General features: G+C 38.3%; 3 protein-coding genes and 1 pseudogene across 3 annotated transcripts; 3 read left to right on the top strand and 1 right to left on the bottom strand.

The window, feature by feature from the left end:
- The first annotated feature begins 31350 nt into the window (after window positions 1-31350).
- On the top strand, window positions 31351-163922 carry LOC140243571 (plexin-A4-like). Its single transcript, XM_072323241.1, has 36 exons — window positions 31351-32424; window positions 34792-34983; window positions 35804-35929; window positions 37676-37791; window positions 37986-38118; window positions 69200-69359; window positions 72139-72235; window positions 73818-73932; window positions 105422-105541; window positions 106512-106610; window positions 111865-111955; window positions 117827-118017; window positions 118809-118963; window positions 119733-119844; window positions 121190-121326; window positions 121994-122161; window positions 124777-124885; window positions 126408-126662; window positions 127623-127793; window positions 146200-146434; window positions 147104-147249; window positions 147862-147983; window positions 148625-148690; window positions 149503-149577; window positions 150303-150369; window positions 152745-152891; window positions 154360-154516; window positions 155320-155429; window positions 155831-155933; window positions 156202-156287; window positions 157070-157198; window positions 157628-157788; window positions 159043-159190; window positions 159714-159854; window positions 160508-160582; window positions 161093-163922. Exons 1-36 carry the CDS (start codon window positions 31351-31353, stop codon window positions 161189-161191), a joined length of 5688 nt encoding a protein of 1895 aa, XP_072179342.1. The 3' UTR covers window positions 161192-163922.
- Window positions 62311-63319, bottom strand: LOC140246244 (uncharacterized; annotated as a pseudogene).
- An 8024-nt stretch (window positions 163923-171946) lies between the features above and the next one.
- LOC140243582 (uncharacterized) lies at window positions 171947-172339 on the top strand. Its single transcript, XM_072323252.1, has one exon. It carries the CDS (start codon window positions 171947-171949, stop codon window positions 172337-172339), a length of 393 nt encoding a protein of 130 aa, XP_072179353.1.
- Window positions 172340-191038: 18699 nt separating this feature from the next.
- Window positions 191039-192131, top strand: LOC140243593 (uncharacterized). The gene is made up of 2 exons (XM_072323262.1): window positions 191039-191201; window positions 191851-192131. The coding sequence occupies exons 1-2, from the start codon at window positions 191039-191041 to the stop codon at window positions 192129-192131; spliced, it is 444 nt and encodes a 147-aa protein (XP_072179363.1).
- Window positions 192132-288358: the final 96227 nt, after the last annotated feature.

Here is a 288358-nt window from a genome sequence, read left to right on the forward strand (position 1 = left end):
GCTTTAAGTGTTCTTTCAATGAATTATTTTTAACACTGTTTTGTGAGTATCTTTTTCCATTTTCTAGATAATGTTGTAGAGTGTTCATCTAGAGATATCAAAATGGCATTGACATTATTTTAACTAGTAACAACTTTTTACCTACATTATGTAATTCCTTTGAACACCCACCCACAGTGATTTTCACTAATCTCTTTGCAATTCACTGAGCCGAACCGTAAAGGAATCATACGTCATTCATTAATGCTTTATGACGACTAGTCTTTCTTCTACGCATAAGATGTCTACTGACATCTCGTTATATGTAACAATAATAGTGCAATGATAAAGATCATAAGAAAATGAATAAGAACAATAGTGCCATGATGATAATATTGATCACATTAAAGAAACTATACTTATGATGATATGTGCAAACACAATGAAACCAAAAGTTTGATACCATCTTACCTTGAGTCTGATTCTGAAGAGAATTCCCTATTATTGTTGTCATCCTCATCATTCTCATTATCAGTATCATTACACGATCTGATGGTTTAATGACTGAAACCTGAATTTTCTCTTCATTAGTTACTTAGAATAATACTTATTCCTTCTTTATGTGCATGATGAATAGGTATACTACATCCTGTTGTAGTATGTATCATTCTGGTATATTATATTATAATTGATAATGTAACGTTATATTAAAGAGTCTCACACGGTTCACGGATGATGACGATTGCTGAGAATTTTGACAAAGGAAATTAGATAATGCTTAAAGGGATCGTATAGTTTTGGTTGAGACGTAATTTCAGGTTTCTAACATTTTTTGGTGAGATAATGAGAAGCCTCTGATGAAATATAAAAGAGTATGTAATTTCGTTAATAAATTCACCGTTTATTCGATGATTTTTTTTTTTTTTTTAAATGGCTGAGATATCCAAAACAGAGCGATTCAAATACAGTGTGGAACCCACCTTTTACTACGATAGCTTTGTTTTACTCTGTTTTTGGATGTTTCGGTCATTCGGAACCCGATTTTCGTCAAATAAACTTTGATTTCCTCTTAAAATAGTATGCTCTGTACCATTTCATAAGTGTTTTCTTGGTATCTCGCAAAAAAAAAAAATATATAAAGGCCCAATATATTCTCATCTCCACCAATAAATCAATTAAATCTTCTTCAGTAGCGGTATATAGGATCTGGAGTGCCTCAGGGGTCGGTTCTTGGGCCTTGCCTCTTTCTACTTTACATCAATGACTTGCCTGATGGTCTCGCGTCAAAGGTTGGCCTTTTTGCCGATGATGCAATTTCTTACATGACCATCGACAATCAACATCATACGCAAAATCTTCAAGAGGACCTAAACAAAATTGGTGACTGGGCGAAAAAATGGATGATGGATTTGAACACAGATAAGTGCAAGGTTTTGACAATATCCAGGAAAAGAAGTAGGGTGCAACACGTGTATCATCTAAATAAAGTCCCTCTTGAATCTGTTGAATCCGTGAAGTACTTGGGTGTAACCATCACTTCTGATTTGAAGTGGACCCAACACATCAACAATACTGTCAATAAAGCCAATAACGTGCTTGCATTTCTAAAACGCAATATTCGCATAAAATCTTCTGATGTTAAAGCCACAGCTTACAAAACGTTGGTTCGACCAATTGTTGAGTATGCTTCCACAGTTTGGGACCCATCTACCAAGAACCTAGTCCACCAAGTGGAAATGGTCCAGAGAAGAGCTGCGCGATTCACTTTAAATCGCTACCATGATAACACCTCGAGTGTCACCAAAATGCTACAAGAACTTAATTGGACCACTCTCGAAACAGCGCAGAGAAAATGACAGGCTAATTATGATGTACAAAATACACAATAATCTCACTCCTCTTTCAGCACAGGACTATATTATCAAACAGGCTACTCAGTTAACGAGAGCCTCGCAACCACACTCCTATCAGGTACCATATTCGAGAACTGAATCGCATCGCCATTCGTTCTTCCCAAGAACTGTAAGGAACTGGAATTCCCTGTCGTCAGAAATTGTTTCAGCGCCATCTGTGGGATAATTTCGAAACCGTCTTACGGTTGATTACAGTGGCTAGTTTTTTCGTCAAATTTTCTATGTGCTTGTAAATATCTGTAAATAAATTGTATTATAATGTAAATAGCACCAGTCTGCAAGAATCTTCAGTCTATTGAAGGAGGCAGACTTAATCAGAAGAAGAAGAAGAATACTGTATCATCCCTTTAAACTGTGATACCACTCAATTCTAAAATTGAATAAGCTGGAAAGGGGAAAGAGAAACAAATACTAGTAGTTCTCCCTCTCCCTCAAACGGACCTTTAAACTTACACAATTGTTCCCACCATGAGAGTCTACCGCCCCGTCCCCCCACCCCCATTAAAAAGTTACGCATGAACTTGACAGAATAATGATAGAAGTCTAGCGCCATCTACGCTACTTTCGTCTCGCTGATCTATTGAACTCAGTGCGCTGAAACGTAGCATCCTTGTGCAAGGACCGAAGAGATTACACCACAATCTCTTTGGCAAGGATCAAACACCGAGTACGACGTGAAGGATGAAATTCATCATCAATCATTCATCAATCATTACTGGTGAATTTATAGACTACCATGATTTTAATAATGTTTCGTTGAGTGCTGTATTGAAAATGCCATTAGAGTTAAAGGGACATTTCAGACGATTTTCATAATTTCACATCATGTAGTACATAAATCGACAACTCCATGTATAGATTTGTGGAATTTATTGTGGTTCTTGAGCAGAGAAACAATACTTTGAAAAACCTTAAACAAATTACACTGAACAAGGATGATGACATAGGAGGTTCACATATTTCAGAAATGTAGCAGTGTAATTCCATTGCAATACCACTTGCTTGCGAGTTCATCTGTGTATAATCTATGCATGCCTTCTTCTTTTGTTCTGCTTCCTTGAGCCCCCAACTCATACATTCTTATGGTGACTCTGCCATGTCATCATCCTTGTTCATTGCAATCTGTTCTAAATTTTGAAAATATTCTTATTCTTCATCCCAATTATCACAAATTCTGAAACTCTGTCCTCAGTATAACTAATTTATAGTTGTTCAAATGTAAAAATCTGAAAATCATCCGGAGGTCTCCTTTAATAGTATACAGTACAGTTGGAGAAGAAAAGAAGCCGTTTGGTTTACAAGAGGATAGTGAGAACAGGATTAAAACCAAAGTAAACATATAAAACTACATAAATTTGTTCGTTTGGTTTTATTTGTTTTTTTTTTTCCAAATCACGCATAACAATAGAATACATACATTTTGAGGATGGATGCCAAGGGCTTAACATGCTGTCTTACAAATTAATTCAGAACATGCATACATTGTGAACATCAGTAACATTATTCGATGTATAATAAAAAATAATAATCATAAAGAAATTTAGGAGATCGTTAGAATAACAATTGTAAATTTACTAGGTGATAGTTTAATCTATTCATTCAAAAAAATGCCATTACAATAACCAAAATTAAAACAAAAATAGAAGAATAAAGGCAAAAAAAAAGAGAAAGAAAATATGAGTGTGGGTGCTTACAGATTTTAAGTTAAGTTTGTTTAGGGATATACAAAGACATTTAGGTATAATTCATGAATCTTACCAGCCTGCTTGGATATGCAGTTATAAACTTGAAAAACAAGCATTTTAACACGGCAATGCACTTTCTGTATGAAGTTTTACTTTTTTCTACTTTACTTCGACCAATACATAAAAAGAGGGAATTTCCAAATATCGTCGTGATATGACCATAAAAATAATTTATTGATAAAAATGCTTGTTGGTAGAATTTGATTTCTCATGCTTTCGATTTGTTCGTTGGCCTGTTTGTCTCCTTTCAAAATAAAGGTCATGAAAGTAGGGTCTATAGAGATTCGTAAAGTTGAACAACTTCCGCTCTGTGATGTTAAGAGGGGTGCATGTTGATCATTACATAGAGAGCTGCCTGATACAGATTTCAATCGATTTCATCTCATAGGCATAGGTACAGGCATGAGGGTCGGCTTTTCTCGTCTCTCTGTGACGCCACCCCGCCCATCCCCATGCATGACATTCCTCCGTGGCCTAGCCTGCCCCCATCGATCAAAAGTCCGCACCGTGCGGATTCAGTCAAGCGAATACTTCACGCACATCATCCACCCACACACAGTTGGTACACGATCGCGACTGCACACGCTGGTACATTCGGCAGCGCTATCAAAGTGACGGCACGGCTGATCGTGTTTGCTATGTGCATGCGATGCATACAATTTGGTGGGGTAATCATAAGCACGCACAAGTACTGTACCGGTTCCCTAGCATTCACCTGTGAATCTCCTCGGACTCCTCCGTGTATGAGGGTGTTCGTTGACAACTTTACCTGCCCAATAAGCCAGTACGAGAGTACATTATCCATATCCAGCTAGCGGCAAGCGCCAAGGTCTTTCTTCATTGTTTCGATTGAATTGTGCACTCGATCTACAATCTAACGTTACACCGTACACGAAATCGTTCGTGGGGTCGGCCAGTGGACTGTCGGATCGTATGGCAAGAACGTCTTCGTAGTAGGACGCTGCATTCAGGGCGGCCACTAGGGTATCCTCAATACGCTTACGTTCGTCAAGACATTTTGCAAGGATTCATGTAGTCGAGGCCCTATTATAGCTCTTCATCTTGGGTAAGTGGTCCTTGACTGTTGTTGGTGTTAAATACAGGAGAGTTTTGCTGTAGAGAGCGAGAGCTGTCTAAGTGTAAATAGGCCCCTACCACATATAGAATAACTGATGAAAGATGTTGGTTTCTGTTCTTCACTGACACTGGCACCCTCCAGCTCCGTCGCTGTGTATCTCACCGTGATCTGCGGTATTAGACCGGGGGCCCAGAAGATTTATTCAGCTGAAAAGGGTCACACTTTTTAATGGTCTCATCATATAGGGATGTGTCCAAGGGTCAATAAAATGCATTGCTGGCAAGTCACATCCTGTACCGTAAGCCTAGGGACCACAAAAAGGGACCCCGAAAAATGGATTTATTCAGCCGAAGGGGGTCACGGACAAAAGTTGGTGGATATTGTTCCTTCGGGTGTACTTATCATGAAAACAGCAATGCCAGCTATTTTATCCTGTACGGGGCCCTGGACAGTAGCCCCAAAGGGCCCCACCCCCCATAGGCCTACGTACAAACACACACAAACATTGATTTTATTCAGTTGAAAAGAGTCACGGCTAATTTCTTTTGCAATTGAAGTAGTTCCCATCAGAGATATTCAAAACACCAATACCAGCTATTTTATCCTGTACGGGGCCCCAGACAGTAGCCCCAAAGTGCCCCACCCCCCATAGGCCATACGTACAAACACACACAAACATTGATTTCATTCGTGCAGCAGAGAAGAGTCACGGCTAATTTCATTTGCAATGGAAGGAGTACCCATCAGAGATATCAAAAACACCAAAGTCAGCTATGTTATCCAGTACGGGGCCCCGGACAGTAGCCCCAAAGGAGCTCCCCCCCCCCCCCCCCGACACACACACCCACACTAGTTTCATTCAGCTGAAAAGAGTCACGGCTAATTTCTTTTGCAGTGGAAGTAGTACCCATCAGAGATATCAAAAATACCAAAGCCAGCTATTTTATCCTGCACGGGGCCCCAGTCAGTAGCCCCAAATTGCTCCCCCCCCCCCCCACACACACACATTGATTTTGTTCAGCTGAAAGGGTCATGGCTACTTTCTTTTGCAATTGGTAGTAGGCATACTCATCAGAGATATCCAAAACACTAAAGCCAGTTATTTTATCCTGTACGGGGTCCCAGACAGTAGCCCCGAAGTGCACCCCCCAACACACACACACGCACATTAGTTTCATTCAGCCAAAATGGGTCACGGCTAATTTCTTTTGCAATGGAAGTATACCCATCAGAGATATCCAAAGCACCAAAGCCAGTTATTTTATCCTGAACGGGGCCCCAGACAGTAGCCCCAAAGTGCCCCCCCCCTCTCCACATACACACACACACACACACACACACACACACACACACACACACACACACTAGTTTCATTCAGCTGAAAAGGGTCACGGCTAATTTCTTTTGCAATGGAAATAGTACCCATCAGAGATATCCAAAATACCAAAGCCAGTTATTTTATCCTGTATGGGGCCCCGCACAGTATAGCCCCAAACACGGGTAATATCTTTTGCACTGGAAGAAGTACCTATCAGAGATATTCAACACACCAAGGCTAGTTATTTCATCCTGCACAGAGCCCTAGACAGTAGCTCCACAGTGTCCATCCATTATACATGTACTGTGAATCAGCTGAAAATGGTCTTACAAATTCTTTTGTAACGTTAATATCAGGGCCTACTGAACAGAGATATCACAAACACTAAAGCAAGTCATCTTATCCTGTATACGGGGTCCCATAGGTTACAGTAGCAAAACACTCAAGAAATTTGCAAAATTTGCTAAATTTAATTCAACATTAAAGAATTCGATTAAAAGAGGTGCGATATTGGCCCGGATGCAGTGCCCTTGACAGGTATAGCCCCAAGGTATTCCCAGCCCATATGAATTAATTGTTTTTAGGTGAAAACAGTCATGTATGCCTATTTTCCTTGGCAGTGGAATTAACAGCTGAGATACGTAAAACACAAACCCATCCAGTTAAGGGGCCCCCAGCCAGTAGCTGGACAGTGCTCCCGTATTATTTTATTCTAAGTGAAAAGAATCATTGCTATAATTTCTTTTGCAATGGAAGTAGTACTCAAGGAGGTATCAAAAACACCGAAACCAGTTATATAGCTGTACGGGGCCCCACGGAGTGTTCCTAAAGTGTCCCCACATGACTGTAATTCCACTATCAAGATCTGCATCCCGATCTATTCAATCTGTCAGATCGGGAGAGAGCGGCAAAAGTGTACGGGGACCGGGAGCATCGTAGCAGCAGCGTTTGGGTGATGGGGTTGGATCTGGCGATTTTACAGATCGGGAAGAAATTTTGAACTGGTTCAAAATTTCTTCCTCATCTCCCCATCAAGATTGACCTATTTTGAATCGTAGCTCAAACGGGGAGAGAGCAGTGACAGTGTAAATACCGCGGGATGAGCGTAACAATTCCAGGTTTTTCTGACCGTAGTAACAGCGGCACAAGAACGGGAAATATAGTCTAAACTAGACACCGACGACATGGTCCCGCTGCTGCGCCACTTTCTTGATCAAAGCACGACCTTCCCGCTTTAACGACGCTCTCACTAAGTTCTCTACTCTCGTATAAAATCAAGGCCTGTTCCTACGACGCTTCATTCCTGCTTCGATAACGCTGTTGGCCGCTTTAGCTACGCTGTTCCTACGCTTTCCCAGACTCAATTATGCACGTCTTCCGCACTCGCCGCTCTAAAATCGAACGTAGCCGATACGCTGGAAAATGTTTGCCAGAACAGCAAAACTGATGATGATGATGATGAGGACGCGTTGTCGTTGTCGCGAAAATGAAGACGAAGGAGCGCATATTTAAGAAGAAGAGATGCAAACAATAAAGAGAATAAAGCAAAACACTTTGGAGCTACTGTACGGGACCCTGTGCAGGATAATATATCTGACTTTGGTATTTGATATCCGATGGATACTACTTCCATTGCAAAAGAAATTAGCCGTGACCCTTTTCGGCTGAATGAAACCAATATATGTGTGTGTGTGTGTGTGTGTGCGTATGTGTGTGTGTGTGTGTGTGTGTGTGTGTGTGTGTGTGTAGGGGGCACTTTGGGGCTACTGTCTGGGGCCCCGTACAGGATGAAATAACTGGCTTTAGTGCTTTGGATATTATTCTCTGATGAGTACTTCTTCCGATTGCAAAAGCAAGTAGCCGTGACCCTTTTCAGCTGAATAAAATCAATGTGTGTGTGTGGGGGGGGGGGGGGGGGGGGGAGGGGGAGGGGTAAGGGGGCAATTTGGGGCTACTATCTGGGGCAACTGTCTGGGGTCCCATGTAGGATAAAATAACTGGCTTTGGTATTTTGGATTTCTCTGATGGGTGCTAATTCCATTGCAAAAGAAATTAGCCGTGACCCTTTTTCAGGTGAATGAAACTATTGTGTGAGTATGTGTGTTGGGGGGGGGGGTCACTTTGGGGCTACTGTCTAGGGCCCCGTACAGGACAAAATAACTGGCTTTGGTGTTTTGTATGTCTCTGATGGGTACTACTTCCATTGCAAATGAAATTAGCCGTTACTCTTATCAGCTGAATAAAGTCAATGTGTGTGTGTGTTTGTACGTAGGGCTTATAGGGGGTGGGGCACTTTGGGGCTACTGTCTGGGGCCCCGTGCAGGATAAAATAGCTGGCTTTGGTGTTTTGGATATCTCTGATTGGTACTCCTTCCATTGCAAAAGAAATTAGCCCTGACTCTTTTTAATTGAATAAAATCAATGTTTGTGTGTGTTTATACGTAGGCCTATGGGGGGTGGGGCCCTTTGGGGCTACTGTCTAGGGCCCCGTACAGGATAAAATAGCTGGCATTGCTGTTTTCATGATAAGTACACCCAAAGGAACAATATCCACCAACTTTTGTCCGTGACCCCCTTCGGCTGAATAAATCCATTTTTCGGGGTCCCTTTTTGTGGTCCCTAGGCTTACGGTACAGGATGTGACTTGCCAGCAATTCATTTTATTGACCCTTGGCCACATCCTTACATGATGACACCATCAAAAAGTGTGACCCTTTTCAGCTGAATAAATGCTCTGGGCCCCCGGTCTATATCTGTGTGGTGCACTGCACTGGCGACGATCTACCCCTGACGAGACACAGGGCCTTGCCGAATTATTGCCTACCTTTGTCTATGTCATCATGTGTTACTCTTGTTGTGACATCCATTCTTACATTTAGCAAGCAAACCCACGAGTTGATCCTTAATATTTGAACCAGGTTGCTTCCTATCCCCTTGCCCACTTGAAATTGTGTGGACAGGATTTATTGACATCATGTCCATTCATGATTTCATTTTTATGAATAGATTGTTCTAAATCTTGGCCTATCAACTCTGTTTTTGGCAGCAGTAAATATCCATTTCTTTTGACCCATTTTGCCCCCTTTTTGTGTTTGTTTATATAGTATTTCCTCCTTTTATTTCTTCATTTTATAGCAACTGTTCAGTTTCTCCTCGGGCTCTGGTTTTGCTTTGTACTGTCAAGATTAAACATGAATAGCTTCTCACACATTCGCGATCCAATAAACAGCACAATACAGAAAAATAGAGTTTAGAACTTAAGAATTTGATGACATTGTTGCTAGGAAGTAATATTTAAAAAGAAATCTAATCTACATTGTCATGTTCGTTCAGACACTACACTTTAGTAGACATGTACAAGTGTACATGTACAGGGCTGCCAACAAGACTAGAGTGAGAGTTTAACTGAGACACTGAGGGAGTGAGCAACCAAACCTGATAGATTTAAGTGATGTCTGATGACATTGATGGGGGTAGGGGATGATGTAGGGGAGCAGGGCCGGCGCAGTGTTTTCAAAAGTGTGGGGGCCCACTTCCGGGTTTCTTCAGCTGACAAGCAAAAAAAAAAAAGGTCCTCAGCTCATCTCTCCCTGTCCTTTTCCGGCTTTCTTCAGCTGACAAGCAAAAAAAAAAAAAAAAAAAAAGTCCTCAGCTCATCTCTCCCCGTCCACTTCCGGGGTTTCTTCATCAGCTGACAAGCAAAAAACAAACAAACAAAAAAAAGGTCCTCAGCTCATTCTCTCCCCTCCCATTTCCGGGTGTTATAAAAAAAAAAGGTCTTCAGAGAAAACACCTAACCTTACATGTACCACCGCCATACTTCAAGAATCTCTATCTATAAGGGCTTTTTACACTTGTAAATTTTTGCTTAGCCCCGGACCAACGGTGGGGCTAAGGGGGGGCCTTATATTAGCCCCACCGTTGGTACAGGACTATCCTTAGCCCACTTTCTGTTTACACTCGTTTTTGCCAAAGTGGGCTAGCCCCACCGATAGTACGGTACTATCTGGCCCTGCAAAATAGCAGGGGTTAGCACCGCAATTGCGGTGCTAGCACCGCAATTGTGGTGCCAAGCAAGTGAGTGTAAACAGAACGAAAAAATAATCCTGGGCTAAGCGACGGAGACGAAGTCCGACCCTCACTGACCTATCAGAAACGAGGTAATCAAGTGCTGCCGGTGCGTGCGTGTACGTGTACAGTACACAGCGTAATTATGAATATTCATGTGGTTTTGAAAGTCCGGGGCTAAGAAATACAAGTGTAAAAAGGTCAGTTTTTTCCTTAGCCCCGGACAAGAGATAGTACGGGACTAATTGGCGAGTGTAAAAAGCTGAAAAAAATGGTACGGGACTAACGATAGTCCTGGGTCAGAGAAAGTCCGGGGTTAAGAAACACAAGTGTAAAAAGCCCTTATTTCTATTTTAGTGCCACTTACGTACTTCCGGGTTGAAAAAAGTGTGGGGGCCCAAAGTGATAACACCTTAAATGTATTTCTTTGTGTGGTGCACAACAACCACAGCTGCGCCGGCCCTGGGGAGTGTCTCTCCTTCCCACCCCCCACCCCCCTTCAACCAGAGGGAGCTTTAATAGTTTTACATTTTAACCTGTTGAAGACTAGCCCGGAGTATACTCCTGCAGATGTGTGAGATTGGAAATGCTTGTTTTTGTACACTTTTATATATAGTAGGCCCTGTGATATGGCAAAATCTAGTCTTCAACAGGATAAATGGTCCACTCTGGTGCATCATACTTCAGTAAAAATTTTGACACATGCATCTTTATAGGGTGAGTGTATCGTCTATATGCCTGTGGGATTATCAGGGATTTAATTTGCATTTTTTTTTTTCACTTTAGCATGAGAATTCTTTCATCAAAGTGAGACAAATTGTGAATAGTTTCGAGCTAATTGAGTGAGGGTTGGCAACCCTGCGTACATATAGAAAACCTATGGTCTATGATATAGACCCTACAGCAGGTTTTTTAAACGTTCCAGAAAATGAAACAAGTCATACCACTACCAGATGTAGGCCTACAAGGTGTACTATGTGTAGGCCTAGATCCATAACAAAGTACAATGTAGAAATACAGTATTTGGTAGTCTGGCTGTGTTTCTGTATAAAGATTTAGAAACAGATGTACTGTATTTGCCAGTTTTCTCCTAAAACAATGTACATGTATGTACATGGCTAGCTTTCTGTCATAGCAACTTATTATTTTTTTATTTCTTTTTAATTATTTCACCGTATCTAGTAAAAGTATTGATTGTGAATGTTTGCTGTGCATTGTGATACAGTGCTGTGCGAAATCTGTTGATTCAGTCCTGGGTCTCAGGTTTATTTGGGTTCCTGTTTAATTCAGGAAGGGGGGGGGGGTTGTAATTTTTAGTGGCAGTGCCAGATAAATCGTGAACTTTGGTATTTCATGTTTAGTATTATTGTCAGAGACACACATGACAGAGAGAGGGATTTCCTTGCTGTGATACAATTCAGGACAAGATTGAGCTGTTTAATTCTTAGGGGAACCTCAAATGTGTAATCTTTCAAATTTATACCTGTCTGATTTGTACAGTTTAGGCATTTGATTGTGATGGACTCCCCCTTCCCCCACCCCCATTCTTTTTTTAAAAAGGCATGTTTCCTCCCACAAATCGATGGCCAAGGTGCAGACTGCTGAGAATTCCTGATGCTCATACCCACAAACACTTATGGACAGACAGGGTTCATGAAATATGCATGTACCAAGAGAGGTAGAGTGACACATGAGGGCGAGTTTGAAATTTGCATTTTGTTGTTAGGCAGGTACGACCTACCTGACAGTATGCATCTTTTGCTGGTATTTGTAAATTGATGATATTAAAAGTGTCCTTCATTAGATATGGAAGATTTAATGATTTTCTTTTTCCTCTGTCAATGTCAGTGTTTTGCATGTTTTAAAAACAAGCAACTTTTTCAGGAATGGACCAGTAAAAAAGAAAAAAACTAAGTTAGTGTGCAGCCCTGGTTACTGGGGTATTTTTGCCCCAAACTGTACATTGTATGATTTTAACTTCTGAATGGATCGCCCTATTTCCCCCAAACTTTGCTGATGTGTTGTACTAGTAATTCACTGATACTAGATGTGGGTTATGTAGATTCCAAATTGTAACCTTTCCCATTCTGTTTCCAGGATTTCATATTTGTGGTCTATAAAGGAAACTTTAAGAGACTGCCACAATAGTATCCATGAAGAAGGTAATAAGTGCCACATAAAACGAAAGTCAGCCATCAAGTAAACAACTTCAATGTACAAAGCTATAAACCATATTTAGTTTTTTATGGGAGGTCATGGCTTATACTACAACTGTAGTGTTGGCACCAATATTGCAGATTATTGCCTTTATTCCATGTTGCATACCAGTAATAGTATTTAATACATGTATTGTACAATACAACAACAGCACTGATTTTTTGTGACCCTGACTCAGAACCAGCAGCACTGTGCAAATATACTTTGTGACGCCTCACCAATGCTGGCCTGATAAGTTGAAGCGTTGAATACTTGTTAGCGTGAAATATGATTAATATTTGTCTTAAGATTGAATATTTAGGAAAAAAAAAACTTATTCAGAGTACACTGTATGTTATCATTGTTGTAATTACTGTAAACTTTCTTTTCATAGCATAATGATGATTATGAAGCATTAGGATTGTTAACACAAATTGCTAAAATTAGGCTCCTATGCAGGCAGTGTGTAATTAACCCATTGAGGACGAACTGAATTTGCTACAACAGGCATTTCCCATAGACATTTTGCCCTTTCAGTAGGATGTTTTGTGTACAACTGTATGCATCAAATGTGATAACTCAAACATTTTTTAATCACTGCTCTCATTGGTAAACAATACCTTTACATGGTGCTACACAACTACACAACAAATCATTTTTTATTTTTTATAATCATTGCGAATTGAATGATTAATTATTTTAATTGTAATTGTTATCATTATTACTGTTATTATTATTATCATTATTATTTTATTTTGGTGGTGGGGGGGGGGGGAGGTGAGGTAAGTTTGTTGCTACAGTAGCAATACAGTGAGTGGAATTCCCCCATTTGTAATTGCTCCTGGCACATCACAGAGAATTGCATCATTCCCTGTTGGGGATTTTCATGGCACGTACTTACACAATTACAATGATTGTTTAAAAGCCTGGTCACACAGCGTTTTACAGCTTAATCACGGCCAAAACCGGTCAAAAAGTGGTCTCCCGTGAAGCAGACCATGTTGTTCGCGTTGATGTCGAGTTTAAGACGAGCTACAGTCGATTTATAGACGTGGTAGGACGCGGGGAAAAATCGGAACGGCGTCGGATGCGGCAAAAAGTTTTGAACTGTTCAAAATTTTAGCCCGCGGACAACCATGGGCAGCACACGTGGTAAAGACGTGCAACACACGTGAAACACACGTGATAATCCGTGTTCCGGCAGTGATTAAAACTTGGGGAGACGCGGTAAGACGCGAAAGTTTAGCGGTCTGTCACGGGCAGAGCACGGTCATCGGACGTGTGTTACGTGTTGGTATCACGGGAAATAGCGTGTGTTTAGCGGCTTATCACTGACAAATGGATTTTTTTTTTAGCCTTACACGTGGCTGGACGTGGTTAGCCGTGCTTAGTCAGTGCTTCAGCAATGGAACAGCCGCTGACGGCCATACTCTGTACAAAGCACGGCCAAACCAAAAATTACCCAAAATTACCACTTATGACCACGTCCACCACATTTTCATAACTTTTTGTACGTGATTTAGACGTGGAGTGCTGTGTGACCGGGGCTTGAGTTACATTATAAAGTTTACATGACATTAAATGTATCAGCAAGAGTGGGAAAAAAAATCACATACTTGTATATTTGTAATAAAATGTATTATCGAGAATTTGTGTGGTGCATCCAGACAGTTATTCCTGAACAATATCTAACATTATTGAAAGAGATTTGTCTTTAAAAAAAGAAAGTGAATGTCAAAGAGCGCATTTCATGAACGTCTCTTACAATCCACAGGAATCAACTTCTAAACATGTTCTTTTAAAACTACCGTCTGTGCCTCAACAGGTAATATGTATGTATACACAAGGTCATGACATATTTTGTTAATGTAATTCTTGTAGATTTATGTTGATAATTTAGGAAATTTTCTCCATATGGGCAATACAGCAGTTCGTTGAGGACATGACATTGATAAAAGAAATGTACATGTACATCTTTATCTTAATCTTTGATTTAGATATCAACAAATGTATGCCATGGATATTCAGATATCATAAAGGTCTTTCAAATTCAGTAGAATTTTTTTTTTCTTTTCATTGATTTTGCGAGATCTCAAACTACAGTACTATCTGAATTTGCTTTTATAAAAATGCAAATTACAGTGGTTTCTTTGCTATTTATTTTCCCCTCAAAGTTTAGTTGAAGGGAAAAGGATGAATACTTTTTAATGTTCCAGATGTTACTACATGTAGTTTGTGATATTTTATAAATCACAAATGGGTGAAATAACCTGCGGAATTACTCTGAACAAATGTACATGTAACGTAACTATTAAAGTTAGTAACCATACTTTTGGGGATTAAGCTAAAAAATATTATCGGTCAAAATGCTAAAAATGTTTGCGGGAATATTTGTCATGATGCATAAATTGAAATTAAGGCAACACTTTGTTTGTAGTAACTTACATTTTTTAGAAGCACACTTTTTGTCACAAGACATTGATTTTTTTTTAATTTTTGTCATGTCCTTTTTTTTTGTGACATTACTAGCCAACTGTTTAAGTTGCCATGGCAACTCTGATATTTGTTGCCTTGTATTCATTCTTTTCTGTATCATAAACCTAAGAAAGATGAACATTTTTAGCATGATTTTGAGTTGAAATGAATGAATGGTGATTTAGCAGTACAAATGAAAATGTAAATTTGCTGTACAGTAATAATGTTACTAAAGTACAGTGTACATACATGTACAGTATGTTTACTTCAAATATGGAATATTTTCCAATCCAGTGACTTATGGCAATAAAAATGTGGGCATGGCAGTGTGCAAAACCTTTAACTTTAATTTCCAGACAATGCAACCTACACTTGTAAAGAGAATTCATCTTGTCTCAACCTACATGTACAGTGGTATACAACAGTACATTGTGTGTGGTTTTATCGTTTTTGTTGGCAAAGTAGTATGAGGAAGGACATTTTGTCAAATTGTGTGATTCTTCCTTTATCAGAGATGTACAGCTGTACAGTGTATGTACCTAAAGAGTGATTTACAAATAGAGAGAAAAACAAACAAACAAACACACCAGAAACAATTTCATCATGTGAAGGAGTAACTGATTTCTACTGTAGGTCAAATACAGTGTACGTACAAATGTACCTATGTAGGCTTATGCTCTGGCATAACAAAAGTGTATTGTATTGATAATGTTACTGTATATTACCTCTGATTTAGCTTCTTGACTAAATGATTCAGACATTTGTTATTAAAGGGATCTTTGTTTGGTTGAGAACTAATTTCAGGTTTCTAAAATTTTTTTTATTTTTTTTTTTTGTGAGATAATGAGAAACCTCGATATGAAAGAGCGTGTACATTGTAATTCTATGAGGAATTCAACGCTTATTTGATGAAAATTGGTTTTGAAATAGCTGAGATATCCAGAACAGAGCGAGTCTAATAAATTGTGGGACCCCCCTTTTATTATGATCGCTTTGTTTTACTTTGTTTTTTGGTGTTTCAGTCATTCCAAACCAGATTTCCATCAAATAAACTTTGAATTCCTCTCAAAATGGTATGCCCTGTAATTTCATAAGTGTTTTCTCGATATCTCGCAAAAAGTAAAAAGCCCAATACTCATTTCCACCAATACTGTACTATACCTTTAAAGTGATGTGATATTGTGTCATTTCAGGTTTCATTTTCTTACAATGTAATCACAGACATGGGATTCTGTAAATATTCACCCAGTATGAGATTTTTTTTTTCTGTAATTCCATTGAAAGGTGATATACGTACGTGTAGGAAAAGAGACCAATGGATATCTTATGTCTACACAAATTTACTGTCTAAAAGCGTGAAACTGGAAACTACTGTATGGTATGAATTTGTTATTTCTCTGTCCTCGTGAAGAAAGGAAGATTGTTTCAGGGTATGTGTGTGTGTGTGTGTGTGTGTGTGTGTGTGTGTGTTATGTTGTATTTCAATAATCTTCCAAGAATACTATGTGAAGCCTTCAATAATTATATTTTTTCTTGTACGATGTGTGTGTGTGTGTGTCTCTCTGTGTGCCCGCAATTATAAACCACTGTACAGTTCTTGTTATTTGCTTATTTCTTTTTTTTCTCTCTCTCTTCAGAAATAGCATCAGCCCATATACACCTGTACATGTACACTGTATGATAAATTTACCATCCTGGTTGTGTTTTCCACTGATAATATCCACCTGTGCAAAAGAATGCAAGCCATTTATGTACAACCAATCCAACTTTATACAATTGTCTTATAGCCAACTGCACAAATGCTTGGTGACACAAACCAAAACTGTAGGTTACATGCAGATATCTGAGCATGGTCAGCATGAATAATTCTTGCTCTAAAGGTAGAAGATTACATTTAGCATGTTATTACTAATCCATTCTGTTAACAGTTTGACCTTTCCAAACAGTTTTGTATGACAAAAGCCCAAAGCAAAAATCAATGACAAGTCTTATTGTGAAACTGTCTAGATTAAAGAATAATTGTATTAAAAAGCATGCCTTTGTATCTGTACAGTAGTGTACGTGTACATTGTATGAGGAAAGTATTGTTACATCAGTATGTACAGCTGTACAGCATTCCGCCTGAAAATGAAGGACCATGTACATGTATTGTACATAATGCATAGCTAGGCAGAAATCAAATACACGTCTGTAGACACTGATTTTTACATACAGTGTACAATGTAAGTGTTAATTTTAACCATCAACTATTATATGGTGTATACATGTACCAACATTTGTATAGTGTACTGTAGCATTTATTCAAAGATATTTAATACAACTGTATGTCTCAATGTCTGTAATACATTGTTGTAGTATGCCCTTTAAACTTTCATTTTCATGAGTAGCTGTGACCACTCTGGATCTGTATTTGATATACATGTAGTGTTCCCTATCCAAAGGTATTTTGATACTTATTTAATACAATGTACAGTGTATGTTGTAAGAATGCTATTGACGGACATTCAGTGATTATTTCAATTCAGTGGTTGTTTTAACAGGAAAATTCAAATTTTGATGTTGCTGTTCAAGTTTCTACCTGAATAGAATCAGTTACATGTAGCTCCACTTCATAATGGACTCTAGTCTGACAGATTTTTTTTTTTTTTTTTAACACATACAAATGTACAGCATACACCATCACGATTTGATATACAGACTGTATTATTAAGTATATTATATTAAAGGGAAGATAAACCCCAAGAGCAATGTGGATTGAGTGAAAGCAGCAACATTAGTAGAACACATCAGTGAAAGTTTGAAGAAAATCGGACAATCGATGCAAAAGTTATGAATTTTTAAAGTTTTGGTGTTAGAACCGCTGGGCGAGGAGACTACTAGAGGTTATGACGTATGAGTGGACAACAATACCAAGAAAATATAAAGAAAATTCTACAAAAATCCATTTTTCATGAAATTTACAAATTCCATCAACTTGATATTGACATATGTTAGGGGTAGCAATTATTCCCCCTGCTTTCTGAAAGAGGTTGGTCCATTGCTCTTTCATAATTCTAGAAAAGTGAATTTTTGTTGAATTTCCTTTATATTTTCTTTGTATTGTTGTCCACTCATACGTCATATCCTCTAGTAGTCTCCTCATCCAGCGGTTTCAACACCAAAATTTTAAAAATTCATAACTTTTGCATCGATTGTCCGATTTTCCTCAAACTTTCACTGATGTGTTCTACTAATGTTGCTGCTTTCACTCAATCCACATTGCTTTTTGGGTTTACCTTCCCTTTAAGAAGAGAGGTACAATTGTAGACTGTGTGCAGCATATGAAGTCCATTGCACTGATATTTCCTGTAGATATTAAAGCTTGAGAAAAGATTTGATTTGAATGTTATATCAGGAGAAAAACTTTGTTTTGGTAGTCACAGATCATATGAAGTCTGTGAATTTTCTCTGTTTTTGGCAACTCCTGGTGTCCCCTTTAATCAAAGAGTCCATGCAATGTCAGGAGAGAGAGAGAGAGAGAGTGTGTGTGTGTGTATGTGTGTGTGTATATGTATGTGTATGTGAGTGAGAGGGAAAGCAGCCTCAAACTAAAGTATTCCTGAATGAAGAGACGTACATACAATAGTTATCAGTTTTTACAGCAGTTATCAGTTTTTACATTGTAGTGTGAAAATTGATTTTATTTGCTGATGTTACATTGTAGATCACACATGGCCCCCCAAAAATGATAACTCAGCAGCAAATAAAAGTTCTTTGAATCCCTAGACAGCACATCCGTAAACAATGAACGAAGCATGAGCCCGGTCACCCAAGTGTGCCGACCTACATGTACAATGAAGTGTTGATAGTTGCATTATGGGATTTAGAAGAAGAAAAAAAAAAACAAGTCATGATACATATGCTGTGCAGGGCCAGTTATCAGGAGATCTTCTATCCAAAAGAAATCAAGTTGACTAGATTTTCGCATCGCTATGTGTATCGCAGTATAGTATTGGATAGGGCCTACCGGTACTTTACCATTGAAGATGAGCCCTGAGTACATGTACGTGTATACTGGTACTCTGGTAAGTGTCTATGGTATGTGGGTGTTGTACATTGTAGAAAAGTCAGCCTGTCGTCAACGGGTTAATAACACATTTCTTTTTTTTTTGTGTGTGTGTGTGTGCGTTTGTCCTGACACAAGAATTAAATAGTTTTCACATCACAGTAGAGAAAGTGATATTTAGTATTAGAAATGTAAATACCCCGGTACTGTAGACAGTGAGCAAGTACAGGTATGAACAGGACTTCATGTGCTCAGAAACCCCCTTGATGCAACTGAATTGCAATAGGCCCTATCTTTTCATTCATAGAGTATTTAGTTCGCCAGAATCAACCTCTGAACTCATTTTGGCTGGGCACACACAAGCATGTTTGCTCAGCGTAAAGCCTCTTATTGTGTCCTGTCGTGTCAGTGGTGCAGATGTTATTGGTCGTGTCTGGATCCTTCCCAGATTCCAGGAGGTAATCATATGAACTATTGATTATTGACTGCACAGGGTGATCATTGTGGCTGTGTCCCAGGTATTGGAATCTCTTGCTTTCTGTAGGTCAAATACTACATTAATTTCTTCCTTTTTCTTTGTTATTTATGACTCTCAAAATTTCTGTGGCATGTACAATAGGGACTCTGGGCTAGTGGAGACAGTTAAAGGTAGGGAATCCCATTTGCACGCCTTAAATGAAGAGTTGTATAAACATTATACAGTGGTATGTTGAAGAGAGTATCATTTTAGAAACTCCCATAAAGTATTGAAAGTGGAAGGTAACATTTAGTACATTTTTTTGACCGTTAGATTTTTAATTGAATTGTTTTCGGGGCTCACCGTAAATTCCAGTACATTACTAGGCTACCTTTGCAGACCCATGTACTGCATGTGTGTCCATCATGTATATTTTGTGAAGAAAGTTCATCAACACTTACAAACATTTCTATATATACATTCTTGCCACACTATATGTTCTTACATCAGCTCTTGTACTTTTAGATTTGTGTTTATAGATCACAAATACAGAAGAGTGGCACAAAAAGGACGTTGACTTCCAGATTTCTAAGCAGTGGCCTAAGCAAGTCCCCTGAGGTTCCTATTTAATGTTTTGCTGCATTTTGGGAGGTCTGTAAAAGGTATCCCCTACCTTTAACACAATTGCTTCATGCACATGTTACACACCTATGTAGGGCCTGTGTGAACCTGTATGGGGTCATACAATTTCATCTGTTTGTGTGTGTTTAAAATGAGTGTCCTCTTTTCCTTCTTTTGAATACCTGTACATGTATCTTTTGGTTGTCTCTTTTTCCTGATCTTCGTAGTCAATTCTCAATTATAAAGCATTGCCATCTGGTAATCGACAACAGTGCGAGCTTAATATGATTGGTTTCTCTTATTAAAGCATTTTAAATGGATGCTGGACAGTGTAAAATTAATATGCCTGCAGATTTTAGTTGGCAGTAGTATTTGTATTGTACAAACACATGACAGCTTGGTCAAAAAACCTTGGGAAGTCAGCAAACAACACACAATCCCAGCCTGACATTTTTCATGTTGCAGTTCCACACCATAGGCCTACCTGTAAGTGAATGATAATAATCTGACAATATATTAAATACTGTAAAACGAGGAATTTTCGCGTGCATTTTAATTTTGCGAATTTCGCGAGCGCCAAAATTCGCGAAATTAAAATGCACGCGAAAGTTTTTGTCTACACTACATGCATTGAACGCCAGTGGCAATTCACGAAAATTTCATGCCACGAAAAAGGCTGTCGGCTCCAATTCGTGAAAATTTCATGCCGCGAATATATCATGTTTTACAGTATATCATGGTGCCATGAGCAATGTGTTTGTCTCATTGTACATTTTACATCCTGGCTTTCCCCAGCAAAGGATAGTTTAACCCATATATGGAAGGTGATTTCACCAAGTGGAATGTAGATAATCCCTTATCACTGCCTTAAATCTCCTGTTAGGTAAACCATGACAGGGAGCTTGGACAAACAATTGAAAACCTTGTAAACTGGATGCACCTACCATGGACCCTTTGTGGTAGGGTCCATGCACCCACAGATTTATATGGAGCTTGGATTACAAGTGTGTAGGCCTACATTTGAAGTGTGCACATGGGTGTACATTGGTATCATGTGTATCACATACTTAAATGCTCAGTTTTCTAGTAATGGGTAATATCAAGTCACCTGTCCTGAATGAATGTTTCTGTAATAAATCCTACAATGTGTACATGAATACTTGAATACGTTGGCAAAATTGAGCAAGCATTTGTAATAAAAGGCCTCATTCGCATTGTTTTAAATGACAGCCACTCATTTATCGTCCATTTGGTTATGTGACAATGTTGTACAGCTTTGTACAGTGCAACCTGTATAGTGTATACACCGTGTACATTGTACATGCAAAGTGTCATACGCCTCTGCATAAATAGTTTTCAAGACTACACATGTACACATAATAAATTGCACTTTGGCTGCTCTTATCATACTTCGTGTACATAAAATACATTTTTGGATTTTGAAACGTGGGTTAATACAATATGATACAAGTGTACAGTTGCTTTTGCACTAGGTGTCCACAGTATCATGCAAACATGTAGGCCTACAGTGTAACTCAAGGTTTAGAAATCTGGTCTCTATAGCCGAATGTTTGGTTTCTCTTTCATGTTTTATTTAGCCATATTTCTTTGTTTTCTTTCTAGAACTTTTGTATAGTATTTAAGATCACATCTATTTTCTCTAATTGCTGTAACCTGTGGTATACAAAATTTTGTACAACACCTTGAAATAGACACCAAACTGAAAGTTGTGGCAACATTGCTACATTGTAGGACTAAAATTGTGATTTTTCGCTTTTCCATGTTTTGCATATAATGTACATCTCCATGAGTTGATTATTTAACAAAATTTAGGATACAGGTAAAGCAATTATTGCCTATGAAAAAATTCAACTGTAACTGACATTTTACTGTGGATGCCATAATGTTATCACTAATTCCAGTACCCAGCAGCATTGCTAAATTATCTTTGTTTATAGACTTCTTTATTTGTGTGTTGTTATGCATGGCATACACAGTTAAAAAAAAAAATAATAAAAACAAAACAGAAAACTTTCGATCCTCTCTCTTATCTGTTAGGTCTTAATCCAAACCCATGCCATGTGTAACATTTATTGCTAACAAATGGTTTGGACGCACAGATGTTACACTCACGAGAAATTGGTTATTTGATGCAGTCTACAAGATGTCAGTGAGATATATATATATTTTTAAAAATTTGATATTCAGAGCAAAGTACAGTGTACATGTACATTCGTTTGCAGGAAATCAAATCTGACAATGATGTTTATTTTTAGATTGTACATTCTGTATGACTGTAAGTGTGCAATCTTGCTTCTTCCTGCATGCTATATACACTGTAATGTATCAGGTTATTGAAAGTGCTTGTTACAGTACAGGGTGCTACATAACTTTATTTTACCACTTGCCCAGTCGGGCAAGCAGACTTTCAAATTAGCAGCAAAACACTTGCCTGAACATTGATTTTACTTGCCCCAAAAGAAAGTCCAAAATATAAGGAAATACATGTTATATACATCCTGTAGAAAATCATGTGTAAGTCAAGGGCTTAATGAAACACAATCATATGAACAAACAGCACACATTGCTTTGCACACTTAAACACAATGGAGTAACAAACTTGGTCCGATCAAGTGTTCCCGTTGCAGTGCTTTGGGGCTTCTTGACATAAGTATTAGAAAATTGCTGAAATGAAATATAAAGTGTGTTGCATCACTGAACAACCATTATCTTTGGGCTTCTGTATGGTTGACTTTGTGGGTTTGTTGGGGGGAATACAATGTAAGTGAAAAAAGGTGGCTTCAAAACTTTTTGCTTGCCCAATTCGGGCAAGCATTAGTTCTCATTGTTCTAAAACACTTTCCCGAATTTGATTTTCACTTGCCCCAGGCAATCGGGTAAGTGCTTATGTAGCACCCTGCAGTATACTGTAGGCCATATTCTTTTGATGTCCAAAATGGGCCAGGTTTTACTGTATAATTACTGTACCGGTACAATTGTATCATAGTAAAGAAAATTATTGAAGTTATTGCACAGTTTTATGTCAACTGTTTCTTCCACATACATTGAAATATTATATTCACTTGTATCATGGCTGAGAAAATAACATGAAATATATAAATGCCATTTATCTGAGAAGGGCCCAGACATCATCCCATGATGCAAAGAGAGGACAGTGGTTGCTGCTAGCAAAAGCTCTGACAAGAGGCTGTTGGCTAGCATTATAGCAAACCTGGAGGGGAAGGGAGAGGGGAGGGGATAGACGTTATCCCAAATGGGACTGTGATGAATTGGGTTTGGCTGAAATCCAGTCTCTTGTACTTCATCATTTCTCTATTATGTGGGGAAAAGTATGCTTTCTTTCTCTTTCCTTTTCTCGCCTCTCTTTCTCCGTCTGAGAAAGAAGGAAATACCAAGGCTCCTTGGGCTTGGAAATACCAGACAAATGTCAAGTTACTGCATAGCTGGGATCCAGAGGTTGAGAAAGGTTAACTTGGTTTGGGTACATTGATGATGGAAGAGGGATACACATTGCTGTAGAAGCGGACATTTTAACAAACAACATGAAGTGTCATATTATAGAAATTCGTCGGAGGATACTGTAGAAGGAAATCTGAAAAGATCAACGATGCATACAATGCCAACCCCAAGATGTGATGATGTTAGAAACAGTCGAATAAAAGGAACAAGGAATTTCAAGATACACTGTAGGTTACCATTTTTCATCAGCAGGTTTGATGTTACCTCTTTATAGTATTTAAGTTATTTACGTGTAAACAAGTTTATAGTGACTTCCAATACACGTAGCGTGATCATATGTTCCATACTGGTCATACATGTACATATGTATGTGCCATGTTCAGATGACTATTCTTTTTTGAAAAAAAAAAATATATGGCATGTGTAAACAGAATAAACTGGTAGAAATAAAATGATCAAAAGCCTTCATTCATTTCATCTCTAGTCACCTCATAAGAAGGTTTGGTCTAGCACTGCATTGATTGCAAAAATATATTCAACGAAACAGAATTTGTTGTCTTTTTCAATGCATTACACATTGTATGTTGCATGGTTGTAAAATGAAGTCTTTTGTTGTTGTTGTTGTTGTTTTTGCATATCAACCATTGCAGTATCTGCTTTCTGCAGACTAGGCAAGACATGAAGGCTGCAGTCATGCAAATCAGTACAAACTACAAAGCGTATTGTGAGCTACCTGTATAGAATGCATTGTGTGATCTCTTAAAATAAAAGTTGCTTGCTGATGACTGGTACTTAAGATTCTGATTAATAGGCAATTTTCATTGATACCTTGATCCCAAGAGACCATATTTTTTTTCTTTTCAATGTCTTATTTAAAAGGATACCTGTCACCATTGAATAAGGTGGAAACATTGTTTGTTTTGTATTGTTGATCCTTCAAAACAAGGTAGGACCCTACTCCATTCTTTATACAATGTATTAATTACACGTGTACGTGAACATAAACTCTTTGAATGACATATAAAATAAAATGAAATATAGTTTAATGCCCCGTCACTGTACAGGCATGCTAACCTGGATACATTAAACCGCACATTACTTGAATATGAGACCATTCTGAAGCAAATAATTTTCACACACAACAATATACTCTTAAATGAATCCCACAAGGATTGGAACAATCATCCCCCAGCATTCCCACTGATTCCCACTGATCAATTACTAGCCATCCCCTATAATACCAATGTACATTGTACTGTAAACACTTACATCCTGTAGGTGCACCACTGGTAAAAATTTGCTGAGTTTGAAAAAGGTACAAGAAGGTGTATATTGCTAACTTTTTCCCAGCGTGCCCAGCTATGTATTTTTTTTTTATAATTTGTATGATTTTTTTCCCCTGTTCAACAAGCCACTTCACTCATGTGCCTTTCCTGTCCTCCTTGGTTCTTCTCACAGTATGCAGTACATGTACACAGCCCCATACACATCATAAAACTTGTTTGAATACATTGTAGGTATCGCCTGCCTGCCTGCCCCCATTGAAAGTGTGGATCTGCAAGATACAGAAATAAATTAATAGAATAGCATGCAACAACAATACCAGCAAAATCATAAACAATTCCAGAAAGAGAGAAGCAGGAAAGAGGTAGCACATACGCACATAGCACCCAACCATTGATTTACTGCTTAATGGTGTTTTAATATCTAGAATGTACTTTGGCATTTAGCCTACACTGTAGCTGGGCTTGGTGTGGGGGGCATGATGGATGATTAGTTTACAGTTACAGGTGTACAAATAATGTACAAGTGTACATCTCGCAGGTTTGAATTGACAAGACTCTGTGAAAAGAGGAACATTTCTGCAATGATATTGAGTCATCCAATGTTGTATTTAACATCAGTACTGTACAATGTAGTATGCATTTCAAGTCGTGTAATAGTCCACTGCACAAGTGATACCCTTTTACATGTAATGTTGTAGATCAAACAAATGCAGATGCAAATACGTAATGGTGTGGTTTGGTTTTTTTTTTTGTTGGTATGGAGACTAACATTGACCAGGGAGGTGGGCCCACCTTCCTGCATTGACTGTGATGACCATATTATTTTGATTCTGGTACACTCAACATAAAGCTACAGTATATACAATGTACTAGGCCTATATCTTACATTGTATTATAAAGGAGTTTTTATTTTCCATCTGTAGACACCTGCCCAAGTACTGTATACTCTGACATATAGTCTTCAACATATACACATCAAGTTTTATGACCAGAGGATGATTTGCAACTATGCCAAAATTTCACTCGAGTACACATAAATTTCATGGATTCATTCTGTTAAATGAGGACCATTAAACAAACAAACAAACAAACAAACAAAAACCTTACATACAGCTGTAGGCTTACTGTACTTGGGTGTTTCAGTATAAAAGGGTTCATCTGTATCATCAGCATCTAGATTCATTGTAAATCAGAGCCATGAATACTCAAAAGTGGTAGGGGGGGGGGGGGAGGGGAAACACCCCCAAAACATTGTCAATAAGTGCTAATGTGTTCATAAGTATCCCAGGCTTATTCAGCTGCTCTTTAGGTCAGCAACCATTCCAAGTACCAGTGCATTGAGCCATGCTTGAACTAACCTTGTAAATATAGGTACTTTAAAACCTGACCAGCAAGTACATTACAAGGCTCTTCTTCAGTCATGACTACTAACCCTGACAGCTCTTTGCTGCTATGGCACATGCATTACAACACCCCTACTCTCTGGCATATTTTGTCATAATGGGCTTTATGACAGTTTTGCAGGAATGAACTCATTGTGTTTTCTTTCCAGTTTTCTTTGGCTGATGTACATTGTACAAGGTCTTTTGTGTAAAAACAGGAATGTCAAGGGTATTCTGTTACATCCTCACACCTGGAATTTAGGCACTCAAAAGTGCATGTGATCTGCATTTAATGCCCAAGGACATGCCAGACAAAGTACCTTTAATATAAGTATCTCAAGAGTCTTTGCTTTAGGCAGTAAATTGATTATAAATTGATGATTAGGCTGGCTGTTGATTTACACGTTGTACTGTTCAATTACTGCATGCTGCATTCATCAATTTTAAAAGTCATTGACAAGAAATTTTGTTGTATAAACATAGTGTGTACATTGTTTTTTCTTGATGTTATGGAATTTGAATGTATTTACATAGAGAAGCTATATGTACAGAGCTGTGTTTTGAATTTAACCCGTTGAGGATGAGTCCCGAGTATACTCGGGCAGGTGTCTATGGAAAATGCGTGTTGTAGCAAAATCAAACCATCCTCAATGGGTTAAATATTAGCCTCTTCAATTTCTTGCTTTATCTGTTACTTCTTTGTTTGTATGTTTTTAGGTGGGGGAAGATAATGTATTAAAGGAGAACTAAATGGGTGTATTTAAAGTGCATCCTACAATGCATTTCTGAGGAGAGACAAATAATATTGTGAGTGTACAACATGCTATGATCAAACTGCATGAACAGCTAAAGAACTTACACTACATATCATTAAATGTTCACAGTGATATCCTTTCAAATGTTTCATATTCTATAATGTTCTCAAACTCCAAGATATGTGTTGTAGAGTAAGATTGTGTACTGTAGCAACAAATTCAATATGTAGCTGTTGTCGTTATTATCACTCAGTGTGTACCATACTGTACAGTGTACTCCATAGTGTGTACCATACTGTAGGTACAAGTGTACCCCATAGTGATGAAATACATCAAGGATGTCATCTCATGGCAGCTACAGTACATTGTGATTACATTTGTAGGGCCTTCTACATTGTAGATGCACTTTCATGAAAAGGCATAGGCACCAAAGAATTGTCTCTTTGTCGCTGTCACTTTAAATTATGATTGATATTATCTAAATATCATAATTGATCATGATTAGATCAGTGCCGTAAACATTGTCAAAATATATCCTTGCATACATTGTTGCACAATTGACCTACTTCAGCTATAAGTGTGATCATAAACATTACTGTCAGTTATCCTTATCAAATTGACTGCTAAACATGCCCTTATCCAATAACTGTGGTTTTTGTGCACTGTATCTACAGTGTATCTTGCAAATTGACGCAATTATGAGTGGTACCTACAATTTATGTGTACACGTTGCTTTCCCTGTAGACATGATGTCTAGCTTCTTTGCACTTGACACTTAATGTGAAAAATTGCAGTTGTCACACATGAACTACATTGTACAATAAGTTCACTATGTAATGTAGGCCTATCAACTACATGTACAATGTATGATATGTACATGTAGATGACCGTGCACTTCTACCTTGTCAACAGTGTACAACAATAAATCATCTTCTCTGTGACACATCACTTGGTAACACATTCATTTTATACATAAATTTGCAGTCTTTATGATATTCCAGTCTTTCTACACATGGTTATTATTTATTTTTACAACTTATACATGTACAGTGTATGCTTATTAAAACAACCTGCAGTATTTGAACAAATATACATGTGTGTTTGCTTTCATTCTCAAATCATCAATTTTGCAGTCATTTTGTAGGCCTACAGGTACATTGTATAGATGCAGGTATTTTAGCATACAAACAAAACTGTGAAGACCTCATTGAAAATTTCTGCTGTTTTTTTTTTATATTTTTTTAAAAAAACAAATCTGTAGTAAATACTGTTGCAACATACTCCTTTTGGCTGACGTGATGTCATTATCTCATGAGTCTCCTATTCATTGCATTGCACACAAATCTTCACCAGACTTTAATTCGTTAATAATGCAGTGCAAGAGAATTGAGCTCAGTTACGTAGCTTTCATGTCAAATTGTTGTAGTGTTTAAATAACCCATCAATGATGACTTTCACAGGGAAAGGTGTCAGATTATCAACCACAACATGCTTTTTATACCCTTTATACAGTGTGTGTGTGTGTGTGTGTGTGTGTGTGTGTGTGTGTGTGCAGAAACAAACAGAAGAGTTTGTTGTTTATACATGTATTAGGTGATGGCAACAGGTGCAGGCAACCCCTAAAATAATTATTTAGCATCATTGCTTCATCTACATTCATGTACAATATAGATCCTTAACCTCGCCAAGTGTCACAGGGTCCATTTCATAAGAAAATCGACTGTGTGACACTTGGCTCTCCATAGAACATATCCTCAAGGTTAGATATCCTTGAGGTTGAGGATCACCATCTGGACGTACATGTACTGTATGCAGCTTAGATAGTGAAGACACAAGGCCCGTTCACACACAAGGGAAAAAGTGCGATTTAAAAATCGATTTTCTTATCGCGATCAAAATTTCGAAATTTTTTCCAGTGTGGACAGAAAAATTTCACTAATTACCGCGATCCTTATCGCGATCCAACTCGCACTATTAGTGCGATTTTTCAGAATAATCGCGATTATTTTGCCAAGTGTCGTGTGTGTGAGCGCGATCGAGATTCGGAAATCGGTATTTTTAATCCCATCGTTCGTAGCGCGTGCGAAACTCTATTGGGACTGCGGCAGGGTCAGTCTTCGGTCATGCAAGATTCGCGCATGCGCAGTTTGACCACTGATCGTTCTTTCCTTGCTGCGAAGTGCGATTTTTCCCTGTGTATGAACGGTCGAAAAAAAAAAAATCGAAATTTGGATCGCGATTGAAATTTCGATTTTCGTTGTTTGTGAACGGGCCTAATGTTGGCTATAAGGCCCGCTAAACTGCCACACCTGAGATTCCTATGTGCACTCAGTTTGAATATTTTACATTTTGCATATTATTTTGAGCTACCAGTACTGCAGGTGACCTGTTAAATTTCACCCCATGATGAAGTTGACTTTCATAAACAGAGTAAACTACTTAAAGAAAAGCAAAAAAACAAAACAAACAAAAACAAAAGTGACAGTTTCATGTTGATGAGATGAAAAATATAAAAGTTAATTGAATTTCATTTTATTTTTCATGCTTTTTACCAATTAATGATATTGGTCCCAAGCACATAAAGGTTGGTACAGCTGTAGTTCAAACAATAAAGCAAGACCTCACAATGTTCCCATTGGCTTCTACCAAAATAAAAAGAAAAAGAATAGTGATTAATTGTAATAATAATTAACTATATATTTATGTAATCATTTCTTTTACAATTATGATAATTGGGATCTAAATTGTAAATTTTCATCTTTATTTTGAAATCCCCATCACAAATTTTCACCGATCTTGGCAGGTAGCATCCATAGGGGATTCCCGTAAGGAATCTTTAAAAATTTTCTCTAGAACCAGAAGTGATTGAGCTAAGTTAATACAATGAGTCAGTATATTGATGACTGTTGTTTCAAGTTTGTTCTTAGGAGAATCCCCGGGGTTGGATGGGTCCAAATAGTGATGTACATGTAAATTGTGCATGTTCATAATCATTGAAAACCCCTTGATGAATATTTATCAAACTTGACAGGTAGCATGCCAGGGGGATAAGATCTCAATTTGTTCAGGAGGGCACCATGTTCCCCTTGGGGGACCCGAGAGGGCCTAATTCCTCCCCCCCCCCCCCCCCATTCCTCTCTAGAACCAGAAGTGATACAGCAAAGTAACTTTGAGTTTGTACATTGATGACTACATATAGTTCAAGTTTGTTCATTGCAGATCCAGGGCTGCCCTGGGAAGGGGGGGGGGGGGGTCCAAATGCAGACCTAAATTTTCTTCTTCTTGTTGAAAACAGCATAATGAATTTTCATCAAACTTGGCAAGTAGCATTCCTAGGGGGATAAGATCTCAAAGTGTTTGAATGGGCACCATGCTTTCCTTGGGGGCCCCATGCATGGAAGGTGAACTTGCGATACTCAGGTGAGCGCGAGACCTCTTGTTTCAGTCGGTTCGGTTAGGGGCATTTCACTCATTTTTAAAGCAACGTTATGCATTAAAGCTTTACGTAACGATCTATGGGATTCATCAATCCTGTTCAAACAAAGAATGAACTTGCCTAGACCAGATGACCAGAATGATCTGCCAATTAACACTTGGGATAGCATCCATTTCATTATTATATATTGAATGTACATGTATTAACATTAACAATCTTTTTCTGTTGATATTGCCAAACACCACTTTTGCTGTCAGGTGGATGTGCTGGCAAGCAGCATTTATAAGGATTACATGAATAACTAGAAAAGCACTCTAAGAGCACAGACCTCCGCCAAGCGTGCAAATCAATTTCACCATTGATCTTGTTCTTCCGTAGAGATATCAGTGATTTCCACCCATACGTACTTACAGCATTGTGTGCTGAAAGTTGCCAGATTTCCCAATATAGAAGCCTTTGTTACGTCATAAATACTCGGCTGCACAGCACGCCTCACCCCAGCAGAAACTAGAGCACGCACTTTAGTGCGCGCAGGCAAACCTTACATACGTGCAGCCTGAACTCCCAAGTTCATTGACCCTACCTGCCAAAATGTCAAAAATCCTTCATAAATTCCCCCCAAATTCTCGGATCACTCCCAAAAGTTAATCGTTTGGTACTTGTGTCATTCTCAACCTTACCTGCAAGTTTCATCCCAATCCGTTCACTACTTTTTGAGTTATTTTGCACACAGACAAACTGACAAACCAATGGTAACGAAAACATAACCTCCTCCCTTAGCGGAGGTAATGATTACATCACAGATCTATGCTTATCCCAGTGAATTTAAAAACCAACATGCCTGTCGGTGTGATGACCTTTTTTTTTTCTGCTCATGCACAAAATGGAACTCAGAACTGGCCTACACGATGTATTGAGATTGATGCATGTGAAGTTGATTGTTTTCTAGTATTGCTGACATTCATATTTACCATATGTATTATGTACAATGTAACTAGTGCTAATTTTTCTTTCACATTTTCTTTTCAGCCCTGAGGTCTGGATTCTAGAGGGGGAGACCAGCAGCACATGAGGCAGCACATGATGGATCAAAGTCGGGTTTCTGTGAGGACTAGCATGTTTAGAACAAGTACTACTGGCTGGGTAGTATTAGCTACCCTTGCCACTCTAGTTAGCTTTGCACGCTGCGATAGTACTTCATCAGCTTCACTTAGTGCATATCACCCATTGGAGTACATCTATCCTGAGGAAGGCAATGAATTCAGTCACTTTGCCAAGGACCCTAAGACAGGGAACTTTTATATTGGGGCAAATAAGGCCCTCCTTCAGCTTGGTGCAGACCTGAACCAGCAGCGCATCGTCAGTACAGCTCCAGACCCTGAGACATGTCAAATCCCATGCAATAACCAAAACAGAATTTTGATTGTTGCTCCGGATCCTATAGACAGACTGATCACCTGCGAAGACTACTCTAAGACATGTCAGCTGCGGAACTTAACAAACATATCCAGCGCTGAGAGGTACCCAAATGTTGTCATCAATTCTGGATCTTCTGCTGCTGGAGTTCTTACAAGTGGAGAAAGCCCTTACTTGTACATAGGAGTTGGCCCAAACTTCCTTATCAATCAAGTGGAAAAAATACCCTATGTTACAAGATGGGATATGCAGCCTCCCTTTTCCTTCAGTTCAATGACAATTCAGCAGTCTAACGATGCTGCCAAAGTGAGATTTCAAGTTAATTTCCATGATGGCTTCAGCTATGAGGGGTTCACCTATTTCGTCACAACCCAGCAGCAGCTGCTAGTGAACAGTCATCCTGATGATGCCCCATATGTGTCTGTGCTAAACAGGGTCTGCCAGTCGCCAACTGCATCGCTGGATTCCTTCACCGAATTACCAATAACCTGCTCCTCAGGAGATAGGGAAATCTCTTATAATCTGATTCAGACTGTGGAAGTGTCTGTTCCTGGAGCGCACCTGGCAGATTCTTTCAGTTCATCTGGGGGAGCCTTGTTGTATGCTGTGTTTACAGCGGAAGAGGTACCTGAGGGTGTGGAAGAACCTCAATCTGCTCTGTGTATCTACAAAATGTCGGACATACAGGAGAAGTTTCTTGATGCAGTATTTGCATGCCTGACAGAGGAAACTCCACCAATAAGTCACCTGCCGGGTAATTGTTTCAATTTCCAGGTGAGATGATTCAAATCGTAATTGGAATCGTGTTTGTAATCCAGCATTACAATAAAGTTTCTAGATACAGGTTGTAGGTGTGAAAACGACCTTTGATAAACTGAGTCAAAGTGGACAGCAGAATTTAATCAGTTCTACTGAAAGTAGACACATGAGAGAAAAGTTACAGAATCAGCAAATTGGCACAAGGTTTGACAGAACAGGGACATTGACAGTAACCAACTGTGCTATAAATTTACAGTAGATGAAGCAAATGTTTCTCGGTAACTCTCATGTTGGCCCTATGGGTGTGTACTACAAAGTATTTTGAAATCATGGTTGTAGTCAGTAGTTCACTGCAGCCCCTTCTTTAAAGTCATCATGTCAGCTACAACTACTGCATATTGTTAAAATGGAAATTTTCGAACATTTTGCGTGACCAGAAACCAGTGTAAAAATAAAAAGAGGCAAATATTTTTTGCATGTCATATATTCTACTAGTAAATGTTTTGATTCCAAGAAGTTAAAAACACTCAAAATTTATCTCGCCCAGCTGAGCACGAAAATTACAACTTCTTCAGTAGGCTGTAATTTTTACAAAGGTTTCATTTTTGTGAATTTCATGAATCACTGATGGACCGCAAATTACAACACACAAAATGTTGCCATGTACAAGGGTGATAGTGCACTTGCAATAACTTCAATGTCATTTCACGAAAACAAACTTGAAAACTGTTTGTGACCTCATTCCTGAAAATTTCTATTGACCGATTCTGTGACGCGCTATGTGTATTTTTGGCATGGGCAGCGCCATTACTGCGGTGTATCATCCGACCCCCCCTCCTCTCTCCCCACCCCTCTCACGCGCGCAGAATGAAAAACTGATGCATGGTTGTTGTAGCCAATGGGCATCTCGTACTGAGTGCGCGAATGCTTGCTTAGTGCGCGAACCTTTGTTACAAGTGCGCGATAAACATGTTGCCCGTGGGGTGGGGGAGAGCAGGGGGGGGGGTCGGCTGAGACACCGCAATTTGAGCTCATGGCTGCGCCCAGTGCCATAAAATGTCTGCTGCCCTCAACGAACCCGAATCGGTCAATACACAAAAATAACAGCTTTACATGCAGTTCTGCACAGTGAAAAGCAGCTTTTGAAGTCTCTCATAGTATTTTCTAGAGGATTTTGCTGTAAAAGATCCTGAAGATCTTTTGAATTGTTTTGTCTTGTCTTTGTCATCAAATCATTTCATCTGTATTTTACAACCGATATCACTGTTATGACGACACCTTAAACTTAGAAAATAGCCACTTCTTTCTAATCCTTTATGTTCAATAGCAGTTTCTCAATATATTCAGATTTTATGCACACCTTTTAACCAGGTTGTTCTTGACTGCTGAAACTTGTCTGAGGCTTGTGCTACATAGCAACAAGTGAAAACCAGATTCCAGTAATTGAATTTCATTTTGTAAGAAGAGCAGGTCTATAACTCTGCATTTAGACGATGTCCCACTTCGTGGGGAATGTCCCATTTGCCAGGACTTTCCCCGGCAATCCCATTGTGTGAACGATTTGCGGGATATTCCCCGCTCCCCCTGAAAGCTTGTTGATTCCGGCAACAAAATTCTAGCGAGGGACTGACTTTGCAGCTTTTTTCCTCAAAGTGCACAATTGCATGCTCAAAATGTCGTGGCGAAATAGGCATTAGACGCTGTACACGTTGCTATTGTATAAGCCCTCCCTGCAGCTCCACATAAGGTGACCAATGAACACACAGTTGAAACCACCAGCCGTGATTTTGTCCCCCTTTCAGCGAAAGATTTCAATGTGCGTGTGGATGGTCCACTGTAAAACTCTCCAAACTGCCCCCGCAAAGCATGGGATCGTCTGAACGCAGGGTGTAGTTCGTCTAGGAGCTATGTCCTGGGAATGAATCATCCATAAATTTGAATACATTACAAAAATGGCCTATGATGAAACATTCCCAATGCATTTCTACATGTACCATTCTATTTTTCTCGCTTAGGTTTTTAGTCAAAGTCACGTGGAGCAACATACATGTACTGTGTATGACTTCAATGCTTGTCTAGTGTATGCCACCTGCCCCTGCTGAGTTTTATCTGTTCAAATCTTGGAAAGGTTTTTTCATAGACTCTAAAGAAATTAAGTGTCATCAAGTCTATTGAACAGTAGGATATGTGGTTGAAAAGAAACAATGAATTATACAGAAATTTTTAACTGAACATGATTATTGCCGTGACATAATACAGGGCCTTGATTTGTGTAGTGCTATAATATTTCACCATGAACGCTGTAGATCTAGAGAAACATTGTTGGAAATATTTTTGTTTGAAGTCATAAAAGATCTTTTTTATTGTTCTTTTCTTCTCCAGTTCACTAGAGAAAAAGCAAGAAATATTCAGTGTGAAGAGGACCCTTTTTACAACTATGCAGCTGCCCAGGAGCCACTCCCTGCTGAAGCAGTGCTGGAATTGGATGGGGTGCATGCCACTTCAATCAGCATAGCAACAGAGGAAAAGGAAACTGTGGCATTTATTGGAACAGAGACAGGCGACTTACTGAAGGTACAAATCATTCAGCTTGCTCTGTTCTGCAATGTTCTGCAATGATAGTATGACAACAGGCCTAGTTTCTGCATGTAAAATGTTGATATAATAATTTGACACAAGGCAGTGATGCCTACAATTATGTGTTGTTCAATGTATAAGACAGATTAAGATACACACATTGTGTTTGGTTGTAACTCTCTGCAAGGTTTGAGAAAAAAATTAACACCACTGCATGCATCCCTTGAGCTAAACAAAATATAATTCAACTCAAAACATAGTGAGCAGAAATATATAAGCCCTGTATTTTTGTCTGGGCATGCAAGCAAAAGTCACAAAAATTTCTTTGTGAATTTTAAATGAGGGATGACTGCCTGGGAGATTCCAATCCAGGCTTGAAAGACCAGGTTTCATTCTGCAAGCACTCTCATCAATTTGGTGGATTTACCACTCTAGACAAAGTCTGCCACATAGAGTGATTGCATGAAAAGTGGAGCCATCCCAGCAAACTGTGTGAAGTCCAACTGCTTTGATTTGATTTTGGCGATTCAACAGTTTTGAAACTCGGACCCCTGTTAACCCCCCCCCCCCCAACAAAAAAAAAAATAAAAATGAAAACAACAACAACAACAACAACAAACAAACAAACAAACAAAACAAAACAAACATGGTGGTATCCAATTTGGTCTCCCTGTGAAGTAGAACATTACTCTTTCTTGCTTTATAACACACATGGACGCAAAGATTAGTGAACCCTCTGAGTTGAATCAATACTTGAAGTGCAGTGCTAACATTGTATATTGAATGATTTTCATGTTTTGTTTTGTTTTTTCACCAGGCCCATCTCGAGAACAGCTCCTATGCCAGAAAATATGAAGCGGTGACAGTAGGTTCAACACCAGTCAAACAAGTTACCCTCTTCAATTCTTCAAATGACCAGCTCTATGTTCTAACTGAGCAAAAGGTATGATTGAGAACTCAAGCTTAAATAATGCCCCTTACGGATCAAATGTGCTATTGAGAGATACATGTATTCCTTGTTAAATCAGAGCAATGAAGGGACGGTTGTAGTGAAAAGAGAGTCACTGCAGAATTGCAAAGAAAGCCCCACTGTGATGTCAAACTCTATTCTTCTTTCCTGGTTTATCTAAACATATTGGCACTGATTTTAATCGTAGCAGAGGGTTTTTAACCCTTTGAGGATGGGCTGATTTTGCTATAACAAGCATTTCCCATAGACACCTGCCCGAGTATACTCGGGACTTGTCCTCAACGGGTTAAAAATGGTCAGTGACATTCATAGCTTGAAGGGGCTTTTTCTTTTGAATTAGAGATCTGCAATTACATGTCTCTCTCCAAGCTAAAAAAGCCATTTTCACAACATTTGGGAAAACCACTAAGAAAGTTGAAATGAAAGTGGTGATATCATAGAAATATTTGAAATTTTATATTCAGTGGCTCTTTAAATTTTTTGTATGCCTTAGCATCCCATGGGTAATGAGGATCAAAATTGAAGCTATCTTGATCAAATATGACTATGTATTCCATGTATTTTGCTGATTGGGACTTGTCAGTCTATTTTGCACATGGTCACATTCGCTTCTGAGTGCCACAGCAGCAGAATGAGAAAATAGTACACTACAAGTTGTATATGTATACAGTATGCCATGCAAGTATATATTTCTTCAATGAATTGTGACTTTTACGACAGTTTACTGAGTAGTTGAATTCAGGATTGCAAACCGCAATGATGGAATGCAAAAGAAGTCCTGTCAATTAAAAAAAGATGGAGGGGAGGCATTTCCACTTTGGAGATGATATACACGTGTACATGTACATGTACAACACACTTGTGGTATGGGAAGCAATATTTTCTTGAGTTTCATGACTCTCGGTTCACACTCAAATTGCAAAAAACAAAACAAAACAAAACAAAACAAAAAACAAACACAAAATGAAACAATGAAACACACACACACTGCAAAATAAACTGCCTTTAATGTATCATTCTTCTAAGATTATATCATTTGTGAGCACTCTCCTCAGAGTCAATGTGGAACAGGGGGCAATATTTAAAGTTTTGCTGATTAAAATTGACCTGGCATACAAGTGACATATAATACATGCTATAACATTTCTCTCATACATGTATTACAGCGGTACTTTGTACCCTGCTTTTGTCACACTCTTAAGACTTGTAACTTTCTGTTACTGGATTTATTAATGTTTATATACAGAATAAAGTAAAAGAGTTCTACATGTACATTGTACTTACCTGTTGTTGAGACTGTTGCAGAATTTGCATTCATTATATATCAAGAAGATATGATATCAATGTCATTTTGAATATCAGATAAAAAGAAGAACACCAGGCAACCTCAATGACGCATGACATGGGAAACAGTCTGAAGATGCTCATACGGTGCCATGTTCAATAATTTGTCAACATCTAGATGGTTTTGGCATCCTGTATCTGTGGCAAGTTTTTACTCTAACTTTACTGTGTTTTCCCCTTGTTTGCTTTTAACTGAAATTATGTCTCCATAGAATGAGGGATCATTTTATTGTGTGCATTGAAGATGATGATGTGGTATTTGTACACTCACATGCCTTCCTGTACAGCAGCTTGAATTTTACTTTCTGAAATGATAATGATTATGTGTCATACTTGTTTTTAGATACAAACTTTTTTTTTTGTCCATTTCTGCAGCTGGTACGTATGTCTACAGTAAACTGCAGTCAGTACACAACGTGCACTGAGTGCATTGGTGAGAACGGAGCAGACGATGGTGACCCGTACTGTGGATGGTGCACATTAGAAGCAAGGTAAGGGGAAAACAGAGGGTGTGACTACTTCATATGTATCACCCAATGCATTCACCGTATTCGAGCCTGTTTTTTTTTTGTTCTTTTCTTTTGTTTTTTGAGGAGTATTACAAGTGGTCAGGAAGATGCTAGGGAGAGGAAGGAGCTCGTGAGCAAACTCTTGTACTACTTCATATTCAATCAATTTTCCCCAGGTGCACCCGCTACCGCGACTGCATGCAGATGGAAGAACCATCAAGGTGGCTGCCATTCAGCTCAGAGGAGTGTGTGGGCATCGAAGACACCTCAGTGGGCCTCAGTCTCCCTGTATCCTCACCTTCGCAGACGGTGAGTTACCTTTAGATTACCTTCACAGTTTCCTCTCCACACCTCCGTGGTTGTTGTCGAGGAGGAGTTCTCTTTTTTTTTTTCCTTCTTTTTTTTTCCTACGAAAGGCAGTGTTTGCATAATTTGTTCTGTCTAATTTGATTGAGCGACTCTTTATGCAGCAGTCGAGTCTGTTTGAGCGTGATGATACAATGATATTCTGTTTAGAATGAAAAAAAAAAAGGAGGATATATGAGGTTCTTCTGTTCTGTGTGATTCTGAGTTTTGGTACGTATTGCATAAAGTCTTATGAGTTTTTCTTTTTATTTTTTATTTAACCATTCTCCAACAAAGACAGAGATGTGTGAGTGTGATTAATGGAAGTTTACCGCTGTAACTCTACATGATAAACCCAATGCTATATTCACATCAGTTTCCTATGCTCATCAAGGCTTCATTTTACTGGTGATGCAAATTTCTTGAAAAGGAAGTAAGAGCAATCTGTTTTTAATGATTATTGAAGTAGACATTATGAATCCTATGCCATATAGGTTTTGCATACTCATATGTAGTCATATGTAACTGCAAAAGCATTTTAAATGGAGATTTTTGTTTGTTTGTGTGTTTGTTTGTTTGTTTGTTTGTTATATTTGGTATCATGGGTCTTGAGGTTGTTGTGACCTATTTGATACAAAATTTCTTCTAGATTAACAGGGCTTACAATTTAAAAAAAATAATAATAATCAGGATATGTTTTGTAGGCTGTCCATTGCTTTAAAAATAGTTCGAATATAATTAGAATTTTTATCAGTTTCAATTTTGTGTGTTGTTTTTGAGCTGTGCTCGTGCACGTCTGCCTGAACTTGAAATGTATTGCAATATAATGGAGGGACATTGCCCTCTGTACGTACATGTAGTGTAAAGTGTCTGTGGTATAATGTGCAAATAGTCAGTGTGTGCTCTGTCTGCACCATGTGGGAGGGGCCAGACATGGACACTGTAGTTTGTTTGTTCTTTCCCCTCTGTGAAAACTCCCAACAGCAACAACAACAAAAACAAAACAGGAAGTGCATTGGAGGTGTCAGCATGGCTGACTATTCCTGTCACATTAGCAGCTGCATGGGTTGGCATGCAGTGCATTGATCGAACATTTCCACTTTCTGCTTCACAGAGCAGATTACTCCTGTGGTGCTGACAGATCTTTAATGAGATACTTTTACTTTTTTCATTCTGTCTGTTTTTTTTTTTTTTGTTTTGTTTTTGTTTTGTTTTTTTTTTAGAACCAAAATGAGTAATAGGCACATGGCTGAAAATCTTGATGTGAACAACATATTTTATACACCAGCATAAGATTTTCAAGATGGTAACTTCAGTGCACATTGAATTACATATAATGTAGCATAACTGAGAGAAAAAAAGAAAACGACAACTAACAGATGAAAAGGTAGGTTCTCGTATGATGTTTTGCCTGCTGGACTCATGAATTCAAAGACAAAAAAAAAAAAAAAAGTCAAAGAGCTCATAAATGTACAACTGATCTTTAATACTGTATTTGTGGCAGGTATGTCGGTGCAGCATATTGTACCTGAACGTTGAACAACGCACTAATGTGTACGTTTTCCAATACACCATGTATGTCAGGTGACGTGCAAATGTGTGTGAGCACTACAGCTCAGGACTGTTCTCACTTGAATGCACTCTCCCTTGTAAGGGGGTGGGTTCTATCATGAATACCAACGAGCTGTCTGATGTAGTGGAAAGGATGTAATTGCATATAACTCCAGGGGATGGCTGTGCTCTGAGACCTGACTAATATCTTTCCGTCTGCTTGAATTGTCTGCCACAAAATATTAAAACCAGGAATGTGCGAGCTATCAAGCTGTTGAAAAATAAATCTCATGCTGTCTCTCTCTTTGTCCAGTGTTTTTCTCTTTTTCTCTCCCTTTCTTGCTCCCTTTTCCTCTGAGTTTCTGTCTCTGTCTCTTTCTCTTTTTTCTTGTCACTCTTTCACTTTCAGGCTGTTTGGTTTTTTTCATGATCAGTACACTTTATGTCTACTGCTGCCAATGTGCTTTTGTCTGTATTTTCACCAATAGTGATTCCTCTCTCCTTCTCTCTTACTCTCTCTCTCTCTTTCTCTCTCTCTCACACACACACACACAAACACACACACAAACACATACAATTTTGTACATTCACACATACTTTCTCAGCTAATGTTTAATTTTAATCTCTTGGGGGTTATTGCCCACACTGGGAAGTGTAGAGTGCATTGAAATTTGATGGCTCGACACTTACATCGAAACCTGGCAAATGAAGCCGAACTATTGGTATAATTGTAGTCTGTCTGATATCAAACTTTAAAGGAAACCAAAGCCCAAATATCAGTGTTGATAGCGTGAAAGCAGCAATATTAGTGTAAGAAGACTTCAGTGAAAGTTTGAGGAAAATCGGACAGTCTATTCAAAAGTTATGAATTTTTGAAGTTTTGGTGCCATTATTACTGGATAAAAAGATTACTACAGTTCATGATGTCATTTTGGACAACAATAGAAACAAAATATAAGAACTCCATAAAATCCCACTTCGTAGCAAAAAGTACACATTCAATCAACTTGTTACTGACATGTTAAGGATAATATTAGTCCCACTGCTTTCTGAAAGTGATTTCAAAGTCAAGTGCTCTTTGATTGTGTTAGAAAAATGAATATGTTATAGATTTTCTTTGTATTGTTTTCCACAATTATGTCATGAAGTATAGTACTAGTAGTCTCTTTATACACCAATGACAGCTAGGAAATTTGAAAAATTCATAACTTTTGAACAGATTGTCTCATTTACCTCAAACTTTCACTGACGTATTCTGCTAATATGGCTGCTTTTACTCAACATTTATCTTAGGGCATTGGTTTCCGTTAATATCATAGATGAGAGGAGATCAATCTTCGTCTCTTCTCTTATGGGTAGGCCAAGTAAACAAAGAAAGTAGTTTTTTGTCCTCGCACACATCCAATTATGGCACCACATCAAATATATTTAGTAAAAATTTACTATTTTTGGAAATGGTGAGGAAATGGTGAGTGAAAATAAATGTATATTACTTGAGCTCGCACCTGGCTTGAATTCTTCAATGGTTATGTGCTCATGCCTACTACACCATGCTAGCTTAGATGCTAGTGTAGTTTCGTACCACCTCGTAAATGACTTTAAAACATGTACAAACTCACTGTAAATATATCACACCTGGCACACTTGCTTCTGCATCTCCCAAGTCTGATAGAAGACATCTGAAGAAATTGGGATACTAGTACATTTTAGAATGAGTTGATCACTTGATCTGAAGGCTCTGTGTTGTAGTCATTACAAACAGTCAGTTGCAGTATGTACAGTTGTGGGATACACGCATAGTAGTGCAGTCGTCTGTATGCGAATATGATACGTACACTTACAAAGCAGCACTGCAGAATTATCTGAAATTTGTAACAGTGCCAAATTAACAGCAAATGTTCAACTTTTACAGGTCTTTGTAGACTAAGATGTAAGTATTCCAGGTTGTGAAATTTTTAGGGTTAGTTTATGTATGACTGAAAATCATCTTATTAGCAGTGCAAAACTACATTAGCACGCCTACGTCTCTTGGAAAATCCAGTCAAGGAACTACTTTCTTTTTTTACTTGGCTTTTAATAGACATTTTGTTTGTTTCTGCCACATGGAAGTGTAAGTTCTATGTCTAGGTTTCCTGTCTGAACATCTTTAAAGGGAAGATAAACCCCAAGAACAATGTGGATTGAGTGAAAGCAGCAACATTAGTAGAACACATCAGTGAAAGTTTGAAGAAAATCGGACAATCGATGCAAAAGTTATGAATTTTTAAAGTTTTGGTGTTGGAACCGCTGGATGAGGAGACTACTAGAGGTTATGACGTATGAGTGGACTACAATATCAAGAAAATATAAAGAAAATACTACAAAAATCCATTTTTCATGAAAATTACAAATTCCATCAACTTGATATTGACATAATGTTAAGGGTAGCAATTATTCCCCCTGCTTTCTGAAAGCGGTTGGTCCACTGCTCTTTCATAATTCTAGAAAAGTGAATTTTTGTTGAATATCCTTTATATTTTCTTTGTATTGTTGTCCACTCATACGTCATATCCTCTAGTAGTCTCCTCATCCAGCGGTTCCAACACCAAAACTTTAAAAATTCATAACTTTTGCATCGATTGTCCGATTTTTCTCAAACTTTCACTAATGTGTTCTACTAATGTTGCTGCTTTCACTCAATCCACATTGCTCTTTGGGTTTACCTTCCCTTTAAGGGCAAGGTCACGCTGTGATGACGCCAAAGCCGCATATACAATGTATTCTTTTTACAGGGACATACGATCCACTTCCACCAGCACATTAAAGTGGCAATAATGATCTGATTAGAGTACATGTCCACATTGGGCTATGCTTCTTGACAACTGGCTCTTCTAATGTTTGATGAGTGATGTAAAGTTATGTTTAGATTAAAAAAGAAAGAAAGTTAACAATGGATGCTCAGTGCACCATTTGTAAGAATATTAAAAGCATTACCTACAATGTAGTACATACAGTATTTGAATGTTTCACTGCTTAGGTGCTGTGGCTGACTTCAGGATTGCCAAAATCCTAATTTATCAGCTCAACTAGGTATTAAAGGACAAGTTCACCTTCATAAACATGTGGGCTGAATGAATGCAGCAATATTAGTAGAACACATTAGTGAGAGTTTGAGGAAAATCGGACAATCTGTTCAAATTTAACGCATTTTTGAAGTTTCTGCTCGCTCAAGGCTGAATGCGGAGTCTACTATAGCTTGTGATGTCACAATGCGTACAACGATATAAAGAAAAAATAAGGAAAATTCAACATATTTTCACTTTTCTAGCATAGTAAAAGAACACTTAACTTCTCTCTTTCAGAAGGCAGGGGGAATAATATTACCCTTAACATATGTCAGTAACAAGTTGAAGAAATGCGTACTTTATTCAAAAAGTGAAGTTTTGTGAAATTCTCTTTTAATTTTCTTTTATATGTCGTTGCACGCACATGACATTATACACTGTAGTAGTCTTCTCATCCAGCAGTGACTGTGCAGATACTTTAAAAATTGATAACTTTTGAACGGATTGTCTGATTTTCCCCAAACTTTCACTGATGTGTTCTAATAATATTGTTGCATTCAATCAATCCACATGTATATGAAGGTGGACTTGTCCTTTAAAGACCTATGTAAAGAGTTTACAGTTTGTATACATGTCCTCTAGGGTTACTTGCTTTATTTATAGCGCTAATTTTCTTGGTAATAAAGTGTTTAGTAGCCATCGTCCATGAAACCTTTCAGGCATTATTAACTCTACTGCATTTAGTTAATCAAATCTGTGTCAAAGGGGCATGAGCAGAAAGAGAGAGAAGGGGGGGGGGGAGTTTAATGGGAGACTTTGAGTAGGACATTGCAGCAGGTAATTGCTAATGATTGTGTGATGTCAGTGGTGACTCACAGCTGAGATTGCCATGGAGACTTGGGCGCTGTCTAAGAGAAGAAAATCCACTGATGTGGAGGACCCTCTTTCTCCACTCATCATGTACCCATTGTGGCCTCCCAATGGTTATCTGCCACTGGTGTTAAAGGGTAGTGTAACTGTGGGTCTGAAGGCTGAATGGTTTACCTGAGCTTTAATATTAAGTCAAACCATTTTGGAATATGCTGGCAAATACACATGTATGCTAGTTCGAGATAGTAGTCATTGCCATTGGCCTTTGCTTAAAGACAAAGCCCTATTTTCTCCTCCACATCCCCCCCCCCCAACACCCACGACCAGACAAGTCCTTTCCTAAAACCTGTTTACTTTCACCATGGCCGGTGCTTTCACAGATGCAGTATTTGTAGAAAACAGGAGACAAGTTTTCCTGTTGGTAATGCACTTGACAGATGTGGTAGTGATCAGTGCTTCGCAAATATGCCAAGAGAAAGGAAAAAATGAAGTTATCCTTGAGATCATGACATTAAAGTATGCGGCCTGTCTGTATTGCTGAAGTCAGTCCCAAAATGCCTCTGTCCTCAAGGGTTTCTATGACCTTCATATTCAAGTAATGCTGCATTTATAACATGTTCCCCATGGCCATGGCAATCATGCCTCAGGTGACCGTGAACAAAATGGGATGGACGTGGGGGGCGGGGGGATGGGATGGGCAGACATGATTGCCGTGAATGCTGTGTCGGATTTTCAAACTGTCAAAAAATTTGCCTCGGCAGTCTGGCGCTGATAAGAAACCTGGTAGGCCGTAGTAACACGGGGTGAACGCAACAAAATGAAACAGCACGTAATGGGCGGAAACAAAACTTTTAGGCACTCCTGAACGGATGCTGTGAGAACTGCATTCTGATATCTACAGCTGTACATGTTAACTGGTGAGGACTGGCATGAACAAGACTACAGTAAAGTACAGAGGGAGTAAAAGGGGGAATATCAAACAACCCATGGCGCACTCATGTACGTTTTGGGCAAACGGGGCTGCCGTGGCTGCCAGAAATGTGTTGTAAACGTAGCATTAAAGAGTGTCCACAGTGTTAAACAGGTGACAACTTTTCTAGCTTTTGTGGAAGACTCCATGCAAAGTAAATTTTATTTGTGTCTGTTCGGCTGAAGTTCTAGTGGATCTGCCCACAAGGTCAGTTTTGGCTACTGGTATTGATGAGAGGCCAAGAGTCTGTTATGTTTGTGCTGGTATTTACAGTTGTATGTTGACTCTGTTGTATACAAGGTACAAAATGTATGTATACGATGTACAATATAGTCTTACTCTTGGTATACAAGTTGTTCTCCACTGGTATGAAATCAAAACATCACAGTTTAATAACCATTTGACAAGTTATGCAACATGCAATGTTGATCCAATGTGTCAATAGTTTGGTGTACAGTTGAGTTCATTATTGTTGATTTACCATGCCCTTCAATTTTGTGTTGATTCTAACGTTAAGTACAGAGATTTGATAATTGACAGACTGCATCTTAAAGGAGAGGCCCATGAATTTCATATGTCAGACAAGGATTCATGACATACATTGTACCGGTACTGGTGAAATTTTCTGTGAATGATGTTCCCAGTATTGGCTGGTACGCTGCTTTGTTCACAAAGTGAAGATAATCATATAGAAATAAGTTTGTATGGATATTGCATGTTTACAATGTAGTACTGTGTGCATTGCATTGCCTATAAAGAATGTGATTCTGTGGAACTGAGGGCTATAAGATACAACTGCATGGATGAACCTTTAATAGTTGTGCACCTATGTATTTGTTTATCCTGCCAAACTTAATCCTCACTGGACGAGTCCGCAGTTATGTGGCTAATGTCTTGATGTGTCGTATGCCAGATATATCACTCCCTTATTGGATCAACAGTCTAGTTTTGAAGATGCTTTCGAGTATCAAGGTTCAAATCCATAGCCTTACAAAGAAAAGTGAAGATCGGTGATGAAACCTGAATGAAAAGCCAATGAAGTAAACTAGTACCAGATGAAGTGACTCAAGGCATGCATGTTTTTGCTACTTGTGGAATGATGAGGACATAGAAATTGCACATTCACTTCATGGAGCCTCTTCTTGGTTAGAGAAGGGAACTCATTCAAATGAGAGGGTATGACTCATCCGGAGGGAGAAAATTGTTGGCATGTTGGCAAGTTGTCCAGTTAGATCTAGATCGATACAGTCACATGAACATTGCTCAATGTAAGCAGCTTCTCACTGAAAAAAAAAAGGCCTTGAACTATTTGTGCTAGATGCTGTATAAATGTAAGAGTTGTTGGTTGATTGTTCTGTTGTTGTTGTTTTTTTTTTTTTTTTCTTGTGGCTGGCTGACATGTGATGCCTGTGCTTCGGTATTCAAACTTTTCCAGCCACCGTCTTCGAATGATTGAGCTGATTCTGTGTTATTTGTTAATGCCTTGATATTGAATAAAAAGTAAAATTATTCTGAATTGGCCCCATTCATATTTTAAGTAAAGAAATCATGATTCATAAGAAAATTTTAATTTTTACAAAACAGAAAGTAAAACAAGAAGTAGGGAGTGCGTACATTGTAGGGATTTGCATTTCTGAGAAGATACTTCTTGTTTTGCAACACAGATACACTGTGATACCAACACAGCAGTCATCCAGACCTAGCAAAATTGTCTGTCATGAAGAAAACAATTTAAGATTATCTACATTTGTCCTTGTTAATGACTGTTTATGGTGGAGTAACCCCCCCCCCCCAAAAAAAAAAAAGAAAAGAAGAAAAAAAAAAAAGAAAGGTGTGAGAGAGGCATACCAACTGAGTCTTTTGTCATTACAACATCCAGTGATACAAGTGTGATTCATCTTTTTCCATGAAATAAATCTTACTCTCTCTCCCTCTCTTTTGAGTATGATAATACAGATAATATGATGATGAAAATCCCTCTGAAATTATGTTGATATATTTTTTTTTAACATCTGCAAGTATACAGTCATTGTCATACTGCACCTACCAGTATAGAACCTTTTTTCACAATTTTTAATTTTTTTCTTACAAACTGTCAAAAAAAACAACAACAACAACCCGACAACAACTTTGCATCTATGTTCGTACAATGTAAGTGGATCTGTATTTTCTTAAGGGAAATATACAGTGTAAAATTGAATCTTTTTAAAATTATAATATTGGCAAACATGCACCTTGCCCTCTTTGTACAGTTGTATCTGACTTCAATATTGATGAGGTACACTGTAGCTGTTCTGTGTGACAATTGTCTTTCAAAAAGAAAACACTGTAGGCCCTACTTGAAGTGTTAACATGAAATATGACTGGCAGTGCTTGTGCACCTCTACCTTGAAGTTGTGAAGCATCCCTGTGGTAATCTTCTATTTCTGAGTAAATTTGACACAAAAGAGAGGGTGGAGTGGAGTTCACTGCTTGTTTGCACTCTTTGAATTGGCCCCTGGTTGGAGCAGGTGTTCCTACTGTCTGGCAGTCAGAAGCTACCACGAGTCTGTGCTGACTACTGGCCAATATGAATTGCGATGAAAAGTGACACTGATAATATGTAGAATTCTTTATTACTGCACAGTGTGGTTGAGTGCATTGTATATTGGTCTGCAAGTGGAAATTTCAGAAGTAGTTTCAAAAGATTTTAGTGAAGTGTAATATCTCAAACTAAAATGTGATATACATATATTCATGATACAACTTTTTTTTGTGTGTGTGTTTGACTTTGATCACGGTAACAGAGGGCAATGTTTCATATGCATGGGAAATCATATTTCTAAAGCTGAATCATGCATGGAGGTGCCAGTATCCAGTTGTAGGTTTGCTTGAAATGTTGCTATGCAGGATGACACATGTAGATACACAGTATAGTAGAGCAGATAAGCCCTCAAAATCACGTGAATTGTGCAAAATTTGACTAAAGCATGAAACTTTCACCAGTGTTAGTACATACCATAAGATTTATTTTAAGATCGGGAGGTAAGTCTGATTTGACCTCTGATGACCTCCAGAGGTCAATGTACTTTAGATATCAGAAAATCGATGTTTTTAGACATTTGCAAATGATATATGTGGTTATGTTGCACTAAACATGCATTTATACCACAGAGAAATCATTTCCAGATTCAACAGAGCACTGACAGGTTTTTACCTTTGACCTCTGATGACCTCCAGAGGTCAATGAACTTTAAATATCAAAATATCGATGTTTTTAGACGTTTGTGAATGATATATGTGGTTATGATTCACTAAACAGGCATCTATACTTCAGGGAAACCGTTTTCTGATTCCACAGAGCATTGACAGGTTTTAACCTTTGACCTCTGATGACCTTTGGAGGTCAATGACCTCAAAATACTATATTGGTCTGTGATGTCATTGGTTAATGGTAACCATTGTTTAGATGTACAACACAAGCATATCTGTCTTACAATGAAATTGTCTTCATATTCTAAAGAGCAGACAGGTTTCTACCTTTGACCTCTCATGACCTTGAGAGGTCAATGACCTCAGAATATCAGAATATTGAAGTATGACATCATTGGTGAAAGGTCAAACATGGTAAAGATGTACAAAACAAGCATATCTGTGTACAATGACATCGTCTTCATATTCCAAGGCACACAGACGAGTTTCTGCCTTTGACCTCTGATGATCTCGAGAGGTCAATGACCTCAAAGTATCAGAATAGTTTGGCATCATCAATGGTAAACATGATGATGTTTTAGAGAGCACTCGTAGGCCCTGTTTATTAACGAGCCGTTACTGTTCACCTATGAAAATCACACAAGGTAAAATACCTCGAATGAAATGTGAGGATGTTAATATTGATATTGCGATAGTTGATAGTTAATAATTGTTTATAATGTAGGGCTTACAAACCATGCAATTCTGTTACCAAAAAAGTGGCTACTCATTCCGCAGAACTTTTCAGGTAATTATCTAAGTCGGGTATGTGCACAGAGCAAGGGGTGTCGATCTGTTTTCACGTGGGGGGGGGAACTTGGAAAATATGTAAAAGCATAAGTTCATGGTGCAAAGGAATGAAGCGGAGGGGGAGGGGGAGGATGTGGGTGGGGGATTGGATTTTTGCAGGTTTAGACCTGAAATCAGTGATTCAGTGTAGCTCTTGTTTAATGTGTGCGTCATCACTTATACGGAAGTTGATGGGGTGTGGGCGCATCTCACCTACCCTCCTCCCAAAGACGAAGTTTTTTTTTTTTTTTTTTTTTTTTTTAAGAATCTGATGCATACGTTTTGGGGAATATTTGGAAAATTATGGATCACCAAGGTGTACCAAGTCTATATGGATGGGAACCCAGCAAGCGCAGCGTTGGCGAGGGTAGGGTATTCCACTCCCATTCGACAGAGCTCTTGTTTTTTGAGAAATGAGATTCAACGACCTGGCACACAGGCACTTTTGAAGGAATACCTCGAAATTGTATCAAAAAGGTGTAGTAAGTCAGCCATCTATGGAGGAAGACCAATCGACAGAAGGATGTGGGTGGAGGTATCCCCCTCCCACATTATGGAGCTTTTGCATTCTTTTGTTTGCAATTCAATGATCTCGTGCCACTCTTGGTTGAACTACCATTTTGAAAAAAAAAAGTCCATACCCAAATGTGTAGCCATAATCAATACATGGAGGAGAGGTTTGATACAGCAAGAGGAGAGTATGAAAGGGGCTGTCCCCCAATCCTTCCCATGCGAGGGAGCCTTTGTAGTAAGAATAGAAATGTAAAAAAAAAAAAATCTAGTATACACATTTATGATGGAATATTTGGGAAATTATCAGTAAAAGGAGTGTACCAAATCTAAGGGTAGAAACCGAGGAGGGATTGTTAATTGAAAGATACACTACTCCCTCCAACAAGAGGGATTTTCTTTAATATGTCGGAACTGAAATTAAAGATCTAGTACATACTTTGTGATGATATAGAACAAAAAATGGGACAAAAGCACTGAGCGTATATGGAAGGGGACATAACGAAAGATAGTGTGGGGGAGGGGGTATGCAAAGGAGATTCTGCCTTTTAATCTGGTGCATACTATAGCTGAAATGTTCAGTGACAATTCATTTTCTGTCAAAAAGTGAAGAAAAAAATCTCAATCTCAGGAAATACTTGGAGGCAAAGTTTTATGTCCCCACCATTCCCCCTCCCATATTTTCTCGGGAGGCGGGGCAAATGCCTCTTGCCCTCCAAAATGAACAATCGTGCATATATAGGAAAGCCTTTTCATCTTTGGAATTCAAATAATAATATCTCTTAAAAACATTTTTCATAGAATAAGGGAAATTATCATTCCCCAAAGTATGTTATATCTGTGGAAGGAACCAAGCAGGGGGAAGGAGTCTATCGAAAGGAGATATTCCCCTCTCACAGAAGGGAGATTTTGCATTTCAGAATTAAATTTTAACAATCCGATGCACACTTAAAGTGAAAAACTTGGGCAGTTTTCTGTCTAAAAAGCAAAAAACAAAAAACAAAAAAAACTAACAACAACAAAACATAGTCCACATCTCAGAATTTAATGGGGTGGGGGTCAACTATCCCTGCCACCACCCCACCCCTCCTCCAAACTGATGCCCCGGTATGTGCATGTGTTTTATTCCACTTGTTGAAAAGAAGAGAGAGTTTTAAGAAACAATATTGTTCAGTGGTCCCTATCCCAGTCAAGTTAATTGTTTATCAATAAGGTGATTTCCTTCACCTGTATACCTTAAGATGATGTAGGCCTGGTATTTGCCTTGCACGTTATTACATCTATTTCTTTTTTAGTATTCTCGTTTATATTTTGATGTGAAAGTTGTTTACTTTGCCACGATTTTATTTGTACATAGAAAAAATAATCCAAGACTGAAAATGAAACTGATACAATATTTAATAATTGATATGATGCACATATTGTGTATTTCTATAGCAATAAAAGTGAGCAATTCAAAAGGCGTGTACTCATTTCACATGAACATTAGCGATGATCCTCTGACCCCTGGAGGATATTGAAAGATATGCATCAAAATGTAAGAATATTGATGTCTGGTCTCATTGGTTTTTAATGGCCAGGTGCTTATGAAATAATAATTACATTAAAAAAAATGCATTTTGTGTGTGTGTGTGTGTGTGTGTGTGTGTGTGTGTCTCCAAAATTGTATGCAGAGTATTCCACACACAGTTCAATTTTGACTTCCATCTAGGACAATGAGCGGTTACTTTTTTCTCAACTACACTGTAATATCAAAATCTATTGAAAAAACACGGTGGCGGCTGGGTCTAACACATTATCATTCCTTTTCGTTGGAGATCCATGCGGGATGGTCAAAACAAACATAAAAAATAGATATCTCAGACCTAATTGTTATAACAAAGCATCATATCCTCATATACCCAACCCAACCCTCTATGCCCAGACAATGTAAACCACCCCATGGACTTACTTGGAGCTTTAGAATATCCTTTGTCAACAGAGAGAGACATCCAAACCTTTGCAGTGCCGACTAAGATCTGCCATGGAACTGATTGGTATTGGCTCTGCATCATTGACAGCAGATCTCGTTTCCTATTCTCCTTCTTCTCCTTCTTCTTCTTCTTCTTCTTCTTCTTCATTATACTGTGTAATCTTGTAATATTCTGCCATGGAGCCTTTTCTTAATTGGTTAAAGAAGGTATCCAAAGAGCTATATGAAGCAAAAAACAACAAACAAATGCAAAAACAAAAAGAGAGACATATGTATCTTTAATAACAGAGCTGAATATTGAGTATCTCTCTCCTGAAGTGTTTCAAAGAGATACAAGAGACAGTGGCCGAGAGTAGCCGCCACCTTTTTTTGGGAGTAGGCCTACTTTGTGTTCTTGCAAATGATGCGTGACATTTTTGGTCATTTGCCCTTTTTGAAGAATGCAGCAATAGAGCCACAACTTCCTGCGGAGTGAATATTGTGGGGTTCTTGATGCAGAACATCATCGCTGAATTTGCCTGAGCTGTACTTTCTTACAGGGATTGCCATTGTAGTTTTGACACTTATAGGCAAACCAGTCCCATAATGAGTCCGACAAATGGGGGAAAAGATCTATGAGACTTACACTGAATAGATTAAACACTCTGTATATCAGTCTCGTGGGCCTTGTTTTCCTCGAGTGTCGAGATAATGGCCATATTTGCCTATATTCGCTAGTCTACATAACTAACCCAAACATAACAGTTGTATTTGAGGTCACTGCCATCACTCAAGAAACTTAAGCTTATTTCTGAAGTAATTGACCTCTCACATTTCAGAGACCTGTTACTATAAACCAATGCTCTGTGGAATATGCATACAAACTTTGATCAAAACATCAGTGCGTGATTTGTACATGATTAAGCATTTACGATTACACCAATGAAGCCAAACATCAATACAGGTGAGCCTACACTTGTGACCTCAGTGACCTCTCATTGTCCTGAGAGGTCAAAGTTGGATATAATGCACAGGCTAATGACCAATGTTCCATGGAATGAAAAGATTCTTCTATTATAGCATAAATGATTGTACATCGGGTATTACAAAGTTGACCATTGACTATACATAGAATATCAATATTCTGATATTTTGAGGTCATTGACCTGTCACCTTCCTCAGAGGTCAAAGGTAGAGACACGTGAGTAATTTCTCTTGCTCTGTGGAATAGGAAAACAATTCAATTGTAATACAAATGAATATAACATCTAAATCATGTTCGTCATCAACCAATTGCACCAAATATCAATGTTCTGACATTTTGAGGTCATTGGCCTCATCATAGGTCATCTGAGGTCATCAGAGGTCAAAGGTAGAAATCTGACTCGAAAGGCTCAGTGGAACATTGAGGCAATTCCTCTTACAAAAATTAGTTTTTAGTACATAATTATCGTGTTTCAGTTATGAGTGACGCATTAAAATATCAATTTTCTGACATTTTGAGGTCATTGACCTCTGAAGGTCATCAGAGGTCAAAGATAGAAACCTGTCAGGGCTCTGTGGAATATAAAGACAATTTCACTGTGACAAATATTAAGTTTTGGTACATCATTACTGTGTTTTATCATTAACCAATGATGCAAAATATCAATTTTCTGACATTTTGAGGTCATTGACCTCTGGAGGTCATCAGAGGTCAAAGGTAGAAACCTGTCAGGGCTCTGTGGAACATAAAGACAATTTCACTGTGACAAATATTAAGTTTTAATACATCATTACTGTGTTTATCATTAACCAATGACGCAAAATATCAATTTTCTTAGATTTTGAGGTCATTGACCTCTAGAGGTCATCAGAGGTCAATTCAGACTTACCTCCCGATCTTAAAATCAATCTTATAGCATGTACTAACAATGGTGAAAGTTTCATGCTTTAGTCAAATTTTGCACAATTCTTCGGCTTATCTGCTCTACTAGTATTGATACTAACAAGCTTTAGATCTGTGATATGAATGCTTTAAGATGATGCAGCCTCCCAGATTAGGCAATGCAAATAGATGTCTCGGACATGTGCAGAACCCAATTTGTTTTTGTTTTTTTGTTTTTGTTGTTGTTGTTTTTTTTGCATAATACAATTGTTGTAGCATCATCTGTAATGTTTGCATTCCAGATCTCAGGTTACAATGTAGCTAATATAGGGGAACAAAACTAACACACACAAAAGTTTAGTTTCAGTTTTCTTCAGTTTAGTTTAGTTTAGTTTCAGTTTTTCTTTTACAGTTGGGTATTTTTATGTATTTATGCTACAAAAAGTTCCTTCCAGAATCCCTTTTAGATTATTTTTCGCTGAACAGCACTATCCATAATTACGAAACAAGAAATTCTGCAAACTATCATCTATATCACATGCGCACCTCATTTTTCAAAAATTCAGTTATATATCAGGGCCCTCATATATGGTATTCTATCCCTAGAGAAATTAAAGCATCAAAATCCATAAATAATTTCAAAATTAGATATAAACACTTTTTATTGGAAGATTACAAACATAGTTAATTCAAGGCGTATTTTTGTTGTTGCTGTTTTCTGTGTTGTTATCGTCCATACCTCCGTAGTTTTCTTTTGTAATGATTGCATTGGTTTGACTTGTTCTGTTTTGTCAACTTAACTGACATTTTTTTTTCTTAAATATGTCAAAGGTATGTATGTTACAGTAAAATGGGTCAGCTACTCACAAGGGCTTTTCCTTTCTTGCTGCTTCCCCCACCAATGGCATTGTCTCTGTATGTAGTCATACCGCCACATTATTTTACTTTTATGTCGTATGTCCTATGAATTTTTCTCTTTTTGTATCTCATTTTGTATACTCATGTTTTATTGTATGTTCTGTATATTTTTAATGCTTGGTGCAAAATAAACTAAACTGAAACTGAAAACAAAACAAAAACTGAGCAATGGAAAACAAGGAGGTAAGACAGATCTCATGAGGTTAGGCTCTGCCTAAATTGAGTTCAGTGTTCAAGCTGTTCACTGGCTTCAAAGGGAAGGGTTTCCCTTCTGTTTTGTCCAGAGCTCAATGTTTTTCTTTTTTAATAATCGATGCTATCCCATTTTCTTTGCTCAATTTTCCACTTTTTAATAATTGCTCTACTTTTAATGATACATTGTAGTAGGCCTAAATACTGTATTGCCAGCCTTGCTACATTTTCTAGATCGTCCTAAATTACCCTTCCTGTGCTTAGTTCACCAATTGGCAAAGCTGTCTTGGGACTGATTGTTTAATCAATAGAGGTTGGCTAATCCCCTTCATACCTGCTTTGTCACCTTGGCCTTCTCATTGAACTGAGGTACATTGTTACACCTGAGTAAGCTTGCTACCTACCTTTTATGTAACTTTACAGCTAGTTGATTAAAGTTTGGAGAGATTAATTATTTAATGCCAATGAAAAAGAGCGTGGTAAATTAGGATAGGTGCCTTGGTGCAGAAAGGGTAGAAAAGTGGCAGAATGGCTAGCTCATACATGTATTTCCAGTAGATGTACACTTTACGTGTACACTTTACGTGGTGTAATGTAGCCTGGCAGGGAACTGGCAGTTCCCAGGAATCTCTTGTTTTTCCCAGCATGCTTCTGTCATACAATGTAGCCATGAATTTAATTGTGAGGCATTGATTAGTTTGTTGTCCATTGTTGTAGCACCATAACCAAATTCAATGCATTTGTATATGTTCAAAGATCTTTAGCACCATAGCCCAATACTCTGCATTTGTATTCGTTCAAAGATCTTTACTATCCTGTTTTACAAAGAAACCCTTCCAGCCGCAAAACTGAAACTTTGTGTCATTTGTCCACCTGTAAACTGTACTTGAGGAGTAGCCTCCCCCCCCCCCACTTTCACCTTGTCTTTGACAGTCTCCATAATTTTGTGCTGAAAGATTATTAAACATGTGCAAGTTGATAGGCATCTGAAACTGAAACCTTCACCACCTTGCAAGCATCACATTCTGAAGTATCACATCTGAAGTATCAAAGCTGCTTTTACCTTTTGTAGCTGATGCACTCTACATATTGTATATAATAACTTATATTCTGGCCTCCACACAATTATGCTGTACATGTGTAGTGGTTATAATTATGATGAAAACAGCAGTCTATAAATGCTAGACAGTTTTAATCATTAGGACAAACCCAAGAGGCAGGGCTTCAACTTTCATTTTCATATTTATCAACCTATAAAGAGATGAGGCTATTTAGTCAAAGACTTGTGTTGCAGTGATGAGATATAAAATGGTAGAAGGGTAAACTCATATGTTTGTGATCTGTAAATAAGCATGTCTGTAGATATTAAGCAGAGCTGATGCTGATGCACTCTACATATTGTATATAACTTATATTCTGGCCTCCACACAATTATGCTGTACATGTGTAGTGGTTATAATTATGATGAAAACAGCAGTCTATAAATGCTAGACAGTTTTAATCATTAGGACAAACCCAAGAGGCAGGGCTTCAACTTTCATTTTCATATTTATCAACCTATAAAGAGATGAGGCTATTTAGTCAAAGACTTGTGTTGCAGTGATGAGATATAAAATGGTAGAAGGGTAAACTCATATGTTTGTGATCTGTAAATAAGCATGTCTGTAGATATTAAGCAGAGGTTTTTTGACATAGTTACGGCACAAAACTATAAGAGTAACAATATAGTAAGTTGTGTGAAGTTGGATGTAGCAAAAAACAAAAAACAAACACACACAAAGAATATAATTCAGTTTGAAGCCAGCAAAAAAAAAAAAAAAAAAAAATGAAGTAAAGAGTAATAAAGTAAAATGTAGGCCTAATCTGTACATTAATATATGAATTCGCAACCAGCTGTATTATTGTAGCTCAGGGGATAAGACTTAGAATATCAGTCATGATGTCCATGGTTCAAGTCCCTTATATAATTTTGTTGCTGTGCTCGTAGAAGGGCACTGTATCCTTCTTACCTCAGCCTTCAGACGGAACTCATACCCTTTCAGTAACTATGCATTTTTGGCCAGCTCCTAGCCCGAGCTAAATTGGCCCATGCCAAGCAGTAAAAATTGCATTCAGTAACTGTAGCAGAGCCACGCTACTTTTACGATGACCCATTCACAAACTTGGCCATGTGAGGGATAACCACCATGGTAACTGAACGCAAGCTCCGGCGGAGGCACGGCCAGGTAATTGTGACGTTTGCCCGTGCAAGGAATTTTGGCCCGAGCCTGGCACTGTTATCATTCATAAACCCTTCGGTTGGTGCCAGGCCCGAGCCTGGCGCGGGCCACTTTGGCCCGACCTATTCATAAACTCAAAATTTTACAACTTAGCTTGGGCCTGGCCCGAACCAGAAAGTTACTGAAAGGGGTATTAGACCCATCGTGATCCTGTGGTTGCTTGCTTTAATAAAGCATTCATAATGCTTCCTCAGCAATCACATTTGATAAAACAAAATCATTTGTAATCAATCCTTACACAGGACACATGCAGAAAATGTTTAATGCTTGAAATGGACTGGAAATCACTTTTAATTGGTGCAACTGTGTTTGGGAATGTGCTCTACAGTGTGGCTGTTTGTGGTTCAAGAGAGAGATGAAGGGGAAATTCATATTGAAGTAATGAATGCAGAGCAGCAAGCAATGTGTAATCAGAGATGTCTGATCAGTGTATGCAACCAGGTGTTCCCCTACAGGTGGCAGTAGTATGATTCATCAGTTCTGTAGCCTCGGCCACGTGCATAACTTGCATGTGATATGCTTAGTCCAAATCCCTATGGGATTAAGTTACCTTTGGCTGATGTCGCTTAGCCATTTTCTGTCATCTCGTCATGCTAATACAATTTTCATTGATCTACCCTGTGAATTGCCGGTGGAAAGTACATTTTGATGATGTGGTTATTGCTTTAATAGATTGAAATGAGAGAGGTGTTTTTTTTTTTTTTTGGGGGGGGGGATAAATTTCATATTGGGGTTGTGTTGATGCATTTGTGCTAAGTGTTTTGTGTAGGCAAGAGTACATCAGGTAGTTGACAGCTTTAATGTGCATACCTTTTCTTCAGGGTAGCAATTTATTTATTTTTTTTTTACAGCTAGATTAGGCTATCATATGAATAATCAGTAAATTTCTTTTAAATATAAAATTCTATTTTTGCAAATTTGTTTGGTTTAATTATTGTTTTGTTCAATCTCAAAACTGAGATAACTGAAAGGGTAATTGTAAAATGCAGATGAACTGACGAATTAGGCTACAACTTGTTGTATTATGTCTACAATAAGCAGTCCATGACTAGAATACTAATGGTGGCAACCCTGAATCAAAGCCTTTCCAATTTTGACAAGTTTTTGGTCTGAATGTTTTTCTATATTTTCTCCTTGAACTTGATGCCGATGTAAGAGTCCGACTCATGATGTGAGTTGAAATTGTACCTCCCTTTTCCCCCTCAGAAAATTTGTCATTACCTAGATAGGGTCTTGTACACTGTGACCTGATTGTCGATTGATTCGTTGTACTTCTTCAGATTTGAATGCAGTGTATATGGAATGGGTGCCACACAGCTTCTGTGATTTGGGTGCAAAATTCATAGCTAATGTATCGTATTGTGGACACAGGCATCGTCAGCACAACTTCTCAGATTTGGCTACAAAATTCAAAGCTAAAGTAAAGTATTGTACATGGCCAGCGCCACGTTTTCAAAAGTGTGTGTGTGTGTGGGGGGGGGTGTGCCTACTTCTTGGTTTCATGAGCTAACAAGCTAAAAGAAAAAAAAAAAAAGGTCTTCAGCACAAAAACAAAGCAGAAGTCTTACCTCTCTCAAAGGTTTCACTCCATTTTTTTTTCCTAGTGCCACTTCCAGGGTTAAAAAAGTGTGGGGGTGCCCAAAGTGGTGACACCCAATGTTCTCCTATGTACGGGTGCAAAAAAGTGCCCCCCCTCCACCCCCCCCCCCCCCCCCCCGTTCCGCCAGCCCTGTTGTAAACACGATAATCCGTCTTTAAATTCATCTGATGTAGACTGTGCAATATTCGATGCTGATGTATAATAGTATACAAATAATGAATGTTTATGAGTGCAATGGACAGAATATTTCATGAGGTGAAAGATGAAAAGATCCATTCAACGAGGTGCAGCCGAGTTGAATGGATCAAACATTTCATCTTTTACCGTATGAAATATTCTGTCCATTGCACGAATGAAAAAATTTGTTATTTGTTTTATATAACGCCTGAAATAGATCCTTGTCATTTCATGTCTTATTAATTTAGAAACAGAGAGAATCTGAGATCACGAGAGTGCTCACTGAGCGCTTTATGCAAAGTAGCACACTGTTGCATACACACACTGCAGACGCAAGCATTTCACACGTGTAGTGTGCCGGGCTCTCAGCGAGCGTGCAATGGAGCAAATCATGTGGATCCAAAATTGCACTGTAAATGGGGCCACACAGCCAGCCGGCAGCGTCGCGAAAATGTGTCTAAATCATTCTACAGCGCAGCGGTGTGACCTTGAAATGGTCTCTCGCGCCGTGTTCGAGGACTGGTTTTCAATCTGCGATATTTCACTTCATGTGCATGATATCAAACCAGGTTTTTTTGCAGATGATCAGCGAAATTCTGAATTTTTCAGAAATCATAATATCAAGAAGAAAAGACTGCGATAACATTTTATAATTTCACATCAAAAATCGTGTTGAAAAAAAAAATAATTCAATTCAAAATCATCCGGTAAATTTCACTTTTCTAGACAATGAGTTAATAAAAAAACATCACGAAATGGGGGGAAATGTATCAATCAATCGAAAAATGTAACTCTTTATGGGTCATTTCGTGTAGATGGGTCAGGATCCAGCAAAATCTAGAGCAACTACACTGTCAACTAGCCCTAATGAAGACAATCCGATTTCCTTGTGCTGTGATTGGTCGATTACCGTCTGCAGAGGCTGCCATGAATGACGTCATAGTGAATCTCCACTTACGGCTTCTGCTTTTGCCGGGCCCGACGTAAAACTAACTGTTTATAGACTAACATCAAACCATTTTGAAGTTGATTTGAACACTTATTATCACATTTCAGTATGTATCTCGTCTTTTGATGAGTCCAATCGATCAAAATAAATGAAGGAATCGACAGAAGAATGTGAATATACAGAGTGCAAACACGAACCCGTCAGTGTAGTCCCAAGTATTCGTTTTGCAGTGTTGCGATTGCAGCAAAAACGGTAACTGCACCGAACACTCGCTGCGGTGAACCACAGAAGCAGGTATTTCCGTAAGAAGTATCACGTGTATATCTATACGTGCCTATGATTGTTATGAACTAGTAGTAGTACACTGTAGTAAGTAGCTATAGTAGTAGTAGTAGCACTAATAGTAGTACTAGTACACTGTAGTAGCTATAGTAGTAGTGGACTACTAGTACATTAGTAGTACTAGTACACTTGTAATACCATACCAGTAGTGCCAGCAGCAGCAGCAGCCAGTGGTAGTACTAGTCCAGCATAGGTGTACTTGTATTTCTCTGGACACTTGTGTGAATGGGTGCATTGGTCATTGTAGTGTCCAGATGACAAGACGGTACATAGGCTGTGGTAACTAATCACTGATGGGACTCAGAGAATGACGATAGTCAAAGCAAGCTGGCTTCCTTGCGGATCTGTTATGTTCTTAGATATTTAAATACAATGTATATATCTTTCAGATTTTATTATTATTATTATTATTATTATTTTTTACATTTCATCTTTTGTCTCTGGTGGATGGAAGCAAGCTGCTAGCAAGACAAGAGAACAAAAACTGAAAATCTACTATGGATTGTACAGATTGATGTACATGTATGTGTACTCGAGCCTTTTTATCATAACAGAAAAAAGTAATCATCAGTGTAGCATTCATTAATTTACACTGATTTGAAATCCACATTCAAATTCCACAAGACACGACTTTCACACTCTTGCTTGTTTTCCCCTCCTTAAACTGGACATCTCTCTCTCTTTCTTTCTCTCTCCTCTACCCAGTTTCCACAACGCTCGTCAGTTATTCAGCATTATCTTTTCAACTACTTGGCAGTATAGGATGACAGGAAAAAACTTTTCATTATCATACGGATTACCCTAAAGTTCATAACAAACTAACAAAATATTGTAAACATTATTGCTCTTTGTTAAACAGGATGTGATGCAAAAAAACAAACAAAACAAAAACATTTCTGTTGGCAAGGTTGGTTGTTTACATCTTTTAAGGCACATGTACCACTAGTACTACATGTACTTGGCAAGAACAGCATATATATATGCTATATATATATATATATATATATATATATATATATATATATATATATATATATATTGTCGCTGGGGCGACAAGACCACGTATCTACAAAATGTCAAAGGTTCAGGAGAGCCAAAAAACATGGCGGCCAAAGCACTGTAGCGAATGGGATAGCCTTTCCTTTGACATGCCGTGGTGGCTTCATTTTTGGAGTAAGACAGTTAGGATTTGGACAGGACATCACTTAACCCATTATTTGACCATTAATCCAAAAAAGTCATTTTCACCAAAATTGCAGATACAAGGTCTTGTCACCCCAGCGACGGACTATTATACAGTATATGAAAGATGGCGAAGTAGAGTAGTAATGCATTTCAGTCCAACAGCGCTATTTATTCAGGCTGAATTTTCGAAGAATACATGAATGTCTTCCTCAGGGTTCACAATAACAATTATGAAAATAAACAAAATGAATATTTCCTTTAAAGTGGTAGTCATGGGGAATGCTTATGGCAATGCCCGAGTGTGGTATCTGAGTAGAGGCATTGTGCGTTTCTTATGAGCATGCTGACTTGCAGTCAAGATCAATTTGTATTATTATGATGTAATAATGATAGCAACCACATGAAATTTGTACATGCTTAACCATTCAGATCATCAACGCATGTAAGTGTATCATACATAAGTGGTAGTCATAGGAATGATTGTGACAACACGCGTATTTCTCAGTGTAATAACTCAGCTGTATATAACTCACATTTTCATAGACTGAGGTATCTGATGTCCAACATTTTGTTATTCCAGTTCTCTCCCAATGTTATACGTGTCTTTAAAAATGTTGGCTGCATGCCTGGTATCTATTATACATACAATATAATACCATACCAAGGAGGCTTAGTACCTCCTTTGTCATACACAGCTACTTTCAGTGATACACCTGTATTTGTACTTTCCTTTTCACATACATAAAAGCTTTGTAAGAGAATGATTACTGTAAAAGTGGAAATTTTCGCGTTGTTGAAATTTTCGTGCATATCGCGCAACCAAAAAACTAGCGCGAAAATAAAAGTATGTGGATATTTTTGCTTGCCATATATTCCTGTGTGGGATGTCTTGATTCCGTGGAATTAAAATCACGCGAAACTCTTCTTACCCGGCCAAGCGCGAAAATATCCACTGTTACAGTATGTGGAACTTCAAATTTGATGAGGGTAGGTATTTGGTCACATTCTGCCCATCAAAACTTTAGTTTGCCACACAAACCTAGGGCAAATAACATAATTCATAAATGTATAAACTATAATACAGGCTTTAAACGAGAAAGCTAAAACAAAGAATCAGTATACTAGTAGTATGCAGAGGTAGGATTGCTCTTAGATGAATACATGTTCATTATTCACACACATTCTTCACACACTGCATTAGACAAAATAACTTATCAAAACTGACTGACACATCTTCACAGTGGCGGATCCAGGGAGGACCGCAACCTGCGCACAACCCCCCCCCCCCCTTAATTTTTTGTCGAAACAAAAGAAATAAAAAGAAGTTTCTGTAAACAGGTATAAATGCACATATGCTTGGTTTGTGCAACTTTGATCACAATGCAAGCAAGGCTATACCATTTTCAGACAAATCTGCAGTGTCTAGATTTTACATTGTCACTATCACTACCTTCACTTTCCATAATTACATGGTTATCTAAATTTGTAAAATTCCTGCATGTACAACCAGGACCACAATTTTGCCCCTGTTTTTTACATTTGCACTGCTTATTCACACACTTATTTTTCTTACATCAACATTGTCTTGTTAAATATGCAACATTATTTCTTCTTTGTTCAATGTCTCTTGTAAATCCCAAAAAAGTCAGCAAAAGTAGAATCTTTTTCCTGAATAACTGAAAAGCAGCCATATTGAGTGATGTCTGGTTACATGAATAGTGGGACATGTCTGGGGCATTTGCCCAGACAGTTCTCACCCAGCATGATTACAACCTGTGAAACCTAAGAGCAGAATGAGGGGGCAGCAGTTGATCTTCATGAGCATTCTACTGACTTGGGGATACACCTTGAGTGTTATACTGACCAAACAAAATGGGTTTAACTAGAATAATAATTTACAGATGCAATCCTGTACAGCATTCAATTTACCAGTTCCTGCGGGAGGGTCATACAAACAAGCTGTAATGGAGCATTTCCGGCATGTTCCATCTCTTGAGCACTCTTGGCGTTGAGCAAGAGCTGACTGGGTTGGTATCCCTGCAGTGACTGGGTTGGTATCCCTGCAGTGGCTGGCTTGGTGGGGCATTGTTGGCTTGGGCAGGGGAGATGGTGTTTGGTTGGTGTCTTCATACACCTTTGGCAAGAAGCTGCTTTTGTGACACATATCTGGTAAGGGGTTGGTGCTGAAAGGCAAATCAGAGTTTAAAAAATATTCTTCAAGAAGAACTACAATTACATGACAGCCAGAGAAGGATTACAGTCATTCAAGCTACTGCCCATAATTCATTTGACTACTCTTAAAATGTGTACAATTAAATTTCATGACTTAACGTTCAGTGGCATCTTAAATAAGAACATTACACTTTTTCTATTGCTCAATAATCATTAACAAAAATTTACAATACAACTGTACCAACTAAAATTTCAATTTATTAATCCCTGTTTGAGGAACTTGAGTGCAAGTTGAAAAGAGCAAGAATTATAATTTACAGATGCAATCCTGTATCCAATTTACCAGTTCCTGCGGGAGGGTCACACGCTTGGATGTTCTGTCTCTTGAGCACTCTTGGCGTAGAGCAGGAGCTGACTGGGTTGGTGTCCCCGCAGTGGCTGGCTTGGTGGGGCATTGTTGGCTTGGGGCAGGAGATGGTGTTTGGTTGGTGTCTTCATACACCTTTGGCAAGAAGCTGCTTTTGTGGCACACATCTCGCAAGGGGTTGGTGCTGAAAGGTTAATTCAGAGTTCAAAAAATATATATACTTTGAGAAGGACTACAGTACAATTCAATTACACAACAATTATAATTATTCTAAATATTTGTCAGGAATGAAACTAATTGCAAAAATGTATACAACCTGACAACTGGAATTTATACAGTTCAATTCCAATGGCATTTATAAAGGAGAGCATTGTCTTTCTATTGTTCAAAGATCATTATAGAAATTTTACAAAGAGGCAAAAGAAAAAAGTGAAATAGCAACAACTGAGATGAAAATAAAATGACATTTGGCATGAACGTAGTATACGAAACATGCATTTGTCAAGTCTATTAAAACACAGTGGAACCAGAAGTAAATAATATTTCATTTGTCACAAAAACATTGGTACATCACCCCATTGTATTCAAATTGTCAAAATGCTAATGCTACGACTGTGATAGTATGACTAGTATGAGGTGGTACATTATTATGATTGTACATATTCCCATACCATCATAATGTATTTTGAATTCATCAAACTATAGAATGTAGAACTTAACTGTTGGTTCTATTAAAAATAATGATAATAATGATAATAAAATAGTGCAGGGTCTATGCCAAATACAACAAGGGAAATTGACTGATGTCATGTACATTTTACTAGTAGATCGTACTCTGTCATGATCTATATATCGATCTCTGTACTTTTAGTTCTAACCAGTAGTAGCGCTAGCTGTGATACGATACCGTAGACGACTATTTTACAGAACAGGACATCTAATTGTACATACGGGACTACGGCCAGTGCGTGCGCGATCAAAACTTGCCACTGCAGAGACAAAATCGAGTCCGGAATTCTCGTTAACGTGAAGGTCACGTGACCCTACATGCATACAGATGGCATCGCAAAACCAATATTTTCGGAAATTTGCTTCGACTTTGGGTGCAATTTTGATCACTTCGTTTATTTTTGAGCCAAAATGAGGCTGGTATCAAAATTTCCGCTAGAATCTCATCTATTCAAATAACTGATTAAAATAACCATAGGAGTTGTAGATGGGTCAGGATCCAGCAATGTATCAGTGCATGTCAAAATCAGATTCTATCGCAAGCAGCTTCTTATATCCATTGTATCTCCCTCAAAAAGTGTCAAATTCGGCTAAAAAAAGTATGGAATTAATCGTCTTTTTTTTGGACTGCAAGACTTACCCGGTCACGGCTCCGGAAACAGGTTCATGGCAACGTAACAACGAGCGATGTTGGGGATATACATTTTGCGTCGACGAAAAGCCTCGTCGCCAGACACATGCGCAGAATTCCTGCGCGTGGAATAAATTCGGTGGATTTGCTCATTAGCATACGACGCTGCGGACTGACTGCACAGTTGCATGGATGATGATGTCATAGTGAAATGTGCCGAATGATCAACATCAAACAATCAATCAAATGACAAGGATCTCTTCAGGTGTTGCATTGTACACAATAGGCCCGTTCACACACAAGGGAAAAAGTGCGATTTAAAAATCAATTTTCTTATCGCGATCAAAATTTCGAAATTTTTTCCTGTGTGGACAGAAAAATTTCACTAATTTTCGCGATCCTAATCGCGATCCAACTCGCACTATTAGTGCGATTTTTCAGAATAATCGCAATTATTTTCTCAAGCATCGTGTGTGTGAGCGCGATCGAGATTCGGAAATCGGTATTTTTAATCCCATCGTTCGTAGCGCGTGAACGTCAACATTATTGGGACCGCGGGGTCAGTCTTCGGTCATGCAAGTTTCGCGCATGCGCAATTTGGCCACTGATCGTTCTTTCCTCGCTGCGAAGTGCGATTTTTCCTTGTGTATGAACGGTCGAAAAAAAAAATCGAAATTTGGATCGCGATTGTGATTTTGATTTTCGTTGTGTGTGCACGGGCCTAATAGCATCCATCTACACAACTTCTCTGATTTTAGTACAAATTTCAATACTGATGTATAAAATGTACTTGTTTTGTAAACACAAGCATCCATCTATCCAACTTCTCTAAGATTTGGGTTCCGAATTCAAAGCTGTTGTAAAAGTAATGTAAACACAGGCATCGATCTGCACAACTCGTCTGATTTGGGTACAAACTTTAATGCTGAAGTATAAAACGTATTGTAAACACAAGCATCCATCTACACAACTTCTCTGATTTGGGTTCAGAATTCAAAGCTGATGTAAAAGCGATGTAAACACAGGCATCGATCTGCACAACTCATCTGATTTGGGTACAAACTTCAATGCTGAAGTATAAAACGTATTGTAAACACAAGCATCCATCTACACAACTTCTCTGATTTGGGTTCAGAATTCAAAGCTGATGTAAAGAATTCTAGACACGAGCATCCATCACTTTGTCTCCTGTCACTGGTCACGCATATTAATGAAAGCAAGCCACTACTTCCCCTCTCAGCAAGGGGATTGCTGCACTAGAAATGAAGGTAACGCAGAAACAGCATAATGCATCGAATCCAGGGTGTGGTGACTTGTTATTACATATTGATGACTCAGGCTCGACTTTAAAAACGAGTATGTTCAATAGATTGTACAGAGTTTTAGATGTAGGTCTAGCTATGAACATTCAGGTAAACATTATAGCGAACAAATAGGGGGAAAAGTAAGATCTCTGGAATAATTATATAATATTGGATGCACTTGAGTGGTATATCTGATATACCACAAAAGAAATCCAGTATTATTATTATTATACATACAAACCACTTTCCACGAATTTCCACAAAAAAAAAATGAAAAAAGGTTTCACTCACCATTATATTGTTTACAAAATCTAACCTTTCAACTTTGTATACGGACGTGTATCTACACACAGTACAGTACAGTACATGCATATCAGCGAGCAACTGCCACAGAGAGCACAGACGATTTACGTGTACTCCTATGGCATTTCTCAACCTCATCGCGCATTTCTCAACCTCATCGCGCATTTTTCAACCTCATCGCGCAATGCCACTGCACTGTGCTTTCTTTGCAAGCGATACTGCGCACATGTATAAAGAAACATTTGAGTGCGATATTGACAGCAGAGTACAAAATTGGAAACAATATTGTACTCTTTTTCTCCATTGATACGGGTAATGTAAAATGCATAAGACAGGTATTATGCTAACAATATTGTATGTCATTGAGCAAACCCTTGCAGGAATATTGATACATGGTTTTATTGTATCGAAAAAGTGGCTTGTATGTATAATAATCAGTTTTATTAGTATGGCGATGTAGTGGGTTGCCATTATACAATGTAAGTTGTGACAAATCTTTTCTGTCAATGTCCCAGTGAAGTCAAGACATTTGAATAGAACATTGTAATGTGCAGAGAGTGACTTTGGGGTTTGACTGTGTGTACGAGGATGAAATGTAAGAAGCTAGTGGAAACAAAACCCAGCGATAAGTGGATGTCGTTAGTGTGAGATAAATGCTCCACTATTTTAGCACCATGCTAAAAAAGAGCTTGTTTCTGGTATGGGGTTGAGATCAAACAGATGGAGTAGGCGCTTGGCAACCCAAAGTGACATGTCCTGGTAACGCCATTATCAGGACATCTGTGTATCATAAGGAGACACTTGTGCATGTGGGACTACCAGATGTCTGATCCAAGGAAAATACATCAACAAAGCTCCTTAAAATGGAATGTCAAATGCTGTTAATTGAGTAGCCCCCAGGGATTGTACCAGCCCCAAATAGATTAACTTGCATTATCAGCCCTCATTCTTGTTTTTTTTTTTTCTTTTTTTCTTTTTCAAATGCTGCTCACCCTCATACAAAGAGTAGGCCTACTTTGTGCATGTCCATAGCTGACACTGTAGTGTATAACCAAGGAGGTACTAGGCGACTAAGGAGGTACTAGGCGACTAGTACCTCCTTGGTGTAACGTATTGCAGTTGGCCATTTCAAGACCACTACTTGAAAACGCTGTGGACATGTATTGTAGTATATAATACAATATACAGCTGTAGTCATCAGTGATAATTGCACCTGAGCAGCACTTTAGGAAATTACAAGGCATGTCCAGCACCAGGACCATCCTCTATGTACAGAAGTGTATACTTGAATGCTTTAATACAATTTTATGTACCTCCAGGAAACTGTCAGTTTCATGAGTATGATGTTTGTATGTACATGTGCAATGTACTTGATTGCATTAGACACCCCCTCCTATTATTACATTGAATGATTAATGTACAATAGCTGCATGTCAGCATTCCCCAAAATAATTATAGTTTGCAGTACATGGGCAATGTACGGGTCTATAATTTTAAGTCTCATGGTATTTTACCCTGTAGGATTTGTATTCACTGTTCATTCTACCCTTCGTTTCAGGTGACAAAGTCTGATCCCTCCCCACCCATCTTCCTATACCTCTTCTCCCCCTCCCCCATCCTTGTGGAGTGGTTTACCATTACCCTGTCTTATTAAATATGACAGAGACTTGGAAAGGGAAAGAGAGTCTATGCGTACAGGCACTCGCATATCTTTTTACCACATTATTGTTGTCCATTCATATCATGCAAGATTCTGCCACCAAGCTGCATGTAGTACGTATGTAGGTCCTGTGTTTGCTTGGCGAGCTGATGAAAATACAGTATGACTACACGTTTTGCTCATCATTGCACCACAAGGGTGTACATCAGCATGTTAGCCTATGAGGTAAAAGTATATAAAAGGAATAAAGGGGTTTCAATTTTTGTGATGTGACCTGACATTTCTGACATAATTACTTAATCAGACACAAATTCAAAGTGAATTAAATCCATCCTACTCCTGTTTCTATGTATACTGAAGGTAAAACTTACAGATACATTTACATGTAGTCTTGTGGTCTTATGTATAATGCTCATTACAGGACAGTGCATATAATGTCAAATTGCATTGCATGATTGTTGCAAATTATTGCAAAAAAAAATGCTAAAATGGGTCGACCAAGTCGATCTTCTGTTTTTCATATTTTTTGAAAGAACGATTTTTCTTCTACATTATTAGAAATTTGAGGATCATAAAGGGAAGGAAGATCATGTTTTTAGCAGTTCTTTTTAGAACACTTTTTCGTGTAGAATAGTATGCTTAGCTATACACAAATGTACTTTTAGGGGCCCTTTTCATTTCTCAACACCCCCTTTTCTACACACTCTTCACTTTCAAGTCTAATAACTTTTGTCAGGATGATGGTACTGGCTTAAAAGTTGGTGCACAGTGTATCAGTCATGGACAGAATGTGTTAATAGGGCTGCTTAATTACAGTTTAATCTGATGATCCCCTTATTGTTGTTGCTATGGAGTCTTACATCCTGTTTTTTGTCCCATTCATGGCACGGAGCATGGCTTGGCAAGATTAGTGCTTGAATAGACCCTGTACTTAGAGCAGGGAGATGGGAAGAAGAGATCTCTTCCCACCTCCCTGCTTAGAGCCTCTTCTCAGTAACACTTTTCCAGAGCGTGTGCTTTTTCTCGATTTGTACACTGTAGATAGGCTAGGAGAGTCCATTTGAATTGAGTTATACATGTATGTCATTTTAAAGCTTGAATTCAGCTCTTTCAGAATCTGCTCTTAACTAAAATTCAATGTCTGGCAACTTTTTGTTGGTTCTGTGATGCAGAATCAATAACTTTTGATTCTATAGGTCATCTGTGTCTCCTGCAATGTTAACTTTGCTGGTTGAAAAAGGTCTGTTGTCATACTAAGAGACAGTACATGTAAAGCGATTGATTTCAAAAGCATGCTGTCTTGGCCAGTACTTTATGTTGCCATTTGTCTAGAGAGAACAGTGTATGGTGATGACAGGCCCAACTGGGCTGCAATAAAGTGTGTACAATCATCACAAGAGCTTCATTTGCAATGTTTGATTTCCCTGTGTATTCCCCCTTTTTTTAATGTGTAGATTAACGTAACCGTCAATCAGCTACCAGCTCTGAGGGAGGACTATAAATACAAGTGCCTCTTTGGCGAGGAAATCTTCCCTGCGATAGCTGTGGTAGGATCTCAAGTGACCTGTGAAACCCCATCTGGTAGCCAGATTCCTGATATAGCACCTGGTGAATGTAAGACTTCTTCAACTTTCTTCATCACTTAGCAGTGTTATTATATGTGAATTAAACAGCTTTTGTACTATTTCCTAATCAAAACACAAACAAAGTGTGATTGCAGAGAGACTCCTCATTATGTTGAAATACATTGATTCCTATTTATCCTCCTCATGAAGACTAGCAAATCCAAAGCAATTCTAGCAAAAGGGCCTGTTCATTAACAAGTATCAATACTGATATGGGTATGTGGAACTAAAAGTGCAGGGGTCAGAAAGTACAATGGTAGGATTAACTGAATAGAGTCATATTTAAGAAAAAAATGAATGTATAAAACATTGCCATTTCTAATGACACTGTTCAGTAAAAATAATTCTAAAATTGACAAAGACATGACCACATAATTGTAGAACTCATCACTAGATTAATGTGCTATCATACGGACCATTCAGATATTTCTTTTCCTTCTGAGTCATTGCATCTATGGTGCTTTCCATTAAGCTTAATAAGGAAAATAGCTGAAGTGACCCAAAGTACACCTTGTATCTGTGAATATGTACTTTTTTTTTTCCTCCCAAATTTGAGTAACTCAAATGAGGGTCACTCACTCTTCATGATACAGGTAGTTCACAGTTGACTGTATCAAATTTAGAGAACTTCTTCGTGTTTTGATGGTCATAACACTCTAATGGTTTTATTTTATTTTTTTTCCCCGCATTGATCTATCGCTTTTGTTACACCACATTTTTTTTTGGGGGGGGGGGCGGGGGAGAAGAAACTTCTTTCATAGGTGTTGTTCTCTTTATTTAATAGCAACATAGTTTGCAAAGAACTTTTCTTGGTCTCAGTTGGAGTTCCTGAATGATAATCTGAGAGAAGCATTTTAGATTACAATTTTCAAAAAAAAACAACAACAACCAACCCCAAAACAACAGCAACAATGTTCTCAGTCCCATTTCACTGTACATCTTCCACATTCATTTTGTTCAGAGCAGAACTAGCTTTGATTTACTCCTCCCTGTCACATGCTCAGTATGGCCGTGCTTATAAATTGCATTTTTCCAACCTTAAATCAAGATCTCTTATTATTTTACATCCCTGATGTTTTTGCAACTACTTTCATGTTTGATGTTACATTGGCATGCACACTTATGTGTGTTTCCTTCCCTTTTCATTTCATTTTTGTTTTCGGGTTCCTGTTTCTAAGGGTACAGGACAGTTGTTGGAACACTCATTTTTGCTTCAAATAATGTGCATGGGTCTCTTACAAAACCATGTACGGTAAAATAATCATATCAGTTTGTTGTGCCTTTTTTTTTTTCATGAAAGAATGTTGGACGAACAATGGTTCATGCTTATAGATTCTAAAAGTAGTTTCATATCAAAGCTCTGTAAACCTGCTTGTTGGCACTGTACATGATGCCTGCAACATTGCAGTCATTTCCTTTTTCTTTTGTTTTTTAATGTAATATTTACTAAAGAAATGGTATGCATAACACAGGAGTGTTTTCAGAGTCTGGGTGAAAATATATGGACACTTGATTCCTCTTGAGTAGTACAAGAGCCTATTAAGAAAGCAAAGTCAAACAGTCAAAGAGGATTGCCAGCAGCAAGGGAAAGTACTTTGTGATCACTTATGATTGATTTCTTCCTTCCTTCAAGTGTGCTATTCTACTTCCGGCTGTCCATTGAGTATGACTAGGGATTTCATTTCCCTGTGGCGAGTTAGGAGCTAGAGGGAAGTCTTTCTCTTTCCACTCTCTCATGCTCTCTGCTCTCTTTCTTTCTCTTTCCCTTCAACAGTGAATCATACACACTGTTATTAAAGTGGACATAACTTTCAGAAAAAAAATACTCATGACAAAAAAAAAAAAAAAATTGAAATGATGGATCTGAAAGTTGGCTTTGTGTCATAATTCTTTTTGAGCATATCAGGCTGATATACAGCAAGTGGGAGTTAATAGCTTCTGTGTCAATGACTGCACACTAATAACTTTGTACCTGGATAGTTTTTAATTCTGAGATCATTTTTATGCCTCCACAAAGAAACAAAATGGCCTGAAGTTTTTCCTTAGATTTTTATAATTTGTCAGTTGTTCGCATCATCTGGATTCAAGACCGCTGTCAACTTTCACATTCTATGTTGCACGCTTCTTTGTTGTTCTTGTTAAAACAATTTGTTCTCTTTGCAGCTGACATTAAAGTTCCTTTCAATGAAACAGTGCAGTAGGTGATGGCATGTCTGTGAATATGAATGCTCAATAAAGCTAAACTAAAGATTTGGAAATGAAGAGTGACCTGTTGAATGTACTTTGAAGCAGATGTCTTGAAAGCACTAATAACTTTCTAAATCATGTCATTGTCACTTTAAGTTTTGACTCCCCCCCCCCAAAAAAAAAAAAAAAAAAAAAAAAAGAAAAGAAAAAATGAACAAATAATCAAGAAACAAATGGTAAAATGAAAGTGCTGCCTCTCTGGTCAACATGTAAAGGCGTAATTGCAAGAGACCAAGGGAAATGGTATTCCCAAACAAAGTAAAAAGAGAGTTGCAAGAGAGGTAAAGAACTGTGCTAAAAAGAACCAGATGGAAAGGGAGGGGGGATGGGTTGAGGTTGCCTTTATCATGAGAGTTCATTGTTGTCCTGGAAGTAGTGCATACATTCACAATAAATCCCCCAAAGTTTGGGTTATCAGTATCACATTAATTGCAGCTAATGGGGCTTCTGCACTTTCCCCGATGAATCTTGTCTTTTTTTCTATTAATACCCATCTTTCTTCATCCCATCGTCAACTGCAGCTGCTGTGACAGTTGCTCTCAGCATCTTCTCCACGGAGACGAGGATATCATTTGTGGAGCGAGACTTCAAATTCTATAACTGCCGGCTCATTTCAAGGTAAAGACTGCTGCATACAAGCCTGTAATATAATAGACATATTTTGAATAGTAATAGTGTAGTTGTGGCATTGAGGATGCAAACATGTGTACATGTAGACCTGTAATTAAAATGCCAATTTTTGTACTCGATGTGAAGATAAGCATCCCATTATGCAAATTCCCAAGAGATCTGCGGTTGACACGAGCTAGTGAGATTGAGATTGTCAGATCACATTGTTAAAAAGGAATGAAAAAAAGTCATCTGATTCAAGCACATGAGCATAATGCTCCATTATAGATGAATATATTAGCAAAGCAGATAAATGCAGACTATGGGGCTTTCAGCATTCTATAACCAGCCATTATGATTGACAGTAAAAGGTCTTATTGTGTCTGTATGATATTAACAAAGGACTATTTGATATTTTATGGGAAGGAAATGTAGAAAAACATACCACTCTCTGAACTGACTTTTCTTCCTGTGGTTTCTGCCTTTATTAAATTTTCCTGTGTTCAATTCCTCCTTGTGAGAAGATACACGTACACTGTATGCTTTCGTCTTTAATATTTGCCATTATTGAGATCACTGACATGATGATGGCGATTGTAAATTATTTGTATCATATTCTATGATAATATGAATGTTCTTTTTATAGTTTGTTTGTATAATGGCTGCTGACCAATATTGCATAAAATCTCGGTATGATTAAGGAGAGATTGTGCTTCATGCATGCGTGGTAGACATGTGTGTTCATATTGAGTTTGTGTGTGTGTTTGCATGTTGTGGGGTCTTTTTTGCATTTTACTTTATGTACAGATGTTAAGTCTGACAAACAAGCTAACAGTTACAATGACAGCAGAGGCAATGTCAGCTGCAGGTGTATTTTACATACTGGAATTAGACTTTATCTATTCAAACATTCAGGTGATGTGACACTTGCTGGTTTGTACAGATCTCATATAGGGATTGCAAAATATACTTTTATTGCAATTCTCAGTATCGCCAATACCTAGGTGTTGTGCAGTGTGAGCAGCATTTTAGATGTATTATGGGATAGCCCGGGACAAAGTTGCATCCCGTTTGGCTGCAAATGCATTCAGGTCACGTTTTGTCTTAAATCCAGGGGTAAACTTTGTTGAAAATGTCTTTGCTTTCCATCATGTGACCATCACACTGAAGTCTCTCAGTAGTGAGCCGTGACTCTAGTGACTGCAAATCAGTAAAATTTAGAAGTTTTAAATTCTTTTTTAGCTTAAATCTGACCAAAGAAAAAAGAAAAAATGGCAACAAAAGAAAAGGAGATGAAATTGCATTGAATTTCATGGGAACTGACAATTGCGCAAGGCAACCGGAAGCAATAATGCTCCCGAGGAATCCCACAGTGCATCTGTGACAGGGCTCTTACATGTAAGCGTATATACAGAAGTTTTCTGCGCTTTGGCGATACTGACAATTAGTATAGCATTGCCCAGCACAAAGTGTTACGGGATTGCTAGTGTGAAGAAAAGGGGTTGACACGATGCTAGTGTGAAAACTTGAGACTCGAGAGAATGGAAGGGTTAACCACCATCTTCTGTCCCTCACTCTATCACCTGAACAGTTGCAGCTCGTGCATGAACAGCAGCTGGGCATGCCATTGGTGTATCTATGGCAACGAGTGTACCCATGACAACTCCACTTGCCCAGATGGTGACGACTCCATATCTTCCAGCGAGGTGAGTGCGATTTCTTGGCTTTTAAAGCGACTGGTTCATGTAGCATCGTTTGGCTTTCTTTTTTTTTGGGGGGGGGGGGGGGGGCTCAATGGAATTGACAGTTCAGCAGAATTGATGATGACCCATTTCTTGTGGTTTGCTTCGCTATCATTGTACATCTTCACTGAATAGAAAGAAAAGAAAGCTGTGGTGCTACCAGCCCACCGTCCTGCTTGCCTTTGTTTTTTTTTTAGATGTATTGCATGCTAATATCTGCTAAGAAGTACACTGGACACTTGCCTGCTACATGTAGGATGCTTTGTTTTTTCTAGTTAGGCAATTTGAAAAAAAGATGTTGATATTGTTCACAACTTCTCCCAGGCATTTTCTTTTTTACATGTAACTTCCCGCCCCAGTCTGTTTTGTGAGAATCATTGTCATCGTTTGCAACCGCCACATTGGCAAAATGCCTACAGACGGCAGATGAGGATTGTTGCCCTTCAAGTTTCTTTACCTGAGGTGTATGAAAACTAAAGAAGGGGATAAGGTGTCCTCATAGGTACAAGGCAGAAATGTGGTGTCCTTGAATATCTTGTGAGTGCATCATCAACATCTGGGGCCTACGGTTGGGGGAAGAAAAGGTCACTGCAAGCTGTATGAGATGGCAACTTTCAGTTGCCATTCCTAAACGATCAGGCATGGTTTATGCTTCCTGCAGACACATGTGGCTCACAGATTTGTTTGTTTGTTTGTTTCATCATCAGAAGATATGGCTACATTAGATTTGACATTTCCATTTACTGGAACAAAAATGTTATGGTGCAAGAGTATAGAGAAATTATGTCGGGAGATTTTGCCACCACAAAGCTCATGCAGCAGTTGTTTCGGCAGTTTGTGCTGCATGCGAATGACGCAACAATAGCGTGGTTTGCTGGCTGGAGTAATCTAAACATCAAGTGGAAGTAATTGTTTTCTATGATGAGGGTCCACAGTGCATGTTGTATCGGCAGTGTTTGTGATGGCTTTTGGTAAGTTGCCTAGCAACTTTCACCATACTGTCGTAATATTTCACTCACAGTGTTGCTGGCTCTTTAGTTTGCCGTATACAATAATGTTTCTTTGGAACTTTCCCTCTTTCAAAAACAAGAACTAAGGCAAGTTTTGGTTCTGCTTACTTCCAATGTTGCTGACCACTCTGTCAATTATATTTTTATCTGAATTTTTATTCAATTCTGGTGTACGGAAATCATTGTACTCACTGTTTGCAGTTAAAGGAAAACACCTCCCTCTGAAAGGCTTATTACTCTTGTAAGATACACACAAGATACAAATCTGATGATGTCTAAAATGATTATGAGATAAAGTTTGCACAGACTCACCTGAAGTTTTCCAGTGTGAAAAAGGAATGTGGTTCGAGTTATTTCATACATTATTTTCTGTGACTGTAAATTTTTGTGTACCCTACTTCTGAGGAGAAATGTTTGATTATTTATTGTTTTCTTCAAATTCATTTGTACTTTATGACAGGGTATGAGCTATCTTTCCGCACTAACTATCTTCAAATACAGACCGATATCCTTAAGTTCTTTAACTGGACAACCCACTATCTTCATATTCTGTACTACATGTATGTCAAATCTTGCACTTCTATCATGTGAGTGTATTTTTAATAATGTGTGTTTGTTTCATGCCTCATATTCTTTGCAAGTTATGTATGCACATCACATCCGTCATTTCCTCTCTTTCTTTTCTTGATTGTGCTCTCTCAAGAGTCCATACATGTATGCCATTGCCCCCTCTCTGTCGCTTGCAAGTGCGGACAGTTTGTGCCTAGAATATTTGATGAATTGCTGGTCTGGAGGGTTAGTGACTGTATCCCCCAGAGCTCGTTGAGCCCCTGATGATGTTGTGAATGAAGCTTGGTATCTCCTACTAATGCGATCATGGTTGAGTGGGAGACTGTGACCTTGGGGGGAAAAAGAGGTCAAAATGAGGACAGGGCATTGATGTCTAGCGCAGAGAGAAGATGGCAGCTGTTACTACATAGAAACCCTGCGGGGTATCTTGTTTTGTTCTGGTTTGTTGTTGATAGGAATAGAGCAAATGGAGTAGCGCGTCAGTGATGGTTGTGGTCAGGGCGAGTGCCTCATTGAACACCCAAATATTACAATACCCACTGATGTGATGGAGGCTTCCCTGTGTGTCAGCATAAACAGATCTTAATGTTACACTCATATCCTCATCATCCTGGGGCATGCAAAGTCAAGCAGGCGCTGAACAGTACCCCACCTCAATTGAGTTATGCCATCAATTGACAGTGTCATGAGTCATGGATAATTTTTTGTGATCGCTGTTGTGAGTGATGTCTGTGTGTGTGTCTGTTCGCTAATGTCTACAACAATGTAATCTTAAACTTGTGTGTTTAGTGAAATGACACATATGCGTTCATGATGATCAAATAGAAATGACAGTGGGGGGGGGGGGGTGGTCTTGTGATTGCTCAAATACTGGCACTGAGGGATTTTACAGTCTGCTGGATCTGTCATGTTGTGATCATATAACACAGAAGGGTCCCATATTGTAATTGCGGCATACCCATCGTACCGTTCATCCTTCCCGTTTGAATGCAAATAAAATTTGAAGAGCATTGTTTCCGCAACATCATCGAGGCCACTGCCAATGAGTCAGTGCGGTTTCCCTCAGCCACTCTTGCTATTTGCAAGTTGCTGACTCAAGCCTTCATGTTTTCAGCGTGCCTATCTTCATATCATTTATTCAGGGGGAAGAATTGAATTATCAAATTTGCAGCATCTCTAGCTTGAATCACCCAACCAAAATACTGAGTATATTGTTATCATGTTTTACTAGAAGAAAACGAGAACAGCTTCTCTGTTTTTTTTTTTTTTTTTTTTTTTTTTTTTTTTTTTTTTTTTTTTTTTTTTTTTATAGCAACAAGGTTTAAAGTGTGGCAGTACCCTGGAAATCAAATTTGTGTACAGCTAGAATACACACACACACAACAAAAAAACAGCAATAATTCACCTGTGATAGCCCCTGAAAGTTTATATATCACGTTTAAGTCTGCTCCGTAAGGGCCGGTACTGATGTGTGCGCATTGTAGCTATATACGCATACATTTAAAAAAATAATATTGAGATTCTGTAGTGATCAGTGAGCAAGATACTGATCGGAGTATACATTGTATGCACCCATTGCACAGCAATATGGTTCAAGACGTATTTGGAAAAAGAAAAATATTGATAGCATGATCGTTTGATTCAAAGAATCATGTGATCGACGTCCTAGCCTATTTCAAGTCATTTTTTGGTGTAGGACCTACTCTTTAAAATCAGCATTTAAACCCCATTAATAAATATCGGAGAGACAAAAAAAAAAATTTTGATATTTTGCAGAGGGCGTGTCTCAAGTATATTCTACAAAATATAGTAAAACATAATTCTCGGTGTATTGGTACACTTAAATAGCAAACGCCATGGCTGTCGATGCATTCAGAGTTTGGACACTTCATTACATATTGCAAGTACAAATGTGAACAACCCATTGCCACATTGTTGTACATGAAATATATATTATCTCTGCAAGTTAATTTGCAAGTCGTTTTAGTAGGAAGTTGTGATGTATCTGTTGTAGCTACATTTTCTAAAAGTGTCATTGTCTTAAAACTTTATTTTCCACTGAGAATACTGTAACCACAAGAGCTTGCATGTACATGTATACATGTACCTTTGTGCTGAATTATTTAATCATTTTAAATTTATTGGCATTCGACAGTATACAAATGTGTCTGTATGATCACAGAAATATTTGTATTTGTGTAATCTAACGGAACAGTTGTGTATTCCTCAATAACGGCTGCTTGAAATAGTGTCTTTGAAAATGGATGTGTCCATGTGTCCTAAATTTTATAATCCATTGACCTATGACCATCCATCACCAGTGAGCTCACTTGACACATGTACAAATTAAATGTAATTGATGGTATGGCTGGAAGCAATCTTTTATTTCAAGCAGCATAATGTGGCATTCAGTTTGACCCGGATCATATTGAAGTGTTTATCACAGTTTACTAATGTTGATGAAGTCATACAATCCTCACACTATGAAATGTATTGCTGCTTCTCCTTGTAGGCATTGGACATGTACTCTTATTATCAGCTCTCCTGTCAACCTCCCCTTAGGACTTAAAATGTACAATTTAGTATTAAATATTAATGTACTGCGGTTGCTACTGCTACTGCTGCTATTACTGCTATTCCTGTTGCTGTTATCCTTATGCTACAAGAGGTTGTACTTTAAAGGGACTGTACAGTACTGGTTGAGGTGGGGATTCAGGTTTATAACATTCCTAAGTGAGATAATGAGAAACCTCTTATGCAGGGCTGCACACTAACCCATTTTTTCTGCCGGTCCAACCTGTCTCTGTCGGACCGGTAAATGCCCCGTTTTAACATTTTTTACCGGTCTGAACGGAAAATTTACCGGTCAACAACGACAACCTAAAAAATAAACTTATTTTCTTGTTTTTTATGGACGTACCCCCCCCCCCCACCCATGTACATTTTACAGATTAATATTTTTTTTAGCTTGCATTATCTATTGCACAAGAAATTAAAAAAAAAGACGGGAAAAACTAGAATGTTTGTTTGTGAATTACAGTGTAAAATGATAATGAACAAAATTAGATTGTATCAAATGCGTTTGTGACTTTTTCTAAACATCGGCGCACGAACTTGCTGCGTAACCTGCTCTTGGTGGTCAGTTGGATTGCGACGATTTAATGAATTATTTTAGCTGTGAAATTTTCTGATGTATGCGCTCCAAGGAGTTCTTTATTTTTCGCCCGATAATCTATTCGCATTTGTGCATGCGTTCTTGAAAGGCACACGACATGCAGGGCCGAATTTGCAATCCTTTTTGCGCCCATTTCCACCTCAAATATTAGCGGGATTGTGACGATTTCATAAATTACTTCGGATGTAATCTTTTATGATAACGCGCCAAAATGGGTTGAAAATGTGTCCTTCATTTTTTCCCGATAAACTCTTCGAATTTCGTAAGTGCGTTCTTAAAAAGATGCACCACATGGCCGAATTCATGATACTTTTTGCGCCTATTTCCACCTCAAATATTAGCGGGATTGTGACGATTTCATAAATTACTTCGGATGTAATATTTTCTGATGCAAGCGCCAAAAGAGGTTGAAAATGTGTCCTTTATTTTTTCCCGATAAACTCTTCGAATTTCGTAAGTGCGTTCTTAAAAAGATGCACCACATGGCCGAATTCATGATACTTTTTGCGCCTATTTCTACCTCGTATAATCAGCGGGATTGTGACAATTTCACATATAACTTCGGCTGTAATCTTTTATGATAACGGGCCAAAATGGATTGAAGATGTGTCCTTTATTTTTTCCCGATAAACTCTTCGAATTTCGTAAGTGCGTTCTTAAAAAGATGCACCACATGGCCGAATTCATGATACTTTTTGCGCCTATTTCCACCTCAAATATTAGCGGGATTGTGACGATTTCATAAATTACTTCGGCTGTAATATTTTCTGATGCAAGCGCCAAAAGAGGTTGAAAATGTGTCCTTTATTTTTTCCCGATAAACTCTTCGAATTTCGTAAGTGCGTTCTTAAAAAGATGCACCACATGGCCGAATTCATGATACTTTTTGCGCCTATTTCTACCTCAAATAATCAGCGGGATTGTGACGATTTCATAAATTACTTCGGCTGTAATCTTTTATGATGCACGCGCCAAAAGAGGTTGAAAATGCGATCTTTATTTTTCTCCCCATAATCTCTTCGCATTCCGTACATGCGTTCTTGAAAGGTATACGACACGGCGGAATTCACGATCCTTTTTACGCCTATTTCTACCTCAAATATCAGCGGGATTGCGATGATTTTATGAATAACTTCGGCTGTAATCTTTTATGATAACGCGCCAAAATGGGTTGAAAATGTGTCCTTTATTTTTCCCGGATAAACTCTTTGCATTTCGTAAATGCGTTCTTAAAAGATATACGACACGGCCAAAAATCATGATTCTTTTTGCGCCTATTGTTTCCTCAAACTTTAACGGGATTGCGATGATTTCATGAATTATTATTCGGCTGTAATCTTTATGATGCACGGGCCAAAAGGGGTTGAAAATGTGTCCTTTTTTTTCTCCCAATAATTTCTTCGCATTTCGTACTTGCGTATACGACACGGCCGAATTCACGATCCTTTTATCGCCTATTTCTACATTGAATATCAACCGAATTGTGGCAATTTCATGAATTACTTCAGATGTAATCTTTTGTGATGCGCGCACCAACTAATAGAATGGTTGAAAATGCGTTCTTTATTTTTCTCCCCATAATCTCTTCGCATTCCGTACATGCGTTCTTGAAAGGTATACGACACGGCCGAAATCACGATCCTTTTTGCGCCTATTTCTACCTCAAATATCAGCGGGATTGCGATGATTACATGTATAACTTCGGATGCAATCTTTTATGATACACGCGCCAAAATGGGTTGAAAATGTGTCCTTTATTTTACCCCGATAAACTTTTCGCATTTCGTAAATGCGTTCTTAAAAGATACACGACACGGCCAAAAATCATGATTCTTTTGCGCCTATCGTTTCCTCAAACTTCAACGGGATCGTGATGATTTTATGAATTATTATTCGGCTCTAATCTTTATGATGCACGCACGGGCCAAAAGGGGTTGAAAATGTGTCCTGTATTTTTCACCCAATAATCACTTCGCATTGCGTACATGCCTATACGTCACGACCGAATTCACGATCCTTTTAGCGCCTATTTCTACATCAAATATCAGCGGGATTGCGATATGTCATTAATTATTTCGGCTGTTATCTTTTGTGATACATTCACCATGCAGAAGGGTTGAAAATACGTTCTTTATTTTTCTCCCGATAATTTCTTCGCATTTGTGCATGCGTTTTCAAAATTATTGCATGCAGGGCCGAATTCGATATTCTTTTTGCGCCTATTATTGTTTACTCAAATTCCAACGGGATTGCCAAATTTTCATGAATTACTATTCGGCTGTAATCTTTATGATGCAATCGCCAAAAGGGGTGAAAATGTGTCCTTTATTTTTCTCCCGCTAATCTTTTCCCATTTCGTACATGCGTTCACATTCACGATCCTTTTTGCGCCTATTTCTACCTGCAAATATCAGCGGGATTGTGGCGATTTCATGAATTACTTCGGATGTAATCTTTTGTAATGCACGCACCAGAAGGGTAAAAATGTGTTTTTTATTTTTCTCCCGACAATCTCGTCGCATTTGTGCATGCGTTTTTGATGAACAACACGACACGGGACTGAATTCAAGATCCTTTTTGCGCCTATTATTTCCTCAAATTTCAACGGGATTGCGTTGATTTCATGAATTGTTATTCGGCTGTAATCTTTTATGATGCACCCACCAAACTGTTTCCTTTATTTTTTTTTCTCCTCTATAATCTCTTCGCATTTCGTACATCATAAGCTTTTGAAAGATACGACGCGGCCGGTCGAATTCATGATCCTTTTTGGGACGATTTCTACCTCAAATATGTAAGCGGGACTGCCATGATTTCATGATTTTTTTTTCTCCCTAGTATTATCTCTTCACATTTTGTGCATGCGTTCTTAAAAAGTTCACGGAAGGGCCGATTTCGTGATCCTTTTTTGCGCCTATCTTCATTATGAGACCATTCTGAGCGAATGAAAATATTCATTTGTGAAATGACTGTGTAAAATGAAAATAAACGCAATCAGATCCATTTACTGTATCGCTGAATATCGAATGTGTTTTTACTTTTTCTAAAAATCGACACTAGTATATTAGTTCTAACATAACTGCCACGCTGCAGCGAAGCCGGGATCAGATCGATCTTGCGTTAAAAATCATGAGTAAAATGACCCAGAAATGCGTGCGCTTCTATCAATGCTTCTTGTCTGGCATATGACCGCTGATCGCAAGCAATCGAAAAGCAGTTACACTGTATACATGCTTTGCATTGCATGCAGTGCGTGAGCAACGCCAAATGCGCAAGCTAGCGCGACTGCGATAACTGGTCGACTGCTAGTGCTCAAAACTAATCCCGTTTACTGTACAGATTGCACCGGTAGACATAAACGAAAACATGCGTAAAACTTGTTGAACAGTGCGATATCTTGCATTCTGTTTCTCCCTGATCGGGGCTGCTCTTTTCCTTTCTACTGACCCCACCAATGTTTTATTTATTTATTTTTTTTTTTTTACTGGTCATGTCGGACCGGTAACTTGTGGATTTCCTGAAAAGTTACCGGTCCGACAGTGACTTTTACCGGTCTTTGACCGTCGGACCGGCGCCAGTGTGCAGCCCTGTCTTATGAAATGTGAAAGATCATGTAATTTCAAGAAGGATTTAACATTTATTTGATGAAAATTGGTTTTCAAATGGCTGAGATATCCAAAACAGTGATAATATTCAAAGGCGACAGGCCACACCTTTTATGAGGATCTCTTTGTTTCACCTTGTTTTTGGATATCTCAGCCATTTCAAAACCGATTTTCATCAAATAAACTTTTGATTCCCCTTAGAATTGCATGCTCTTTGACATCTCATAGAGTGGTTTCTGAATACCTCGCAAAACATTAAAAGCTAAATCCTCACCTCAACCAGTACTGTACAGTCCCTTTAACAGTCTCTCTAGCCATATTATAGTGATTGCTGATAATGATACAACATTCCGTTTTGGCATGTTTTTAACATTATAGAGTACTTCTTTGACTTGCTGTTGTGACTACTTCTGTAAAAAATTGGTTTGGACAGCTCAAACAAGATAGTGGTAGTTTTTAGAATATCCACTACATATTAATGGCAAGTCAAATCTTATTTACCTGGTATGATATTAGTTGGAACTGCTAAATACAATGCCTAATTTTCCAGTTCCATTACATCTCATGAGATACCCATCATATAGGATCCTACAATTGTACCCGTAGCCATTTTATTCATATGATACACTTGTATTTCATGAATTTGCGACTTGTAAGCCAAATTGGAGGATAGTTGACTCGGCAATCGAGAACCATTTTGTCAGGGTGAGAATTATCAATATCAGTTCTTTTCAGAACAAAACTTTCTACAAAGATTTCCAACTGATTTTCAAATGTGAAGACACTATTCAGCAAGTAGTATACTGTACATGTATATCAGTTGTCAATGTGAATATGAATTGGTCAACTTGCGAACTTTCCAGAAATGAAAACACTGCAAAATATATCATGTAGGCCTATACAGTAATTTTCAGCAATTAAGTACAAGTTGTGATTGCTTTTACATTGTAAATGCACTCTGTGTTTTTCATGTATTTTTATGTGTATCTTTGTATGGTTAGTTGTTTGTTTGTTTGTTTGTTTGTCTTTATAAAATCTTCAAAAAGAAAAAGTTTGAGGTGTACCAACAGTTTGTCTTTCCTGGACAACTTTCAGAGACATTTACAGAAACTTAATATGTGTCGGAAAAGGGCAAAACCCAGGAGGAGGCTGTGAGGAGAGGCAACAAGGAAGCCTTGGGTTAAATTTCATTCCTCTGGGAATGTGGGGATGCTTCTGGCTGTGTTTGAGGGTTTTTTTAGGAATTTTATGAGGATAAGTTTACATGTGTTGCATTTTCACATGCATTTGGGATCCGACTAATTTGTCTGTAAGGTGTGCTCTGAAGAATGGAGATTATAGAAGCATGTCGGCGCCGGGATTGCACTGCTGTTTTTGTGGCTTGTTTTGGGCAGGGTGTCCTCTGTCAGTCACGCTTGGGTCTGCTGATCACGTAGGGGAGCATTGTTTTCTGCGTTGCACGGAGTGCAGCCTCGGTATTCCTGCACCCATGACGCCCACACACCCAACCGTGACGCACTCGTCCGAACATCATGCTCCACCGCTCCTGCTCGGTGCGGTGTTCGTTGACACAGAGGTCGCAGACAGCCATAGACTTTGGAGATTTGCATTGCATTCCTTTTTCAAGCACAGCAAATACATGTGCCTGCGCTGTGTCATAGATGTTAGTCCTTGGATCATTGGTGCAGTGTAATCCCCAATAGCCCAAAATGATTGAAGTAAGAATGTGGCTTTGTATGAAGGGTGGGCTTAATTGTGTAATGATACTCGTGCAAATGTATGCTTAGGTGTAGCATTTGTAATTATGCCTACTCTGAGAACTTGTTTGGGAAAGATAAAGCCTACAGTGTGTACATGTACCTCTCAAGATAATGCAGCTGTCATTTGTATGACGCACCTCTTGACCCCCGGGAAATGTGCGTCATGGTCGCGTCAAGTACCACCAATTTGATGACGCGTGGTGCCGTCACGGGAGCAAAATGTCCGTCACAATACTGACCCATTATGTGCGTCATAGTCGGTCATTTAACCAGAGTGTGTCAAAAGGTTCGTTAATGGGACCGTCATGTAATTTTGCGAGGCTTCTTGCATGGGGCATGGTATCCCTCCGTAACAGAATAAAACAAACTCGCGATCGCGAGTCGGCCGAATTCACCGGCTCCTGGAAACGCGAAAATGACACAATTTTCAATCAGTTTTATTATAACATACTGATACTCACTTCATTCTCGTATGTCTTCTTTTTCTATCTGATGTCAGACTAAAGGTCTTTTCAGAAAGTTTGAGTACAAATTTGCTCTAAAACCACACTACCAAACACGATTTGTGATTAAAATCATCACATACAGCCCGCGGCATCGCGAAGCTCGCTATCCTTCAATCGCATTCACTGTAGTGTAGCATCGACCGTCGACCGTGGAACCTGCAGCAAAACCACGTGCGTGATGTCGACCATGTGGTACATGTATACATACAGTACACGCGTACATACGTATACAGAAGGCGAGGCATGGCAGAGGCCAGGCCCCAAAACACATACATACAAACGATTATGGAACTAACATTACTGAGAGTCTATTAAAACCTGCATTAACTTAAAATAGTAAATTCTATTTAAACACTAGCCATATAAACCATGTACCTAACTTGGGTTTAATAAGGTTCATGTTTAAATAGGCAGGGACTTCAATCAAGCTGTTTTCGAATCGGGGAAGGGGAGGCGGGAGGTTACGGAAAAAATTACTGTGGCCAGGCCGTAGTTTCGCGAAACTAGATAGTTTGCCATAGCAACGTGTATATCAAAACACGCGTTTCTATGGGATGTCCATGAACTAGGGAACGGTTTAGAGAAATTCGAAGTCATTCGAGGTTGAAGTGGTTTTTTCCTACACATTTTTGTTGTTGTTGTTGTTGTTCATATCTCAAAAATTCGATTTCTTAATTTTTTCAACTGGTATTTGGGAGTCTTGTAATATATTTAAAATGTTGATAGAAATTTCTGAATATATTCAGAAAGTACGCCTAGGCGCCTACTGTTTGGATAAACGGTAAACATGCAGTCTACATTCGATACGAAGAAATCATTACGTCTTTCACGAGGAAAAACATACAAAACAAACAAAAAACACCTACGAACGAATGTTGATAGCCAAAACTTTGATAAGTAATAAGCAGTTATCATGAGCGTGAACTGAAATTAATTGTCATGATTTTGTTGTCTAACCAGGTGATGACTGCATCTCATTGACCCTACTCGTAGTGAATTTCTCTGGGCATACGAGACCTTTTAAGTATTTCTGGCTCAGTTGCATTTTTAATTGACTGATTAATCGATCTTTTTTTTATTGTTCAGGGAACATAAGATATTCGATCAAGTACAGTATATTCGACTGTTTGATGTTTCCTACTATGCGCCAAAAGAAAGGCTATAGAATCACGATATCTTTGCAATGATTCCTTTAATTCAACTAATGAGCTGGTTCTTCGATCGATATTTCCATGATATTTACACGCTGTTTATTCCAGTGCGCGCATTCTTCCGTCTGGCACGCACCTGGGTGTGGCACCTGCTTTTGTGGAAATTTCCACAAGGGGAGAGGGGTGGGGTGTCGAGTTTCTTCGAGCCGAAGAAACTGCATGTAAAACAATCTCTTCGCTCTAATTTATTGTCATTCGTGCTTTCCCCTTATTCTTTGCTGATATTGAACATTTAGATTTAACTTTACGAAGGTTGGTAGCACGTGGTTCTATTTTGTTGTGAGGTGTATGTAATTTCTTTTTTTTTATCATTCTTGGAAAGGAAAAGAAGAGTAAGGGGGAAAGAAGAATAAGAGGGAAAGTAAAATGGAACGAACGGCACGTACGCTCAGCATTCACAGTAAGCCGTCTTTTGACACCAGCATAGTTATCATCATCACCATCAGACATCACTCAGACCATTTTAGCCTTTTCCTATCAACATTAAGAAAAATAAATAACAAATACAAAGTATCAACACCTCCCAACAACACAAATATTTAGAAAAGACAACACACGGCACACTACAGCGGCTGGTATCAAACTTCGTCGCTTCAATTCGAAAAAGTATTGCAGCAAAGCGGAGAAATCGCCGTTACGAAAATAGCAGTGCGAGACACTTGAAAGAATTACGTCAAATACTTCAAAGTATAAAGGGAACAGATAAAGTGATATAAAATGGAAGAAATTGTACCAAATGATGTGTGAGAAACGACAGTGGAGAACGGTAAGTTTAGTAGTAGGCTTAGGCCCTAGCAACAGTTTACAGCACCGAAAGCTACGCGAAAACAAGGTGAAAATAAATACACATTGGAAACTCGGTATTGCGACAAGATCCTTAGGATCAAGTCAATAAACGATACAAAACAAAGGAAATCAATTCATTTTGACCGGAAAATAGTTTGTTATAAGTATTCTGTTGTATGAGATCTCCTTTGATAGGCCGAGAAATACATCGAGCTTCCACGATACTCGGGAAAGACAGTTCGAACGCTTTTCACCTGCACATACTGCAGTGCACATCAATACACAAACAGAAACTCACCTCTTCCTTGCAGAAAAATGATGCAATAACGTTACAAAAAACACACACAACACTCTAAAAATCATTTCATACTTGGGAGGCAAGGGTCAAGCGGATGAAGAAGAAGAGAAAAAGAAGCAGACATTGCACAACGGAACGCTTCTACCCCGATTCGAATCGAAACAGGGTACTGGAGTGTAGTGGCAGCTGGCTACAGTGTGCAGCTAAGCTACTATACTAATGCTCCCCAGCTGCCCACAACATGGGGATACAGTACCACGGCGATCGAAGTAAACATCCAGGGTCCGTAGGCGACAGGGATTCACGCGGGCGAAGTTCCGTTCGGTGTACACAGTTCGCAGGCAGCGAATTGCGTGAGCGCACACAGAGCTCTGCAGCATTCCAGTCTGGCACGTACTGCGAATAACATGTGCGTCAAGGGTCAGTCATTTTCACGAAGAGGTGCGTCACCATTTTGACTGGTTAATGCGTCAATGTCTCATAGAGGTGGGTCACTTTTTGTGACGGAGGGTACGTCATGGTACCTAAAAGGTATGACGCACATTGGTACTTTGACGCACCTATCCCGGGGGTCAAGAGGTGCATCATACAAATGACAGCTGCATAACTTTCTTTAACAAATTGTTTAAAGTGAATAAGTACAATAGCTGAAAAACATATTCAGTCATTTTTCAAGAAGTCTTCCTTTTCCTTTACTGAAATAAAACATGTTTCAAAGGGGTTAAAACATATGTTGCAATAGGCGTGTCTTCATCAGCCCGAAGTTTCAAGATAGCGCGCTATCTTGCGGTTACCAAACTAGTCCGATGTCAAAATAGCGCGCTATCTGTGTAGTGAAGACGCAGATAGCGCGCTATTTGATCGGGAAAATTTCCCCCAAAATCTTGGTCTAGTTCGTCAACTAGAGCGCTAATTCGTGAAATAGCGCGCTATCTTGGGTGCGTCTCCATCAGCATGAAATTTTCTCGATCCCTCCACGCTTCTGGTTAGCCAGCTGGCAATGGAAAGCGCATTTACAAGCAGCTAGTGATTGTGTATAGTACATTACACGCACGGTGTATTCAAGGATCACATGTGTGTACTATAGGCCTACTGTTGTTGTCATCTTTAAAACCAGGGAGGGTATTTCTCTCACCTCCCTATTAAAACTCAGTGCCGTGCATGCTAGCTGTTTTTTTTTTTTTTTTTTTTTTTTGGTAAACTTCTTCTTCTGGTCCACTCTATTCATACCTTAGCTGAAGATTCTTGCAGATTGTGTGCATTTTGGATTTGTTTAAACATTGCAATTCGTTAATTTCATATAAGATGCCTCACTGGACAGAAGAAAGAGTAGCGTTATTAATATCCCTTTGGAGAGAATTTGCTGTACTGCTCACCTCCCTGGTTGTGGAATCGTACATACGGTGATATAGGAGATTTTGAGCGGGGAAATCCACTTTCGAACCGCCAGCCAGGCAGAGTAATATTGCAAAGTGCGCATGCGTCAATTTTCGGACTAATATCCCGAAGCAGGCTGTTCGAGCTGATGAAGACGCACATTCGCTGTATCGGGCTATTTTCTAAGACCGCAAAATGTCCCGCTAGTTTGAACTTCGGGCTGATGAAGACACGCCTAATAGGATTTTCTTGCCCTGACCACTTCACGCTGTTCAGATCATGTCAACAGCTTTGTGTTTTAACTTTTGATCTAGAAATAGCACTCGTATCAGCTCCCTATTAAAGTATCCCAATCCTCTCACCTGTAGCACAGTACATGCACGTGTACATTTTAAACCAATCTTCCTTCTATCAAAAGTTGTATTCCTCCCTTTTAAGTTCACTTAGATTGCCTTGACGTGATCAGAATGCATGTTTGAACTGAACTGTGGAAATGTTTTGTTATTTCAATAGATAGAAGTGACAAAGACAAGGAATGGCAAGACCAAAAACGGCTGGAATTCATTGTTTTGCAAGCTATGAGGAAAGGCAAAGGCAAGCCCTTGGCTCACTTCTTTTTCCTTGAGCTTGCACCACTACATTTGAATTTATGAAGCATTTTCTCTTTGTCTGTAGATTTTCTCGGCCCTATGTATTTATTCTCCCTATATATTTTTTTATTAATAGTCTGCCGTTTAGAAGTGAAATACATTTTGTATCGACTTGTCAAAGCAGTCTATCATTCCTTTTCCTCTTTCTGTTCTCCTTTTGCATATTTTATCTTCCTCTTCCTCCTTTTATCCTTGTTTTACACTGCTGTGAATGCTTCTTCAACTTCCTCCTCTTCATTTTTCTCATTCGATGTCATGATACATCTCTCACATGTACCTGTACGGCTGATGATAAAGCCATGGCAGATGGCCAGTGAGATGGGCGCACTTTCTTGCAAGTGCTACAGACCATCTAATCCGGTTTTGACGTCTCCTAATGTATAATCCTCGCCTGTAATACCTGCAGAACCTTTTAATACTCAGGGCTGGGTGACTAGGAGTACAGAGAGATTCGAAGCACATTATGGGGAGATGAGCATTTGTCAGCTCCTCTCAACCCTAATGAGGAAAAGAAAGAGTCAGTATCAGGACTATCTTGACTTTGTTTTTATTTATGATGTTTTTTTCATGTTTTGTTGTCATAGATGGAAACTGATACTGTTTTATGAAGCCTTTGCAATGATAGATGACTTTCTAATGTCCATTAAGAACCGGAATATTTTTTTCTTCCCACCTCCTTTGCATGAACATGGTGCTGCATCTCAACCAATGATGTAATATTGTGGGGCATAAGGAGAAATATCAGAGAGTATAGCAAAATGCTAAAGACTGTAGAATGACAACTTGCTGTGCATATCTTGTAGAATAGTTTGTTTTATTACCTATTCATGTATTCTAAAAAAAAAGAACAAAACAGGGGCTTGCAAAGGAGAATTATTTATCTGACAATAGAGTTCATCTAAGCACTGTTCATGCCTGCATGTGATTAGGGCCTATTTGTAATCTATTCCCACATAGCACTTAATGTTATAATAGATAGCATTTGATACTTTTGTGTACATTGTCAGGAATTTGAACAGAGATTATGGGATAGATGAAAAAATGAAAAAAAAAAATCAAATAAGGTTTTTCAATTGTATGTGAATTATTGTGACATTGCCCACTTCTCTTCACATTTTACCCAATATGTGGGTTTTGGTGCACCACTTGCATCCATGACAGCATCCTCATCTGGGCATATCTTATGTAAAAGGCGCTCCCTTTGACACTGTTCAATACGCCATGCTTTGAAGTTTTTAATACCAGTGCTCTGTAATGTGATGTCAATTCAAAAGTTGCAGCTGCAGCATACAGCCATATGCAGAGCACTATTGAGCTCCATTTCTAATGATATGGTATGATATTGATAGTACATCATGCTTGTAGCTTATGGCACCAAGGAAAAATCAATTTCTTCTAACCAGTATTTCCAGACCTATTGAGCTTTTGCTTGATGACTTTACATAAAAATCATATGGGTAGTTGTGGTACCGGTAGGAGTACAAGTGGTGATATTGGAAATAATAGATTCATAGCAGTAGTGGTACAAATGTTGTGGTACCTGTATGTAGGAGTAAAAGTAGTGATATTGGAAATAGGAGCGGTGGTAGTGGTATTGTTGTTATAGTGGAAGAGCCATAGGCCCTAAAGTATTATTAGTGGTGGTAGTATTAGTAGTAGCAGTGGCAGCAGCAGTGGAAGGGGTACAGTAGCAATAGGTGGTCCAGTGCATTTTTTTAATTCTCTTTCAAAGATCTTTTTGTTCCTTGGCTGCAGTTTCTTGTGTGTGGTGTTTCGTAATTTGAAAGCAAATACACCACAAAATGCCGTGGTACAATCGACATGTAGTTAGGGTTGTTACAGCGTAATTCCAACTTCACCCAAGATATGCATGCAACATTTGAGCCTAAATCGTGCTAAAATTTCACTGCTAGTACAGCAGTGTACACGGTACACAGTAGGCATATTTTTCAAGTGACCTAACACACTTTGTGCCTTTTCCTGTTGGAAATATGAGCATGCGCAATGCTTTCAGAAATCTCCGGTATTTTGTGAATGAGATCAATACCAAGAGAATTTACGCAGTAGGCCCTATCTGTTACTGTGTTATTTTCCCAATGAGAACAGTGCCAACAAATCACCATGGTATTAAATACCATGGCAATGCTAAAATGCATCTATACATGTGTGAAGCTGTTGTTTCTGGTGACGCAACATTTGCTCCTGCGACAATTGCTCCAGTCTTATTTTCTCCAAGGACTTTGGGTTAGGGTTAGGGATGTGATAGGGTTTTAGGTTTAATTTGACTTGATGATTACCATAGGTTGAATATAGGGTAATGTTTGTGGGTAGAATATATGTTTGGCTTCAGTAGTGTGCAGATATTTCATGGTAGCAATTGTCGCAGGAACAAAATAATGCAAATGTCATGGAACTGTTGTTTCTGAGGAGAGAATTTTGTGTGGAGATCAAAGCCTTTGTACACCTGCCCAGTGGTTTTTCCATTACAGTGTATATTCACCAGTCCATCGAGTGACTGATGACTTGTTGAGGTTATTCTACCATATCAGGCCAAGGTAATGTATGTCTAGCCTGACATGGGCAGTATCTAGCTAGTCTCTAGGCCAGCTGTGTGCAAGTTTACTGGATATGCAAACATTGGTGTCTGGCGGGGTGGTATCAGAAGGCTAAATGCATTGCGCTATTAGGAGATGTTTGCTAGTCAGTAGGTGTAAACTTGGGGAAGACTGATCACTTCTGAGGATAGTCTGGCATTACAACTATGGGTGATAAATCTTATGGTCTCTAGGTTATGTTCTTGTGAAATGCATTAAGAAATTACAGAAGGGAAAAAGGGACCCCTTCTAATTTCAGTCGTTTTTGTCCCTACCGTGTTTGCCTCATGGGAATGCTATATCAACTGGTACAATCAAGGAGGTACTAGGCGAGCTCGCCTAGTACCTCCTTGGTACAATGTACTTATGTGTGTTTGTCTGTCTGTCTGTGTGTATATGTGGTATGTGTCAGGGCTGCCAACTCTCACTGAATGACCGTGAGACTAACGCATTTTGACCAAATCTCATGTTCTCACGCTGATCTAACATCATCCCACGCATATGTCATGCAAAAAAAAAAAAAAAGTAACATACCTTTTGATACATCCGTGTGTGCAAAACCCCATCTCTGCATCGATCTTCAACGCATCCGCTCTCAACGCAGTTGAGTTAGTTTTCCCCCGTATTGATAATTTGATATCACAGGCCTACTTTGCTCTTGAAGTCCTCTCAAAGATCATATTAGGGAGCTTTAGATTTTGACGCGTGGACGTTTGAGACAACGAGTGCGCTGGACGTTCTCCTCTCCCCTGCGTCGCGTTGAAAAGTAGCTTTAGATTACGCTGGGACGCAACGTATGAAAATTAAAATCGCGCCTCCGTATGATCGGTGCATGAAGTAGCTCTCTACGTTGCAAACTGTGCAGACGTAAAAATAGCCCAGTACGCGTAGTGAAAAACTCAGGCGACGCAAGCTAAAAATAGATTGACTTGACGCGCATTTCTGCGCACGCTCAGAACATGTTTTTTCCCTCTGAACGTCCGCGCGTCGAAAATCTAAAGCTCCCTATTGTTGTGAGTGGCAATGCACATTGGAAACAGGGATTGACTCGACATCCCTAAAATTGACCCTTTTACCTTGGAAATCCCCCAATGTGTGTGCAGTGTAATATGACAACTTATCAAGCAATCATTCACAGTGTTGGCATCATGGTCATATTGAAGGGTTGGCTAGAAAAGTCAATAACTGAAGGTGGCTTGAAAACAATGTAATTGATACAAAGTTGCAGGTATTCATCAAATATTAAAGTGTGTCAACAGATGAAGATAATACATGTATGTACAGTGAATGTGATGTGAGATGTACACATGCAGAGGGTTTACTATTCCCACCTTCCCCACCCAAAGAAAATTACCTTGCTACAACATGTCTTTTGTGTGCTGATCTATTAAAATAAGGTTGGCAGGGCCAGATACCATTTTCAGCTGTTTTACTTTTGATTGCTTTAATAATAATGATACGTCATGAACACCATGCGTACAGTACTACTGTGCAGTGATGTTAAATGAATTATCAAACAAGCCTTTTAATACAGGTTTATTTCATCGTTAATAAAGTGTTAGAAGAGACGCTACATGCTTCAATGAATGCATCTACAATGCACACTGTAAACATGAAATATTTTGCAACGTGGAAATCTTTTTGTAATTCACGCTCGACAAACCTATTGCAGATAGTGTTAGAGGCTATTTGACTGTGCACAAAATATCGTTCTCTGCTTACTGCACCCTTGCTATTAAAGGGATGGTATAATATTGGTTGAGGTGAGGATTCAGCTTAAAATATTTTGCAAGATATTTAGAAACCACTCCATGAAATGTTAAAGAGCATACAATTCTATGGGGAATTGAAAGTTTATTTGATGAAAATTAGTTTTGAAGTGACTGAGATATCCCAAAACAAGGTAAAACAAAGCGATCCTAATAAAAGTCATGGCCTGTCGTGTTTTGTTAGGATCACTTTGTGTGAATATCTCAGCCATTTCAAGACTAATTTTCATCAAATAGACTTCGAATTCCTGTAAGAAATATATGCTTTTTTCATATTTCGTAAGAGGATTCTCATTATCTCACAAACACACACACACACATACACACACCCACACACACACACACACACACACACACACCCATATACACACACACGCACACACAAAGTTGGAAGCCTGCAGCCCCATCTAAACCAGAACTGTATCATCCCTTCAAAGTTCAATTTCCCACAAATGAACCCAGCAATCAGAATTACCTATAGGCCTACAAGTTTCTGTTTTTTACAGTGGGTAAAGTGTATCACCATAAGAACCTTTTATCCTCATCTTCAGTAAGTAGGCCCTACGTATGCACTTTTAGTGGGTTATGCTGAGTCTTGAATTGAATCTGACTCAATGGAGGATTATATAACCAATGAGAAGTGTGCAGGACTGCTGAGATTCATACATAATCTCATGCCCTATTGTTATTTGTGTGTGTGTGTGTGTGTGTGTGTGTGTGTGTGTGTGTGTGTTTTAATACATAATCTAATCTACAATATTTTTTTTTTAATCAGTTTTTGTGCTTGTCTTGGAGGCTACATTTGTTCAGCGAACTTCACTTGGTGTATAATTTCACATGATTTCATTAAAATTGTAAGTGGCAAAAGAAGATGCTAGGTATATAATTCCCAGTACTTCATTTTATGGCTTCTTTTGGCTTCATTTTTGCATAAATCAGGCCTGTGCATATGATTTAGTAGCTCAATGGCATGTATCTGTTCCCAACATTTACTCCACTGTCTTGTTGTGTAACTGTCTTCATCAACACTTCTTTCTAAAGAAGTGGTAGAAGATTGTGTAGAGCAGCGTTCATGCTGTGTTTGTCCAATATTGTCCTTCCCATGTTTCCTGTACAGGATCAATTTACATTGATCCCCAGTGTTCAAGGCTCAACGAAGCATAGATTCTAGTGTGCGGTGTTGTGGTTATGTAAACAGGGTCTAGGTTTCAAGAATAAATTGAACTTTCTGTAACTGCTCAGAGGTAAGCTGCTTCATACTGCCTCACAAACATTATGCACAAACATATAGACATACACACTCACACACACACACACACACACACACGAACATGGTGCAAATGCATGTAAATATGTACAGGTACAATGTACATGTCTGTAGGGAATACCAGCTGACCATCCACTTCTGTCATTACAAATTTCATAAACGATTTGTCCAAATTCATTCAATCAGAAGGGCCCCAGGTCTGCTGATGATATTTCCCCAATCTCTCTTGCTTTGTTTATTAGCAAAAGTCAAGTCCATCACAGATTTCTGGGGATGGTGCACTGCACCACAGTCCTGGCACAGAAAGCATAAAATAAGGACGATAAACAAAACGGCCCATTAATAACAAACTTGATACATGCCTCCACTTATCGCCTGCTAATCAATTAGATCGAGTACCCGGTCATGACAGACTGAAATGAAGGGATGTTGCCAGTGGTTTGCGCCGTGTGTACCAAAGAGCTGGGCAAGTGGCCTTACTCCTAGCCTCAATGTATTCCTGTCACATATTCTTGTCACATGTCTCATCCCTACATATGATGCTCGGTCACGATGAGTGTTGTGGGTGAATAGGCAGAGAAGGTTCCTCAACTTAAAGGGATGGTATAGTTTTGGTTGGGATGGGATTCAGATTTTAACTTTTTGCAAGATAATTAGAAACCACTTATTTGAAATATTAAAGAGCATACAATTGTAGAAGGAATTGAAGTTTATATGATGAAAATCAGTTTTGAAATGGCTGAGATTTGTGTCCAGAAACAGAGTAAAACTAGAAAAACACTCTGAGAGCGCAGACCTCCGCCAAGCAGCTACTTTCCACCGTGATCTTGCTCTTCCACAGAGATCAGTGGTTTTCCACCCACTCAAAAATTGCCTGATTTCACAGTATAGAAGCCTTTGTTACGTCATAAACCCTCAGATGCGCGGCGCGCCTCGCCCTAGCAGAAACTAGAGCACGCACTTTAGTGCACGCATGCAAACCTCAAATACGCGCAGCCTGAACTCCCAAGTTCATTGACCCTACCTGCCAAAATATCAAAAATCCTTCATAAATTCCCCCAAAATTCTCAGATCACTACCAAAAGTTAATCGTTTGTTACTTGTGTCGTTCTCAACCTTTCCTGCAAGTTTCATCCAAATCCGTTTACCACTTTTGAGTTATTTTGCGCACGGACAAACTAATTAACGAACAAACCAACAGTAACGAAAACATAACCTCCTCCCTTTGCGGAGGTAACAAAGTGGTCCTAATAAAAGCTGGGTCCTACATTTCATTAGGATCACTTTATTTTGCTTTGTTTTTAGATATCTCGGTCATTTCAAAACCTATTTTCATCAAATAAAATTTCAATTCCTCTTTGATTGCTCTTTAATATTTCATATAAGTGGTGCCCAATTATCTTACATAAAGTTAAAATCTGAATCCCCCATATCAACCAAAACTATGCCATCCCTTTGAAAGCATATGGCTCTCTCTCTTGTAATCCTCTCCATGTTTGTACATATGTACGATGTAGGTTTGTTTGTTTGTTTTTTATCTCTTTTAACCACTCTGAAAATTGCAGTTGATGTGAGACTCAGAAGGCATCAAACAATAGCCTACTTTGCTTTCCAAGAAAAGCCGTGTCAGTGTTTCTGTCATAAACTGTCGATAGGTAACCATATTACCACTGGTTCTCTTTTGTAATCCTCGCCATGTTATATGTACATGTACATGTAGGTTGTTTTTATTTTTTATCTCTTTTAACCACTCTGAAAATTGTACTTTGTGAGAGAATTGGAAGGCATCAAACGATGGCCGACTTTACTTTCCAAGAAAAGCAGTGTCAGTGTTTCTGTGTGTGTTTTTTTTTTTCTTTCTATCCATATATGACGCCGCAAAGTGTTGTAGTCTTGCATCCAGTGATGGCTGCACCAAAAATGTATAGCTTTTTAACAGATTCTCAAATTTTTCTCAAACTTCACTTTTGTGTCTATCAATATTGCTGCATTTTGTCAGTTCATATACTTACATGTAGGTTTCATTCACCGTATACATCCAGAAGTTTGAGAGATTGGTCTTGTGAGAGTTATTAAATGTGTTGAGGATTGATATAACAAACATTTCCCACAGACACCTGCCCCAGTATACCTGGGACTAGTCTTCAACGAGTTGAGACTTCATCCATTCATCTTGAATATATAGAAATTTAAAGTCTACTCTATTAGGGGAAATATTACAGGATAAAAGTAAATAAAACATTGTGATACTTTAACCTTGTCAGCTATAATTTCAAGCTACTAAGATCATAGGCTTCTTTGATTTTCTCCTCGTCCAAGAAAGAAAAGAAAATGAATACAGAACCTTAGAGTTAATGTGCTAAAGATTGTCCTCTTTAAAAAGGAGTTATGTCACAGTCGATTTGTGATCATGTTCGCTTGATTACATCATTAGCTTTGTTGCCAGTATCCAAATTTGCATTTGCTGAAAATTAAGAAAAAGTAATTCTGTATGAGACACTCCAGGACTTGAACTACATCGATTCTCGTGATTTTATTTGGAAATAAAAAGAACACTTTTTTTTTCCTGTTATTTTTGAAGGTGTGTCTGCTCAATTTTGGTAACATCAACCTTTGCCTCCAACCACTGGGAGTTGATGCGCAGACACGAAATGGGGAATTAAATGATGCATTCCATGTTGATGAATGCATGCAGAAGGAGGCCCGCGAGAGAAGGGGCAGGAGGAGACATCAAGAAGTGTTGCCATGGCGACAGGCTCTTTCGCCAGTCAAAGAATGGCTGTGAGCTCTCTATCATGCAGAGTCATATTCATGCTGCATATTGATGGCTTTCTCTGATAGAGAGAGGGATGCAGTCTTATAAGTGCTAGCCAAAGAAAGCAGATGCTAACACACAAAAAAGTAGGTTTATGTGTTTGTTTGTGTGTTTTTTTGTTGTTATTTTTTGCTTTTTATTTTAACTGTAGGTACTGTCAAAATGATTGTTTGCTTAACCTGTATGGAACTAATTCTGAGTATAGGTGGACTGAGGTACATGTAGATAGAGGGAGAATGTTAAATACAACAGTTCATGTCATCGTCAGTGGAATTGTGATCTTCAAGGAAAGAAAGAAAAAAGACATGGCCTTTAAATTATACTGCATTGAGAGAAATTGAGTTTTGAAAAGAGGACCAAGATATTTTGGGGCAGCATGTAGTTAAAGGTTAGTAGAATTTTAGTGAGAGAGAGAGTAAACATTTGATTTGAATATACAACTTGTATTCTGCATTTCTCTTGGTTCAATTATTTTTGTTAGGAACACTTGTAATATGATTTTAAAAAAAAAAAAAAACACTTGTGCTATGCTGTATGAGACTCTTCTAATACATTAAACACACAGTCATCGGAACTGTTTGAAGGTGCCTTTTTTATTTATGCAGCCTCACTCATTTAGAACAAACATCAGACAGTCACATAATATATTTATGCGTGAATGCTTTCAGAAGGTCAAAGCTAATAGTGTGCAAACCTTTCTAACTTCAATCTTAGATTCATAGTTTTGTAAGGGATGTTCTGAGGGCATTAATGCTTCCATAGGATATTATGTACACATACTAGCACAGTATACATACTGTGCCTGTACTTTAATAATTATCACTGTAATTGAAAGGTTTTGGAAGTTAAAGTAGCCACAACAACAGGGAAGAAAAGGGGAAGTGGGATAAGAATCTATTTAAATTCAGTGCTGCAGAGGATTGACAGAGTCAACCAAATGGAGCAGGATGGTGTAGTGAGTCCTTACCATACTTTCCTATCGTTAAGTCTCTATATCACAGTAGCATATTGCACTGAAAGTACAACACGGTATTTAAAAGCAATTTGGATGTAGTATGTAGTATGTAAGTATGTAGAAACCACTGCAGTTTAATGGCTTTCGGTATGCCATGTCAGTAGAGGGGTAGAAATGACTTAATGAGACTTCGGTGAGATACAAATGTGTTTAAGCATTACCTTAATGGATTTAATGTATTTTCATTGAGTTCACTTTCATATGACAATGTAACCTGCTGCATTGAAGGACAGCTGGAGAACTTTTACGATCCTAACTCGTGGTGCTCATACGTTCCTCCTTTTTCTCAAAAGCGGAAGAAAATGGGGGGAGGGGGATATAAGCTGGCAGGAGTGACTATTCTCACCAGATAATTAACCCGATTATGACTTGGGTATGAAAAAGAGATGAATGGAATCAAGACATTGAACATGATGTCGGAGATTTGTTGGATGCGAGGCAGAGGCAGACGGGGAGTATGGCTTGTGTGAAAGCACGTCGCCATGGCTGCGAGAGTGATGTGATTGATTGTGCAGGCCTCTGCCATCCAGCCCCGCTACGCACCGTCTCCCATGCAGAAACCCTGAGCAGTTGTTTGTCCACGAACATGACATTTTGCTGCAATGTCAATCGTCTAGGCAGAATATTTATGGCTGTTTCTACTGAACTATCTCAGGCCATTATGGGATGACGAACTGGTTTACTTCATCCTCTTTCTCTTCCTCTTCCTCTGTGCTCTCTTCATTTTCACCCTCCCCTTTCCTACTCCAGCTTTGATGATTTAGTTTTGTGTCCAGGATGTTAGTATTTTTTTTTTCTTCAATATCTTGTGTTCACAGCTTCTAAAATTTTTTCCATGGCATATCAAAGGTCCTGTTTACCTTTGGGAGCAGTGATTTAAAAACATGTTCAAGATACTACTTTTGATGCATGTGTGTAGGTCAGTTGTATCACAAAACATCCTACCATATAAAATGTTTGCAATAAAGCCTAAAATATAAGGAGATGTCACTATTTTTCTCATTAAACTGTAACTGTAGATAGTTTCATCTGGAACCATTTTATATTATAACCATATTTTATAATAATATTTATTATAACTATTGTTCACATTTTGTATATTTAACAATACTTAACATCAATCATACCTGTTCAAATTTTTATATATTGTTGTTTCTATCCCTAACTCACATTTTAAAACTATTTTGAAAGCAGTAATGTTGGGTTTTTTGTTTGATCTGTAAATGGTAAATTATACCTTGTCATTGAATGCTAAGTACATACATTATGTGTGTGACAGTGCATCACAAAACTCACAAAAAAATCACACAAGCTAAAACTTCTGTTTAGGCCTGAAAATATTGTTTCAGATCAACTGCAGTGATTTTCAGATTTTTGTGTTTTTAGAATTAACAATCCTGTGTAAATCTGAATGTCAGAAGGATTAAGTGAGTGGTTAAATATTATCACAGACTTGTGTTTCTTCCGCTCAATCATATGAAGTCACACCATAAAGCTAACAAAGCTTCAGTTTAGCTGTAGTTTTTGTAACTTGAACTTCATGATAATAGAGCCCAAGAGGAGTAGGGACTGTGTTAATGCTCCCGTTAGCCGCATTCACACACAGGAGTTATTAATTAGTGTAAAACCAGAAACGTTGTATTGTTTCCTGAATATAATATTTCGTTAATCAAGACGTGCAAGACAATTTTGAAAGTGGTTGTATTCACAATCAAAAACTATGTGCATTTATGACAGGGTAAGAAAGAATTACTATCCTTTTGTTTCAAAGGAAAAGAAGCAATTTCCACCTTGGAAATGAAATATGATATTACATGTATGTCTTGTCAGGCAACATTTTCGTGAGTTGTTTATTTGGAAAATATCAGTCGACTTGCAATATTTGCCCAAAAAAATAAATAAATAAAATAAAATGAAAATTCCACAAAATCTGTGTTGCATATAATAGTATACAGTAAATATTTATGGTACTGAAGAAACATAGAGTTACCAGTGCAGCACACCATGTGATACAGAAGTGTCAGTGATGTATTTGTTAGTAGTTTTTGAAAAGCTGATAATTGTTTTAGCCAGCCTGTGGCAGTGCAGTAGCATTGCAGTATATCCATTGATTGAGCCTATTAACTTTGTACAAGCCTCAAAAGCACAGTCTGAATGTAACCATACTTGACAAGAAATTCAACTAATCTTTTAAATGAAGCCTGTGTGAACATGGCCATTTTTCCTCCACTTTCTAATCAAGTGGTGATTAAAAGTTCACATTTAAACCCTACAAGAACCTCATCAAACAAAGCCAGCAGCAGCCATTGTTACTTGGGCAAGTATCCATGAATAAAATGTCCAGGTGTAGGAAGACCTTAAAGTGCAATAAAGTGCAATTCCACATCAAGGTGGCTCTAATGACTAGTGTAAAATCAGACTAACAGATTGGTAGATGTTTTATCAAGATCAGACCTGACATGAAAAGAAAGTTATGGATGCATACAGGTGCCCATGTTTTCACAAGTCATTTATATTGTAATAATCGTGGCCATATATTTGAATTAGCAGAGGTCATGATGTGGGTTATCACCTCACAGGTCTCTTGACAAACTGTAGAAATATTTCACACCAACCTTCCTTGTTTGATCTGGAATTAATATGGATGAGATGGATCTTTCACCTCAAATTATTGTAGTCCTGGTCCTGTGATAATTACAGTTGTAGCAATGATAAATTCGGGGCAAAGGGGTGTACAGCTTGCTACAAAACCATGCTTTCATTTTATTATTGTGTACAAACAAATACAATGTAAAGTAGTGATTAAGCTATGACATCATCATCTCTTCTGATTTGTATGTTTTTGGTAAAATTTTCGAAATCTTTCCAATTCCATAAATTTCTGGCTTGATGTCCAATTTACATCTGCTGTCATTCCATTTGATTGATTTTACTCTATTAAAGTCAATTTTAGGGTGGCACTGAATGGCACTTAAATAAGTGTGCCAAGTTTCAAGAGCTGTTTTCAACCCCTTTATAGTGATTGCTACTGAGCTTTAAATCCCTGTTTTTATGTTTGCACAGAAATATTGGGTCAGTGAGTCTCCATAAGCCCTGAACGTCCAAGTCACTTTTCTCAATATCAAACCACCAGAGCGGAGGCCTTCTATACCCCACCCCCTCCCCTTTTCATGGTTTAGGTATTATAGTTTTAAAAAGTTACAAATCACTTCATGGCTGAAAAACTCTCTCATTTCAAAACCTGACCAAAACTGAAAGGTCTTTACTTGCGTTTTGTTTTTCCCTTCAAATTTTGATGTGCAAGGAAATGACTTAATATTTCATTGTTTGAAGTTTCGATGGAATTTATGCCATGGGTTTGTCATGGCCCCTGAGAGAGTCTGCATTCTACACTCTTTGACAGTTTAGAGTGTATGATCATATCCTGCAGGGATAGACATGCTCATTGACTACCAGGATACACATATGATTGTGCTTTTAATAGTGATACACTGTATGTTTACACAGGTGTTTGATGGTTTCGGGATAAAGTCCAAGCTTACGTGTTACCCCTTACTCATCCATCTTGGAAGTCACATAATTGAATGTGAGAAATCAGCCAATAGTAGGGGTAATGTTACCAATGTATGCTCACTGTTCCACAAGAGGTGCAGTACACTAAAACGTGAACCATGAAGAGCCATGGCTCTACATTGTATGTCGCTGCAGTTGCGCAATACAGTTTTAGACCCCGTTTACAGTGCGGGGCCGGGCTCGGCCGCGGCTCGGCCGCGGCCGAGTCCGGCCTCAATTGCGCGGCCGAGCCTCGCAATTTTGTCCGTTTACACTGCCGGGCTCGGCCGCGCTTTTGATTCAAACCTTTCAATATTTTGTCGTAGTGGCGCTCTGCTTGTAAACAAATGCAATTTGGTATTGTCTGGTTTTCAGACCCTTTGCCAAATGAATTCCGTGGCGACGAAGTCGCCGTTCGGGCAAAGGCCTTTGCCGAAGGAAAAAATCCTTTGCAGGACAAAACCACCCTAAACTATACTAGTTTTCGACGTTGAGGGGGTTAATATCCTGAATAGCGAAAGATACAGGCAGAGGGTTTGGAAGCCAGACTAAAATTGGCCGCGCAATTGGCCGCGCATTTGGCCCAGTTTGCGTTTACACCAAGAAAAGGCCGGGCTCGGCCGCGGCTCGGCCGCGGCCGAGACCACCTCCAGAGCGAGGCCAAATGCGAGGCCAATTTTGGCCTCGCATTTGGCCTTTTGCGCGTTTACACTGAAGCGGGCTGGGCACGGCCGCGGCCGAGCCGCGGCCGAGCCTCGCACTGTAAACGGGGTCTTAGTCTTCATGCATCTTGTTGCTTTCTGTTAGCTCAATAAGATGTGAAGGATACAGCTATTGTCATGTGTTGTTTGAAGTATTGAACAAGCATTTATTAACTCTTATTTCTGAAGACTGGACTACAATGAACCATCAACTAAACACCCTCACCCCCCCCCCCCTCAAAAAAAAAAAAAAAAAACAGAAAGAAAGAGAAATCATAGTTCAAACAAATTTCACAACAAAGAGAAAACATTGTAAGCTTTATGAGGTGCGTGCTGTACCTTCAAACACTACGTATTGTATTATACATTAGGGGTGGTATACTGAACACCATTTTAACTGTATTGTAACTTTTGTTGTAACTTCCCTTGTAAGTCTGAGAGTTACAACACTGCTTGAACAGTTACTAATCGGTATTCTGAGTGTACAGTGTAAGTCATGGAAATCACGCCCATGGCAATAATGGCGCAGTCAGACTGGCAAAAGATCGAGAAGTTTAAGATCGCGATCTTTAAGATCTCGAAGTTTTGCCAATGTGACCGCAAACTTCCCGCGAAACTTCTCGCGAAAGTTCTTGATCTGTTTGCAGGCGGTGTCTGAAGCGCGAGACCATTGTCATGTACTGATGTGCATTGTTATGTCACAATCACTAGCCATCGGACGGCGCACTCTTTCTTGCGCCCGTACCAATGACCCAAAGTTGGCGGTCTTAAAGTTCTCGATCTTTTGCCAGGCTGACCGCGCCTATAGTGGAAGTAGCATCTAGACATTCTACCCAAGAAGATTGCTCCCTTGGGCAAAAGTATACAAGTAAAATTTCCTATGCGCATTTTAGCTAGTGCTCATTCTCTGGCATGGGCACAAACTAAACAATGGCATGCACAGGCTGAGAGAACAGGAGATATAACAAAGTTACAAAATACGAGGTACAACATAGTTAAAATGATGTTCAGAATACCAATTTGTTACAACAGCTAGAATTCGCTCAAATACCACCCCTGTGTACTGTAATTTCTCATTGGTGATTGATGATATGCTGCTGTTGCTTTTGTGATAATTGTGTACACTCTACCCGTTGGATGCTCTGTTAACTTCCCGCCAACTCAACCACATGTGCATTGTTTGAAATGTCATGTGCATACCAGTCCGAAGTACTTTAGCCATCTTTATACTCAAGTGCAAGAGGCTGTACTTTGAACTTCCAGCACACAGCCTTTTATGTTGATTTTTATTTAGAAAAAAAATGTGCAAATGGTTTGCATCCTATCCTGTGCCAACTTCGTCATGTGCTAAACATCGTTAGGGAACCAAAAAAAAAAAAAAAGTAAAAAAAAAATCAACATTGATACCTTGTTCTGAAATAATGCCTGATAAACATGTCACGTCATTGAAATTCATTGCGTGAATGTGACATTCATGAGATTGATTTTGCTCTGTTATCAAAAAGGCAACTAGGAGATACAATGTACGTACATCTGGCTTTCAACAAACCAAAGTATTCAGAGTGGGATTTTTGTCTTCTTCAGCAGTACCAAGGTGGATATTGCATTAAATTAATACACTGATGTAGATTTTTATTCATCCAGTCAAAGAATTTTAAAGACTAAATTAATACATATTTTGCTAATGACTGTCAGTTGAAGACATAACTTGTTCATAAATTGGGACGCATTTAATGAGAGTTGTGACTAGTTGAGTGATGGATAGCCATGATGGTAGTTAGTAAGATGAACGCCACGTATCCATAAAACTAATTAATTTTGAGCCCTGGATACCAATCATTGAAAATGGGAGCTGTACCCATGTTTATAATTATGTATGAAAATTGCCCCTGGCACCCACTCTTTGTGTCTGGCCAAAGGCCAGCTAGCAGTCCCTTTTTTCCTTCTTCTTTTCTTTTGTACTTTGTTGAATTTATTGTTGGACATCATTTAGCTTTGATAGTTAGCCTTTATCACAGAAGAGGGAGTGTACCACATTATGAATCATAACAAGTTTCCCTGCAAGAGAGAATAATGAACCACATACATGCATGTACCATGTGCCCTCTCATGGATAGCCGCTTATTGCACTGACGTAAGATGAATCTAATTCAAAACTCAAGCTTTCCTCAAGGTTTATGACAAATTGATTTCATCATGTGATACATAAAATAGTCTGAGGGATTGCTTGAAGGCTACAAATTAAAACTTCCCTAGGGTAGCTTTAATAGCATTGTCAGCTAGCAAGCTGCTGCAAAATAGGAAGTGGTTATAAGCTTCATACCATTTATTATTCAATTAATCCAGTTGCTGTAAGTTATTCAGGCCACCAATTTTTGGTAAATAAGACACAATATGTATTAAGATAAGAGAAAAAAAAAAATGACCCTTGAATACATTCTTACTTTTGATATGTTGTGGGGAATTCCAGGTATTGTTTAACTCGGTGCTACTTGTATGAAAAATTCTGTCCATCATGTTGTCTTTTCTTTTCAGAACAGAGTTTTTCCCCCCTTACATGTTATGGAAACTCAGAAATAACTGCCTTGACTTATGCCTTTTGATACCAAATGAATGTCTTGTACATTGTAATTGCTAATATTAGGATCATCATGTATTAATATACTGCAGCTCAAAAAGCTCATTCTGAATTTGTTTTGTGCTTTGAATGTGTTTTACACACCTTCACACATATGCAGAGTAGATGTGACCTGTCCACACTTTCTCTTTTTTTTTTTCCTCATGTCATGCAGACTGGTGCCCTGGAAAACTGTCCTTACATTGATACCCCAGATGAAGACCTGCTGTTACCTGTTGGCGTTGAGAAGTCCTTTACACTGAAAGCAAGGAACTTGGCCCAGGACAGAAAATGGGTAAGAAAGAAGTTTACCTATCCCATCACCGTACATCATACATTGTAGATGTCAACATTGGGACTGAATAGTCATTGATTTCATCATGAGACAACAGCAGACATTGCTGATTTGGTCCAGTGGCAAATACCATGTGGAAGCCATCAAATTACATGTACCAACACAAGGGGCATTTACACAACCAATGAAAAACCATATAATTATTATTATTATTATTTGTGTGTGTGTGTGTGTGTGTGTGTGTGTGTGTGTGTGTGTGTGTGAGAGAGAGAGGGAGAGAGAGAGAGGGAGAGTGTGTGTGTGTGTGTGTGTGTGTGTGTGTGTGTGTGTGTGTGTGTGTGTGTGTGCATGTTCCAGTTTTTCATTGGAGGTTGTGCAGCAACTTCTGATGTGTTAGCTAAAAGCCTGAATTATAAAATTTCCTTTATTTATCTTTACTGGTGTGAATGTTCTCTCTCTGGCTTGCCAGTTATATTCTGCTTTTTGGTCACGTTACATCCGCTGTAGGCGCAAGGATTCTCCTGTCCGTAGCCTGTGCATACTCAAAGACAACGGAAAGTTGTGCACCACTTGGAGACAAAAAAACCCCAGAACATTCCACTTTTTCTCACACATGCACATTTCCTGTCAAAACTCCCCAAAGTTTCTGGTTTTGCCTGGTTCACCTGCATGGCTATTCCCTCCAAACTGCATGACAAGTAATCCAATAGAGCTGTATGTAATTCATGTCTCTATGATAGAGATACAAGTTGCTTTGATAACTATCCATGTGTTGTCCAAGCTTATTTTTCCAAGAAACTTTGTGAAATCATCAGATATGTGATGTTATAAGAGTCCTTTGAGAATAAGTTCAAAGTTTGTCATGTATGTCAGAAAAACGAGATGCTCCCTGACTCTTGGCAATGGAAGTGTTGCAATGAAAACACAGATCGGTACCGATGCCACTAATTAATGCTCGTTGCTGCTTCAGGTTTCTGGATACCAGTGCGTGCTTGAGATTGAAGGACGCGCTGAGCCTACTCATGCCACCTTCCCAGACAGTGACACCGTCGAGTGCCAAGGGAAAGCGGTAGGTATCTTACTCTAAGCTCTTCGTCTCCATTTTGATGTTGTGTGAGAGGACAGGACCTTTTTTCTTCATGTCCTACTCACAATATCATTAAAGATACAAATGTAATAAGCATTCAGTAGGGACACGGATATCAGATGATCGTGTATAGTATGAACGTCCACATAGTTTTATGGTTTACTTTCTATGTTGAATTGCAGGACATCTTTGAGATTTCCCGTAGTATTCTGTGAGACCTGGATTAAAATGTTCTTCAGAAAAGTGTCATTTAAAGTATGTTTTGTGTTGTTATGTTATTGTCACAATAGATGGGTCTCAAATTAACAGGGCAGCCTGCACGACTGCAGGTTTGTGTTTAGTTTTTTAGCTCACCTGAGCCAAAGGCTCAAGTGAGCTATTGCGATCGCCCTTCGTCCGTAAACTTTTTACACTTTCATCTTCTTCTTGAAAACCCCAAGACGATTTTCATCAAACTTGGCAGGTAGCATCCCTAGGGGGTTAGGAACTCAATTTGTTAAAATGGGCACCATGCCCCACCCAGGGGGCCCCAGGGGGCCCAAACCCCCCCCCCCCCCCAAAAAAAAAAAAAAAAAAAAGGAATCTGCAAAAATCTTCTTCTCTAGAACCAGAAGTGATAGAGCTAAGTTAATACTATGAGTTAGTACATTGATGACTGTAGTTTCAAGTTTGTTCATGGCTGAATCAGGGGTGCCCCCCTTGGGACCCGGGGGGGGGGGGGGGTGGGGAGGGGTCCTAATGGGGCCTAAATTGTACATTTTCATCTTCTTCTTGAGAACCCCTTGACCCATTTTCACCAAACTTATCAGGTAGCATCCCTAGAGGGTTAGGATCTCAATTTGTTAAAATGGGCACCATGCCCCACCCAGGGGGCCCTCAGGTGGGCCCAAACCCCCAAAATGAAGGAATCTTTAAAAATCTTCTCTAGAATCAGAAGTTATAGAGCTAAGATAATACATGTACTATGAGTGAGTACATTAATGACTGTAGTTTCAAGTTTGTTCATAGCAGATCCAGGGGTGCCCCTCTTGGGGGCGGGGTGGGAAGCTCCAAATGGGGGCCTGAATTGTACATTTTCATCTTCTTCCTGAAAACCTCATGATGGATTTTCGTCAAACTTGGCAGGTAGCATCCCTAGGGGGTCAGGATATCAATTTATCAAAATGGGCACCATGCTACACCCAGAGGGCCCCAGGGGGCCCCAATCCCCCCAAATTAAGGAATCTTAAAAAATTTGGGCCCTTTTTGTACATTTTCATCTTCTACTTGAGAATGCCTGGTCAAATTTTAGTAGAGCTGTGAATAATTTAGATTAGTGACTGCGTGAAAGGTGAACTTTCGATACTCAGGTGAGCGCTAGACCCGCGGGTCTCTTGTTTCCTATTAAAACCTTTTATGGTCCATAACCTTCAACCATGGGCACGTTGTCAGGATAGCTTGGTTACTCCCACAAAGGCTATGCCCATTATCCATTTTCTCTGTTCATATTCCTGACATGGTTTGGTGTGGCAAGCCACAGTCAACCTCGCGTAAGTCGACATAATCGGGACTGAGCAAAACACGTCGAGTAAGTCGACATTTTGTCGACTTATAAATGAAAACTAATTTCTCCTATGCAGAGTAAGATTTGGATCACGATGCGGATCGCTACCCAACCTTACTCCTTTTGCCGCCAAAACATGCCTTCTGACATCAGCAACAATAATGTTTTAGTTCATGCAAAAATCTCGCGCGGGTTAGTAACGACAACGCACAATTCCCAAATCTCTAGAGAGATTTTGAGAGAGCGGGATCGGAAACCTAGGCCCGTTTCTAGACACTTTGGCCCGAATTCACGAAGGTGGTACAAATGAAACCATGGTTTAAACCACGGACAAAAACCATGGAGCGCCAAGTGTCGCACGGATCATTTCGTTACGAAATCAGTCGTTTCGTCGATGAAATGTATTTTTTGTAACGAAATGACAACATGATGTAACTAAATGAACATTTCGTCCACGAAATGATAATTTCGTTAATGAAACTGTAATTTGGTCGAAAAAATGTCCAATTTCCTAACGAAATATTCCGTGCGACGCTTGGCGCTCCATGGTTTTTTGTCCATGGTTTGAACCATGGTTTCATTTGTACCACATTCGTGAATTCGGGCCTTTACGTTTTAAACTTGATTTGAAATATCAAACGCAAATTCCCCAAAATTGCATTAAACTTTGCGATTTAAATTCAAGTGCGTTGCTGCAAAGATATGCGTGTGATTTTGCATGATTCTGTCGAGATAATTTTCAGTGCCGACTGAGTTGAAATATGTGTGATTTTCCTTCCCTAAGTCGCCATATTTGTTCTGTTTAAATTTGTATTGCCAACTCTGAAAATGAATTGTTCTCGCGCTCCGATTCGTAACAGCGCGGGCCCGTCCGAAATAAAAAGAAGAAGACAAGTTTGTTTGAAAACGACATCTTTCGGACTACTATAACCTTCGTAAAAACAAACCTCCTCCCATTGTCGGACTAATTTAATTTTGGACTGAGATTTAAACCTTCGGCATAGCGAACTTTAACAATAATTCGTTGTCATTTTTTCATTGACATTTTGTGAAGCAGCATGCGTTTCGGCAGTTTGAAACGTGTGAATGTTGCTATGTCTTTCCCCTGCAAGTGCAGACTAAGTTCGGTCACAGCGAAAGTTCCGTTACGAAATAAAAAATAATGCGAGCCTTTTCAACCATAGCGCATTTACGTAAACTTTTTTGCGTTTAAACGCAGTTTCTAGTTTCGGACAAAACCCGCAAGTCTTTTCTGCAATGCTTTTACTTTTTAAATACAGCGTTGATTGTGATTTGACGGACTTGCATTTGATTTTTAGTTGCGTTTAAACGCAATTGAGTTTAAATTTCATACAATTTTCTAGTTTCGTATGATTATCAAACGCAAGTCTTTTCAGCAGATGGACTTGCATTTGATTTTCAGAATTGCGTTTAATTTTTAATTTTGCTTACGAAATGAAAAATAATGCAAGTCTTTTAAACAATAACACACTTCCGCAGATGTTTAGAGATGCGTTTAAACGCAGTTTCTTATAGTTTCGTACAAAAACCGCAAGTCTGTTTTGCAACGCTCTTGCGTTTAAATACAGGGTTATGTGTGATTTGATGGACTTGCATTTGATTTTTAGAGTTGCATTTAAACGCAATTGAGTTTAAAAAAGTTCCCTACAATTTTCTAGTTTCGTATGATTTTCAAACGCAAGTCTTTTCAGCGTTCCGTGTGATTTGATGGACTTGCATTTGATTTGCAGAGTTGTGTTTGATTTCTTATTTTGCTTACGAAATAAAAAATAATGCAAGTCTTTTAAACAATAACGCAACTCCGTAGATGTTTAGAGATGCGTTTAAACGCAGTTTCAGTTCCGTACAAAAACCGCAAGTCTTCTCTGCATCGCTCTTGCGTTTAAATACAGCGTTACGTGTGATTTGATGGATTGCATTTGATTTTTAGAGTTGCATTTAAAGGCAATTGAGTTTTTTAAAAAAACTTCCCTACAATTTTCTAGTTTCGTATGATTATCAAACGCATGACCACGTCTTTCAGCTTTACGTGTAATTTGATGCACTTGCATTGGATTTTCAGAGTTGCGTTTAATTTCTAATTTTGCTTACGAAATAAAAAAGTAATGCAAGTCTTTTCAACAATAACGCACTTCCGTAGATGTACAGAGATGTTTTTAAACGCAGTTTTTAGTTTCGTACAAAACTGCAAGTCTTCTCTGCAACGCTCTTACGTTTAAATACATCATTGTGTGTGATTTGATGGACTTGCATTTGATTTTTAGAGTTGCGTTTAAACGCAATTGAGTTTCAGGTTCGTACAATTATTTTCTAGTTTCATTTACTATGATTATCAGACGCAAGTCTTTTCAGCAACGCACTTGCGTTTAAATGCAAAAGTTGCGTGTGATTTGATACACCTGCATTTGATTTTTTTTAGTTGCATTATTAGTTGCATTGTAATACATTTTCTAGAAAAAGGGCCCAGGTTTTGATACCGCTTCGGAATAATTAACGTCAGAATATTCGGATTTACAAAAACATTTCATGTTCGGATAATGAATACTTACTGGGACATAGTTAAGTGTACAAAATTTTTGCGTTTTGAGAAAAACGAGAGGGAGAAAAGGGGTAAAGTAAACTGCCTTTGGTAGTAAAGTAAACTGCCTTGTATGCCCTTTCTATTCTGGCATACAAGACAATGGACGCATGGCGCGAACGCTACCGCGCCGTACACTAGCGAATTACCGAGTAGTAATTCAGCGAATCGGAGCGGGAAAACAATTCTTTTTCAGAGAATGGCGATAAGATTTTGAGCGAAAAATTATGTCGACTTAGACGAGGGAATTAACACGTATTTCAGCTCAGTTGGCACTGAAAAATCAGGTCGACTTACGCGAGTTGTCGACTTATAAATGTCGACTAAGACAAGGAAATTTTCAAGGAATAACAAAGGCAAAAATCGGGACTTTTTTATTGTGTCAACGCGAGTTGTCGACTTATGTGATGTCGACTTAGGCGAGGTCTACTGTATGTGTGTAATATGAACAAAGAAAATTGGACTGTGTGGGGTCGACCTCTGTGGGAGTGACCAAGTTATTGGAGAGGCAGCCATGTTCAAGGTTATTAGCCATGTTCAAGGTTATTAACCATAAAATGTTTAAAGAAACCCTAAACACAAGCCTGCATTCGTACAGGCTAGCCTGTTTATTTGGCCACTTTCATTGACAAATCTCATCCATTCAGTGAGACATTCATTGTTCCTTCAAGATAACACTCAAACTTGGAAAAAGTGCAATTTGTCATTGTTGTCTTTAAAGTTCATGTGCTCAGTCATGCATGACATTTGTCAACATAATTAGCTACCAATGGAAAGAGGAAGAGTTCCTCTTTCCTCACAATTAACTTTGTGCTCTCCATACCTGACAGGTATGAAATGGTAGCCCTCTACAGTTGGATTACTTCTTCTTCTTTTTTTCATAAAGATGCACTGTATTTATTACCTATGACTTATCACCAAAACAGAACAGAGAAGATATGACTAGCAAACATGTGTTTCAAATTTGTTATTGACAAACTACATGTATATCAACAAAGTATAGATAACATGCGCTCATGTAGCATCACTTATACTTCATATTACAATTTCTATCTGTTCTCTTTTCTCTTGTTTTCACAAATTGGTCCGTGAAGTTCTCCTATAATGCAGTTGTACCTGACATGCCGGTCAGAATGTATGTGCAGTGGAATGGCAAGAACGTTGTGGATGACGACGGTCTTGAGAGTAAGTGTTACTAGTTGCATGTCAGTTGCAAAAACTATTTATGCCATGTATTTTACAAGTATGATATTTATGATTTCTGAAAATAGAATGTCGCTTGTTCTTGAGGTTACTTGTGAAGACTACAGTAATGAAATTGAGGAGTAAGTGTAATCCATTTTATACAGAAGTGTAATAATAATAATTGTTTTTGGATATAAACTCCAAATTTTATTGTCCAAGAATGAAAATTCTTTTTGCCCAATTGATCGTGGGCCCGGCAGCCACTGAGCAGCACCAGATCGACGTTGCTCTAACCTTTTCAACTGTTGAACGGCAAACAAGGTAGCAGCAACTCCCATCTTTTAACGTCTTTTGGTATGACGCGGCCGGGGTTTGAACCCACGACCTCCCGATTGTGAGGGCAGCCGCTCTACTCACTGAGCCAACACATCGGTATTTAGTGTTCAAGAAGGCAATATTTTTCCAAGTGGTTAGTTTTGCAAAATAATTTCACACATGAAAATAAAAGCACTGCAAAATATATTGCGTATATACAAAATGCAATCCTTTGTTTGTTGCTGGGTTTTGTTTTGTTTTTGTTTTTGTTTTTGTTTTTGTTTTTGTCTTTAATTTTCATGAGCCGGCCTTTGAGAGTACACAAACAAAATGACAAAATGACCAGTGCCTGAGAATTACCAGTCCTTCCAAGAAGGTCTTCGCAATGTGATCAGAGAACCTAGATTTAGCTCTATCTACAATGTATCAGCATACTATTTTATATGTTTCAGCTAGGGTTTCTGCACTTCTCCAGGGCCAACTTACCTGTTAACCTACAGTGTAGATACGAAAAAAAAAAATGAGTTGAAAAATGATGAATACCAAAGTAACAAAATATTAAAGCTAAAGCTAAACATTTCTGGACATCCATCTCCTCTGGGAAGAGAAAGGAATATGTCATGACCCTTTTTGATATGTTGAAATACTTTGCAAGGGAGACTTGTATTTAACAACATGTGTTTATACACTCAGATCTTTATGAAAGTATGAAATTTGCCACAATACTGTCTGTAGGAATTACCTGTGTATAAAGGCCAAGCATACATCGCATGTTTCCTTGAGTGCTTGCTAATTGTAGGTTTTACAGATATTAAGTACGATATCAGAGGCCTGTTTCATAAAACTTTTCACCTGAGATAAACTTAAAGGGGATGGCTAGTAACTGATCAGTGGGAATCAGTGGGAATGCTGAGGGATGATTGTTCCAATCCTTGTGGGATTCATTTAAGAGTACATTATATATCTATTTTTGTGTGAAAATAATTTGCTTCAGAATGGTCTCATATTCAAGTAATGTGCAGTTTAATGTTTCCAGGTAAGCGTCCCTGGTCAGTGACGGGGCATTAATCTGCACATTACTTGAATATGAGACCGTTCTGAAGCAAATAATTTTCACGCAACAGTAGATATATAATGTACTCTTAAATGAATCCCACAAGGATTGGAACAATCATCCCTCAGCATTCCCACTGATTCCCACTGATCGGTTACTAGCCATCCCCTTTAAGTTGATTTTTAAAAGAGGTTTTTTAATGCCTCCGCCACAAAGTGGTGACGGAGGCATTATGTTTTCGGGTTGTCTGTCCGTCCGTCCGCTTTCGTTTACGCGATAACTTGAGTAATATTTACTGGAATTTTACCAAACTTGGTCCAAGTATGAAGTATGATGGGGCAATTGTTTGATTAGATTTTGGGTGAAATCGGCCAAAGGTCAAAGGTCAAGGTTAAATCATGAAATTGTATCCGTCTACGCGATAACTCAAGACTGGATGGAGCAAATTTCACCAAACTTTGTTGGAGGATGATGTATGATGGGACAATTACTTGATTAGTTTTTCAGTGAAATCGGACAGAGGTCAAAGGTCAAAGATCAAGGTCAAGTCCTAAAATTTATCTGTTACGTGATAACTCAAAACTGGATGAAGCAGCTTTCACCAAATTTGGTCCAAGGATGATGTATGATGGGACAATTAGTTGAGTAGATTTAGTGACATTGGCAAGAGGTCAAAGGTCAAAAGGTCAAGGTCAAATGCTACAAATGTTGCAATTTCCCCCATATCTATGCAATGCCCGAAGGTATTTTCTTGAAACTTGGTGTGGACATGTACTACTGCATAAAGATTCTCCAGAGAGAGTTTCATGTCATAAGGTCAAAGGTCAAAAGGTCAAAGGTTAGGTGAAAATGTTGCAATATTACTTTTCTCGCAAATGGTTCAATGTATCTTCGTGGAACTTGGTACATATGCATGTACTGTCTGGCAGGGATTATCTAGGGAATTTAGGGGTCATGGGTCAATAGTCAGGGGTCAAAGGTCAACTCCTCAAAATTTTACTATTTCCCTCATATACTAGTATATGCAATGCTTGCATTATTAGTTTCAAAACTCAATACATGCATTACCTAATGGAAATTCTCCGGGAAATTTCCAACCAGAAGGTCAAAGGTTAAGGGTCAAAGGCCAGGTTTCAATGCCCCCCCCCCCAAAAAAAAAAAAAAAAAAAAAAAAAAGTCAGATCTATTTTGTACCGTCATCACACTCCTTCTTCGTACCTTGGAAATTACTCAATGCATAAACTTCCCCAAACTTCCCCAAATATGTGTACCTGCACTCTTAGAAAATTATAGCAAACCCAGTTCAAGACATTTCTGACAAACCTGTCATTTCAATATTTTGCCAGTTATGTGAAACTGTCATGGATCACACATTGTGAAGACATTGTACTATACGCCTATTGGGAGAATTATGCATTATGGCGGAGGCATCAGTCGCCATAGCGACATTTCTAGTTTTTTTTTCTGCGTTATAGACAGTGACAGCAGCATCATAGTAAACCTGAGTTTTCAGTTCTTACAAGAGTTTTTCTCAGGTTAAACATTTTATCGGAATTACACCTTTCATATTTTGTATTTACTACTTTTATCTTTTGTTTATAGAACTGAAATTCTGTTAGATGCATGAACATCAAAAGGTTTATTAATGCATTACTTTGTTTTTTAACTTTTAATCTTTAATGCAGTTTCCACATGTTTTATATCAATCTGACTTTGTGTCTGAATCACAGGAGTAAGGCAGTAAAATCACCATTTTGAAACTGCACCAATAACATCAAAGTCAAGGTCTTTGTTTTGCACAAAGTTAATTTAATGCATACTAATAAGGTTGTACTGAGAACAGGAGGTCTGGAAAAGTCAAAGAAAACAAACATTAAGAGAGATTTCCTGCATTGCTATATGTGATGCTAATAAGTCAGACCAGATAAACATGCACTTGCAGGGATGCATCTTTTCCTGTCCTTTGTAAAACCAAAAGAAGCACTTGTTTTAGCCGGGTGTTTTTATTCCAGTGAAACATGAGGATAGCACTTCAGTGGTTTCCTGTCGAGTGTTCTCGGAATGCGGTAGACAAGTGGCTTCCCTTGTGTTTTTGCAGCAATGGATACAATTTTGTGACCGAGGCAAGCTAGAAGTGGCTGGGAATGAGTTTCGTTTATTCGAGAGTCACCTTGGAGGAGAAGTTGTTTTGTTTCCTACTCTTAATGTGGTTTAGAAGAAAAACAAAATTGTGCTGTTGACAATAGAGTACTTCCCTTCATAAGGATGAGTTAAGATCATCCTGTAGTGTCATTTTTCTTTTATTTAGAGTTATGAAAAGACAGTAGCAGACCATGGGAGCAGGTTTCTCCTTTCCTTTCGAGCGCTGATTGTTTTGGGGTTGTTGTTGTTTTTTTTCTCTCCCCCTCTTTCTGTGTTATACCAAAAATTTGTTTTGGTATGATTATTTAGTTCCATTTTTATGGGGGGGGGGGTTGTTTTGTTTTTGGTGGGGTTTTTGTCTTTTTTACAGAACTCTTCAGTGATTTTTGCTATGACAGCAATGTTCTGTACTGTCTTTGTCAATGTCAGAGCTATGTTGCAGGATGCATTTATGTTTTATTCATTCATTGATTTTATGTGCATTAACACAAGTACACTTTGACCCCGTTTACAGTGCGAGGCTCGGCCGTGGCCAAGCCGCGGCCGAGCCCACCTTCATTTCAGTGTAAACGCGCAAAAGGCCAATGCTTTGGCCTCGCATTTGGCCACGCTCTGGAGGTGGTCTTGGCCGCGGCCGAGCCCGGCCTTTTCTCAGTGTAAACATAAACTGGGCCAATGCGCGGCCAATTTTAGTCTGGCTTCCAAACCCTCTGCCTGTACTATTTCGCTGTTCAGGATATTAACCCCCTCAACACCGAAAACTAGTATAGTTTAAGGTGGTTTTGTCCTGCAAAGGATTTTTTCCTTCAGCAAAGGCCTTTGCCCGAATGGTGACTTCGTCGCCACGGAATTCATTTGGCAAAGGGTCTGAAAACCAGACAATACCAAATTGCATTTGTTTACAAGCAGAGCGCCACTACGACAAAATATTGAAAGGTTTGAATCAAAAGCGCGGCCGAGCCCGGCAGTGTAAACGGACAAAATTGCGGGGCCCGTTTGAGTCTGGGCTCGACTGTGGCTCGGCCCAGCCCCGCACTGTAAACGGGGTCTTTGTAGGAGCATTGGTCATGAGTGGTATGCTTTTTGGATAAAATTGAAAATGACCATGGATGCTTACAGGTTTGCTTACCGAGTTCACACCCTTCTACAAATGTGCATTATTACAATTTAATAGAGAGATTTTAATGCAGAAGATTTAAAATGTCACAATAACATTGTTTCAAATACAGCTATGGTTGTTGTTTTTTTTAGAATATCTTATGTGGAAGGGAAAGTGTAGATAAAATTGGGTCAAAAGAGAAATAATTTACCTTTGCTAAGGTACATTCTATGGTGCAAATGACCGACTTGTATTTTTGGACACCAAAAGTGTGACATGGATTTAGGGTATACTGCAAGAAGCCAGTTTGAAATCTGACAATTTTTTTTTTCTAATAAATACATAACATTTTCAGATTTGATTTCCTGTAGATATGTGTACTTTGCAGTGAATGCATGAAATTTCACAGAAAACAATCAAAGAGGGCTTCAAAAGGCTAGTTTTTGTATCCAACCCAGTTTTTAGTTGAGGTAGGCCTAGTACATATTCTACCTCCGCGCTTCTTGTAACATACATTCTGAGATATAAGAAATTGGAAATTACCCTCAACACTAAAGTAAAGCAACAATTGAGACAGAGAATTAATACACACATGAATAAATTCAGCATGGAAAGAGAAACAAACCTATTGACTTTAGAAACAGTGTGCTTACTAAACCTATCGTGGATGTTACTGTGGACACCAAGCACTATAGACATAAACTATGCTATTTTAAAATGAAAATTCGTAATAATGTGAGGAATGCTCAAATCTTCATAAACTGTACGTCATCTCTTCTTATCACACATACCAAAAAAAGGTTGCAAATATTTGAGTATATTTTGATTGTTTTCTTCTCTTTTTCAGAACTTTTACACATTTCCATTGACCAGTACCGTAAAAGAACATATCATTTATGTATGTTCGCATCTGCAGAACTGAGCATTGGCTCGTTCTGTTTTGCAGAGTGTCTCAGTTAAAGAGATGGAAACTCGATGTGTCATTACACGTAGACGTAATGACTGCAAGTATGTATGATTCATGCTTTACTGTATCTGCAGATGCCTGTAGCATGTCTTCCATGAAATTCAAAACAATCACAGGCACTTTGTTCATCACTGGACCAGTACAGCCACACAGGATAGCTTGTCCTCTCAACGTTGACTCTGTCAATAAATGTGAGAAAGAGTGAATAAGTAATGCTTTAAAACTCTGTGGCATGAAATATCTCTATGCCTGTCCGTGCTCATAGTGCTCCATTGACCATATTTCTTTCGGCAGTTACGCTGTACAACTGTTCGGTGGACCGGGACAGTTGCAGTCGCTGTTTGTCTCCACAAAGGTCTCCACCTGAGCTGAACTGCCAATGGTGCGGCAACATCTGCGCTTTCGGTGGCAGTCCGGTCTGCACTGCAGTTGACCCTGTCATGCAAAATACGTCGACCGTTTGCGGCAATCCTAAAATTCTAGATGTAAGTTTAACACCCCATTCTGTCATCAGCTTTCACATTTTCAGTGATGCTGCCATATTACTCTGTCTGTATTGTCTATGAGGAATGTGCACATATAACAATAATCATCTCTTGTACAGGGAATGTACATGTACATATAACAATCGTTGACTGCATTACTTACATGATGTACACTATTTCAAACACAGTCCCACACAAAGATATCTGTGTGCGGGCTCTGTGTGTAGCTGAGAGAAGTTACTGTTGGGTCATTAATGGGGAAGTTTGATGACAAATTTACTAGTGCATTGAGTCAGTAAGCCAATCAAGTATGATTCGGGATTTCCTGTTATAGCATCTAAAGTGAAATACCACTCCAAATTTTACAAGTTGAAATGTCAGTGAATGACATGTAATCCGTTGAAGGGGAAAAACATCAATTTTATTTCTTGCTTTTATTCCGGAAAGGGCCTATGGTTGTAATGAAACTTCTACCAATTGTTCCACTTTATTCTAATTATGAAGTCATAGAGGGACATTTGACATTGATATGTAATCAAATGTTCTGTAAGATTCTTGTGTAACTATGATAAGAACGTATCGAACAGTGAATTGGCTGTGCCAGTTGGTTTATGAAGTGGACCTCATTTTGTAATGTGCCATTTACATGTAGTTAACATTTCTGGCTTGGTTTTAGTGCCATGCAGAGAATCACATAGATGCACCCGCGTGGTCTATAACTGTGTCATTTGATGTGATGAATGTATTGAAGTACCCGTGTTCTGATATGGCCACCTTGGATATTGCTGCAGCTGAAGCCTCGCAGTGGTCCCCTGGAGGGAAACACCCTGGTGATGATCACTGGCACCGACTTTGGACAGGAATTCAGCGACATCACCTCAGTGTCCATTGGAGATTTACCCTGCAGCTTGGAAGGGATGATGGAGTTCTATGATCCAGGCAGAAGGTATACATGGTGGTGATACCAGGGATGCCAGTTTTCAGGCAAAAGCCTTAATTCAGGTCCATTCATGTACAAAGTATCATAGCTTCATGTAGATGTACACTTTTGTACTTCAGGCCCTCTTTTATTCTAACTGGCATTGCACGATATTTCACCGGTATTCATTTCAAGATGTTTTACCTATATTCTCTGTGATAGCTTCTAGTTCTTAAAATCATCTATTTGTCTTCTTTCACATATAATGTACCACAATGCTTTTGACAAGTGTAGTACTCTTTTAATAATCTAGAAACTTTATTTTCAGATATGGTTTTAAATGAAACTTCTGTTAGTAATGTAAGACTCATTGATACGTTAGAGGAACAAAAGATCATAGCAGGGAAAGTAATGTTATATTCTTATGAACAACAGAAATTGAATGAAAAATATCTCCTTTTCTGCAGGGAGGGGTAATGGTCAATCCTCGGCCAGTGGTCAAGATCAATCAAGTTCATCAAAATGTTCATGAAGAGCCATGTTCTTACTTCAGATACAGCATGAGGAGTGTTTGAGAGGCGGGGGCGCCCTAGTCTACTATGCTTGCAAAAGTCAAATTGCCATAGTTTCCCATGTGGCTCATGCATTGTGCTCTTCCTCTTCTTGTCACTTTTCTTTAACCATATTCCTATTCCTCTTTGTTTTATCCTCTCCTGTTCCTCCATGCTGCAAACAAACAAACAAACAAACCCATCCACATGCACGTACATACATACATACATACACTCGCACACAGTGTGAGTTGCAAGACGTCGGCTGGAAATGAAGAGAGTGCGAGAGCAAAAATCAGCGTGACATCAAATGGAAGGACTCTCCAAGGAACTGGCGGTCCAACATTCAGCTATGTGGTATGTGTAGATTTCTTGATTTTAACAGTAAAATGTATCTGTTTATGGGAATTCCATTTTTGTTACTCAATTTTATCAAATCTATCTACTATCTAACAGCCCTGCAAAATGGACACTGTTCAGCAGGCAGTGATTCTCTAATACTAGTTATACATTTTATGCCTGGGTACTCTGTTTATGTATGGTTTGGTAGAAGACAATATGAATACTATATGCTAAAAACAGAATTGAGGAAGAACATTCAGACTAAATCTTTTCAACTGTGACAAATAGTTGTGAAGGAGGCACTTCCTTCTTACAACTTGTATATGTACCCTCTTGCTCGCCAAGTACAAATTTTGGCACATCCGCTTTCTGGCCATTTGGCACAAGTGGAAGAACAAATGCAGAGTTTGTTGTTTTTCATTTGTATTGTTAACAAACACTCTCACACCACACACCGACAAACCCTTCATGCTACACACAGACAAATTAATGCAAACTTCCTGTATTATGCTGATAATGAATGAGAGTGATAGGAACAGGTAATGGCTAGCACTGGATGGTGATTTTTATTTGAGTTTGTGTATGTGTGAGCTCGTGTTATACCCTTGAAATAGTCCAATTCACTGTATATGCCAGTATATTCTGCAAGTACAGTGTGTAATATTTCATGACTTGAGGTGTGTAAGTGATTGAATGCAAAACCTACAACATTGATGAAATGAGAATGAAATACATAGATGTATTACGCATATCTAACCTTTCTAGAAAAGATGAATTTCCCACCATGGAGAGATCATTTCCTACATACTCAGTATTTGAGTTACGGGAGGAAATTTATACAGTAGTTGCTAATGTTTTCGAACATTGGCAAGCTTGCAAAATTTGTGGAAGTAAAATCACCTCATTGTGCATAATACAATGACTGTGTCAATACTGAAACTAGAAATTTGAGGGTCAGTGCTTTTAATGTTACTCATGTTTGACATCCACAAAGTTAATTTTGGAGTGCACAGCAAACACTTGATGATGATCACTAAGCCAGTTTAGAGTTAGTTCACGGGCACATTGGTTCAAATGACCTTTCGTTTTTTTTCTCAGTCGGTTAGGGGCACACAATGCATTAAAGCTGTATGTAACAATTTATGGGAATTCATCAATCTTGTTGTATTTCATTCACTACTTATGGGTACACGCATAGGGAGAGTGTTTATAGTGTGTTTTATTACTTTGTTGTTTTTTTTTTGGGGGGGGAGGTGGGCAAAAATCAGCTCAAGATATCTTAGGCAAATCTGTCATTAGAGTGCAAACAGTCATTCTTCAGCCCTTCAATTTCAAATTTTGACATTGAAATCTTAAACAGAACCCCACAATCAGCGATTTTAACCCCAAAATTGGTCCACTGGCGGGAGGAACGAAGGTGATCATCACAGGCACCCACCTGGACACGGGAAGTGAGATCACAGCAACATTTGGAAATACCTCCTGTGTGTTTGAGGGGTGAGTACAATGAAAATCAAGCATTTCTCGCAGCTCATCTGTTTCCTTTTCCGACATGAAAAATGTGAGTATTCTCACCCGTGTGTGTGACCAGAGTTGCCGTCTTCATAATCAACTTCCAGCCAAGCGTAGAGAAATTTATCAGGACATTGCCTCGAGAAACTCGGTCTAAAGATCAACGATTTGCATGATTACAGTATGCTATTTTGCAGAGACTGTGCTGTTTCTTAACCATCAGTATACATGTAGCTCACAAAGAGCTGGTGAAGATTATTGACAGTATTCTGTTGTGCTCATGTTGCGGAGTAAGAAATTTGTGAACACCCATCTGAAAGCTTTGGTTGGTTCTTGATGAAACTACCTGCAGTTGTATAACTGCGAGGAGATGCAATCACAAATTTTAAGTGGGCTTTATGAACCTAAATATACATCATAGTTCAATTGCTGTAGCAATTTTGAACTATGTTTGAACTATTATGAAGACCTTTTTACTTGCCTTTACTTCTGAGTTTCTTCTCCCCCTCATCTCCCCATTCTTTTTGCCAAGGCATGCACTGATCTGAGTTGAGATTTTGTTCCATTGTTGTGTCAGAAATGTGTTATCCGTATCCATTTCATTCTTCATTTTGTTATTGTTGTTGTTGTTGTGTGTGTGTTAATCATTCAGGGATAAAACAAATGAAAAGGCCACCTGCAGGACCACAGAGGGGGAGTCCCTGGTCAGGGTTCCCCTCACCATCTACTTCGACGGTGCCCGGCGCGATTCTAAAGAGCTCTTCACCTTCCAGTCGAATCCAGTGATCACTTCCCTCTCAACGGAGAAGACCATTGTTGCGTAAGTCTTTCCCATCGATATGCCTGTCTCTCTCTCTCTGCTCAGGATGTGGGGAGCACCTCGTGACCAATATTCAATCGTATGTCACATTGGACTCTAGTATCCGCTACACCCTGGACAATCTGACCTTCATGTGTGGTATGATTCATGTCATGATACAGCTGGCTGACTTGATACATGTGGCACCATGTACAATGTATGTACACATAATGCCCTTTTGTCCATGATGATGTCTTTGCACGATAAGATATCATTCTCTGCAAAGTGGTGTATATTTCATCCAAGAATATTATGAAAACATGAAATTATGGCATCAAGGATGGATTTTCCAATGTAATATTCCATTTGATTTGTTTGTTTTTTTATTGCAATGTCTCCATTATAAATGTCCTTTTCCACTTATAACCATATATGATACATGAAGGATAGCAATTGAATCAATTTTGAAAGGCTTCACTGTTAGTGTTAACAGATGATATTGCCAGTGCATTGTCATTGCAGTGTATTGTGTCACATTTGTCAAGGGAAAAAATGCATTATTTGCAAGATGATCCTAATAGATAATATCCAATTGCGCCTATCAATATGTCTGTGAATAGGAGAGATTACATTTGATTTCTTCCTTCCTTCCTGTGTGAATAGCCCCACTGACTGTACTCCGCTGTAATTGCATTATTCCCTCCCCCCCCCCCCCCTTTTCCTTCTTGCCAACTTTCTCACAGGATGTGGCATAAAGTCAAGTTTTGGTAGCTCCCAGGTAGTTCACTGCCATGCAAATTGTGATATGATGCTGACATTATTTATTACAACTGGAAAAGAACAAACTTATATAGAGGATAAAAATATGTTCAATGTTGAGGAAAAGTAAACTTTAGATTGTAATTCTGTGTACGTAATCCAGCCATTTGATTCTTCAGTCGAGATGGAAGGTACCACATCACTGGGGTTTTTTTCCCCCGCTACAGACCTATCCCCTATTTCTTCACACTTCCATTTTAAGCTTTTGCCGTGTGTAACAAAGTGGCCCTATTTATAGTTTTCGTTCATTGACTGAAACTTATTTCTCCCGAGTGTTATGAAATGGTTATTATCTTCCATGCCTTTTAATGTATATCTATATGTATTCCATAGATTTACTTCTATTTTCCTTATGGTTTCTCTAATTTTAAAGGCATAATTTACCATTTGCAGATGAAACAAAAACCCAGCATTAGTGCTTTCAAATAGTTCTAAAATGTGAGTTAGGGATAGAAACAACCACTGTCAAAATTTGAATCCGTATAATCGATGTTAAGTGTTGTTAAATACACAAAATGTGAACAATAGTTATCATAAAAATGTTTACAGACTAAACCGTATACAGTTACGGTTTATTGAGAAAAACCCTGATATCTCCTCATATTTTAGGTTTTATTGCAAATATTTCATATGGTAGGATGTTTTATGATACAACAGACCTACACATATGCATCAAATGTGATATCTTGAACATTTTTGAAATCACTGCTCCCAAAGGTAAACTGGACCTTTAATAGCCAATGTTTTGTTTTAGCGTTACGACTGAATATACTGTAAAACGAGGAATGTTTGCTTGCATTTTAATTTTGGGAATTTCGCAAGCGCCAAGATTCGCAAAATTAAAATGCACACGAAATTTCTTGTCTACACTACAAAGTATATGCATTTAACGCCAGTGGCAATTCGCGAAAATTTCATGTCACGAAAAAGGCCGTCGACTCCAATTCGCAAAAATTTTGTGCCGTGAATATATCATGTTTTACAGTAATATTACATCAAATATATCAATGAAAATGTACACTATTGATGAAAATGGTTTGAAATAATATATATGTGTACATTGTATACACACATATTTTCTTTTTGTAAAAACTAAACAAAGCAAATGTCAGTGATATGGGCAATAAATGATTGAAATGAAATGAGATGAAATATTTATTCTGTTATATGTAACTCATAAACAAATGTTTAATATGCACAGTTCTGATGAATATGCTCATATTTTATGGACCTGTGCGGGCCAAACATCGTATATAATGAACTTGAAAGTTGTAGCAATTCATTTTGACATTCTGTAAGGGAGAGATGAGGGACTTAAAGTTAATGTTCAGCAGTCTCATGTCATTATCCACAAACTGCGTTTTAGTTATGTTGAATTTTTAATTTCAATTTCATTTTAGTATTTTTAGTAGAGGGAAGCTGATATTTCACAGTAAGAACATTAATGTTCTATTGTTACGTGTGTCACAGGAAAGTACCTTGTAATGGATTAATAACCTGGAAGCGTACACATGTATGCAGTCTTGTGTACATATATATAAGGTTTTCTTTTCATATGACTTTTGAAAAAAAAAAAATGTTCTTCAGGTCATGTGGAGGTTATTGTATTCAAAGTGTGTTGTGCCTTGCCAGTAGTATAGTTTATCAAATAATTTGAGCATGCCATTGGCATGATAATGTTGCATAGTTTTAGAATATATGGATAGTAATATACTGACTTTGAGCATTCTTCAGTTTCCATGCAAAGACCTTGCACATGACTAGAAAAGGGAGAAGCAAGCAAGCCAACTAAAGACCTTTGACCTCTCTCATTTCAGTGGAGGTACACGGATTATGGTGACTGGTACAGGGTTTGATGCCATACAGTCTGCCTCCCTAGTGGTCTCTATGGTGGGCGGTGATGGTGAAAACTACAGTTTGAGAGGGGTAAGTCCACCAAGAGATCTACACGTATTATCTCCCATCACCCACTTTCTAGCATAAAATATACAGTAAATACAATTCTCGAATGTACATGTAAGTGGCAAGAGAAGTCCATATATATTTGGATTTCATGCCCCAGTTACACAGGGCATTCAGAGTGCTCCAGGAGTGCTCCTAAACCCCTCTGAACTCAGTATGATTGGACAATCAGGCCCTTTAGCACCCAAAGTTATGACCTCTCAAAACTGTAGGCTTTGGAGCACTCCTGAAGCACTCTAAACTCTGTATAAATGGTCAACCAATGATTAAAGTGCCCCAGTTTATAGAAGTGAAATGTACATTGTGCATACAGTTTGTATGTGAGGACTTCCATGCACTCAAAGGATCACTATGAGAGTTATGTCCCTCTCAGCCACTTTGCATGTGGTCTCAGGGAAGCTGTGATTCTGTATATGAACATACTTGCCAACTAGTAAGATTTTATCAGATTCAGTAAGATTGTTAAAAATAGCAAAATCAGATTTTCTGTCAGAGAAATCAGATTTTTAAAAAATATTTAGATATACCTTTCATGTGTATTTTCTGAAGATTTGACCGAAAGTAAGATTTTTAACTTCAGTTTGCATAGAAAATAAGATTTTTGCAATCCATGACTAAGATATTTCATCTTGAAATGTTGGCAGGTATGTATGAACAGGCACAAAGGGGCAAGTCAAAGCACATCATGAGCACTCCTAGGCCCAACTTCATGTATGAATGGTGTATCAAAGAAGCCAGCCTGCCATCAGACCCCGTGGCTTCGGTTTATATTCCACACTACCTGACTTACTCAAAACTACAAATTGTAGCTTGTTAGAGTGGAGAACAGCAAGGCATAGAGGCAAATGTGCAGCCAAGTGGCAATGATCATGAGGCATTTTGTACTTGAATCTCCCTTCTCCCCACCCCAACCATGCATTGATGAATAATTGATAAGGCATATATGTTTCATTCTTGTTTAGTGGAGTAATCAATTAGTTTTGTATCAGTCAACAAATCCTCTCTAATGGTATTAAATGTATGTCTCTGAGTCATCCATTAAAACATCATTGTATAAAGTACTATCCATCTAGAAATGAAATAGATGATTCCAAATTGGTAACTGCCATATTGTTATTGCTGTTGGATGGGGAGAGGGGAGGAGACAGATTAAGCAATGTTTTCTGGAGTGACAGAAGGCCTTGACTCTTCCATTTGAAGGAACAGAATTTTTCATGTTCAAACTAAAATTGTCAAAATAGATGTACTCTATTTATATGGTTGGAATATAGAGAGGGATAATATTTGCAGTTGCTTCTAGCTGATGGAATGGCATTCATTCCTTTGATTGTAGCTTCCATATTTTATGATTTTTTTTAAAATTTCATTGTTGCAACTAATTTTAAAGAAATGTCTTAGACATGTACATATCAGGCAGGAGAAGGGTGATGAACAATTCACCCAGTGTTTGTTTGTTTGTTCATCTTTGCTTTTGTTTGGTATCCAGCCTTGTTATCCAAACAACTCCACCACCATCACCTGCACCTCCCCGGCCATACCCACAGCGGGCCTTTACAATATGGTCCAGGGCAGTCGTAGGAGACGGGCCACCGAAGTAAGTGAGGTAGCCAGAGGGACCATGACTTTAATCCTGGATGGATTCAACATCACCTTGGACAATGAGCTGGTGTACTATCGCAACCCAGTCTATGACGCATTCAAAGATGGCGTGGTGGACTTTGCTGAAACCATCGTGATCAACGTGAGTCTACTGAACAAAATTTGATACTTTCTTTCCGTTGCCCTCCTCTTTTTGTCTGGCATATCAAGTGTAATTAGTAGCTGATAATTGAAGCATGTCTTTGCATGAAACATGACTGTTGAGTGGAAAGCAAAAAGCCATTAAGTTTTTGAAAGGGATATTGTACTTACAGTGCAACTTATTTGCGAACACATTGTCATGTTCACCATGAGTCATCTTATTGATTTGCAGAGCCGATATTTTTATGGTAGACTTAAGTGAATGCACATGCACAGACGCACAAGTGTAGCTCACAGTTATAAGGGAATGAGTTCTGAAGGAGAGTGACATTTAATTGATGAAATGGATGTCAACCATCCATAGCAGTCATGTACAACGGGCATAGCATTTTGGACATACACTGTACTCTGTGTAATTTTCATAATACACTTCTACCATGTCTCTGGTGCACCGAATCATGATATGACATTAGACAGTGAAAATCCACTTACTACTGCACTGTACATCCCATAGATAATTTTGTAGAAACTATTAATCAATACATTCCAATTTAAAGTGATACCAATCTCCATATAAACTTCAGGGGCACTGGGCTAGTTAAACCATGCTTTTGTATTGTCAACATGCAGAATTTACAGTAAATTATGTTTTACTTTGTTTGTGTGTTTATTTTCTTCAACCTTATATTAGCACCATTTTCTGGTTTGATAAATTTTGTAATAACTTTCCTGAATGATAAACTTGCAAGCTATGAAATGCAGTCTTTCGGAATGTCAGTCTCTGGATATTCACTTCACCAAAATGGCACCTGACCAAGGAAGTTTGTATTTGGCAAATAATGTTTGCAGACCATTCATAAGACCCATTGCCATTGCTCTCTCTGTCCTCATGTCTCTGGTTCCACCTGTCTGTCTGTCTGTTTCTCATTCCCTCTCTTCCTCAACACATTGATGCCCACAGGGAAAGTATTTGAATGCTGCAAGCACCAAGGAAGATGTAGTTGTTGAAGTGGGCGTTGATAACGGTACGATTTTGAGCCTCGGGCCAGAGGTGCTCCTCTTCACACCACCCCCGAAGCAGCCGCAGCTTAGGACCGATAACAACAGCACAAAGAACATGCCTCTCGTGGTGGTAAGTTCTGGCTGTGCTGCATGTAGAGAGTATCCATCATTCCTCACACAGTACATTTCATTTCATTTGTTCATTTTGATACACAGCATATGCTTCAGTCCTAGGACTGTTCTTTCGCAGGTCGTGCAGATGAAAACACAACATAATTGTACAACAGAAACAAGAAAATTCATGCATAGAACTTAAAGAAAAGAAAAAAGAAGAAAAACAGACGAACAGAATGATCAAGCTACAAACAAACATTTAGATTGTATGAGGTTAATTTAAGTTTTGCTCAGATATTTCTTGATGCAGACATGAACTAAGTGAATGGTAATTTATGAATGAAATCTCTTCAGTTATCTTGTTTTTGTTGGGGTTTTTTCTCCAAAATTCACAAGTATCTTGCAGTTTTGCATGTGAAAATCCAGTAGCATGAATTTTGTGCATGCTGCAGCAGACATTTCCTGTTCTGTCACATATTCTGTACCTTCTAATGTATGTAAACAAGTCATAAACAAGTCTTGTTTTCATGTCATCCTCACTAGTTCCTGTGAGTTATGACAATGTGCAGTGTGAGCTGGAAATTAGCAAAATTAGTCATTTGTCCAAGCACATTTTCTTTAAAAAAAAAACACCAAAAAAACAAAACTGAATGAATAAAAAATTCAAAACCCTGAAGGGGGCAGAAAACCTGCAGTATTTTCATAATGAACAGGAGAGTCAGATTTTGCAAATCTTGTGTTGGAATTGGAGGCAAGAAAGGCCTTGCTAATATACCTGCCAAATCAGTTCTGATTCCTGTCTTTATGGTCATTGACATCAGCATTTGGTTTTGTCTTATATTTGTATTCAGGCAAAACAGATTACTCTTTGTTGGAATAGAAGAAAAATTTTTTTTACCGCATTTGCATATCATGGGAAATGTTGGCGATGCAACAGGATTCATGTGCTTTGTGGTCTGCATTTGGGTTTGTGACAGATGTAATACAGTGTGGGGACATGTATTAACCCGTTGAGGATGAGTCCTGAGTATACTCGGGCAAGTGTCTATGGGAAATGCGTGTTGTAGCAAAATCAGCCCGTCCTCAACGGGTTAACAGACAGTGTGGATTTGACAAACAAAGGAAACCATAAGCTGATAACGAGGACGATTGGTTGTTGCCACGTAATTGCAGGATCCTGTACAAGACGAACCCCGTCATTAGAAAGGTCAATCATTGAGTGTGGTTCCCATTGCGGCTGTATTTTGTTTTTTGCCGGCAGTGGAGGGAAAGGAAGTGATTCTACCACCTGCTTGCGTGATGGTCACATTCTGCTTGTTTTAAATCTGCTGACAGCCATTGTTTTGATCTTCCCAGCAGCTGGTCTGTTTGTTTTGAAGGCTGTTCCCACTCAACGAACTTAGGTCATGTGGTGGTTGAATGGGGGCCCCTATTGAACCATGTCCTCTAATTATATATGAGGAAGTACTTCCTGTGGGAATAACCTAGTGGCTTCGTTAAATCTAAAATATTAGTTATGCGGCATCATAGCATCATGCTTGATAATGGCAATCACTACCCCAATTGAGTGGCATAAACATGTGATAACCTAGTAGCTCCTTTGGATCTAAAATATAAGTTATGCAGCATCGTAGCACCATGCTTGATAATGGCAATCACTACCCCAATTGAGTGGCTCATATATACATTGTACATGTGTATATATATGTATATACATTATATATATATATATATATATATATATATATATATATATATATATATATACACATATATATATATATATAGTGTATATATATATATATATATATATATATATATATATATATATATATAAATGTATATATACATATATATATATATATATATATATATATATATATATATATATGCACCACAGATATTATGTTGTAGGTGAAATATTTTCATATTTTAAAGTTTGGTTCCACTTCTCTTATACTGTATAGCTCAATATCAATATACCAAGAGTGAATGGTCAGATGGTCATGGTACAAGATTTCAGGCCAGGTGAAAAATTCTACATTCAATGAATGAAGAGTGCGCATCATCTTTCACCAAGTGGGAAATCTTGTTCATTTGCACCATTGAAGACTTTACATTATTTGTTTTATACAACACCTTAGACATCAATAGAGGGAGTCCACACGGATTCTCGAATTAAGTTCAGGAATGACAACTATTTTTTTTGAAGAAAGGGAAATGAGTAGAGTCACAGTCAGTCATATAAACTGATTGGTTGAAGTTATTTACAGGAATGAGTGACAGAATGCGCACTTGTGACTGTTAAATGTGAGCGACAAATGTTTGTTTATCATGACATCAGAGCCGTGTTAACTCTTTATGTGCCACGTTCGCACCTCCGACTCAGTCGACGACGTGCCAACTTCGCATATTCTGCTCAACAAACAAAGCCGCCAAGACCGATCGATAAACCGCTAATTACTGCTAATCCCACGGCACAATGAAAGCGTTTCTCGTGCTTTTGTTCCTCTCATATACGGCTTGCATTCTATGTGGTGATCGACTATCAAGCGATGTTCCCAACTAGATTTGCTCGTACATTCTAAATTTCTGTCACGGTTTAATGTGCAAAAGTCATGCCTTTACAGTAATGTAGCAACTGGTCATTCAAAAGAAAAATTGAGAATAGAGTCGTCATACAATTTATATCGAAACAAAGCTTGGCATTCCTCTTTAACTTTGATTCCTATCATGCCCATCTTAAAGGTCCAGTTTACCTTTGGGAGCAGTGATTTAAAAAATGTTCAAGATATCACATTTGATGCATATGTGTAGGTCTGTTGTATCACAAAACATCCTACCATACAAGATTTTTGCAATAAAGCCCAAAATATGAGGAGATATCAGCATTTTTCTCAATAAACCATAACTGTATACGGTTTCGCTTGAAAGCATTCTTATTATAACTATTGTTTACATTTTGTGTATTTAACAATACTTGACATCGATTATACGGATTCAAATTTTTACAAACAGAGTGTGGTTGGAAATGACAAATTCAAGCATTGTCAAGTTTTCCCAAATTCCCTTAAAAGCCACATAAATCCTCCACAAAGCTACAGGTTAGTCCAAGAGGTGAAAAGTGCTGAAATTACACAGCAAAACATGACAATCCCCTTGATTTTCCACAATTCTCAACAATCCACTTGCATCAACAGTTTTGCTGCAATTTCAGCAAAACTTGGTGAGTGCATCTAGGAGGGTACTTCTGGAGTACTGATATCAGCAGAACAAGTTTTGCTGTAATTACAGCAAGTTTCTTGGACCACCACAAATGCTCAGGAAACATGATGTATGTGCAGGTCTTTCCATGCAGACCAAATTTTGCTGTAATTTCAGCAAAATTATATAGGCCTTTGGACAGATGCTGGAGTGCATATTGTAGGACCTATTATCATGTTATGATTTTTTTTTTTTTTATTATGCATATGTCCTGGTTTGTTGAAATTGACAATATTAGTGTGTAATTGTCAACTAAATGCGATGAATTTGTCGCATATGATGGATTTCAAACATGTTTATGCTTTCACTCTCCATGATTTCTTACAAAGGTAAGACAAGTCACTCATCAACTCAATTTTTGGTCTTTCATTCTATCTCCTTTTTACTCCACAAAACATATCTCAGTACATCTATCAACAGATACCAAGTAATTATAAATGATATAGCAAGATTTGTGTTTATTGTTGAAATAAATTTCTTTATTTCCATTTTTTTTTGGGGGGGGGGGGTGTTACAGTTTGGTACTTGATATGTGGCATTTGTAATACACATGGGAATTCATACAAGAAAAAGAAAAATGCTGTATCAGAAAAGAAGAATACTGACAGTTGTTAAATCTAGGCAATATACATGTACATTTACAGGCAGAACTCATGCAAAATACTAGGATGCTTCATGTGCTTTCTCATCATTTCAAAAACACTGCAATCATTATGGCATCTTGGATATGAATTGCTCAGATGATACAAACTTAGGATAAATAAAAGACATACACAATTTCATTCAAAATAATGTTGTCATATTGTTAACTTTTAAATAGCTTCAACGACTAACAGTCAGGCCTTATGAATAATAATTGTGCAAATTTTATAAAACTGCTCCCATTGATTGATTGAACAGATAAAACAAAACAAAAAATTACCTCACAAAAGTTTCCTTCTGAGAAAGGTGGTAAGTTTTTCTACATAGAGATAATTAGCTGTTTTTATACTTTCACATGATTATGAGACTTACTCAACAAACTTATAGAAAAACAATAAAACACAAAAGGGACCCACTCAAAAACAAATAAAAATGGAGGAAAATGAATACATTTTTTTTTCTTTCAAAAATATTTGATGAGTTTTGTAAATGATTTCTTTGCTCTCTCTCATATTTTAAGTTTTTGTATTCATTTTATTCATTTATTTATCTATTTTTGCATGTAAAAATTAATGAAATTATTAATTAAGTTCCCAACATCAGGGACAATTGAAGGCATGGAGGTGCCAATGACCCTGTAGAAATATTATTTTACTCACCTTTAAAACACCTGTAAGTTCACACATCTACATAACATAGCAGTCACGTGTGCCAAATTTCAACCTACAAATGCTCAAGACTCAGGGAGGTTTCCACAGTATTTTTGCGTGATTGCCATTGAAAATATTATGCTGTTACCATTGGCATCACATTATTCAACAATGACCAAAGATTGAGTTTGCACATCTGTGTAGCATGGCAGTCATATGTGCCAAATTTCAATCTAAATGCTCAAAGACTGAGGGAGTAAGCTGAATCCACAGTATTTTATATGCTTTATAGGGAAAAATGTTTTTACCTTAGTAACGCATAGTTCAACAATGACAAAAGATTATATTTGCACATTTTTGTACTACAGCAGTCACATGTGCCAAATTTCAAGCTAAATGCTCTAAGAATAGGGAAGTAAACTGTTTCCACAGTATTTTCGTAGGACTTTTATTCAAGATATGCTGTTACCGTGGCAATTCATTGATCAACAATGGCAAAAGATTAAGTTTGCACATCCACATTTTGTACATACCACAGTGGCCACATGGGCCAAATTTCAAGCTAAATGCTAAAAGACTGAGGGAGTTGACTGAATCCACAGTATTTTTGTATGCTTTTTAATGAAAAAAATGTTGTTAGCATGGCAACGCATAGCTCAACAATGATGAAAGATTAAGTTTGCATATCTACGTACTATAGTGGTCACATATGCAAAATTTCAAGCCAAGTGCTCAAAGACTGAGGAAGTTGACTGAATCCACAGTAATTTTGGATGATTTTCATTCAAAATATGCTGTTACCATGACAATGCATCATTCAACAATAACCAAAGATAAGTTTTCACATCTATCATAGCAGTCACATGGGCTAAAAATTTCGAGCTAAATGCTTAAAGATTTAGGGAGTTAGCTAAAAAGCATATAAAGGTAATGCATGCCAATAGTGAAAAAATGCTGTTACCATGGCAACGTATTGATAAACGTCTAGATCAAAGATAGTAGAGATAATAAGATACGAAGGCGCGCGATAACAATGGACACAAAATGGCTACCCTACATGACGATACAAAAGAGAGCTAAGTACAAACTCAGTACACCTAGGAACATCATTCATTTCCAAAGATAGTGGTATCTTTATTATCTTAAAAAGACTTAAAAATTATAGTCGTAGCTTTTTTTCGATTAAGGGGATTATTTTGAAGAACGAGATTTTAGAGTAATAAGGATTATTTCGTGGAGGTAAAAATTTGGCAACAACATGATCTCACAATCAACGGGACGCTTGATAAACAACAACATCTTCAAAGACAGCGCGTCTCAGGCAAAGACACACATCACCTGAGACGCGCTGTTCCTGGAGCCGCTGCTGATGTTTATCAAGCGTCAAGGTAGCGCGTCTCAGGTGGTATGCGTATACGCTTGAAGACCGCGCGCTGTCCATTTGTTTTGTACATGATTAGCGCGCACTTTCGTGTCTTATTAGTTAAGCGTCTTTGGTCTAGATAGAAGATGTGTTCTGCACTTCTACACACAGTCATAAATGTGCCAAAATTCAAGTCAAGTACTCCAAAAACACAGTGAGTTAGGTCAATCCACTCTTTTTTTTTTGTATGATTGGTACAAAAAACTGCTGTTGCCATGGCAACATATTTGTTCACACATACATAAATAGCATCTTGCACAACTACACCTTATATTGACGGCATCTTATATCCGAAATTTCAACTGAATTGCTGTAAAACTGATGAGTAGTTTGATCAACCACAATGTATAAGATTTTGTCAAAATTTGCTGTTGCCATGGCAATGCATTATGCAACACTAACAAAAAGCGTTTGCACATCTTCCTTTGAAAGTGGTCACACATCCCAAATTTCGGGTCAATTACTCAAAAGATGAAAGAGTACTTCCATCCACAACATTGTGTATTCTTTTTTAAATTTGCTGTTGTCATGGCAATGCACCAGGCGATACCAATGAAGAAAGTGTCTTGCACATCTTCTTTTGATAGGAGTTACACATGCCACATTTGGGGTTAATTGCTCAAAAAATGAAAGTAGGTCAATCAATAATTTTTCATGAAAATTTGCCGTTGCCATGGCAACGCATTATGCGATACTAACAAAAACGGTGTCTTGTACATCTACCTTTGTATCTCCATGGGTCAAAATAGTCTAGGACCCTGTTTAATCAAAAGATATAATTGATTTTAAATTGCTGCCACAGACTTATGATAGAAGTCAATTTTGTAATAAATTCTAACTCTTCATAAAACGAAACCAAGTACAGTTAGGATTTAGGGTATGGCGTTATAAATCGCTGTTACATGTTAACAAAGAGTTTTATGTCTGGTTTCGATGACACTTGTGCAGTCTGGTAATTTTCATCTTTATTTCCTTTTTTTTTTTTTTTGAATTTCTATTTGCGCATCCCTGTGTCTTAATCATCATAATTATATCACTTGTCTTTAATAAGAAGGGATAGCCAAAAAGTAATTACCATCACAAAGATGTACACATCTTCCCCAGGGAGTGCCTGGTGATACAATGAGACACGAGTCCATTGTATTCCTATCTGCACGGCAGACCCAGTTTGGCACATGCTTCAAACATTTTTGAGTGGCAGCATCGAACATCTGGCAAAGGATATAAGAGATGGTCGTGACTCCATTCTTTTTAACCTACTTGGATTTATAAATCACACTTTGTATCATTCTGTGATAAGACAATTAAGGACAAGTCCACCTTCATGTACATAAGGATTGAGAGAATGCAGCAGTATTAGTAGAACCCAAAGTTTGAGGAAAATCAGACAATCTGTTTAAAAGTTATGAAATTTTTTAAGTATCTGCACAGTCACTGCTGGATGTGAAGACTGCTACAGTGTATGATGTCACTTGCATACAACGATTGAAGGAAAATAAAAAAGAGAATTTCACAAAACTTGACTTTTTGAATAAAGTGCGCATTTCTTCGACCTGTTACTGGAGATGTTAAGGGTAATATTATTCCCCCTGTCTTCTGAAAGAGAGAAGTTGAGTGTTCTTGTGTTATGCGAGAAAAATGGGAATATGTTGAATTTTCTTATTCTTTCTTTATATCGTTGTACACATGTGACATCACAAGCTATTGTTTTTTCATCCAGCTGTGGCTGAGCAGAAACTTCAAAATTCATTACTTTTGAATGGATTGTCTGATTTTCCTCCAACTCTCACTGATATGTTCTACTTATTTTATTTTGCTGCATTCACTCAACCCATATGTCCATGAAGGTGAACTTGTCCTTTAAGCTACAGTCATAGATTTTTTTAACTCTTATGTTATATCTGTACTACCCTAAATCATGTGGCACACCAGTATGCATTCTGTGATAACTGATGCATCTATTGAACTACCAGATACTTGAAGGTGCGACCATTATGCCCCTGGGTTTACATCAAACTTTGGACTGATGCTGCTTGTTGGTGATGTTGCGTGAAGCTGGAATCCATCAAACTGATACCCTACAAATGAAATGAACAAATCAGAAGAGTTAAAATTTGTACGGAGGAGAGTTCTGCAAAAACTGCGGCATGTATTCTTTCACAAAGCAAGAGTGTGCTGCTCTGTAAAGCTTACAATAATGTACTGCTACATATTCTTACATTAATTTTCATTTTCATTTCTTCCCTTAAAGCTTAACATTGCTCTGATGCCAGAGACTAAACAAATATGTAAACAAACAAAATACAAAATGCTTGCTCCTTAGATTCCTAATTGTTTGAGAAGTTTTCTACAAGTATCCTTAATTAATTACAATATTATTTCTATTCAAATCTTTAAGTCCTACACAATAATGGCAAGTCTACCACATATCGCATATTGGTGCCTTGTTACACTGTTTTGTAACATTTGCTATTAACCAGGAATTCCATTCCAGGTTCAAGCACTGATTTCAGAGCTTGTAAACCTGGCAAAGGATGTGGATGAAAAACTAGCAAACTTCAACATGCACATTTTTAATAGTTTGCAAATGATTGCAAAACCTAAGCAGGGAATTGAAAGTGTTGTGAAATATTTGTGGGTGTCATTTTTAGTTTTTGGAAAAAATCTATCAATAGAAACGTGAAAAATCTCACAATTTGCCTGAAATTTTACTCACGTGTGGAGAAAATACTCCGGATTCACAAGCGCGCACTGAAAATGCGATCTGAGGTACGCGCTCTAGATGGCGGCTTCGAACGCGTGGGGTGTCATTTTTTCCGCACTCAGCTGCCGGGCTCATATCGACCGACCACCCCGCCCTCTATTGACAATACGTATAAAGCGTACTTAAACGCGTTTTTTCGAAAAGCTGCTGTTTTTTTCTAGTCGTAATTTTTTTCCCCAATAATATTTGAATATATTTTGAATCCTTCGATATTACTTTTGAAGGACTGTTTGATGAATTTGACTTGATTTTCATTAGGAAACTTTTCATCGTAATTGAAATAAATTAGATGAGTCGGTTTGTTTTTTCACATTCATTTCTCGTTTCTGCACCAACTCGTACGGTCGTAGCGGGCGACAAAATGTTTATGTCATGTGTATGTGTAACGTGTGTGCACGATCGTACAAGCGGCGGTGACAATTTTGCGGTCAAAATCGTCAAATTTATTACGGAAGGATACTCTACATCTAACAACGAGTCAGCAAAGATAGGCCTAGTTATATGAAGTTACACGATAAACCTTATTCGATTTTGCTAAATTTCGGTAATTTAGAGGGAATACTTAGTTGTTTTCGCCACATTTTACTCGGTAGCGTAACCCAGTGAAGAATCAAACACCGTTGCGCGTAGTCCCATGCGTACATTTTCTTTCTGTACGCGCAATGCCATTATAATGCGCGGTCGGTCGTTATGGACCCGGTCGGTGGGTTGGACCCCTACCATACTACCTCTCCGCCAAGGGAGGAGGTTATGTTTTCATTATACCGTTGGTTTGTTTGTTACGTAGTTAGTTTGTCCATGCACAAAATAACTAAAAAAGTAGTTAACGGATTGGGATTGGGATTAACAGATTAACTTGCAGGAAAGGTTGAGAACGACACAAGTAGTAAACAATTAACTTTTTGTAGTGATCCAAGAATTTGGGGGGAATTTATAAAGGATTATTGATATTTTGGCAGGAAGGGTCAATGAACTTGGGAGTTCAGGCTGCGCATATTTGAGGTTTGCATGCAGGCACTTAAGTGCACGCTCTAATCTTTGCTAGGGCGAGGCGCGCCGCGCATCTGAGGGTTTACAACGTTAAAAAAGCTTCTATATTGTGAAATCGGGCGATTTTTCAGTGGACAGAAATCACTGATCTTTATGGAAGAGCAAGATCATGGTGGAAAGTGGGAGCTGCTTGACGGAGGTCTGCGCTCTCAGAGTGCTTTTCTACTTACAAATGTTTAGCTGTGTGTTACTCATGATGAGAATTATTTTCAGCGCCATTGTCGCACCAAATAAAAAAAGAAAGTGAAAATTTCAGAATGTTGGACTTTGCCATTTTTTGACATTTACATCCTTTGCAGATGGTTCACATGCTCAGTAAAATCAACCTGTATAGTACGATAAGAGTAAAAACTTGGGAGGAGAACAGTGAAAATTTTTTTTATCAGAATTGGATAAATAGTGAAATAGGGAAGTTATGAAATTGTGAAGTTTTGCTAATTTTTGCAGTACAGTTTTCAAACATTTGAAAGCAGAACTGTTGACTGCAGAACAGTTTTAATACATTTTCATGCATGTATTTGACATGAATATGAAAATGAGTGAGCTGATGTTGTCTATAACCTTACAATTCTCTATTGATCATGTCCAAAGAAATGATAAGATTCAATTTTCTGTTATTGAAGTGGTGTCATTCCTGGTTAAATAACTTCAATGATCAGGTCGATCTATCAGGATTTTAGACTGATGCATGTTTGCCTTTGAATGAATAACTGAAAATTCAAAATTTGAATTGTATGGCAAGTTGTGATGGTATGGCAACATCACTTCATTGTTTGCATATTCATTATTGACTGTTCAAGAACTTTAACCCTACACCCACCTGGTTTTTTGAGGGACTTAAAACCATCGGGGGGGGGGGGGACTTTTTGGCCCCACTTCAGATCTCAGTTGTGGATCACATGATCCTCGCGAAAATTTGCACTAAGGTAGAGGCCAATGTAATCTACAAGACTGTATGGTTCGATTTTTCACATTTTGATTCATGTATTTTGAATTAATAAATGCTAATTTATGCTTTTTTTTTGCATATAAATAAAAATTTTTAGGTGAATATACAATTTTCAATATCCTTAACAATGATATTGAAGCAAAAATTTGGCTTAATAATTACTTTTTCGAATTTTATTGTTTATTGAATGTCTTATTTATTTCGTTTTTGTTTTTTGTCAAAATTTGTCGCAGAAACTTTTTAAAGCATCAGCCTAAAATAAATTTTCAGCCATTTTCAGCTAATTGTCAGCTATTGAAAGTAAAAATATTTATTTTTGTATGAATTAAATGCAAAAACACAATCTACATTGGATTTGTACAGAAAATCATGTTTTTGAGCAATTTTTAGGTCAACACATATTTTTCAAAGGGGCGTACAGGGTGGCTTCAAAACGGTATGTCCGAGAGCGACAAATTTGGTCTCAAAAGTTATGTGATACTTGAAAGTAAAAAGTTATAAAATGTCGCAGTGAGAGCATCATGCGTTGCGGAATGATCATGCGAAACGTCAAGGGGGACAAAATGCCTCCCCAGGTGGGAATAGGATTAAAATGCCATTCATTCCATATTTTTCATCTCATTTTGACAAAAAAAAAAAAAATCAATGTTATGCCAAATAAATTGTACTCTTTTTTCAAACTACATATCAACTGCATTTCTGTGTAATAGAATACAGTAGCACTCTTTATCAATGCATTGGAAATGCAGATCTTCATTATTATCCATTCAACCTTTTTGAATTCACCCCCCCCCCCCCCCCCAAATACTTTTGAATGAAGAAAAACTTAGTCTAGGAGACAAATATAATCTAACTTCGTGTAAGTGCTGAAAGTGATATGCTCCATCATTGAGGCCTGTGCACACTGTATATTTCCAAATCATTCAAAAATTCATACAAGTTCATTACTCAAACTGGAAATTGAATGGATATGAACACATTACATTGTAATTCAATAACAAATTTAACTAGAGAAGCACTCTGAGAGCACAGACCTCCACCAAGCATGCAGAGCTCTCTTTTCCATCACTGATCTTGTTCTTCCATAGAGATGGGGCCTGTTGCATAAAAGTTACAATGATGGTAACTTTGCCATACAATGGTAACTTCCATGGAATTCTTGATTGTGATTGGCTGTTGAGTATTGTTGCCATGGAGGTTACCATGGGATGGCAAAATTATCACCATTGTAACTTTTATGCAACGGGCCCCCGATTTCCACCCATACGTACTCACAGCATGCTGAAGTGTTTATACAACTGTAGTATGCTGAAAGTCTCCCGATTTCACAATATAGAAGCTTTTGTAACGTCTTAAACCCTCAGATGCGCGGCGCGCCTCGCCCTAGCAGAAACTAGAGCATGCGCTTTAGTGTGCGCATGCAAACCTCAAATACGCGCAGCCTGAACTCCCAAGTTCATTGACCCTACCTGTCAAAATATCAAAATCCTTCATAAATTTCCCAAAATTTCTCGGATCACTACCAAAAGTTAATTGTTTGTTACTCGTGTCATTCTCAACCTTTCCTGCAAGTTTCATCCCAATCCGTTAACTACTTTTTGAGTTATTTTGCACACAGACAAACTAACGAACGAACTAACTACACTGTATACTAACAAACAAACCAACGGTAACGAAAAACATAACCTCCCCCTTTGGTGGAGGTAACAAGGTACCTTGTACAATACAATGTGTGTGATTCTGCATGCAACAAAACTAGTTCAAAGGGGTATGCAAAAAGTAAAATGTCAGCTAACAACATTAACATTCTTGCTTCATTCAGATAGAAATACTGTTGCCTGGCACTGATAAAAGCAACACATTTATCATTCACTATTACTGTGGTCTCACCTGATGGGCCTTTGCAGTTTGAGCAGACAGCAGCCAAATACCTCCGCACATAGCATGTTCAGTACTATGAAGCATTCCAAAAAGTTTGGTCTTGTTCCATGAGCTAATGAAAGAGAGCTGAATATACACTGTACATCTATATGGAAGGAGACTGGTGTTTGCACAATCAGGGTTAAATCAAACTTCCCTCCTGCCTCAGCTATTGTCCTTGACGTTGGCAAGTTTGTTTGATCTTGGCTTAAACTGCACAGAATGAACCTGACTGTACTTGCTAAGACTGATGTACAAAGAAAATGAGAACAGCATATTCATGGAGTAGCTATATTCACAACATGTAGCCATCAAAAGTACAGGCATCTGGTATGATTGCTTCACAAACCGGTCCAGTTGAAGGCAAAAGTGCAAACTGTAGCGTGCACACATATGTCATTCAACTAGTCATCGTGGAATATTATTATTATCGCTAGAGATGATTGAAATCTTATGTAACAACTGAACTGCAGTCAAACCAATCAGGAAAGAATGTTTGTGATGTAGAAATAAATGCCTGTAGATATTTGCTTAGCGTAGTTTAGACACATATTTCTCACAGTAAGTAAAGACTATTCCCAGTGGATTCTATAAAAAAATATGTGTTTATCTTACCGTGACATATACACAAGAAAATGGCCATAATTATACACATGGTTGGTGCTAAGGCAAGCTAGATATATCAATAAGGAATATTATCCATGACCACACTAATAATAATGATCAAGCAATTTAAATTTCAAGCAATGTATAATCATCATAAGTCATGTTTTCTTATTATATACCTGTACTCATGTCAGCACGTTTTTACGACTTGTCATCATTGACAGGAGGCCTTAGTTGGGTATAGTTTGGGGGGATTTATACATATGTACCAATAGTATATCAACTCATTCTTTTGATACAAGACAAGCTTATAGACATGTTCTCTTGATATCTTTTGAGCCAAATCTATATGGGCACTTTCACAGTAAACACTAGTACTGCGGGGATGTCCCTTTATTTTCCACAATGCATTACTCCAATATCACACAAACTTTTTGTAGAACACTTGAATGACAGAAAACTTTGTCCCAAAATTGCTTCAAAGAAGCAATGTAGTAAAATTTTTGCCAATAGAATAAAAATTTTGGCGTAACACATGCAGACCAAGGTCAAATAATGAATGCTCATTGAAACTTTGCTGTTGCAGAGCTACCAAGTCTCACGCATTGTGAGTGAGACTCAAGCATTTAGGGTCTGTCTAACGATCTCACACATATATGACACCAATTTTTCTCACGCATTAGGAGCATAGCTTAAAGGATTACAGTGGGAGCTGCAATTGAAGGCATATTTATCTTTTGTATTTCAAAATAAGTAAAAAATAGTCACTTAAGTATGGACCAGCTAAAAATTGAAAAAGCTCCCTACCGTGGGAGGGCGGACACCCCCCTTCAACACCCTCCCCATGCTCAGTCGCTTCGCTCCCTCGCTCACGCACATGCACGCGCGCCGAGATGCTGAGTCATGAAAATCTCACTCATAAAAATTTTTTGAACTTGGCATCTATGCTGTTGTTCAACTGAATAGCCTATCATTGGTTAGAAAAGATAGCAGCCCTAATATTCTATTGAAAGTTGCATTTCATAGCTGAAGTTTTCACAGTAGTGTACAGTGTATGCAACATAGACCAACAAAAATGCTATAAAGAATAGTTTTGTATACTGTGCAATGTAATTTTGTTAAACTTAGTTTAGAAATGCTATAAAACACAATTTTCAACAGATTTTCGGAGCTGTTTAGAAATGTTCTATTCTATATTACATCATTTACTTGGACAACAACAAAGTTTCAAGGAGCATTTATTATTCTTTTGTATATTTTTCATAAATGTATTATATTATCTAAGTGACATTTTAGGGTGATATAGTTGGAAACTACAATTGTCTTCTTGCACAAGGCAGGTGAGATACATGCCTCACCTCCCTGCTCATTATAAAACACACACAACACAGAATGCAAGAGAGTACCCTTCACTGTAACAACACTTTTCACAATCTAATCACATGTACACTTTTAATACATGTAGGCCTATCCAGCATATTATAAAGTATAGGCCCTGTTGACTGTTTGGATTAGCTGAGGCCAGGCCTTGCATTTTAGGTGTAGTTGCTTCAACAGGAAAATGTTTGCATCCTTATAGGGATTGTTTGTGGAGGAGCTAATCCCTGTGTAACTACACAGTAGGCCTTTCTACTTGAACTTGGATGTAGACTGTGCAAGTTGAACTTGATATGTAGTCAAATGCATAGCAGCCAAACTGGGCAGACTACACTTTGTAGTACAATCCTGTTCCCACATACTAAGTAGCTACAAGTACAGAGTATTGGTTATGTGGAGTTGTGACTTTGAAGACAAATTTACTGGAGAAAATACCACATTCTGGCCTGCCAAAATTGACAGTGAAGTACTGGTTGACTAATAATGTGGCACTACCTCATGCCTGCGTTAGCAGATATGGGAATCTGTATACTTCGTTTTCTTTGAGATGCATGCCACTCCACAAGACGTATTGCTACTCATCAATTAACCAGCATACTATGGCAATACTGTATTGCTGACGAAGAAGATATTATGGTGACATGGAAGCCGTCAGTTGTACAGTTCGTCTCATTCACACAGAATGAGCATGAACAGTTGGTATAATGGCATCAAGAGCAGGATGGGACTTTAGAGGAACCATGGCTAATGGTGTTTCACTGGATGATACTGGAATGATACTTTCATCAGACTGGCAGTAAAAATTTGTAAAGAATTTCCAAATGCAAAGGTGTGAAATTTCTGTTGGATTCTGGAATTGAGTGTTAGAATCCAAAAAGGTGCTGATTATGACTTGGCGACATGACAACTGGCAGATCTGATATGGAATTAAAGTAGCGGTCCCATATCTAGTGGACACACTATCTTACTGATCATGTGCATTGTGATCATCTGGAATATAAATATGTGTAGGCAGAACTGAAATTTGGAATAGCTCTTCCAGGAACACATGTATAACTTCTTGAAATGAGTGTCCAATATCCTCTAATGATTTGATGTAATTGTGATTGCGAACTTTTCTGTTTCTTGCATTCTTTTGTTATGCAGTTAAGTCAGATCACACACTTCATGCCTTTGCCACAATTTACCGGTTAACACAATGTTATCATGTATTCTGCTAATACCGGTACCACTAAATAACAGAAAGATGTGCCATGGCCAACCAAACCGTACTTCCCCTTTAAGACTGGAAGCGTACCAGTCTTGCAAGTTTTCAGTCATGTGACTGGGTCTTATTGCCAGGTGGAGAGATTTGACATGTCCAATTTTCACAACGGGTCATGGGCTTTCTGAGAATCATGCTACATTATAATGCACTGAAACCAAACGGCCGTAAGCCTATATACATGTATGTGTAGTTTGATCATACATAGTATGCATTATTGAGTCATGCAACGTACAAGTCATGAACCGGCTCGCCTCTCTAGTTGTGTGACTGGTCTGATTGTGTAGTACGTGCAGGTAGATCACATCAATGAAAGTTTGAGGAAAATTGGACAATCGATGCAAAAGTTACGAATTCTTAAAGTTTTGGTGTTGGAACCGCTGGATTAGGAGTCTACTAGAGGCTATGATGTCATGTGTGGACAACAATAAAGAAAATATAAAGGGAATTACACAAAAACTCACTTTTCTAGCATAATGAAAGAGCACTTGACTAAACCCTTTCAGGAAGAAGGGGAGAATAATTACTAGTTTAAACCCTTAATATAATGAATATAAACGCTTTAATGTATCAGTATCAAGTTGATAGAATAAGTAATTTTCATGAGAAGTGACTTTTTGTGGAATTTCCTTTACAGTTTCTTCATATTGTTGTCCACGCATGACATCATATCCTCTAGTAGTCTCCTCATCCAGGGGTTCCAACACGCAACAATTTTTAAAACTCATCACTCGCACTAGATTTTCTGATTTTCCTCAAACTTTCACTGATGTGTTCTACAAGTGCTTTCACTCAATCCACATTTCTCGTTGGGTTTTGGTTTCCTTTAAGTCTCTTTTAATACATTCAGGAGTCTTTTCCAAATACAATTATTTTCAACACATAAATGACCACAAAAAAAAAGTGTGCAAGGAAAGACCCCCACCTGCATGGTGTTCACTGTGCATCTGCAACGGTCCAACAGATTTGCTGTAATTACAGCAAAACTTGTTCTGCTGATATCAGTACTCCAGAAGTAAGTACCCTCCTAGATGCACTTCTAAGTTTTGCTGAAATTACAGCAAAACTGTTGATGCAAATGGAGTGTTGAGAATTGTGGAAAATCAAGGGGATTGTCATGTTTTGCTGTGTAATTTCAGCACTTTTTACCTCTTGGACTAAACTGTGGCCATGTGGAGGATTTTTGTGGTTTTTAACGGAATTTTGGGAAAACTTGACAATGCTTGAATTTGTCATTTCCAACCACACTCTGTTTACAGTGGTTGTTTCTATCCCTAACTCACATTTTAGAACTATTTTAAAGCACTAATGTTGGGTTTTTGTTTCATCTGCAAATGGTAAATTATGCCTTTAACAGAAATTTGTAGAAGTTATACAAATTGGAAAAACAGAATTATTTCTCTAAGCATAACTACCTTCGTGTCTCAGAATAACGTGGCACACAGGGGGTTTTCACCATGGCACATAAAGAGTTAAAGACGGGAGTCAATCGAAATTGATGGCATCACCTACAATCCATTTTTACTCAAACAAAATTGCATGGCTGACAGAGACAGCATGCAATAGTATGCCACATGATGAGCAATCAGCCAATAGGAGAGTAACATTCTTTTTATGTTTGAGGTGTCGTACACTTGGAGCTGTAATGCATCAATAATGGTAGTGATATTTAGATAGCAATATTACTATTATTAGTAGGAGTTGTAACAATAATGGTTTGATATGAGTAGTAGTCATAGTAGAAGAAGAAATAACAGAAATGGTAGTGGAAATAGTAGTACGTATAGTTGAGTGACCCGCACCTCGTCATACAATGTTTATGCATGTGAAAATTACATTACGTCACTGAAATTCTATGAAATCCCACTCACATACAGGAAAAAATGCTAAAGATTCCACTGGAACCCAAAGTTCAGTGATCAATACCAGAAATTTGCAGCTATCGTCATCAAACGCAAACAATGCTTAATACACGGTAGTTGTGTGCTAAGAAAGGGGCCCGTACCTCGTCACCCTGCACCCCCATAGACACAGCATGCAAAAGAAGTGTGCCGATGATGGTGATGATACATTTATCACGTCTTCCTGATATAAATTGATTTTCAAACAAACAAAATCGGTTTTCATCTCAGTTTGCTTGGTTGTGGTAACCCTGCAAAGTTTCAAGCGTGCTGAACACAGTCCTGGGCGTACATTTTTGTTCAGTGCGCTTGTAACAATTTTACGCAGGTTGACGGTATTAGGCCCCCTGACAAGGTGCGGGTTCCTAACTATAGTAGTAGGAGGAGACGAAGGAGGAGGAGGCAGTGGTGGTAGTTGTACTACTAGTCATGGTAGAAATGGTGGTGAAAGAAGAAATAGACACACTTTTTTTTTTTTTTTTTTAAAGAGAGATGTCCGTAGCAATTGAACGTTTTACAGAATGAAGTTATTGAAAAGGCAATACCTACAGTGCATGAGCACATCTTCAACAAGCCTCTACTTTCGTCACACATACATTGTTTACCTACCAGGTGCGACATGGGACTTCACATGTGATTGGCTACATTGACTACTCCAAGGTCAAGGACAACTCCATGATGACCATGATCATCATCATCAGCGCCATCGGAGGCACCATCGTCATCATCGTCCTCATCTTCATCTGCCTCTACTTCACCTCCAAGAGGAACTTCAAGAAGGAGCTGGCCAGGGTGGAGATTGCAATGGCTGAGATGGAGGACACATTCAAGAATGAGGCCACCAAAGGTACTTTGTAGCAGGGGAAGTGAGGCAGAATTTGAACAGAGGTGTCTGTTGATAGAGAGAGAGAGAGAGGGGGGGGGGGGGTGGTGGCCAGTTTTTGTACTATTCTTGGTAAGTGTTTTAGGCAAGTTATGTATAATCTCAAAGCCATCGGTTAGAAGAATTGAAAATACCCCAGCCAGAAATCAATGTATAGTGACTTCAGATTTTGAAAAGTTGGGTCACATGTGATTCAGTATTCAGAGTGGTCTTTCATTTCAAGGAAATGAAATTCATAATGTGAAATGTAATATTTCAAGCGCTAACATAAAATTATGAGTACAAATTTCTTATCGAAAGTAGCTGAAGAGGCTGCCTTTTTTCCTCCATGTTTTCATGGCAATTTTAGGGGGGGGGGGGGGGGAATGCAGACTTCTTCAGAATTTCCTTTGCTATATAATATAGCAGGGCTTTTTAGAAGTTTTGGTGGCCAGACATTAAATTTTTAGTGGCCCCATGCTTCTGGGCCATCACTAATGTTGAGCCCTGCATATAGAGAGATTTTTTTACACTGCCTGTACAACTCTTCTTTAAAGTGGCACAGTCCACAGAGGAGAGAGAGAGAGAGAGAGATAGTGGGATGGAGAGAGCAGCCACTTTGTGATGCTATTCTGCCCTTCTTCCCCCCGTCAGCTTTCATTGACATCCAGCAGGACATGACGGGCATCAAGGACCAGCTGAAGGACCTGGGCGGCATGCCGTTCGTCAGCAGCCAGGACTACGTGCGCAACATGCTCTTTGTTGGCCAGGGCATGCAGCCTCTCACCGTCGATCCTCAGGTGAGATCCTCTGTCGGGGTCAGATCAGGCAAGAACTGGGGGGATGAGCTTCAAACATGCATCCCAGTGATTATTTTTTTTTGTTTTTTTTTTTTTAATTAGACCTTTCTTTCGGTTTGATTGCATTGTAAACGGGACAATTTTTTGTATCACATGGTTTGAGAAGTTGATAGTCAGCTGGCATTCTTTGACAAGCTTGAATGGATCATGAATAAATTTATTGGTAAATTTTATTCGTCAAAGCCAGTTTTATGAAAGTCACAGCCAAGGAGGATGCCCATGTCACAACACTGAGACATTTAAGATATGAAATACATCATGTTTCTGTGACCCACAAGTTGTAATTCAAACAAACCCAAAGTTATCCACTTTGTTTTGCTCCATTTTTCATTATTAGGTCCTTTATTGCGCTTTCGTCATTATCAGTTGCTGCTTAAGAGTACTTTGCATGCACAGAATATCAAATGTTATTTTGGATTAAAGCTTCAGTGTACAATGTACTTTACTACAAATCCTCAGTTTACTCCAAACCAAGGGTCTATCAGCAGTGTACAGTATGTGTCTTCAGGTTGACATGCATGTTTTCTTGTGTTGTTCTGAAATTTGGCACAGCTTCCCGAGGAGAACCTCAAGAAGGCGATGACAGACTTCTCCAAACTGCTCAACAACAAGGACTTCCTCTTGGTCTTCATACGCTCCCTTGATGAGGACAAGAAACTCCAGATGAAAGAAAGGTACATAGGTTTGTGTATTCATTGATGAGGGAGCGCACCCCCACGTGCTGGCATGTGTAATTCAGTGTAGGTTCAAGACATATCTTCTCATATCATATCTGGAATGATTTTTTTATTCTTCAGAACGCATTTTAATCTTTAGAAACGCAGTGTGGTTAATTGTTTAGATATTAGTTTCTATGATGATATCATAGCATTTGAACCATTTCGTAGAGTCCAGACCTTTTTGATATTCACAAAATGAACAATGGGAACTTGAGTGTAGACTAGAAAGTAGTTTGAGCATTATAAAGTTGGTTACCCACTCACGCCATAAAATCAAACAACATCAGCAACATTATGACGCTTAAAGATGACCATTGTGACGTAACTATAAAACGGCGCAAGGTCACTGCGTCAAATATTCAAGTCGAGCGCATTAAACAATGTGCTGCCATCTACTGATTAATAACTGTACATGATTCGTGCAATGGCGGCTCCCACAATGGGGTCCTAACTTGGACAGTGCCTCACACATTACTTTCATTGCCTTTGTCATGAGAAAGACCCCATTGCTGACTTTGAAAATCGAATGTTCGACTATGTTGTTATAGAATATTCTGTGAAGTGACTACTCACATGATTTGCACTCTTCTTTTCAGGCAAAACATTGCGTCTCTGCTCACAGTTGTGCTCGTACTGGAAGGAAAGCTGTCGTATCTAACAGAGTGAGTAGTAGATATTATTTGACCCTAATATTTTTTGCTTTTCAGTCTGACATGATATTGCTTTAGATTTTTTTTTTTAATCGAACTAGTGTAATTGTTACTGTGATCATATTTTGTGGCATCTTAGATTACATTCAGTAAACTTCGCTTGAATTGAGGTCCTTGAGACAGGAGGAAGTGCCCTGACAGGGAAGGGGTATTGAACCTTGCCAGGGTCAAATGTGATTCCTGCATGATTGTTACCTCCGCCAAGGGAGGGAGTTTATTGTCTATGTTTTCAGCGGCAATGTTGTTTGTCCATGTGCAAAATAACTCAAAAAGTTGTGAACGGATTTGGAGGAAACTTAGAAGTCAGGTTGAGAATGACACATGGAACAGATGATGAAATTTTGGCAGTGATTCGGGAATTTCTATGGATTTTATGAAGGATTTTCGATATTTTGGCAGGTAGGGTCAATGAACTTGGGAGTTCAAGCTGCGCATTTTTTAAGGTTTGCATATGTGCAATAAAGTGCGTGCTCTCAGTTTCTGCTAGGGTGAGGCGCGCCGTGCAGCTGGAAGTTCATGACGTAACAAAAGGTTTTTATATTGGGAAATTGGGCGATTTTGAGCATGCATATGTACAGGTGGAAATCACTGATCTCTATGGAAGAAGGAGATCAGTGGTGGAAATGAGCTTGAAAGTACTTGGTGGAGGTCTGTGCTCTCAGAGTGCTTCTGTAGTTATTTTTTCTTTACGCGATACCCTCATGATTTGGTGAAGAAGGAAGAGCAAGATGGATGTGATATTCCCTTCTTTTATGTGTTTGTAGGGTGATGCTAACATTGATGCTGGAGGAGATCACAACCGCTGCGGACACTGAGCGTTACCGACAGCTCTTCAAACGGTAAGTTTGACAAGCTACACTATTGTAGTTTGTCTGTGTGTGTGTGTGGGTGCGTAGAATATTATGATTTTCACAAAACAGTTGTCATGCAGCCCATCAAGGCTTAGACAGTCGTCTTGACTTGAAATATGGCAGACAAGATATTTCACTATTGCTTTTCTTGAAGGAGAATTTGAGAAATATATGTTGGAATGATGACACATTAGATAGTAAAATATGTTACTGCTACTTATATTACTATTAAGGTATTAAAGGATAACGATGATCACGGTGATGATATAAGTTGATTTTCTTAAACATGCTTGCCAATATGATGATGAGAATGCTGAATGATTTCTGATATTAGATAAATGTGTATGCAAATTGCTGTTGGGGCAACCAAGCCTCATATCTCAACAATGTCCAGTGTTTGGGAGAGTGAAAAAAATATGGCAACCAAAGCACTATAACAAATAGAAGCGCCTTTAACATGTCATGGTGGCTTCATTTTGGGGTAAAGCAACTAGGGTTTGTGCAGGGCATCTCTTTATATACAAGTTGTAACTGATTATCTGACGATTGATAAAAAAAAAGAAGGTCATTTTCACCAAAAATTTCGATACAAGCTTTTGTCACCCCAGAGATGATATGCAATCATGTTGTTGGCAGTCTGAATAGCAAAGAGCATCGAGTTACATTCTCTCATTCTATTTTTTTTTTATTATTATTATTTCTGTCGACCTTAGGACGGAAACTATTGTGGAGAAGATGCTGGCAAACTGGATGGCATTGTGTATGTACAGCTACTTGCAGGTAAGCATCCAGAATCACTGTTGCTGCCATTCTTGGTTTGCTCTCAGTTTGAAGCAAAGGAAGTCGGTGTATTGTTGGTAACTTTCATCGTTTCTTTGGAGTTCGCCACAGTGTTTGTAATCTATGCTTCATTCCGATGTTCATTTTTTGTGATGGTCGATATTTTTTTTTGCTCACGATGTTACGTGGACAACAAGCATATGGTGTGTCAGCAGAAAGAATAGAAATACCCTCTTTTTGTGTTTTTGAAACCACTAGCCCAAGAGTACTAGTTTTAACTGGGACATTTCTGGTAACAAACTGATTTTTTCAGGATAGGTCCAGGAATGTGATTAGAATAACATACTAAAAGTCCTCATAAATCCTCCTCAAACATTTCCCGCAATCCGAGATGGCATCCAAAATAGCCGGCATTTCCTGTTTTTCTCATAACTTTTCAGGTAGGTTTCACCTATACACAGTTTAGATGTCGTAATATTGTTTTGTTATTTGAGGACTCAATATAGTACTTAATCAGAGATTTTGCAACACATAAGTGCTATCAAAACCACTTGAGCTCTTTCTGAATTTAAAATGGTGCCTCAAATGGCTGCCATTTCCTGTTTTTCCTCATAACCCTGCAAAACTGAACCTGAATATGTACTTTAAATGTCTAAATACATGTATATGTTTAGAGACACAAGGAAACTAATAAAAGACTTATTCAGATATTTTGAAACACATAAGTACCAATAAAACCACCCGAGTTCTACCTGAAAACTTAAGGTGCCCAAAATAGCCGCCTAAATATTCCCTAATAAATATTTCCCTAAATATATATTTTTCTTACTTTCATGATAGAAACAAATATCGAATATCTCACCAAAAGAGTGCACAATATCTCTCAATTTCAAGTTTGAAAATGTAAAAAACTCTTATGTTGGAGGTGGTGTCCCTCTCCATGTACAAATAAGTATGAGTGTCAGACATTCACTGATTTCTATATATTAATTATTTGATCTACATGAAATGAATAAAATAACTTATAATTTCACAATATTTCTAGGTCAAATGATAGGCTTCTCCACAGAAATTCACTGTCATGTGATATTACACATTACTTTGTAGTACATGTAGACACTAATTTTGAACATGTATACAGCATGGATACCAAAAAGAATAGTACTTCCAAAGTGATAATTGAAAGTTTCAAATGGAACTCACCTCATGGTAGACATACATTGTAAACTGCATCTTGTTAGTAGAAAAAAAAAAGGGGGGGGCAGCACTGAAATGTTCACGTCATGTGCTTGAGGTGACAAAAACAGAACATTTGGAAAAAAATGTTGCCCTGTCTGTTAAGTAATAATACTCTTCTGATGGTGAAATGTTTCCCTTGTAATAAGGACACCCTAGTAGATCCTAACATTTAAATGTTTTATCTTCAATTTGTATACTGCATGCATGAGAACTATTTTGTTCAATAAAAAGATTGTTGAATGCTTTCAGGATGAAATATTACATGTTAATCAATAACTGATATTTACAGTATTTACATAATTGTGAGATAAAATTGTTAATTTTGGATTTTGGGAAGAGCTCAAGCCATTTTATTGGTACCTGCGTGCTTCAACATCTCTTAATATGTATTTTATTGAGTTTCTTGTGCCTGAAAACATATATTTAGATTTTGTATTTGGATTACTTGATTGAAAAGGTACAAGAATTTCAGGAAATGGCAGCCATTTTGGATGCCATCTGGGATTGCAGAAAACGCTCAGCTTGTTACCAGAAATGTCCAGGTTTAAGCCTAGTTTGTATTTTGACTTAATGCTCTTGGCCTACACATTGAATTCTTACAAGTGCATTTTAACACCTGCATAGAGGTAATGCCTGCTTTGAAATTATCCCAAAGAGGCTCTCATTGTGAAGTTAATTGTTCTTTTTTTTTTAAGTCATATCAACAAACAGACCTCCCCAACAAAACTGAAAATAAAAAAGGCGATACTGAGTAGAAAAAAAGAAAAGAAAAGAAGAAGACAATGCTGCACAGTACTTTGGTAATATCAATCAATTCACTTCTCTGTAGGTGACTGTTGGTGTTCGCATTAACACAGTCATAGAGTCCAAATTTATGATGAAATCAAATCCATTTTGCAGAACAATGCATCCCCACAAGCACACAATTTGTCACATCGTATGATCATACTCTCTTTGATCTCTTCATGTTCTTTTCTGCTGTTGTTTTTTTTTTAACTCTTGCTCTTGGTTTCGGAATCTGTGTCTGCTGTATCTCTTTATTTATTATCTGTATACGTGTATTTGACTCTCGATCTTGATCTCAAATTACGTATATCCCCTAATGTACACATCTTGTTATTCCTCCCCGTAAATAGAAACATGTGGCGTACCCTCTCTACCTGCTCTACCAAGCCATCAAGTTCCAAGTGGAGAAGGGTCCCGTTGATGTCATCACTGGCCACGCCCACTACTCTCTCAACTATGAGTACCTGCTTGACGAAGATGTCAATTTCCATGAAGTGGTAAGACATTAACATTGATGACCACCTCGCTTGCTACAAAATCTTATGAAAACATTCTGGTGTAGTCGGTATCCATTATGAAGTTTTTTTTTTTTGTTGACAGCAGTGTGTGTATGGAATTGTATGTTTTCCTGGGATGTTGTCAGTGTTAGGTAGATGTATTCGAATGCACTGGTATGTACAGTCGTGTAGTTTCATGATTGGCCCACTTCTTATTCCTGATGGATGTATTTTCAAAATTGGCCCATTTTATAATGTAGAACCACTATCTGTGTGTGAAGCTCAACTGTGGTACCAGGCCTATTTAAAGTGTTCATTCTTACGCATGTACTTTGTTAGCTTTTGGACTGCTGCAGATTGAATGAGCAAAGCAGGAAAGCATGGAATGTGACATACTATATGAGTGAACAATGGTAAAGAAAGAGACAAATTCATCGTAATGGTCAGAGAGGCTATAATGAGAGAAATAACCTCATCTCCATAAAATGACTAACACTTGGGCAAGTGTACTGATCAGTAGCAAGTTTGTTGTAAGCTTAGATTGTTCCATTCACTACATTGAGCTAATGAGCAATTGAAACTGTAGTCTACCATACTCATTCCTCCCAGTCACATAATTAATTAGTACAACAGGATACATGTAGCTCTCCGTCTCTCTCATCACCAAGGTGATGACACCAGAACTGACTAGTGTGTCCCTGATTTTACAGGAAACTTCCTGGAAATCATGAGATGTTGTTTTGTGTGGATAAGAGGATATGAGAAATGTATTTTTGCTCATTGAGTTGCCTGTAACAGTGGCAGATCTGTGGATGTGTAACCCCCCCCCCCCCCCCACTCTTAGGCTCATCATGATTGTTTTGTTTTTTGGGGCTGTTGGGGTTTAATCCCCCTTTGAGAGTTTTCTTTTCGTTGTTGATTGTTAGCCGATTTTGGGAGAGAAGTGGCACTCAAAAGTGTTAAGAACTTTTTTTTTCTTGCTTATCATGACCCAAACTTGCTGTAACCCTCTCCCCCTTGGAAAAATGCTAGATCCGGTCCTCTGTATTACTAAACACATTGGGATCTCCACTGGCAGCTTTGTGGACACTCCCATACTTGCCAACTAGTAAGATTTTATCAGATTCAGTAAGATTTTTTACGTTAAAAATAGCAAAATCAGATTTTTAGAAAATGTTTAGATATTACCTTTCATGTGTATTTTCTGAAAATTTGACCGAAAGTAAGATTTTTAACTTCAGTTTGCATATAAAATAAGATTTTTGCAATCCATGAGTAAGATATTTCATCTTGAAATGTTGGCAGGTATGCACTCCCTGATTTTTGATGCTTTAAAGATAGCTGCACTGTGACACCCATCTTGATGCACTACATGTATCACTGTAAATCTGCCACACCCTGTCACTTTAACTCAACCACGCCCTGTCACTTTACCTCTACCACGCCCCGTCTTCCTGTCCTCCTGCAGAACCTCCAGGTGGAGAATCGGCTCCAGGAGATGGAGAACAACATGGTTAAGGTTCTGAGTGTGGACACCATCACTCAGGTCAAGACCAAGATTCTGGACGCGGTCTTCCGCAACAAGCCCCTCTCTGCCCGCTACATCACCATGGATGTGGACCTCGGTAAGGGTCGAGAGTGAAGCAGGATGGAGCAGTGTATAACAGGGTTTATTGAATCAAAGTGGAGTTGCCATAATGTTAATAGCAAAATCTGTGCTACCTCTTTAGAATACACAATAATGACAGGATCTAGATTTCAGTATATGAGTTTAAATGAGAAAAACCTTTATACCATTTCAAACAAATAGAAGAATTGAATTCATTCATATTCCTGGTTTCCATTGACAGAAATATAAATGGTCTCATTACCCATTACCCTGTTCTAAAGAGTGATATGATTAATGCTTACATGTACATTTGTTTTGAATTACAACATGAAAAAGAATGAGGTGGATTGTAATGATGAAGAAAAAAAACAAGTTATAAACTGTATCATCAGAAAGACTTATGATACCAATGAAATAAATCTGATATAAGTTTGTTTTTGTTTTTTTAATGTATTCATTTTTTCAAATTTCATGAGTCAATTGATAGTCTCAAAATCAGCAACTGGAAGAAATATTGCCTCCAATGATAAAAAATACTGTATAATCATCTCCATGGTGAAAATTCACAAACTTTTCTCCTGTTAAGGGATAGCACTTATTTCCCATTTCATTACTGAAGTTCTCAATTGTGAATGTAACCACTTGCAAACTTACTCTTTCCAGTTTGCAAAATATTATACTCGCAAGGTATATGGCATGATTATATAGTTTTTGATGTAAGTTTCTGATCGCAGTGCTAGGTTGTTAAAGCATTGCAGGATCTTCTAGTAACATTACATTATCTATGTGCATTTCTGCTCTTTACCCCAACTCTTTCAGTCTTACGGAGTGGGAAGATGGGCCAACTGGTTCTCCGTGACACCGACAACACCACAGAGAAGCCAGATGTCAACCGATGGGCAAAAGTGAATACCATCAGTCACTATGCTGTAAGTTTGGACCGATAGTCTCCTTTATCTCTAGGCTACTAGTCCTTTGTCCTTGTTACTTTGTACTGTAATTGATTTGTAACATGCATGTCAGAAGTTGCATCAAATTTCTTGCATCAATCTTCAATGTCTGCAAAATACCAGCATTGTTAGTCAATTTTTTATGGCTTTGTGTAGATTTATTTTATGTTTTTGTTGTCCTTATTTTGTAGACTATTTTCATGGCCAGTGGATCTCTGAAATGTATTTGTTTGGTTGTTAGCAGATTATATTCATTTATTTATTGTTTGTTTTTGTTTGTTTGTTTGTTTGTGTGTGTGTGTGTGTGTGTGTGTGTGTTTGTTTGTGTGTGTGTGTGTGTGTGTGTGTGTGTGTGTGTGTGTGTGTGTGTGTGTGTGCAGATTTCAGATGGAGCTACAGTGTCACTGGTCAGCAAACAGATCAACCCCAATGCCAGCCTGGCCACACCCCTGGATGAGGATACAGAGCTCCTGGCTCCAAGCCGTAAGTTAGAAACCAGAATTCCGAGAGAAGAACTGTAGCATGTCATTTTGTCACTGAGTAGTTTACCTCACTTCCATGAATTACATGTAAGCCATGGCTTTTCCTTCCTCTTTTTCTTTCTCTTTTTGAGGCCAGGTGACCAGAATTTGTTGAATTTCTTACATTTGTTGGAAGTTTTGCCAGTGCCAGTTTTGTTTGTTTGTTTGGGGTGTTTGTGTGTTTCTTTCTGTCTGTGCTTATCGCCCTGACTGTGTGCATCTCTCGACAGCGCTCCCAAGTCCAAAACGTGGACCTCCTACGACAAACACAAATGTGGAGAGTGATCTGGAAGAGGGGTTCCAGTTCTACCACCTGGTGAGACAAGCCATCATCCCTTACTAGGTCCCTCATATTGCAACAGTCACATACAATGTACATGTACCTTGCTGGTATTTTCTTGACCACAAAGCCACCATCACTTATTCAAAGAGCCTTATAACAAGGAACAATTTCCAGAATTTGTAATTGCTTGTGATAAGATGAAATGTTTTAAAATAGACAAAATACCATGAATCTCATTGACTGATACACACACACACACACACACACACACTTGCACAAAAGAATATTTTGGGTTGATTTCAGTTATTGGTACTCAAAATTGCTTCTTGAATTGATCAGTGATATTCACTGAGACATCAGCTGACTTTTTTTCTCTGGTTTCTTGACAATGTGAAGATCACAGAGCTTTTAAGGTATGTTGTATGAGAGGATCTTGAAATGTCTTGAGAGAACATACACGGTTCAACAGTTTGAAAACCATATGATCTTTCTTTCTTTCTTTTTTACAATTTTTCAAACTATCTGAGTGAAGGGATATACTACAATATTCTAGGTCTGCCCCAAAAAGTGGCTTACTGTCCAAAGATCATTAATGAACACTATTGCACAAGTTTTAGGTTTTCCATCTTGGCTACAACTGTCAGTTAAAGCTCATATAGTTTGTCAAAATATTAGCCCCAATGATTTCCTTCTCTTCAAAATCCCTTCTGTTGCCATGCATGCAATGTCACATTCTTCAAAAGATCCCAGCTACAAAAAAAAAAACAACAAAAAACACATTTTTATGGATGCGCATGTCCCTTTTTGTTTTGCAGTCTCCACTGTTTGAAGATGATGCCTTCAAGAAGAACAAGAAGGGCCTCCGCAATTCCTCCAACACAGGCCCAAGGATCAAGCATAGAAAGATTCGGGAGATCTACTTGAGACGGCTGGTTTCTACCAAGGTTTGGACTTCTTCCCCTTTTCTCCTCATCCACTTTCACTTTGTTTTCAACCCCATTTGTGAGGCTCTGGAGTGAACTCATACATTTGAAGATTCTTGACACAACATGAAGCAGTTATATCCAGTATAAGGTATCATCAGAGACTGTTGGTCTTTTGTAACACTGATCCCAACTGAAAACATCTGCAATAACTTAGTACAAAAAGCAGACAACAACAAGGAATGAATACATACAAGAAAGCAAATTAAGGCACATAGAGCACAGCTAAAAAGAATTTGAACTTCCTCATGTATATGAAGTGTTTCTACTTCTTGTAACATAGAAAGCCTATGAAAAAGACTAGCAATTCCGGCAAATCATGCAATGGCTACTGATCCCCATTGATTTGAGGGTGTAAAACTTGAAGTCATTATCTCTCCCTGTTCACAGAAATCAGTCCAGACGTTTGTGGACGATGTTCTGGCAGTAATGCTGAGTGTTTCAGATGACAGGCCCTTTCCCAAGGCACTCAAATATCTCTTTGACTTCTTTGACCGCCAAGCAGACAAGCACAAGCTGAAGGGTGCAGCAGATATGTGGAAAAACAGCTGGTGAGATTTCCAGAAACCGATTATTCATCTTCTTTTTTCATTTTTTTTTTTTTTTTTTTTTTGGCGTCAGATGTAGAGTTCCTTTCCAAAAGGTGTTACTGTATCTCATTTGTCAGCAAATTTTACTTTTTTTTCTTTTTACAGAAATGTAAATGTATTCTGTTGTCCCATACAGTAAACTCTTAAAAGTATTGAATTTCTCGTGAGAAAACAGAGAATCAGGTAATGAAAATAAGCCTTGTTCCAAGAGTTGCTAGATCCAACTGGATCCAATTACTGGTAGAACTTGTGTGCCTGCTTGACTGTATTTTGACTTCAGAGTCAGGCTGACTAGTTTTCCTGCTTGTGTTCCTGTCCACATGATAGCTCTGAAAAAAAAAAAAAAAAAAAGCAAAAAAGAACATTGTTAAATTTCTTAAAGAACTGCACATGCCTAGTTTACTCATTCGACACATGCCAAAGGAAGAGCAGACTGATGCACAAGTTACGTGAACAACTTCACAATTTTTCTGCTGTTCACATTTTCATTACAAAAGACCTTGTGAAGTTTCATGCGAAATTCGAAACTTCACAGTCCCAAGTCTTTGCGTAAAGTTTCTTGTGTGGAATTTTGTAAGGTTGCCAGGTAGCCATTGCCCTAACTTTGCAAGTTTTCAAGCCCAGTGATAATGGCCCTGCTGGTACTGTGTCGTGCATTTCATGTCTTCCTGTACATATGCTGTGCATGATACTCAACAACTATGAGATAATTTTCTTTTTTTAAAAAGGGAATTCTTGATATTTGACATATGGATGCTAATCAGATGTGGCGAGGTGTGGTTGAGATGTTATTCTGACCCACTGCAGATAAATTAAAAAATTTTGTAGCAGAAGTTTAAAGGCACACCATCCAGGCAATTTCCATCATTGACTGCAATTGCAGTTTATGGAGGAGGACTTACAGGAATTGAGAAGGCTTGGTATAGAAGTGAGCATTACTGAGTAGATCTTTTTAACTAAACCATGACTAGAACAAAAGAAACTTCCTTTTCCCTCAACTCTACCCCCTCCCCCCCAAAAAAAAAAGAAAAAAGAAAAAAGAAGGAAATCAAACTCGTACACGTCAAAGTAGCACTGTAGGCAGCCGATCTTTTTGTATTTGTCTAATTGCTCCTTCTTTTCTTTCTTTCTTTTTTTTTCCTTTCTCTGCTGTCCTTTGTATATCATTAATTTTTTTCCTCGCTTTGTAAATACTCTTCTATTTTTTCTATGTAGTCTTCCACTGAGGTTCTGGGTGACAGCCATGACCCACCCAGCTTACGTCTTTGACATGCATCAGACCGACACAATAGATGCCTCGGTCAGTGTCCTCACGCAGATGCTGGACAATGCCTGCAAGGGAATCGTCCCCAAATACAGCATCGTAAGTCAGGGGTGCTCCAAGCGCATTTGTCCAGGGCAACTAAAACTCACTGTCAGGACGAGTAATTTGAATGGGCACTCACTTGTTTAAAATCATTTAGGTTCTTTGCCTTGGCTCCATAGGTATACATACATGTATATAGTCGTCAACAAATTCTGTTGAGCAGTCCTATGTTGACAGATGAATTATTTGTGGGAATTTCTTTGTCATACTGAAATTCTTTACTGAGATTATTACTAAGTATGTCTGTGACATCCATTATGTAAAGGAAGTGGTCATTGTATCCGATGGCAGCACCTGTCAAATTATGTTCCTTAACCTGACAAAGTCTTAGTACATAGTGTATCAGCTTCAAGTGTAGAGCTGGAGTCTATAGCACTGAGGTAAATACCACTCAGTGGTAATCTCTCATTTATATATTATTTCATAGTATGCTCTTTTGTTTTCAATACCTGCTGATAAAGTGGAGCCCGTTTGATTGATTGTGCTTGATATGATGTACTTGTGGCAATTTGTTTCGTAGGAAACGTCACCCAGTCGAGTTCTGTATGCCAACGAACTGCCGAAGTATATCGAGATGATCCAGACCTTTTACAACGACATCCGTAACAGCTCCAGGGTAAACCAGGATGTGTTGGACATGGAATTCAAAGAAGTGTGTGAGGTAAAGATGACTTTGCACCCCTCAATAATAGCATGATAGAGCACACTTACCCTCAGTGAGAGACAAATGGTTTCTGTGTAGTACGACATTCAGCTCCTCTTAGAGTAGATGCCAATTATTGTTTTTGCGTGATCTTTGCATGGAAGTCTTTGTGTGGAATAATGAACTACTTCCTGTATGCAGTTTCAGTGTACCAGGTAGTCTATAACACAGTATGAATATAGGGAACATTTGGCAGTGTCAAGTACAAGTAATGTAGTGATGGCTGCAAATGCATGTGTACATGAGAAAAGTATAGAAAAGAGACCTTTTATACATTTAATAAGTTTTCCATGAAAAAATGCATTACCTTCATGTCTAAAAGCATTAGAATGAGATTAATTTGACTGCATATCATTAAAGAATGCCGCAGGCAGCTGTGAACCAACACTGAATGTGTTTAATGCTACGGTTGTCTGTTTCTGTAATGAAAATTCTTGCAGAGAACTGTCTATTGAATAGGGGATGGCAATTGAAAGTTTAAATGTGTAATTTATCACTTACTTTGTCAGATTTTAAACAAGCATCTCTATGTGATTGCTTTCCAGTAATAGAGATAATCTCCATATACCATTCAGTATGATTATTATTATTTTTTTTTTTTGGCTACACAGATATTCCAGAATTCATTCAGTCACATAGGGACACTTCATCAGCTGTACCAGCATGCCAGCCAGAGGAGCGACAAGGTGAGTGTTGGTTTTCCAGCACCATGGCAATACATCAGGTCATAACTAAACAAAGTGCCCATCAACCAGCATATGTAATTTGAGCATAGATACATGTAGGAGTACCTGTGAATGATACAATGTGTAGTTGTAAAACGGGTATGAAGACGTACACGTGTACATAGCAATCAAGGCTGAGCTCACTAGATGTTGAATTTCGCTGACCCCATTTGGGTGCCCTTTTAGTGTATAACAACAGAGTTCGTGAGCCCATCAGCGCACACTCTATTCAAGATCTCACATCTGATTGATATTTCCCATTGTTTGATGGCACATGCAGAATGACCATGAAAAGGGAATATATGTACTGCTTGACTGCTTTCATACAGGTAGATTACCAACCTGTCCGCTGTTTGTCGACAGGGAAAAAGAATCTAGTTTGGGGGTCTTTGGAAGTTCTCAGAGAATTGCGGAAGGAACGGGTAAAGTGAAACATCATTGTAATTTTTGTTCTTTGTCTTGGTCCCACAGCTGGTGGAGGCCCTGGAGGAGGATGAGCAGTGCCAGAGGGCCAACATGGGCTACAAACTGGAGCAGGTTGGCACCATCCTGGCCGAGGGGGAGGACTAGGGCAGAGCGAGGGGGAAATGAGGAGGGGGGACTGCATCCCACCGGAAGGGCCACTTGCCACGCCCTGATGACAGCTGGAAAGGGGTTCTATCCTCAGCCTTCATGACATGCCAGTTTTTGTGGGGAGAGAAGGAAACGGCCGCTGCAAATAATGAGCGCAGAATGAGACTTACCTATTCTGACAATGATGCCACTGTAAGATAGTCGAATGATGTTGCACCGTAAGCGTCGCACCATGTGACATAATTATTCACCATGCACTCCGACTTGTCTGTGAAGTGTACAGTGTAACTAGGTGTTGTATTTAAAGTATTGGTGATCTTAGGGGCAAAGAACTGTGTCATAAAAGGGTGTGGTGTATCTGGTGGAAAGTGTAAGCATGTTTATCGTGGCAGCACATTCTCGCTCAGCACAGCTTTAAAAAAAAAACAACAACAACAACAAAAAAAGTTCACTGCTTCTTCCAAGTACTTTGTTGAGTATAATGTACATATCAAAGGCATGACGGCACGAGCTAGAGGGTAGTGAACAAAACATTACATTTTCCTGTGTATCAAAATTTGCCCGAGGCTCGTGAATGACTTCCCAAGATGTTGCGCGTATGTAGATATGCATATCAAATGAGGAGGGCGGTTTTCGTGTGTTTGTATGGAGGAAACTGGGTAGACATTGGTCAAAAAATTGTGGATATTACACGTCATTCATGTTTACTATTGACCAGTGAAACTTGTCGAAAGTTTGTCCAATATGCACATATTGATCGCCACCATTTTTCACTCACATTTGGACTATAGTTGCACACAAGTGGATGTCTTTTTTTAGACATTTTTTTCTTATTCAGCCCATTGTGCATGTGTATTAAAACTGTGGTCTACTATTCATCTGAAATCGATACATTCTCGGCTTTTATGCAAGCAAACTCACCAAAAGTGTGTTTTATTGTATATGTTTTTGTTTCTCTGTCATGTGTAAAATTGCACATGTGTCTGCACTCTTCCATGGAAACCAATTTTTTGTGTATGTTGTTTTGATATAGCATGTTTTGATATGGCCTTTCTCTCTGTGTGAGTCTATTAAGTGTGGTTGCGGGGAGATGTATGAGACAAAAAAAAAAAAAAAACGCAATTCTTGATTATGGCGATATGTATACGAATCTATCATGTCATCTTCATCACCTTTCTTGATAGTGTTCTATTATATTTTATGAATATCTTCTTTTACGAGGAGGGTGAGCATGATGTGAAATCGCATGAAGTTCAGGTGCTTGTAGGAGAAAATTAGAATAAATGAGACTTTGGTTGTCTAGAGTTCTTGGCATGGCGGACTATGGTAATGGCTGCTTTCGACTGAAGCAGAAGTTTGAGGTCCATTTCTATTCTGACTCTATGTCTACATAAGTTTTGATCTTTGAATGGAGATTTTTTTAGCAGGATTATTATCACCTTAAATTTATGATTTCAGCACTGCAAAAGCATCATGATATCAGATTTTTGTGGCGAGATAAAATGTAGCCATTTCTTGTGTTTCAAAATTTGTAGACTTCTGGAATATTGAGCCAGCTGTTGTATTTATATTTTGTAATCATTCTCTTGCTGTAGGGGGAGACTATGTCTCAAGTTTCTTGCTGCTACTGAGGAAAATAAAAAAATTAATTCTCAAAATGAAATTTCAAGCCAAAAAAGCCTTGTTCAACAAGTACCTGAGTCTGTGAAGCCATGCATATCGTGTACTTTGAAGCTAGAGACACATGTAGCATAGAACAATAGATTGTCTAGTAAGATGTTTGGAGTCGTTTGAATGTGGTGTATATGGAAAGATAAAAAGTAAAAAGTAGTGAAATAAAGAAATAAGTGAGGAGAATGAAGACACATGAAAGGATATATGTATTTGTGACTGCATATTATGTATGCACAAAGTGTGAGTTTCACTGCTTGTCCATGGATATTTAAGCTGTGACACCAGTGTATGCAAAATCTATATGATAGAGCACCTTGTGTATGGACTGATAAATACATCTACTACAACTTGTTAATTTGTTGTGTTTTACCAAATTTCTTTCAACTCATTTACTCTATAATGTGTTGGTTTGGGTTGTTGTTGTTTTGTTTTTTTCGCTTTGTGCTTGTTGCATTCTGCTTTGTGTGCATGTCATGTTATTGCAATTTGACAGCAAAATCTAGTAGAAACTGAAAGTGGGCCATGCCAGTTAGACTGTGTGATTGGACCAGAGTGAAAAATGTTGGATGGTGCAGCAAATGCAATCCATTACTCAGTACTTAATTTTTTTTTTGGATAATCTTTCACTTGAGAGTGCTCTGTTTTCTTCTTCTTCTTTTTTTATTTCATCTCTAATTATGAGTTCATTAATCACTGCTTTCAATTTGCAAGTCATTTAGAAGTTGTTAAGAGCTTTATTAATTGATCAGCGTAATTTTCACCTTTTTTATTCTTCATGTGCATACTGACTTTTGTACTTTTTTCCCCCTTCGCTTTATCAAGTGGACCTCTTTGCTAGTACTAAAACAAACTTTATACAAATCTATTAAGCCTATTTTGAATGTTTTGTACATATGCCCAGCAATATAAAATTTTTGCATTCATTTATGTTTGTATTTCGCTGTTAGCAAGATGTGAAATGGAGTCTTCATTTTCTGTTGTTTCATATGTTTTGCTGATGTTGGAGGAACCCTTCTGTCTCAGAGGTCATAGAACTTTAGTTTTAGTACCTTTTTTTTTTTTTTTTTGTAGCTTGTTATACCTTGTAGCAGTCAGCAGAGATAGGGACTGCAAAGTATTGCAAATGACCAAGGAGTGATTGGTGCTTTATGAACATCCAACAATGCACAGAAGTTCCCACTCCACCCAAACCCCATCCCCATTTCCTCCAGGGAGATATTAAAGGGACTGTACAGTACTGGTTGAGGTGGGATTCATGTTTTGAGCATTCCTAAGTGAGATAATGAGAAACCTCTTATGAAATATGAAAGAGCATGTAATTTTAAGAAGGATTCAACGTTTATTTGATGAAATTGGTTTTCAAATGGCTGAGATATCCAAAAAAGTGATAATAAAAGGCCACAGGCCTCACCTTTTATTAGGATCTCTTTGTTTCACATTGTTTTTGGATATCTCAGCCATTTCAAAACCGATTTTCATCAAATAAACTTTTGATACCCCTTAGAATTGCATGCTCTTTGACATCTCATAGAGTGGTTTCTGTATTTTTCGCAAAAAGTTCAAAGCTAAATCCTCACCGCGACCAGAACTGTACACACCCTTTAAGGCTCAGAGACCAAAAAGTAAACCTACTGATAGATACATAAATATATTTTGAAAAAAAAAAAGAGTACACATTGTAATGATTTTTAATGAGTAGTCTTTGCAGATGGACAGTCATTGATTTCTGCTTTAATTTTTCTTCATTCTTCCCAGAATCCAAAAATGTAGTTCCGTCAGTGACACCAACTTTCTCAGATGTTGATTACCCTAATATGTAATGAGACTTCACTGCACTGTGAATGATGTTTCATGGAATGTGCGAATGGGAGAGGAGGATTTGTTCAGAAGGGTTGTCAGTTAATCTTTGTGAAATCAATTGTCAATCAATCAACTGCTGTGAGGCATGTACACTTTGCACTGAAAGAGGCAAATAAATGGAAGTACTGTATCTGTCAGGAATCAATGGTTCAGTGTGCATCTTCCATTGACAGCGATCAGATAAAGTGTATGTGAAGACAGCACCCACAAATTTGCACAGGACAGTCACTGCTGCTAGCAAAGTTGAAGTGAAGGTCTTGACCAAACCTTTGCAATGATGCAGCAGATTAATGCAGCAGAAACATTTCCTGCAGAGATATACCAGCTGCATGACAGCACATTCTATAGTTGTTATTTGTACTTAGGGTTGAGTAGATGCTGATTGGGAGTACAGTAAGGGCAATATCACAAACTAATCAGAATATAGATTTGTTATTGTTGCTCCAAATGTAATTGTTTTGTGTTGTTTTTTTCTTTTTAAAGAACCTTCCATTTTTTCTTTGTGTTTGTTGTTGTTCATGTTTTTATTTGTGTTTTCAGGCCATCATCCCCCTTCGGCACTGTACATACACAGATGATTTCATTAAAAAATGCACTAGTGAAGGATCTAATCACTCGCGTCATCCACAATGATTACTATCACTGTTCTGTTTGTCATCTACTACAAGAAGCACACAAGAAAAATCCCAAACAAATAGTAGCACATTTGCCTTCAGGAGCGCAGAGTGTAAAAATCGGACACAGTGGAGTGTTTTTATAATACACACAATCTACATTTGTACCTTCAAGCATTGAGAGTGCACTTCCTCATGTGGGTACTCCCTCATAAGTCACGAAAGATTCTTTCCTCCCTCCATCTAGAATAACTTTTCACAATAAACAAAATGTTCACCAAATTTTTAAACATGAATGAAACTGCTGACCATAGATATTCAGAAGATGCCTAGAAAGATTCACTGAGCCTTATGACTTTGTAGATTCAACTGCAGTTTAATTCAGAAAAGTTGAATGTGTACACTGCCAAATATAACTCTATGTTGCCTGCTTCCTTTAGATTAGATGCTTCGACAGCTGGCAAGTTATTGAAATGCCAGATGATGATTATTTGCCATAGATGTTTTCTGCCGTTGTTTGTGCATAATGTGATGAAGCAACATAGCAAAAAGTCTAGCTGTATCATTTGAATTTATGTGTCTTTCACGCGTCAGTAAATCAACTTGAGTTTTAATAGCCACCTGTAAAAAGGAATAAATGGCTTGTGTGTAATTTATTCTGATTCTATGCTCTGATGTACTGCGAGTATGACCGGTTGAGTTGATTGTCGTGGTGGCTTCTTTAGGTTTCTGGTATTGCAAGCCTGTATGAAAGTTCAGTTTGTATGTGGATGTTTCAACTTAGCTGGAGCAGCATTTGTGATGACTGCAAGTTTCTCTATATCTGTAATGATATTGTCAACACCATTGGACATTGTCCATGACTTCGGGTAGCATTGAAACTGTGCAAGAAGTCATCAGATAATGTGGTACAGTTGAATGTGGATGTAGACAAATAGAATGACCAGACCCGAGTATTCATAATCTTCATAGAAGGGAGAAATCTATTTTCATTTTCATTTTGCTAATAGTGTGAGTTTTGACAAATGTATTTAAAAGACAGATTTTTTTTTTTTTCTGAAAAAAAAAATATAGAACACTATCTTTCATGGGCATTCTATTCAACTCTTCTTTCTTTCATTTTTCATTTGTGGTGGCTTTCTCTGGTTTCAATGCTGAGGTTTGTAAAGGAGTATTCAGGCAAAAATCTTGATTAGAGTAAACACTTTTGTGCAAGCCTTTCACCAAAATGCAAAGTTTGGAAATTGCTGTAGCTTGCTTTCATTGTGTTTAGTATGTAATAGGGGGAAATCAGGTTTTTATAGGACTGCCCACTTCGTACAAAGTCTGTATGTCAATAGCACCAAAATCTTATGATGTGATGCCCACAGTTAGTTATTAGATGTACAGTATCAGCACTTATGAGAACTGTAGGTGTCCTTGAACTGGAGCCATGATCATGTGATAAAGGGTTTGCGTGGGGATGGCAGCGGGTTTTAGTGAAGTGATACAGATGTTCTTTGTACCATTGCGTGATCTCCTATTGTGCCCTTGTCCCTGACACATAGCAGTGTGGGTCAAGTTGTCCAGTTTGCTCATTTGATGGGAGTGTGTCAAGGATACTGCCCGCCAGAAAAAGAGAACTGTCCACTCTCACTGTGTGGACAAGAACAGCACTTCGAAGGAGTCCACCACTCTTTTTGCAAGAGCTACTGTATTTTGTTTAATGACACCATTTATAGAAAAGCATCGGCATCAAACAATTTTAATACAAGAAAAAACAATTGCAGAGTCCATAGCATCATGTCACTCTTGCTACAAGGTTTGATTGACTGGATAAAAATCAACATAACAGAAGGCATCAGATAGGAACATTTCAATTGCCCCCATTGTTGTTTTACAATGATAGCCTGTGTTTTACTCAAGCAAGGACCAAGGTTCAATTTCATGAAAAATTTACCCCCGGTAACAGGAGAGATTGCTGCGTATCTAAGGAAGAAATGAAATTCTGACAGATGTCAATTGCCCCCATTGTTGTTTTACCATGATAGCCTGTGTTTTAATCAAGCAAGGACCAAGGTTCAATTTCATGAAAAATTTACCCCCAGTAACAGGAGAGATTGCTGCGTATCTAAGGAAGAAATGAAATTCTGACAGATGATTAAGCTGTTGTTGTGACCAATGAAATTTAAGGCCTGGTACAGAGATCACACTGGCCCCGTCAGCTCTCCATAGATGATTTATAAACTGGAATCTTCAGAAATGACCAGTTTGGTGTTTTGTTTTGTTTGTTTTATCAAGAAATTATCACTACAGTACGTACCAATATATAAACCGGGACCGATAAGTTGGAAGGTGCCAGGGGGTATGAGAATGATCAGCTCAGATCACTTTTCTGTAAGATACCTTTCTTGTGAAAGAATGAAATGGAGAAGTGAATTGAGATATATGCGTGTATTTTGTAGTGTAGAAACGATACTATTGAGCTAAATAATCTTGACAGTATTCCTCGTCAAGAATTAAAGTTGTACTTATTTGGCATGTGAACAAAAGCATGAAATTATGATGTCGCTATGTTTATTATTTACCGAAATTTTATCAGTCAAGTGACTGACAAAATCTTATTTTCCAATCATAGGAATATAATGTACATAAAAGTCTCTCCCTTACTTGGTGTGTGTTTCTGTCTGATGGTTCTTTTTCTTTGATGCCAAGAGGAGTCGGGGGAAAACAAAAAACAAACAAACAAAACAAAGAATTCCAGAAGTGTGTTCAAAACTGATCAATCGATTTGAGATGTTTCTTTTTCAGCATGAATTTTGTATCATTTGATATGTGTATTATGCTATCATGTAAGCCAAAGATATTTAAATTAGAATGTAGGCATGTTATCAATGATTTCGTCTTCTTTTTTTCTAAGCATATCATCCTAAAGCAATTTAAATGTGTTTGGCATGCTTGTATCATGATTGCTTTGCTTTCATTTGGAAAAAAAAAAAAGGAAAAGAAAAGAAAATTTGAACTGTGAAAGTGAAATGAATGCTACTGCTGGTCTTTGTACTTTACATTTTTTTTAAAGAGAAATTGTATCATTAAAAAAAGAAAGTGATGTGTATCGACAAAAGATTAACGTCAGAGTCTGAATTTGTATGTAAATTTTTGATATGACACTAAATCGGGGCCAAGGATTTTTAGCCGTCTGTTGCAGATATTTTCCAATTTAACAAAATAATTCTTATACATTTGGTCATAGTCAGTGCCAAGATCCACGTGATCTTTTAGTGACCTGTTAACAAGACAGCCATAACAGTCTTCAGTTAGAAAACTAGATTAAATGATATAAAAGTCTCTTCGCATTTAAAATTCATGCAATTGTTATGTGTTGTGATGTTGATGTTCGTATTGTTGTTTGTTGATGTTCTAAATGTAATGGATGTACTCACGACTCACAGTTTGCTTTGTAAACAGATGAAATAAAAATAACCACAAAATGTTTGTAAGAAACAAGTTTCGTTTTCTTAAATTTCATTTGTTTGGTTGTTGGTGTAGCATCCGGGAAAGACTGTTTTATCTCTTCCTAATGCTAGATTACAACTTTCCTTTCAAAGAGTGATAAGAGAGAGAGAGAGAATATAACTTTGACTAATTTTCCACAATACAATTAATGCTGCGTTCCTTTTGGGTGTTTTAGACAAATTGAATTTTGAGATATTGATTGAATGTGTGAGCAGTTCACGCGTCTGTCTGTTTCTATTTGAAACAAAGAACAGACATAATAAAGGATAGATAGCAAATAAAACACCATCATATAAAACAGAAAATCATATAAATAATGGTTTTCGATTTAGGAATTTCGATTGTTCCTGTTATTTTGTAAGAAAGTCTTGTCATGCAAAAAAAAATGCGAATGATTATGTTGTGTATTGAAACGCAAGATGAGTCCTATATATCAGCTGTAGACATGCTGTGGGCATGAATGGAACAAAATGACAAAAATGATATTCTGGATATGGACACGCGGCGAACTGATTCACAAAACTAACCGTAATGTGTAAATATTTGTGGTTATGTAAGGGCTCGGCCACACTGCCTAAAAGTCGCGTAAACGCATGAATCACGCAAGAAATTTGCGTGCTTGTCCGTCGAGAATTTTCGCTGATTTACGCGATGAAAATCATCGATGAATTGCGCAAGAACTACGGAAAGATCATGCAAAAATCACTAGCAAACCACGCACTTTCAGCGCATAGGCACGCAAAGGTCCCAAATCAGGCGAATACGTGGTTGTGCGCGACGACTTAGGTCCACGGTAAACCACGCATAATCTGCGCATAAACACTAATGAACTGCGTATGAATCGCGCATGATTTGCGCATGAACGCGATAGCGGCAACATTTTCGCTATCGATCACTGATATTCCACGTATATTTCGCGCATTGTCCGCGTAAGAACTACGCAAACTACGCAAAGATTACGTAAAACAGCACATTACTGCGTAAACTTTACGCGAAGCCGAGTTTTGAGCTGCTCAAAACCTGGAATCGCGTAATGGCGCCGATCCGGCGCACATGGGCGGACAGCTACGAAGGTTCCACGTCAGACAAACTCATGAAATGCGCTAATCGCGCATGTATCGCGTAAAGGCCCCCTCACACCTGAGCGAATTGCCTGAAATATGACTTGCTATGGCTGGCGAAAGGCATTTTTGGAAAAATCGTTTTCAATGGTAATTGATAGTAAGTCATATTTACCCTTCGTGTTTGGGTTAGTACACCTTCTGAACTAACAGTTGCGATTACTTAAATTCGCACGGGATTTTTGAACATGTTTAAAATTTCCCGACGAATTGAAAAATCGTCTGTCATTTGCATCTCTTATTTAGTCTGCGGTAATCGTTCGTTTATCGTTCGTGTGCTATTGTCACGCATAGTCCCTCATCGCGCTTTTGCCAAGGTGGACCGATCTCGAAAGTACCCTAAACGAAGCAACACGATGACTAAATATGACTTGCGCATAGAAACGAAGATACTATGATAAACGTATTTTCGCTTGCCATCTTCTATGCGAAAGGAAACTAAGATTGACTTTTACTAAATTTAAAAGGCGATGCATACACGAAGGCAAGCCTAAGAGATACTATGACAAACTATGGATTGCGAAGTGATACGAATAAGAGGGAATGACCTGGCGAAAAAAATTGGCGAATGCTGAGCTGCTCTCCATGTGACCAGCCAATCACCACGCTACTCATATATAAACATTCCACCCGAAAGTTAAAAAGTTTCTTCAGAAAAATGGAAGATGCAGCCCGCCTCAGAGTGCAGTATTTACTCGCAATGGCTCAGAACAACGGCGTAGCCAGGATTTCATCTTGGGGGGGGGGGGGGCGGTTAGTCTGCGAGGGAGTGAAGCGACCGAGCCCGAGCGAGCGGAGCGAGCGAGGGGGGGGGGGGGGAGGGTGTTTGATGGCTCAGAACAACGGCGTAGCCAGGATTTCATCTTGGGGGGGGGGGGGCGGTTAGTCTGCGAGGGAGTGAAGCGACCGAGCCCGAGCGAGCGGAGCGAGCGAGGGGGGGGGGGGGGGGGGGGAGGGTGTGGGAGGGGGGTTTCCCCCCCCCCCCCACGGTAAGAACTTTTTGCATTTTGATGTTGTAAATGGTGCAGTTTGATGCATGTTTTTGCGCGTTTTATCGACAGTCCCACTTGTTTAAGGTAGCAGTATATTTTGATGTAGATTATTATTGAACAATTTGCCTATAAAATGGTATAGTTTAAATACACTTCTTGTATTAATTCTTTTCACTGAATATCATGAACGCGACTGAACCCGAGCGAGCGGAGTGAGCGGGGGGGGGGTGGGAGGGGGATGTCCCCCTCCCACGGTGAGAACTTTTTGCATTTTGATGTTGTAAATGGTGCAATTTTATGCATGTTTTTGCATGTTTTAACGAGTTGAAACAGTCCCACTTGTTTAAGGTTGCAGTACATTTTGATGTAGATTATCATTGAACAATTTGCCTCCAATATGGTATAATTTAAATACACTTCTTGTATTAATTCTTTTCACTAAATATCATGAACGAGACTGAACCCGAGCGAGCGGAGCGAGCGAGGGGGGAGTTGAGGGTGTGGGAGGGGGAGGGGGGTTTCCCCCCTCCCACGGTGAGAACTTTTTGCATTTTGATGTTGCAAATCAGGTGCAGTTTGATGCATGTTTTTGCGCGTTTTATCGACGTGAAACAGTCCCACTTGTTTAAGTTAGCAGTATATTTTGATGTAGATTATTATTGAACAATTTGCCTATAAAATGATATAATTTAAATACACTTCTTGTATTACTTCTTTTCACTGAATATCAGTGACCGCCCCCATCGCCCCCCCCCCCCCTGGCTACGCCAGTGGCTCAGAATGAAGTTATACATCAGCAGCTGAACCTACACCAGCTCATCAGAGGCCGCTTCAGATGGAGACGAGGCTTCAAACAACGCCGTATCTGGAGAAGGACGTGGCTGAACCCTGCCAGAAGAAGGACTTTTGGAATCTACGACCAGCTGTTGGTTGAGCTCCGAAGAGAAGACCCTTCGACTTTCAAGAAATTTCTCTTCATGCCCCCTGAACTCTACGATGAAATCCTGGAGAGGATCAGAGGAAGAATCAGGATTGAGGCAGTACACTAGGTACAGGGAGCCGCTTGAAGAAGGTCTCAAGTTGGCAGCTACTCTCCGTCATCTTGTGACTGGCACCAAGTACTCCGACATGCAGTATGGGTGGAGGGTGCCTGAAAACACCCTATCTGTAGTGGTCAGGGAAGTGTGTCAGGCCATATGTGACGAGTATGCAGATGAAGTCATGACAGCCCCTTCAACCCCTGATGATTGGAGACAACTTACTGGTGGATTCTACAAGCGGTGGAATTTTCCCCACTGTGTGGCAGCTATTGATGGCAAGCATGTGGCCATCAGAAAGCCTCCTCTGTCTGGATCGCTATACTACAACTACAAGGGCTTTTTAGTATAATCCTGTTGGCTATAGTGGACAATGACTATAAATTTGTCTGGTGCGATGTTGGTGGTAGGTATGATACAATAGGGGAAAGGGGGTAGGTCGAGTCAATTTAGGGGTGCATCAGATTTGTTATCACCTCACCTCCATTGTTACTGTTTCAATATTTATTTTTTTGCTAAAATGATAGCAATTGGGGCAATTCATCTCAGTTTTTGCTTGATACCTTTTTTCTTCTTCAAAAACGTGCTTTAAGGATAATTAATAATGTTGGATATTTATTTCACACAAATGATCTTTTGTGTAGAAGCAAAAATCTGAAATTGATTGATTTGTTTCATTATAATGTTGGTATTTTTATGCATAAATTTTCAATTGATGAGCTTCCTGACATTTTTGCACATATGTTCATAAGAAATAACTCTGTTCATATCTACCCATATCTCTTCCTTTCATGTTGCGTGGATGATTTCTCTGGCCGCACTGAAATCTGGACGGACCTGGTTGCTTTTATAATCCCCGAGGAGAGCACACACACGTACGAGAACGCCTGATCTATTTTTTCGTCTTCGTTTCCAATCGCACGCCATATCAAACCATTGCTCATTGTTCGTTCGTCTTATCGGGTCATATCAACCCTTCGCTCGCCCTCGGCCGCAATTTACTCAAAGAAGTGAACCGAAAAATCGTTATCCTTCGCATATCCTTCGCTTACCGTTCGTTAATCATAATCGTTATATTTGACTTTAGTTTATAAGCGGATGATTTGAAGGCAATTTTATATGAAATCGTTGAATTCGCGCGCATTTCGTGCGTTTTTCCCATTCGTCCCCCTTCGTTCCCCTACATTCGCTCAGGGGGGCGTTTCATCAACGAGTTCGTCGGAGGTTTTCACCGACGAATTTGCTATCAGCCAATCAGACGCAAGGATTTACACTGACAACTGTTAAAAGCTAATGAAATCCTTGGTCTGATTGGCTGATAGCAAATTTGTCGGTGAAATCTCCGACGAACTCGTTGATGAAACGCCCCCCTGGTGTGAGGGGGCTTTAAAGCTCGAATTTCTTATGTGATTCATGTGTTTACGCGACTTTTGGGCAGTGCGACCGGGCCTTGACCATGGGTGCTTGAGTGTATGTGTGTGCGGGGGGGGGGGGGGGGTTCTTAAGATATTAATTGAGATTGTAGAAGCCTCTGAACACGATTGTGTGCTTGACTGTGTATATAATTCTGTAAAAACGAAGCGAAAGATCACTGGCGGCTCTGGGGGTGGTTAGGCCGTTTAACCCTCCCCCTTGTGCTTTTTTTTTTCCCTCTCACCTGAGCGTAAGGCTCAAGTGAGCTAATGTTACCTGTATCACTCTTCGTCCAGCGTGCGTCATCCGTCGTGCTGCTTAATTTTTTACATTTTCATCTTCTTAAAAAACCCCATGACGGGTTTTTACCAAACTTGGCAGGTAGCATCCCTAGGGGGGTAGGATCTCAAATTTGTTCAAATGGCACCATACCTCACCTGGGGCCCCAGGGGGCCAAACTTGGGCTCCAAACTTGCGATACTCCTGTTAACTCGAGACCACTGGGGTATCTTTTTTGTTTGTTTGTTTTTTGTTTTGTTTTGCGTTTTGTTTCCAGTACAATTTCTGACTGAAGATCAAGAGCCACATAATTGCCCCTTTGCCCATGCAGCCTATTATGTCACAATCTAGGTGGGTTTTTTTATTCTCTCTCTCTCATTTGTGCTTTGTCTCTGTGTTAATCTTATTTCTGTTATGCTGAAGTAAATGTTTACCCATGCACATGTGCACATGTCTGAAATGCCTAATGATAATAATAATAATGATAATAATAATGATAATGATGATGATGATAATAATAATGATAATGATGATGATAATAATAATAATGATAATGATGATAATGATGATGATAATAATGGTAATAATGATGATGATAATAATAATAATAATAATAATAATAATAATGATAATAATAATAATAATAATAATAATAATAATAATAATAATAATAATAATAATAATAATGATAATAATAATAATTCACCTTTCAATATATGATATGTATACCGCACGAGTTCACTTTTTCGTGCTTTATCTTGTGCAACTATACATCGTGGTAGCCTTGAGTAAAGAGAGCCGAAGTCTAGTACACCGGGCCGAGAGATGTACGACTGTGACTACTTCTCTTGAGCCTCTGACAAGGGATATTAAATGTTTGTGCATGCCTTTCAAGAGCGGGGAGACAGAGCGTCTCCAGAACAGAGCGGTCTATGAGCATCCTAACACGGACCTTGCTGATCATGATCGAAGCCCCGCCCCGGAGTGTGCTGCAGGCCAAAATATGGAGGCCAACTTGTGGGATAACAATGTACGTGGGCATGTCCTTCGTTTCGTCGATGTCACGTCGAGTAGCATTTTGATAACTCATTGTTTTCAGGTGCAGAATCATGAATTTCCCAAATAGTACAATAATCGGACGTCGCGGTGTCCTTTTGGTATGTGTGTGTATGTGTTGTGGGGGTGTATTTGTCTTATTTGTGTTGGCAAAAACATAGAGATTACTCAAATATTTTGCGTAATATCCCTCTTTATCTGCATGACCTCAGAACTAATGATGATTTGTAGTGAGAAAGCTGATAGTTTCCCACTGTAATGCCTTACTTCGAGTACTTTGCTCGTTCTTTGTTCCCCATAAGAAAAAAAAAATTCCAAAGTATTCAATAGAATTATAACACTTAGCTAATGGCCGTGTAGTATATATAGGCCTAATAACATGACGTAATTTTACAGTTATCGCATAAAGCCTACATCTCCTTGAATTACATGCGGTGGACGTGCAAAAAGAAAATCTCACTAATGTCACGACTTCAGCTTATCTTCTTCTAATTAGTTAAAAGCATAATATGAAAAGACGAAATGCCTGAAGAAAAAAATATAAAGCGTCGATATGTATCGAAGTCCCAACTTCACTAACATTTACAGGAGGACACGTAAAAACCTAGTAAAACTTCGGACATAGAATGCTAGAAAAACAAATCAATAAATTGTGAAAGAAATATTGAGAAACGAATGAATGATTACATGAAACATCGTTACATTAATGAATATTACACAATGCGTTATATTTATAAATCTATAATCTATCTGTCATTATTATGTACTTATTCATGTCATGAATAAGTACATAATAATGACAGATAGATATATAGATAGATAGATAGATAGATATTGGTTTGTTTCATCAAAAGGAAAGTACTTATCAGCCCAGAGGCTGAATTGCGTCCCCTTGATGTAAATGTACAAGCGAGACAATTCAATACAATACAATACAATACAATACAATACAATAATTATTCCCCAAAAAATGAGCCTTATACATATACTACAAATAAGATTCTCTTTCAAAATACAATATTCCATCAAAAACTAATTAGCATTAATGATTACAACTGAAAATAAAATCAACTTATTTAGAATATGAAGAGATACAAATATACTTACAGTTGTGTATACACGTATATTTATATACTTAACATACATGTACCCCAACCAACTGTAATGAAAACATGTACCAAATTTCAAATCAAATACTCAAAAACTACAGTATGTAAATTAACAATATATTTATATACTTTTTACTCCAAAGAAGTGCTTTGCACATAAAAGAATAAAACAAAACTATACCTATCCCACACGCGAAACTTTGAATCCACTGCTCAAAGAAAAAAAAAAATGAGATAGTCAGCCAGATCAGCTAGCAATTTGTAACATTTTCACCAAAAGAGATATAATAATGAACTATACGAATCCCACACGCAAAAATTGGGGGAGTCAGCCAAATCAGCTGGCAATTTGTAATATTTTCACCAAAAGAGAGAAAAAAGAAAAAAAAATACTGCCACCATGGCAACACATCGTTCAATGATGACAAACGACAAAACACATCGACACCCTATGATACAGTAGCCACATATGTTAAAACTCAAGTCAAAAGCTCAAACCCTTAGAGAGCCAGATCTATCCCCAAAACTGCTATTTGCTTCACACCAAAGAAAAAAAATATATATATAAATATTTATATACATATATATATATATATATATATATATATATATATATTATATATATAATTGTATATATATTATATATAATTGTATATATATATATATATATATATATATTATATATATAATTGTATATATATATATATATATATATATATATATATATAATATATACACTGTATCGCCACCATGGTTACGACCATCCAGCAACGATAAAAGATTTTTTTAAAATGGCTGAACTATCGAATGAAAAAAAAAATCTTTGAAACAAGAAATCCACTGGATACATTATCAAAAATGTATGTATAAATGATTGAACAAATGAATAAATGAATACATAAATGAATAAATCAATGAAAGAACGAACGAATGAATGAATGAATGAATAAATGAATAAATGAATAAATAAATAAACAAATAAATACAAATAAATGATTAAATAAATAACACCAGATACCCACTGCCAGTCTTGATGGTCAAGGTTCGTTAACCAGGATATTTCATTTTTACATTTTTAATCCTTTTTTCCCTTGTCCTTGATTTTTTTTTTCTTTCAGCGACTGGGGTTTCATTTAACACTGATTTGTGAAGTTCGTTTGTTATATATTAGGTGACATAATATGAAATGTTAACACTGGAATTCCTTTACAAGGTGTTTTACTTTGTTTTCAGTGTTTAAAAAAAAAAAAAAAACATCTGAGCTGCTCGCATGATCTGCACGCTACTTCTGATATTATTCAAAGTAAGCTGTGGAAAGAGAGCGGTAGAAAATCATAAAAGTGCCTCGAAAGAGAGAAAATCTCTGGGCAATCAATACCGTACCTCGTAAACAGTAATATATACCATTCGGGAACGAATATGTTATTATACAGGTAATTATTGCCTTTGTAAAGGTGTAATATGACATGACTTTTTTCCCCAAGAGGTCTCGAGTGTGGATATATAACTCCCAAGGTAGTCACTATAAATAGAAGTACATTACATTGCAATGATAGACAAGGTAATATTTGTTTCATTATATGATATATATATATATATATATATATATATATATATATATATATATATATATATATATATATATATATATATATATATATAAACATACATATGTATATATATCGTGTGTGTGTGTGTGTGTGTGTGTGTGTGTGAACACATCTTATCAGTGCATCCCCGTCGGAGGCCAGTCAGATTTTCGAATCATATCATTACCTGACTTGACGTCACTCCAGGCATTAAAACGACTTCGAACCTCGCTGCATCAGTCACGTGGTTGCAATGACCAATCATCGGTCGGTATTTCTGTAAACCATTTTTTTTTTAATGAGTATGTTCGTTTTCTAATATTCATTTATGAATATCTTGATGAGAGCATCTTGAGTTTCAGGTGTGAATCGTCGCCCATACAGTGTTTTTGGAGGGGTTTTTTCCGCTATTTGAATATCATTATACAGCTCAGTCAGCGAAGTCTGACCATTTTTTAATTCAGCCCCCCTCAATATTGAACTAAAATTAATATATGTGTCTTGCACGGGAAAATCGAGACTTGGATATCCTCCTAGGGAATGGGGTAATATCTGCTGAATGCAGTCCGGCAGTCTTTTATCGTACAGCCAACACAATTTTAAATTATGTCTGCATATTAACCTATTGCCCACTGAAACCTGGTGGGCCCTCTCTGTTAGAATCTTTGAGAATTGCTTTATTTCGTTGGGAACCGGTTAGTACCTGCTTAATACAGTTTGGCAATCTTCAATCTTATAACATTTTGCCCCTTGAAACTTGGTGGGCCATGTCTAGAGTCTTATGACATTTAAACATTTCGCTGGGAATTAATCTATACCTGCCTAACGCGGTTTAGGAGTCTTTAGTCGAATAGTGTTTAAATTATGACATTTTGCACAGTGAAACCTGGTGGGCAGTCTGGGAATTTGATAATCTCATATAGGAAGCGGGTAGATACCTGCCAAAAATGCAACAAGTATTTACCAAACAATACTAAACAAAATACCACAATACACCAGCCGCGCATAACTTCCTTTTCATATCCTGCCGTATAGTATCTGCTGCCCTTAGGTTGAAATTACGAAATTACCACTGACTGATCCTTGACTCAATGCAGTTTTTGACAAGCCTTATAAGGAAAGGAACATGCATTCACTATGAAAACAGGTTGACACAGAACAGATTGAACTCTCCATTTATCACCAAGGATACGATAACTTCCGCACCGCGAGCGCAGCACGATCGATATCAAATTAAACACACAAAGAAATCACAAAGAGAGAAGCCGTAACATATAGTATTCAACATTAAAACATCCATAGATCACACTATCATGTTCCGTTATTTTCATTGCATTTTCCATGCAAATAAGGCAATGTTTAAAGTATCTCATTGCACTATCGTATCGATATGAAATGTATTTCAAGAGAGAAACAAAGGTGTAAGAAAAAATATTTCGAGGGAGGGGCAACTTTTTGATTGAACAATAAACACAGCGACACGCAAATTTGTTGTAGGGGATTTACAGGTTTCAGTGTCCATCTTACATTCATCAGCTACCAAAATGTAGCATGTGTTGATTGCTGGTTTATGAAATGAGGCGGAGTATAACAGTTGGCTAGCATTATTATGTATAGCATAAGAGCGAAGCTCCTTTTTACAAGAAGAAAAGTTCAGAACGCGAAACTGTCATTCAAGTATTCATGTTCTCCTTCAGTGCAAAGTAATCCTCTTCTATAGCCATATAGAAGCCTTCTTTATAATAAAGCTCAGAAGCAGTCATGAAGCTTCTAACTAAAACAATTTCAAAGAGTTAAATTTTACGATGACTTCCGATAGTATGAACATAACTAGTATCACGTCAATCACATTATACATGCACACACACACACACACACACACACACACACGACCGCTAGATAATGCCATCCCGGAAATGTACTATCAAGTTTATAGTCAATGAGACTAAAGAGCACACTGAAGTGAAAGCTGTAAAATCATTACATCTACCTTTGTAATAAAACGACTACAACATTTTCAGTTGCATTATATTCTGACTATTTTGGGTAGGGAGACATCAGATGCGAAGACATTAATGTTTTTACCCTCCAATTCTTGACGCTAAATTTGACATCAGATTCTGAAGTATCGTAATAAAAAAAAAAAAAAAATCAGATAGAGATTCTCATTTACTTTGGGTATCACAGAATTTGATGCAAAGAATATTATTCACATTCGAATAATTTTTCTTCTTCTTTTTTTTTTTACTCATAGCTTTCCTACTGCTCAAGCCTCCCTTATGGAACACAGTGTTACACACTGTGTTCACATAGTTAACTATGTGCAAAATGTGTGAATATAGTGTGTTCACACTGATGCCACAGTGTAAAATTACAAATTATGTGGTTCACCACATACAACTCAAATAGTCATAAACAGTTAAATTGTGAAATTCTAGATTATGTGGTTTCTCACCCACGTACCACAGCTTACCACAAAATAACCACATAATGTGTCACATGTTGCAGCATGTTAAAATGTAGTGTTGCAGATTTGTCGCAGTATAGACCGACCCTACAATATTGCTGGGGAAAACATTCATTAACAATTTGAACGGGACACGGGATATTCCTGTGATATTTTGGGACATATATCACAGGACAATACCACACAACAGTACCACACAGGAGTACCACGTACACAGCAAAACCAAATAGTATCGCACAGCAGTACCACACTGCAATAGCAAACAGAAGTACAAAATAACAAAACCAGAGAAAATACAACAGAAAGTACCACAGAAAAATACCACAGGATATTCCTGTGGTATTTTATCACATATACCACAGGACTACCACAGGACAATACCAAACAGTAGTACTGCACAGGAGTACCACAAGCAAAACCACATAGTACAGTATATCGCACAGTAGTAGCACATACCAATACTTAATACCACACAGCAATAACAAAATAAGGCAAAACCGCACAAAATACGAAAGAAAGTAACACAGAAAAATAGCACAGGGTATTCTTGTGTTTGTTTGTTTTTTCTTGATATACCTTACCACAGGACTATCAGAAGACAATACAATATACCACACAGCAGTACCTCACAGGAGTATCACGCAGCAGTACCAACTGGAATGAGAAAAAAAAACAAACAAACAAACCACACACATATTCAAGAATTTAATTGATTGATGAGTTATGATGTGAATTATAACAATTGATTTAAGCAGTATTTGACCTAGTCTGTGCTCCTACATTATTACCTATTAAGTGGGACTGCTGAGGTACAGTATGTGATACTGCATGTAGTATTTCTGTGGTATTCCTGTGATACTTCATGTAGTATTTCTGTGGTATTCCTGTGATACTCCTGTGGTAAGCCTGTGGCAGAAATTTTTACAAAGCTCATGAATATTCATAAAATCAATCAAAAATTTAAAGAATACATAAAAGACTTCTAATTTTAGAGTATTTATGATGAGACTTACTTTGAACTTTATTAAAGATTGTTTAATAATGTTATAATATTCCCAATGTCATAAATTTTGTTATCATATCTTGATAATAAAGTATTGTCCAGTTAGTAACCATGCCTTAATGCATTACAGAATAGATGGCCTGTATATATTATATAATATGTACTGATACACTCGATGACTAACTAGGAATATGATGACTATCATAGATCTATTTAGGACTAGAATGGTAGTAGTCCGTATGAGTTGTTTGAGGTTATATAATAGGAGAAGGACAGGTTGGATAGTTAGGGACATGTTTGTCCTCAAATTCATCACTCGCCTATTAGGTAAATTCTGGTATACATGTACTATGTCCATTGATTGTCCCAGATTTTTTTTTCCGAGTGTGGCTGATAACGCAGAGTGAAAGAATGTGGTAGATAACACAGTGTGAGACTGTGAGAGGCTGTGGTAGATAACACAGTGTGAGAGACTACTGTGGTAGATAACACAGTATGGCATGCCTCAGTTTGACATATTACCTACCACAGTATCCACTGTGTGATTTTCCACAGGTGATAATAACACAGCATTATACCACATGTCCCAATTTCACAGGTAACCATAGTGTGACATAACACACTGTGTTTCACACTCTGAACCACAGTGTGTTTTACTATGTGGCAATACTATGACTGTTCCATTTATGAGGGCTGTTTCATCGTGAAAGCCTGTAAAATGATTGTAGCTTGCCATATTCTGCTTTTTCGTATGATTTATCAAAATAAAGTCGGCTTTTTTGTTTATTTGGTTTTACTTTATTTTTCAAAGTCAATGAGAACATGGAGGGACCGAGTTCTTCTGTTCGATTTCACTGGCAGAATATTTGATTGGACGGTGTAATAATGATTTTGCAACTTTGGTACAGAATGGCACCGGAAATGATTACGAGAACACAAAACAAATCAAGCATAATGAAACAAAATGAATAAACTCAGAACGGACTGAAAACGGTTTATCCACCTCCTTAAAATATTATCACAACCGTCACTGTGGAATACGTTTGTCCACAATCAAGAAAACAAGGTCAAATCTCGACAGTGACAGATAAATGGTCGCTATAGACTATAATTGTCTAATGTCCTACTTGTTCAAGCCATCAGCATTATTGCATAATTGGCAACTTCTCATGTTTCACATGAAGGGATAAAGAAATTGAACAAAATATCTTTTCCCTATAAACAGTGATTGCTATTCTTGGATTATCGATGTTAGCCACTTTGATGTCTATGACATCTGAAAAAAGAAGAACTTACGCTGGTTTGTGTGGGCATGGTATATACGTAACATCGTGGGCGCTCACATGTAAAATTAAAATCCACATGTTTTGTATATCCTCCTTCGAACGTGCTTCAATAATCATGGTTTATATCCAATGTCACTGAATGTGACATCAAATCAGGTTTATGTTATTAGGTTTATGATATAAACCTAATAACATCGTAAACCTGAATTGTAACATTTTCACTGTCGTTTCTGTGGAATTACTGCGCGCGTGTGTTCATGAGTGTTTTTTCCCTGTAGGATCTGGGTCCTGTTTTTCATGAAGTGCTAAAATTGATTATATAGTTGACTTAAACTGTAAGTCTATGGCAGCCTGTGTGGCAAAGAAATTTAGAATCGATTTCATCTTCTGATAAAACGAGGCCCAGAGGGCGAAGCCCAAATCCCTAGCTTTTTAGTTGAGCCGCTGTGTGAGAGTATCCATATTTGCCTACATGGCTTTATCATACTGATTAATTTGAGGTAATTATGATGGCTACTTAATCCATAAGGAAAGAACAAAATTCTTCATCCTTCCTCGTCTACAGGTAATATACTTTGGCTCAACGGCGTAGCCAGGATTTAATCTTAGGGGGGGCGGTTAGTCTGCGAGGGAGCGAAGCGACCGAGCCCGAGCGAGCGGAGCGAGCGAGGGGGGGGAGGGTGTGGTAAGAACTTTTTTGCATTTGGATGTTGTAAATGGTGCAATTTGATGCATGTTTTTGCGCGTTTTATCGACGTGAAACAGTCCCACTTGTTTATGGTAGCAGTTTATTTTGATGTAGATTATTATTGAACAATTTGCCTATAAAAGGGTATAATTTAGATACACTTCTTGTATTAATTCTTTTCACTGAATATCATGAACGCGACTGAACCCGAGCGAGCGGAGCGAGCGAGGGGGGAGGGGAGGGTGTGGGAGGGGGTGCCCCCCCTCCCACGATAAGAACTTTTTGCATTTTGATGTTGCAAATGGTGCAATTTGATGCATGTTTTTGCGCGTTTTATCGACGTGAAACAGTCCCACTTGTTTAAGAAAGCAGTATATTTTAGTGTAGATTATTATTGAATAATTTGCCTATAAAATGGTATAATTCCAATACACTTCTTGTATTAATTCTTTTCACTGAATATCATGAACGCGACTGAACCCGAGCGAGCGGAGCGAGCGAGGGGTAGGGGAGGGTGTGTGAGGGGGGTTTCCCCCCTCCCACGGTGAGAAATTTTTACATTTTGATTTTGCAAATGGTGCAATTTGATGCATGTATTTGCGTGTTTTAACGACGTGAAACAGTCCCACTTGTTTAAGATTGCAGTATATTTTAGAGTAGATTATCATTGAACAATTTGCCTATAAAATGGTATAATTCAAATATTCTTTTCACTGAATATCATGAACGCGACTGAACCCGAGCGAGCGGAGCGAGCGAGGGGGTAGGGGAGGGTGTGGGAGGGGGGTTTCCCCCCTCCCACGGTGAGAACTTTTTACATTTTGATTTTGCAAATGGTGCAATTTGATGCATGTATTTGCGTGTTTTAACGACGTGAAACAGTCCCACTTGTTTAAGATTGCAGTATATTTTAGAGTAGATTATCATTGAACAATTTGCCTATAAAATGGTATAATTCCAATACACTTCTTGTATTAATTCTTTTCACTGAATATCATGAACGCGACTGAACCCGAGCGAGCGGAGCGAGCGAGGGGGTAGGGGAGGGTGTGGGAGGGGGGTTTCCCCCCTCCCACGGTGAGAACTTTTTACATTTTGATTTTGCAAATGGTGCAATTTGATGCATGTTTTAACGACGTGAAATAGTCCCACTTGTTTAAGATTGCAGTATATTTTATATCATGAACGCGACTGAACCCGAGCGAGCGGAGCGAGCGAGGGGGAGGGGAGGGTGTGGGAGGGGGGTGTCCCCCCTCCCACGATAAGAACTTTTTGCATTTTGATGTTGCAAATGGTGCAATTTGATGCATGTTTTTGCGCGTTTTATTGACGTGAAACAGTCCCTCTTGTTTAATGTAGCAGTATATTTTAGTGTAGATTATTATTGAACAATTTGCCTATAAAATGGTATAATTTAGATACACTTCTTGTATTAATTCTTTTCACTGAATATTATGAACGCGACTGAACCCGAGCGAGCGGAGCCAACGAGGGGGGAGGGGAGGGTGTGGGAGGGGGGTGTCCCCCCTCCCACGGTAAGAACTTTTTGCATTTTGATTTTGCAAATGGTGCAATTTGATGCATGTTTTTGCGCGTTTTATCGACGTGAAACAGTCCCACTTGTTTAAGGTAGCAGTATATTTTAGTGTAGATTATTATTGAACAATTTGCCTATAAAATGGTATAATTTAGATACACTTCTTGTATTAATTCTTTTCACTGTATATCACGAACTCGGCTGAACCCGAGCGAGCGGAGCGAGCGAGGGGGTAGGGGAGGGTGTGGGAGGGGGTGTCCCCCCTCCTACGGTGAGAACTTTTTGCATTTTGATGTTGCAGATGGTGCAATTTGATGCATGTTTTTGCGTGTTTTAACGAGTTAAAACAGTCCCACTTGTTTAAGGTTGCCGTATATTTTATTGTAGATTATTATTGAACAATTTGCCTATAAAACAGTATAATTCAAACACACTAGTCTTCTTGTATTAATTCTTACACTGAATATCATGAACGCTGTCTGTTCAGCAATCAAACAGAAAAAGCATGCACACGAGGGTGTAGATAGGGGCATATCCCCTCCCACACGAAGGTGATTTTGCGTTTTCAGACCTGAAATTCAGCGATCTGGTGCAAATTTTTTTTTTCTCGAAGTGTTAAAATCACGGAATTTAGCTCTTATTCCGAATGTGCACCATCTGTGCGTATGTATAAAGTCTAGTGAGGTAGAACTTAGGGGAAGGGGGATTCCCCCTCCCGCTCGCGGAGCTTTTGCGTTTTTAGAATTGAAATAAAGCGATCTTGGTATAGCCACAGTCTGCTTCTTTGCATGGCGGGGGGGGGGGGGACAGGAAGAAGGCGTTGGCGAGTGTTATCTCCACTCTTCCCTTCCGATGGAGCTTGTATCTTTTTAAGGCTGAAATTGAGATATCTCGTATACGCATAATAAGCATATTTGATGGAATCAACATTTGGGTAATCAAAAAAAAAAATGATGGGGGGGGGGGGGCTGAGGGAGGAAAGGGTCGATTAAAAGGGGAAATTCCCCTTATACATGAGGGAACCTTCAGTTTTCGGAATATTAGTGAAAAGTCTTGTGCACTCAGAATTATTCAGATTTTTTTTTTAATCTAAAAAGTGTACTTAGCTAGGGAAAGCGGCAAAGAGGGGGAGGGTTTGGGAGGGGGTATCCCCCTCCCAAGCACGAGAGATTTTGCATATTTTGAATTGAAATTCAACGATCTGGTGCACACTTTGAGTGAAATATTCAAAAAAATATATCTTATTTGATGAAAGGTTGCAAAGGAGACCCGCTTCATGTGCATGCATACAGTATACACACATTTTTTTTTTCCGCCTCCCAACTCCTCGGTCCAAATCTTAGGGGGGGCGACCGCCCCCATCGCCCCCCCCCCCCCCCCCCTGGCTACGCCAGTGCTTTGGCTCGCTGTTGCTGAAATGAAACGAAATGAAATGAAATGAATTTCGTTTATCAAACAGAACAATCAATAACAAACATGAAATAGTAGAAAATTGGTATAGTTGGTTTAAAAAAAATCAGGAACCAGCCATAGCAAGCAGACTATACAGTAGAGGCTAGTCCTTTCACGATACAACATTACAAATTACCACATTCACAGAAGTAACGTAATGGGTATCATTAAACATTATTCGAAAAGAGATATTTTTGTAATGATTCGCGAATAGCGCGTTACGTAAATCTATATTCTTTAGATCACGTAAATGGCAAACTTCTCCAAATTATACTGCCCTGCATATGACATGGATTCTTTACCAATCTTAGATTTGATTTTGCTGGTTTATGATTGATATTTGTTTAAGTCTCGTATCATAACCATCAGATCATGTTCAATTTTAAGACAATAATCATATACATCGTGCGGCAAATTGTGATAAATTAGGTCAAACACTACAGATCCAACCACAAATTTGTATAATCTATAAACATCTGTAGCATTTCAAAATTATGAAAATAAAGGGCCAGTATACTCTCTAGGTCCTTTGAAGGAGATTGCCCGCAATAATTTCTTTTGTAACACAGATTGTAGATAGATCCAACTTCAATGTGTAATCTATGAACATGTAGCATTAGTAAATTATGAAAAAAAGTATATGATAATTGTAAGATCTATCTATAGGCACAAGTTGTCTGACCATTAATATAACTTCAATTGTTTTCCTCACTAAAGGAAATTCATCTGTCCTTTCCCACAAGCAAACTGATAAGTGAATGCTTCGGCTGTCAGAAGTGGTTGGCATAAACCAATCAAGTTCCGGCGGAACCAGGAGTACGATGGATCGATGACGGCTGCTGAATATATGCGATACTCATCAGCTGCTCATAGCAAAACCACTCTATCACAATCACTCAGATGAACAGTAAAACTCACAGTTGTGAAGCCCACGATACTGGCTTCCTCTAGATTCGAGATAAAAATCAGTCAACAAATCAAATAGAAACACTGAGAGTTATATGGAGTCGCAATTAACTGACAATTGCAGAAAAATTGAATTTCATTTCTGTCAGATGTTACTAAGATACAAGATTAATGGAATATTGTGCAGTGGGATGACATTATCAGCTCACTCATTTACATATACAAATATCTTATTCAACTGTTCAAGAACTGTTGTGCAAAAATTGCCCTCACAATTTCAAAACTTTCATATTATTTTTTAGCATTTTGACCATTTTTTCACTGTTGTGCTTATAGATTTGAATCTTTTCTTTTTCTTTCGGAATTCCCTTTTAAGGTATGAGCATTCTGGTGCCGAACATGATAAACATGATAAAGGATACATGAAATGATTTTTTTTTTAGAAGCATTTTTAAAACATAAATAATTAGTTGAATTAGCATATCAGTATAGGAAAGGTCCAAACCTTTTGTGAATAAAGGTATAGATTAAGTTACAGCCGTTCATACACCAGCTTGCATCATATGTTATATTTGAATTTCTCGGTCTCACGCTAGCTTTCTGTTAAATTCCCATGACTTGCATTTTTATTCATCTTTACCATTTTATATATACATTCTATTTCTTTTCTTTTCTTTCTTTTTTGTGCGTATGTGTGTGTGTGTGTGGGGGGGGGGGAGTTAAACCTTATCCGCCAGATCTGTTCATATATTGACCCCTGTACCTGGTCGAAGGTGGTACACTCATTACGATGATAATGCACTCGTGTCCAAGCAAACAGGAAAAACAAAACAAAACAAAACAAAGAGAGTGATAACTTTCAAGGTTCTGTGCTCCGTCACAAAACTGGCCGATGATTGTCTCTGTTTCGGAAAAAAAAAAACAAGCTGTAACCATGGCCGATTTTCAATCGCTTTCAAACTTGCAGTTTGACTGATTAGGTTTTAGGTTCTGAAATTTGAAGGACGTTGATTGAATTTAAAAATATGTCCTTTCAAACTCTTGTCCGAAGTCAGGGCTCTTATTCTAATATTTCTGCTTTGTAACTGGGATGGTGTAGATTAAACTAGATCTAAGTTATGGCTATTAATTATGACTTCGTTTATGTTTGCTTGCCTGTTTACTCCAGCAATAATATTTTTCCTGCTGGTATTTTACTAAGCTTTAATTTGGAATAATTTGATTGCGTATAACAACATTAGGCATTTCACTGTCCCACAGAATTGCTATATGTAAATATGTACAACACTCAACGCTTTATATATACAAATTTTGAATTTTGTTGCGCTTGACCTTTCACAGAAGCAGTACACAAATAATTGACTCCTAATTAATATAGTAATCTATAACTCACAAAATTGTGCTTCATATCATTTGAAATGTATACATAAAAGAAACACAAAGGAATGAAAGTGTTACTGTGCTAGTATGAACGAAGACACAAATCTGAAATGTGGATACAGGAAAATAATGGCAAAAGAAGAGAGCCAAGCCCGAAACCAAGTAAATCTTAGGTTGATTGAAAGCGTCATGAGAGTAAATAGGTATAAAATGCACTAATTCCAACCATTCAAAACCAACAGATATTTTCAGGTATACATAACAGTGAGATACGTTGTACATGTGTCGTTGAAATATTCTCTTAATATGACCGAACAAGAATATCTCTGCATACGAGTGCCATGTGAACAATACCATCCCTATCCATTAGTCAAGTATTATACACATCAGTTATAGAAAATCATACCAAATTTCATTTTTAAGAAACGTATCGTTCCGTGAACTTTTTCCTTACATTGTTATGCTAGGGGTTTATCATTCCCCCTTCTTTCTGAAAGAGGTAGGCCAAATAAACTTTTATTTTGCTTTAAAAAAATGAAAAATTTGTTGATTTCTCTTTATGTTCTTTCCTTTCTGCATACAGTGAAGTCACGAACGGTATATTGTAGTCTTCTCATCATTTCGGCATCGAAATTTAAAAGTTCACAACGGATAACGGAAATTCCGATTTTTCTCAAACTCCACTGATGTTTTTTACTATAATATTGCTACATTCACTCAAGCCATGATATTTGGGTCTTTTCCCCTTTGAGGATTATAGAGATAGTCAACGTGTAATTTTCAAGGACTTGATTACAAAGTCAAGAGTCACTTTCGAGATGCCTTGTATTGCGTTGGCACCGTTGATTACAGCATGTTGATTTCATTTTGTTTTGATATTACTCTTTCTTTCTTGGTAGATTTACGTCACAGAGTTGGAGGGTGGGGGAGGGAATGATAATATTTCCGGTATTCTTAACTGGAAGCGTTTACTGACGGTTGCCAGCTAACATCGGGGCACAAGGAAGCCGGAAACATATGGAGAGTAATCAATTAGTCAGACTGTCAACTTATCGTCTATATAAATCAGCCTAGCTTAGTGAGAGAAAACAGGTAGTATTCAACAGCTCTCACAACAGTACTACGTTGGCGTCTCGCTGAAATCGGCTATTCATATCTAACTACAAAGTGTCAACTCTTACCAAAGTAAGTGATTCCAATATGATTATGTATGTTATGTTCTGGGTATTTTGTCTGAACAAGGGGCTTTCATGTATTTCGTATTTTTCATTCAAACGTTATGCTGTAAATCGTCTATAACACTTTTTTAAAGTTTTTTTTTTTTTTTTTTTTTTTTTTTTTTTTTTTTTTTTTACAAGCTTGCAATTAAAAATCGGGTGATATTGCCATTTACCTAGATTTTACTACTCGTTTTTAATTGTTGTTCAAAGGGCTCATTTTCGAAACTGGTCCCAACTGGTTTGAATTTATCATTTTCTTTGTCAGTGATTGACAAGGTTCTTTGAAGATAATATTAGCAATCATTGATTGAAAAAAATGGTAGGTGTGTTTGCACACATCCTTGAATAAAAATCCTTTATCGTACAAATTGATATCCACAGCTTGAAAGCGTTACTCTTGACTAGAAAGGCATCCACGAATTTTGGTTCAACAGTCATATTCGTTCATTTCTTATATCTCATCTCTGTAGCTGACGCATTGATAATGCACTAATACTTGTAGGAAGCATGATAATTCTAACGTGTGTCTAATGATTAAAATGCCCGTATAGAACAAGTTAGCTATTCTAAGCTTATTTTTTTTTCTTATTTTTTTTTTCTTTCGTGCCACAGATGAAGCACATGCTTACGGTTGGCTGTGTCCTGGTCTGCAGTTTTCTGCTCGCCGTTGAAGGTAGGGCAAACACACATACGATTTTTTAATGAATAAACTGCAATGCTGAAAACACAAAAGATGAACAATCAACAAGGTCCTGAAATGTCAGTTAAAAAGATACAATACTAGTGACTGTGTAGGCTGAAATTCATTCTGTCATTCTTAGACTTTCGTAGACGGCCATTTGTGATAATATATGTCTGGCGAATTCGCACTCTTTCTGTTGCCTCAACTATCTTACAGTAAACTTTGTCAAATTGGTGATTAGTGTTTTTTGTTGGTTTAATTCTATGCTGTAAATGAGTTTTTTTTTTTGCATAATTTGTGAAAGCGTCAATGTAGACCCATAGTTGACATTCGACAGAAAATAACAAACATCTAATGTTCAATTATGCAATGTACCTCATGACAATTTGTGAACTGATGAAAGTGATAAAATGGAAAAGTGAAAATGGTAAACGAGATGAAGCAGTACGAAGTGAGAAAGATTATTCCACGTTCACGACTTGAGCAAAAAGCTCTCGGATTTTCCCTTCAAGTTCGTCTCGTTTGATTAACGAAACTCATATTTCATTAAAATTTTGGTTGGCCCATTGAAGGTTAAATAATGTTGTTTAAAGTTTAGCGGGAGAGCGAAAACATTATTGTGCCAACAGGAGCGAAGACGAAGACATAATTGTGCCAACAAAAAAACAACAACAATAATGCATGGTAATTGCAAGATCCAATACCCGCAGCGGAGACTTTATATACCCCCGCATGCACATCTTAAAATAAAGCTCATTTAATCAATCGTACTCCCTTACATTCTTCACGTTATTCTTAGCCCATCCTCGCGGGGGTCATGGAGGCCAGGTTCACGGCGGAGACAGGAGACGTGAGTTCATCAAGAAACTCGTATCAGGTTTGTCCGACAAAGTGTGTACAGCCTACACCTCAGCTTCGGAGGAGGCGCGGACTAACTGTACAGGAGAATTCCTCCAGGGGCTGAAAGGTGATGAAATAAGGCATATGGGCGGCTCCTTCCGTCGAGGGTTCTTGAACAAGTTGAACTGGTTGAGCAGTGTTGTGTGTGGAGAGAACCAGACCCAGTTTGACAACATTTGCGAAATCCTGGATATGATCTGCGTTGTGGGAAACACCAACAACCTGGAGAAATGCCTCCGCCGACAAGGTAGGGCGAACACGTTTTCATTACCTAATTGTGGTTCCATCTCAGTATATAATTTCCTTCTAAATTCCTATCCCAAAATGAATATCAAGTATGAGTTCCTTCACCGTATAATTTTCTCTTGATATTCTCTAGTGTATTTGACATCGGTCATTCTTCTGTTCTTTTTTAAATACTGCCACTTAACGGAAAGGGCGCTCTCTCACTTTATACGAGAGAAAGGTGTAAAGAAGAAAAGGCGTTACAAACATCTCTTCAGTTCTATTCAATTCTATTTCTTTAGTTCCATCGGACAAAGGGCGATACATAATACAAAGTGTACAAGCAAAAGCAAGCAAACAAAAAAGTATACACCATGTACACAGTATAAAGTGTTTAGCTGGGCAGGTTCGGGTGGTGGTATTGAAAATGAAAAAAAAAAGTAAGGAAAGCTAGAAAAGTATAAGACACTGAAGTCATGAAATTTTGTTATATCATATTATCAACCTGCTGAGGGGAGTCGAGGAGCGAGAAGAGGGTTATTTTGAACGAGGGTAATAGATAAAGAAAGCAGTGAAGTATGGAGCATAAGTTGATAATGTAGTATAAAAATGAGCAATGGTTTTAGGAAATTATGTCTAAAAGTGTCAGATTTGTGTTTTCTCCGATCCAGGCCTTCACCGTCAGAGACGCGATGATAGCAGCGAGGAGGAGGATATCTCTGAGGAGGAAGAGGCTGAAGACGCCGAAGAGGCTGAAGATCCAGAGGAAACCACAGCCGCCCCTCCCGCCGCCACCAATCCAGCAGTCGCCACCAATCCAGCAGCCGCCGCCACCACTGCCGCAGCAGCCGCCATCACTAATGCCGCCGCAACAGGGGGAGCCACGGCAGCGTCGCCGGCAGCTTTGACCAATGGCGTGGCCGCCACCGCTACCACTCCGAGTGGTCCGTAAAGATCTCGTTTGGTACAGACCTCCTTCTTACACGCTATTTCGATACTGAAGGAGAAACTGGACTTGTCAGTCTTGCGCTGATTGCAGTGGATTGTGGTATTGGGCGTTGGTAAAAGAATGCATCGCTATCAATCTTTTTCTCATGACCACGGAGTATCAACATAAAAAGTATGATATCAATATCGTTCATTTCAGGCGTCGAGATGTTTCACATCCAGCTTTATTGGCTAAATGTGACTCCGGGGAAACGTAGGCAAGTTCAATTTGATAGCCAGTACTGCATTCTCTCAGGATGACATGAAGTCGAACTTAGGCCTATATACGCTGGGTACATCTTTCAGTATGTGATCGAGCCTGAAAGTACTATGCTAGGCTTTTCCCTCAAAAAATCCTGTGGTAGCTAGCCAGCGTTGTAATTGCGACTGATATTTGAGTTCTTTACAACTTCACAAACACGCACACAGTAATGATAATAATTATACATATGTACAGCTCAAAATATTGGTATGCAACATAAATAAACACACTAAATCACGACTAATCCAGGGAAAGGAGACAATGACGCCTTATCGACAGTCGAAGTCACCGTAGCCACCGTGTACTTTGACATGGGTTACAGTTGTTTTAACATACGCCTTGGGAAATTAAGCGCTGTTTCTAACCTTGCATAAAAATGAAGTATGGTCAATTTCTGCATGACTTTTGTGTTCACCCATGACGTAAAGTCATGCATAGGTCTTTGTGGTCCCCCCCCCCCCTTAGAATCTGGAAGAATCAAATTATGAAACAACTTAAGCAACTTTGTCTCTACATTTCATTAGAGTTCTGTCTATGCTCTATTATCATGAGGTAAGTTCGGCGATTAGCTCGACCTTGTTTTTTTGTTTTTTTGTTTTTTTTCTAGCGTCTGTGTATGCAGTGTGATTGTAAGCAGGTAGGTAGTATTTCCCTTCGTGGATGAAAACACAAAATGGAAAAAAAGGAAAGATTTTTGAAAAAAAAAGAACAGCATGTTTCTCTCTACATGGTCTGTCTGTTGTATTCTACATTGAAATAAATTAACTTTGTATGCTGAAACTCCCTGTCGCCTATCTGTTGTTTATTCTGCTAGTCGTATCGTATTTACTCATTCCGAATGATCGTCATTGAGCATCAATGATATCAGTAGCAACGTCTATTTTATATTTCTAGTGTGTGCATGTGCGCGTGCGTGTGGAAGTTAGGCTTGCATTCAATTAAGTGGGAGTATGAAATTATGTTAATTAGTAAACTGTTGATTTACTTATATAGATGTATATTATATATAGAGTATGATATGTCTATCTTATGTCTTATATAGAGGGAAGTTCATTCGTTGATTTATAGAGTGCGACTGGGCTTGCAAAGAGATAGAATTGTTTTATCAGGGTTCAAACTTTTGTGTTGTTGTTGTTTTTTCTCTCTGTGGTTGACTGTTAAGGCTATTACTTTTTGCCGCCATTTAAGGCTAATGGCTATGATTTGTGATTATACTAACTGGATTATAGGATTGTGATGTGAGCGGGGACCCTAGAACTGCATGGGGGACGGGTAAGGGAGTAGGTAGGGTTGAATTTTGGTTAAATTTGAATTTTATTGAATCTTTCGATCCCCTCTCGGGGTACGAGAGTACAAACAAAGAATATAAATAACAGTATGACAAATCATTGAATACAATTCTTGTAGTTACACATAATGACACAAAATATATGCAAGATTGTAAAGTGTTTATGAGAATACAAACATGAGTAAAATGGAATTAAGAGAAGATACACAGACAATCTACATGTAAATAGCAGTATATCACAAATATTTAACAACGAAGATTGCTTCACTAATCTACCGCTACGTGTACGCGTAGGTTCAACTCTTGTACCATCTATGGTACTGAGCGATTCTCTTTTTCAGAGTTTTTGGAAAATTGGGACATGATAAGACAAGTAAATCTTGCTAAGTTTTTCAACTGAGAGGTGCTTCTGGTATCAAAAAGCTCTGTCATGTGCAAAGCACTTGGAAACCTAATTTTGGTTAACTCTTTGGGCAGATACAAACGTCTCTCCCTGTGGATGGCAAACAAAAATATAATGAAACTCATCACCTATGTGAGATGACAAGCAGAGTGTGCACTGCACATCATGCACAATGTGATGTGTTCGCATTCAATCGACCATTGTTTACAGGTAATTTATACGACCTACACCGAAACTTACATAGACTAAAGGCATCAGATTTATTCAGTATAGGGTGATGAAATAATTTTCAAATGCATGGTTGCTTTTAAATATCTTACAATTTGTGCAATATATATGTATATATATATATATATATATATATATATATATATAGACAAGCTATAAACACGTAGCTAGTCGAGGGTACGTGAGATGGCAACCAGAAAACGTAAACAGGGCATAATTTATTAAAGTAGTCCATGTGGCACATGCTACATATCGCACTCTATAAAAGCCAGTTGGGATTTTGCTCGTGCGCACATGGGGACAAATGACTTTTTTTTAAAGTTGTTTAGGCACTTCACTCGTTTTCAACGCGACAAAATGCATAAGCGTGCTTGATATAAGAATTTAAGAAGTGTTAATCACGACAAACCTTAAGTTCTATAGGTGTTACAAAGTGATAGCACTGTCATTGATATAGCTGAATCGTGTACAATTTTGTTGGAGGTGATTTGAATATGAAAGCGTAAATCAGTTTCATTAAACTCATGATTAATTTTAAAGTTAGGTTCCAAATTTTGGTCGAATTTATCAACATTTATACACCACATTATTCAGGATGAATAAAGACTAGCTGTGATTTATAGTGGAATTCCTCGTGAATTCCTCGTGAATATATGATAAAGCATCCAAACCCTGGCCTGGCCTTTTATAATCTAATACTGTGTAATAATGTATATCTCATTCATATCGTTTAAAAAAAAGTATGATTAATCTTACGCTTCCTATTGATTGAAGCATGATTAATGTCTGCATTCTCTTTAAGTTGCTCTTTTTAGTGCTGCTACAATTTTGTATATTTTCATCGTTCACTTCCGTCATTCTTGATTATCTTATATTTCCTCACATACTTTTTGCCAAGACAAAACGTAGGGAGCTTCTACTGTTTTTTCTACTGTTTTTTTTTTTCTCTGTTCATATGCCCTGTACTGATTCTGCTGAATTCCGTTTGCAGACCTTGTCATTTAGTGTGTACGCTTTCTACTTGTATTGTTTATGTCTTCTGTGTTCTTTGATTGTGTCGCTTGAACTCTATGTTAATATGTTTTTGCCTACACGCTGTACTATCCCCGAACTCAAAATTGTTTGTGATTCATTTACGTTCACATATATAATTCTTTTACAACCTTGTCAGTTGACATGCCTTCATATACTCTATGTTCTGCGTTATGGCTAATCGACTTAACGCAGCATTTGACTCCCTTGATAACGATGAACTCTTTGATTTGTTTAGACGCTCGCCTACAGAATCAAGAAGTCAGATCAATTCACGTTCTTCTGCACTTTATGAAAACCTCGTTGCCAATAATGTTAATTTTTTTTTTCTAATGATTTGTTTAATGATTTTGACTTTGAACATGATTCCACTTTAATCTCCTCCAAATATGTTACGGTTGATCACTTTAAAGATTTTGTGAAAGATTTTTCAGAAAGTATATTTTCTATAGTACATTTGAATATTAGGAGTATGAATAAGCATTTTGATGAATTACAGGTATTGTTAGATAATCAAAATAAACAACAAATATCTGTAATAGGTTTAACTGAAACATGGTTATCATCTGATATTAACTTACCGTATGCATTGAATGGTTATGATTTGATTGTAAATAATAGAGTGAATAGGACCGGCGGTGGGGTTGCGATTTATTTATCCAATGACCTTGAGTTTGATACTTGTGATGATTTAAATATAATGAATGATATAATAGAGTCTTTGTTTGTTGAAATTTCCATCCCTCAAAGTAAAAATATTATAGTTGGCGTTGTTTATAGACCCCCAAACTCCAGTTCTAAAGATTTTTTAGATAGTATGACGAATTTATTAAAAAGTCCTCGTTTTGTTAATAAATGTATTTATATAATGGGTGATTTTAATATTGATTTGATTAAGAGTGATGATAATACGTCACAAGAATTTCTTGAATTATTTTTATCATCCTCTTTTTTGCCATTAATTTCCAAACCTACACGTGTTACAAATCATTCTGCCACCCTCCTTGATAATATTTTCACTAATTCTTTACAAGTTTTGAATTCTTCTATAATTTTATCCGATATGACCGATCACTTTCCAATTATAACATGCTGTGACCTTAAACATTCAGTTAATAAGTCTTATTTTCCTTTATTTAAACGTAGAGCCACACCAGAAAATTTAGCTAGTCTTGACGCTTGTTTAGACAGGGTTGATTGGTCAAGTGTTTGTGATACTGATGATGTTAATGTATCATTTGATAATTTTATGGAGATAATCAATAAGCATATAGATGATTATATTCCTAAACTAAAAGATAAGTCAGTAAATTATAAAACAACACCTAAACTTCCATGGATTTCGAAATCTCTTCTCCGTTCAATTAACAGAAAAAATAGGTTGTATTATAAGTTCAAAATGAAAAAAACTGAGGAGTCAAAAAATAAATATACATCATATAAGAATATTTTGATTAAGGTCATACGATCTGAAAAGCGGAAATATTATACCATTCAGATAGAAAAATATAAACATGACGTGAAGAATACATGGAAGATATTAAAGCAGGCCATGAATATATCAAAAAAGAAATTGAATATTACAAAAATAAGATTTGATAATAAAATTGTTGAAGATCCTGGTGATATAGCAAATATTTTTAATTCTTATTTTTCAATGATTGGGGAGAATCTGGCAAAAGAAGTACCGCAGTCCGATACGCATTTTGCGAAATTTTTAGGTCAATCCAATCCCAGTTCTATTTTCTTAGCTCCAACTACGAAATATGAAATAATAGACATTGTTACTGCAATGAATGATAAACGAAGTGCCGGTTATGATGATATAAGTAATTTTATTATAAAGGGTATTATATTTTCTATTGCTGACCCGCTTTCTCATATTTTTAATAAATCCATATTACATGGTGTTTTTCCTGATTGTATGAAAATAGCTAAGGTGTGTCCTTTATTCAAAAAAGGAGACAGTTTTGATATAAGTAATTATAGACCTATTTCTCTACTTTCATCCATATCTAAGGTTTTGGAAAAATTGATATTTACAAGAACAATTAAATTTCTCAATTATTATAATGTTTTTACGAATTCTCAATTTGGGTTTCGTCAGAAACACAGCACCATTCATGCTCTTTTGAAGTTTATTGATAACGCCGCACATACTATAGATGACCATTCTCATCTTGTTGGTATCTTCCTGGACTTCTCCAAGGCCTTCGATACAATTAATCACGAAATTTTACTTCATAAATTGTCTCATTATGGTATACGAGGGAAGGCCTTGGAGTGGTTCAGGAGTTACCTGCAAAACCGAAAACAATATGTATTTTTGAACGAGCACAGTTCTAGTTTTGAAGTTATTAAATGTGGCGTCCCTCAGGGGAGTATATTAGGACCTTTACTTTTCATCATTTACATAAATGATTTTTGTAGATCATCCGATATACTTTCTTTTATACTTTTTGCCGATGATTCAAATATTTTCTTCTCCCACCAAAATCCAATCACTCTTGTCGATACTGTTAATTCTGAATTAAAAAAAGTGACTCAATGGATAAGAGCCAATAAATTATCACTGAATCTTCAGAAAACTAACTACATGTTATTCAGTAAGTCTATAGAAGTTTTACGCACAGATATCATCTTTGATGACGTTCATTTAGAGCGTGTATCACATACAAAGTTTCTCGGTATTACAGTAGACGATAAACTTTCGTGGAAGCCTCATATTATTAATATTAGTAAAATAATTTCGCGTAATATTGGTATTATTAATAAACTTAAATCTCATATCCCGTTGTCTTCCTTGCTGACGTTGTATTTTTCATTGATATTACCTTATTTAAATTATGGAATTTTAGCATGGGGCAGTGCCCATCAAACTTTATTAGATAGATTATTGTTATTACAAAAAAAGGCACTTCGTATCATTTGTGGCGTTTCTCCATGTTCCCATGCAGATCCATTATTCGCTAGATATAAGATTTTAAAAATCAAAGATTTGTTTTTCTTTCAGCTGGGTCAGTTTATGTTTAATTATAACACAAATGCACTTCCTAGCATTTTTGATTCAATGTTTCCACGAAATCAATCTTTTCATAATTATCCCACCAGGCGATCAAATGAGTTTCATTTACCCCTTCTGAGAACGTTATTGGCACAAAATACATTTATATACAGTGGCCCTAGATTTTGGAATTCTTTAAGTTGTGATATAAAAAATTCTTTATCTTTGAATTCGTTTAAGCGTAAGTTAAAATTTTTTTTGTTGAACTCATATTAAGCTATATATGATTCATTACCTAGCTGGTCTTTACAGCCTAAGGGTTCATCGTTAATCATTGACTTCATCATTGTGTATTTTTTACATTATCTTATTTGTATAAACTTTGTTCGGCTGATCGAGCTGAAACACCTCAATTCCCTCTTCTGATCCAGATGTACAGCACCTCAATTCCATCTTCCGATCCCGATTTTCAGCGTGTTGGCTTTTCCTTTCACTTCCTTTTTCTTTCTCCCCTTTCTTTCAATTGTTCTTTTGTGTTTTATTACTGTCATGGTATACCCTACTGTAAAGTCATGTAAAGTCGTTGTGTTTCTACTGTCTTGTTCTGTCCTGTCTTGTTCTCTCCTGTCTTTGTAAAAAAAAAAAAAAAGTTCAATGTATTCACAAGAATCATTTGAGTGGTTCACAATTTACAAGCATGCTTTTCAGTGAACCTCTCAGTCCTTTCTTTCTTTTTTTCCCTCCAAACATAACTTTGTATTTTGCCGATATGCATGTATAATTTCGTATTTGTTAAACATTATCTACCATGTAAAGTCGAACAATACATGCCTATGTTATATCTTCTGATTCATTTCGTGTTATGTTTGACGAAAAAGAAAGAAGGAATGAAATAAATGAAATGAATTGTCTGGGTATTAAACTACACACTCCTATACACATAAATTGACCCCTGTGCGTAAAGATAATTTTTGTACAGAGGGTTGAAAATAGAGCAAAATCTGAACTCTAACTTAAAAAAAAAAATAATGATAACAATCTTGCATCTAATGAAACTGATTCATGCTTTCATTTTCAAATTACAGTACCTCCAACAAAATTGTACAGATATTGTTCATATCAATGTCAGTGTTATCATCGTTTTTGAACAAAAGTGGGAAATATTTTTTGTAACACCTAGTACAATTAATGGTGCCTCTAAATTTCTGGTCGGGAGATCCATAAGCTCCATGCTGGAACACAAACAGAAGCCCCTACAGGTTGGTGCACGGTCCCTGAAACACGGCTGTGCTTCGGCAGTAGTCGAGGGTGTTTCAAATGAATATTAGCAGCCCACTTACTCATAAGGCGTTTTCACATCAGCCCGATATTTGATAATCTGAATACAAATTATAGCGCGCTAATTTTATCGCTCTGATCGAGAAAATTTCTCGAGTCCAACTCGGGAAATTTCCGAAATAGCGGGATAATTTGCGAACTAGCGCGCTATTTTGATAATGTGAAATGGCCTCAAGAAATTAGCGCGATGCATCCCATCATGCCTAGCGTGTGTGACCCGAAAGCACACGCTCTACTGGTATACCTGACACTGTTTGCGCATGTTCAGCTGTCGAATTAGCTCGAAAAGATTTCGGGCTAATTCTCTTCGGGCTGATGTGAATAGGAAATGAAATAGCGCGCTAATTTGCGATCGCGAAAAATATCTCGTGCTTAGATTTTTATCGGGCTGATGTGAAAACGCCTATGTAGTATGGCTTCACAACTTGATTTGCATAATGTAAAATTGGCATTCCAAGTCATTCGTCTCTTTTCATTCGTGGACTCTGTACACCTGCTTAGGCATGCATATCATTATGTCCGCACTTACTCTGGCAAGTCTGGGGGATATACGCATTTGAATGATCTTGTTGGGTTGGGGAAACAGAAAAAAATGTACGCACCATTAACGGCATCAAATGATTATTACAACTGCTCCCTCACTGTGACATTGGCAATAGTTCATTAATTTGATAAGCCTTCCTTCATGTGGTGCAATTGAGCCAAAGTCTGAAAATAATAATCATCATCGAAATGACTCTGCCTCAGGGATTTGTCTTTTGTTTTTATGTTTGTGTCATTTTTGATAAGGCTCAATTTCTGTTGTTTACCATCAATGAATATAATACTAAATGTAAACTACACTCAGGAACGTATAGAGCGGTAACTACGACACAAAGTGGACACTTGATATGTTGATTTAAAGAAACCCAGTGGGTCTAGTAAAAACATGAGTATCGCAAATTCTTCATTGTCTCTTGCAGACTTTTATCTATAAGGATAACCGTATGATGTTCGAATTTCCGAAGGTAAATGCCTTAATTCGAAAAGGAAGTAAGGTTCGTTATTCCGCAGGCTCGTTGTTCCGAAACACATCGATTCCATATTTAGATGTTGCTTAATCCGAAAATGAAATAGGGTTCGGCAACCCGAACATTTTTGTGGGGTTATTATGGAGGTTCGTTATGCCAGGGTTACACCAAAGCCGAATTCTCCCGAATAAATTTTGACCGATTCTGCCCGAATATAGTCTGAATCGGGTGGATTCGGTGGATTCGTCCCTGATTCGGGGAGCTCCCCTAATCAGACAAATAGGTTCCGAATAGGTCCCGAATCAGAGCAAAATCGCCAATATGGCTATATTCGCGAGGCTATTCGGGGCATTCTAGCCGCTCAATCCACCTATTCGGCTGCTTTTCGGCCGTATTCTGGCCTATTCGGCTCACTCGCCTGTATTCTGCTCTGTATTCGGGTAACGATTCGGATGGATTCGGGGAGGTATTCGGGGCATTCTGGGCAGATTCGGCTCTATTCGTGATATTCGGGTCTATTTGGCTAGATGATTCGGGCCGGTACTCCCCTGATGATACGAACTGGTAATAGGCCCGAATCGGCCCAGAATGCCCCGAATGCCTCCCCGAATCCAACCGAATTCCATCCGAATACATCCCGAATGTGGCCCGAATGAAATTGTCGGGGCCACATTCAGGAGTAGTTTTTAGGGTTTTCGGCTGGTTTTGAACATTTCAAAACGAACCAAATCCCTCCACGAATGTTCCAGAATCCCTCCCGAATTTTTGCCCATTCGGGGAAGGAGAACAGAATGCTCCCGAATACGTGTATTCGGGTGGATTCGCAGTTGATTCGGCTCTGGTGCAACCGAGGCTTTATTTCGAAGGTTCGTTAAATCGAAAATTTTGTTTTCGCGTGAACGAGCCTTCGAATTAACGAGCTGTAACCCTAGCATCGCCGTGATATTTGTTTGTGTATATTTTTACTCTCTTCATACGTGCGGTAGGCCTAACACACGTATAACTAAGGCGCCTTGGCAGATTACATGTTCCGGCAAAACCGCGGCGTCGCCGATGAGCGTTCTTTTTTTTTTGTTCCGCCGGGGCCTTCTAAATCCTTCCTTTCAAAAGCCCGCATCGCGGCGCTTTTACATTATTGGGCCGCCAACAGACCGCGGCGCTTTTAAAAAGGGCCGACAACATAACAAAAGCTGTACGTCCAAGAGCCCCGTTTTATTTAAACAAGGTAGCGCCCTCTGCGTCAGCGTTTGAATAATGCCGTTACATAATAACACACTGCATGTATTGTACACGTATAGCCTACATGTTGTATCAGCTGCCTTTCTTTGATCTCCATGGTTTGTGGTCTTACAGTTGCCATTTCTCACTGCGCGAGAAAACAAACGTGGACGCGCGCCAGAATCCACAACTTCATTATACATTGAAAAATAATAAAACCAGAATACAAGATGATTGTTTTACAGCAAGACAAAAAAAAAATGTTGTTTCTCCGCCAACCATTTCAATGATCTTTATTACTTGACATGGCCTCGGGATTTTATGAGTTTTTTACGTATTTTTTTTTTTTTTTCCGGTGTAACTTCCAAAGTTGAATGCGGGTAAAATTATGCATGTCTTTCTAATGGTGGGGAAATGGTGCTCGGAAACCAGCCTACTCTATGTTATTTCATGGATGGGTTATTGTCTATATTTAGAATATTGACTTGCTTTCATGCATTCATTTCGATACGTTATTTTTCGTTATTACATTATCACAATCTCTGCATCCACACGAGTGTTAAATCAGTAACAAAATTAACCGACTCGTCAAAACAGTGTTAAAGAAAAATTACCGTAAACGGCCTGGAAATCTGATTTCCTGTTTTCATTTTTCAGATATTTTTCATTTCAAATAAAAAAGGAATCTACTTCGTCTTTCTGATATTTCTAGACTCTTGTGTATAATGCGCTATGATTAAGTGTCCTTGTCATACTCTCGAGTGAAAATATTCACGCCTAAAGGAGTGAATACAAAACGAAAAGAGTTAATTTAGAGGGAAATTGGAGTGAATTTTGAGTGAAAATGTTCAACAAGTACATAATAAATCATAATTATTTTCATATCATAGGTTAGAAGATTTTTTTTTTTTTAATCGCTGATGGCGGCAATTAAACATGCATCTCCAGATGTGTTAGACTTTGATACATACCACTTCATGTATCAAAACATGAATATCACGAATTTAAACTGGCATTAAAAATCTAATTGTTTTTCTAGAATGACAGTAAATTGCATTTTTCTATGTGCGGAGACGTGCCTATTATACCCCTATACCACATGTATATTACAATAATTATTGTGCGAGGTTATCAGTTCGCACTGCTCTATGATGATTGCGTTGAATGTACATCTCTAGACCTTTCATCTTGCCCCAATCCACGACCCAGACAAAAACCCAAACCTCTCAACATTTTAGAAGTCATAAATAGCCTGTATTATCCTTGTGATGTGAACTGCCCATTTCATTCAGCTCACAAGCTGACGCGCGTTTAGAGTGTCGTCATGAAGAGCAACGTATTAAAAAACGGACTGCCGCTGCCAAGGCAGAGTGATCGAAAAGGGCCGTGGCAAAAAAAAAAACAAAAACAAAAACAAAAAACTAGTGAATGAAAGGGCCACGACTACCGTAAATCCATTGAAGGGCCGCGGCAAAACGATTGAAAAGGCTGCCCCAACTAGTGAATGAAAAGGACCACAACAAAGCCGAAGAAGGGTCACTGCCAAACAAAATGGATTGCACCAACTATAGTGAATAAAAAGGCCACAACCAAAGCTACTGAAGGGCCGCGGCGAAACGATTAAAAAGACTGCCCCAACTAGTGAATGAAAGGCCACAACCAACGCCGTGGCCAAAATAATGATCAAAAGGGCTGCACAAACTAGTGAATGAAAGGGCCACGTCCAAAGCCACTGAAGGGCCGCAGCGAAACAATTAAAAGCGCTGCCCCAACTAGTGAATGAAAGGCCACAACCAAAGCCACCGAAGGGTTGCTGCCAAACAAAAAGGGCTGCATCAACTAGTGAATGAAAAGGCCCCAACCAAAGCCACGGAAGGGCCGCGGCCAAACAATTAAAAGGGCTGTGGTAACTTCTACTATAGTGATCGAAAGGGTCACAACCAAAGCCACCCGAAAGGCCGTGTATAGGGCTGTTAACGTCAGAATAAGAAACGCAAAAACATAGTTACCCTATAAAAGAGTACTAAAAGAAGGGAATATTATACTACATTGTAATATATTACATCATTAAATGGGACAAACGCTGAATGTTTATCTCCTGCTGTATATTCGCCGTTTATAAGTTTCCCTTCTCATATCATACGTTTGTCTTGAGGTTGTTTCTTATCCTCATTTCTTCTCAGAGTATTTTGCATAGCTTTCTGAAGAAAAAAGCCTTGAAACATGTAAACTGGTGATACAAGTGCGTCACAGTACCGCAAAGACATTGAATGAAATACGAACAATGATAAATCGTAATACAACGTAAGGCAATTATTAAAGGCAATTTTTATGTCGGCGGTATTCAGCATTATCCTATCTTTTCTCGGGGAGGGGGATAGAAGTTTAGGTCATTGGGAGGATTATGGCCATTGCTTCAATGCGTCCTTAAAGGTGGTTTGTGTATGTGCGTTTGTTTGCAAATTGTATCACTGTTTATTGCCTTTCAAATGTGTGAAATTGTATTGTGTTCCAAGAAATATGTTAAAAATGAAACTTTGGTGGAACCAGTTAGGCATTCTGTCCCGATTCGTTGTCGTGACGATGGTAATAACTGAAGCAGCGATAGTTATGGTACATTGCATTTCTTTACATCCGTAGAGATCGGTCCTGTTTATTTGTTATAAGGGAATTTTACTAGTGGATGAACACCAGTACAATTACACTGATATTCATCATCAAATCCCAGCGCCAACAACTTCTTGTATTTTACAGACAATGCAAAGGCACAGTGTTGCAGTGTAGAATTAATGAATATAGGGCCTAAAGTATATAAGAAATCATGTGACTACTGTGATATCTAGATCTCTTACAGATGTAAACACAAAGTCTACAACCAAAAAGTATTAAAAAAAAACATGTGTAATTATGCATAAACTGATTTCAGAAACATTTCAAAAATCTCTAGCAATACATCGTGAGGAAGCGGGATCTTCGGAATGTTTCTTTTGTGAATATTAACCTTCGTACAATCTCGACAAGTATATTGGGTTGTTATCATGTACTTTTGATTACAATGAACTGCTTTCGTTTTCGCATGGTCTTTCATAATCAGATATCGGACATGGTTTAAAGACTCAATGAGCATGAACATATCACTCTGATATCCAAAGACAGATTAGGCCATCATGCCTGCATGCGATTCGGCATATGTCGAGACTGCACTACTCGTGTACTGTACCGTATGTCCCAAAAAGAAAAAAAAATTACAACGGGGCCCTCCGCAATGATATCTTTAAAAATAGTAAATCAATCTAAATACGAATCCAGGGTATGAAACTATAACTCATTTCCCACATCTTACAGAAAACCCCATTCGATTTGCTTCAGTGGTCAAAGAGAAATGAGGAATTTTGTAGAGGATGTCAGGAATCTCTGCCGTCCAAATTCTGTCTTCACACACAAGATCACTGGACTGCTAAAATTGGAAGAATCACACTCAGGGCATGCTTTACAACAATCCACATTTCTCTGTGACCGTTTAACCAAATTGAATGGGATTTTCTGCAAAATATAGCTAAGATGTTACATTTTAAGACCCTGAGAGTAGCACTTAGACAGGTTGATCATATTGGGTGTTATAAATTCGAAAATCTAATAATAATATTTGGGGCGACTTACTGCAGTATTTCCCCAAAAATTGCAATCACAATTTCGCATTGATAACACCCAATGTGATGAATTCTTTCAAATGCTACTTCAGGGCATTAAAATATAACATTTTAGCTCTATTTTTGCAGAAAATCCCATTTAATTTAGTTAGCGGTTACAAAGAAATGTGGATAGTTGTAAAGCATGTCATGAGTCTGATTCTTCCAATATTAGCAATTCAATGCCCTTGTGTCAATGTGTGAAAAATAGACAGAATTTGGACGGAAGAGAAATTCTTACCGACATCCTCTACAAAATTACTCATTTCTCTTTGACCACTGAAGCAAATCGAATGGGGTTTTCTGTAAGATGTGGGCAATGAGTTATAGTTTTATAACACTGAATTTGTATTTAGATTGATTAACTATTTTCAAAGATATCAATGCGAAGGGCCCCGATGTAATTCTTTTTTTTTTTTTTTTTTTTTTTTGGGGGGGGGGGGGGGGGGGACATACTGAATACACTAGACTTCAGACGATTACAGCTCGTTATTCCGAGGGTTCGTTATTCCGGAGGCTCTTTAGTCCGAAGATTCGTTTTTCCCAAGGTTCGTTTTTCCGAATTTAATTTTCGGATTATTGAATCTTCGGAATAACAAATCTTCGAAATAACGCCACACATTTTCGGATTACCGAACCTCTTAGGCATATGGAACTTGTGTGTTTCGGATTAACGACCCTTCGGAATAACGGACCTTCGGAATAGCGAACCTTCGGAATAACAAACAGTACCCCTTTAGTCACCCCAGTCCTTGGTCACACCAACCACTATAACCTATTGTTTCGTGTGTGTATGTGTGTGTGTGTGTGTCTGTGTGTGTGTGTGTTTCTTTTTTTTTCCATGTTGCATTCTAAACAACAATAGTTACTTATGAGAGAAGAGTATGCTCTTGAAGACAATGACCATGTCTATGATATAGGAGGTGTAAGCTTCTTCCACGACACTACAAAGATGCTGACCCGTCCTCTCAGCTCTTGCTAATGACATCCGCTTCACGTCTATCATCAGTCGATTGCTCTTGTTGTTGTTGTTTTTTTTTAGTTTTCCTACCACAAAATTGCATCGCAAATCAAATACACCTATTATACTTTATAAAACGGCCGTTGCCATGCAGATGGCTGAATAGGTCACTGAACAGATACCCAAACACTGACAAACTGATATTTACATTTAAATACAGGCGCACAATTTATCAATGGTCTCTTCCAGAGCAGGAAATTGCGGTGAAAAAGATTAGACGTGAGGGAATACGTCCCTATACACATTCTTCGGGTCATAATAGTATTCAGAACTAACTTGTGGATATATCATTAAACACGTTAAATCAAACATGTGTTACAAACAAAGTATTCGCACATGCCACTCATAACTATGTCGGGAAACAAGTCCCCTGTGATACGCATGGTTCACAACTTCTCTCGATTCCATTGTTTTCACGAGAATTTCGATCATCGGAGTATTCCGATTTATGAAAGTAAGCATTAATGAGAAGAAGAAGAAGAAGAAGAAGAAGAAGAAGAAGAAGAAGAAGACCTTTTTTTTTTTTCCTATGGCAAATCGATGGAATGATTTACAGAGTTTTTACATAACTTGTCTTTCTTCGCTTTGGCGTGCAATTGAATAATGTGAAGACGGTCCAAACTAATCATGAGGTAGGTTTGCATTAATAAATGTTCAGTTAATGCTTGATCATGTCATCTTCTTGCACAATTAAATGATGATTTCTATATTTCTGTAGCAGAATTAATCTTTTGTAAAGTACAGGATATTCCCGTCGATTTACTATTTACTAGTAAAGAAAGGCCCGAACGCAAAAGGATATCAGAAATAACACCTATGGCTAGTAACAGTTGATTTAGATGTTTATGAGTTCGAAAATGTCAGAAATAAAAATACACCTAGTGTCAATGCTGAGATTACCTAGAATATTATCACTGTTTAGAATTAAGTTTCTTACAATGTATAAACATCGGTGTTCCTGGTTCAAAGCATGGTTTAAGTCATGGATTGTTGTGTTTAAAAAGGGGCAACAAGTCTGATAAAGTATTATTGAGCAGGCCTCATATTTACCCCCGAGAAAAAACAACAAATAAACTCAAATTCGTAATGAAAGGAGCTGTACGCCAATTTCTAACAGAACAATCTTTTTATATGAAACACAATGAAAGCAAAACTCAAGGTTGCCAAAATAGAATCTAGTAGAATAACAAGAAACAAAAGACGACTGGAAAATTAACTGGATTAAATTGAATTAAATCAAATTCATCTATGTCAGTATTCCTGACTCTTTTATAAAGCCACGCATGTATACACTGCAAGGGTAAACGTATAATTGCAGTTGTCAACTTTTGCGTGTGCAAGCAGAGTTGACATGGCTGAAGTTATGGCAACCCAGCTTTTCCGCTTGTATTTATAATCATGAATATGCCTGTACATTCCCCTCCCCCGTTCCTTGTCATCAATGCCCACGCTGAATTGCATGTACTTGTATAAGCTGTTATTATCGCGAGGGTTTAATTTTCGCGAATTCGCGACAATATCTGTACGCGAAAATAACAGCGTATACAGGGTAGGCCCAATTGTGTAGGTACTATGTATGACTGTAGTACGCCGTTACAGCGTCAAACCATCGATACAATGGGGGACTTGTTCCCTTGAGAACCTTCTTTCCTGTTCGCTTTTCAAAAAACTTGACCTTATAGCTTTCATTCTCTTCCACTGGTTTCTATGTTGTAATCGGCCTTATTTGTATGTACATAATGATCATGAACGCCATGTAGAGCAGATAAGCCGAAAAATTGTGCAAAATTTGACTAAAGCATGAAACTTTCACCAGTGTTAGTACATGTTATCAGATTCATTTCAAGATCGGGAGGTAAGTCTGAATTGACCTCTGATGACCTCCAAAGGTCAATGACCTCAAAATTTGATAGAAATTGATATTTTGCGTCATTGATTAATGTTAAATATGGTAATGATGTGACACTTTGAAGGAGCAAAAAGGAGCAACAGAGTATCTGCTGCTCTCATCTCCACATATGAGGAGCAGTATCACTGGTGCTCCAGTTCTAGTTGGTGATGAAGCTATATCTCCAAACAACAAGGCTAGAAACCTTGGTGTAGTCTTTGACAGAGCAATGAGTATGGAGAAGCACATATCACATGTCTGTCAGTCAGCATACTACCAACTCCGCCGGATTGCTGAGATTAGGCACTGTCTTACACGAGGTGCTGCAGAAAGTATCATCCATGCCCTGATATCATCTAGACTGGATTTCTGCAACTGTCTCTATGCTGGCCTACCACTAACATCAATCAAACGCCTCCAGGCTGTACAGAATGCGGCTGCGCGCCTTCTTACCGGCACCAAGAAGTCTGACCATATCTCTCCAATACTTCGTGAGCTTCACTGGCTGCCAGTGCAACGCAGAGTACAGTATAAGATCTTACTGCTTACTTATAAGGCTCTCCACAACTTGTCTCCTGACCAGGGCTACGCAGTACTGGACTGACACTCCATGTTCCCAATACTCGCCTAAAGATGTAGGGGATAGAGCCTTCTCTTCTGTTGCACTACGTCTGTGGAACTCGCTACCAGTTCAGCTTCGGAATTGCAGCAGCCTCAATACATTCAAGTCTGCACTGAAGACTCATCTTTTCCGGCAACTTTGTGGATGATGTGTGACACTTTTTGGGAGCTGGGCGCCTTTGAATGTTTCTAACAGATAAATGGCGCCATACAAATGCTGTTTCATCATATTCATCATCATCATTTCATCATAATGATGTACTAAAAACTCATTTTTGTTACAGTGGAATTATCTTCATGTTCCATAGAACCCTGACAGGTTTCTACCTTTGACCTCTGATGACCTCCAGAGGTCAATGACCTCAAAATTTGATAAAAAGTTGATATTTTGCGTCATTGATTAATGTTAAATATGGTAATGATGTACTAAAAACTAATTTTTGTTACAGTGGAATTGTCTTCATGTTCCATAGAACCCTGACAGGTTTCTACCTTTGACCTCTGATGAATGACCTCAAAATTTGATAAAAATGGATATTTTGCGTCATTGATTAATGTTAAATAATATGGTAATGATGTACTAAAAACTCATTTTTATTACAGGGGAATTGTCTTCATGTTCCATAGATCCTTGACAGGTTTCTACCTTTAATAATAATAATTGCATTTATATGGCGCTTCATACTGACGTTTCTAAGCGCACTTTGCTACTCATACAAATAGATTAGAAAACACAATAACATTAACAAAATCAGCGTTAACAGTAACAAAAGAAGAAGAAAGAAAAGAAAAGAAAAGAAAAATACATGTGATACAATGGTACAATAATTGATAACTGTGTGCGCCTCCAGGAGAAAAAAAAATTACAACTGATTTAACAGGTGAGTTTTAAGAAGAATTTTAAATGATTCGACAGATGAGGCATTCTGAATATACAGAGGGAGTTTATTCCAAAGAGTGGGAGCAATGGAAGAGAAGGCTCGGTCACCATAACGGGTTTTTGTACGTGGGCCATGAAGTAATTGGAGAGAGGAAGATGAACGGAGGGGTCTGGCAGAAGAGGAGGAGCGGAGAGAGACTAGGTTTTGAAGATATATGGGTGCAAGATTACGTGTGATTTTGTATGTCAGAAGTAGGATCTTGAAAGTAATACGGGAATGGACTGGAAGCCAATGTAGTGAGCGGAGAACAGGAGATATATGGTCATGTCTCCTACTAAGGGAGACTAATCTAGCGGCTGAATTTTGGATACGTTGGAGAGGGGATTGTGAGAAAGAGGGAGGCCGGCAAGGAGGGAGTTGCAGTAGTCCAGATAGGAGGAGACGAAGGCATGGACGAGCCGCTCAGCTGATGATTGATCAAGCAGACGCCTGATCTTCCCTATTTTGAAAATACCCCATGATGCAGACTTACAATGTTTGTGATATGGTGTTTAAGAGTTAAGTGTTTGTCCAAAGTAAAGCCAAGGTCTCTAACACAGTCAGAGACCTTAATAATCCCATCCCGAGTAGTTAGATCTGGTAGAGGAACTGTGCTCCTAAACTGTGATGAGAAATGGATGAGTTCAGACTTGTCTTCGTTCAGACGGAGTCTGTTGGCAGTGGACCAGGCTTTGATGTCGTTGAGACATTCTCTCAGTGAATTAACAGCAGCAATCCTATCGCCAGGTGACATAGTTATGTAAATTTGAGTGTCGTCAGCATACATAGCGTAGTTGACTCCATGATGACAATTGATGATTCTCGTGAGTGGACCTGTATAGAGGAGAAAAAGAAGGGGGCCGGCAACGGATCCTTGCGGAACTCCGCAGCTGATAGGACTAGGACGTGAACAGGTCCCATTGATTATCACCCTCTGTGTGCGATCTTGAAGATATGACTTGATCCATTGGATGGCAGTGCCTGTGATGGAGTAGTCATTACTAAGTCGTTGTAGTAGCAACGTGTGGTCGAGCGTGTCAAACGCAGCCGAATAGTCAAGAAGAAGAAGAGCAGCCTCATTGCCCTTGTCGACAGCAAGAAGGAGATCGTTGAGCACTTTCCACAAGGCAGTTTCTGTTGAGTGGAGGTTGCGGTATGCTGACTGGTTTGTAGGAAGCAGATGATTACTGTCAACATAAGACATTAACTGTGTAGACACAATCCTTTCAAGAAGCTTACTCACAAATAGCAGATTGACAATTGGTCGGTAATTGCTCAGGACACCGGGATCTAGGTTCGGTTTCTTCAACAGAGGGGATACAAGAGATGTCTTGAAAGGTATTGGAACTATACCCGATGACAATGATGTGTTAATGATGTTTTCAAGAACCGGAAGCAGCTCATCAAGGCACTCTTTGAGCAGCCAAATTGGAAGAGGGTCCAGAGTGCAAGATTTTGGTGGAGATAGCATGATGAGACGTCGAAGCTGTTCATCAGTGACCGGATTAAACTCGCTCAGGTTGCAGTTCAAAGAGTTCTCAGGAGCCTGGACGGATAACTCCAAATGGTTCACGTCAGATACAAAGGAAGACACAATATCATCGATTTTCTTCATGAAGAATATACTGAACCTGTGCGCCAGTTCTGAATCAGATGAGTGTTCAGGATAAATAGAAGAGTCAGAAGGGGTGGACAGTTTCTTCACGAAGTTGAATAGTCGTTTAGAGTCAGCATTGGCGATCTCTTTTCTCAGGTACTGGGACTTTACATCGGTAATCAGACTGTAGTACAGCTCACATTCTTGACGATACAGGTCCATGTCAATCTGCATGCCGGACTTCAACATGCGAATTGACCTCTAATGACCTCCAGAGGTCAATTATTGACCTCAAATTATCAGAATTTTGATATTTGTTGCAATTGGTTGATGATAAAAATAACGATGTCCTAAAAATTCATTTGTGTTACACCTGAATCGTTTTCCTCTTCCTCAGATCAAGGGTAATTATTACATGTCTCTGCCTTTGACCTCTGAGGACTGCGACAAGTCAAGGACCTCAAAATATCAAAATATCGATATTTGATGTATATTCAATGGTTAACTGTATACCTGGTGTGCAATCATGCATTATGCTATTAGCATTTGTACTACATTGTACAAGAAGTGTCTTCTTATTCCACAGAACATTGGTCATTACCCTGTGTATATCCAACTTTGACCTCTAAGGACAATGTGAGGTCAGACTTTTAGAATATCCCTAAAAATTTGTGTAGGATTGCAAATATTGATGTTTGGCTTCATTGGTTTAATCCTAAATGTTTAATCATGTACAAATCATGCCTTGACGTTATAATCTCAAATATAATATTTATGTTTGGGTCAGTTATGCAGACTAGCTTGCATGAAATTATGTGCAACATTATCCAATTTGCACTGGACAAAATTTGTACGCTTAAACATGGAAGGTGGGGAGAGGAGTACCATATTTTGGGTTGATGCTTAATAGTTTGTGAACAGGCATATGGCAAAGTCCCTTGAACTGGATGAAAGGGTGACAGATGCTAACCAGAAAACAACAGGCCCACCTCATCAGATGTACGTCACGAGTCAAACAACCCGAGTCGTACAGCCCATGAGTTACGCAGCCCCCGAGTCATACATCCCGTGACCTAAATACTATACTAGTAGATGAACAAGGTCAATGAGCTCGACATCAAATATAATAGTCCCACAAGCTGTGTGGTCCGCGAGCTCGACACTCGAGGAAAACAAGGCGCACGAGATTAATATATATATTACATCAGAAAGCTTAATCTATTCAGTGTAGGTCTTGGGGATCTCCCCCTGGTTCGGTGTAAAAATGGCAGGGGTAAAAATGGCAGAGGTAAAAATGGCAGAGGTAAAAATGGCAGGGGTAAAAATGGCAGAGGTAAAAATGGCAGAGGTAAAAATGGCAGAGGTAAAAATGGCAGGGGTAAAAATGGCAGAGGTAAAAATGGCAGGGGTAAAAATGGCAGAGGTAAAAATGGCAGAGGTAAAAATGGCAGAGGTACAAATGACAGGGGTAAAAATGGCAGAGGTAAAAATGGCAGAGGTAAAAATGGCAGAGGTAAAAATGGCAGAGGTAATAATGGCAGAGGTAAAAATGGCAGGGGTAAAAATGGCCCATTTTTCCCGGTCTCCCCTATTTTACTTTCCTGCATTTTTTCTTTCTCACGGATACCCTCTGCGTTTTAATGGAAAGGACTAAACCTTCCACCCAGCCTCCAACGTCTCTAAACTATTGCAAATGGAGCATGTACAAAAATTGTCCAGAATGAAAACTGCATTCCTTCACAACCAATAGGGCTTACGTACATGTACAAAATATTCCCCTCGTTTTCCTCACTTAAACTGGCAGAATGCATCACCTGACGCCTCACCTGACCTCTTTCTGGTTTATCCGAAACATTTTCTTGGGGCTATGAGATGAGAGTGCATAAACCGTGACGTAAACGATGTATACGTTATTATAAACATTAAAACGGAATAAAAGGTATACATGCGCGAAAAAAAAAAAAACCACGCGTAAAGGTTTGAAATTCTCGGATCACCACAAAAATTTAATCGTGTGTTACTTGTGCCATTCTCAACCTTTCCTGCAAGTTTCATCTCAAACCGTTAACTACTTTTTGACTTATTTTGCACACGGACAAACTAACTAACTAACTAACTAACTAACGAACGAACGAACAAATCAACGGTAACGAAAACATAACCTCCTCCCTTGGCGGAGGTAACTAACAAACTAGAAAAGCACTCTGAGAGCGCAGACCTCCGTCAAGCATGCAGCTCATTTCCACAATTGATCATGTTCTTCCATACAACATAAAAAAAAGGGATTGTGAAATTATCTTGTGTAAATTAAATATGGCGGGGTCTAAGACTCTTCATATGGCTTCGTACTACAGGCCTCATGAAAATGACGAAGAAAGTCTTGCAGAGCTTCAGCGATCCCTGTGTAAATTAAATCGCGATCATATGGTAGTCATCGAGGCGGTGATTTCATTCTAAATGGATGGGATTGGATTGGATTTTCTTACTGTTGTTGTATAACGAGAGAACAACGTCATTTTCGGTGGCTGAATCTACCAATCTTTAGCAACACACCATGTTGATAGATTTACTACGTTAAACGTAATGGAATCTGACTTCGGGAGCAACAGCTAAGTTTGAAAGGCATCAAACATTTACATTTTTTCGCCTGCGGATTCGTTCGACAATGATTGAAAAAATCCCATGGCAAACTATCGGTTTTTACTCTCACTTGAACAGTTTCTTGCTAAAGTTCGTCTCCAGTTTTAATAAGCATAGGTTTGTTAAGTGACCACAAAGTGTTCATTAAACTTCGAGATATTTGTTTTTGCGCCATGTGATACTTGAACAATGTAATAAGATATTTTGCAAGAGCTTACTTATGTCTGCCGATACATCTGCTGTAGTTTGTTTTTTGCGTTTTGTATTTTTATTTCTACATTATGTCGTGATCAGGCCTTGTGAAATAAATAGCCTCCTACGAAACCTGAATGTGAGAAAATAACATAGAACAGGTGAAAAATTAGCGGTTTGCTTCGACTACTGATGTCTCCTTTACTTCTTTACACTAAACAGTTCAAAAAATGAAAAATAATGACAATATACTAGCCTGGACGTGAGCGGAATTCGTTTGTGTAAGAGTGTGTATGTGAGAGTATGTATATCTGCGTATAGAAGTATATGTTTATACCAAAAGTGGGTTCGTGAGTGTGTGTGTGTGTGTGTGTGTGTGTGTGTGTGTGTGATAACTTCATTGGGCGAAACAACATAGGATTATACTGTTTAAGGGTTTTGCAGCATTGTTGGAACCCCCTTATAATGATAGATAATAGTAATAAAGATAATAATAATAATAATAATAATAATAATAATAATAATAATAATAATAATAACAACAACAACAATAATAATAATAATAATAAAAATTTCCCATAGGCCTACTAGGCTCTTAGCTGGTTTATTATTCCTCTGAACGGACAGATTACGCCACTGCACTTGAACCAAACTCAGAATAGTGAGAGTGCTCTAATCTTTTTAAAACATAATTCAATATTCTTCAAACCTGCAGTTGGAATTTGATAATTCGATACAGTTTGCTCCGGCTAGGTTATCAATCAAAACCTCTTCATACGTTTATCTCTGACGAAATCACTCTCATTGATTCTGACATTTTACCCCTGCCATTTTTACCCCTGCCATTTTTACCCCTGCCATTTTTACCCCTGCCATTTTTACCTCTGCCATTTTTACCTCTGCCATTTTTACCCCTGCCATTTTTACCTAGCACCCTCCCCCCCCCCCCCCCCGAATGTGTCGGAATCTTATGGGCCTGGTTTGCCTAAGTGTCAAGCTCATGGGCAATGCTACCTTGGTTCGAGCTGGCGGGCCTGTGTTGGTCAGTGTCAAGCTCGTGGGCTGTATGGTTTCGGTGAATGACTCATGGTCGTGGAGCATACAGTGACGTCATGGACCATCTGGAAAGCGACATACTGTGAGGCATAACATGCATTCCACATGAAGCAACCCTGTGTCTTGCAACTTGCTATTGTCATCCAATTAAGTTTGGGTCGTTATGTCAGGAAATTTGGGGCATTTTTTCAATGACCTGTTTAGGAACCTCAATTCCAAATAGGAGTGGAACTACTATTTACTCTAATTGTCTTCTTTATGCCCGATACTCCTTAACACTTGGGCCTGGCCAAGAGTTGTGCCCCCATGCCCAAATATTGGTTGTTTCCAATATGCTGCCATCCGGTTTGCATCCAATGTGTGAATGAGGGTACGCTGGCAGCGGGTAATATCACCTGCATGATCCGGTTAAGACTCTCTGCCAGCAAGTGATGATTCAGTGTAACCTGCTGAAATTGGTCTAGATCTATACCCTTGATCTCTTTCAAGACAGGGCAGCATGTGCGTCTTCAGTGAAGCACGCGATCGGCACACAGATCTCCTCCACGACTAAACTGGATAGACATCCTGAGGTCAGACCAGCGTTCTTATAGGTGCACAGCCACTGTATGCGATCATCAGAGTCTTCCAATGGCAATATCTAAACAGTTTGGGTGAAGGCAAGCTTGTCTCTATGATGAGTGTATTGCACATAGAATACAGGATGCACGAGATGATAAGAAAGCTTCTTTTTGACTCGCGGGATAGGCTAGAAGCCTTTCTCAGGCAGAGGTTCTGAATTATCGGGTCGTGCTCAGTCTGCACACAGTGAGCTGTTTGTTTGTTTGTTTGTTTGTTTGTTTGTTTGTTTGTTAATTTCCATCTGCGAAGATGGCTGGATAGCCCATATTCAGCTACGTTAAGCTGGTCTTCCATGGGGTCCAGTTGGATGTGAGGTGGGACCACTTCACCAGGTTAGACACCGCGCTCTTTGCGATGAATGAATGAACCGGGATCTTTTACGTGCATGAGTTATTACTCTCTCATACACGGGACCTCCATTTTATGTCCTATCCGAGGGACAGAGTGTTTTGCCTCTTGCTAGAGGGGACGGTATGTTACACACAACATTGCTCAGTCCAGACTCGGGTTCGAACCCGGGCCGCGTGATCGTGAGGCAGACGCGCTACCGATTGAGCCAACTCACCGCCCTGACAGCTGAATCTGTCAGCTGAATACCATATCAAGTATACGTGTGTAATGATTGTGTGTAATGATATGGGGAAAATGAATGGAAAAATCAAAGTACATGTTTATGTATTCTACGTGGAATCTGTTCCTGTCTGTTGTCTTGGAAGAAATGCATCAATCTTGCAATGCTGTTGTTTACTATTTTCCCTCTTCATCACAAGTATATAATTTTATGGAACGTGTTGATCAAAGTTTTTGTGATGTCGGAAAATGCCGGGCTGTATTGCAGGTGGCCTATTGAAGGTGGCCTTCAATTTGTTTTTTTTTTTTCACAGTATTATTGGCATGTTTAACAGACTGTAACTCACCAAGATGCCTCTTGAAATGTTTTGAAAAACTTCTGCTTGTTTTTTCATGAGCGGATGATTATCAGTTGTCTTTCTGCTTTTTCATCTTGTGTGAAACAAAGTATTGTTTCTCTTCAAAAGATAGCGTGCCAATTAATCTGCACTTACTGTTGGTGCTCTATCGGCCCTATAAGACATTCAAACCCACCTTCTTCCTAGACATCCGTAGGCGTTGTGGTGTGGAGCGGGATCTGAACATCTCTCATGAAGCGAGACTTCTCTTTTCTTTTCTTTTCTCCACTAACAATATGAAACAAAGATATCCGTAGGCGTTGTGGTATGAAGACGTGGTAGAGCGAGACTTCTCTTCTCTTTTCTTTTCTTTTCCCCACTAACAAACAAGTTTAGCAGGAAACACAGAAGCATTTGCACGTACTGTTTACATTTCCCATCACATGCTTTTAACATCGGAATTTTCATGTACACATTTTGCCTGGAAAAGAATTACCAAGAACTTTTCAACATAATACATGTTCAAAAGAAGCCATTTAGTTCATATATAATTTACTCGACAGAGTGATTTATAGGGGCCTACTTATCACTGTCCACGTACTCGAACAGTTTTCGCTAAAGATACAAGTATGTTTACAAGACTGCAAACAGTAGTTGCCCCTTAACATATCAGACTACTACATCTCTTGATGTCTTCAAACGTAAATGAAAGTCATTCCTCTTAAATGATTACTCTCGGTCGGCGAATGAGGTCCTCGTCTGCATGTCATTGTCGATCTCGTCAGTGTGACTGGGCCGTCCGTAGAGCGGTCTGCCGTCACGCTCTCAGTAGGCATATTCTCTTCGTCATCATCACTCTCCACTTTGTATCAGTCTGACAGGGCGCTTCAACATCTCCATCTCCGATGACACCAGTTGACTATTTAGGTGATCCGAGTATCCTCTCGGATCACCTTCTGTATCTGTACGGATTCTTTGTTGTTAGGTGATCCGAGTATCGTCTCGGATCACCTGTATCTGTACTGATTCTTTGTTCTTGGTTCTTCTTCTTTATTTCTGGACAAAAGTTGTGTAGAGGTTAACTCAAAAAGTCCTCTTCCTATCAGTTTCAAAATTATACCACATATGTATCATGTCCAAAAGACGGCAGATCTAATGTATCATAGTGATCAGTCGACCGTGACGTCACTATGACGTCATTATATGAAAACACATTCTCAATCATATCTCATTAATGGAATGGAATTTCTCAATGAAATTTACGTCACATATATTTGAAATAATGCGCGTTCTACTCATAGTCTCAAAATTCATATTTTTCTTAAAACGTGCGCGTACGCGCGCGTTGAAATATTTGTATGCTCCAATCGAGCTCAATTTTTTTTTGCACACGTTTCAGACCATTTGGAGCATTTTTTGAAAACTTGAAAAAATCGGACGGACGCGTACGCGCGCGCACATATACGCATGCACAGCTCATATGCAATAGAAATTTCCCGGTTTTTATCGGATACCTGAAATGTCAAGGAATATTTTTACTAAGTTTCAAGTCAATCCGACTCAATATGACGTCATACGGGCCCGTCAAAGTTCAAATTCCGCGCGCTCGTCAATGGCGATATACAGTGCAACAATGCCAAAAAAACACCAATTTTAAATCCGATTTTACTCGTCAGGATGGACGGTGATCTCCCATTTTCTTTACATATTCTGAAAGCTGATGAGTTGTACATGTCGTTTCATGGGTTGGCAATGCTGAAAAAATGATTAAAAGCTATCAAATTTCTTAATAAAGTAAAAAAAGTAAATTTTCAAAATGACGTCATCAAATTTCAAGTTCACTCGAGCGTATCTCACTTATCCTTTGCCGATTGTCACCCAGATTTCAGTATGTTGTAGCTTATCAAATGTTCTTTCATTAATGTAGTATCAACATTTTAATTGGATGACAGCATCACCTCGTAAAAATGGATTAAAAGTAATCTTGTCAAATTTGACCAGTATACGTGTTATCTCTATGGGAGTGAAGTTTTTCTGGAAATGAAAATTGACATGACTATCTTTTTCGAGCACTAGCTCACTTATGCTTCGGTGAATTTCTCCCAGATTTCAATATGTTGTAGCTGAGACTTTGTGCTATCGTAAATATGCCCTTCGTTCTTTCATACGATGTTGGAATCACGTCAAAAAACTTGGTTGAAATTAGAGCTTATCATCGATGTATTGGGAGATTTCTTTCTTTCTGCAACTTTTTTTTTTTTGCAATAACTCAGGAAAAACAGCCCCTATTACCCCCATATTTTGCACATGTTTAGTTCATGTCACGTACATCATTTCATAAAATAACAACTACTTGATCGGACACCATCTTGTGTATGTAAATAAGTTATTAAGGTCAAAGGTCATAAATGTTTCATTCTGTATCTTGGTAAATTAACACATGTCTTATCTTTCCCATATTTTGCACACGCAAAGACCATGTTACAAGAATCATTTCACAAAATAACCACTTTTTGCTCAGATGCCATCTTGGGTGTGCAAAGTGGGGTCAAAGGTCATATGTACTTCTTTCTGTATCTTCGTTATGACGTGTTATCTCTATGGGAGGGAATTTTTCTAGGTGTGAAAATTGACATGATTGTCTTTATCGAGCATTATACAACACATGATATCGAAATATTTAGGCATGGCCTACAGTTTGGACCAAAAATAGATATGTTTTAACCCTAAATAGGTAGATTGAGAACTACGTATGCGAAAGCCTACGCCTAACGTTAGGCCAACTAGCTACGTAACGTACTGCCACTGGCTCGATCTCTGGTAGGCCCCCTAGGTCTTGAAAAAGGTCTAACTAAACCCTATATAGCTAGGTCTAGAGAGTTTGCTTACCTCTATTTAAAGCATACTGTATTTGATCACTTTCTTAGTATTTGCTGCTGCATTTCACTCATGATTAGCAATGCGCTGAGATCCTCATCAGAGACGAGAACAAAGCTCGGGTGAAAAGAGGTAGGTCTTACGTAGCCATGATAACGTAGTGGCATGGCCGTGCGACGTGCGTAGGTGACCGGTGGTGGTATGGTACACATGGTGGACTGGTGAACCGGTTGTTGCGTGCTGGCGCAGCGCAAACCCTACGGGTGCGCGTATGCATCAATGCCAGCTAGCTGTACGATACACAAGTTCAGTGTGTCCTATAGGGTCTATTGCACTGCCGGCTCGCTTGTACCGTTCAATAGTCGACTATTGCACTGCCATTGAGTGTGAGCGTTGGATAGCCGATTCCTCTGAATGTCATGTGACCAGCATCAGATGGCAAGATTCCATACATGTTTTGTATGATATACAAAACTATTCAATGTTTATGTTACATGAGCGTGCAAGTTTAACAGTTCTATTCAACGCACTCATAAACATTGAATATTTGTATACTAGCTCACTTACCCTTCCGTGAATTGCAGATTTTAATATGTTGTAGCTGAGACTTTGGGCTATCAACAGTGTACCCTATGTTTTTTTCATAGGGTGTCGGTATCACGTTAAAATACTTGGTTGAAATTAAAGGTTATCTTCGATGTATTGAGATATTTCTTTCTTTCTGCAACTTTCTTTGCAGTAACTCAAATAAAACAGCCCCTATCACCCCCATATATTGCACATGTTTAGTTCATGTCACGTACATTATTTCATAAAAAACAACTACTTGATCGGACACCATCTTGGGTATGTAAATTAGGGTCAAAGGTCACAAATGTTTCATCCTGTATCTTGGTGAATACATGTCCTATCTTTTCCATATTTAGCACACGCAAAGATTATGTTACAAGAATCATTTCACAAAATAACCACTTTTTGCTCAGATGCCATCTTCGATGTGCAAAGTGGGGTCAAAGGTCATACGTACTTCTACCTGTGTCTTCGTAATACGTGTTATCTCTATGGGAGGGAATTTTCTAGATATGAAAATTGACACGACTGTCTTTATCGAGCACTAGCTCACTTATCCTTCGGTGAATTTCTCAAAGATTTTTACATGTTGTAGGTGGCATTTTGGGCTATCGACTGTGTGCCATCTATTTTTTTTTCTTTTACTGGATGCCGAGATCACATCAAAAAACTTGGTTGAAATCGAAGGTTACCTTCAATGCAGGGAGATATTTCTTTCTTTCTGCAACTTTCTTTGCAATAACTCAAGTAAAACAGCCCCTATCAACCCCATATTTTGCACATGTTTAGTTCATGTCACGTACATTATTTCACAAAATAACAACTACTTGATCGGACACCATCTTGGGTATGTAAATTAGGGTCAAAGGTCATAAATGTTTTATCCTGTATCTTGGAGAATACATGTCCTATCTTTCCCATATTTTGCACACGCAAAGACCCTGTTACAAGGACCATTTCACAAAATAACCACTTTTTGCTCAGATGCCATCTTGTCTGTGCAAAATGGGGTCAATGGTCAAATATACTTCATTCTGTATCTTCGTTATAGTGTATACGGAATTTGGTACCAAAGATGGCAGACCTGACTCCCTTTTCTAAATGAGAATCCAAACATCACACGGCCAATGTCCCTTAAAGGTAGGGGATACCTTTTACAGACCTCCCAAAATGCAGCAAAACATTAAATATGAACCTCAGGGGACTTGTTTAGGCCACTGCTGAGAAATTTGGAAGTCAACAGTTCTACAATTTGAATAATGCACAAAACTCAACTACGCAGTAGTTCTGTGTGTCAGCCACACTTAAGCCTTTTTGTTGCAGTCTTCTGTATTTTTTTGTCTATAAACACAAATCTAAAAGTATAAGAGCTGATGTAATAACATATAGAGTGTGTGGCAAGAATGTATATAGAAATGTTTGTAAGTTTTGATGAACTTTCTTCACAAAATATACATGATGGATACCCATGCAGTGCATGGGTCTGCAAAGGTAGCCTAGTAATGTACTGGAATTTACGGTGAGCCCCGAAAAAAATTCAATTCAAAATCTAACGGTCAAAAAAATGTACTAAATGTTACCTTCCACTTTCAATACTTTATGGGAGTTTCTAAAATGATACTCTCTTCAACATACCACTGTATTTACACAACTCTTCATTTAAGGCATGCAAATGGGATTCCCTTACCTTTAACACAGATGAAACCTGTATGGTCATGCCTATATTGGGATCAGGACTCAAATCATTGATTTTCGAAGAGATCGGATCAACTAATTTGTCAACTTGATGACAAATTCCAAGTCTAGTTCTTCTTTCTTTATTTCTGGACAAAATTTGTGTATCGATTAGCTCAGGAAGTGTTCTTTCTATCAATGTCAAAATTATACCATCTATGTATCATGTCCCAAAGACGACGGGTCAAATAAAATCAAAGTGATCAGTCGACCGTGACGTCACTATGACGTCATTATACAAAAACACATTTTCATTCATATCTCATTGATGGAATGGAATTTTCAATGAAATTTGCGTTACATATATTTCAAGTTATGCACACTCTACTCATATCAAAATTCATATTTTCTCTTAAAACGTGCGCGTACGCGCGCGTTGAAATATTTGTATGCTCAAATCGAGCTGAAATTTTTTTTTGCACACGTTTCAGACCATTTGGAGCATTTTTTGAAAAATTGAAAAAATCGCACGGACGCGTACGCGCGCACGCATATACGCACGCACAGCTCATATGCAATAGAAATTTCCCGTTTTTTCACGCGGATCGGATGTCTGAAATGTCAAGGAATATTTCTACCAAGTTTCAAGTCAATCCGACTCAATATGACGTCATACGGGCCCGTCAAATTTCAAATTCCGCGCGCGCGTCAATGGCGATATAGGCCTACAGTGCAACTATGCCAAAAAACCGCCAATTTTAAATCCGATTTTACTCGTCAGGATGGACGATGACCCCCCATTTTCTTTACATATTCTGAAAGCTGATGAGTTGTACATGTCATTTCATGGGTTGGCGATGCTGAAAAAATGATTAAAAGATATCAAATTTCTTAATAAAGTAAAAAAAGTAAATTTTCAAAATGACGTCATTAAATTTTAAGTTCATTCGAGCGTATCTCACTAATCCTTTGCCAATTTTCACCGAGATTTCAGTATGTTGTAGCTTATTAAATGCTCTTTCATTAATGTAATAACAGTATTTTGATTAGATGACGGCATCACCTCGTAAAAATGGATTGAAAGTAATCTTGTCAAATTTGACCAGTTTACGTGTTATCTCCACGGGAGTGCAGTTTTTCTGGAAATGAAAATTGACATGACTATCTTTATCGAGCACTAGCTCACTTATGCTTCGGTGAATTTCTCCCAGATTTCAATATGTTGTAGCTGAGACTTTGTGCTATCGTAAAAGTGCCCTTCTTTTTTTCATACGATGTCTGAATCACGTCAAAAAACTTGGTTGAAATTAGAGCTTATCTTCGATGTATTGAAATATTTCTTTCTTTCTGCAACTTTCTTTGCACTAACTCAAGAATAACATATCCTATCACCCCCATATTTTGCGCATGTTTTGTTCATGTCACGTACATTATTTGATAAAATAACAACTACTTGATCAGACGCCATCTTGGGTATGTAAATTAGGGTCAAAGGTCATAAATGTTTTATCCTGTATCTTGGTGAATACATGTCCTATCTTTCCCATATTTTGCACACGCAAAGACCATGTTACAAGAATCATTTCACAAAATAACCACTTTTTGCTCAGATGCCATCTTGTCTGTGCAGAGTGGGTTCAAAGGTCAAATGTACTTTTTTTCTCTATCTTCGTTATGACGTGTTATCTCTATGGGAGGAAATTTTTCTAGATGTGAAAATTGACACGATTGTCTTTATCGAGCACTAGCTCACTTACCCTTCCGTGTATTTCTCCCAGATATGAATAGGTTGTAGCTGAGACTTTGCGCTATCGTTATGTGTCCTCCATTTTTTCATTCTTTTCATTTGTTTTTTTCATTTTTTCATTCAACGTCCAAATCATGTCGAAAAACTTCGCTAAAATTAAAGCTTTTTGCTCAGATGCCATTTTGGCTGTGCAAAGTAGGGTCAATGGTCAAACATACTTCATTCTGTATCTTCGTTATTGTATACGGAATTTGTACCAAAGATGGCAGACCTGACTCCATTTTCTAAATGAGAATCCAAACATCACACGGCCAATGTCCCTAAACACAGATGAAACCTGTATGGTCGTGCCTAATGGGATCAGGACTCAAATCATTGATTTTCGAATACATCGGATCACCTAATTTGTCAACTTGATGACAAATTCCAAGTCTAGTTGGAGTTTGTAATTGCACTCTAAATTCACGTAAACTAAAGTTTTGTGTTATCGTGACTCATAGTTTTTCTTACTGTCCTGCTGCTCGCCGGTTCAGTCATGACAGTCAGATCCTCATCACATTCACAGCGTAGGTCGATGGTGCATTCAGCGTCGATAAAGATTGGTTGGTTGACTTGGAGGGGGGGGGGCGTGATGTATTCCAAGAAAGTGGAACTCCTGACTTTATCTCTGTGGTCTCCAACTATTCTCAAAGTTCCTCAAAATTCTCTCAAAATCCTCAAAACTCTGCAGCCTTTGCTTCACTACATAGCGTGAAGCCGCTCCCACTGTGCTTGCCAGTCTAACTGATTTCTCGGCTGAGACATGTTTTTTTTTTATAACTAATTTACTAACAAACTTCCTTTCCCTAAAGCATTTCATTGGCTCAATCTTATATTGGGGTGTGGTGTTCACTAGAAATTAATTCCTTACTGGTCAAAGAGGTTTCTTCAATGACGAAGCTACCTGCTTCATCATCTGCACCTCCACATTACATAATACCCCCCCCCCCCCCTGGAGAATGGAGGAGTCCAAAGAGTTTAGGTGAGGGGATACAGAGGCAGGAAGTCGTAGCAGCTTGTGTGTCATCCTATACATACACGCTGATACCACAACCATCAACCTGTTTCTTCTCATCCTTTTATCATCCTAGGTAAGTCTCTTCTCATCTTTGATTTCATGTATTTCTAAAGGTGTTGCAAAAGGGAATGTAATCATTTACCATTGACATGTGTATTCTTGATAATACACTCACACTCATAAGATATAAATGAGATGTATTTTGAGAGAATATTTCATGCAGTCATAAAGTGCTATATGGCTAGATGACCATGCTAGTATGTGTTGAGTTTGAGAGTGCTGTTATGTGTTAACTTTGAATTATTAGTGATACATGTAGATGAAAATGCACTAGTGTCGGTATATTGCACATGCTAAAGTATAGATGAATGTATAATTTGTAGATAACTTGTGTGTGGGTTGTGTTGATGTCTAGTTTGTAGCATATATAGACCTTCAATAAGGTTTGGGATGTGAGTGTATCTTGCAAAAATATGAAAATGATACTTAAAAGGGAACGTCCCAGCTAAGCAAAAGCTCAAGCTCATTTTACGGAGCTTGGAAAATCGTAAGCAATTGCTAGCAAGAACTAGCAAAAGGTATGTTTTATGCATACGTTTTTAAGCAAACGCTTGGCCTCTAAGCAATTGCTTGCGGGCAGCAAGCAATTGCTTGTGCTTGCTAGCAAAAGCTTCTACTCGCAAGCAGTTTCTTGTTTTTATGCATACGGATTCGAGTAAAAGGCTAACACAAGCAATTGCTAGCGTTTATGCATTCGGCCCATTGCGTATATGCATGACAACTAAGGGATCGATCACAGAAAAGAGTTCTGTGGGATCGATCGATCTGCAGCCAGCTGTGTGCATTGCACCGTGAATACAGTGCGATCTGCAACAATTACTAATTATGTGCACAGAGATGCCTACATTTTTGCACAACACACATTAATATCACAATCAAAGAGCCAACTCTTTGATCACAATGCAATGCGATACTCAGTACTTCAGTGATCCGTACCATGCATTGTTGCACAGCTGATTCGTGCAACGTTTTTGACTGGCTGAAAGTTATGGTTGCAGTCATCTAGGACCTACTTTCACGTGGTGTTTTGGACTTTGTTGTGCCCAGATTCGATGATGACTTGAATATTATTCTTGAGATTGGAAATGGCGAGCTACAAATCGCCAGCTCGCCGATGTATGATTTGTGATGTGCCACTTCTAATGTCCAAACACTACATAAAACTGCAAAGAACTCTGTGAAGGTCGTGAGATGTGGACCTCAAGAAAAGTTGGAAGATTTGTTTGGCGATGTTATTGTTGGTAAAGGGGATCAATATGTTTTGTTGGGGGTTTTTTTTGGAGGGGGGGGATTGTGCCAATCATATTCATTAAAGGAAATAATTTTGTCATCAATTATTCTTCATTAATAATATTGTATGATGAAATATTCAGAAATTAAAGAAATTCTTTAATTGACAAAGGCACATGTATGCACCTGTTTGCACTACAATCTGGCCCAATAAATAACAATGTAATTTTGTAATGTAAGCTCAGGACTGTGAGATGTGGGTTCCATGAACCGGTAATTAGCTATGGTATACAAGATATCAAACATATTCAGGGGTGGTGGAGGTGAAGGGGATACATTACACAATTTGTAGTGCAAAGTTTTGAAGTACATGTAAGGAACCAGAAAGTGCCTTTATTGTTTGTTCTTTTCCCCAAATGTTAGTAGAGAGCAGTCTAAATTTAAAGAATTGCACTAAGTTTGTAAAACTTTTATCATTTTATTACCACTTCATGTAGGGCCTACTGGGCAGTTAGACCGAAACTATTTGCTTTGATAATTTCTATAACAGAGACAATCAGACCAATATCCCTGTTGTAAGAATACCCCGTCACTCAGTCTTTTGTTTGTTAGTCTTCATGATAATAAAGCTAAATTTAGTAAACCAAGATGAAGACGCTTAAGGGCATTTTTGCTACAGAGATATTGGTCCATTTGTCTCTGGCATTACAGAAGTGAACAGTTTTGGTTGAACTGCCCTTCTGCATATGCATATATATATATATATATATATATATAAGCAAAAATTTTCTTATTATTCTTTTTATTTTTCTTGACCTTTAATCGCAAATATCTCCATTTGTCAGATGTGGACTTATCGGTTTTTGCAAACAAACTCTTCATGTATATATATATACATGAAGAGTTTGTTTGCAAAATCCGATAAGTACCTTTATATGTAGTGACCAATATATCATTTAAAAGGTATTATTTTGTACTTTATGACAAAGACCACACTTCAAAATCTTCAAAAATGGACTTATCGGTTTTATATATATATATTATATATATATATCTATATATATATATATCCAATTATATCTTCCTTTTTTTTTTTGCAAACCATACCTGTATTTACTCAAAAGAGTAGCTCCGTGAATATATACATTATTAAATAAGTAGGCCTATTCATATCAAAAGACAGTCTGACAGATCAACTTGTTTGTTTCTAATTCACAAACATTTAAGGGGATATCAGCGTGAAATTATGCTTGGGAAATGTGTGGGCCATGCACACAACACACAAAAATGCATACAGCATGTGCACACACACACACACAAACATACACAAACACATGCACACACACACACACACACACACACACACACTCACATATTAGCAATTTGATTAAACCAACTATTACAAATCACATCCAAATTAAAACATTGTACATGTACTTTGTACATACAGCTGTACAGTGTAGTAGACTTTACATTTTTCCACGGTTATGGCAGCTGATTATTGGTAAATAAGTTTAGATTTTTTTTTTCAGTGTTGAGGTGTGGTCAGGAAATACATCAATTTATCACTATTGTATTTTGAAATGTACAATGTACAGTGTACATGTACATTGTACATGTGCAGTACTGTTAAATACATGTATAACACTGTGTAGTCTTCATCATTTCATGTACAGTAAGAGCAGACAGCAAAGTGAAAACAAATGGACTACGAGTAGTGTAATTTGAACATATGTATAATTTGTACATTTTTAAATCACATTACTTCTTGAGCCTTCATTATAAAAATTTGGCCATGATGGTAAAACTGTTAATGTTGTACCAACTACCAAGGAAGTTTCAAAGCTAGCATCCCACTCCCAACTGTCAATAATGAGTTCAAAAAGTTGTCACTCTGGGAAGGACGTTCAAAATAATTCCTCAGGTGTATAAGTGTCTTTAAAGTTGGATGTTCTGTGCCACCATGTACTCATAAGGAACTGAAATTAAATGTTCTATAGTTGATAAAATATTAGGCATAAAATTTCAGTTGTTTCTCCATGCTCTTAAAATTCCTTCATTATACACTTTCATTTGTACATGTACATGTACAAGTACTGTAATATACAATACATTTACTGTATATTCATGATAGTTCATGATCATTGTTCAACAACAGTGCATTATTTGAAACAAAATACACTGTAAACTGTCTGACTCTGAATTTAGATGTCAGAGAAATAATTTGATATGTCACATTTCAGTCTGATTACCATGTGTAGTAGACTCTCATTATACATCAAAAACACAGGATTAACACAAACTGGTTACAAGTTATGACAAAGAAATCTTCCTGGTCCCACTGTAGATCTTGTTTTTTCATTTGTTGTGTTTTACAACAATTCTTGGTTAAAAAAAAATTGCTTCGAAGTTCAAAAAAGAAAATAAATTCATTGCTACACACTTCAAACTACAGGTACAAATGTTCATGTGCATTAACAGAACTAGTTTTATTTCTATCAAAATGGGCCAAAGAACATACTGTACTTCTAATGAATGATTTTGTATGTAAAGAAAATATATGTAAACAAGTTCTTGGTAGTTGTACAACTCAAAAACATACTCTACACATGTCTACACTTGTACATGTATGCATAGATGAACATGCGATGTACAATGACATGTGCAGACAAACGGCATAACAGCTCAATTTTCAAACACCCACCCAAACACCCAAAACACACAGCCCATCCGCACTTGGCATGGTCTGTATGTACATGTACATGTAATCCACTACATCACAAAAACACAACCTTGAACTAAAATATTTCAACTTTTCCATGAGTTTATCACTTGTAATTACGATATGTACCCATCAACATGTCCAATGAACTGAAAATATTCACGCCTAAAAAAACAAAGTACAGTATGAAAAGTAGGTGTGTAAAAATGTACATTGTATTTGCTTCTATGAATAAGAGCAAGGTACAGTAATCGCAGTGATAAAAAGAAAATTATTGTACATGTAGCATGGAACTGCAAAAATTTAGGTACACCAGAAACCAATGTAGGCCCTACCAACCACTCACCATTACAAACCTTAAGGAGGAAAAACACCCACAGTGGATTCTTGTTTTAAAACAATCATATGAATTCTCTAAAAAACAATTTTCAAAGCCCAAAGGTACAAGCTACATGTACACGTGTGTACGTAACATTTTTCAGTAAAAAAAAAAAAAAAAAAAAAAAAAAAAAAAAAAAAAAAAAAATCTGAGCTACGATGTACAGCTGTACAGCTGTACATGATTCTTCATGTTACCAGTATATCTGATAAGGCCTGAAAATTGAGTGCTTTTAAAAAGTGGATATAATCGTCTAGATCACTTGGGCATCCACACAAAACCGTACTGTGTAGGCCTACGCTGCTTACGTCAACACCCAGGCCAGACGCAATGGTAGCTATGAGAACTCTGATTTCACCATCTGTTGCCAACATGCTGTCAACAATTTCCTTTTGGATATCAGTTTCCGTGTTCCGGTGGTACATATAAAGTTATTAACATACCTGTGGCAACCTTCTGGAAGCAGTGCCATAAAGGTCGCATACACATTACTGCACATTTTTCTTATCATCCTTTCACAACATGCACCATGTGTCTTCAAGTCATCTGCCAGCCACTTGAACATTGTATCTAAATCTCTTGCAGCAGACTTGACAACATGTTTTATATTTTGCTTGTCCGGCAACTGATTTACCCACACATAATTACGAAGACCAAAGTTTTCGATGATACGCACATCCCTGGTTGCAGTGGCTGTCAGGGCAACAGCGGGACTGACGACTTGAGTTTCGATTGTAATTCACCCAATTTTCCATACGCTGCTCGAAATGCTTTGGTGTCTCCAGATGCGGTCCCCCTATTTGAAAAATAAGAAGAAAAAAAAAACCAGTAAGATTAAAAAAAAAAAAAACATTTTCTACATTGCACATACAAATTTGTAAGTGATTTTAATAATGTCTGCAGTCTCTACAATGCATATTGCATAGCCATAAGACTGAATAATTTTAATCTACAGATGAACAAGTATGAGTACATTTGCATACTGAAGCATGTTCCTATTTGAGTTTTTTCTCAATGTACATGTACATGAAGAATTAGTCTGAGGGCCACAGCGTGTGTCTCGATCGCTCCTCTGAGTAGAGGAGCAAAGCCGACGAGACACAGGCTGTGGCTCACAGACTAAAGCTATGAAAAGGCAGTAGGCCTAGCTATGTGCAATTGCATTTCTATGCGAGAAAGTTACAGTAGTTACTGTACTGTACAAAACAATTAAACCAGTGCAGTTATGGTGTTAACAATTTATCACAATTACACAGGATTTAACTCGGTACACGTAGGATTCTAGGAACACTCACAAGAGTAGTACTGTAGTAGAAGCCTGGCATGTGTTTACCCTACCCGGCCCAGAGGCCAGACATAACTACATTCAGTTTTACAATCATTTTTGTGTTGTTCAACTAGGGGCCTACAGTTACAGTTTGTAATTCAAGACAAGAGACACGTAATGAAAGTTGCCTTGACGAATCATTTTTAGAAACTGGATAGATCTAATGATTAGCTTACCGCTAGGTAGGCCGCTTGAGTCTTTGACTTTGTCACGCAGGCCAAGCAAGATCCATAGGCAATAGCCTCGCTCATCTGGTCCGAAATTAAAGACCAGAAAGGCATGACAACAAGAGCCACAGCTTTCGGAGAGTCTGGTCCATCGTGTAGATCTAGTTTGCGAAGAATATCAACGTATAACGGTGCAGCTTAGAAGTTGGAACTTACTATTGCCGAAACCAGTCGGCAGGGATATAAACAAATCATGACCACGCACGGAGAAACGAGTACGTGTACGTGTAGGCCGTACCCCGTAGGGACTTCTAAGATCGCGATCTGGTTCTGCTGCTGCTCCCCGAAACCGTCAACGAATCCAAGCTTCTCAGTATCACATTGCATTGAATGCTCTTCTCATTATCACTGTCAGAAAAGCGACGCGGAGACGCTGATGTTGACATCCATTGATCATGTAAACAAGATTTGGAGGAAATACTTGAAATGCTGCACAGACTTTGGTCGGAAAACGCAAGACTCGGAATCAATACGAAAAGCACATTGCACAACAAGCTGTATGCTGTACACGCGATCCGGTGTTTTTTTTTTAGACGGCACAGATTGGGGACCCTATCCCTAAACCGTACCCTAATCCTAATCCTAACCCTAACCATCAAACCCTAACCCTATTACACCAAACCCTAACCCTAACCATAAACCCTAACCCAACGTTTTTCCCATAGGTTTAATACGCGCCATGCCCCAATCTGTGCCGTCTTTAAAAAAAAAAAAAAACGCATCGGGGGGGATCCCCGATCGAGAAGTAGTTAAGCCACCTCGAAATTGACATGTACGATAGGTCACGATGCTTTAAATGGGCGAATACTTTTTCTATACGTATTTATCAATTTTTCATTTGTTATTTCTAAATTATTATTTTTTTGTCGAAAAATAGATTTAAAATGTTGACAATTGTGATATTTATAATCTAATTTATAACAGTTATGGGAACGAGTAGAAGTTAGTCTTAATCTTACGCACGGTTTATGTACGTTCTAATTCCATTCTCCTCTTATGATCTCTAAGATAGATTATTTGAGCAATTTTTGATAAAAAGAAAAATAATTTTGACATTCCATTAATGTATGTTGAGATTAATACAAAAATTGGCGTATGTATACGTATCTTAAATATTGCTAAATGCAATATACCTGTTTGCAATAAGACTACAAGATTAGAGATCGATCGACTTTTTTCGATCCCGCAAATTGCCTGCTGGACGCGATCTCATCGACCAATCAGGATGCTCGAAATGAATGAAGGAGTGGGGGTGGGGCCAATTTTTTCCGAAATATTTCGGGGAGACTTGGCAAACCAGACTGGACTGTTTTGGAGGGTGATGCGTGCGTGCGCGGCAAATTAATACACGAGCGTACGGTGGGACATACGCGTGCTGTAGCGGTGTGTGCGCGCGGTAAATGATCACACAAAACAGTCCAGGCCCTTAGGCAGGCAGGCAGTGGTCTAGGATTAGAAAGGACCCACGCGGCGTTTTGAAAGAGACGCCGCAGATCATTGCGGACCAAAGTGAAAACACGCTTGAGTACCCCGGCGCATCGCCGGCTTTTCAAAAGACCGCTCAAAGAGGTTCTATATATGTAATGGAGCGCGCGCTCGCATGCTTGAACTTTGAACTTTATTGAAAATAACACCTTTTTGCCCCGTGGGGGCATATAAAGGCTTAAACGCACATAACATGCAATGTAAACATAGTATCATACTATAACGATGTAGAACATATTTACAAATAGTGTACAAAATATATACATGTATATACAGTTGTCAGCCGTCACTCAATCTGTGAATCAAGGCTTTCTTGGCAGTAAGCAAAATTAATTACTATGTAGTTACTTAAAGGGAAGGTTCAGCAGTGGGGTAGAGGGAGGTCTAAACTTAAAAAAAAAAATGATTTATGATATCAAACAAAGACGATTATCATTTTTTAATACTTTGTATTAAACAAATAGGTTCTAAAGTAACAAAGTTACATTCTAATCGTAGTATACAATAACAAAGGGTTTTTTAAAGCAGTTGAAAGCTTCGATTATGTTCCACTATTGAACCATCCCTTCAAGTCGGAACCGGATAAATAATAATGGTGCATAAGACATTATAGTTTCTAAGTAAAACAGTAATATTAAGAGTCATGGAATTAGGAGGGGGAAAAAATGTATTCTACGGGGAGGGGAAGGGGAGAGATGGGGGTGGGGGGAGCTAAAATGGTGGCTTAGAGGACTTGAATTCCACCATAATAGCATGGGCAAACTTGGCAAGTATGATCAAAATCTTTCTATCTGCAACATTAAACAGCTTTTCCATTTTATATGTATTTGGCTTAGTATAATAATAACTTGGTAATAATTCTGACCTGGTATTTTCTAATGAACTGCATTCAAAAAGGACATGAAATTCATCACCAATCTTTTCACTTTTACACAAAGTACAGTGCCTTTCATCATAACTAATATCTCCAAATCTTCCTAGTACTACGGGGAGATGGGTAAAACCCAATCTGAATTTAGTCAAGTTAATGGCATATTTTCGTGGGAGTATTAATAAGTATTTCTCAAGGCCAATTTTTTTCTTAAAAATTCTATAGTTTATACAGGCCCTTGATGATTCAATAGAAGAATACCAACTTTGGGTGTATTGGTCATCCAATCTTCGTTTAATGTTGGGGAAGCGGGGAAGCGGGGAAGCGGGGCCAACTGAACGACCGGCCGCCATTTTCAAAGAGGTCGGCTACCAGAAGACTGAACCCGGATGTGCCTAAAGTAATACACGTAAAGTACAGTTTCGAAGATGGGGTTGGGTTGGAAAAATCATTCTAATTTTAAGGAAAATCAATATTTGTCCATATGCCTCCGGATTTTATAAGAGAGATATATTCTCAACACAGTAGCCTATACGTGTTTTGATGAAAAAAGGACTTACTCTGATGTGTCAAATATATGCCTTAAACGTGAAGCCAAAATTGCCAAACAGGCATTCATGCATTCATACTACATAATAATTGCAGAAAGGTACAGTGTATGCTCTTTGCTATGGGAGTACTGATTTCACATAACATATGTCACCAAACCACATTTTTTTTTCTCAAATTCCTACACACAAAAAAAACACACACTGTGTGTTGTGTCTGTGTGTGTGTGTATGTGTGTTGGAATTTGAAAAAAAAAATGTGGTTTGGTGTGTACGTGTGTGTGCATATGTGTGTGTTTGTTGTGAGTGTGTGTGTGTTTGTTGTGGGTGTGTGTGTGTGTGGGAGTGTGTGTTGTATGTGTGTCTGATGTTTCTAAGTGACGTATATTATGTGAAATCGGTACTCCCATACCAAAGAGTATACACTGTACCTTTCTGCAGTCTTTATATGAAGTATGAATGCATGAATGCCTGTTTGGCAATTTTGGATTCATGTTAAGGCACATATTTGACAAATTGGAGCAAGTCCTTTTTTCATCAAAACACGTATACTGTGTTGAGAATGTATCTCACTTATAAAGTTCGGAGGCATGTGGACAAATATTGATTTTCCTTAAAATTAGAATGATTTTTCCAACCCAACCCCATCTTCGAAGCTGTACTTTACGTGTATTACTATAGGCACTTCCGGGTTCGGGCTTCTGGTAGTCGACCTCTTTCGTGCGCGCGCGCCACTGTTCAATTGGCCCCGTTTTCATTTGTACGCACTGAATAATGAGCGCTTGAGTAGAACCTCTTTGGCCGCGCCGCAGGTTTCCCGCACAATGTAATCTGCCAAGGCGCCTAAAACGCCGCATCCCGAACCGATTGTTGTGCGACATCTTGTCTAGGACCTACTGGTAGTGGTTCTCTATTCATATCTCTTAAAAGCACGGGATTGTTGTTCCCGCTGTCTAAGTTGCGTTTTGCGTCATCTGCAGACTGTGAAGCGAGGGTCAATTCCACTCAGAGCCGAAAAATAGGACAACTTGTGGCGGTGACCTTCTCGAAGTTTATCATTTCTCGTCCATGATATCGATTTTCCCCCATCTGCATATACGCTGATAGGTAAGATTGTGTCAGAGGATATACTCATTTGTTTAAAAAAAAATACACTCAAGTTGCAAAATTTATGTCTGACATTCTTCGCCTAACTGCGAAGGAGGGTATTAGTCTCTATAAATTTCTCTCTTTAGTCTATCCTTGTTGAATTTGAATTGTGTTGAGAAGAATTCAGATTGAACCATTGTAGCCCCTACATGAGACCATGGAATATACCTCCACTGAAACGGCGCTCCTATCGATACAACATGAACAGGCTGTATTATGATGTCAGGAGCAAAAATGAGCGGCAAGCTCTCTTGAAACAGTCGTGATTTTGTCTTGACATATTGAATACGATACTCTTTCCCGGCTTTGATTTTTTTTTTTTACTGACTTGTCAAGGCATTAAGAATTATTGATATCTTATTCAACAACTAAGGATAGTCATCAACTATAGTTATGTCTATAGATCTATGCTGTATAATGATTACTCGTGAGTGTCGAGCTCGTGGGATGAGCCCAAATTTTGAAGTCCCAAAGCAGTTCTCATTAAGAAGTGGTACGTTAACATTTTGGGAACAAACCATTAAAAATTGAGAACAAGACAGTGAGTAACTCTGTCAAACTTTAGGCCTATAGCTACTCAGAATGCTACAACAATATCATGCTTTGAGAGTGATAATTATGTACTGTATTTATTTGGGGTTTTTTTTTCACATAATTAGTATGGCACATGGCTATTTACTTTCCCTTCAGATGTAAGCATTCAGTGCATGCGAAGAATACCAAATGTTAACTCGTGGTTTGTCTCAGAAAACTGATCTACGGTTTGAAGATTACGCCATTCACAGCCTAGAATGTACAAACACGCGCTTCCAATACTGAAACATGCCCGCGTTTACAGTTTTCCTTGGTAGAACGAGCATAGTTTTATAATGATTATTTTAAAGTTATCTTATAGTTCTTAATTGTTCAGTTGTAACAACTTAAGTTTGTTGCATTAGACCCCATATATCAAAGCATTTTGTCAAGTTATTTGTATTAGAAAAAAAAATGTGTTCCGGTATCTTGGTCCCCGAAAACAAACTCAATTATTAATGTTTCACTCTAATACCCATCGAATCATCTGTTATGAGTGTAATAATCATCGTCCTTCTAATAATCATCATAATACTATCTTTACAGGTTATAATCAACGATAACCATGGTAGCCAACACTTCACCACCATCAATCCTGACGTCGCTCTTTTTGCCCCTCTGCGCCGTAGTAATCATCTACTGCTCCTTCCTCGAATATGCAGGCCGACAGCAAATGCCTTTCTCCTTCCAGTACTCAAAAGTTAATCCTCTCTTGCTGGAAAGGTAAGCATGATGCATTGTTCTATATACATGTACAACATACTAATTATAACACAGGTTGACAACGTCCCACTGAGCACAGATAATGCCCCGCAGTAAGACTAACACACACACAAGCATATTAGAAGCCCCCCCCCCCCACACACACACACACTTTTTCTTTTCTTTTCTTTTTTCTTGACAAGGTTATAAGGACAAACGTGTGCCGCAGCGGCCTAAATCAAATGTCGGAACATAGTTCAGGGGGCATCATCAAATGACCAAAATGTGGGCACCTAGTATTCATCCCTCCATACGTCCGCCCCATCCCATATCCTGTTAAAAGAAAAAAATAATTGAATAACAATCAAGTAATTGCTGTCATGAGCATAATACCTATCGAATTCACATTACGCTAAGATGATCTTTTACCCTGTAATAAACGAGCATACAAGGACAACCCCAACAGAAGCTATTAAATACAATGACACTGATTTTTCAATTTGAACGACCCATGTAATCTACGACGCAAATACAATAATATTGATCGATTCGTATCCCCACTCAGTTCTCCATCCACCAGAAAATCAACTAACCACGCAAAAAAAAAAAACGCAAAAAACCACGCAAAAAAAAAAACACTTTTTTTTCTCACAAAAAGTAAGCATTTAGATCAGTCACGCGCGTTACGGGCTGAGAATATGTCCCCTAAAATCAGGAGCTGTAAATCTCAGATTTACATGCCAAGGTCGAAGGTGAATAATTGATGTCAATGATTTGTGTCTGGACTGTATTTTATCTACTTATCGGAGACGATTTGAGGACATTATATGCTACTTTGTGGTGTCATCTCTGGTGTGTGCCTGGAACTCATATCCGTGAACTGGTGCATCAGTCCCATCCATGGCAGCTGGTGTAAGAACCAACAGATACAAAGGTAACCCAGGAACTAAAACTTTCATGTACAAATTACCGAAAGGTATTACAAATGACAGTATCTTGTATGCCCTTGTCCTCATAAAAACTGCTCACAAAATTGTGCCTGAAGGGCTGAATGGAACTGATTTCTATCTTGGGGAACTAACTCAAGTGTACCCCAATCTGAACATTGAAATTTGCCGCCATTTTGTCATATCGAGGGTCTCAAGCGACATCAATGACGACCCTGACACATCGACCCTTCACAATGACTCTATTGAGAATGATCCCGAGGAGAACGCAGTCAATCAAAGCGAGGACAATGGCGCTCCGCGGAATCAATGTCAGCTATGCGATCTTCAGTGTGACTCCAGTGAACGGATTTGTATGCGCTGCAGGTGCATCAATCAACGGGTAGACCAGCTTTCAATGGACCTGAAGAAAGTCCAACATGCCGTGGAAGCTCTACTTGACACCCCACGTAGTGATGCATCTACTACAACATCTCATCTCCCCCATTCATCCCAAGGCAGATCGAACACGCGGCAAACATCATCATCTTCACTCAACCCGCCAACTAGAACTCGGCCTCAGCATCCTCATCCAGTGTCCGGACATCATCCACAATTACACAACAACAACAACTACTATCTCAACCAGCAACAACCAGTTCCATCTCATCAATACCAACCTCCGAATCTTCCCACACATCAGACACATCCACTTGCTCTACAAAGAGGTGCCAGTGAACAGCCCCATCTCGGTCGACCTCTCAACCAACCAACGAGAATGGCGACATCACCAACTCCACCACACATGGTCTTCAATGCACCACATCGACATCTGCGATACATACCAAGCTATGCTTCCGTATTGCAAGCCCCGCCCCAGATTCGCGGTGAGTCCCCATTGATGCCAAACATTGGTTCGCCATTGAGTCACGGGAGCCCATACTACCTCATAGGGTGTGAAAAGTGCGGTGAACCAAATCATCGTGCCTTGTCATGCAGACACACCTATCAGCTGCAATGTAGGAAATGTGCAAACTACGGCCATAAGGAAAAGTTCTGCCAATTCTAGGTCCTTGGCCAAGAAGAGAGAGCCACTGAAGATAACGATGACTCTGTACGCATCCCCACTCAGGTATTAGAACAGAAAACAATTAATCTCAATGATAATAATGACGATTTCATTGATGAGTATAGTAAATGTTACCTTAATTTATCAAAATGTAAGGGGTTAAAACTTGGCCATATAAATGTACGAAGTTTGGTTGATAAACTGGATGAAGTCCGATTTATGTTATCCAAAACTAAGTTTGATATTTTATGTATATCTGAAACATGGCTGAATGAAAGAATTCAAGATAATTTAATTCAAATCCCTGATTGTACGGTAATAAGACAAGATAGACGAAATAATCGGCGCGGAGGAGGAGTATGTATGTACATCCATACTTCGCTAACTTTTATGAAACGTGATGAGCTCTGTAATGATGTTCTTGAGGCTGTTTGGATTGAGTTACCACGGACAAAGTTTAACAAGTTGATTGTTGGTTGTCTTTATAGACCCCCAAATGCTGATTGTATATGGATATTATATATATATTATATTTGATACTTTAGAAAGAATTATGACGGAAGATAAAGAACTTATAATCCTAGGGGATATGAATTATGATTATAAAAGAAATGATGTAATAAGTGATACCAGTAATCCAGTTAATGATATTGAGAATTTATTTATGATGACCCAACTTGTTAGTGAACCAACTAGGGTTACTGAAACCAGTTGTAAATGCCTTGATCATATATTGACTTCTATACCCGAATATCATGATTTGTGTGGAGTCGCAAAGATCTCCGTCAGTGACCATTATCTGATTTATACGTGTGTGGTATTTCATAAGAAAGAGTATGGGCATAATTTGATACATTTTCGTGATTATAGTAAGTTTGATTCTACTCATTCTATTCATGATTTAGAAAAGTGTGATATATTTCATTCAGAAAATGATATGGATGATAACATGGAAATGAAATGGAATAGATGGAAATCTGCATTCATGGACATATGTGATAAGCATGCTCCGATTAAACAATGTAGGTTGAAACGAAGACATAATCCATGGATGACACCAGACATTATCAAGTTGATCTATAGAAAAGATTTTTTGAAAAAAAAAAGTCTGTTTCTGTCAAATCTCCAGAAGTCTTGTCAGAATATCGGAAAGTCAGAAATAAGTTATCTGAAGAAATTAGATTGAGTAAGAAACTGTATTTTGATAATGTCACTCGAAAGTATGGTAAAAATAGTAAAGTATTATGGAAGGAATTGAATAGAATTCGAGGTGACAATAAGCATATGTCTATTATACCTGGTGAACTTGATGGTGATAAATTAAACAGGTTTTTTGTTAATGTTGGTGAAACAATATCTAGATCTTTTAAAGACGAAGCTTTTAAATGGTATCATCCGCAGTGTATTCATTTTTTTCAATTCAATAGTATCGACTCAAATAGAATCTTTACATTATTATCGAATCTACCAACAGATAGTAGTATGGATGTGTTAGAAATGGATGCAAAACTATTGCAGGTTGCTGCACCAGTGATCTATACCTCTCTTTGTAGATTGTTCAATGAAAGCCTGACAACTGGTCAAGTACCAGTAGATTGGAAGAAAGCAAGAACTACACCTGTTTACAAAGGCAAGGGTTCGAAGAATGACCCTACCAATTATCGACCAATCTCTGTAGTTTGCCATATATCTAAACTCTTGGAAAAAGAGGTCCATAAACAGTTTCTGAAATATCTCCAGAGCAACGATTTAATCAATATTGATCAATTCGCTTTCCTTCCCGAACATTCAACGCAAACTTGTTTGCATCGTGTTGTGGATGACTGGTACGAAGCGTTTAACAACAATGAATGTGTAGTAGCCTGTTTTCTTGATATATCTAAATGTTTTGATAGTATTGATATGAATATTTTGTTGACCAAGCTTAAATGGTAGGGAGTTCAGGAATATGAGTATAAATGGTTCTCTAGTTATTTACATGATCGAAGTCAAGCTGTCCTGGCGCATGGATCTTTGTCAAAGTTTCGTGATATTAGAGTGGGTGTGCCCCAGGGTAGTATACTAGGACCCCTTTTATTTTTGTTATTTATGAATGATATAACTCAGTGTCTTAGATTTTCACAATGCAATATATATGCGGATGATGTGGTTATATATACCACCAGTAGGTATGTTGATGAAGCATCCTCACGTCTGCAGTCAGATCTGAATGATTTATATCTTTGGTATACTAGGAATAAGTTAAAGATCAACGTTGATAAAACCAAAGTGATGGTTTTGAGTATTTCCAAAAAATATGATCTGAATATTTGTATTAATGCTGAACGCATTGAGCAAGTTCATAGTATTAGGTACTTAGGTATTGAAATTGATGATAAGTTATTATGGAATAATCATGTACGACAGTTAACGAAGCAGCTAGGTTGTAAAATTTATTTACTACAGAAAATGCGTAAGTTTGTCAATCAAAATGTGTTGAATTTTCTGTATCTCACTCTAATACAACCTTGCATAGATTATGCTTCTTCTGTGTGGGGCCATTGCTCTTCTAAATCACTGGATAATTTGTTACGTCTGCAAAAGAGAGCAGCAAGAGTGGTGAAAAGTAATTATGATTATGTTAATAGTCATGGTGACGATCTTATCAAAGAACTTAAATGGAAATCATTTGAGCAACGACGAGATTATTTTTTGGCAACATTAATGTACAAATGTGTATATGGTTTAGCCCCCACTCGTATGGTTAATGAAATAGAAATGGTCTGTGACAGGCATCATCATAACACTCGTTCAGCCGACTCACTCAATGTGGTCATTCCAAAACCAAATCGTGCATGTTTTAAGAAGTGCTTTCGCTTCTCAGGAGCTCAAGTATGGAATTCACTACCAGACACTTTACAAAATGCCCGGACTGTTCAGCATTTTAAGCGTGTATATAAGCAGTTATATTTTTTGTAATATGTACTTGTTGTTGTGACCATCTCAGCTGCAGAAAATCCTTCCTGTCGTTTTTATTCTAGTTCTTGAAAATTATTTATCTTTGGGCTTTTTTTGCAACCTCTTCTCTGCGAGAGACAGCGAGGGAACATTATCATATCTCTTATATGCTTGTTAATATTATGATTATTCTTTGGTGTGTGTGTGTGTGTGTGTGGTGTATGTGTGTGTGCGCGCGTGTGTTGTATGTGAGTGTGTGTGTGTGCGCGCGTGTGTGTGAGTATGTGAGTGTGTGTGTGTGTGTGTATGTGTGTGTGTGTGTGTGAGTGTGTGTGTGTATGTGTGTGTGTATGTGAGTGTGTGTGTGAGTGAGAGATTGGGTGGATATGAGTACTCTGCTGTCATGTGCTCCCTTTGGAAAGGTCATGACATAAATGCCGGCTTTTATGCCATGTGAATTCTAATGCTTAGTCCAGATGTGTTTTTCTTTGTCTTTCTCTGCAGTCTTCTCGCCAAAGGAGTTGCAAAGTGAATTTTAGAACATGAATTTTATATTGTTAATAATTAACTATTCATCTGATTTGATATTTTAATTACTGCAGCTGATTTGGATTTTATACTGATGACAATTCATTGTAATGACTGAATTTTTGTTTGTATTTTTGTGTTTTATCTCAGGACCTTGATGAAAAACAGCTCATGCTGATCAAGCTATCCTGAATAAATATGTTTCAATAAATAATAAATAAATAAATAAAAAAACTCTCACAATTATCGAGGCTTCCGTCTTAACACATAAACACTTGATAGCAAGACACACGTTATGAATGATGGTGGATCTTAACTGACTTCGTGAAACCTTCACTTTCGCACTACGTCTTGACGAAAATATTTATATACTAGTAATGAACGAAGGCAAGTAAGCTAAATCAAACTTGAAGGCAAGTATATAAGATAAATCAAACTTCACTCCGACTTGATCCCAGCTTACGGCGTACATTGGTCTAAGGGCGCGTACAGACCTCGCACCTGTAAAGTTACAAATAACATTCCCACTTTTGATCCTTAATAGTTCGAAAACTGCATTGAATTTTTGTACATTTTGCGAGGAGCCAAGATTCGTGAAATTAAAATGCACTGGAAAGTTCTTGTCTACACTATGTAGTGAACGCCAGCAGTATTTTGCAAAAAATTCATGCCCAAAAAAGGCTGTCAGCTCCAATTTGCCAAATTTCATGCCTCTAATAATTTCGGTTTTACAGTATGCCAGATGATACAGTTTCATGAGTACATGACTGCTTCAGCCTGTATCAAGAATTGTCAGTCCATGCTTTTGAATTTTGTCAGCGCATTGACAGGAGCTTTCAAATCTATTCCGGAAACGACATTTTGGCAGTAGCTATGCAGACCTTGTTAGGCATGATGATGGCAAGGAGCAGTGCCACATGCTGGCAAGCAACAGATGTAGTTGAGTATTCCTTCAAATCCTGGTAGCATCTGCTTTTGAGAATATTCAAAAAATTCCAAAATAGTGGGATTCACACTGACGTGGATGAGCGGGATACAAATCTCAAGATTTGTATCTTGATCCAAATCTCGAGATTTGGATCCAAGATTTGGGTTGTGATCCAAATCTTGAGATTTGGATCACACTGAAATAGCACAATAATTCACAATCTGGCGTGTGTGTGAACACTGTAGAAAAAAATGTTGAGATTTTCTGTCCCGTCAATGAAGCTGCGCAGTGATAATTAAGGCCTCCCAATCAACTCACGACAGAGTTGATAAACACAACAGCTCGAGAAACGCAATCTGAAAACGTGTTTTGGTAGTAGGTGTGCATATTACAAATATTGTAACAGAACTAGACATGCTTCCTTTTGGCGCACCATAGTGAAAACCCGGGCCTGTTGCCCGTATTAGAAACCGTACACGGTGTAAACTGGCCTTCAGTCTCGTTTTTCAAGATTTTGTCATAAAGTTGATCACAGATAATATTCATCATCAGTGTCTGTGACATGTAATAAGGTAAGGGAAGATACAGAAATTCATTCGCGTTCAGTTTCCTGACTGAGGCTGTGCTTCAGGAGGGATGATCAGCAACAGGACTATTAAATGCGCTTTTTTTCCGTTTTGTTATCTTATCAAGCCCTTTCATGTATGTTTATTATGACGGCCCCTAACATGTGACATGGAACATGTCATAGAAGAGAAAATGTAACAATTTACTTTAAATTGTTTATCGAATTTCTTTGTTCAACTTGATATCTTTTTTTTGGGGGGGGGGGAGGTTGGGAGGCGACAATTTTACCAAAGTATCTATGTTACTGTTGTAATATTCGTTTGTATATTGTATTCATGAAAGAAAAAGTTGCAGAAAAGAAAATACGCATCTGCTGCTTCTATCATGGCATCTAAAGACGACATAAACGGTAAACTATAAACCTACACGGTACAGCTGTAAACGTCTATTTCCAATATACAGGATTTCTTGTATTTATTTCTTGAATCACGGCACACATACTTCATATCCTTCAACTGGAAAAATGAAATGTATTCTAACTAGTGTGATATCGTAGTTTATTCAACTTAACCATTTTATAATATCTTTATTCTTTTTTTTTTAATGTACAGAACAGTAAATGTGACAACGAGTAAATCAAATCGGTCACCAGAGCTTACAGGGCCAATACCCATAACTTCGATGTTTGCTGCCGACATTGGCCGCAATGGATCCAATGCTTCCTATCAAGCTACCTGCCAACCTCTCCAAAGAGTGGTGTATATAAAAACACACAAAACAGGATCGACGACTTTAGCATCCATATTTGAACGGTACGCATATCTTCGCGATCTCGACGTTGCAGTACATCCACGCAGTCACATCCTTTCAAACAACAAATTGTTTCTTACTTCGATGGTCATAAAAGTCAGGGGTCGAAAGAGGAAAGATTTTGACATGTTGGTTAACCATGTTAGATACAATCGGAGGCAGATGGATATTGCTGTGCCTCGTGCAAAATTCATCTCAATAATTCGACACCCAGTGAAGCAGTTCGAATCATTCTTTGGATATTTTGAAATCGCAAAGCGTTTGAAAATTAACGCTTCTAATCCTTTGGAAGTATTCATGTCTAATGTGAAAGGGTATAACGCTAATGACAGTTTTCTGTGGACAAGATTCAGAAATGGACAGCTGTATGATTTCGGTTTTGATCACAAATATGATGAAAATCTCACGAGAATCAATGAGAAAATTAGAGAATTAGCGATTGAAATAGACTTAGTTATGATTAACGAGTACTTTGACGAGTCCTTGATTCTTCTGCGGAAATTGATGTGCTGGAACTACACGGATATTCTCTACATATCTAATACTGTCCGTAGCAAAAGTCACCGATACCCACTCACTGAGGAAACTGCTGAAAGTATCCGCTCTTGGAATGCTGGAGACATAATGCTTTATGATTATTTCAACAAAACCTTCTGGAAGAAGGTCCGAGAATATGGCGAGGACTTTCACCGAGATCTTGCTTATTTTCGGGCCTTGGAGCAAAGTGTGATGGATGATTGCATTGTGAAAAATAAGACGAACAATCGTGATATACGGGTGGATAAATTCATCACTAAACGGAAGGCAACCAAATTCTGTGAAGACTTACTCCGTAATGATGTTTCGTATACGCGCCTTATTAGAAAGACAATGATTACTCGATACAAAAGAGACGTTGAAACTCTTTTAAATGGTTAAGGGATATGAATCATTTTGCAATGATTCTACACTTGCTTTTCTATTCTGTGCAAAAGCAAATATTCTATAACAAAATCGTATGTTGCAAAATTCAACATTTGTTTTTTCCTTCATGCTTCTGAATATGTGTGGTGAAATTTCTTTAGTCGCCATCACTTTTCTGCACTTTTAATTGCATGGGATTTTATCAGCTGGTTTATTACTTTTTGTTTGTAGCATTCTTGTACCATGGTTATGGCGATGACTTGTAGATTACTATAGGGCCTAAAGTTTAAGAGGGTTTATGTCAATTATTGTACAAGTCTTGTTAAAACTGACCAAAATTTTGTCCAGGACGTTTTATACATTGATGTAGGTGAATCCATCAACAGGAATTTGCCGAAGACGTATACTTTTTGGTATTACGATTGATTAGTAGAACAAATTTAAAAACACCATCATATTTGATAGATTGAAACAACTTGCTCTGTAATTTGTTGATAACAAAATTTCAGTTGAATGACTGTCCATTTTACAGATTTTCCATTTATACCATACTTTTCCCCAAAACAGAGACTCATTGTTTTATAATATTACTGTTACTTTTTTATTATATTTTCAAACACGAATATACAGCTGCGCTTAATTAATGTAACATGCGAAATAGGAGGCTACATAGTCGGTAGGATCATAATTAAATACAGTATATGTCCCAAAAAACAAATACAATCAGATTTTCGCATTGATAACACCCAATATGATTAAACTGTCTAAATGCTACTTCAGGGTCTTAAAATATAACATCTTAGCTCTATTTTGCAGAAAACCCCATTCAATTTGGTTAAGCGGTCATAGAAAAATGTGGATTGTTGTAAAGCATGATTGTGAGTCTGATTCTTCCAAGTTTAGCACTTGTTTTATGGATGCTCTTGTGTGTGAACACAATAGACAGAACTTGGAGGGAAGAGATTCCTGACATGCTCAACAAAATTCCTCATGTCTCTTCGACCACTAAAGCAAATCGGATGGGGTTTTCTGTAAGATGTGGGCCATGAGTTATAGTTTCGTACCCTGGATTTGTATTTGGATTGATTCACTATTTTTTAAGTTATCATTGCGGAGGGTCCCGTTGTATTTTTTTTCTTTGGACATACGGTATATGTCTTCGTTAAAATAAATTCCAAAGGGGTAATGTTGCTGAGGAGTGATCTCAAGGGTTTTATTGTTCTATAGGACATGGAACATGTTGGAGAAGTCATAGCTACTCAAACACTATAGCTTTGTCACACGGTGCCTTTTCCCTGGTTCACTGTATACTGTACAGTACCAGGGAAAAGGCACCGTGTGACAAAGCTATAGTGTTTGAGTAGCTATGACTTCTCCAACATGTTCCATGTCCTATAGAACAATAAAACCCTTGAGATCACTCCTCAGCAACATTACCCCTTTGGAATTTATTTTAACGAAGACATATACCGTATGTCCAAAGAAAAAAAAATACAACGGGACCCTCCGCAATGATAACTTAAAAAATAGTGAATCAATCCAAATACAAATCCAGGGTACGAAACTATAACTCATGGCCCACATCTTACAGAAAACCCCATAGAAATAATTCAATAATGCATGACGCTGTACGGACAGCTGTAGCACAGAAATACAGCATATCGTTTTTAGATTATTTACTTCAGACGTGTTGTTGATCTATTCATTGGCACACATGCAATGTAACATTTTCGTCAGCTTTTGAATATCGTGTCAGTTTGTAACCTTCGCGATGTGGAGTCGCTGGTGTCATCAAATTTGTGGACATAACAATGTCGTGACATTCTGACACACCAGGGTGATATGCCGTACATATTTTATTAGTAAGTGGGTGAGTGGACTTATTGACTTGAGGTTGTTATGGTGTTCATTGGCAATCATAAAAATCGTAAACGCAATTTACTTTTGTCCCCGCTGGTAGCTACCACGTTGCAGTTGTATAAATATCCTATCTTATGAGATCTAGCTTCTGATGCAGGGAGTACCTATAGTTTGAGTAATGTGGTATTCCACATGGAAGAGGCAGGACAGGTTTTTCTTGTGTAAAAAATGGGATCTCAGAACCCAAAAGAACCCCCCCCCCCAAAAAAAAAAAAAATAAAAAAAATAAAAAATAAAAAATAAAAAAAAATATATATATACATTCTCATCATAAAATAAAATTCTCAAGAGTCCACAGAGAAAGAGAAACACATCCCTCTTTATATATATATATATATATATATATATATATATATATATACATTATATATTTAAAAAAAAAACGCTAGCAAAAAGTCAAATACTCCCCCTTTATTGCAATTCTCGGGCCATATTTTGTCGTACCCCTTTACTTTGTTACCGAAGATTTTGGGAACACGCATGCAGTCCCTCCGACCCCGGGATTGGTGGGGGGGGGGGAGGGGGGATGGGGGAGTGGGGAGGGGCCCTGCTCCTTGCTGCAGGTATTGTTTGCATTTGGGGCAGGGATATTCGAGTTATCACATTTGATGCATTTATATAGGTCAATTGTATCACAAAATATCCTACCATATAAAAAAAAGTTTGCAATAAAGCCTAACATAAAAGGAGATACACGTATCACTATTTTGCTCAATAAACCATAACTGTGGACGGTTTATTCTAGAAACAATTTTATTATATCTATTGTTAACATTTTGTATATTCAACAATGCGTGACATAAATGACACTGAGTAACATTTTTTTTTATTTCTATCCTAATCTCACATTTTAGAATTACTTTGAAACGCTAAAGCTGTTTTGTGTGTGTGTGTATGTGTGTGCGTGTTTCATATGCATGCAGTTATGGTAAATAAGGCCTTGAATAACTATTGCTTTGACAAAATACAGCAGTTCTGTTTCAGTATGCCTAATTCCTGAATCACAGCAAACCTATCGACCAGCAACTCGGTGTCTCTTTCAATTTTTATCAATTATTTTGTGTGCAGAGAGCAGGACGCAGGAACAAAAGTCTTTAAAAAATGTATTTTTTTTTTTGGGGGGGGGGGGGGCTGTAAAACAGTTACTCACTATTCAAGTAGTAGCCAATTACTCAATCCAAAAGCTTTAGATTCAAATGCTAAACCTGTTGAACAAAATTCTGCACAAATGTGCGCAAGATAGCTATAGATGCTAACTTTTTATGAGATACATAAAATAATTATGGAGTACAATAGTTTGTAAGGCGCATTCAAATTCTCAAGAAATCTGAATGCGCTATGTAAAAACCCTATAGTTATCATTATCATTACCATTATTGAAAATAACAAGAGGACTTGTTTTGTTGTCTAGTCCTGTTTCATGCTTGTTCGCGTTTGTTAGTTTTGTACATTCCGTTTTGTCCCGTAAAGTCTTTTCTTCAGCAGCTGCTTTGTTGTCTAGTCTTGTTTCATGTTTGTTCGCGTCTATAAAAGTAAGTGTATTTATCTGTGAATCTAATTCTCAGTGGGCTTCCAGGGGTTCTTCCTCTTCTTCCTTCTTTCCTTTTGTATTTTTGATGCTCCAATTAATCTTCCCATCGATGTTTTGTTTTGTTTTTTCCAGAGGGGCCCACATTACAAGCTCTGTCTTTTTAGTGGGTCTCTCCATTTTTCACACTTTAAAGGGATAGTACAGTTTTGGTGGAGATGAGAATTGGGTTTTTAACTTTTTGCGAGATACCAAGAAAACACTTATGATATAGTACAGAACATACCATTTTAAGAGGAATTCAAAGTTTATTTGACGAAAATCGGCTTTGGAATGACTGAAACATCAAAAAACAAAGTAAAACAAAGCGATCGTAATAAAGTGTGGGCCCCACACTTTATTAGAATCGCTCTTTTTTGATATCTCAGCCATTTCAAAACCAATTTTCATCAAATAAACGTTGAATTCCTCATAAAATAATATGCTCTTTCACATTTTATAACAGATTTCTCATTATCTCACCAAAAATGTTAGAAACCTGAAATTAGGTCTCAACCATAACTGTACAATCCCTTTAAGCAAGGTTATACATGTACGTCATTTCGACCACTTCTGTTTCTTTTTTTCTACAATGTATAATTACTATAGACCGATTCAATTTCGATGACCTATTCACCTTCCGCCGCTAGCGGCGCTATAACGGTCGTCATAACTGGGGGCCAACCACAGAACTAAGAGTTCTGTGGGGCCAACGGGGGCTTCCAGCGAGCTAGCTACCCAGCGAGTTGCACTTGCAGCTCAGCAGCCTATCGTACCCATCGCGCATAGTTAGCCGGGCGCGGCCGCTGCGCCGCGGCCGGCGACCGCCGGCGCCGCGCTAATATTGTGATTGTTTACTGTTTATGTGGAAAAGTCATTCAGCGGCTTTTAATGCCTTTCTTTTGGACAAATTGAGTGATTCAGACATATTGATCCACTTTGAAAGCTTCAAAGGAAGGATCAGGAAAACACATTGTGCAGTTGTTAGGTGCACAAATAACAGAAAAATGGAAATGGAAGCTGCACGGCAGTGTGTGAAATTCAGACACCGCTGACGCATGATAAATTAAGGCAAAATTAAAGACAATTAAGTGAAATACAACGGTATAAAAATGCAGAGATTTCGAAACAAACTATGTCTACTAGATTCTCTATTTAATTAGGTTATCACTGCATAATGTATTATTCGTAAAATATGTTGTTCATCTTAGAAGACAAGTTTAGATCAAAGAATTTGATAATTCACTTTTTTTTTTATCCTTGGTGTCCTACTTGCCAAAGTTAGAATACACTTCCTGGCTAGACTTTATTATTATGACAAACATTTTACAGCCTACACTACAGCTAAATAAAATGTTTCAAGATGCGTTAAATTCTTATATTGTTTTCACTTCAATGTTCAGCACTGAATTGACCATAGGCCTATTCAATTTTGGCCTGGAACTCTGAATTTGACTTTTGATAAAGTGATACTTATAAATATTAAACCATGGATGGTGGCAAACATCCGTTTCATAATCATACTAAGAAAGTATGATTTAAAAATCACTTTTGTAGATTATAATACAATGTATTAGGCGTTAGCGTGATGTTATGCAAGGTTACTTAGACCTAAAACAGAAGTTTTGGTTGTAGACATCAGGCGACGTAGTCGTAACTTAAGTTTAGGCATATACGGCCTAGAAACGCCTAGATTTATATTCCGTTTGGTTTACTTAGTTAGGCTTGCCTGAAGTTATCGACAACCGAAAATGATATAGGATGTAGAGTTCTAGAAGTCAATAGGTCTACATCTAGTCTGGACTCTTACCTAGATTTCTAGACAAGATCTAACGGAAGAGAGATTCTACCCTGCTGGCCCGACACTCCCGAGTAAAGGCAAAAGCGTGCCCTAAAAAGGTTAAGTTAACTGATAGCTTGCAATTTATTGCACCATATCTAGCTCAAGATTCTTAATCATTATTTGTATTTAATCATATCAGTTAACTTGTCGACAGCCTATGCTTATTAGCAAGACGTCTGCCTGTGCCTAGCAATAATTCTCCCCAGCGGTTTTTATTCTCTTACACAAATGTGAATATACGGGGCTTACACGCGAGTACCCAAGTCATCGCCAAAGAAATAGTCTACAAACATTCACGGATCGTACCGATATTTACCTTTAAATTCAAGTTTTGGCTACAGCCGTATGTCATCTAGCCATTCGCTCATAGTCGGTATAAGTTGCTTAATTTTTTTATTTTTTTTTATTAGCTTGCGAAAAAAAAAGTAGACTCTAGTTGTCACAAAGCCAGATGCGTCGATCGCTGCCAGCGCCAGAGATAGCTAGCTGGCCGGCTGGCGCCGGGTGGTAAAAGCACTGGCTGCCGCTGGCACCCTTGCCACGCACGCAGGGCGCTTGCCGACCCGGCCTGTTTGGCCCCCAGTTATGGCGTCGCCTTTAGAGGGCGCACTTCCATGAACAGTCGCTTGAATCGGTCTATAGGGTCCTCAATTATTGTACAGTCTTTTCATTGCATAATGTTCTGTTTACCTTATTCTCTGTTGTAAAAGAAGTGTAACATATATGTTTTGTCGGAAAATGAAATAAACTTTGAATTGAAATTGAATTGACAAAGAAATGCAAGGATTTTTTTTTTTTTCGTGCCATATTATAGTAGAGCGGTTAAGCCTTCAAAATCATGAGAATTGTGCAAAATTTGACTAAAGTATGAAACTTTCACCAGTGTTAGTACATACCATAAGATTCATGTGAAGATCGGGAGGTAAGTCTGATTTGACCTCTGATGACCGCCAGAGGTCAATGAACTTTGAATATCAGAATATTGATGTTTGGAGGCATTTGTGAATGATAGGCTTAGATCTTGGTTACGCTGCACTAAATATGCATTTGTACTACAAATCTTCTGATTCCACAGGGCATTGACAGGTTTCTACCTTTGACCTCTGATGACCTTTAGAGGTCAATGACCTCAAAATACCATAATATTGATCTGTGATGTTATTAGTTAATGATAAACATGGTTAAGATGTGCAAAACAAGCATATCTGTTTTGCAATGAAACTGTCTTCATATTCCAAAGAGCAAAGACAGGTTTCTAACTCTGACCTCTGGTGACCTTTTAGAGGTCAATGACCTCAAAATATCATAATATTGATCTGTAGTGTCATTAGTTAATGATAAACATGGATAAGATGTACAAAACAAGCATACCTGTTTTACAAGAAATTGTCTTCATTATTCCAAAGAGCACAGATAGGGCTCTACCTTTGACCTCAGGTGACCTTTAGAGGATGTACAAAACAAACACAATTGTAGCCCAAATTGCTGCTAGCACATGTTTATGATAAAGAATAGAATAGAATAGGAGAGAGTAAACGAAAACAACACTGCAGTCGTTTTCCTAGACACCCTGTGAGGTCAATTATGCTCAGTCTTTTCCCCTTCTTGCAGTTCATGAAGCCGTTTATCTTCCAGCTATTTCCTTTCTTTTTCTTTTTTTCTTTTTTTTTTTGGGGGGGGGGGTCAAAACCACCTCTTCCAAGAAAAGTCTATGGTCACAGGAATTTATAAGTTTGATGTTGGCTACTTTCCCCGCTAGTGGTCAACACTCTCCATCCCCAAAGCCCCGCGCCAAATTACGGAGAATGACGTGATGACGTGTTTTTGCCCTCTGATCCCCAAATATAAATGACCCTCTGAGCTGGAAGGTGGCCCTCCTGTCAGAATTTATCCCTCTATATTAGCATTTATTGTTTAGTGGAGTGGGTCAAACAGGAACTCCAAAGACAAATTCAGGGATAATGACCCAGAACAACGATGACGCTGGTTGCCATAAGGACACTAATATTCATTTGGTTTATCATTTTGATATCAAAGAAACAACTAGGGATTGTAATTTGTCATCACTGACAAATTAAGGTGATCCGATTTTTTTTTTAATCAATGATTCGAGTCCTGATAGTGCAAAGTCTCAGCTACAACATATTACAATCTGAGAGAAATTCACCAAAGCATAAGTAAGATAGTGCTCGATAAAGAGAGTCATGTCAATTTTCACATCTAAAAAATTCCCTCCCATAGAGATAACACGTCACAGCGAAGATAGAAAAAGAAATACATATGACCTTTGACCCCACTTTGCACAGACAAGATGGCATCTGAGCAAAAAGTGGTTATTTTATGAAATGATCCCTTTAACATGGTCTTTACGTGTGCAAAATATGGGAGAGATAGGACATATATTCACCAAGATACAGGATGAAACATCTATGACCTTTGACCCTAATTTACATACCCAAGATGGCATCTGATCAAGTAGTTGTTATTTTATGAAATAATGTTCGTGACATGAACTAAACATGTGCAAAATATGGTGGTGATAGGGTATGTTTTTCTTGAGTTATTGCACATAAAGTTGCAAAAAGAAAGAAATATTTCAATACATCGAAGATAAACTTTAATTTGAAGTAAGTTTTTTGACGTGATCCCGACATTGTATGAAAAAAACGAAGGTCACAATTACGATAGCCCTACGTCTCAACTACAACATATTGAAATCTTGGAGAAATTCACCGAAGCATAAGTGAGCTAGTGTGCGATAAAGATAGGAATGTCCATTTTCATTTCCATAAAAACTGCACTCCCATAGAGATTACACGTAAACTGGTCAAATTTGACAAGGTTACTTTCAATCCATTTTTACGAGGTGATGCCGCCATCCAATCAAAATTATGTTTCACATTTATGAAAGAACATTTCATAAGCTACAACATATTGAAATTTGGGTGAAAATTGGCAAAGGATAGGTGAGATACGCTCGAGTAAACTTGAAAATTGATGACGTCATTTTGAAAATTTACTTTTTTTTTACTTTATTAAGAAATTTGATATCTTTTAATCATTTTGTCAGCATAGCCAACCCATGAAATGACATGTACAACTCATCAGCTTTCAGAATGTGTCAAGAAAATGGGGGGTCACCGTCCATCCTGACGAGTAAAATCGGATTTAAAATTGGCGTTTTTTTTTTGGCATAGTTGCACTGTCTATCCCCATTGACGCACGCGCGGAATTTTGAATTTGACGGGCCCGTATGACGTCATATTGAGTCGGATTGACTTGAAACTTGGTAGAAATAATCCTTGACATTTTGGACATCCGATCCGTGTGAAAAAAAAATGGAAAATTTCTATTTCATATTAGCTGTGCGTGCGAACATGTCTGCGCGCGTACGCGTCCGTCCAATTTTTTCAATTTTTCAAAAAATGCTCCAAATGGTCTAAAATGTGTGCAAAAAAATTTGAGCTCGATTTGAGATACAAATATTTCAACGCGCGCGTACGCGCGCGTTTTGAGATAACAATGAATTTTGAGAATATGAGTAGAATCCACTTCACTTGAAATATATGTGACGTAAATTTCATTGAAATATTCCATTCCATTCCATTAATGCATGAAAATGTGTTTTCATATAATGACGTCATAGTGACGTCACGGTCCACTGATCACTATGATTTTACAAGATTTGTCGTCTTTGCGACATGATACATATATGGTTTAAGTTTGACATTGAGAGGCAATGCACTTTCTGAGCTAACCTCTGCACAACTTTTGAGGAGAAAGAAATAAAGAAGACTAAAGAAAGAATCCGTACAGAAACAAAAGGTGATCCGAGAGGATACTCGGATCACCTAATAAAGTCTTTACCAGCGGTTACGGAGAACAAGTGAATGCAGAAACTAAAAGACAGTGGGCGAGTTAATCAGAAAATGAGATGAATCATAGAAAATTGAGTTTTCACAGAAACGAATAGGAGGAGCAAATTCAACATTTGACCAGTAAGGAATTAATTTCTAGTGAACGCCACACCCCAATATAAGATTGAGCCAATGAAATGCCTTAGGGAAAGGAAGTTTGTTAGTAAATTAGTTATAAAAAAAAAAAAAAAACACGTCTCAGCCGAGAAATCAGTTAGACTGGCAAGCACAGTGGGAGCGGCTTCACGCTATGTAGTGAAGCAAAGGCTGCAGAGTTTTGAGGAATTTGAGAGAATTTTGAGGAACTTTGAGAATAGTTGGAGACCACAGAGATAAAGTCAGGAGTTCCACTTTCTTGGTACATCACACCCCCCCCCCCCCTCCAAGTCAACCAACCAATCTTTATCGACGCTGAATGCACCATCGACCTACGCTGTGAATGTGATGAGGATCTGACTGTCATGACTGAACCGGCGAGCAGCAGGACAGTAAGAAAAACTATGAGTCACGATAACACAAAACTTTAGTTTACGCCAATTTGGAGTGCAATTACAAACTCCAAATAGTCAACTGGTGTCATCGGAGATGGAGATGTTGAAGCGCCCTGTCAGACTGATAGAAAGTGGAGAGTGATGGTGACGAAGAGAATAGGCCTAGTGAGAGCTGACGGCAGACCGCTCAACGGACGGCCCAGTCACACTGACGAGATCGACAATGACATGCAGACGAGGACCTCATTCGTCGACCGAGAGTAATCATTTAAGAGGAATGACTTTCATTTACGTTTGAAGACATTTCAAGAGATGTAGTTTTCTGATATGTTAAGGGGCAAATCATTATACTGTTTGCAGTCTTGTAAACATACTTGTATCTTTAGCGAAAACTGTTCGAGTACGTGGACAGTGATAAGTAGGCCCCTATAAATTACTCTGTCGAGTAAATTATATATGAACTAAATGGCTTCTTTTGAACATGTATTATGTTGAAAAGTTCTTGGTAATTCTTTTCCAGGCAAAATGTGTACATGAAAATTCCGATGTTAAAAAGCATGTTATTCGGAAATGTAAACAGTACGTGCGAATGCTTCTGTGTTTCCTGCTAAACTTGTTTGTTAGTGGGGAAAAGAAAAGAAAAGAGAAGAGAAGTCTCGCTCTACCACGTCTTCATACCACAACGCCTACGGATATCTTTGTTTCATATTGTTAGTGGAGAAAAGAAAAGAAGAGAGAAGTCTCGCTTCATGAGAGATGTTCAGATCCCGCTCCACACCACAACGCCTATAGGGATGTCTAGGAAGAAGGTGGGTTTGAATGTCTGACAGGGCCGATAGACCACCAACAGTAAGTGCAGATTAATTGGCACGCTATCTTTTGAAGAAAAACAATACTTTGTTTCACACAAGATGAAAAAGCAGAAAGACAACTGATAACGAGACATGAAAACTCGTCACATTGAGGACGAGTTAGGTGATACGCTTGTGGTCATCAGATGACGGTCATCTGTGATCGACAAAGAAAAGAATGTGATATAGGCACCTTCAAGTTATATTGAGCGTGCATGCGAAACCGTTTCTGTAACCACTCGGCCACGGGTCATCCACGGAAATGGTAAGACAAAAAAAAATACAATGTATAGATATAACAGGGGGAAAGTCAATGCCCACTCAACTAACGTGGCCGCGTGAACATCTATTGCATTGCTAGACGGAGAAGCGGCCCTGTAACGACTGAGGTCACTATGCCATTTCTGGCAACTTGGGAAAAATACGTCCCGCAGACATAAAACCTATAATCGGCTGGTTTTGATACCTTGCCTTTAATCACAATTTTCAGTGTAATGACGTCATCAAATTACAAAACAATGACATCGTCTTGAAAGACAATTGTTCAAAGTACAACACCTCAGTCGTCGTCATTACATACTATGATCGGTTTGACAAAGTCAATCTGCAAAATGTTGCTGCAGTCGAAGCAATGTGGTCTCCAACACACAAAAAAGAGGGATATGGCGTGTGTGTGTGTCTGTGTGTGTGTATAGGTGCGTTTATATACGAACGTGATTTCTACATGGACGAATATGTAATACAAAATTGAAGAAAAAAAAGTAAAATAAAAAAAAAATGTTTCGTGATCTTGTGGGGTTCGAACCCGCAATCTCACGTCTCTGAGACGGCGCCTTTAACCACTCGGCCATACGTCTCGACGAGAAAATATGGGGAACGTAAACTTATGTATGTGAAAGATACATGGGGAATCGTTTTGTCCACATTCCATTTTCATTTTCAGTTTTAAACTGCAAAATTGTCAATCTGATGAGGAGATTTCAAAGAATAAAATGCATGATTACTGCAGCTTATTGTCTCAGCTACAACATATTAAAGTTTCAGAGGAAATGAAGCAAAATCAGCTGAGATAAAGGTGCTTAAACGTTGTTAAGTCAATTGATGCTTTTAAAAAAAATCACCTCCCATAGACAATACACGTAAACTTGTCCGATTTTGCGTCTTTACCTTTAATCACAATTTAAGGTATGATGACGTCATCAAATATCAAAAGCATGACATGGACTTAAAAGGCAAATGTTCAAAGTACAACATATCTGAATTTGGGATAATATTGAGCTTAAACAACAGAGATACGAGCAAATGAATGTCAGAAACAGTACCTTAAAAAAAATAATTCCACTTTTTTGATTTCAGATGACGATATGATGACGTCATATTGTAATTATGGAAATAATGATACTTGAAACGTTATTTTCAATTCATATGCTTTTGTAATATGCAATAAAAACATAGGGTCACCTGACGTTTTAAAGAGCTATGGCGAAATAAACAAAGACATGTTTTTTCACTATATTTGCACATAGATGCGCACGCGAAATTTCAACTTTGACGCCAGTGCATTGCTTTGTTATTTGTCAAAATCGATCAGAAATCAATGGATATTGTTACTCAAAGTATCAGGAATCCAGATCAGTCAAAAAATGTGCATTTTCATGTTACTGACGCGCTGTGCGCGCGAAAATGCGCGGACGGACGCGCACGCGCAAAATTGTTTGAAACGCTTAAAATTGTCTGAAACTTCGAGATTTCCCATTGGAAAGTTGCTTTGAGCCTTTTAAATGTTTGACGCGCGCTTACGCGTCCTAGATGACGTCCTAGGTAATTAGCATCAGAGAAGGAAAGATAGAGCGTGACCTGAACTTTATGTCCACAAAAACTGATACAGAAAGGACCTTTAGTTATGAAGTTATGATCAATCATGTAACATGGTCCGAAAATCACAAAATGGCGCCTAGATGACGTCATAGATACGTTACTGTCATGAAAACCTTATTGTGGCTAGATATTGTCATGAGACATGTTGACTGAAAATGTCATGTTACTCCGTAATGTCATTCTTGAGATATTGACGACACAAAATAGGCCAGAAAGAAAGAAGAATAAGAAACGAGACATGAAACTCGTCACTTTAAAGACGAGTTAGGTGATACGCTTTGGGTCATCAGATATCGGTCACCAGTGATTGACAACGAAACAATTAAATATAGCGACTTTAAGTTATATTTCTGCAATAATATTTTAGCAAAGTCGATTTTTTTGGACCTTCATTATTCAGATCATATTGTTAGTAACAATGCAAACCACATGGAAAGTCCTGTACGTGTGTCTGCGTGTGCAAGTAGGCCCAAGTAGATTAACAGGTTTTCTTAGTACAGTGTATCTCTACGATGACGAACAAATATAAACACGAACAAATTGAAACACGTCAATACAGTGTTCTAAAGATCGTCTTGACTTTAATAGTGGTCTTTTAAAAATATGAACTCTAGCCCTTATTTCCATAACCAAAACTGCTATATCGAATCTTGTCATTAATATGATCAGTTTGGAGAGCTCTTAAAGCTACAAGCCTGTAAAATTTTCCAGCAATTAAGCAATGAATCATCCAATCCAAAACAAAGGAAAATACAGCGAGTGCGTGTCTTTACAGAATGGGATTTATACCCGGACGAAATATGGTGCTATATTGTACTAGTAACTACTTGCTGACTTATTTTAAGGGCTCTGCTGGTTGAGTATCCATGTTTAGCTAAATGAATTGTAATTTGGCGATAAACAAAAATTCCCACGAGCAACAGAAACACTCTAACCTCCGATATAAAATAAGGGAAATTGCGTGTTTGTGTTCGTGGGGATGTGTATACTTGAGGAAATAGTGAAACAAATGACATAGGAGTGAAGCTGAACTGCCTAAGAAAAAAAGGAAAAATAAAGAAAGCCCTTGCAGCTACAAGCCTGTGAAATTTTCCGGCAGAAAAAGCAATGAAACGTCCAAAAACAAAACAGAGGCAAATAGAGAGAGTGTGTGTTTGTTTACATGACAATATGATTTGTACCTAGACGAAAGCGGCATTACCTCAACTAAAATAAAGAAAGAGACATAGCTTCTAACCACGTAACTAAATGGTAAGTCTTTTCGAACCAAGAGTGTGGAACGTAAGATGAATCATGACGATCACCCGTGACCGACACATCTTCAAAGGGAACAGTTAGAAGTGGAAGGAGTGTCAAGCATATTGTCTCAACAAAGCAATGAGACAATGACATTTAGGCATTCCATAATTTCGCTCTAAAATCAATGGTATTAATCATGTAGGCCTACCATTGCTTGCATAGTCCATAAACTTTGCTTTACAAACTTTCAGTGAAACGTGTCATAACATAACTATGTAACTCCATTAGCAGTGACTACTAGATAAACAAAGATATATCAAAATGAACGCTTAGCACATATAACTCAGGGGATTATAACCTGATACTCTGCTCTTCACTGCTCAGATGGCAACAACACTCATCACCTACGGCTGCGTATAGAGAAACAGCCATTACGTAAATAACAGTTTTGCCTTTTATTTGGCAGATCGACACACAACCCCTTTAAACACACTGTAATTGGCACGGAGGGACATGAAAGAACTCTTCATTAATACTAAACAGCATATGCATTCCACTCATGTGGCGCAAGATACCTCTAAAGCAACATAAAGCCTGTCTACAACTCCGTTATTGGGTCAAACAATACAGTACGAAATATCACAGAGATGAGCGAGACGGTATACACCTGGCTTAGAGTAAATCAATTCAGTTCTTTTTCCCACTCAAGTTGAAGTATTTATATAAATGCATAAATCCCCACCTTCAGTATAACAAAACAAACGTAGCGAAAAGGGAAGAGAAGACGAGAGCTGGCAAAAATATACTGCACAACTGCAATTTATAACCTTTTGTGTGACAAGTGAAGCAAAATGTATTAGATGTTATAGCAGTTGTTTTTTTAGCATAAACAGACAAATAGAGGACATGAGACACATTCGTGAAGTCCTATTCTTTATACAGTCCCACATAATTCAGATGAAATTGTTTCTGTCATGCAACCATGTGAACATTTCATGCGTGTGTCGGCGTGGGCAAGTAAGTCGATCAGACAGGATATGTAAATGAATATTTACCAATAGGTCTTTATACTGTTAAAAAACAGAAATCAAACATGGCGATAAGGTCTTTTAAGGGTCACCTTCACATTTACATGTGTATTTTCAAGTCGAAATTTCCAGTCGAAGCGCTTTGGTCTCCAACACAAAACAAAGGGATATTGTGTGTGTGTGCGTACAGGTGCGGTTACATGCGAACGTGATTTCTGCATAGGTGAAGGTGTAGTACTCCATTGAAGAAAAAAGTAAAAAAAAAAGTAAGTATTTTGTTTCGTGCTCTTGTGGGGTTCGAACCCGCAACCTCACGTCTCTGAAACGTCGCCTTTAACCACTCGGCCATTCGTCTCGACGAGAAAACATGAGGAACGTAAAGTTATGTATGTCAAAGATGATTCAGTAATCGTCTGGTCGACATTCCATTCTCATTTTCAGTTTTAAACTGCAAAATTATCAACCTGATGAGATTTGCAAAAATAAAATGCGTGATTTCTGCAGCTTATTGTCTCAGCTACAACATACTATAGATTCAGAGGAAATAAAGCAAAATCAGCTGAGATAAAGGTGCTTAAACGTTGTCAAGGCAATGCATGGTTTAAAAAAAAATCACCTCCCATTGACATAACACGTAAACTTGTCCGATTTTGCGTCTTTACCTTTAATCGCAATTTGAAGTGTGATGGTAAGTCTTCTCGAACTAAGAGTGTGGAACGTAAGCTTCTACGTGAAAGATGAATCATGACGATCACCCGTGACCGACAAATCTTCAAAGGGATCAGCTATTAGAAGTGGAAGCCCTCGTGCCAAGCATATTGTCTCACCAATTCCAAAGCAGTGATACTCTTACATTTAGGTATAACATAATTTCCCTCTGAAATCAATGGTATACAAATAGTGAATGGTCACGAGTGCAATGGTACGAGATTTCGCACGAGGTGAAAGATAGAGGCGCTCTATTCAACGAGGCGAAGCCGAGTTGAATAGTGCGCCTCATCTTTCACCGAGTGCGAAATCTCGTTCCATTGCACGAGTAAAGACCATACACTATTTGATTTATACAACGTCCAAGTAGATCTTTTTGGTCTAAGTAGGCCTAGAAGTCTATGTATGAAAAATATAGCCATACTTACCTGTGGATCCACTGCGATTCTCTTTCTGGCTTGTGCAATCAGTGTAGACACCACAGGTCATAGCTCATACACGTACACGTTCACTAGCACTACGTAGGCCTACGTACGCGCATGCATGTACCGCAGACGTACCTGCGCTAGCTGCATGCGATCCTCAATATGCAACACACACACAGTACACGCAGTACCGTACAATTTCTCGAACCGTGGAATAGAACGAAAAAATCGAACCAAGTTGCACGCAAAAATAGAACCAAAATTGCACGGCGCGTTGAATGGAGTACTTATTTAATATCACGTCACCAATAATCCTCCAATCAAATTACAAGGATCTACTTGGACGTTGTATAATATTATTTATGTACAATTGCTTGCCTTGTCCATAAACTTTGCTTTACAAACTTTCAGTGAAACGTGTCATAACATAATTCTGTAACTCCATTAGCAGTGATTGACTACATAAATAAAGATATATGACATTGAACGCTTAGCGCGTATAACTAAGGGGGATTTTAGCCTGACGCTCTGTTCTTCACTGCTCAGATACCAACAACACTCACCACATACGGCTACGTATAGAGAAACAGCCATGGCGAAAATAAGGTTTTCCTTTTCTTTGGCAGATAGACGCACAACCCCTTTAAACACACTATAATTGACATGGAGGGACATGAAAAAGTTCATTACTACTACTGAGCAGTGATGCCTTGTACTCATGTGGCACAAGATACCTCTATAGCAACATAAAACCTGTCTACAATTCCGTTATTGGGTCAAACAATAACAACCTGGAATTTCAAAGAGATGAGCGAGACGCCGTTATACACCTGGCCTAGAGTTAATTCATTCAGTTGCCATTCCTGCTCCAGTTGAGTTATGTAAATTATTTTCCGACCTGTCTTGTGCAGTGTAACAGGAACAAACGTAGAGAAAAGGAAAGAGAAACGAAAGGTGGCAAGCGGGGCACTGTATACCAAGGGCAATTTACGACATTACGTATGATAAATAAAGCAAATACAACCTCCAGCCTCCGACAAAAAAAAAAAATGGAAGTTGAGTGACTGTGTCTCGTGGGGTAGTTATATACTTGATAAGATAATACGATAAATGACATCGGAATAAAGCAGAACTGCCAAAAGAAAAACAAAGAAAGAGAGAGAGAGAAAAAATAATAGCGTCCTGCGGGTCTCGAACATCTCGTCCTAAGGTAGTGCATAATGACAATGCAGCGGGCTAAGCGACTATAAAGCCACACGGCTGTCCCGAAGATTGGATGTGAAATTCATAACTTAACATCATTTACAACATGAAAAAGTTCATTACTACTACTAAACAGTGATGCCTTCCACTCATGTGGCATAAGATACCTCTATAGAAACATAAAACCTGTCTACAATTCCGTAATTGGGTCAAACAATAACAACCTGGAATTTCAAAGATATGAGCGAGGCGCCATACACCTGGACTAGAATTAATCAATTCAGCTCCCATTCCTGCCAGTTATCTAAACGTACATGTTCCTACCTATCCTGTTACAATATAACAATAACCAATGAAGAGAAAAGGAAAGAGCAAACGAAAGGTGGCAAGCGGGACACTGTAACAAGGGGCAATTTACAACATTAAGTGTGACAAAATTAATGAAGCAAACCCAATCTCCAAACTCCAATACAAAACAATTAAGGGAAATAGAGCAGCCGTGTTCACGGCTTACGTATACTTGATAAAATAATACGATAAATGACATCGAGTAAAGCTGAACAGCCGAAAAAAAAAAAGAAAAAAAGGGAAAAGTCCTGCGGGAGTCGAACTTCTCGCCTTCCCGTATGGCGTTATGAACACCCAGCGCGCTAAGCGATTACGCCAAATGGCTGTCCTGAAGATCGTTTGCGAAACTTAAATTTTTAATTATACAATCGTGACTGTTGACGGAGATGGCGCTATTCAACTTCCCACAAGTGGCCGCGTGGATTCGACCAATATACAGTTGCAAACAACGATCGCCAATCGTTCCGTACAGATTGCATTCTCATTTTCAGTTTTTAACTACAAAATTGTCGACCTCATGAGGAGATTTTAAAACATAAAATGCATGATGACTGCAGCTTATTGTCTGAGCTACAACATACATAAGTTTCAGAGGAAATGGAGCAAAATCAGCTGAGATAAAGGTGCTTAAACGTTGTCAAGTCAATGCATGGTCTAAAAAAAAATCACCTCCCATAGACAATACACGTAAATTTGTCCGATTTTGAGTCTTTACCTTTAATCACAATTTAAGGTATGATGATGTCATCAAATTTCAAAACCATGACATGGACTTGAAAGGCAAATGTTCAAAGTAAAACATATCTGAATTTGGGATAATATTGAGCTTAAACAAGAGAGATACGAGCAAATGAATGTCAGAAACAGTACCTCAAAAAAATTAATTCCACTTTTTTGATTTCAGATGATGATATGATGACGTCATAATGTATTTCGGGAAATATTGATGCTTGAAATGTTATTTCCAATTCATATGCTTTTGTAATATGCAATAAAAACATAGGGTCACCCTGCGTTTTAAAGAGCTATGGCGAAATAAACAAAGACATGTTTTTCGCTATATTTCCACATAGACGCGCACACGAAATTTCAACTTTGACGCCAGCGCATTCTTTTGTTATAAGTCAAAATTGATCGGAAATCATTGGATATTGTTACTTAATGTATCAGGAATCCAAATCTGTCAAAACAATTGCATTTTCATGTTGCTTACGCGCACTGCGCGCGAAAATGCGCGGACGGACGCCTACGCGCGGAACGCTTAAAATTGTCTGAAACTTCGAGATTTCCCATTGGAAAGTTGTTTTGAGCCTTTTAAAAGTTTGATGCGCGCATACGCGCGCGTAATGATGTCCTAGGTAATTAGCATTAACATGTAAGATAGAGCGTGACCTAAACTTAATGTCCACAGAAAATGATACAGAAATGACCTTTAGTTATGAAGTTATGATCGATCATGTAACATGGTCCGAAAATCACAAAATGGCGCCTAGATGACGTCATAGATATGTTACTGTCATGAAAACCTTATTGTGGCTAGATTTTGTCATGAGACATGTTCCCTGAAAATGTCATGTTATTCCGTAATGTCATTCTTGAGATATTGATGACACAAAATTGTCCAGAAAGAAAGAAGAATAAAAAGAAATAAAGAGAGATTTTGACAATCACAATAGGTGATACGCTGATAGCGTATCACCTAACGAGACATGAAAACTCGTCACATTGAGGACGAGTTAGGTGATACGCTCGTGGTCATCAGATGGCGGTCATCTGTGATCGACAAGAAACGAATGTGATATAGGCACCTTGAAGTTATATTGAGCGTGCATGCGAAACTGTTTCTGTAACCACTCGGCCACGGGTCATCCACGGAAATGGTAAGACAAAAAACAACAACAATGTATAGATATAACAGGGGGAAAGTCAATGCCCACTCAACACAAAAAAAGAGGGATATGGCGTGTGTGTGTGTGTCTGTGTGTGTGTATAGGTGCGTTTATATACGAACGTGATTTTTACATAGACGAATATGTAATACAAAATTGAAGAAAAAAAAAACAGTAAAATAGCTAAGTATATTGTTTCGTGATCTTGTGAGGTTCGAACCCGCAACCTCACGTCTCTGAGACGTCGCCTTTAACCACTCAGCCATACGTCTCGACGAGAAAATATGGGGAACGTTATGGACTCAGTTGTTCAATATATAACACATTCATCGTACGTTGTCAGTTTGCTATTGACATGACGATCTATCACATGAACATGAGGCAGGTATTAGTACCTGTATGAAATTATTATAGGCATGGTTATCAAATTCCCCTAAAATTTCCTTATAATTGCCTTATTTTTACACACAGTTATGCTATCCCTTTAAACTCGTCACAGTTTAATTAGAATCATTAACATCATACATCAGTACCATATTCAGTTCCATAGCTGATCACGTTTGCTAATTAATTAAGATTATTTGTCTAGAATGTGTCATATGGCCAACCTGTATACACACGTATATACACACACAATGCTAAATGCATGTATCAAACATCTGTAACACAACTTTGAACTAACTGTAGGAATTATCGCTGCACTTATCATCCATACTTTTTATCACTATCTGAAACTCCACAAAAACCACTAATTGACAAATAATCATCAATACAGAAGACTGACTTAAAGGAACAATGCAAATACCTTTTTTACAATGTATAGCTTGTTACATGTATAAATCAGCACAAAGTAACCACGACTACATTGTGTTACTGAATTGGTATGAACAAATTTCATTTTATTACAATATACTATATCATTTTGAAAAGCCCAGCCTGCAAAATTTTGCAGCAGTCGAAGCAATGCAGTCTCCAACGCAAGACAAAGGTATACTGTGTGAGTGTGTGCGTATAGGTGTGTTTACATGCAAATGTGATTTCTACATGGACGAAAAGCCCAGCCTGCAAAATTTTGCAGCAGTCGAAGTAATGCAGTCTCCAACGCAAAACAAAGGTATACTGTGTGAGTGTGTGCGTATAGGTGTGTTTACATGCAAATGTGATTTCTACATGGACGAAGGTGTAGTACTCCATTGAAGAAAAAAAAAGTAAAAAAAAATAATAATTATTTTCTTTCGTGCTCTTGTGAGGATCGAACCCGTACGTGTGCAACCTCACGTTTCTGAGACGACGCCTCTAACCACTCGGCCATATGTCTCGACGAGAAAATTAGAGGAACGTAAACTTATGTACGTGAAAGACGAATCAGGAATCATTTCGTCCGCATTCCATTCTCATTTTCAGTTTTAAATTGCAAAATTGTCAACCTCATGAGGAGATTTCAAAGAATAAAATGCATGATTACTGCAGCTTATTGTCACAGCTACAACATACTTAAGTTTCAGAGGAAATGAAGCAAAATCAGCTGAGATAAAGGTGCTTAAACGTTGTCAAGTCAATGCATGGTTTCTAAAAAAATCACCTCCCATAGACATAACACGTAAACTTGTCCGATTTTGCGTCTTTACATTTAAACACAATTTAAAGCATGATGACGTCATCAAGTTTCAAATCTATGACATGGACTTGAAAGGTAAATGTTCAAAGTACAACATATCTGAATTTGGGATAATATTGAGCTTAAACAACAGAGATACGAGCAAATGAATGTCAGAAACAGTACCTTAAAAAAATCAATTCCACTTTTTTGATTTCAGATGATGATATGATGACGTCATAATGTATTCATGGAGATATTGATACTTGAAACGTTATTTCCAATTCATATGTTTTTGTAATATGCAATAAAAACATAGGGTAACCAGACGTTTTAAAGAGCTATGGCGAAATAAACAAAGACATGTTTTTCGCTATATTTGCACATAGACGCGCACACGAAATTTCAACTTTGACGCCAACGCATTCCTTTGTTATAGGTCAAAATTGATCGGAAATCAAAGGATATTATTGCTTAATGTATCAGGAATCCAAATCTGTCAAAAAATGTGCATTTTCATTTTGTCTACGCGCACTACGCGCGAAAATGTGCGGACGGACGCGAACGCGCGAAACGCTTAAAATTGTCTGAAACTTCGAGATTTCCCATTGGTAAGTTGTTTTGAGCCTTTTAAAAGTTTGACGCGCGCGTACGCGCCCGTAATAATGTCCTAGGTAATTAGCATTAAAATGTAAGATAGAGCGTGACCTGAACTTAATGTCCACCGAAAATGATACAGAAATGACCTTTAGTTATGAAGTTATGATCGATCATGTAACATGGTCCGAAAATCACAAAATGGCGCCTAGATGACGTCATAGATATGTTACTGTCATGAAAACCTTATTGTGGCTAGATTTTGTCATGAGACATGTTCCCTGAAAATGTCATGTTATTCCGTAATGTCATTCTTGAGATATTGATGACACAAAATTGTCCAGAAAGAAAGAAGAACGAGACATGAAACTCGTCACTTTAAAGACGAGTTAGGTGATACGCTTTGGGTCATCAGATATCGGTCACCAGTGATTGACAACGAAACAATTAAATATAGCGACTTTAAGTTATATTTCTGCAATAATATTTTAGCAAAGTCGATTTTTTTGGACCTTCATTATTCAGATCATATTGTTAGTAACAATGCAAACCACATGGAAAGTCCTGTACGTGTGTCTGCGTGTGCAAGTAGGCCCAAGTAGATTAACAGGTTTTCTTAGTACAGTGTATCTCTACGATGACGAACAAATATAAACACGAACAAATTGAAACACGTCAATACAGTGTTCTGAAGATCGTCTTGACTTTGATAGTGGTCTTTTAAAAATATGAACTCTAGCCCTTATTTCCATAACCAAAACTGCTATATCGAATCTTGTCATTAATATGATCAGTTTGGAGAGCTCTTAAAGCTACAAGCCTGTAAAATTTTCCAGCAATTAAGCAATGAATCATCCAATCCAAAACAAAGGAAAATACAGCGAGTGCGTGTCTTTACAGAATGGGATTTATACCCGGACGAAATATGGTGCTATATTGTACTAGTAACTACTTGCTGACTTATTTTAAGGGCTCTGCTGGTTGAGTATCCATGTTTAGCTAAATGAATTGTAATTTGGCGATAAACAAAAATTCCCACGAGCAACAGAAACACTCTAACCTCCGATATAAAATAAGGGAAATTGCGTGTTTGTGTTCGCGGGGATGTGTATACTTGAGGAAATAGTGAAACAAATGACATAGGAGTGAAGCTGAACTGCCTAAGAAAAAAAGGAAAAATAAAGAAAGCCCTTGCAGCTACAAGCCTGTGAAATTTTCCGGCAGAAAAAGCAATGAAACGTCCAAAAACAAAACAGAGGCAAATAGAGAGAGTGTGTGTTTGTTTACATGACAATATGATTTGTACCTAGACGAAAGCGGCATTGCCTCAACTAAAATAAAGAAAGAGACATAGCTTCTAACCACGTAACTAAATGGTAAGTCTTTTCGAACCAAGAGTGTGGAACGTAAGATGAATCATGACGATCACCCGTGACCGACACATCTTCAAAGGGAACAGTTAGAAGTGGAAGGAGTGTCAAGCATATTGTCTCAACAAAGCAATGAGACAATGACATTTAGGCATTCCATAATTTCGCTCTAAAATCAATGGTATTAATCATGTAGGCCTACCATTGCTTGCATAGTCCATAAACTTTGCTTTACAAACTTTCAGTGAAACGTGTCATAACATAACTATGTAACTCCATTAGCAGTGACTACTAGATAAACAAAGATATATCAAAATGAACGCTTAGCACATATAACTCAGGGGATTATAACCTGATACTCTGCTCTTCACTGCTCAGATGGCAACAACACTCATCACCTACGGCTGCGTATAGAGAAACAGCCATTACTTAAATAACAGTTTTGCCTTTTATTTGGCAGATCGACACACAACCCCTTTAAACACACTGTAATTGGCACGGAGGGACATGAAAGAACTCTTCATTAATACTAAACAGCATATGCATTCCACTCATGTGGCGCAAGATACCTCTAAAGCAACATAAAGCCTGTCTACAACTCCGTTATTGGGTCAAACAATACAGTACGAAATATCACAGAGATGAGCGAGACGGTATACACCTGGCTTAGAGTAAATCAATTCAGTTCTTTTTCCCACTCAAGTTGAAGTATTTATATAAATGCATAAATCCCCACCTTCAGTATAACAAAACAAACGTAGCGAAAAGGGAAGAGAAGACGAGAGCTGGCAAAAATATACTGCACAACTGCAATTTATAACCTTTTGTGTGACAAGTGAAGCAAAATGTATTAGATGTTATAGCAGTTGTTTTTTTAGCATAAACAGACAAATAGAGGACATGAGACACATTCGTGAAGTCCTATTCTTTATACAGTCCCACATAATTCAGATGAAATTGTTTCTGTCATGCAACCATGTGAACATTTCATGCGTGTGTCGGCGTGGGCAAGTAAGTCGATCAGACAGGATATGTAAATGAATATTTACCAATAGGTCTTTATACTGTTAAAAAACAGAAATCAAACATGGCGATAAGGTCTTTTAAGGGTCACCTTCACATTTACATGTGTATTTTCAAGTCGAAATTTCCAGTCGAAGCGCTTTGGTCTCCAACACAAAACAAAGGGATATTGTGTGTGTGTGCGTATAGGTGCGGTTACATGCGAACGTGATTTCTGCATAGGTGAAGGTGTAGTACTCCATTGAAGAAAAAAGTAAAAAAAAAAGTAAGTATTTTGTTTCGTGCTCTTGTGGGGTTCGAACCCGCAACCTCACGTCTCTGAAACGTCGCCTTTAACCACTCGGCCATACGTCTCGACGAGAAAACATGAGGAACGTAAAGTTATGTATGTCAAAGATGATTCAGTAATCGTCTGGTCGACATTCCATTCTCATTTTCAGTTTTAAACTGCAAAATTATCAACCTGATGAGATTTGCAAAAATAAAATGCGTGATTTCTGCAGCTTATTGTCTCAGCTACAACATACTATAGATTCAGAGGAAATAAAGCAAAATCAGCTGAGATAAAGGTGCTTAAACGTTGTCAAGGCAATGCATGGTTTAAAAAAAAAAAATCACCTCCCATTGACATAACACGTAAACTTGTCCGATTTTGCGTCTTTACCTTTAATCGCAATTTGAAGTGTGATGGTAAGTCTTCTCGAACTAAGAGTGTGGAACGTAAGCTTCTACGTGAAAGATGAATCATGACGATCACCCGTGACCGACAAATCTTCAAAGGGATCAGCTATTAGAAGTGGAAGCCCTCGTGCCAAGCATATTGTCTCACCAATTCCAAAGCAGTGATACTCTTACATTTAGGTATAACATAATTTCCCTCTGAAATCAATGGTATTATTTATGTACAATTGCTTGCCTTGTCCATAAACTTTGCTTTACAAACTTTCAGTGAAACGTGTCATAACATAATTCTGTAACTCCATTAGCAGTGATTGACTACATAAATAAAGATATATGACATTGAACGCTTAGCGCGTATAACTAAGGGGGATTTTAGCCTGACGCTCTGTTCTTCACTGCTCAGATACCAACAACACTCACCACATACGGCTACGTATAGAGAAACAGCCATGGCGAAAATAAGGTTTTCCTTTTCTTTGGCAGATAGACGCACAACCCCTTTAAACACACTATAATTGACATGGAGGGACATGAAAAAGTTCATTACTACTACTGAGCAGTGATGCCTTGTACTCATGTGGCACAAGATACCTCTATAGCAACATAAAACCTGTCTACAATTCCGTTATTGGGTCAAACAATAACAACCTGGAATTTCAAAGAGATGAGCGAGACGCCGTTATACACCTGGCCTAGAGTTAATTCATTCAGTTGCCATTCCTGCTCCAGTTGAGTTATGTAAATTATTTTCCGACCTGTCTTGTGCAGTGTAACAGGAACAAACGTAGACCCCGTTTACAGTGCGGGGCCGGGCTCGGCCGCGGCTCGGCCGCGGCCGAGTCCGGCCTCAATTGCGCGGCCGAGCCTCGCAATTTTGCCCGTTTACACTGCTGGGCTCGGCCGCGCTTTTGATTCAAACCTTTCAATATTAATGTCGTAGTGGCGCTCTGCTTGTAAACAAATGCAATTTGGTATTGTCTGGTTTTCAGACCCTTTGCCAAATGAATTCCGTGGCGACGAAGTCGCCGTTCGGGCAAAGGCCTTTGCCGAAGGAAAGAATCCTTTGCAGGACAAAACCACCTTAAACTATACTAGTTTTCGACGTTGAGGGGGTTAATATCCTGAATAGCGAAAGATACATGCAGAGGGTTTGGAAGCCAGACTAAAATTGGCCGCGCAATTGGCCGCGCATTTGGCCCAGTTTGCGTTTACACCAAGAAAAGGCCGGGCTCGGCCGCGGCTCGGCCGCGGCCGAGACCACCTCCAGAGCGAGGCCAAATGCGAGGCTAATTTTGGCCTCGCATTTGGCCTTTTGCGCGTTTACACTGAAGCGGGGCTGGGCACGGCCGCGGCCGAGCCGCGGCCGAGCCTCGCACTGTAAACGGGGTCAAAGAGAAAAGGAAAGAGAAACGAAAGGTGGCAAGCGGGGCACTGTATACCAAGGGCAATTTACAACATTACGTATGATAAATAAAGCAAATACAACCTCCAGCCTCCGACAAAAAAAAAATGGAACTTGAGTGACTGTGTCTCGTGGGGTAGTTATATACTTGATAAGATAATACGATAAATGACATCGGAATAAAGCAGAACTGCCAAAAGAAAAACAAAGAAAGAGAGAGAGAAAAAATAATAGCGTCCTGCGGGTCTCGAACATCTCGTCCTAAGGTAGTGCATAATGACAATGCAGCGGGCTAAGCGACTATAAAGCCACACGGCTGTCCCGAAGATTGGATGTGAAATTCATAACTTAAAATCATTTACAACATGAAAAAGTTCATTACTACTACTAAACAGTGATGCCTTCCACTCATGTGGCATAAGATACCTCTATAGAAACATAAAACCTGTCTACAATTCCGTAATTGGGTCAAACAATAACAACCTGGAATTTCAAAGATATGAGCGAGGCGCCATACACCTGGACTAGAATTAATCAATTCAGCTCCCATTCCTGCCAGTTATCTAAACGTACATGTTCCTACCTATCCTGTTACAATATAACAATAACCAATGAAGAGAAAAGGAAAGAGCAAACGAAAGGTGGCAAGCGGGACACTGTAACAAGGGGCAATTTACAACATTAAGTGTGACAAAATTAATGAAGCAAACCCAATCTCCAAACTCCAATACAAAACAATTAAGGGAAATAGAGCAGCCGTGTTCACGGCTTAGGTATACTTGATAAAATAATACGATAAATGACATCGAGTAAAGCTGAACAGCCGAAAAAAAAAAAAGAAAAAAAGGGAAAAGTCCTGCGGGAGTCGAACTTCTCGCCTTCCCGTATGGCGTTATGAACACCCAGCGCGCTAAGCGATTACGCCAAATGGCTGTCCTGAAGATCGTTTGCGAAACTTAAATTTTTAATTATACAATCGTGACTGTTGACGGAGATGGCGCTATTCAACTTCCCACAAGTGGCCGCGTGAATTCGACCAATATACAGTTGCAAACAACGATCGCCAATCGTTCCGTACAGATTGCATTCTCATTTTCAGTTTGTAACTACAAAGTTGTCGACCTCATGAGGAGATTTTAAAATATAAAATGCATGATGACTGCAGCTTATTGTCTGAGCTACAACATACATAAGTTTCAGAGGAAATGGAGCAAAATCAGCTGAGATAAAGGTGCTTAAACGTTGTCAAGTCAATGCATGGTCTAAAAAAAAATCACCTCCCATAGACAATACACGTAAATTTGTCCGATTTTGAGTCTTTACCTTTAATCACAATTTAAGGTATGATGATGTCATCAAATTTCAAAACCATGACATGGACTTGAAAGGCAAATGTTCAAAGTAAAACATATCTGAATTTGGGATAATAAAGAGCTTAAACAAGAGAGATACGAGCAAATGAATGTCAGAAACAGTACCTCAAAAAAATTAATTCCACTTTTTTGATTTCAGATGATGATATGATGACGTCATAATGTATTTCGGGAAATATTGATGCTTGAAATGTTATTTCCAATTCATATGCTTTTGTAATATGCAATAAAAACATAGGGTCACCCTGCGTTTTAAAGAGCTATGGCGAAATAAACAAAGACATGTTTTTCGCTATATTTCCACATAGACGCGCACACGAAATTTCAACTTTGACGCCAGCGCATTCCTTTGTTATAAGTCAAAATTGATCGGAAATCATTGGATATTGTTACTTAATGTATCAGGAATCCAAATCTGTCAAAACAATTGCATTTTCATGTTGCTTACGCGCACTGCGCGCGAAAATGCGCGGACGGACGCCTACGCGCGGAACGCTTAAAATTGTCTGAAACTTCGAGATTTCCCATTGGAAAGTTGTTTTGAGCCTTTTAAAAGTTTGATGCGCGCGTACGCGCGCGTAATGATGTCCTAGGTAATTAGCATTAACATGTAAGATAGAGCGTGACCTAAACTTAATGTCCACAGAAAATGATACAGAAATGACCTTTAGTTATGAAGTTATGATCGATCATGTAACATGGTCCGAAAATCACAAAATGGCGCCTAGATGACGTCATAGATATGTTACTGTCATGAAAACCTTATTGTGGCTAGATTTTGTCATGAGACATGTTCCCTGAAAATGTCATGTTATTCCGTAATGTCATTCTTGAGATATTGATGACACAAAATTGTCCAGAAAGAAAGAAGAATAAAAAGAAATAAAGAGAGATTTTGACAATCACAATAGGTGATACGCTGATAGCGTATCACCTAATAAAAAGAAACGAGACATGAAAACTCGTCACATTGAGGACGAGTTAGGTGATACGCTTGTGGTCATCAGATGACGGTCATCTGTGATCGACAAAGAAAAGAATGTGATATAGGCACCTTGAACTTATATTGAGCGTGCATGCGAAACCGTTTCTGTAACCACTCGGCCACGGGTCATCCACGGAAATGGTAAGACAAAAAAACAAAACAATGTATAGATATAACAGGGGGAAAGTCAATGCCCACTCAACTAACGTGGCCTGGTGAACATCTATTGCATTGCTAGACGGAGAAGCGGCCCTGTAACGACTGAGGTCACTATGCCATTTCTGGCAACTTGGGAAAAATACGTCCCGCAGACATAAAACCTATAATCGGCTGGTTTTGATACCTTGCCTTTAATCACAATTTTCAGTGTAATGACGTCATCAAATTACAAAACAATGACATCGTCTTGAAAGACAATTGTTCAAAGTACAACACCTCAGTCGTCGTCATTACATACTATGATCGGTTTGACAAAGTCAACCTGCAAAATGTTGCTGCAGTCGAAGCAATGTGGTCTCCAACACACAAAAAAGAGGGATATGGCGTGTGTGTGTGTCTGTGTGTGTGTATAGGTGCGTTTATATACGAACGTGATTTCTACATGGACGAATATGAAATACAAAATTGAAGAAAAAAAGTAAAATAAAAAAAAATGTTTCGTGATCTTGTGGGGTTCGAACCCGCAATCTCACGTCTCTGCGACGGCGCCTTTAACCACTCGGCCATACGTCTCGACGAGAAAATATGGGGAACGTAAACTTATGTATGTGAAAGATACATGGGGAATCGTTTTGTCCACATTCCATTTTCATTTTCAGTTTTAAACTGCAAAATTGTCAATCTGATGAGGAGATTTCAAAGAATAAAATGCATGATTACTGCAGCTTATTGTCTCAGCTACAACATGTTAAAGTTTCAGAGGAAATGAAGCGAAATCAGCTGAGATAAAGGTGCTTAAACGTTGTTAAGTCAATTGATGCTTTTAAAAAAAATCACCTCCCATAGACAATACACGTAAACTTGTCCGATTTTGCGTCTTTACCTTTAATCACAATTTAAAGTATGATGACGTCATCAAATATCAAAAGCATGACATGGACTTAAAAGGCAAATGTTCAAAGTACAACATATCTGAATTTGGGATAATATTGAACTTAAACAACAGAGATACGAGCAAATGAATGTCAGAAACAGTACCTTAAAAAAATTAATTCCACTTTTTTGATTTCAGATGACGATATGATGACGTCATATTTTAATTATGGAAATAATGATACTTGAAACGTTATTTTCAATTCATATGCTTTTGTAATATGCAATAAAAACATAGGGTCACCTGACGTTTTAAAGAGCTATGGCGAAATAAACAAAGACATGTTTTTTCACTATATTTGCACATAGATGCGCACGCGAAATTTCAACTTTGACGCCAGTGCATTGCTTTGTTATTTGTCAAAATCTATCAGAAATCAATGGATATTGTTACTCAAAGTATCAGGAATCCAGATCAGTCAAAAAATGTGCATTTTCATGTTACTGACGTGCTGTGCGCGCGAAAATGCGCGGACGGACGCGCACGCGCAAAATTGTTTGAAACGCTTAAAATTGTCTGAAACTTCGAGATTTCCCATTGGAAAGTTGTTTTGAGCCTTTTAAATGTTTGACGCGCGCTTACGCGTCCTAGATGACGTCCTAGGTAATTAGCATCTGAGAAAGAAAGATAGAGCGTGACCTGAACTTTATGTCCACAAAAACTGATACAGAAAGGACCTTTAGTTATGAAGGTATGATCGATCATGTAACATGGTCCGAAAATCACAAAATGGCGCCTAGATGACGTCATAGATACGTTACTGTCATGAAAACCTTATTGTGGCTAGATATTGTCATGAGACATGTTGACTGAAAATGTCATGTTACTCCGTAATGTCATTCTTGAGATATTGACGACACAAAATAGGCCAGAAAGAAAGAAGAATAAGAAACGAGACATGAAAACTCGTCACATTGAGGACGAGTTAGGTGATACGCTTGTGGTCATCAGATGACAGTCATCTGTGATCGACAAAGAAAAGAATGTAATATAGGCACCTTAAAGTTATATTGAGCGTGCTTGCGAAACCGTTTTTGTAACCACTCGGCCACGGGTCATCCACGGAAATGGTAAGACAAAAAAAAAAAAAAAAACAATGTATAGATATAACAGGGGGAAAGTCAATGCCCACTCAACTAACGTGGCCGTGTGAACATCTATTGCATTGCTAGACGGAAAAGCGGCCTTGTAACGACTGAGGTCGCTATGCCATTTCTGGCAACTTGGAAAAAATACGTCCCGCAGACATAAAACCTATAATCGGCTGGTTTTGATACCTTGCCTTTAATCATAATTTTCAGTGTAATGACGTCATCAAATTAATAAACAATGACATCGTCTTGAAAGACAATTGTTCAAAGGACAACACCTCAGTCGTCGTCATTACATACTATGATCGGTTTGACAAAGTCAACCTGCAAAAGTTTGCTGCAGTCGAAGCAATGTGGTCTCCAACACACAAAAAAGAGGGATATGGCGTGTGTGTGTGTCTGTGTGTGTGTATAGGTGCGTTTATATACGAACGTGATTTCTACATGGACGAATATGTAATACAAAGTTGAGGAAAAAAAACAGTAAATAGCTAAGTATTTTGTTTCGTGATCTTGTGGGGTTCGAACCCGCAACCTCACGTCTCTGAGACGTCGCCTTTAACCACTCGGCCATACGTCTCGACAAGAAAATATGAGGAACATTATGGACTTGAAAGACAGTTGTTCAATATATAACAGATTCATCGTACGTTGTCAGTTTGCTATTGACATGACAATCTATCACACAAATATGAGGCAGGTATTAGTACCTGTATGAAATTATTATAGGCATGGTTATCAAATTCCCCTAAAATTTCCTTATAATTGCCTTATTTTTACACACAGTTATGCTATCCCTTTAAACTCGTCACAGTTTAATTAGAATCATTAACATCATACATTAGTACCATATTCAGTTCCATAGCTGATCACGTTTGCTAATTAAGATTAATTGTCTAGAATGTGTCATATGGCCAACCTGTATACACATGTATACACACACACACACACAATGCTAAATGTATGTATCAAACATCTGTAACACAACTTTGAACTTACTGTAGGAATTATCGCTGCACTTATCATTCATACTTTTTATCACTATCTGAAACTCCACAAAAACCATTAATTGACAAATAATCATCAATACAGAAGACTGACTTAAAGGAATAATGCAAATACCTTTTTTACAATGTATAGCTTGTTACATGTGTAAATAAGCACAAAGTAACCACGACTACATTGTGTTACTGAATTGATATGAACAAATTTCATTTTGTTACAATATACTATATCAGTTTGAAAAGCCCAGCCTGCAAAATTTTGCAGCAGTCGAAGTAATGCAGTCTCCAACGCAAAACAAAGGTATACTGTGTGAGTGTGTGCGTATAGGTGTGTTTACATGCAAACGTGTTTTCTACATGGACGAAGGTGTAGTACTCCATTGAAGAAAAAAAAAGTAAAAAAAAAATAATTATTTTCTTTCGTGCTCTTGTGAGGATCGAACCCGTACGTGTGCAACCTCATGGTTTCTGAGACGACGCCTCTAACCGCTCGGCCATTCGTCTCGACGAGAAAATTAGAGGAACGTAAACTTATGTACGTGAAAGATAAATCAGGAATCGTTTCGTCCGCATTCCATTCTCATTTTCAGTTTTAAATTGCAAAATTGTCAACCTCATGAGGAGATTTCAAAACATAAAATGCATGATTACTGCAGATTATTGTCACAGCTACAACATACTTAAGTTTCAGAGGAAATGAAGCAAAATCAGCTGAGATAAAGGTGCTTAAACGTTGTCAAGTCAATGCATGGTTTCTAAAAAAATCACCTCCCATAGACATAACACGTAAACTTGTCCGATTTTGCGTCTTTACCTTTAAACACAATTTAAAGCATGATGACGTCATCAAATTTCAAAACTATGACATGGACTTGAAAGGCAAATGTTCAAAGTACAACATATCTGAATTTGGGATAATATTGAGCTTAAACAACAGAGATACGAGCAAATGAATGTCAGAAACAGTACCTTAAAAAATTTAATTCCACTTTTTTTATTTCAGATGATGATATGATGACGTCATAATGTATTCATGGAGATATTGATGCTTGAAACGTTATTTCCAATTCATATGTTTTTGTAATATGCAATAAAAACATAGGGTAACCAGACGTTTTAAAGAGCTATGGCGAAATAAACAAAGACATGTTTTTCGCTATATTTGCACATAGACGCGCACACGAAATTTCAACTTTGCCGCCAACGCATTCCTTTGTTATAGGTCAAAATTGATCGGAAATCAATGGATATTGTTGCTTAATGTATCAGGAATCCAAATCTGTCAAAAAATGTGCATTTTCATGTTGCTTACGCGCACTACGCGCGAAAATGTGCGGACGGACGCGAACGCGCGAAACGCTTAAAATTGTCTGAAACTTCGAGATTTCCCATTGGTAAGTTGTTTTGAGCCTTTTAAAAGTTTGACGCGCGCGTACGCGCGCGTAATAATGTCCTAGGTAATTAGCATTAAAATGTAAGATAGAGCGTGACCTGAACTTAATGTCCACCGAAAATGATACAGAAATGACCTTTAGTTATGAAGTTATGATCGATCATGTAACATGGTCCGAAAATCACAAAATGGCGCCTAGATGACGTCATAGACATGTTACTGTCATGAAAACCTTATTGTGGCTAGATATTGTCATGAGACATGTTCCCTGAAAATGTCATGTCATTCTGTAATGTCACTCTTGAGATATTGATGACACAAAATTGTCCAGAAAGAAAGAAGAATAAAAAGAAACGAGACATGAAACTCGTCACTTTAAAGACGAGTTAGGTGATACGCTTGGGGTCATCAGATATCGGTTATCCGTGATCGACAAAGAAAAGAATGCAATATAGCAGCTGGAAGTTATAATGAGATACTTAGTTGAACTTTTTTGGGCATACATTATTCAGATCACATTTGTTTTTCTGTCACACAAACTAGGTGGAAATTCTGTGCGTGTGTGACTAAGTTGATTTACGGACTTTTTGAGTACGTACCGTGCATAAACTTAGACCACGTTAACGGTGCGGGGCTGGGCGGAGCCGCGGCCAAGCCGCGGCAAAGGCCAACCTCAATTGCGAAGCCGAGCCCCGCAATTTAGTCCGTTTACACTGCCGGACTCGGCCACGCTTTTGATTCAAACCTTTCAATATTTTGTCGTAGTGGCGCTCTACTTGTAAACAAACGCAATTTCGTATTGTCTGGTTTTCAGATCCTTTGCCAACTGAATTCCGTGGCGACGAAGTCGCCGTTCGGGCAAAGGCCTTTGCCGAAGGAGAAAATCCTTTGCAGGACAAAACCACCTTAAACTATACTAGTTTTCGACGTTGAAGTGGTTAATATCCTGAATAGCGAAATAGTACCGGCGAGGGTTTGGAAGCCAGTCTAGAATTGGCCGCGCATTTAGCCCAGTTTGCGTTTACACTGAGAAAAAGGCCGGGCTCTGCCGCGGCCGAGACCACCTCCAGAGCGTGGCCTAATGCGAGGCCAAATTTGGCCCCGCATTTGGCCTTTTGCGCGTTTACACCGAAATGAAGGTGGGCTCGGCGCGGCCGAGCCGCGGCCGAGACTCACACTGTAAACGGGGTCCAAGGGATCCTCGGCACGTACAAATAAAACATGACAATTAAGTGTTTATAATCATCCTGGCTTTAACAGTGGCCTTTTAAAACATGACCTTTGACCATTATTTACATAACCAATATGACTCCCTCTAATCTTGCTATCATAATGATCAGTTCAGAGAGCTCTTACAGCTATATACAAGCCTGTGAGATTTACCAGCAGTAAAACCAATGAAGCCTCCGATACAAAACAAGGGATATAGAGCAAGTGAGTCTGTTTACATGAGAATGTGATTTATCCTGGACGAAAGTGATGCCTCAATTAAAGAGAAAAGGGCAAAAGAAAAACGGGCCAAACGTACGGCTCCAGCGAAAGAGACATCGCCTTTAACCATGTAACTATAGGTCTCCTCCAACTAAGAGTACACTTTGAACGTAAGCTTATACGTGAATGATAATTTATGACGATCTCACGTGATCGACACACATTCAAAGGGAACAGTTAGAAGTGGAAGGAGTGCTTAATCGTGTCATTAATTCCTAATCAATGACACCCCTACTATAGGCATATCATAATTTCTCATCTAAAATCAATGGCCTAAAGGACTCATGCACCATTACTTGTATCGTGCATAAACTTTGTTTTTTTAAGCTTTGAGTGAAACGTGTCGTAACATAACTCTGTAATTCCATCAGCAGTGATTGACATGCTAAAGAAGAGAGATATATCACCGTATTGAACGCTTAGAACCTAAGGGGGGGGGTATTATAGCATGATACTCGGTTCTTTACTGCCCAGATGCCAACAACACCCATCACCCACGGCCACGCATAGAGAAACAACCATGGCGAAAATAAAACTTTGCTTTCTCATAGGCAGAATGACACAGAACCCCGTCAAACACACTTCACTTTTATTGGCAGTGATGGACATGAAAAAATTCATTACTAATACTAAACAGCGTAGCCTATGCATTCCATTCATGTGGCGCGAGATACCTCTATAGCAACATAAAGCCTGTCTTCAACTCCGTTGGTCGAACAATGACAACTTGAAATTTCAAAGAGATGAGTGAGACGCTATATTCACCTGGCCTAGAGTTAATTTATTCAGTTCTCATTCCTACTTCAAGTTGGGTTATGTTAGTGTAATCATTCCCATCTGCAGTATAACAAAACCAAAGTGAGGGAAAAGGGGAGAGAAAAACGAGAGGTGGCAGAAGTAAAACTGCATGCACAACTGCAATCCATATCATTGCGTGTGACAAGTGAAGCAAAGGTATTAGTTGTTATAGCAGTGTTTTATGAGCATAAACAGGCAAAGAGACAGACAATGTCAAATATAAAAACCATCAATTTAATGTCAGAGAAGATGGTAAACAAGATGCATTGAAACTGTAACTAAATCGCTGCTCTTCGACTCGGTCAAGGAACGTCCAACTTTATATTTAAAAAAAAAATGTTAGGGGAAAGAAACAAATTTAGATATAACATTCGTAAATTAAAAACAAGAAAAAGAAAATGTCCACGTCAGGATTAAAAAAAAACGCCGCACGAACATGCATTATATTCTAGATGGGAATACGGTCTTGATGCAAAGGTCCAATGATTGTCTCATTACTTTAAAAGCAAAATATGGTTCCCTTACCATCACCAGTACCACACCACAATAACGTCTCTAAAATCAATGGTAGCACATTTATCATTGCATCGTGCATTAACTCCCTTTTCCTAAACTACCAGTGGAACGTGTCATATTATATTGTGTATTACGATCAGTAGTGATTGACTTTAAAGAAGAAAGATAATGCAAAAAATTGAACGCTTACCACATTGCTTATAGGGCTATTCTAGTTTGGTACTGATCTGTTCTATTCTCCCAGATGCCAACAACATATCACCTTTGGCTAAACTAGTGAAACAGCCATGACGAAAAGTAAACGACAGAGAACCCCGTCATAATCACTACACTTGGAAAGGTGTTGCCCGAAATTCCTCATTATGAAGCAATATCAAGTCACTTCCTTCCCTGCCTGTCTTTAACTCCGTTATTTGGTCAAACAATAACAACCTGGAATTCCAAAGAGATAAGCGAGACGCATGCACGTGGACTAGAGTTAATTAATTCAGTTCCCATTCCTGTTAGTTATGTAAACGTACACGTTCCTAAATATCCTGCTACAGTATAACAAGAACAAATGAAGAGAAAATGAAAGAGAAAACGAATGGTGGCAAGCGGGGTACTGTGTCAAGGGGCAATTTACAACATTACGTGTGACAAAATTAAAGAAGCAAACCCAACCTCCAAACTCCAATACAAAACAAGGGAAATAGAGTAGCTGTGTTCATGACATCAGAGTGAAGCTGAACTGCAGAGAAAAATAAAATAAAAGGAAAAAGTCCTGCGGGACACGATTAACTTCCCTCCTTCCGGTCGGGCATTATAAACACGCAGCGTGCTAAGCGATTCTGCCACACGGAAGATCCGAAGATCTTCTGCGAAACTTAAATCTATCTATGTATGCTATACACAACACAAATTTACATTGATATTCAGTTTTTTGGCGATATACGTCAAGTGACTGATAGCGCTATTCAACTTCCCACGAGTGGCCGCGTGGATTCGATCAATATACAGTTACAAAGATAAATCGGGAATCGTTTCGACCAGATTCCATTCTCATTTTCAGTGATCGACAACGAAAATAATGTTAAGTAGCGACTTGAAGTAATATTGAGAAATATTCGTGAAGTCCAATTCTTTATACAGTCCTACATAATTCAGATTAAATTGTTTCTGTCATGCAACCAATTGAAAATTTCGTGTGGTGCTGGCGTGTCCAAGTAATTTGATTGGAAAGGATATGTGAATGAATATTTACCAATAGGTCTTTATATTGTAAAAGAAAATCAAACATGGCCATGCGGTCTTTTAAGAGTAATCTTCACTTTAACATTTGTAATTTCAAGTCCAAGTTGCCAGTCAAAGCAATGTGGTCTCCAACACAAAACAAAGGGATATTGTGTGTGTCTGTCTGTGTGTGTGTGCCTGTGTGTGTGTGTACGTTTACATGAAAACGTGATTTCTACATGGACGAAGGTGAATACTTCATAAAAGAAAAAAACAAAGCAAAAGATGTAAGTATTTTGCTTCGTCCTCTTATGGGGTTCGAACCCGTACTCGTGCAACCTCACGTCTCTTGTGACGTCGCCTTTATCCTCTCGGCCATGTACGTCTTGACGAGAAAATATGAGGAACGTAAGCTTATATGTGAAAGATGATTCAGGAATCGTTTGGTCCACATTCCTTTCTCATTTTCAGTTTTTAGCTGCAAAATCATCAACCTGATGAGGAGATTTGAAAAAATAAAATGCATGGTTACTGCAGCTTATTGTCTGAGCTACCACATACTTAAGTTTCAGAGGAAATGAAGCAAAATCAGCTGAAATAAAGGTGCTTAAAAGTTGTCAAGTCAATGCATGGTTTAAAAAAAAAATCACCTTCCATAGACATAACACGTCAACTTGTCTGATTTTGAGTCTTTACCTTTAATCACAATTTAAAGTATGATGGTAAGTCTTCTCGAACTAAGAGTGTGGAACGGAAGCTTCTACGTGAAAGATGAATCATGACGATCACCCGTGACCGACACATCTTCAAAGGGATCAGTTATTACAGGTGGAAGCCCTCGTGCCAAGAGATTGTCTCAGCAATTCCAAAGCAATGATACCCTTACATTTAGGTATACCATAATTTCCCTCTGAAATCACTGGTATTATTCATGTACAATTGCTTGCCTTGTCCATAAACTTTGCTTTACAAACTTTCAGTGAAAGGTGTCATAACATAATTCTGTAACTCCATTAGCAGTGATTGACTACATAAATAAAGATATATCAAATTGAACGCTTAGCGCGTATAACTAAGGGGGATTTTAGCCTGATGCTGTGTTATTCACTGCTCAGAGACCAACAACACTCATAACCTACGGTTACGTATAGAGAAATAGCCATGACGAAAATAAGGTTCTCCTTTTCTTTGGCAGATAGACACACAACCCCTTTGAACACACTATAATTGACATGGAGGGACATGAAAAAGTTCATTACTACTACTAAACAGTGATGCCTTCTACTCATGTGGCACAAGATACCTCTATAGCAACATAAAACCTGTCTACAATTCCGTTATTGGGTCAAACAATAACAACCTGGAATTTCAAAGAGACGAGCGAGACGCCGTACACCTGGCCTAGAGTTAATTTATTCAGTTGCCATTCCTGCTCCAGTTGAGTTATGTAAATTATTTTCCGACCTGTCTTGTGCAGTGTAACAGGAACAAACGTAGAGAAAAGGAAAGAGAAAACGAAAGGTGGCAAGCGGGGCACTGTATACCAAGGGCAATTTACAACATTGCGTATGATAAATGAAGCAAATCCAACCTCCAGCCTCCGACAAATAAAAAAGGGAACTTGAGTTACTGTGTGTCGTGGGGTAATGACATCGGAATGAAGCTGAACTACCAAAAGAAGAACAAAGAAAGAGATAGAGAAAAAAAAATAATAGCGTACTGCGGGTCCAGAACATCTCGTCCTAAGGTAGTGCATAATGACCATGCAGCGCGCTTAGCGACTATAAAGCCACACGGCTGTCCCGAAGATTGGATGTGAAATTCATATCTTTATATCATTTACAACATGAAAAAGTTCATCACTACTACTAAACAGTGATGCCTTCCATTCATATGACACAAGATACCTCTATAGCAACATAAAACCTGTCTACAACTCCGTTATTGGGTCAAACAATAACAACCTGGAATTTCAAAGAGATGAGCGAGACGCCGTACACCTAGAGTTAATTCATTCAGTTGCCATTCCTGCTCCAGTTGAGTTATGTAAATTATTTTCCGACCTGTCTTGTGCAGTGTAACAGGAACAAACGTAGAGAAAAGGAAAGACAAACGAAAGGTGGCAAGCGGGGCACTGTATACCAAGGGCAATTTACAACATTACGTATGATAAATGAAGCAAATACAACCTCCAGCCTCCGACAAAAAAAAATGGAACTTGAGTGATTGTGTCTCGTGGGGTAGTATACTTGATAAGATAATACGATAAATGACATCGGAATAAAGCAGAACTGCCAAAAGAAAAACAAAGAAAGAGAGAGAGAAAACAAATAATAGCGTCCTGCGGGTCTCGAACATCTCGTCCTAAGGTAGTGCATAATGACAATGCAGCGGGCTAAGCGACTATAAAGCCACACGGCTGTCCCGAAGATTGGATGTGAAATTCATAACTTAATATCATTTACAACATGAAAAAGTTCATTACTACTACTACTAAACAGTGATGCCTTCCACTCATGTGGCACAAGATACCTCTATAGAAACATAAAACCTGTCTACAAATCCGTTATTGGGTCAAACAATAACAACCTGGAATTTCAAAGAGATGAGCGAGGCGCCATACACCTGGACTAGAGTTAATCAATTCAGATCCCATTCCTGCCAGTTATCTAAACGTACATGTTCCTACCTATCCTGTTACAATATAACAAGAACCAATGAAGAGAAAAGGAAAGAGCAAACGAAAGGTGGCAAGCGGGACACTGTAACAAGGGGCAATTTACAACATTAAGTGTGACAAAATTAATGAAGCAAACCCAATCTCCAAACTCCGATACAAAACAATTAAGGGAAATAGAGCAGCCGTGTTCACGGCTTACGTATACTTGATAAAATAATACGACAAATGACATCGAGTATAGCTGAACAGCCGAAAAAAAAAGAAAGAAAAAAAGGTAAAAGTCCTGCAGCGGGAGTCGAACTTCTCGCCTTCCTGTATGGCGTTATGAACACCCAGCGCGCTAAGCGATTACGCCACACGGCTGTCCCGAAGATCGTTTGCGAAACTTGAATTTTTAATTATACAATCGTGACTGTTGACGGAGATGGCGCTATTCAACTTCCCACAAGTGGCCGCGTGGATTCGACCAATATACAGTTGCAAACAACAATCGCCAATCGTTCCGTACAAATTGCATTCTCATTTTCAGTTTTTAACTACATAATTGTCGACCTCATGAGGAGATTTTAAAATATAAAATGCATGATGACTGCAGTTTATTGTCTCAGCTACAACATACTCAAGTTTCAGAGGAAATGGAGTAAAATCAGCTGAGATAAAGGTGCTTAAACGTTGTCAAGTCAATGCATGGTCTAAATAAAAATCACCTCCCATAGACAATACACGTAAACTTGTCCGATTTTGCGTCTTTACCTTTAATCACAATTTAAGGTATGATGATGTCATTAAATTTCAAAACCATGACATGGACTTGAAAGGCAAATGTTCAAAGTAAAACATATCTGAATTTGGGATAATATTGAGCTTAAACAAGAGAGATACGAGCAAATGAATGTCAGAAACAGTACCTCAAAAAAATTAATTCCACTTTTTTGATTTCAGATAATGATATGATGACGTCATAATGTATTTCGGGAAATGTTGATGCTTGAAATGTTATTTCCAATTCATATGCTTTTGTAATATGCAATAAAAACATAGGGTCACCCCGCGTTTTAAAGAGCTATGGCGAAATAAACAAAGACATGTTTTTCGCTATATTTCCACATATACGCGCACACGAAATTTCAACTTTGACCCCAGCGCATTCCTTTGTTTTAAGTCAAAATTGATCGGAAATCATTGGATATTGTTACTTAATGTATCAGGAATCCAAATCTGTCAAAACAATTGCATTCTCGTGTTGCTTACGCGCACTGCGCGCGAAAATGCGCGGACGGACGCCTACGCGCGAAACGCTTAAAATTGTCTGAAACTTCGAGATTTCCCATTGGAAAGTTGTTTTGAGCCTTTTAAAAGTTTGACGCGCGCGTACGCGCGCGTAATGATGTCCTAGGTAATTAGCATTGAAATATAAGATAGAGCGTGATCTGAACTTAATGTCCACCGAAAATGATACAGAAATGACCTTTAGTTATGAAGTTATGATCGATCATGTAACATGGTCCGAAAATCACAAAATGGCGCCTAGATGACGTCATAGATATGTTACTGTCATGAAAACCTTATTGTGGCTAGATTTTGTCATGAGACATGTTCCCTGAAAATGTCATGTTATTCCGTAATGTCATTCTTGAGATATTGATGACACAAAATTGTCCAGAAAGAAAGAAGAACGAGACATGAAAACTCGTCACATTGAGGACGAGTTAGGTGATACGCTTGGGGTCATCAGATGAAATTTATCTGTGATCGACAAAGAAAAGAATGTGATATAGGCACCTTGAAGTTATATTGAGCGTGCATGCGAAACCGTTTCTGTAACCACTCGGCCACGGGTCATCCACGGAAATGGTAAGACAAAAAAAAAAAACAATGTATAGATATAACAGGGGGAAAGTCAATGCCACTAACGTGGCCGTGTGAACATCTATTGCATTGCTAGACGGAAAAGCGGCCTTGTAACGACTGAGGTCGCTATGCTATTTCTGGCAACTTGGGAAAAATACGTCCCGCAGACATAAAGCCTATAATCCGCTGGTTTTGATACCATGGCTTTAATCACAATTTTCAGTGTAATGACGTCATCAAATTACAAAACAATGACATCGTCTTGAAAGACAATTGTTCAAAGTACAACACCTCAGTCGTCGTCATTACATACTATGATCGGTTTGACAAAGTCAACCAGCAAAATTTTGCTGCAGTCGAAGCAATGTGGTCTCCAACACATAAAAAAGAGGGATATGGCGTGTGTGTGTGTCTGTGTGTGTGTATAGGTGCGTTTATATACGAACGTGATTTCTACATGGACGAATATGTAATACAAAATTGAAGAAAAAATAGTAAAATAGCTAAATATTTTGTTTCGTGATCTTGTGGGGGTTCGAACCCGTAACCTCAAGTCTCTGAGACGTCGCCTTTAACAACTCGGCCAGACGTCTCGACGAGAAAATATGGGGAACGTAAACTTATGTATGTGAAAGATACATGAGGAATCGTTTTGTCCACATTCCATTTTCATTTTCAGTTTTTAGCTGAAAAATTGTCAAACTGATGAGGAGATTTCAAAGAATAAAATGCATGATTACTGCAGCTTATTGTCTCAGCTACAACATACTAAAGTTTCAGAGGAAATGAAGCAAAATCAGCTGAGATAAAGGTGCTTAAACGTTTTCAAGTCAATGCACATTAAAAAAAATCACCTCCCATTGACATAACACATAAACTTGTCTGATTTTGAGTCTTTACCTTTAATAACAATTTGAAGTATGATGGTCTTCTCGAACCAAGAGTGTGGAACTGAAGCTTCTACGTGAAAGATGAATCATGACGATCACCTGTGACCGACACATCTTCAAAGGGATCAGTTATTAGAAGTGGAAGCCCTCGTGCCAACATTATTGTCTCAGCAATTCCAAAGCAATGATACCCTTACATTTAGGTATACCATAATTTCCCTCTGAAATGATTGGTATCATTCATGTACAATTGCTTGCCTTGTCCATAAACTTTGCTTTACAAACTTTCAGTGAAAGGTGTCATAACATAATTCTGTAACTTTATTAGCAGTGATTGACTACATAAAATAATAAAGATATATCAGATTGAAGGCTTAGCGCGTATAACTAAGGGGGATTTTAGCCTGATGCTGTGTTATTCACTGCTCAGATACCAACAACACTCATTACCTACGGCTACGTATAGAGAAACAGCCATGACTAAAATAAGGTTTTCCTTTTCTTTGGCAGATAGACACACAACCCCTTTGAACACACTATAATTGACAAGGAGGGACATGAAAAAGTTCATTACTACTACTAAAGGCCCGGTCCCACTGGCCGACGGACACAAAGCGTATGCAGAAAGGACACAGCGGACGAGCAAAATTTCGGGGATGGCTTCATCCGCTTTCATCCGCTCCAGAAATTGACAAAATTGGCGAAAATTGGCGGTAACAGAATGGAAATAGAACGGACGTGGGTAGTATGTAGCGGGGATGTTAAACGGATGCTCATCGGAAGCCTAGCGGATGAAAGCGGATGGAAGGGGATGACAGCTCCGAAGGGGTTACCGGAGAAAATTGCGAAACGGACGCATAGCAGAAAAAGCGGATGCAGAGTGGATGCAGAGCGGATGCAGAGCGGATGCAGAGGGGATGCTTTCGAAATGCTTTATATACGAGATGCATACGCTTACATCCTTTCTATTAACGTGCTGTTAACGATGTAAAGACGTTCCACGTACCATATCTTTCCTCCCTCTTTCCGTTTTTAG

Source organism: Diadema setosum, chromosome 2, assembly GCF_964275005.1.
Source record: "Diadema setosum chromosome 2, eeDiaSeto1, whole genome shotgun sequence".
NCBI lineage: Eukaryota > Metazoa > Echinodermata > Echinoidea > Diadematoida > Diadematidae > Diadema > Diadema setosum.

Excerpts from the sequence above, each read along its gene's own strand:
- LOC140243571 (XM_072323241.1), top strand. The coding sequence starts at position 31,351 with ATGTTTAGAACAAGTACTACTGGCTGGGTAGTATTAGCTACCCTTGCC. Across the intron at positions 152,892-154,359 it reads ATGTCAATTTCCATGAAGTG|AACCTCCAGGTGGAGAATCG; the intron begins GTAAGACATTAA and ends GTCCTCCTGCAG. Across the intron at positions 154,517-155,319 it reads CACCATGGATGTGGACCTCG|TCTTACGGAGTGGGAAGATG; the intron begins GTAAGGGTCGAG and ends CAACTCTTTCAG.
- LOC140243582 (XM_072323252.1), top strand. The coding sequence starts at position 171,947 with ATGAAATCCTGGAGAGGATCAGAGGAAGAATCAGGATTGAGGCAGTAC.
- LOC140243593 (XM_072323262.1), top strand. The coding sequence starts at position 191,039 with ATGGGCGGCTCCTTCCGTCGAGGGTTCTTGAACAAGTTGAACTGGTTG. Across the intron at positions 191,202-191,850 it reads GAAATGCCTCCGCCGACAAG|GCCTTCACCGTCAGAGACGC; the intron begins GTAGGGCGAACA and ends TCTCCGATCCAG.